The sequence below is a fragment of the Hemitrygon akajei genome, chromosome 4, assembly GCF_048418815.1.
Source record: "Hemitrygon akajei chromosome 4, sHemAka1.3, whole genome shotgun sequence".
NCBI classification, from domain to species: domain Eukaryota; kingdom Metazoa; phylum Chordata; class Chondrichthyes; order Myliobatiformes; family Dasyatidae; genus Hemitrygon; species Hemitrygon akajei.
In genome coordinates this window covers 199,797,857-200,031,441 of record NC_133127.1, presented here as the reverse complement: position 1 = coordinate 200,031,441, position 233,585 = coordinate 199,797,857, and the positions used below count along the sequence as shown (strand labels likewise).

Sequence of the window (233,585 nt, the reverse complement as noted above, 5' to 3'; positions counted from 1 at the left end):
TGGAATGATAAAAGACTAAGAATTGGTAAGTGTCCCTTACAAAAATTGAAAAAGGACAGAGGTCTTGCTTTGCCTTATTTAAGAATGTATTACTGGGCTGTTAATGTGCGATATTTGTCCTTTTGGTTACACTGGGTTGATAAGAACCAGCGGCCAATTTGGGTAGATTTGGAATTGAAAGCTGGGAAACAGTTTTATTTAACCTCGTTACTGGGAGCTGCCCTACCTACACAATTAGCTAAAGTTGCTAATTTAAATTTATACCCTGTGATTAAGTATTCTTTACAAATTTGGCTCCAGTTCAGTAATTTTTTTAATCTTAAAAAATTTAAACTTTGTAGTTTAATTTATCGAAACTTTTTTATAAGCCTTCTTTGAGTGATCCAATTTTTTTATTTTGGAAAAATAAAGGTATTAATTCTTTTTTGGATCTATTTAAAGAAGATAGACTGATGACTTTTGAACAATTAGTTGATAAATACTCTCTTTCATATTCACACTTCTTACAATACCTTCAAGTTAGAGATTTCTTACAAAAATATTTAAGTAATTTTCCTTGCATATTGGAGGCCGACCTGTTAGATACTATTATGAGCATAAACCCTTTGATGAAGGGTTCCATTGGAAGAATTTATAATTTATTATTACAATGGGATAAGCGCCTTTTCTTTAAGATTAAACAAGATTGGGAAAAGGAACTTAATTTTACTTTTATAAAGGAGGACTGGATGTGGATCTTGAAGCTGGTTAACACTTCCTCAATTTGTGCTAGCCGTTCATTGATTCAATTTAAAATTGTACATCGTTACTTTTTGATGAAGCAGAAATTGTCTAAAATGTTTCCTGATGTTAATAGTTATTGTGATAGATGTAAAACTGAGACAGCTACACTGACACACATGTTTTGGTCTTGTTCTATACTGGAACAGTTTTGGAAGTCAGATTTTTTTCTACAATTTCTAAAGCACTCAAAATTAATTTACAACCTAACAAATTAACTGTGCTCTTTGGAATAATTCCTCAAAATATCCATGGTATTTCTTTGTCTGACCAACATGTTATTGCGTTTGTTACCTTGATAGCTAGGAGGGCCATTCTTTTGAAGTGGAAAGATACGTTGGCTCCCACTCTGTCACAATAGTTCTCTCAAGTGATATGTCTTAGTTTGGAGAAAATTAGAAGTCGAACCTTCGAACCTATGTTTGATTTTGAGAAAAGATGAGGTTCATTTGCTCATTACTACTATTTGAGTTAATTGATAGATTTCCTCCACAATCTAATTGTAAATTTTGTTTTTTTTTTTGCTGGCGGTTTGATGTTTATCTTTAGAAGCTTTTTGTATGACGCATGGCCCCAGGGTTGAACACCTAATGGGTTCTTCTTTCTCTCTCACTTTTTTCTTGCTTTAGTAGGGTTTTTTTTCTTTACTTCTCTTTTTTTTGTGTCACCATATTTTTCAATCCTTAATATTGTTTTTTCTTCTCTTTTGAGACATTGTAAGTGTTACTTACTTTGATGTACTCTTGTATTTTGGATGATAATAATAATAATAATAAAAAGATTTGAAAAGAAAGAAAAGACTTTCGCATTTACCACTTTTAAGAACTGTGTTCGCATTTATCGCTTTAAGAACTGTTCGAGTTGCTGTATAGCAGTTAACTTCTGGTTAAGTTAGTTATTTGAGCTAGATAGGAGCTAGATAGGTATCTTATGGATAGGGGAATCAAGGGATATGGGGACAAGGCAGGAACCGGGTATTGATAGTAGATGATCAGCCATGATCTCAGAATGGCGGTGCAGGCTTGAAGGGCCGAATGGTCTACTTCTGCACCTATTGTCTATTGTCTATTTGTTTATTTTTCATTTTTTATTGAGCAATGTTTAATAAATGCTTTATTTGTTTATGAAATACCTGTCTCAATTCTATATTCATTGTTGTCGTATCATAACAATTGGGGGCTCTCGGGATCTGTTCTGATTTTGAGTTTAAATGCTTGTTTAATTATCGATCTGATTTGGAAGGAAAATACCCGATTCTTTTGTTTGATTGGTTTGTGAGTGGTATTCAGCAACAATGAATATTGACGACTTTTTGGCATCGCCAGACCCAGAGTTATTAGCGAAGGTGAAAAAGAGTGATGTATCTGAGATTGCTAGCAGGTATTTTGAAGACTACAAAGCCTGTAATTCAGAGGAAAATCGCGTCATACTATGTAGAGTCGGGTGATTTTGATGAAGCCGTTTTAGATATGTTTCCAATAAGTAATCTAGAGATGCAGTTACAAATCAAACAAATGAAGTTAGAACAATGTAAAGTGGACTTGGAGCGATGTAGGTTAGAAGCTGAAAATAAAAAGAGGGAATTTGAACTTGTGATGGTGGAATTAAGGTCCGAGAATCAGTCCTCTGGTTCTAGGAAAACATTTGTTGTTAGTCAGGAAATTAAATTAGTTCCTCCATTTAGTGAAACAGAAGTACAGAAATACTTTCAGCATTTTGAAACTGTTGCTCTGATTTCAGAATGGCTGAAAGAGAAATGGCCAGTGTTGTTACAGAGTGTCATTAAAGGCAAAGCCCAAGTTTATACAGCTTTAACTGCTGAGCAAGCACTTGATTATGATATTGTGAAGCAGCATATACTGAAAGCATATGAACTGGTTTCGGAAGCGTATAGAGAAAGATTCAGAAATTTGAAGAAATCTATGGAAAAATCTTACGTGGAATTTGCCTATGATAAATCTGTATGTTTAGAGTGATAGGTTTCCTCTAAAAATGTGGATGGGAAGTATGATAACTTAAAAGAGTTGATTTTAATGGAGGAATTTAAAAGGTGCATCCCTGTTGACGTAAGAACATAGTTAAATGAGAGGGATGCTGCTACATTGCAGGAGTCTGCTAAATTAGCAGATGAGTATGATTTAATCCACAAGAATAAATTTCCTCAGGGTAGAACTTTTAAAAGGAAAAATAGCACAGAGAGTTTAGGTAAACCAGAAATTAAATCAGAAGTTAGTGAGAAAGGTAAGGATGAAAGAAAACCTGTGAAGGAAAGACAGTTTGGACCCATTTGTAATTATTATAAAAAACCTGGTCACGTAATAGCTGTTTCCGATTGAAGACGGAGAAGGAAGCAGTCCCAGATGCTTGTGTGCAACATACTGAAACACCTGTAATCCACAGGGTTTGATTAATACAAGTGAAGCTTTGTCAGAGTCTGACCAAGTTATAAGGGGATATGATCATTTTATAACTGAAGGATTTGTATCCTTGAAAGAGGGACCCTCTCCAGTGCCAATAAAAGTCCTTAGGGATACTGGAGCTTCTCAATCACTGATGTTTGACAGTGTGTTAAAGTTTAATGATGAGTCTGACACTGGTGAGGTAAACTATATGAGCTGTTGGGAGTGCCCTTATGCCTGTACATTTGCATGAAGTAAATTTAAGGTCAGAGTTAGTTACAGGACTTGTTAAAGTAGGACTACAACCTAGCTTACCCGTGAATGATGTCTCCTTATTGTTAGGAAGTGACTTGGCAGATGGACAAGTTTTTCCTGAAGTGCATTTGACAATAAAGTCAGAGGAACCACGGATGGATTCTGACAGATTCCTTCTGTGTTGTAACTCGAGCTATGGCTAAAAAGCTTGATGTGCAGGATGAGGTTGTTACTCATGACTGTTCAACTCAGGATTCGAATTTTGAGGATGTGTCAGAAACTTTTTTTACGCTCATTGTTTGATCAAGATTCTTGGAGTAAGTCTGACCCTGAAGATTTGTCTCTGTCTGGGAAGGAGATGATAGCAGAGCAGAGTAGAGACACTGAGATTATCAAATTAAAGGAACAAGCTCTTCCGGATAGTGAAATTGATAAGGTGCCAGTAGGATATTATTTTGAGAAAGGAGTTTTGATGAGGAAGTGGAGATCACCTGCAATTCCTGCAAATGATGAATGGAAGGTTGTTCACCAGGTAGTTGTTCCTAAAGTTTATCGGGATGAGATTTTAACTTTAGCTCATAATGTGCCCTTGGGTGGACTTCAAGGGGTAAGGAAAACTGTGAACAAGGTTTTTAAACATTTTTACTGGCCTGGTTTGAGAAAAGATGTGGCAACATTTTGCTGAACGTGTCATACTTGCCAAATTGTGGGTAAACCTAATCAAGTTACTCCAGTGGCTCCACTGCAACCTATTCCGGCATTCGGTGAACCATTTTCCAAAATTATTGTAAATTGTGTAGGTCCATTACCAAAAACAAGAACTGGTTATCAGTACTTGTTGACTATATAACCATATAACCATATAACAATCACAGCACGGAAACAGGCCATTCCGGCCCTCCTAGTCCGTGCCGAACTCTTAATCTCACCTAGTCCCACCTACCCGCACTCAGCCCATAACCCTCCACTCCTTTCCTGTCCATATACCTATCCAATTTTACCTTAAATGACACAACTGAACTGGCCTCTACTACTTCTACAGGAAGCTCATTCCACACAGCTATCACTCTCTGAGTAAAGAAATACCCCCTCGTGTTTCCCTTAAACTTTTGCCCCCTAACTCTCAAATCATGTCCTCTCGTTTGAATCTCCCCTACTCTCAATGGAAACAGCCTATTCACGTCAACTCTATCTATCCCTCTCAACATTTTAAATACCTTGATCAAATCCCCCCTCAACCTTCTACGCTCCAATGAATAGAGACCTAACTTGTTCAACCTTTCTCTGTAACTTAAGTGCTGAAACCCAGGTAACATCCTAGTAAATCGTCTCTGCACTCTCTCTAATTTATTGATATCTTTCCTATAATTCGGTGACCAGAACTGTACACAATATTCCAAATTTGGCCTTACCAATGCCTTGTACAATTTTAACATTACATCCCAACTTCTGTACTCAATGCTCTGATTTATAAAGGCCAGCATTCCAAAAGCCTTCTTCACCACCCTATCTACATGAGACTCCACCTTCAGGGAACTATGCACTGTTATTCCTAGATCTCTCTGTTCCACTGCATTCCTCAATGCCCTACCATTTACCCTGTATGTTCTATTTGGATTATTCCTGCCAAAATGTAGAACCTCACACTTCTCAGCATTAATAGAGATAGAGCATTAACTATCATGTGCACTGCGTCTAGATTTCCAGAGGCAGTACCACTTAGGAATATAACAACTAAAACTGTAACAAAGGCTCTTATAAAATTCTTTACGTATTTTGGGTTGCCTAAGGAAATACAATCTGATCAAGGTAGTAATTTTATGTCTGGATTGTTCCAACAGATAGTTTACAAATTGGGAGCGAAGCAGATTACCTTGTCTGCATACCATCCAGAATCGCAAGGAGCCTTGGAGAGGCTTCATTCTACCCTCAGGAACTATGATTAAGACGTATTGTGTAGAAAATGAAAATGATTGAGATGAGGGTATACACTTACTTCTATTTGCAGTAAGGGAGTCGGTACAGGATTCCTTTCAGTCCATTTGAACTTGTACTTGGGCATAGAGTTAGAGGACCTTTGGCTTTATTAAAAGAACAATGGATTAATAAAGAGGTACACACTAATTTGCTGGATTATGTTTTAAAATTTAAGGACAGATTACATAAAGCTTGTAGCTTAGCCAGGGAAAATTTAAAATCGGCTCAGGAGAAAATGAAAACCTGGTTTGATAAAGAAGCTAGGATGAGGACATTTAAGCCTGGAGATAAGGTGCTGGTTCTTTTCCCGGTGCAAACAAATCTTTTACAAGCTAGATTTCATGGACCTTATGAAATTATGTCTAAAGTCAATTATGTGGATTATGTAATAAAAACTCCAGATCAAAGAAGACCAACACAACTTTGCCATATAAATATGATAAAACCATATTATGAGAAACAGTCTGCTACTATGACTGTTGTGGTCAATAATAATGAGTCTGATCTCACTAGGAACATAATAGATGATTCATCTGAAACTCACTCTAATCCCAATATTGTTTCTGCCAGATTACCAAACTCAACCATTCTGGAAAATATTGATGAGAAATTAGCTCATTTACAGCCAGAGCAGAAGCAGCAGATGAAGCAATTAATTTTTAAATATAGGGATTTATTTCCAGACGTTCCTAGAAGAACCACAGTAGCTTCACATGATGTAGATGTTGGAGATGCCAAACCCGTAAAACAACATCCATACAGGATGAACATGGAAAAATGTAAACTTGCTGAGAAAGAAATTAACTATATGTTAGAAAATAATATTATTAGACCTTCTAATTCAAACTGGAGTTCACTTTGTGTCATGGTGCCTAAGTCAGATGGTAGTATTCGGTTTTGTACTGACTACAGGAAGGTGAATGCTGTAATGAAAACAGATGCATATCCAATTCCTAGAGTGGATGATTGTGTAGATAAAATTGGAAAAGTAAAGTTCCTTACAAAGATTGATTTATTGAAGGGGTATTTGTGTGTTCCATTGACGGATAGAGGTAGAGAGATTTCTGTATATGTAACCCCATCTGGGTTATATGAATATAATGTTCTTCCATTTGGGATGAAGAATGCCCCAGGTACTTTCCAGCAGATGATTAATTCTGTGATTCAGGGGTTAAAAGATACAGATGTTTATATTGACGATTTAGTTACAGAAAATGATACTTGGGAAGCACATGTTACTGCAATGGAGAAACTATTTGAAAGGCTTTCAAAAGCTAACTTAACTATTAACCTAGCTAAAAGTGAATTTGGGCAGGCCACTGTGACTTATCTTAGTTATGTTGTAGGTGGGCTTGGTTAAGAAAATAAATCAGACTCCAATTTAGCAACAAAGGTTTGATGTTACAGGAGTATAATATTTAGATACCTCATATTAAAGGCAAAGATCATGTGATTGCTGATTGTCTATCTAGATGTTGAGTGTACAATGTAATTTTTTTTAATGGAGTGATATTTTAACATTTGTAACACTCCTACTGTATAGTAATTTGTAAGGTGCTATATGATAATACTATGTATATTGTGTAGGTTGTAAATTTTATACCTTTGTATTTTTTTTGTAAATAGTTAATTGTTAAAATTTTGCTCATGACAGACCAATTTTTTTTTGGAGGGAGGTGTTACATACCCTGTGGGTATCTTGTGACTGTCTTATGACCATAATGTAATTGAGTATCTGGTGAGCATGATGTAATGGTCTTGTGATGGTGGGGTGACGTAGTTTCCCGCAAGTGTGAGGTCACATGATGTAATTTTCCCACCAGTGGGAGGCCATGTGATGGCCTGTTTCAACAGGTATAAAACGGGAAAGCCTTGCTGTGATGTAGGTCAGTTTGTTGTTTAATTTGTTAGTTACTCCGTTATGCAGCGTATTCGTCTCATGATGCAGTTTTGTTTTAAAATAGAGTTTACTTTCTATCTTAAGTCTCAAAGGTTATTGCCGGCAGTGTCACCAAACGCTACCAGTTTAGTCCAGTCGGAGAGTGAAGAATTTATGGAAGTACGGAGACCCGAAGGATCAAGTAAAGTTGGTGTTGTTGGCGGCAATACAGGATCGACTTTATTGAATCCTCATTCAAAGAGATAGTAACCTGCATCCGAGATAATCCCTGCTTTAAGAGCAGAAAGGGTTGGACACAGCGTTATTCGCCAAGAGAAAGGTCAGTTTATTTAAGCCGTTTTAATTTCCTTCGTCGTAAATCCTTCGGGTAAGGCATATTTCAGCTGGGATCAGCAGTAACGTCACATCGTCGAGGAATTCGTTACTTCAGGAAAGTCTTTCCTAATTGACTGTGTAAATCATTTGGACTTTTGCATTTACCACTTTTAAGAACTGTGTTCGCATTTATCGCTTTAAGAACTGTTCGAGTTGCCATATAGCAGTTAATTTCCGGTTAAGTTAGTTGTTTGTTTACTTTTCATTTTTTTTATTGAGCAGTGTTTAATAAATATTTTATTTGTTTGTAAAATACCTGTCTCAATTATATATTCATTGTTGCCAGATCAGAACACTACTGGGGAGAGTTTAAACTAGATTTGCAGGGGGGTGGGAACCAAAGTGAAGAGGCAGAGGATGGGGAGGTTGGAGCACAAGTAGAGACAGCTTGTAGGAAGTTTGTGAGGAAGGACAGGCAGATGATAGAACAAAGATGCACTCAGCCTGATGGCGTGAGATGTGTCTACTTTAACGTAAGGAGTAACATAAACAAGGCAGATGAACTTTGAGTGTGGATCCATACTTGAAACTATGATGTTGTAGCCATTTCAGAGGCTTGGATATCTCAGGGGCAGGAATGTCTGCTGAATGTGCTGGGCTTTAGATGTTTCAGAAAGAACAGAGAGGGAGGCCAAAGAGGTGGGGAGTGGCACTGCTGATTAGGGATAGTGTCACGGCTGCAGAAAAGGAAATGTCATGGAGGGATGGCCTACGGAGTCTGTGTGGGTGGAAGTCAGAAACAGGAAAGGGGCAATAACTCTACTGGGTGTTTTTATAGACCCCCCCCCCCCCAATAGTAACAGAGAACATCAAGGTGCAGACAGGGAGACAGATTCTGGAACAGTGCAATAATAATAGGGTTGTTGTGATGGGTGATTTTAACTTTAATATTGATTGGCATCTCCTTAGCGCCATGGGTTTAGATGGTGTGGAGTTTGTTAAGTGTGTTCAGGAAGGTTTCCTGACACAATATGTAGATAAGCCTACAAGAGGAGAGGCTGTACTTGATCTGGTATTGGGAACTGTACTTGGTCAGGTGTCAGATCTCTCAGTGGGAGAGCATTTTGAAGGTAGTGACCACAATTCTATCTCCTTTACCATAGCATTGGAGAGGGATAGGAAGAGACAATTTGGGAAAACATTTAATTGGGGTGGGGGAAATATGATGCTGTTAGGTAGAAACTTGGGAGCAGATGTTCTCAGCTGTTGGGAGCACATCAGAAATGTGGCAAATGTTCAGGGAAAGGATGGTAGGGTAAAAGGACCATGTTGTACAAACGATGTTGAAAATCCAGTTAAGAAGAAAAGAAAAGCTTACGAAAGGTTCAAGAAACTAGGTACTGTTAGAGCTCTAGAAAATGACGAGGTTGGTAGGAAGGAGCTTAAAAATGAAATTAGGAGAGCTAGAAGGGGTCATGAGAAGGCCTTGGCGAGCAGGATTAAGGAAAACCCCAAGGCATTCTTCAAGTATGTGAAGAGCAAGAGGATGAGCCTTGTGAGAATGGGACCAATCAGGTGTGATAGTGGAACTGTGCGCATGGAGTCAGAGGAGGTAGTGGAGGTACTTAATGAATACTTTGCTTCAGTATTCACCAGGGATAAAAAACTTAGCAATTGTGGGGATGACTTCCAGCAGACTGAAATGCTTGAGCATATAGACATAAAGAAAGAGGAGTTGCTGGAACTTTTGTAAAGCATTAAGTTAGATAAACATAGCAACATAGAAAACCTACAGCACAATACAGGCTGGCCCACAGTGCTGTGCTGAACATGTACTTACTTTAGAAATTACTGAGGATTACCCATCGCCCTATTTTTTTTTTATATAATCCATGTACATATCCAGGAGTCTCTTAAAAGACCCAATTGTATCCGCCTTCACCACCATCACCAGCAGCCCATTCCATGCACTCACCACTCTCTGCATAAAAAACTTATCCCGACATCTCCTCTGTACTTACTTCCAAGCACTTTAAAACTGTGCCCTCTTGTACAAGCCAATTCAGCCCTGGGAAAAAGCCTCTGACTATCCACACGATCAATGCCTCTCATCATCTTATTGAATTGAATTGACTTTCTTTCTTACATCCTTCACATACACGAGGAGTAAAGATCTTTACGTTACATCTCCATCTAAATGTGCGAAGTGCAATCATAGTAATTTATAAAAAATAGAACAGTCAATGTACACTCAAATCAGCATTTGTTCATCCGTCTGATGGCATGTGGAAGAAGCGGTCCCAGAACCTGTTGATCCTGCCTTTTATGCTACGGTACTGCTTCCTGGATGGTAACAGCTGGAACAGATTGTGGTTGGGATGGCTTGCGTTCCCAGTGATCCTACGGGCCCTTTTTATACACCTGTCCTTGTAAATGTCCTAAATCATGGAAAATTCACAACTACAGATGCGCTGGGCTGCCCGCACCACTCTCTACAGGGTCCTGTGATTGAGGGAGGTACAGTTCCCATACCAGGCAGTGATGCAGCCACTCAGGATGCTCTCAATTGTGCCCCTGTAGAAAATTCTATCAGGTCACCTCGCATTACAGTTCCGACACCTCTATCAGGTCACCTCTCATCCTCTGTTGCTCCAAGGAGAAAAGGCCAAGTTCACTCAACCTATTCTCATAAGGCATGCTCCTCAAACCAGGCAACATCCTTGTAAATCTCCTCTGCGCCCTTTCTGTAGTCTCCACATCCTTCCTGTAGAGAGGGGACCAGAACTGAGCACAGTACTCCAAGTGGGGTCTGACCAGGGTCCTATATAGCTGTAATATTACCCCTCAGTTCATAAACTCAAGCCCACGGTTGTTGAACGCCAATGCACCGTATGCCCTCTTAACCACAGAGTCAACCTGCGCAGCAGCTTTGAGTGTTCTATGGACTCGGACCCCAAGATCCCTCTGATGCTCCACACTGCCAAGAGTCTTACCATTAATACTATATTCTGCCATCATATTTGACCAACCAAAATGAACCACTTCACACTTATCTGGGTTGAACTCCATCTGCCACTTCTCAGCCCAGTTTTGCATCCTATCAATGTCCCACTGTAACCTCTGACAGCCCTCCACACTATCCACAACACCCCCAACCTTTGTGTCATCAACAAATTTACTAACCCATCCCTCCACTTCATCATCCAGGTCATTTATAAAAATCACAAAGGGTCCCAGAACAGATCCCTGAAGCACACCACTGGTGACCGACCTCCATGCAGAATATGACCCATCTAAAACCACTCTTTGCCTTCTGTGGGCAAGCCAGTTCTGGATCCACAAAGTAATGTCCCCTTGGATCCCATGCCTCCTTACTTTCTCAGTAAGCCTTGCATGGGGTACCTTGTCAAATGCCTTGCTGAAATCCATACACACTACATCTACTGCTCTTCTTTCATCAATGTGTTTAGTCACATCCTCAAAAAATTCAATCAGGCTCGTAAGGCACGACCTGCCTTTGACAAAGCCATGCTGACTATTCCTAATCATATTATGCCTCTCCAAATGTTCATAAATTCTGCATCTCTAGATCTTATCAATCACCTTGCTAAGCACTGAAGTAAGACTCACTGGTCTATAATTTCCTGGGCTATCTCTACTCCATTTCTTGAATAAGTGAACAACATCTGCAACCCTCCAATCCTCCAGAACCTCTCCCATTCCCACTGATGATGCAAAGATCATCGCCAGAGGCTCAGCAATCTCCTCCCTCACCTCCCACTGTAGCCTGGGGTACATCTCATCTAGTCCTGGAGACTTATCCAACTTGATGCTTTCTTAACGTCTATATGCTCAAGCTTTTCAATCCTTTGTAAGTCATCCCAACAATTGCCAAGATCATTTTCTATAGTGAACACTGAAGCAAAGTATTCATTAAATACCTCTGCTATCTCTTCCAGTTCCATACACACTTTTCCACTGTCACACTTGATTGGTCCTATTCTCTCATGACTTATCCTCTTGCTCTTCACATACTTGTAGAATGCCTTGGGGTTTTCCTTAATCCTGTCCACCAAGGCCTTCTCATGGCCCCTTCTGGCTCTCCTAATTTCATTCTTAAACTCCTTCCTGTTAGCCTTATAATCTTCTAAATCTCTATCATTACCTAGCTTTTTGAACATTTCATAAGCTTTTCTTTTCTTCTTGACTAGATTTTCAACAGCCTTTGTACACCACGGTTCCTGCACCCTACCATCCTTTCCCTGTCTCATTGGAATGTACCTATGCAGAACACCACACAAATATCCCCTGAACATTTGCCACATTTCTGCCATACATAGACAAAGTAGGAAGGCTTTGGCTCAACAGGGCTTCGGCGATAAAGGGTCTAGGCGAGGTAGGTTATCTGTTTAGAATGCAGACACATTATGTGTGTGGGGCTGGTTTTCAGTGCTCGGTGTCAGATGTGGGAGGTCCTGGAGACTCCTGGATGACCACATCTGTGCCAGTGTGTCTGCGCCTGAACTGGACGACCGCATCTGCGACAGTGTGTCTGCGCCTGAACTGGACGACCGCATCTGCGACAGTGTGTCTGTGCGTGAACTGGATGACCACATCTGCGCCAGTGTGTCTGTGTCTGAACTGGACGACCGCATCTGCGACAGTGTGTCTGCGCGTGAACTGGATGACCACATCTGCGCCAGTGTGTCTGCGCGTGAACTGGACGACCGCATCTGCGCCAGTGTGTCTGCACCTGAACTGGACGACCACATCTGTGACAGTGTGTCTGCACCTGAACTGGACGACCACATCTGCGACAGTGTGTCTGCGCCTGAACTGGATGACCACATCTGCGACAGTGTGTCTGCGTCTGAACTGGATGACCACATCTGCGACAGTGTGTCTGCGCCTGAACTGGATGACCACATCTGCGACAGTGTGTCTGCGCCTGAACTGGATGACCACATCTGCGACAGTGTGTCTGCGCCTGAACTGGATGACCACATCTGCGACAGTGTGTCTGCGCCTGAACTGGATGACCACATCTGCGACAGTGTGTCTGCGCCTGAACTGGACGACCGCATCTGCGACAGTGTGTCTGCGCCTGAACTGGATGACCACATCTGCGACAGTGTGTCTGCGCCTGAACTGGACGACCGCATCTGCGACAGTGTGTCTGCGCGTGAACTGGATGACCACATCTGCGCCAGTGTGTCTGCGCCTGAACTGGATGACCACATCTGCGACAGTGTGTCTGCGCCTGAACTGGATGACCACATCTGCGACAGTGTGTCTGCGCCTGAACTGGATGACCACATCTGCGACAGTGTGTCTGCGCCTGAACTGGATGACCACATCTGCGACAGTGTGTCTGCACCTGAACTGGATGACCACATCTGCGACAGTGTGTCTGCGCCTGAACTGGATGACCACATCTGCGACAGTGTGTCTGCGCCTGAACTGGACGACCGCATCTGCGACAGTGTGTCTGCGCCTGAACTGGAGCTTCAGCTTGATGACCTCCGTCTGGTCATGGAGAGCGAGGAGGTGATACAGAGGAGATATAGGCAGGTAGTCACTCCGGGACCACGGGGGACAGAGAAGTTGGTAACAGTCAGGAGAGGGAAGGAGAAGAGTCATTTCTAGAGAATACCCCTGTGGCTGAACCCCTTGACAATAAGTACTCCTGTTTGAGTACTGTTGGGGGGGACAGCCTATTTGGGGGAAGCGACAGTGGCCGTGCCTCTGGCACAGAGTCTGGCCCTGTGGGTCAGAAGGGTAGGGAAAGGAAGAGGAAGGCAGTAGTGATAGGGGACTCTATAGTCAGGGGGTCAGACAGACGACTCTGTGGACGCAGGAAAGAAACGCGGATGGTAGTTTGCCTCCCAGCTGCCAGGGTCCAGGATGTTTCTGATTGCGTCCACGATATCTTGAAATGGGAAGGTGAACAGCCAGAGGTCGTGGTACATATTGGTACCAACGACATAGGTAGGAAAAGGGAAGAGGTCCTGAAAACAGACTACAGGGAGTTAGGAAAGAAGTTGAGAAGCAGGACCACAAAGTTAATAAACTCAGGATTACTGCCTGTGCCACGCAACAGTGAATATAGGAATAGAACGAGGTGGAGGATAAATGCGTGGCTGAGGGATTGGAGCAGAGGGCAGGGATTCAGATTTCTGGATCATTGGGACCTCTTCTGGGGCAGGTGTGACCTGTACAAAAAGGACAGGTTGCACTTGAATCCGAGGGGGACCAATATCCTGGCGGAGAGGTTTGCAAAGGCTACTGGGGAGAGTTTAAACTAGAATTGCTGGGGGGTGGGAACTGAACTGAAGTGACGGAGGAAAGGGAGGTTGGCTCACAAATAGAGAAAGCTTGGAGACAGTGCAAAAGGGAGGATAGGTAGGTGTAGAGAAGGGACGCAGTCAGACCGATGGTTTGAGATGTGTCTAATGCGTGCAGTATCATGAATAAAGCGGATGAGCTTAGAGCGTGGATCAGTACTTGGAGCTATGATGTTGTGGCCGTTACAGAGACTTGGATGGCTCAGGGACAGGAATGATTACTTCAAGTGCTGGGCTTTAGATGTTCCAGAAAGGACAGGGAGGGAGGCAAAAGAGGTGGGGGCATGGCACTGTAGATCAGAGATGGTGTCAAGGCTGCAAAAAAGGAGGAAGTCATGGAGGGATTGTCTACGGAGTCTCTGTGGGTGGAGGTTAGGAACAGGAAGGGGTCAATAACTCTACTGAGTGTTTTTTATAGACCACCCATAGTACACTACACTACAGCAAAGTACAGGCCCTTCAGCCCTCCATGTTGTGCTGACCCATATAATCCCTAAAAAAAAGTACTAAACCCACACCCCCCATAACCCTCCATTTTTCTTTCATCCATGTGCCTGTCCAAGAGGCTCTTAAATACCCCTAATGTTTTAGCCTCCACCACCATCCCTGGCAAGTCATTCCAGGCACTCACAACCCTCTGTGTAAGAAACTTACCTCTGATGTCTCCCCTAAACTTCCCTCCCTTAATTTTGTACATATGCCCTGTGGTGTTTGCTACTAGTGCCCTGGGAAACAGGTACTGACCATCCACCCTATCTATGCCTCTCATAATCTTGTAGATCTCTATCAATTCCCCTCTCATTCTTCTACACTCCAAAGAGAAAAGTCCCAGCTCTGCTAACCTTGCTTCATATGACTTGTTCTCCAAACCAGGCAACATCCTGGTAAATCTCCTCTGCACCCTCTCCATAGCTTCCACATCCTTCCTATAATGAGGTGACCAGAATTGAACATAATACTCTAAGTGCGGTCTCACCAGAGATTTGTAGAGTTGCAACATGACCTCTCTACTCTTGAACTCAATCCCCCGTTAATGAAGCCTAGCATCCCATAGGCCTTCTTAACTACCCTATCAACCTGTCCAGCAACCTTGAGGGATGTATGGATTTGAACCCCAAGGTCCCTTTGTTCATCCACACTCTTAAATAACTGACTATTAATCCTGTACTCAGTCTTCTGGTTTGTCCTTCCAAAATGCATCACCTCACACTTGTCCAGATTGAACTCCACCTGCCATTTTTCTGCCCAACTCTGCAGCCTGTCTATATCCTCTTGTAACCTTTGACCACCTACAGCTCCATCCACAACTCCTCCAATCTTCGTGTCATCCGCAAACTTACTCACCCATCCTTCCGCCTCTACATCCAGGTCATTTATTAAAATCACAAATAGCAGGGGTCCCAGGACAGATCTCTGCGACACTCCACTAGTCACCAATCTCCAGGCAGAATACTTTCCTTCCACAACTACCCTCTGCTTTCTTCCTTTAAGCCAATTTTTTATCCAAACAGCCAAGGTTCCACTTATCCCATGCCTCATGACTTTCTGGATGAGTCTCTCATGAGGGACCTTGTCAAATGCTTTGCTAAAGTCCATGTAGACCACATCCACTGCCCTACCATCATCAATTTATTTTGTTACCTCTTCAAACAACTCAATCAGGTTCGTGAGGCACGACCTTCCCTTCACAAAGCCATGTTGACTATCCTTGAGTAGACTGTACTTCTCCAAATGCTCACAGATCCTATCCTTAAGAATCCTTTCCAGTAGTTTGCATACCACTGATGTAAGACTCACCGGTCTATAGTTCCCAGGTGTCTCCCTATTACCCTTTTTAAACAAGGGAACGACATTTGCCATTCTCCAGTCCTCTGGCACTTCCTCTGCAGCCAAAGAGGATTCAAAGATCATAGCTAATGCTCCTGCGATCTCTTCTCTCAATTCCCACAACAACCTGGGGTGTCTCATATCCGGCCCTGGGGATTTATCAATCTTAATATTTTTTTAGAAGATCCAGCACTACTTCTTCCTTAATCTCCACATTGTCCAGCACACAGGCCCGCTCTACTTCGACCTCATCCTGATCAAGATCCTTTTCACTTGTGAATACTGAAGCAAAGTATTCACTTAGGACCTCCCCAACCTCCTCCGCCTCCAGGCATATGTTGCCCTCTTTATCCTTTAGCGGACCCACCTTCGTTCTCGTCATCCTCCTATTCTTCACATACGGATAGAACGCCTTGGGGTTCTCCTTAATCCTACATGCCAAGGCCTTCTCATGCCCCCTTTGAGCTCTCCTAAGTCCTTTCTTTAGCTCCTTCCTGGCTACCCTATATTTCTCATAAGCCCCTCCTACTTCCTGCTTCTTATATCTAACATATGCTTCCTTTTTCCTCTTGACGAGTTGCCTCATGTTTCGTCAGCCGTGGTTCCCTTCTCCTACCATTTTTCCTTGCCTCAGTGGGACAAACCTATCCTGAACCCAGCTCAAGTGGTCCCTAAACTTCTCCCATATTACTTCTGTGCTTTCCCCTTTGAACATCTGTTTCCAATTTACTCTCGCTAGTTCCTGCCTCATCCCTTCAAAGTTAGCCCTTCCCCAGTTAAGCACTTTACCATTTCGTCTGATTTTATCCCTTTCCATAGCTATGCTGAAGCTAAGGGAGTTGTGGTCACTCTCACCAAAATGCTCCCTCACCAAGAGATCTGTCGCCTGACCAGGTTCATTACCCAGAACTAGATCCAGTATAGCCTCTCCTCTCGTCGGCCGGTCCACATAATCCTTCTTGAACACACCTGACAAATTCAACCCCATCTCTCCCCCTTGCACTCAGGAGGTGCCAATCAATATGAGGGAAGTTGAAATCACCCATAAATACAACCCTGTATTTCCTGCACCATTCTAAAATCTGCCTGCATATCTGCTCCTCGGTGTCCCGAGGGCTATTTGGGGGCCTATAGACTACTCCCAGCACAGTGATTGATCCGACTTCCACTCAGACTGACTCCATGGACACTCCTTCTGCAGCGTCCTCCCTTTCTATAGCCGTGATACTATCCCTGACCAGCAATGCCACTCCTCCCTCCCCCCTTTTCTACCTCCCATCCTATTCCTTTTAAAACACCTGAACCCGGGGACCTGCATCATCCAATCCTGCCCTTCCTCCAACCAAGTTTCAGTAACGTCCACAACATCATAGTTCCACGTACTAATCCATGCTCTAAGTTCATCCTCCTTGTTCCTAATACTCCTAGCACTGAAACAGACACATTTCAACCCCTTTAACTAGCGACAATTATATTCTGTCCCCTGCCTGTCCTTCCTCATCAACTCAGAACTCTTAGCATCATGCCCTTGTCCTTCTACCTTAATCTCTGCACTCACATTCTGATTCCCACCCCCCTGCCAAATCTAGTTTAAACTCTCCCCACAGCACTATCAAACCTGCCCGCCAGGATATTGGTCCCCCTGGGATTCAAGTGTAACCCGTCCTTTTTGTACAGGTCACACCTACCCCAAAAGAGGTCCCAATGATCCGGAAATCCGAATCCCTGCCCCCTGCTCCAATCCCTCAGCCACACATTTATCCTCCACCTCATCCTATCCCTAATCTCACTGTCGCGTGGCACAGGCAGTAATCCCGAGATTACTACCTTCGCGGTCCTGCTTTTCAACTTCCTTCCTAACTCGCTGTAGTCTTCTTTCAGGACCTCTTCCCTTTTCCTATCTATGTCATTGGTATCAATATGTACCACGACCTCTGGCTGTTCTCCCTCCCACTGCAGGATATCTTGGACGCGATCAGAAACATCTCGGACCCTGGCACCTGGGAGGCAAACTACCATCCGAGTTTCTTTCCTGCGTCCACAGAATCGCCTGTCTGAACCCCTGATTATAGAGTCCCCTATCGCTACTGCCTTCCTCTTCCTTTCCCTACCCTTCTGAGCCACAGGGCCAGACTCTGTGCCAGAGGCACGGCCACTGTCGCTTCCCCCAGGTAGGCTGTCCCCCCCAACAGCACTCAAACAGGAGTACTTATTGTCAAGGGGTACAGCCACAGGGGTACTCTCTAGAACTGACTCTTCCCCTTCCCTCTCCTGACTGTGACCCATTTCTCTGTCCCCCGTGGTCCCGGAGTGACCACCTGTCTGTAACTCCTCTCTATCACCTCCTCACTCTCCCTGACCAGACGAAGGTCATCGAGCTGCAGCTCCAGTTCCCTAACACGGTCCCTTAGGAGTTGCGTCTCGATGCACCGGGTGCAGATGTGGCCGTCCGGGACACCAGGAGACTCCAGGACCTCCCACATCTGACACTGACCACAGAAAACTGGCCTCACACACATACTACCTCCTTTTGCAATCAACAACTGCCTCACCTGGACCCGTTACCGCTGAAGCCCGTTGAGCAAAAGCCCTTTCACTCTGCTGCCTCTCACTCTGCTGCCCGCTCCCAACGCTGCCCACTGGATGTGGCTGCCTTCTTTTTAAACTGTTCGCGCTCAACTGGCTGACATCACGTGCCTGCGCGGTCTGGCCTCTCTCTTCCCCCAAGAACTCAAAATGTCTTCCCGCTGGAAATCCTTAGGTGCTCTCCCCCTGCCTTCTTGTTCCGAATTTAAAAAAATGGGGAAAAAAACAGGGACAGTAACAGGGACATCGAGGAGCAGATAGGGAGATAGAATGTGGAAAGGAGTAATAATAAGAGGGTTGTCATGGTGGGAGTGTTTAATTTCACAAATATTAGAAACATAGAAAACCTACACCACAATACAGGCCCTTCAGCCCACAAAGCTGTGCCGAACATGTCCTACCTTAGAAATTCAGATTTAGATTCAGATTCAGTTTATTGTCATTTAAAAACCACAAATTCAATGCGGTTAAAAAATGAGACAATGTTCCTCCAGAATGATATCAACAAAGCACATGACAAAATAGACTACACCAGAAAATCCACATAACGTTTGGCAATCCCCAATCTAGAGTCCGGAGAGGCTACTGCGTATTAATATCGTGCTACCATCTTAGCGCGTTCTCAGGAAAGGAGATCCAAACCCACCAGACAAAACAAGACCAAAAACTAAAGCTACAAGAACTGCACAAAACCACATAGTTACAACAGTGCAAACAATAGCATAATTGATTAAAAAAAACAGACCGTGGGCACAGTAAAAATAGTCCAAAGATGTTAAAAGACCATAAATTCAAAAGATAGATAGATAGATAGATACTTTATTCATCCCCATGGGGAAATTCAACTTTTTTTCCAATGTCCCATACACTTGTTGTAGCAAAACTAATTACATACAATACTTAACTCAGTAAAAAATATGATATGCATCTAAATCACTATCTCAAAAAGCATTAATAATAGCTTTTAAAAAGTTCTTAAGTCCTGGCGGTTGAATTGTAAAGCCTAATGGCATTGGGGTGTATTGACCTCTTCATCCTGTCTGAGGAGCATTGCATCGATAGTAACCTGTCGCTGAAACTGCTTCTCTGTCTCCACACAGTTTCCACAAGTCCTCAGGGTCCCGATTGACTCATCATCCCACGCAGGCGGCAGAAGGGAATGCCCCCGCTATGGACTTCCACGGCGCCACCCGACTCAGCCTCGCAGACGCAGCACACACTGAAAGCGACCTGATCGCAGCAGACTCTGAGTCAGTCGAACCTCCGAGCCTCCGACCATCCCCTCCGGCACAGCTTCTCCGAGCACCATCCTCTGCTGAGCGTATTAAGACGTTCCCACCAACGGCCATCGGCAACACGACCCTGAGGATTGCGGGCCTGTTCTTCCCAGCAGAGTCCCAGACTTCACAGCAGCAGCAGCAATTAAGAAGTTCTTCCTGGACATTTCCCAATGTTCCTCCGTGCTCCCACATCCGTTTTTCATCCAATTATGATTGCGCATGGCACCTCACTTCACAAATAACAGATAATCAGCTCCGGAGTGGCCACTGCAAGCTGTGTCGCGCCGCCAGCTTGGAATCTTGGAATTATAAAAATTACTAGACTTACCCATAGCCCTCTATTTTTCTAAGCTCCATGTACCGATCCAGGAGTCTCTTAAAAGACCCTATCGTATCCCTCTCCACCACCGTCACTGGCAGTCCATTCCACGCACTCACCACTCTGAGCAAAAAAACTTACCCCTGACATCTCCTCTTTACCTACTCCCCAGCACCTTAAACCTGTGTCCTCCTGTGGCAACCATTTCAGCCTTGGGAAAAAGCCTCTGACTATCCACACAATCAATGCCTCTCATCACCTTATACACCTCTATCAGGTCTCCTCTCATCCTCTATCACTCCAAGGAGAAAAGGCCAAGTTCACTCAACCTATTCTCATAAGGCATGTTCCCCAATCCAGGCAACATCCTTGTAAATCTCCTCTGCACCCTTTCTATGGATTCCACATCCTTCCTGTAGTGAGGCGACCAGAACTGAGCACAGTACTCCAAGTGGGGTCTGACCAGTGTCCTATATAGCTGCAACATTACCTCTCGGCTCCTACACTCAATTCCATGATTGATGAAAGCCAATACTCCGTAGGCCTTCTTAACCACAGAGTTAACCTGCGCAGCTGCTTTGAGCGTCCTATGGACTCGGATCCCAAGATCCCTCTGATCCCCCACACTACCAAGAGTCTTACCATTAATACTATATTCTGCCATCATATTTGACCTACCAAAATGAACCACTTCACACTTATCTGGGTTGAACTCCATCTGCCACTTCTCAGCCCAGTTTTGCATCCTATCAATGTCCCACTGTAACCTCTGACAGCCCTCCACACTATCCACAACACCTCCAACCTTTGTGTCATCAGTAAACTTACTAACCCATCCCTCCACTTCATCATCCAAGTCATTTATAAAAATCACAAAGGGTCCCAAAACAGATCCCTGAGGCACACCACTGTTGACTGGCCTCCATGCAGAATATGACCCGTCTAAAACCACTCTTTGCCTTCTGTGGGCAAGCCAGTTCTGGATCCACAAAGCAATGTCCCCTTGGATCCCATGCCTTCTTACCTTCTCAATAAGCCTTGCATGGGGTACCTTATCAAATGCCTTGCTGAAATCCATATACACTACATCTACTGCTCTACCTTCATCAATGTGTTTAGTCACATCCTCAAAAAGTTCAATCAGACTTCAATCAGGGGTTTAGATGGGGTAGAGTTTGTTAGGTGTGTTCTGGAAGGTTTTCTGACACAATATGCAGATAAGCCTACAAGAGGAGAGGCTGTACTTGATCTGGTATTGGGAAATGAACCTGGTTGGGTGTCAGGACTCTCAGTGGGAGAGCATTTTGGAGATAGTGATCACAATTCTATCTCCTTTACCAGAGCATTGGAGAGGGATAGGAACAGACAAGTTAGGGAAATGTTTAATTGAAGTAAGGGGAAATAAGAGGCTATCAGACAGGAACATGGAAACATAAATTGGAAACAGATATTCTCAGGGAAATGTGTGGAAGAAATGTGGCAAATGTTCAGGGGATATTTGTGTGGGGTTCTGAGTAGGTATGTTCCAATGAGACATGGAAAGGATGGTAGGGTACAAGATCCGTTGTGTACAAAGGCTGTTGTAAATCTAGTCAAGAAGAAAAGCTTATGAAAGTTTCAAAAAACAAGGTAATAATAGGAATCTAGAAGATTATAAGGCTAGCAGGAAGGAGCTTAAGAATGAAATTAGGAGAGCCAGAAGGGGCCATGAGAAGGCCTTGGCAAACAGGATTAAGGAAAACCCCAAGGCATTCTACAAGTGTGTGAAGAGCAAGAGGATAAGAGGTGAGAGAATAGGACCTATCAAGTGTGACAGTGGAAAAGTGTGTATGGAACCGGAGGAAGTCACTGAGGTACTTAATGAATACTTTGCTTATGTATCCACCTACGGAAAAGAATCTTGGTGACTGTAGTGATGACTTGCAGTGGACTGAAAAGCTTGAACATGTAGATATTAAGGAAGAGGATGTGCTGGAGGTTTTGGAAAGTATCAAGTTGGATAAGTCACCTGGACCGGACAGGATGTACCCCAGGCTACTGTGGGAAGCGAGGGAGGAGATTGCTGAGACTCTGGCGATGATCTTTGCATCATCAATGAGGACGGGAGAGGTTCCTGGGGTTTGGAGGGTTGCGGATGTTGTTCCCTTATTCAAGAAAGGGAGTAGAGATAGCCCAGGAAACTATAGACCAGTGAGTTTTACTTCAGTGGTTGGTAAGTTGATGGAAAAGATCCTGAGAGGCAGGATTTAGGAACATTTGGAGAGGTATAATATGATTAGGAATAGTCGGCATGGCTTTGTCGAGGGCAGGTCATGCCTTACGAGCCTGATTGAATTTTTTGAGGATGTGACTAAACACACTGATGATGGTAGAGCAGTAGATGTAGTGTATATGGATTTCAGCAAGGCATTTAACAAGGTTCCCCATGCAAGACTTATTGAGAAAGGCACGGGATCCAAGGGGACATTGCTTTGTGGATCCAGAACTGGCTTGCCCACAGAAGGCAAAGAGTGGTTGTAGATGGGTTATATTCTGCATGGAGGCCAGTGACCAGTGGTGTGCCTCAGGGATCTACCTATCCTTGATGTCCCTGTTACTATTGGGTAGTCTATAAAAAACACCCAGTAGAGTTATTGACCTCTTTCCATTCCTAACTGCCACCCACAGAGACTCCATACACAATCCCTCCATGACGTCCACCTTTTCTGCAGCCGTGACACAATCTCTGATCAACATTGCCATGCCCCCACCTCTTTTGCCTCCCTCCCTGTCCTTTCTGAAACATCTAAAACCCGGCACTTGAAGTAACCATTCCTGTCTCTGAGCCATCCAGGTCTCACAACATCATAGCTTCAAAAAGCTGCCTTTTTTATCACTAATTTTTATTGCAACACCAACAAATTACATTCAATACAACAGTTGCCAATTACATTTTGACTGTTTAATCCAGCCACCCCCCAACCTTCATCCCCACCCCTTCTCTTCCCCCCTCCCCTCTCCCCTCCACCAACCAACACTTGAAAAAGCTGTCTTCTTTTAACGGCCACAACATCATAGCTCCAAGTACTGATCCACACTCTAAGCTCATCCGCTTTACTCAGAATACTCCTCGCACTAAAATAGACACATCTCAAACTATCGGTCGGATCATATCCTTTCTCTATCACCTGCCTACCCTCCCTCTCGTACTGTCTCCAAGCTTTCTGTATTTGTGAACCAACAACTCCTTCCTCCATCTCTTCAGTTTGGTTCCCACCCCCAGCAATTCTAAGAATTGAAATGATGTTTAAACTCTCTCCAACAGCCTTAGCAAACCTCCCTGCCAAGATATTGGTCCCCCTCGGATTCAAGTGCAACCCGTCCTTTTTGTCAGGTCACACCTGCTCCAGAAGAGGTCCCCATTGATCCTGATATCCGAATCCCTGCCCCCTGCTCCAATCCTTCAGCCACGCATTTATCGTCCATTTCATTCTATTCCTATTCTCACTGTCACGTGGCACAGGCAGTAATCCTGAAATTACTACCTTTGAGGCCCTGCTTCTCAACTTCCTTCCTAACTCCCTGTAGTCTGTTTTCAGGACCTCTTCCCTTTTCCTACTATGTCGTTGGTACCAATATGTAACACGATCACTGGCTGTTCACCTTCCCACTGCAGGATATCATGGGCATGATCAGAAACATCCTGGACCCTGGCACCTGGGAGGCAAACTACCATCCGTGTTTCTTTCCTGCGTCCACAGAATCGCCTGTCCGACCCCCTAACTATAGAGTCCCCTATCACTACTGCCATCCACTTCCCTACCCTTCTGAGCTATAGGACTGGGCTCTGTGCCGGAAGCACGGCCACTGCCGCTTCCCCCAGGTAGGCTGTCCCCCCCAACAGTACTCAAACAGGAGTACTTATTATTAAAGGCGATAGCCACAGGGGTTCTCTCTAGTATCTGACTCTTGCCCTTCCCTCTCCTGACTGTTACCCACTTATCTGTCTCCCGAGGCCCCGGAGTGACCACTTGCCTATAGCTCCTCTCTATCACCTCCTCACTCTCCCTGCCCAGATGAAGGCCATCGAGCTGCATCTCCAGTTCCCTAACTTGGTCACTAAGGAGCTGCAGCTCGATGCACCTGGCGCAGACGTGGCCATCAGGGAGGCTGGGAGTCTCCCTGACATCCCACATCTGACATTCAGTACAGAACACCGGCCTCACAGACATACTTCCTGTTTCTATTCTTCACAAGAAACAAGTCACCTCGACCCATTATCGCCAAAGCCCTGTTGAGCCAAAGCCCTCCTAATCTGACTCCCTCTTCTCTGATCTATAGAGCCTACTCTATAAAGCTGTTTTCTTTTAAACTCTTCGTGCTGGTCCAACTCGCTAAGGTCCACGCAGTTGTGCAGTCATCTCTCGATAAGTCTCCGGGACTGGATGAGAGGTACCCCAGGCTACTGTGGGAAACAAGGGAGGAGATTGCTGACCCCTGGCAATGATCTTTGCATCATCAGTGGGGATAGAAGTGCTGGAGGATTGGAGGGTTGCAAGTGTTATTCCCTTATTCAAGAAAGGGAGTAGAGATAACCCAGGAAATTATAGACCAGCGAGTCTGACTTCGATGGTGGGAAGTTGTTGGAAAAGATCCTGAGAGGCAGGATTTATGAGCATTTGGAGAGAGATAATCTGATTACGGATAGTCAGCATGGCTTTGTCAAGGGCAGGTCATACATTATGAACCTGATTGAATTCTTTGAGGATGTAACAAATAACATTGATGAAGGTAGAGCAGTGGATGTAGTGTATATGGATTTCAGCAAGGCATTTGATAAGGTTCCCCATGCAAGGCGTATTGAGAAAGTAAGGAGGTATGGAATCCAAGGAGACCTTGTTTTGTGGGTTTCGAATTGGCTTGCCCATAGAAGGCAAAATGTGATGGTAGATGGTTCGTATTCTGCATGTAGGTCGGTGACCAGTGATGTTCCGCAGGGATCTGTTCTGGGATCCCTCCTCTTTGTGATTTTTATAAATGACCTGGATGAAAAAGGAGAAGGGTGGGTTAGTACGTTTGCTGAGGATACAAAGGTTGGGGGTGTTGTGGATAGTCTGGAGGGTTGTCAGAGGTTACAGTGGGACATCAATGGGGTGCAGAACTGGGCTGAGAAGTGGCATTTGGAGTTCAACCCAGATAAGTGTGAAGTGGTTCATTTTGGTAAGTCAAATCTGAAGACAGAATATAGTATTAATGGTAAGACTCTTGGCAGTGTGGAGGATCTGAGAGATCTTGGGGTCCTTGTCCATAGGATGCTCAAAGCTGCTCTGCAGGTTAACAGTGTTGTTAAGGCGTATGGTGTGTTGGCATTCATCAACCATGGGATTGAGTTCAAGAGCCGAGAGGTAATGTTGCAGCTATATAGGACCCTGGTCAGACCCCACTTGGAGTACTGTGCTCAGTTCTGGTCACCTCACTACAGGAAGGATGTTGAGAGATATAGAGAGAGTGCAGAGGAGATTTATAAGGATGCTGCATAAATTGGAGGGTGTACCTAATGAGAATATGTGGAGTGAATTCGGCCTTTTCTCCTTGGAGTGACAGAGGATGAGAGGTGACCTAATAGAGGTGTATAAGATGATGAGGGGCATTGATCGTGTGGATAGTCAGAGGCTTTTTCCCAGGGCTGAAATGGCTAACACGAAGGGGCACAGTTTTAAGGTGCTTGGAAATAGGTACAAGGGGGATGTCAGGGGTAAGTTCTTCACTCAGAGAGTGGTGAGTGTGTGGAATGGGCTGCCGGTGACGGTGGTGGAGGTGGATACGATAGGGTCTTTTAAGAGTCTCTTAGATAGGTACATGGAGCTTAGAAAAACAGAGGGCTATGCAGTAGAGAAATTCTAGGCAGTTTCTACAATAGGTTACATGATCAGCCAACAAAAGTGACTCCCAAAGATCAAGAGAGCTAGCTGGAAGAACAGGCTGGAGGAAGCTAACATTAACTCCTTAGCCATAATTGTAACTTCACACCAATTGTGATGGGTCGGCCACATCATCCGTATGCCTGACTGCTGCCTCCCTAAACAACTGCTGTTCAGCCAACCCAAGGATGCAAAGCGCATTCCTGTGGGTAGAAAAAGCAGTTCAAGGACAATATTCTAGACCTACCTGAGGAAGTACCACATCAACCTGAATGGATGGGAGAAATTATTACTGGTGAGGAAATCTGGAGGAGGAGGGGACCGCACAGCTCTAAGAATATCTCCACCTTGTTGCTGAGACTAAACAGCTTCAACGCACAGAGAGACGGGGGGAAAGGCCCAACCAGCTACTTCCACCACCAACTCAGTGACTGCAGCTTCAACACTGCAATAGGACTTGTTGATCATGAATCAGCCTCTTCAGACACCTCAAGACCCACAGGGAACCAGATCAACACCAGGAAAGGAATCGTACTCAACTACTGGTGATCGCAGATGGTGTGTGTGTGTGTGTGTGTGTGTGTGTGTGTGTGTGTGTGTGTGTGTGTGTGTGTGTGTGTGTGTGTGTGTGTGTGTGTGTGTGTGTGTGTGTGTGTGTGTGTGTGTGTGTGTGTGTGTGTGTGTGTGGACTTGGGAGGGTTAAGGTGTGTACATTAGTCCTATGTCACTCTACACACCCATTAAAAGGTTGTTTAGAGCGATTAGCAGCCTAAATCCAAGTAGCTGGGCTGAATTCGCTGGCTGCTTCACGTACTGCACTTCCCCCCATGGGCATCGGGTGGCAGCACTGAGCCACTGTGAGAGGAGGGCAGTGCTGGGGAGATCCCTCCCCTCAGCTCCCATGGGGCGAGCGTGGGTCTGCAGGGCCGAGCCTCTGCTCCTCCAGCTCCGAGGCGGAGGCCTGAGTCTCCCTCCTTCCTCTTTCAGCCTAGGTTTAGGGGCAGAGAGGGAGTGAGTGTAGTCATAAGAACACAGGCGTCCGTGATCGGCTCTGGTCTGTAATTCCACTTGGCACAGACATGATGGGCAGAAGGGCCTCATTCTGGCTGCCTTGGCCCTACAGTGAGGACAGCCTTGCATTTACCCACATTATACCCTACCAGTTCACTTGCTTACCCCCAGTGAACACCACCCTCCCCCCAACATGTTGGTTAGACCACACTTGGAATATTGTGTTCATTTCTGGTCACCTCATTATAGGAAGGGTGTAGAAGCTTTAGAGAGGGAGCTGAGGAGATTTATCTGGATTAGAGAGCATGTCTTATGAGGAGAGATTGAGTGAGTTAGGGCTTTTCTCTTTGGAGTGAAGGAGGATGAGAGGTGACTTGATTGAGGTGTACAAGATGATAAGAGGCATATTCAGAGTGGACAGCCAGAGACTTTTTCCCAGGGTGGAAATTGCTAATACAAGGGGGCATACTTCTAGGGTGATTTGAGGAAAGTGTAGGGGGGATGTCAGAGGTAGGTTTTTTACACAGAGGGTGGTGGGTGTGTGGAACACACTGCCAAGGGTGGTGGTTGAGGCAGATACATCAGGGGCATTTAAGAGACTCTTAGATAGAAAAATGAAGGCAATGCGGGAGGGTACTTAAGGAACCAATTAATCTTAGAGTGACAGGCTGGGACAGATCCCCCTGGAGCGAAGGAGACTGAGGGACGGCCTAGTTCGACTTTGTAGGCCCTCCCGATGACCGTGTGGGTTTCCTCTGGGTGCTCCAGTTCCCTCTCACATCCCGAACACATATGGGTCAGGGTCAGTGAGTTGTCGCCATGCTCTGTCGGTGCTGCAGCTGCCCTCAGTCGGTTGGACGTTGCCGCAGTCTAAGTGCCTTGTTCTGCCCTCCCCCATTCCACACCTTGCCCAACTCCCTCTCCCCCTCCTCTCCTTTCTCCCCCTCCCCTCCCCAACATCCTCTCCACTTCTACACCCTCACATCTTCTCCCCTCCCTCCTCCTCCATACCCCCACATCTCACTCCTCCTGCCCCCTTTGCCTTTGTTCCTCATTCTCACCCTTGCCTCTCCTCCTCCTCACCTTCACCTGCCCTGCCTCTCCTTTGCTCTTCCTCCTTCCCCTCCTCCTTCCTCCACCACATCCCCTCCCTTTGCCCCTCCTTCTCCCACTCAATTCTTCTCTCCCTTGACCTTCCCCTCCACAACCCACTCACCGCTCCTCTTCCCCCTCACTCTCCTCTGCCCCTTAACCCTCCTGTCCTTCACCCTCCCTTCCCCTCTTCTCTCCTCCCCATCAACACTCCTCCTCCCTGTCAACCCTCTACCCCATTGCCCCTCCTCCACCTCACCCCTTCTCCTACCCCCCATCTCTCCTCTCCATCTACTCCTACTCTGCTCTTCTCCCCCTCCCCCCCCCAGCTGGCCCTTGTGACCAGTTCCTGCCTCTATTTTAAAATCCCTTCCCGTAAGTAGCAGAGGCCGCGTCTGCGCCTGCGGTTGTGCAACGGGCTGCAGAGGAGGAAGCGATGGTGCAGCTCGCTGCCTGTGGTGAGGCTGCGGAAGTCCCCCCCTCCCCGCACGGCGAGGCCGAGTCAGCAGGAACGCAGCGTCCTCCCCTCAACCCACACCCTGCACTCGTCTCCCCGCTCCATCCCTGAGTGTGCGTGCGTGTGAGTGTGAGTGTGTGTGTATCCATGAATGTAAGTGTGTGTTTGAGTGTGTCTGTATGATTGTGCCTGTGTGTGTGTGTGTGTGTGTGTGTCTGTGAGTGTGAGTGTGTGTGTGTGTGTGTGTGTGTATCCATGAATGTAAGTGTGTGTTTGAGTGTGTCTGTATGATTGTGCCTGTGTGTGTGTGTGTGTGTGTGTCTGTGAGTGTGTGTGTGTGTATCCATGAATGTAAGTGTGTGTTTGAGTGTGTCTGTATGATTGTGCCTGTGTGTGTGTGTGTGTGTGTGTCTGTGAGTGTGTGTGTCTGTGAGTGTGTGTGTGTGTTTGTCTGTGTCTGTGTGGTTTCTCTCAATAAGCTTCTGAACCCCGCGGGGGTGAAGGGTTGGTTTGCGCTGGGCGAGGCTGAAGGGTGATTGGTGTATAGGAGAGGCTTTGATATCACAAGCAGATTCAGTTTTACTATAGAACCAGGTTTAATATCACTGGTATGTGTTACTTTGTGGCTGCTGTACATGATGATAAAACAGTAAATGACAGATATATAATATATAAAAATAAATTCAATAAGTAGTAGAAAATGAGAGCAAAAAAAGAAATAAAACAGTGAGGTGGTGTACATGGGTTCATTGTCCATTCAGAAATCGGATGGCGGGTTGGGAGGGGAAGCTGTTCCTCAAACACAGTCTGATTCTGCAAAAACTTCACCAGCTCTGTACCTATTAATTCCTGGAGGATTTCCTCTGACTCCGCTGCCCCAGCTGTGAGGTGTTAGCATCGGGGTGGCGATCAGATGGAGTTGTGTAACACTGTGGTGAGGCTATACTCGCAGCGTCCTGTGCAGTTCTGCTCACCTACCTGCAGGAGGGATAGCAGTAAGACTGAAAGAGCACAGAGAAAACTTACAAGGGTGTTACTGGGATTTGAGGACCTGAGATATGGGGAAAAGTTGGATAGGGTAGGACTTCATTCCCTGGAGTGTAGGAGAATGAGTGGAGATTTGAGAGAAGTACAGAAAATTATGAGGGGTATAGAAGGGGTAAATGCAAGCAGGCTTTTTCCACTGAGGTTGGGTGGGACTACAACTAGAGGTCATGGGTTAAGGGTGAAAGGTGAAATGTTTAAGGGGAACATGAGGGTGAAAAACCTCTCTCAGAGGGTGTTGAGAGCGTGGAACCCCCCCCCCCTCAGGCAGGGAGAGGCCCTGTCTCCACCACCCCCCGGGCAGTGGGCTCCAGATCCCAGGGGAAGAATGGCCTCCACCCAGCTGTGTCAGACAGCTGGCTCTGATGCAAACGGATTCTCAGTTCCCTCTGGAGCTGGTGTATGCTTCAAACCTTGTGATTTCCGCATCCCAGACAAGGACTGACTGACTGCGGACGGAGAGGATCTCTGCCCCAGTGTCAACAGGAACCTCCCTCGGTGGTGTCTGTGACTCCCTCCACTGCACACTGAGGGAGCTTCACTAATCCCTGCTCTCTCTTCCGCCACTGGGTGGAGGACTGCAAATTGTCTGTCCTTTATATTCACTTCCTCTCCTATCAGATTCCTTCCTCTCCAACCCTTGACCTTTCCCGCCCCTCTGGCTTCACTTGTTTCCTTCTAGTGATCCTCCTTCCCCTTCCACCACACCTTTATATTCCGGCATCCTGCCCCTTTCTTTTCAGTCCTGATGAAGGGTCTCAGCCCAAAACGTCGACTATGTATCATTTCCATAGAGGCTGTCCGACCTGCTGAGTTCCTCCAGCATTTTGTGTGTATTGCTCTGGATTTCTCATGTTTATTATTTATTTTAGCTATAATAGACCACAAAACATTGCAGTCAGTACAGGCCATTCAGCCCACAATGTTGTGTCAACCCCTTAATCTACTCTAAGATCAATCTAACCCTTCCCTTGACATCGCCCTCCATTCTTCTATCATCTATGTGCTGATACCCGTCACCACCACCAACCCCGGCAGCAAGTTCAGTGCACCCACCACTCTGTGAGGACAACCTACCTCTCACACCCAGGGGCAGGCAGTGTTGAGGAAGAAGGACTCGGACAGATTAAGAGAGTGGGCAAAGTGGCAGATGGAATCCAGTGTCAGGACGTGTACGGCCGTGCACTTCGACAGAAAGAGTATAAGTGTAGACTAGTTATTGAAAGGAGACTGATCAGAGGTGCAAAGGGACTCGGGCAGGATTCCCTAAAGGTGAACTTGCAGGTTGAGTCGGTGGTGAGGAAGGCAAATGCAATGTTAGCATTCATTTTAAGAAGACTAGAATATAAAAACAAGGATTTACTGATGAGGCTTGACAGGGCATTGGCCAGACCTCACTTGGAGTATTGAGAGCAGTTTTGGGCCCCTTATCTAAGAAAGGATGTGCTGACATTTGAGGGGGTCCAGAAATAGAATGAAAGGGTTAATGTATGAGGAGCGTTTGATGGCTCTGGGTCTGTATTCACTGGAGTTTAGAAGAATGAGGGAAATCTCATTGAAACCTATCAAGTTTTGAAAGGCCTGGATAGAATGTATGTGGAGAGGATGTTTCCTATATTGAGGAAATCTGAGACAAGAGGGAAAAGCCTCAGAATAGAGGGACTCCATTGAGAACAGAGATGAGGAGCAATTTTTTGTCTACAGGGTGGTGAATCTGTGGAATTCATTGCAGCCCAGTTCATTGGGTTTATTTAAACCACAGGTTGATCGGTTCCTGATTAATCAGGGCATCAAAGTTTACAGGGAGAAAACAGGAGAATGAGGTTGAGAGGGATAATAAATCAGCCATGATGGAATGGCAGAGAGGATCTGATGGGCTGAATGGCCTAATTCTGCTCCTACTTTATATCTCATGCTCTTATGGTCTATACTTTCCTCTAATCACCTTAAAATTATGCCCTTGTGTATGAGCCATTTCTGCCCTCCGACTGTCTACTCTATCAATGCCTCTTAACATCTTCTACATCTCTATCAAGTCACCTCTCATCCTCCGTCGCTCCAAGGAAAAAAGGCCGAGTTCACTCAACCTATTGTCATAAGACATGCTCTCCAATCCAGGCAACATCCTTGTTAATCTCCTCTGCACCCTTTCTATGGTTTCCACATCTCTCCTGTAGTGAGGCGAACAGAACTGAGCACAGTACTCCAAGTGGGGTCTGACCAGGGTCCCATATAGCTGCAACATTACCTCTCGGCTCCTAAACTCAATCCCACGATTGGTGAAGGCCAGTACACCATATGCCTTCTTAACCACAGACTCATCCTGCGCAGCAGCTTTGAGTGTCCTATGGACTCAGACACCAAGATCCCTCTGATCCTCCACACTGCCAAGAGTCTTACCGTTAATACTATATTCTGCCATCATATTTGACCTACCAAAATGAACCACTTCACACTTATCTGGATTGAACTCCATCTGCCACTTTCAGCCCAGTTTTGCATCTATCAAGGTCCCGCTATAACCTCTGACAACCCTCCACACTATCCACAACACCTCCAACATTTGTGTCATCAACAAACTTACTAACTCATCCCTCCACTTCATCATCCAGGTCATTTATAAAAATCACGAAAAGCAGGGGTCCCAGAACAGATCCCTGAGGCACTCCACTGATGACCGACCTCCATGCAGAATATGACTCGTCTAAAACCACTCTTTGCCTTCTGTGAGCAAGCCAGTTCTGGATCTACGAAGCAATGTCCCCTTGGATCCCATGCCTCCTTACCTTCTCAATAAGCCTTGCATGGGGTACCTTGTCAAATGCCTTGCTGAAATCCCTATACACTACATCTACTGCTCTACCTTCATCAATGTGTTTAATGACATCCTCAAAACATTCAATCAGGCTCATAAGGCACCGACCTGCCCTTGACAAAGCCATGCTGACTATTCCTAATCATATTATACCTCTCCAAATGTTCATAAATCCTGCCTCTCAGGATCTTCTCCATCAACTTACCAACCACTGAGGTAAGACTCACTGGTCTATAATTTCCTGGGCTATCTCTACTCCCTTTCTTGAATAAGGGAACAACACCTGCAACCCTCTAATCCTCTGGAACCTCTCCCGTCCTCACTGATGATGCAAAGATCATTGCCAGAGGCTCAGCAATACAGTAGCTTGGGATACATCTCATCTGGTCCCAGTGAGTTATCCAACTTGATCGTTTCCAAAAGCTCCAGCACATCCTCTTTCTTAATATCTACATGCTCAAGCTTTTCAGTCATCCCTACAATCGCCAAGATCCTTTTCCGTAATGAAGCAAAGTACTCATTAAGTACCTCTGCTATCTCCTCCGGTTCCATACACACTTTTCCACTGTCACACTTGATTGGTCCTATTCTCTCACCTCTTATCCTCTTGCTCTTCACATACTTGTAGTTTTCCTTAATCCTGTCCACCAAGGCCTTCTCATGGCCCCTTTCTTGATCTCCTTCCTGCTAGCCTTATAATCTTCTAGCTATCATTACCTAGTTTTTTGAACCTTTCATAAGCTCTTCTTTTCTTCTTGACTAGATTTACAACACACTTTGTACACCACGGTTCCTGTACCCTATCATCTTTCCTTGTCTCATTGGAACGTACTTGAGCAGAACTCCATGCAAATATCCCCTGAACATTTACCAGATTTCTTCCGTACATTTCCCTGAGAACATTTGTTTCCAGTTTATGCTTCCAAGCTCTTGCCTGATAGCTTCATATTTCCCCTTACTCCAATTAAACGTTTCTCTAACCTGTCTGTTCCTATCCCTCTCCAATGAGATAGAATTGTGATCACTATCTCCAAAATGCTCTCCCACTGAGAGACCTGACCAGGTTCATTTCCCAATACCAGATCAAATACAGCCTCTCCTCTTGTAGGCTTATCTACATATTGTGCCAAGAAACCTTCTTGAACACACTTAAAAAACTCCACCCCATCTAAACCCCTCACTCTAGGGAGATGCCAATCTATATTTGGAAAATTAAAATCTCCCACCACGACAACCCTGTTATTATTATACCTTTCCAGAATCTGTCTCCCTATCTGCTCCTCGATGTCCCTGTTACTATTGGGTGGTCTATGAAAAAACACCCAGTAGTTACTGATCCCTTCCTCTTCCTAACTTCCACCCACAGAGACTCCATAAACAACCCTTCCATGTCTTCCTCCTTTTCGACCCTTGGAACCTCTTCCTGGAATGCAGACCCTTGGAGCTTGATTCTGGGATGAAGACCCTTGGAGCCTGTTCCTGGGAATTGGACCATTGGAGCCTGTTCCCAGGAATCAGACCTTTGGAGCCTGTTCCTGGGAATCGGACCATTGGAGCCTGTTCCCAGGAATCAGACCTTTGGAGCCTGTTCCTGGGAATCGGACCATTGGAGCCTGTTCCTGGGAATCGGACCATTGGAGCCTGTTCCCGGGAATCGGACCTTTGGAGCCTGCTCCTGGGAATCGGACCATTGGAGCCTGTTCCTGGGAATCGGACCATTGGAGCCTGTTCCCGGGAATCGGACCTTTGGAGCCTGCTCCTGGGAATCGGACCATTGGAGCCTGTTCCTGGGAATCGGACCATTGGAGCCTGTTCCTGGGAATCGGACCTTTGGAGCCTGCTCCTGGGAATCGGACCATTGAAGCCTGTTCCCGGGAATCGGACCTTTGGAGCCTGCTCCTGGGAATCGGACCATTGGAGCCTGTTCCTGGGAATCGGACCATTGGAGCCTGTTCCTGGGAATCGGACCATTGGAGCCTGTTCTCGGGACCATAGAACATTACAGCACAGAAACAGGCCTTTTGGCCCTTCTTGGCTGTGCTAAACCATTTTTCTGCCTAGTCCCACTGATCTGCACCTGGACCATATCCCTCCATACCCCTCTCATCCATGTACTTGTCCAAGTTTTTCTTAAATGTCAAAAGTGAGCCTGCATTCACCACTTCATCTGGCAGCTCATTCCACACTCCCTCCACTCTCTACGTGAAGAAGCCCCCCCCCCCATGTTCCCTTTAAACTTTTCCCCCTTCACCCTTAACCCATGACCTCTGGTTTTTTTCTCCCCTGGCCTCAGTGGAAAAACTCTGCTTGCATTCACTCTATCTATACCCATCATAATTTTATACACCTCTATCAAATCACCCCTCATTCTCCTACGCTCCAGGGAATAAAGTCCTAACCTATTCAATCTTTCTCTGTAACAGTTTCTCAAGTCCCGGCAACATCCTCGTAAACCTTCTCTGAACTCTTTCAACCTTATTAATATCCTTCCTGTAATTTGGTGACCAAAACTACACACAATACTCCAAATTCGGCCTCACCAATGCCTTATACAACCTTACCATAACATTCCAACTCTTATACTCAATACTTTGATTTATAAAGGCCAATGTACCAAAAACTCTCTTTACTACCCTATCTACCTGTAATGCCACTTTTAGGGAATTATGTATCTATATTCCCAGATCCCTCTGTTCTACCACACTCCTCAGTGCCCTACCATTTACCTTGTATGTTCTACCTTAGTTTTGTCCTTCCAAAGTGCAATACCTCACACTTGTCTGTATTAAACTCCATCTGCCATTTTTCAGCCCATTCCTCCAACTGGTCCAAATCCCTCTGCAAGCTTTGAAAACATTCCTCACTGTCCATTACACCTTGAATCTTTCTATCATCAGCAAACTTGCTGATCCAATTTACCACATTATCATCCAGATCATTGATATGACAGGATGAAGAGGTCAATACTCCCCAATGTCATTAGGCTTTACAATTCTACCGCCAGGACTTAAGAACTTTTTAAAAGCTATTATTAATGCTTTTTGAGATAGTGATTTAGATGCATATCATATTTTTTACTGAGTTAAGTATTGTATGTAATTAGTTTTGCTACAACAAGTGTATGGGACATTGGAAAAAAAGTTGAATTTCCCCATGGGGATGAATAAAGTATCTATCTATCTATCTATCTATCTATATAGATGACAAATAACAATGGACCCAGCACTGATCCCTGTGGCACACCATTAGACACAGGCCTCCATTCAGAGAAGCAATCCTCCACTACCAGTCTCTGGCTTCTCCCATTGAGCTAATGTCTAATCCAATTTACTACCTCACCATGTACACCTAGTGACTGAATCTTCCTAACTAACCTCCCATGTGGGACCTTGTCAAAGGCCTTACTGAAGTCCATGTAGACAACATCCACTGCCTTCCCTTCATCCACTTTCCTTGTAACCTCCCGGAAAAACTCGGATAGATTTGTTAAACATGACCTACCATGCACAAAGCCATGTTGACTCTCCCTAATAAGTCCCTGTCTATCTAAATACTTGTAGATCCTATCTCTTAGTACTTCTTCCAATAATTTACCTACTACTGACATCAAACTTACCGGCCTATAATTTCCCAGATTACTTTTAGAGCCTTTTTTAAACAACAGAACAACATGAGCTATCCTCCAATCCTCCAGGCACCTCACCCGTGGATATCGACATTTTAAATATTTCTGCCAGGACCCCTGCAATTTCAACACTAGTCTCCTTCAAAGTCCCAGGGAATACCCTGTCAGGTCCTGGGGATTTATCTACTCTGATTTGCCTCAAGACAGCAAGCACCTCCTCCTCCTGGGTTCCATGATCTCACTACTTGTTTGCCTCATTTCCATAGACTCCATGCCAGTTTCCTTAGTAAATACAGACACAAAAAAACCCATTTAAGATCTCCCCCATTTCTTTTGGTTCCATATATAGCCGACCACTCTGATCTTCAAGAGGACCAATTTTATCCCTTACTGTCCTTTTGCTATTAATATACCTGTAGAAGCTCTTTGGATTATCCTTCACCTTGACTGCCAAAGCAACCTCATGTCTTCTTTTAGTCCTCCTGATTTCTTTAAGTATTTTTTTGCACTTTTTATACTCAAGTACCTTATTTGCTCCCTGTTTCCTATACATGTCATAGATCTCTCTTTTCTTCTTTATCAGAGTTCCAATATCCCTTGAGAACCAAGGTTCCTTATTCTTATTCACTTTGCCTTTAATCCTGACAGGAACATACAAACTCTGCACTCTCAAAATTTCTCCTTTGAAGGCCTCCCACTTACCAATCACATCCTTGCCAGAGAACAACCTGTCCCAATCCACGCTTTTTAGTTCTTTTCTCATTTCTTCAAATTTGGCCTTTTTCCAGTTTAGAACCTCAACCCGAGGGCCAGATCTATCTTTATTCATGATCAAGTTGAAACTAATAGTTTTATTATCGCTGGAACTAAAGTGTTCCCCTACACACACTTCCGTCACCTGTCCTAACTCGTTTCCTAATAGGAGATCTAATATTGCATCCTCTCTAGTCGGTACCTCTATGTATTGATTTAGAAAACTTCCCTGGACACATTTTACAAACTCTAACCCATCTAGACCTTTAACAGCATGGGAGTCCCAATCAATATGTGGAAAATTAAAATCCCCTACTATCACAACTTTACGTTTCCTGCAGTTGTCTGCTCTCTCTCTGCAGATTTACTCCTCCAATTCTCGCTGACTATTGGGTGGTCTATAATACAACCCCATTAATGTGGTCATACCTTTCCTGTTTCTCAGCTCCACCCATATGGCCTCAGTAGACAAGCCCTCTAATCTGTCCTGCCTGAGCACTGCTGTAACATTTTCCCTGACTAGCAATGCCACCCCCAACCCTTCATCCCTCTGCCTCTATCAAGTCTGAAACATCAGAACCCTGGAACATTAAGCTGCCAGTCCTGCCCCTCCTGTAGCCAAGTTTCACTAATGGCTACAATGTCATAATTCCACGTGTCGATCCACACCCCTCAGCTCATCAGCCTTCCCCACAATACTCCTCACATTGAAATAGACACACCTCAGAAGATTATTACCACCACACACAACTCTTCTATTTGTGACTTTGTATGAAACGTTAACATCATTTATTTAACCCCCACTCCTCTATCTACTCTGGTTCTCATCCCCTTGCACATCTAGTTTAACCCCCCCCCCACCCCAAATGCACTAACAAACATCCCTGCAAGGATATTGGTCCCCCTGTAGTTCAGTGTAACCTGTCTCTCTTGTACAGGTCCCACCTGCCCCAGAAGAGGTCCCAATGATCCTGAAATCTGAAACCCTGCCCCCTACACCAGTTCCTCAGCCACGTGTTCATCCTCCAGAGCATCCTATTCTTACCCTCACTGGCACGTGGCACAGGTAGCAATCCTGAGATTACCACCCTTGAGGTCCTGCTTTTTAACTTCCTACCAAGCTCTCTATACTCACTCTTTCTTCCTACATCATTGGTACCGATGTGTACCATGACATCTGGCTGCTCACCCTCCCATTTCAGAATGCTGTGCACGTGATCAGAGATATCCCTGACCCTGGCACCCGGGAGTCTCTGTCACGACCACAGAAACTCCTGTCTGTACCCCTGACTATGAAGTCCCCTATCACTACCGCTCTCCTCTTCTTCCCCCCTTCCTTCTGTACTGCAAAACCAGACTCAGTGTCAGAGATCTGGCTGCCACAGCTTGTCCCAGGTAAGTCATCCCCCCCAACAGTATCCAAATCAGTAAACTTGTTGTTGAGGGGAATGGCCACAGGGGAGCCCTGCTCTGCCTGCCCTTTCCCCTTCCCTCGCCTGACGGTAACCCGGTAACCCAATTACCTGTGCGCAGCTCCTTTGGCGTAACTACCTCCCTGAAACTACTATCTATAAATTTCTCATTCTCCGGAATGATCCGGAGGTCATCCAGCTCCTGCTCCAGTTCCCTAACGTGGTCTGTTAGGAGCTGCAGCTGGATGTACTTCTTGCAGGTGTCGCTGTCAGGGAGACCGGAGGTCTCACACATCCTGCAAGAGGAGCATTCCAACATCCTGCCTGGCATTCTCTCTACTCTAAACAAACAAAACAAAACTTACCGGAACCTACCCTCGCCTCTGCCTGTTCACGCTGAAGCCTGTTGAGCCAAAGCCGTCCCACTCTGACTCAGTCCACTCCGACGATGGCCGGTATGACGATGGCCGCTGTATATGGCGGTCTTTTAAAAAAATCTTTGGCACACTATGTCACGCGCAAGCGCAGTCTAGCCTCTTTTCCCTGATCAGTTTTTTTAAAATGGCTTCTCTCCGAGATGCCTTTACTTCTTCCCTCTCCGCCTCTTGCTTCAATTTAAAACAGGCTGCAAGGGACGTGGAACCTGTTTCTGAGGGCGAAGACCCTCGGAGCCTGTTCCCGGGGGCGGACACTCAGAGCCTGTTCCCGGGGGCGGACCCTCGGAGCCTGTTCCCGGGACGTGGACCCTCGGAGCCTGTTCCCGGGATGTGGACCCTCGGAGCCTGTTCCCGGGGGCGGACCCTCGGTGCCTGTTCCCGGGGGCGGACCCTCGGAGCCTGTTCCCGGGGGCGGACCCTCGGTGCCTGTTCCCGGGGGCGGACCCTCGGAGCCTGTTCCCGGGATGTGGACACTCGGTGCCTGTTCCCGGGGGCGGACCCTCGGAGCCTGTTCCCGGGACGTGGACCCTCGGAGCCTGTTCCCGGGACGTGGACCCTCGGAGCCTGTTCCGGGGACGCGGACCCTCGGTGCCTGTTCCCGGGGGCGGACCCTCGGAGCCTGTTCCCGGGACGTGGACCCTCGGTGCCTGTTCCCAGGACGTGGACCCTCGGAGCCTGTTCCGGGGACGTGGACCCTCGGAGCCTGTTCCCGGGGGCGGACCCTCGGAGCCTGTTCCCGGGACGAGGACCCTCGGAGCCTGTTCCCGGGGGCGGACCCTCGGTGCCTGTTCCCGGGGGCGGACCCTCGGAGCCTGTTCCCGGGACGTGGACCCTCGGTGCCTGTTCCGGGGACGCGGACCCTCGGAGCCTGTTCCTGGGACGTGGATCCTCGGTGCCTGTTCCCGGGGGCGGACCCTCGGAGCCTGTTCCCGGGACGTGGACCCTCGGAGCCTGTTCCCGGGACGTGGACCCTCGGAGCCTGTTCCCGGGGGCGGACCCTCGGTGCCTGTTCCCGGGGGCGGACCCTCGGAGCCTGTTCCCGGGACGTGGACCCTCGGAGCCTGTTCCCGGGACGTGGACCCTCGGTGCCTGTTCCCGGGACGTGGACCCTCGGAGCCTGTTCCGGGGGCGGACCCTCGGTGCCTGTTCCCGGGGGTGGACCCTCGGAGCCTGTTCCCGGGGGCGGACCCTCGGAGCCTGTTCCCGGGGGCGGACCCTCGGTGCCTGTTCCCGGGGGCGGACCCTCGGTGCCTGTTCCCGGGACGCGGACCCTCGGAGCCTGTTCCCGGGACGTGGACCCTCGGTGCCTGTTCCCGGGACGTGGACCCTCGGAGCCTGTTCCGGGGACGTGGACCCTCGGAGCCTGTTCCCGGGGGCGGACCCTCGGTGCCTGTTCCCGGGGGCGGACCCTCGGAGCCTGTTCCCGGGGGCGGACCCTCGGAGCCTGTTCCCGGGGGCGGACCCTCGGAGCCTGTTCCCGGGGGCGGACCCTCGGAGCCTGTTCCCGGGACGTGGACCCTCGGAGCCTGTTCCCGGGGGCGGACCCTCGGAGCCTGTTCCCGGGGGCGGACCCTCGGAGCCTGTTCCCGGGACGTGGACCCTCGGAGCCTGTTCCGGGGACGTGGACCCTCGGAGCCTATTCCCGGGGGTGGACCCTCGGTTCCTGTTCCCGGGGGTGGACCCTCGGAGCCTGTTCCCGGGGGCGGACCCTCGGAGCCTGTTCCCGGGGGCGGACCCTCGGAGCCTGTTCCCGGGGGCGGACCCTCGGAGCCTGTTCCCGGGGGCGGACCCTCGGAGCCTGTTCCCGGGGGCGGACCCTCGGAGCCTGTTCCCGGGACGTGGACCCTCGGAGCCTGTTCCCGGGGGCGGACCCTCGGAGCCTGTTCCCGGGGGCGGACCCTCGGAGCCTGTTCCCGGGGGCGGACCCTCGGAGCCTGTTCCCGGGGGCGGACCCTCGGAGCCTGTTCCCGGGGGCGGACCCTCGGTGCCTGTTCCCGGGGGCGGACCCTCGGTGCCTGTTCCCGGGGGCGGACCCTCGGAGCCTGTTCCCGGGGGCGGACCCTCGGTGCCTGTTCCCGGGGGCGGACCCTCGGAGCCTGTTCCCGGGACGTGGACCCTCGGAGCCTGTTCCTGGGACGTGGACCCTCGGAGCTTGTTCCCGGGGGCGGACCCTCGGAGCCTGTTCCCGGGACGTGGACCCTCGGAGCCTGTTCCCGGGACGTGGACCCTCGGAGCCTGTTCCCAGGGGCGGACCCTCGGAGCCTGTTCCCGGGACGTGGACCCTCGGAGCCTGTTCCCGGGACGTGGACCCTCGGAGCCTGTTCCCGGGGGCGGACCCTCGGTGCCTGTTCCCGGGACGTGGACCCTCGGAGCCTGTTCCCGGGACGTGGACCCTCGGAGCCTGTTCCCGGGGGCGGACCCTCAGAGCCTGTTCCCGGGGGCGGACCCTCGGACCCTGTTCCCGGAGGCTCTAGGACAATCTGGAACACCTTGTTGCCATGGCCTGAGGATATGAAGGAGTCAGGTGAACCCAGAGAGGAGACTCAGAGGTCAGTCAAACCAGCTCTGCCACTTAAAAAGCCCCAGGAGTCGTCCTTGAAGGAGGGGTCAGAAGAGCTTGCAGCTCCCAAACTGGTCGAAGTTCCTTCCGTATACAAGGACTCAGAAGAGGTCTTCAGTAAGCGAAAGGCCTCAGCTCTTCCAGCACACCGACCCTACGACTGTGCTATAGATCTTCTGCCTGGTACAGTGTCAATTATACTCGCTCTTCGTCCAGAGAGAAGTGGAATGGAAGAACATATAGAGGAAGCTCTTGCTATGGGGGTCATTCGGCCGTCCTCCTCACCAGCCGGCGCAGGCTTCTTGCACCAAAGAAGAATGGGAGCCTGTGGCCACATATTGATCATATAACAGTCAGGAATTGTTACTCCCTTGCCCTCATGAATATGCCTTTGAGATTCTCCAAGGGGCAAGAGTATTCACTGAGCTCAACATACAGAGTGTGTACAGTCTGGTCCGTATAAGGGAAGGCGATGAGTGGAAGACTGCTTTCAATACACTGATGGGACATGATGAGTACCTGGTTATGCCCTTCCTTGTGAATGCTCCAGCAGTCTTTAGGCCTTTATAAAGAACATGCTCTGGGATATTCTCCATAAGTATGCCTTTGTCTTCTTCTGTGGAAAGCGAGTGGGCCAGTGAAGGAGTGGAGATTTGTGGCTTTGACTCGAGAGGCTTCGACGAGAAGATGCGGAGGACGAGCTTGTTCCCAGTTAGTCTTTACAATGACTCCTGAGATGGTGATGTGCCTCTCCTGTGAGATGTGGCAGTCTTGGGGGAACTCCCCTCTCCCGCAGAGTCACATCTGCCAGAAGTGCTTGCAGCTGGGAGATTTGGAAGACGGTGTGAGGAACCTGGAGCAGCAGCTGGATGACCTTCGACTCATAAGGGAGAATGAGGCAGTCATAGATGAAAGCTACAGGGAGGTAGTCACACCTAGGCTGCCGGAAGCAGGTCGTTGGGTGACAGTCCGAAGGGCGAAAGCGAAGGAGAGTAGACGGGTAGTGCAGAGCACCCCTGTGGCCATTCCCCTGAATAATAAGTTTACCGTCCTGGATACTGTTGGTGGGGACGACCGACCAGGTGTGGGCTACAGTGGCAGGGCCTCTGGCACTGAGTCTGACCCTGTGGTGCAGAAGGATGGGACGGAGAAGTGGAGAGTTGTCGTCATTGGAGACTCTATAGTCAGGGGAGCAGACAGGAGATTTTGTGGACGTGAGAAGGAAACCCGCATGGTTTGTTGCCTCCCGGGTGCCAGGGTCCGGGATGTCTCTGACCGGGTGCATGACAGCCTGGTACGAGAGGGAAAGCAACCAGAAGTCATGATACATGTTGGGACCAACAACGTAGGAAGGAAGAGGGATGAGGTCCTGAAGTGTGAGTTTCAGGAACTAGGCAGAAGGCTGAAGAACAGGACCTCAAGGGTGGCATTCTCAGGATTGCTGCCAGTGCTACGTGATAGTGATGGTAAGAATTGGAGGAGATGGCAGTTGAATGCGTGGCTGAGGAGTTGGTGCAGGGGGCAGGGTTTTAGATTTTTGGATCTTTGGGATCTCTTCTGGGGAAGGTGGGACCTGTACAGATTGGATGGGTTGCACCTGAACTCGAGGGGGAGCAATATCCTTGCTGGTAGGTTTGCTAGCATGGTTCAGGAGGGTTTAAACTAATTTGCAAGGGGGATGGGACCTGGAGCGATAGAGCAGTGGAAGAAGTGCATGGAGTAAAGCCAGATCTAACAAATAGAGAAGCTTTGAGGAAAGAGAAGCAGAATAAATGGTGTAAAGGTAGTAAGGTAAAAGGGCTAAAGTGTGTGTACTTCAATGCAAGAAGCATCAGGAACAAAGGTGATGAACTGAGAGCTTGGATACATACATGGAATTATGATGTAGTGGCCATTACGGAGACCTGGCTGGCACCAGGGCAGGAATGGATTCTCAATATTCCTGGATTTCAGTGTTTTAAAAGGGATGGGGGGAGGGGAAGGGGAGGAGGGGTGGCATTACTGGTCAGGGAAACTATTACAGCTGCAGAAAGGGTGGGTAATGTAGCAGGATCCTCTTTTGAGTCAGTATGGGTGGAAGTCAGGAACAGGAAGGGAACAGTTACTCTACTGGGGGTATTCTATAGGCCCCCTGGTAGCAGCAGAGATACCAAGGAGCAGATTGAGAGGTGCAAAAATAACAGGGTTGTTATCATGGGTGACTTTAACTTCCCTAATATTGATTGGCACTTGATTAGTTCCAAGGGTTTAGACGGGGCAGAGTGTGTTAAGTGTGTCCAGGATGGATTCCTGTCACAGTATGTTGACAGGCCGACTAGGGGGAATGCCATACTAGATCTAGTATTAGGTAACGAACCGGGTCAGGTCACAGATCCCTCAGTGGGTGAGCATCTGGGGGACAGTGACCACCACTCCCTGGCCTTTAGCATTATCATGGAAAAGGATAGAATCACAGAGGACAGGAAAATATTTAATTGGGGAAGGGCAAATTATGAGGCTATAAGGCTAGAACTTGCGGGTGTAAATTGGGATGGTGTTTTTGCAGGGAAATGTACTATGGATATGTGGTCGATGTTTAGGGATATCTTGCAGGATGTTAGGGATAAATTTGTCCCAGTGAGGAAGATAAAGAATGGTAGGGTGAGGGAACCATGGGTGACAAGTGAAGTGGAAAATCTAGTCAGGTGGAAGAAGGCAGCATACATGAGATTTAGAAAGCAAGGATCAGATGGGTCTATTAAGGAATATAGGGTAGCAAGAAAGGAGCTTAAGAAGGGGCTGAGAAGAGCAAGAAGGGGGCATGAGAAGGCCTTGGTGAGTAGGGTAAAGGAAAACCCCAAGGCATTCTTCAATTATGTGAAGAACAAAAGGATGACAGGAGTGAAGGTAGAACCGATTAGAGATAAAAGTGGGAAGATGTGCCTGGAGGCTGTGGAAGTGAGCGAGGTCCTCAATGAACACTTCTCTTCAGTATTCACCACTGAGAGGGAACTTGATGACGGTGAGGACAATATGAGTGAGGTTGATGTTCTGGAGCATGTTGATATTAAGGGAGAGGAGGTGTTGGAGTTGTTAAAATACATTAGGATGGATAAGTCCCCGGGGCCTGACGGAATATTCCCCAGGCTGCTCCACGAGGCGAGGGAAGAGATTGCAGAGACTCTGGCTAGGATCTTTATGTCCTCATTGTCCACGGGAATGGTACCGGAGGATTGGAGGGAGGCGAATGTTGTCCCCTTGTTCAAAAAAGGTAGTGGGATAGTCTGGGTAATTATAGACCAGTGAGCCTTACATCTGTGGTGGGAAAGCTGTTGGAAAAGATTCTTAGAGATAGGATCTATGGGCATTTAAAGAATCATGGTCTGATCAGGGACAGTCAGCATGGCTTTGTGAAGGGCAGATCGTGCCTAACAAGCCTGATAGGGTTCTTTGAGGAGGTGACCAGGCATATAGATGAGGGTAGTGCAGTGGATGTGATCTACATGGATTTTAGTAAGGCATTTGACAAGGTTCCACACAGTAGGCTTATTCAGAAAGTCAGAAGGCATGGGATCCAGGGAAGTTTGGCCAGGTGGATTCAGAATTGGATGCCTGCAGAGGGCAGAGGGTCGTGGTGGAGGGAGTACATTCAGATTGGAGGGTTGTGACTAGTGATGTCCCACAAGAATCTGTTCTGGGACCTCTACTTTTTGTGATTTTTATTAACGACCTGGATGTGGGGGTAGAAGGGTGGGTTGGCAAGTTTGCAGACGACACAAAGGTTGGTGGTGTTGTAGATAGTGTAAAGGATTGTCGAAGATTGCAGAGAGACATTGATAGGATGCAGAAGTGGGCTGAGAAGTGGCAGATGGAGTTCAACCCGGAGAAGTGTGAGGTGGTACACTTTGGAAGGACAAACTCCAAGGCAGATTACAAAGTAAATGGCAGGATACTTGGTAGTGTGGAGGAGCAGAGGGATCTGGGGGTACATGTCCACAGATTCCTGAAAGTTGCCTCACAGGTAGATAGGGTAGTTAAGAAAGCTTATGGGGTGTTAGCTTTCATAAGTCGAGGGATAGAGTTTAAGAGTCGCGATGTAATGATGCAGCTCTATAAAACTCTAGTTAGGCCACACTTAGAGTACTGTGTCCAGTTCTGGTCGCCTCAGTATAGGAAGGATGTGGAAGCATTGGAAAGGGTACAGAGGAGATTTACCAGGATGCTGCCTGGTTTAGAGAGTATGGATTATGATCAGAGATTAAGGGAGCTAGGGCTTTACTCTTTGGAGAGAAGGAGGATGAGAGGAGACATGATAGAGGTGTACAAGATATTAAGAGGAATAGACAGAGTGGACAGCCAGCGCCTCTTCCCCAGGGCACCACTGCTCAGTACAAGAGGACATGGCTTTAAGGTAAGGGGAGAGAAGTTCAAGGGGGATATTAGAGGAAGGTTTTTCACTCAGAGAGTAGTTGGTGCGTGGAATGCACTGCCTGAGTCAGTGGTGGAGGCAGATACACTAGTGAAGTTTAAGAGACTACTAGACAGGTATATGGAGGAATTTAAGGTGGGGGGTTATATGGGAGGCAGGGTTTGAGGGTCGGCACAACATTGTGGGCTGAAGGGCCTGTAATGTGCTGTACTATTCTTGGATGATATCCTAATGTTCTCAAAGTCCACGGAGGAGTATGTCACTCACGTCAGGGATACTTTAAAGAGGCTTCTAGACCATGGAGTTTTTGTCAAGTTGGAGATGTACGAATTTAACATGACGACTGTCTCATTTTTGTGTTTCTTCATCTCCCACAGCAATCTCCCGATGGGCCTTACCACCTCCAAGGGCAATCTCCCGATGGGCCTTATCATCTCCAAGGGTAATCTCCCGATGGACCTTATCATCTCCAAGGGCAATCTCCCGATGGACCTTATCATCTCCCACAGCAATCTCCCGATGGGCCTTATCATCTCCAAGGGTAATCTCCCGATGGGCCTTATCATCTCCAAGGGCAATCTCACGATGGGCCTTATGAAGACGCAGGCAGTCAGAGAGTGGCCACAACCAACCAGTGTCAAACAAGTCCAACAATCACTGTGGTTTGCTAATCAAAGAAGATACTAAAAGTTTTTTTAAGTATATAAAGGGTAAAAGAGAGTCACGGGTAGAAAGAGGACCAATAGAAAATGACCCTGGAGGTATTGTAATGAGAGATGCAGAGATGGCAGAGGAACTGAATGTGTATTTTGCATCAGTCTTCACAGTGGAAGACATCTGCAGTATACCGGACATTCAAGAGTGTCAGGGAAGTGAAGTATGTGCAGTGAAAATTATGACTGAGAGGGTGTTCAGGAAGCTTAATGATCTGAGGGTGGATAAATCTCCTGGACCTGATGGAATGCACCCTCGGCTTCTGAAGGAAGTAGATGGAGAGATTGCAGAGGCATTAACAATGAACTTTCAACAATTGATAGATTCTGGCATTGTACTGGATGACTGGAAAATTGCAAATGTTACTCAGCTATTTAAGAAGGGTGGGAGGCATCAGAAAGGAAACTATAGACCTGTTAGCCTGACATCAGTGGTTGGGAAGTTGTTGGAATCGATTGTTAGGGTTGAGATTACAGAGTATCTGGAGGCACATGACAAGACAGGCCAAAGCCTGCATGGTTTCCTGAAAGGTAAATCCTGTCTGACAAACCTACTGCAATTTTTTGAGGAATTACAAGCAGGGTTGACAAAGAAGATGCAGTAGACGTGCTGTACTTGGATTTTCAGATGGCCTTGACAAGGTGCCACACATGAGGCTGCTTAGCAAGATAAGAGCCCATGGAATTACAGGGAAGTTACTAACTTGGGTGGAACATTGGCTGGTTAGCAAAAAACAGAGAGTGGGAATAAAGGGATCCTATTCTGGCTGGCTGCTGGTTACCAGTGGAGTTCCACAGGGGTCAGTATTGGGACCGCTACTTTTTATGATGTATGTCAATGACTTGGATTGGGATTAATGGATTTGTGGCTAAATTTTCCAATGATAATTTTCCAAAGATAGGTGGAGGAGCAGGTAGTGTTGAGGAAACAGAGAGCCTGCAGAGAGACTTAGATGGCTTAAGGGAATGGGCAAAGAAGTGTCAAATGAAATACAATGTATGCTCATGTACTTTGGTGGAAGAAATAAACAATTAGTTAGATGGCGAGAGAATTCAAAATGCAGAGATGCAAAGGGACTTGGGAGTACTTGAGTAAGATACCCTAAAGGTTAACCTCCAGGTTGAGTCAGTGGTGAAGAAGGTGAATGCAATGTTGGCATTCATTTCTAGAAGAGCAGGGATGTGATGTTGAGGCTCTATAAGGCACTCGTGAGACCACACTGTGCAGTTTTGGGCTGCTTATTTTAGAAAGGATATACTGCAAGTGTGATTTAAGTATAATGTATTTGGTACTATTCTTTTTTTTTATTCATAATATATATCCCCACGTATGCTGTATTCTTCTATGTGAAAATTAATAAAAATATCAAAAAAGAAAGGATATACTGACATTGGAGAGGGTTCAGAGAAAATTCATGAGAATGATTCCAGGAATGAAAGGGTTACCATATGAGGAACGTCTGGCAGCTCTTGGGCTGTATTCCCTGGAGTTCAGGAGAATGAGGGGGGGATTTCATAGAAACATTCTGAATGTTAAAAGGCCTGAACAGATTAGATATGGCAAAGTTATTTTCCATGGTAAAGGAGTCTAGGACAAGAGGGCACAACTTCAGGATTGAAGGACATCCATTTAGAACTGAGATGCGGAGAAATTACTTCAGTCAGAGGGTGGTAAATCTGTGGAATTTGTTGTCACAAGCAGCTGTGGAGGCCAAGTCATGGGGTGCATTTAAGGCAGAGATAGATAGTTTTTGATCAGCCAGGGCATCAAAGGGTGTGGGGAGAAGGCAGGGGAGTGGGGATGACTGGAAGAGTTGGATCAGCCCATGATTGAATGGCAGAGCAGACTTGATGGGCCGAATGGCCTACTTCTGCTCCTATTTCTCACGGTCTTATGGTCTGAACTTTTACCAGAAGCTCAGTGACAGCTCTGCTGACTGCTCTAATCGAGAGACTCACAGTCCCCTTTGTCCGGACTACTGAAGCAGTACTAAACCTAGCCTGGACCTACCCTTCATTGTGGAGATGGATGCCTCGGACCCTCTCACCAGGGCTCTACACCAAGCTGGCTGGTTAGCTAACTCTGCGACCAGCCATGTTACTCAATGGTGAGAAAACCACGTTTCATAAACAATGCTCATATAGGGCTGGGATGACTTGGGGTTCAACTGAACAGGAACACCGGGATCTTCCGATTAAAGGAACCTCAATTTGAGTGAATGCTGTGTAAATACTAGCCCAGAAATGACAGATCACACAACAGCATAAAATTATGAAGAAAGATTTACCAAATTTTCAACTTTAACAAATGGTTACAGAAAAAGAAAAGAAAAAATAAAAGGGCCCATTATGTTAAACCAGTCCAATGTGCAGATAAATGTCAGATCGTGTTCTGGAGTAGTGGGGGTGTATTGCTTTACTCACACACCCGACCCACGGTCTGCGTGAAAGCACCCGCCACATTCCAAACTTCCCTCAAAGACCATCTCAAATGAACTGGCTCTCAGGAGTATGGCCCTTCATCCTTTGAGCCATTCATCTGCTCAAATCACTTCCTGCAAAGGGAAATCTCCTTCCAACAGCAATCGGTCGCATCTTCCCTTCCCCGAACCAGACTACTATCCTTCAGAAGACTCTTCCCCACAACCCCAACTGACTGGCACACATTCCTGAGTTGGACAACATGACTCCTTATCTTTAGCCGAAGCCAAAACACTGTTTCCAGCAGGTCACACTGCTTTTACAGAAAACTGTTAAAATAAACTACTTCCGAGCAAAGCAGTAGAAATCTTAACCAAGGCATTACACAGTGTTGTCTCAAAGGTCACCTCTGGACAGTAAACTGCACATGTGTGCATTCTTCTCCAGGCAGAGAGAAACTATGACATCGGGATTCGGGAGCTATTAGCGGTTAAGTTGGCCTTGGTGAAACGGTGTCATTGGCTGGAGGGGGCCAAGAACTCTTTTATTGTCTGAACAGACCACAAAACCGTGGCTTGTGTTCAAAAGGCCGAGAGACTGAAGTCCAGCAGGCCAGGTGGTCGCCTTTCTTCATCTATTTTCACTTTGTCCTGACCTTTCAACCGGAGTCAAAGAATGGAAAATCAGATGTCTTGTCTCATCAATTTGATGAATCAGGAAAGGAACGACTTACCACCATTGTGCCCCAAATGATGGTGACAGTGCCAATCCGTTGGAAAATTGAGCTTGTTCCCAAGACCCAGGTACAGGGAGGAGACTCCTAAGGATGGTCCTCTGGCTCGACTACCCCAACCAACCTCTGTCAGGTCATAGAAACTCCAGCGGGGACATTCATGGAGAATGACGGCTCACCCTGGGGTTGCCAGAGTCCTCAGGTTCATCAAGAGAAGGCTTTGGTGGTCCAGAATGGCAAAAGAGGTTTTACAATACATGCAGGCATGCGAGGCGTGCACTCAGAACAAGGAGTCCCATACCCAGCCTCAAGGACTCCTCCATCCTCTACCAGTGCCAGACAGACCATGGCTCACATCTCCCTGGACTTTCTCACGGGTCTTCCACCTTCCAGGGGAAAGACCTCAGTACAGGCCCTTCAACTGATTTTCAAAAGCCTGCAAATTCATTGTCTTGGACAAATTACTATCTGTGGAGGAGACAGCTGAAATTGTCCTGGACCAGGTCTTCAGAATCCATGGGTCCTGGTGGGCATAGTCATGGATTGTGGCCCACAATTCGTGTTTCTGGAGGGCATTTTGCAAGCTGATTGGGGAAACAGCGAGTCTTTCTTCAGGGTTTCACCTGCAGTCCAATGGCCAGGTGAAGTGGGTGAACCAGGATATGGAAGGTACCCTGAGCTGTCTGGCTTCTGAAAGACCATTTGATGTGGGCAGAGGTCACCCACAGAACTATATGGCATTCAGCACACGGGATGACCCATTTCAAATGCCAGTTTGTGTATAGTCTGCCACTCCCCCCTAAGCAGGAAGCCGAGGCTGGGGTTCCTGTGGCCGAAGATCTCGTCTGATGCTGCAAAGAAAAAAGGTCTAGGACAAGGGAGATTTTGTTAGCCTCTACCAAAAGAGCCAAATTAAAAGCTAACTGTAAGAGAAGACAGGGAGCAGCTTTGCAGCCTGGGCAATGGGTCTAGCTGTTGACGCAGGATTTGCCTCTCTGGGTGGAGTCGAGGAAATTGGTGCCCAAGTTAATTGGACTCTTCAAGGTTCTCAGAAGGGTAGACCCAACAGCTTACACCTTGCAGCTCCCCAAGACCCTCAAGGTCAGTTCCACTTTCCACATTTCCAAATTAAAACCTATGAGTACTAGTCCTCTGTTCCGCCTTCTACAGCCCCACAGATTTGTTGATGGGGAATAGGTTTACACTGTGAAACGAATTCTAGATTCACAAACTGTTTGGGTGTTTGGCAGTTCCTCGTGGACTGGGAGGGATTCGGACCCGAGGAACTGTGCTGTGTTCCTGAGAGGAACATCCGGGATCTGGGTCTCATACCTGACTACCATCATGGTGTCTGTGAGCAGCCAGGGCCATCAGGAACCGGTTGTAGGGGAGGCGGTCCTGTTACAACACACACCCAACCGTGCCAGCTTCCGGTGTTTAGACACTCTGACTCTCCAGAATATGGACAGCTGGTGCAGTCCCTTTAAGGGCTTGTCCCACTAATTGGCAATCATGTTTTGGGTGCCAAGAATTGAGTATTTAAAGAGCTCCTGAACAGAATCATGGTGCGGTGCTCAATCGTAAGCCAAACTAAAGTTATCATCTCATTTTACATTTAGTTTTTGATCAGTTCTCGTTCCTGCTTCATACTGTGTCTCAATTGTAGCCTCAGATGCTCTTGTCACACACACAGTAACAGACTCTGTACTAATCCCTGCAGCACTCCACTGGTCACAAGCCCCCAGTCAGGAAGGCAACCCTCTACTATCATTCTCTGGTTTCTCACACAAAGCCAATGCCTAATCCAATTTACTACCTCATCTTGAATATCAAGCGACTGAACCTTCTTGACCAACCTCCCATGTGATACCTGGTCAAGTGCCTTACTAAAGTCCATCTAGACAACATGCAACACCTTACTTTCATCCACTTTCCTGGATTCTTCCTCAAAAAAACTCTTCAAGATGGGTTAGACATGACCTACCACACACAAAGCCATGGTGACTCTTCATAAACAGTCCCTGTTTATCCAAATACTTACGTATCCAGTCCCTTAGAATACCCTGCAATAACTTTCCCACAACTGATGTCAGACTCACCAGCCCATAATTTCCTGGTTTGTGTTTAGAGCCTTTTTTAAACAGTGGATCAACATTGGCTATCTCCCAATCCTCTGATACCTCGCCTGTCGCTAGGAATGATTTAAATATCTCTGCTAGGGCCCTGGCAATTTCTACACTCGCCTCCCAAAAGAACTGGCTTTGGGGATTTATCCACCCTGATTTGCCTCAGGACAGCAAACACCTCCTCTTCCTCTGTAAGATCATGAAGTTGATGCCATTTTGCCTCAGTTCTGTAGACTCTGTGTTCATCTCCTGAGTAAATACCGATGCTAAAACTTAAATTATTTAAGTTCTTCCCTGTCTCTTTTGAATCCTCACATGGATTACTACTCTGATCTTCTGAGGACTAATTTGTCCCTTGCAATCCTTTTGCTGTTAATATACCTGTAGAACCCCTAGTATTCATAGAAACATAGAAAATGGGTGCAGGAGTAGGTCATTCGGCCTTTCGAGCCTGCACCGCCATTCAGTATGATCATGGCTGATCATCCAACTCAGAACCCTGTACCTGCTTTCTCTCCATACCCCCGATCCCTTTCCTTATCTCAGTCCTAAAAGGCTTCCTCTTTATCCTTAAACTGTGACCCCCTCGTTCTGGACTTCCCCAACATCGGAAACAATCTTCCTGCATCTAGCCTGTCCAATCCCTTTAGAATTTTATACATTTCAATAAGATCCCCCCTCAATCTTCTAAATTCCAATGAATATAAGCCTAGTCGATTCAGTCTTTCTTCATATGAAAGTCCTGCCATCCCAGGAATCAATCTGGTGAACCTTCTTTGTACTCCCTCTATGGCAAGAATGTCTTTCCTCAGATTAGGGGACCAAAACTGCATACAATACTCTAGATGCGGTCTCACCAAGGCCTTGTACAACTGCAGTAAAACCTCCCTGCTCCTGTACTCAAATCCTTTTGCTATGAATGCCAACATACCATTTGCCTTTTTCACCGCCTGCTATACCTGCATGCCCACCTTCAATGACTGGTGTACAATGACACCCAGGTCTCATTGCACCTCCCCTTTTCCTAATCGGCCACCATTCAGATAATAATCTGTTTTCCTGTTCTTGCAACCAAAGTGGATAACCTCACATTTATCCACATTAAATTGCATCTGCCATGAATTTGCCCACTCACCTAACCTATCCAAGTCACCCTGCATCCTCTTAGCATCCTCCTATTTTAATACCACTAAGGCCACCTATTTTAATACCACTTCCCATTCTCATTCCCATATGTCAATCCATGGCCTCCTCTATTGAATGAGGCCACAGTCAGGTTGGAGGAACAACGCCTTATATTCCATCTGCGTAGCCTCCAACCCGACAGCATGAACATCGATTTCTCTAACTCCCCTCTCCAACCCTCTCCTTCACCATTCCCCCTCCCCTTATCGCCCTGCCTGCCCATCGTCTCCCTCTGGTGCTCCTTTCCCCTGTTTTTAGCACCATGGCCTTCTGTCCTCTCCTGTCAGACTTCCCCGCCGGCCCTGTATCTCTTTCACCAATCAACTTACCAGCTCTTTACTTCATCCATCCCCCTCCCCGTTTCACCTATCACCTTGTGTTTCTCTCTCCCCTCCCCCCATCTTTTTTCTCCAGTCCTGCCAAAGGGACTCAGCCTGAAACGTCAACTGTACTTTTTTCCATAGACGCTGCCTGGCCTGCTGAGTTCCTCCAGCATTTTGTGTGTGTTGCTATCACAACCTTGTGTTTCTTGCAACAGTCTGCATTTCTCTACAAATCTGTTCCTCTAAATCCACAGGACCATTGGGTGGTCTGTAATACAGCCCCACCAACACGGCCATAGCCTTATCTCTCACAGCACCTCACTGGTCGAGTTCTGACTGAGCACCGCCATGACATTTTCCCTGACGAGTAATGCCTTTCATCCCTCCTTTATTTTGTCCTGTATTCCTTTACTTTGCCAGTAAATACCCACAAAAAGTGAACCTCGGGGCAGTATATGGTAACATACTCCACTGTATTTCTTTATTTTTCCAGTCAGTGCCTACAAGAAAACAAATCTCAGGGTTGTGTACGGTGACATATTGTTACTTGGATAATAAATTGATTTTGACTTTGATCTGCCCACGAAGAGGAAGCTTGCCAACCTGCAGACTGAAGTCCATGGATTAACCTCCACTGCCATATGTTGTATATGTTGTTGGGATTTGTGAAATGAATGAACCCTGATCTCTGTCTCTTCTCACCCCTCCTATTCATTTCCCTGCCCCTCCCCTCCCTATCTGCCTCCCCTCAGGAGCAGATGTCATACCAGTGGAAAATCAGGCTCTTTGTCTTCAACCTGGTCTCGTTCCTCCTGGCGGTCGGCTGTTACCTGCGACACAATGCTTACTGTGAGAGCGGAGGTGACTGTGACATTGGACTGCCCATTCCTGACGACCTTCCCAACCTGTTTAGAAAACAGTCTATACTTTTATTCCTTCTACCAAAGTGCATAACCGTACTCTTTCTGGCACTGTGTCACCTCTTGGCCCATTCTCCTAATCTGTCTAATCCTTCTGTACCCTCTCTACCTCCTCAAAACTACTGTCCCTCCACCTATCTTCATATCATCCGCAAAGTCATCAATTCCGTCATCCAAATCATTGACATAGAATGTAAAAAGAATCGGTCCCAACACAGACCCCTGTGGAACACCACTAACCACCAGCAGCCAACCAGAAAAGGCTCCCTTTATTCCCACTCTTTGCCTCCTGCCAATCAGACACTGCTTTATCCATGCTAGACTCTTTCCTGTAATACCATGGGCTCGTAGCTTCTTAGGTAGCCTTGTGTGTGACATCTTGTCAAAGGCTTTCTGGAAATCCACTAATTCTCCTTTGTCTATCCTGCTTGTTGTTTCTTTAAAGAATTCCAACAGATTTGTCAGACAAGATTTTCCCTTGAGGAAACTATGCTGACTACAGCCTATTTTATCATATGCCGCTAAGTAATCTGAAACCACGTTCTTAACAATCAACTCCAACATCTTCCCAACCACTGAAGTCAGACTAACTGCCTGTAATTTCCTTTCTTCTGCCTCCCTCCCTTCTTGAAGAGTAGAGTGATATTTGTAATTTTCCAGTCCTCCAGAACCATGCCAGAATCCATTGATTCCTAAAATATTATTACTAATGCCTCTACAGCCTCTTCAGACACCTCTGTCATGCCCTCTTAACACCCTATCAACTTGCATGACAACTTTGAGGGATCTACAGACATGGATATCTGAAACTGGGGCACTTTTCCTTACTTCCTGAGCTCTATGCGAACAGCTGAGGGGTAATGTCACCAGAACAGTGCTTGGAGATGGGGGGTGTTAAACCATAAGCTCCAGAGGGGAGATCAGCTGTGTCTTCTCTTGGGTGTAGAAAGTATTTATAGGCAGAGTCAAATTATATTAATGGTGTGGTGAAGAGCTGGTGGTAGGACACTCCCTAATGACTGATGTGATGGATATAAGGTGAGTTAAACGTGAATCAGGGTGGCTGTATAGCATAGTGGTTAGCACAATACTTTACCCACCGCTGCCCGTAATGGCATAGGTTTCCTCCGGGTCCTCCCACATCCCAAAGACATATCGGTTGGTAGGTTAATTGGCCATTGTAAATTGTCCTGTGGTAAATTTAACCCTGACTAGGGTTAAATCAGATGTTTCAGGCATTGTGGCTCGGAGGGCTGGAAGGGCCTATTCTGTGCTGTACAGGAATCAATAAGTTTCATAACACTGGCATTTGTTGTGAATTGTGTAGTTTTGCAACAGCAATACAGTGCAATATGTAATCATAAAATCTACAAATTACAATAAGATCTCTATACAGTAGTACAAAACTATAAAAAAGTACAAAAAAGCTGGATGAACTCAGCAGGTCAGGCAGCATCCATTGAAAGAAGCAGTCAACGTTTCAGGTCAAGACCCTTCGTCAGAGAGATTGAAGGATAAGGTTGCAGGGTGACAAAACGTGGCAGGAGCACTTGGAACTGAAAATTAATCCTTACTGGGAGAAAACAACACCTGATCTTTTCACACTGTTCTCCAGCAGTTTATGGACTAAGTCCAGCCGGAACATAACTCACAGGTGCTCTTGAAAGTCAGGTATTAACCCTACCTGCCAACAACCAAGCATTGCCATCCTGGTCCCCTTCATGACAGCTTATGAAGAAGCATGTGACATCCCTCCCAGAGGTGATCGGTGTTGGTGCACTCGACTCTTTTGAAGGCTTGGACCCCATCGTCGCAGATGTTTCAACCACTGCATCTGGAAGGCTGTTCCAAATTCTGATAGCACAGTGAAGGAAGCTTCTATCCAGTGTGTAGGTTCTCGCATCAGGCATAGAAACAGCATGAGCAGGCATAGATAATCTCGATCGTGTGGAACGCCGTCTCTCATAAGATGAAGGCAGCATGGCACGAAGGTCTGCGGGGCTGTGGCTGGTGTGCATTTTGTATAGCACAGTAGCTGCAGCAACCTGTCGTTTGTGGTGTAAGCTACTGACGGCTAGCTTCTCACAAGCTGTGGCTTCATCTACACCTGTAGTCCTGAGAGCTTTTCTGTGAAGGGAATCAAGCAGGCTGAGGACACTCTGTGAGGCATTCATCCATGATAAACAGGCATTCTCCATGATAAACAAGCATTCTCCATGATAAACAGGAATTCTCCATGATAAACAGGCATTCTCCATGATAAACAGGCATTCTCCATGATACCTCGTACCTGGGCTTTGTAAACCGTGGCTCTGCCCTCTTTGTCTAGTTCCATGGGCCATTCAGAAACCTCATGTTGTGGGGGGAGGCGGGAGAAGTTGTTCCTGAAATGTTGAGTGTGAGTCTTCAGGCTCCTGTATCTCCCCCCTGACGGTAGCAGTGAGAAGAGGGGTCTCAGGCTCCTGTATCTCCCCCCTGACGGTAGCAATGAGAAAAGGGATCTCAGGCTCCTGTATCTCCCCCCTGACGGTAGCAATGAGAAAAGGGATCTCAGGCTCCTGTATCTCCCCCCTGACGGTAGTAATGAGAAGAGGGGTCTCAGGCTCCTGTATCTCCCCCCTGACGGTAGCAATGAGAAAAGGGATCTCAGGCTCCTCTACCTCCCCCCTGATGGTAGCAATGAGAAGAGGGGTCTCAGGCTCCTGTATCTTCCCCCTGATGGTAGCAATGAGAAGAGAGGTCTCAGGCTCCTGTATCTCCCCCCTGATGGTAGCAATGAGAAGGGGGATCTCAGGCTCCTGTATCTCCCCCCAGACGGTAGCAATGAGAAGAGGGGTCTCAGGCTCCTGTACCTCCCCCCTGATGGTAGCAATGAGAAGAGGGATCTCAGGCTCCTGTACCTCCCCCCTGACGGTAGTAATGAGAAGAGGGGTCTCAGGCTCCTGTACCTCCCCCCTGATGGTAGCAATGAGAAGAGGGATCTCAGGCTCCTGTATCTCCCCCCTGACAGTAGCAATGAGAAGAGGGGTCTCAGGCTCCTGTACCCCCTCCCTGACGGTAGCAATGAGAAGAGGGATCTCAGGCTCCTGTACCCCCTCCCTGATGGTAGCAATGAGAAGAGGGGTCTCAGGCTCCTGTACCCCCTCCCTGATGGTAGCAATGAGAAGAGGGATCTCAGGCTCCTGTATCTCCCCCCAGATGGTAGCAATGATAAGAGGGATCTCAGGCTCCTGTACCTCCCCCCTGACGGTAGCAATGAGAAGAGGGATCTCAGGCTCCTGTATCTCCCCCCAGATGGTAGCAATGAGAAGAGGGATCTCAGGCTCCTGTACCTCCCCCCTGATGGTAGCAATGAGAAGAGGGGTCTCAGGCTCCTGTACCTCCCCCCAGACGGTAGTAATGAGAAGAGGGATCTCAGGCTCCTGTACCCCCTCCCTGACGGTAGCAATGAGAAGAGGGATCTCAGGCTCCTGTACCTCCCCCCTGATGGTAGCAATGAGAAGAGGGATCTCAGGCTCCTGTACCTCCCCCCTGATGGTAGCAATGAGAAGAGGGGTCTCAGGCTCCTGTACCTCCCCCCAGACGGTAGTAATGAGAAGAGGGATCTCAGGCTCCTGTACCCCCTCCCTGACGGTAGCAATGAGAAGAGGGATCTCAGGCTCCTGTACCTCCCCCCTGACGGTAGTAATGAGAAGAGGGGTCTCAGGCTCCTGTACCCCCTCCCTGACGGTAGCAATGAGAAGAGGGATCTCAGGCTCCTGTACCCCCCCCTGACGGTAGCAATGATAAGAGGGATCTCAGGCTCCTGTACCTCCCCCCTGACGGTAGCAATGAGAAGAGGGATCTCAGGCTCCTGTACCTCCTCCCTGATGGTAGCAGTGAGAAGAGGGATCTCAGGCTCCTGTACCTCCCCACAGATGGTAGCAATGAGAAGAGGGATCTCAGGCTCCTGTATCTCCCCCCAGACGGTAGCAATGAGAAGAGGGATCTCAAGCTCCTGTATCTCCCCCCAGACGGTAGCAATGAGAAGAGGGATCTCAAGCTCCTGTATCTCCCCCCAGACGGTAGCAATGAGAAGAGGGATCTCAAGCTCCTGTATCTCCCCCCTGACGGTAGCAATGAGAAGAGGGGTCTCAGGCTCCTGTACCTCCTCCCTGATGGTAGCAATGAGAAGAGGGGTCTCAGGCTCCTGTACCTCCTCCCTGATGGTAGCAGTGAGAAGAGGGCACGTCCTGGGTGCTGGGGGCCCTTAGTGATGGAGCAGCCTTTTGAAGGTGTCCTGGAGACCAGTGCTCAAAATGCAGGGGACTGAGCTTACAACTGTTTCTGATCCTGTGCAGTGCCCCTCCATGCCAGATGGTGATGCAACCAGTTAGAATGCTCTCCTGCAGATCTCCGTGGAAATTTGTGAGTCTTTGATAACATACCAAACCTCCTCAAACTCCTAATGAAATCTGGTGACAGTGACGGACAAGCTGTGTTGGATAGTCTTAGAAACATAGAAAATAGGTGCAGGAGTAGGCCATTTGGCCCTTCGAGCCTACACCGCCATTCAGTATGATCATGGCTGATCATCCAACTCAGAACCCTGTACCTGCTTTCTCTCCATACCCCCGATCCCTTTAGCCACAAGGGCCATATCTAACTTCCTCTTAAATATAGCCAATGAACCGGCCTCAACTGTTTCCTGTGGCAGAGAATTCCACAGATTCACCACTCTCTGTGTGAAAAGTTTTTCCTCATCTCGGTCCTAAAAGGCTTCCCCTTTATCCTTAAACTGTGACCCCCTCGTTCTGGACTTCCCCAACATCGGAAACAATTTTTCTGCATCTAGCTTGTCCAATCCCTTTAGAATTTTATACGTTTCAATAAGATCCCCCCTCAATCTTCTAAATTCCAGTGAGTATAAGCCTAGTCGATCCAGTCTTTCTTCATATGAAAGTCCTGCCATCCCAGGAATCAATCTGGTGAACCTTCTCTGTACTCCCTCTATGGCAAGAATGTCTTTCCTCAGATTAGGGGTTCAAAACTGCACACAATATTCTAGGTGCGGTCTCACCAAGACCTTGTACAACTACAGTAGAACCTCCCTGCTCCTGTACTCAGATCCTTTTGCTATGAATGCCAACATACCATTTGCCTTTTTCACCGCCTGCTGTACCTGCATGCCCACCTTCAATGACTGGTGTACAATGACACCCAGGTCTCGTTGCATCTCCCCTTTTCCTAATCGGCCACCGTTCAGATAATAATCTGTTTTCCTGTTCTTGTACCTGGGTGTTGGGAGTGGGGGGCATTCTCTCAGGGTGACGACTGAATTACTGACAATGGAAACAGATTCAGCTCCCCTCACACCCTCAGCAGGTGCAAGAGGTGGGCGTGTGGAGGGTGGGGACAGGAGGCGGTGCCCACCGTTAATAGGTCTACATCCCCACAGTTCAAAGTAAATTTATTATCAAAGTGCGCAAATGTCACCATACACAACCCTGACATTCATTTTCTTGTGGGCATTCACAGCAGCTACAAGCAACACCACAGAACCAACGAAAAACCGCACCCAACATGACGGACAGCCAACCGATGCCGGAAAGACAACAAACTGCAAATTCAAGGCACAGAAGAATGAATAAATGAACAATAAATATCTAGAAGATGAGATGAAGAGCCCTTGCAGCAGTGGGTTTGACGCTGAGCTGAGATGGGAAGGGGTCCTGTGGCGGCGCAGACAGGCAGGCGGACACACCCAGAAACAGCGCAGGAACGTTAGCAGATTCCGCAGTTTGTTTACACCAAACGGAAGGATGTTTAACAGCCCAGAACGAACAGGAACCGCTCTTGTAGACAAATGCAGTCCCACTACACTTCCTCTCCCTCCTCCTAGCCCCTACCTCACGCCCACAGCGCCCTCTTCTCCCTCTCGCTCTCTTTCTCTATCTCCCCCCCCACCCCCCACTGTCCCTCTATCTGTGAGTCTCTCTCAGCCGTGCGGCCTCGGGGTGGGGGATTTGGTGTCTCACAGGATGGGCGTTGGTAAAAGTGAACTGACTGATCTATTGCATTCGGGATGTGAAGAAGCCGGGTCGTTGTAAACAAACGAGCAGAAGATGGAGCTCTCTGTCCGCACGATCCCAACTCCCCTCCCTGTCTCTGTACCCCCCTCAGACCCCAACACCCCTCCCTGTAACACCCCTCAGACCCCAACACCCCTCCCTGTAACCCCCCTCAGACCCCAACGCCCCTCCCTGTCTCTGTACCCCCCTCAGAACCCAACACCCCTCCCTGTCTCTGTAACCCCCCTCAGACCCCAACACCCCTCCCTGTAACCCCCCTCAGACCCCAACGCCCCTCCCTGTCTCTGTATCCCCCTCAGACCCCAACACCCCTCCCTGTCTCTGTAACCCCCCTCAGACCCCAACACCCCTCCCTGTCTCTGTATCCCCCTCAGACCCCAACACCCCTCCCTGTCTCTGTATCCCTCTCAGACCCCAACACCCCTCCCTATCTCTGTAACCCCCCTCAGACCCCAACACCCCTCCCTGTCTCTGTAACCCCCTCAGACCCCAACACCCCTCCCTGTGACCCCCCTCAGACCCCAACACCCCTCCCTGTAATGCCCCACAGACCCCAACACCCCATCCTGTAACCCCCCTCAGACCCCAACACACCTCCCTGTAACGCCCCTCAGACCCCAACAACCCACCCTGTCTCTGTACACCCCTCAGACCCCAACACCCCTCATTGTAACCCCCCTCAGACCCCAACACCCCTCCCTGTAAACCCCTCAGTCCCAAACACCCCATCCTGTAACGCCCCTCAGTCTCCAACCCCCAAAACCCCTCCCTGTAAGCCCTCAGACCCCAACACCCCTCACTGTCTCTGTATCCCCCTCAGACCCCAACACCCCTCCCTGTCTCTGTATCCCCCTCAGACCCCAACACCCCTCACTGTCTCTGTATCCCCCTCAGACCCCAACACCCCTCCCTGTCTCTGTATCCCCCTCAGACCCCAACAACCCTCCCTGTAACCGCCCTCAGACCCCAACACCCCTCCCTGTCTCTGTATCCCCCTCAGACCCCAACACCCCTCCCTGTGTCTGTATCCCCCTCAGACCCCAACACCCCTCCCTGTAACCGCCCTCAGACCCCAACACCCCTCCCTGTCTGTGTATCCCCCTCAGACCCCAACACCCCTCCCTGTCTCTGTATCCCCCCCAGACCCCAACACCCCTCCCTGACTCTGTAACCCCCCCTCAGACCCCAACACCCCTCCCTGTCTCTGTACCCCCCTCAGACCCAAACACCCCTCCCTGTCTCTGTATCCCCCTCAGACCCCAACACCCCTCCCTGTCTCTGTATCCCCCTCAAACCCAAACACCCCTCCCTGTCTCTGTATCCCCCTCAGACCCCAACACCCCTCCCTGTCTCTGTATCCCCCTCAGACCCCAACACCCCTCCCTGTCTCTGTAACCCCCTCAGACCCCAACACCCCTCCCTGTCTCTGTATCCCCCTCAGACCCCAACACCCCTCCATGTCTCTGTATCCCCCTCAGACCCCAACGCCCCTCCCTATCTCTGTAACCCCCCTCAGACCCCAACACCCCTCCCTGTCTCTGTAACCCCCACAGACCTCAACACCCCTCCCTGTAACCCCCCCCACAGACCCCAACACCCCATCCTGTAACCCCCCTCAGACCCCAACACCCCTCCCTGCAACCCCCCTCAGACCCAAACAACCCTCCCTGTAACCCCCTCAGACGCCAACAACCCACCCTGTCTCTGTACCCCCCTCAGACCCCAACACCCCTCATTGTAACCCCACTCAGACCCCAACACCCCTCCCTGTCTCTGTATCCCCCTCAGACCCCAACACCCCTCCCTGTCTCTGTATCCCCCTCAAACCCAAACACCCCTCCCTGTAACCCCCCTCAGACCCCAACACCCCTCCCTGTCTCTGTATCCCCCTGTCTCCAACATCCCTCCCTGTAACCCCCCCCCCACAGACCCCAACACCCCTCCCTGTTTCTGTATCCCCCTCAGACCCCAACACCCCTCATTGTAACCCCCCTCAGACCCCAACACCCCTCCCTGTCTCTGTATCCCCCTCAGACCCCAACACCCCTCCCTGTCTCTGTAACCCCCCTCAGACCCCAACAACCCACCCTGTCTCTGTACCCCCCTCAGACCCCAACACCCCTCCCTGTCTCTGTAACTCCCTGTAAACCCCCTCAGACCCCAACGCCCCTCCCTGTCTCTGTATCCCCCTCAGACCCCAACACCCCTCCCTGTCTCTGTAACCCCCTGTCTCCAACATCCCTCCCTGTAACCCCCCTCAGACCCCAACACCCCTCCCTGTAACCCCCCTCAGTCTCCAACATCCCTCCCTGTAACCCCCCTCAGACCCCAACACCCCTCCCTGTAACCCCCCTCAGTCTCCAACATCCCTCCCTGTAACCCCCCTCAGACCCCAACACCCCATCCTGTAACACCCCTCAGACCCCAACACACCTCCCTGTCTCTGTAACACCCCTCAGACCCCAACGCCCCTCCCTGTCTCTGTAACCCCCCTCAGACCCCAACAACCCACCCTGTCTCTGTACCCCCCTCAGACCCCAACACCCCTCCCTGTCTCTGTAACTCCCTGTAAACCCCCTCAGACCCCAACGCCCCTCCCTGTCTCTGTATCCCCCTCAGACCCCAACACCCCTCCCTGTCTCTGTAACCCCCTGTCTCCAACATCCCTCCCTGTAACCCCCCTCAGACCCCAACACCCCTCCCTGTAACCCCCCTCAGTCTCCAACATCCCTCCCTGTAACCCCCCTCAGACCCCAACACCCCTCCCTGTAACCCCCCTCAGTCTCCAACATCCCTCCCTGTAACCCCCCTCAGACCCCAACGCCCCCCCCTGTCCCTGTAACCCCCTCAGACCCCAACACACCTCCCTGTCTCTGTAACACCCCTCAGACCCCAACGCCCCTCCCTGTCTCTGTAACCCCCCTCAGACCCCAACACCCCATCCTGTAACACCCCTCAGACCCCAACACCCCTCCCTGTCTCTGTATCCCCCTCAGACCCCAACACCCCTCCCTGTAACTCCCCTCAGACCCCAACACACTTCCCTGTCTCTGTATCCCCCTCAGTCCCCAACACACCTCCCTGTCTCTGTAACCCCCCTCAGACCCCAACACCCCTCCCTGTCTCTGTATCCCCCTCAGACCCCAACACCCCTCCCTATCTCTGTAACCCCCCTCAGACCCCAACACCCCTCCCTATCTCTGTAACCCCCCCACAGACCCCAACACCCCATCCTGTAACCCCCCTCAGACCCCAACACCCCTCCCTGCAACCCCCCTCAGACCCAAACACCCCTCCCTGTAACCCCCTCAGACGCCAACAACCCACCCTGTCTCTGTACCCCCCTCAGACCCCAACACCCCTCCCTGTAACCCCCCTCAGACCCCAACACCCCTCCCTGTCTCTGTATCCCCCTCAGACCCCAACACCCCTCCCTGTAACTCCCCTCAGACCCCAACACACCTCCCTGTCTCTGTAACCCCCCTCAGACCCCAACACCCCTCCCTGTAACCCCCCGCAGTCCCCAAAACCCCTCCCTGTCTCTGTATCCCCCCTCAGTCTCCAACATTCCTCCCTGTAACCCCGCTCAGACCCCCAACAACCCACCCTGTCTCTGTAACCCCCTCAGACCCCAACACCCCTCCCTGTCTCTGTAACCCCCCTCAGACCCCAACACCCCTCCCTGTAACCCCCCTCAGTCGCCAACACCCCTCCCTGTAACCCCCTCAGTCCCCAACACCCCTCCCTGTAACCCCGCTCAGACCCCCAACACCCCTCCCTGTCTCTGTAACCCCCTCAGACCCCAACACCCCTCCCTGTCTCTGTAACCCCCTCAGACCCCAACACCCCTCCCTGTAACCCCCCTCAGTCCCCAACACCCCTCCCTGTCACAGTAACCCCCCTCAGTCCACAACACCCCTCCCTGTCTCTGTATCCCCCTCAGACCCCAACAACCCTCCCTGTAACCCCCCTCAGACCCCAACAACCCTCCCTGTAACCCCCCTCAGTCCCCAACACCCCTCCCTGTCACAGTAACCCCCCTCAGTCCACAACACCCCTCCCTGTCTCTGTATCCCCCTCAGACCCCAACAACCCTCCCTGTAACCCCCCTCAGTCCCCAACACCCCTCCCTGTCACAGTAACCCCCCTGTCCACAACACCCCTCCCTGTCTCTGTATCCCCCTCAGACCCCAACACCCCTCCCTGTAACCCCCCTCAGACCCCAACACACCTCCCTGTCTCTGTATCCCCCTCAGACCCCAACACCCCTCCCTGTAACTGCCCTCAGACCCCAACACCCCTCCCTGTAACCCCCCTCAGACCCCAACACCCCTCCCTGTAACCGCCCTCAGACCCCAACACCCCTCCCTGTAACCCCCTCAGGCCCCAACACCCCTCCCTGTAACCGCCCTCAGACCCCAACACCCCTCCCTGTAACCCCCTCAGACCCCAACACCCCTCCCTGTAACCCCCCTCAGACCCCAACACCCCTCCCTGTAACCCCCTCAGTCCACAACACCCCTCCCTGTCTCTGTATCCCCCTCAGACCCCAACACCCCTCCCTGTCTCTGTATCCCCCTCAGACCCCAACACCCCTCCCTGTAACCGCCCTCAGACCCCAACACCCCTCCCTGTAACCCCCCTCAGTCCCCATCACCCCTCCCTGTCTCAGTAACCCCCCTCAGACCCCAACACCCCTCCCTGTCACTGTAACCCCCCGCAGACCCCAACACCCTTCCCTGTCTCTGTATCCCCCTCAGACCCCAACACCCCTCCCTGTAAACCCCCTTAGACCCCAACACCCCTCCCTGTCTCTGTATCCCCCTCAGTCTCCAACATTCCTCCCTGTAACCCCCCTCAGACCCCAACACCCCTCCCTGTCTCTGTAACCCCCTCAGACCCCAACACCCCTCCCTGTCTCTGTATCCCCCTCAGTCTCCAACATTCCTCCCTGTAACCCCCCTCAGTCCCCAACACCCCTCCCTGTCACAGTAACCCCCCTCAGTCCACAACACCCCTCCCTGTCTCTGTATCCCCCTCAGACCCCAACAACCCTCCCTGTAACCCCCCTCAGACCCCAACAACCCTCCCTGTAACCCCCCTCAGTCCCCAACACCCCTCCCTGTCACAGTAACCCCCCTCAGTCCACAACACCCCTCCCTGTCTCTGTATCCCCCTCAGACCCCAACAACCCTCCCTGTAACCCCCCTCAGTCCCCAACACCCCTCCCTGTCACAGTAACCCCCCTGTCCACAACACCCCTCCCTGTCTCTGTATCCCCCTCAGACCCCAACACCCCTCCCTGTAACCCCCCTCAGACCCCAACACACCTCCCTGTCTCTGTATCCCCCTCAGACCCCAACACCCCTCCCTGTAACTGCCCTCAGACCCCAACACCCCTCCCTGTAACCCCCCTCAGACCCCAACACCCCTCCCTGTAACCGCCCTCAGACCCCAACACCCCTCCCTGTAACCCCCTCAGGCCCCAACACCCCTCCCTGTAACCGCCCTCAGACCCCAACACCCCTCCCTGTAACCCCCTCAGACCCCAACACCCCTCCCTGTAACCCCCCTCAGACCCCAACACCCCTCCCTGTAACCCCCTCAGTCCACAACACCCCTCCCTGTCTCTGTATCCCCCTCAGACCCCAACACCCCTCCCTGTCTCTGTATCCCCCTCAGACCCCAACACCCCTCCCTGTAACCGCCCTCAGACCCCAACACCCCTCCCTGTAACCCCCCTCAGTCCCCATCACCCCTCCCTGTCTCAGTAACCCCCCTCAGACCCCAACACCCCTCCCTGTCACTGTAACCCCCCGCAGACCCCAACACCCTTCCCTGTCTCTGTATCCCCCTCAGACCCCAACACCCCTCCCTGTAAACCCCCTTAGACCCCAACACCCCTCCCTGTCTCTGTATCCCCCTCAGTCTCCAACATTCCTCCCTGTAACCCCCCTCAGACCCCAACACCCCTCCCTGTCTCTGTAACCCCCTCAGACCCCAACACCCCTCCCTGTCTCTGTATCCCCCTCAGTCTCCAACATTCCTCCCTGTAACCCCCCTCAGACCCCAACACCCCTCCCTGTCTCTGTAACCCCCTCAGACCCCAACACCCCTCCCTGTCTCTGTATCCCCCTCAGTCTCCAACATTCCTCCCTGTAACCCCCCTCACACCCCAACACCCCAACACCCCTCCCTGTCTCTGTATCCCCCTCAGTCTCCAACATTCCTCCCTGTAACCCCCCTCAGACCCCAACACCCCTCCCTGTCTCTGTAACCCCCTCAGACCCCAACACCCCTCCCTGTCTCTGTATCCCCCTCAGTCTCCAACATTCCTCCCTGTAACCCCCCTCAGACCCCAACACCCCTCCCTGTCTCTGTATCCCCCTCAGTCTCCAACATTCCTCCCTGTAACCCCCCTCAGACCCCAACACCCCTCCCTGTCTCTGTAACCCCCTCAGACCCCAACACCCCTCCCTGTCTCTGTATCCCCCTCAGACCCCAACACACCTCCCAGTCTCTGTATCCCCCTCAGACCCCAACACCCCTCCCTGTAACCGCCCTCAGACCCCAACACCCCTCCCTGTCTGTATCCCCCTCAGACCCCAACACCCCTCCCTGTCTGTATCCCCCTCAGACCCCAACACCCCTCCCTGTCTCTGTATCCCCCTCAGACCCCAACACCCCTCCCTGTAACCGCCCTCAGACCCCAACACCCCTCCCTGTAACCGCCCTCAGACCCCAACACCCCTCCCTGTAACCCCCCTCAGTCCCCAACACCCCTCCCTGTAACCCCCCTCAGATCCCAACACCCCTCCCTGTCTCTGTATCCCCCTCAGACCCCAACACCCCTCCCTGTCTCTGTATCCCCCCTCAGACCCCAACACCCCTCCCTGTAACACCCCTCAGACCCCAACACCCCTCCCTGTAACCCCCCTCAGACCCCAACGCCCCTCCCTGTCTCTGTATCCCCCTCAGACCCCAACACCCCTCCCTGTCTCTGTAACCCCCCTCAGATCCCAACACCCCTCCCTGTCTCTGTAACCCCCCTCAGATCCCAACACCCCTCCCTGTCTCTGTATCCCCCTCAGACCCCAACACCCCTCCCTGTCTCTGTATCCCCCCTCAGACCCCAACACCCCTCCCTGTAACACCCCTCAGACCCCAACACCCCTCCCTGTCTCTGTATCCCCCTCAGACCCCAACAACTCTCCCTGTCTCTGTATCCCCCTCAGACCCCAACACCCCTCCCTGTAACCGCCCTCAGACCCCAACACCCCTCCCTGTAACCCCCCTCAGTCCCCATCACCCCTCCCTGTCTCAGTAACCCCCCTCAGTCCACAACACCCCTCCCTGTCTCTGTATCCCCCTCAGACCCCAACAAACCTCCCTGTAACCCCCCTCAGAGCCCAACACCCCTCCCTGTCTCTGTATCCCCCTCAGACCCCAACACCCCTCCATGTCTCTGTAACCCCCCGCAGACCCCAACACCCCTCCCTGTCTCTGTACCCCCCTCAGACCCCAACACCCCTCCCTGTCTCTGTATCCCCCTCAGTCTCCAACACCCCTCCCTGTCTCTGTATCCCCCTCTCCCCAACACCCCTCCCTGTCTCTGTATCCCTCTCAGTCTCCAACATCACTCCCTGTAAACCCCCTTAGACCCCAACACCCCTCCCTGTCTCTGTATCCCCCTCAGACCCCAACACCCCTCCCTGTCTCTGTATCCCCCTCAGACCCCAATACCCCTCCCTGTCTGTATCCCCCTCAGAACCCAACACCCCTCCCTGTCTCTGTATCCCCCTCAGACCCCAACACCCCTCCCTGTAACCCCCCTCAGTCCCCAACACCCCTCCCTGTAACCCCCCTCAGATCCCAACACCCCTCCCTGCAACCCCCCTCAGATCCCAACACCCCTCCCTGTCTCTGTATCCCCCTCAGACCCCAACACCCCTCCCTGTCTCTGTAACCCCCTCAGACCCCAACACCCCTCCCTGTAACCCCCCTCAGATCCCAACACCCCTCCCTGTCTCTGTATCCCCCTCAGACCCCAACAACCCTCCCTGTCTCTGTATCCCCCTCAGACCCCAACACCCCTCCCTGTAACCGCCCTCAGTCCCCATCACCCCTCCCTGTCTCAGTAACCCCCCTCAGTCCACAACACCCCTCCCTGTCTCTGTATCCCCCTCAGACCCCAACAAACCTCCCTGTAACCCCCCTCAGAGCCCAACACCCCTCCCTGTCTCTGTATCCCCCTCAGACCCCAACACCCCTCCATGTCTCTGTAACCCCCCGCAGACCCCAACACCCTTCCCTGTCTCTGTATCCCCCCTCAGTCTCCAACATCCCTCCCTGTAAACCCCCTTAGACCCCAACACCCCTCCCTGTCTCTGTATCCCCCTCAGTCTCCAACATCCCTCCCTGTCTCTGTATCCCCCTCAGTCTCCAACATTCCTCCCTGTAACCCCCCTCAGACCCCAACACCCCTCCCTGTAACCCACTTCAGACCCCAACACCCCTCCCTGTCTCTGTAACCCCCTCAGACCCCAACACCCCTCCCTGTCTCTGTAACCCCCTCAGACCCCAACACACCTCCCTGTCTCTGACCCCCCTCAGACCCCAACACCCCTCCCTGTCTCTGTATCCCCCTCAGACCCCAATACCCCTCCCTGTCTGTATCCCCCTCAGACCCCAACACTCCTCCCTTTCTCTGTATCCCCCTCAGTCCCCAACACCCCTCCCTGTCTCTGTATCCCCCTCAGACCCCAACACCCCTCCCTGTAACCCCCCTCAGACCCCAACACCCCTCCCTGTCTGTATCCCCCTCAGACCCCAACACCCCTCCCTGTCTGTATCCCCCTCAGACCCCAATACCCCTCCCTGTCTGTATCCCCCTCAGACCCCAACACCCCTCCCTGTCTCTGTATCCCCCTCAGACCCCAATACCCCTCCCTGTCTGTATCCCCCTCAGACCCCAACACCCCTCCCTGTCTCTGTATCCCCCTCAGACCCCAACACCCCTCCCTGTCTCTGTATCCCCCTCAGTCCCCAGCACACCTCTCTGTAACCCCCCCTCAGACCCCAACACCCCTCCCTGTCTCTGTATCCCCCTCAGACCCCAACACCCCTCCCTGTAACCCCCCTCAGACCCCAACACCCCTCCCTGTAACCCCCCTCAGACCCCAACACACCTCCCTGTCTCTGGCCCCCCTCAGACCCCAACGCCCCTCTCTGTCTCTGTAACCCCCCTCAGACCCCAACACCCCTCCCTGTCACTGTATCCCCCTCTCCCCAACACCCCTCCCTGTAACCCTCCCTCAGACCCCAACACCCCTCTCTGTCTCTGTAACCCCCCTCAGACTCCAACACCCCTCTCTGTCTCTGTAACCCCCCACAGACCCCAACACCCCTCCCTGTAACCCTCCCTCAGACCCCAACACCCCTCCCTGTATCCTCCCTCAGACCCCAACACCCCTCCCTGTAACCCACTTCAGACCCCAACACCCCTCCCTTTCTCTGTATCCCCCCTCAGTCCCCAACACCCCTCCCTGTCTCTGTATCCCCCTCAGACCCCAACACCCCTCCCTGTCTCTGTATCCCCCTCAGACCCCAATACCCCTCCCTGTCTGTATCCCCCTCAGACCCCAACACCCCTCCCTGTCTCTGTATCCCCCTCAGTCCCCAGCACACCTCTCTGTAACCCCCCTCAGACCCCAACACCCCTCCCTGTCTCTGTATCCCCCTCAGACCCCAACACCCCTCCCTGTCTCTGTATCCTCCTCAGACCCCAACACCCCTCCCTGTCTCTGACCCCCCTCAGACCCCAACGCCCCTCTCTGTCTCTGTAACCCCCCTCAGACCCCAACACCCCTCCCTGTCACTGTATCCCCCTCTCCCCAACACCCCTCCCTGTAACCCTCCCTCAGACCCCAACACCCCTCTCTGTCTCTGTAACCCCCCTCAGACCCCAACACCCCTCTCTGTCTCTGTAACCCCCCACAGACCCCAACACCCCTCCCTGTAACCCTCCCTCAGACCCCAACACCCCTCCCTGTATCCTCCCTCAGACCCCAACACCCCTCCCTGTCTCTGACCCCCCTCAGACCCCAACGCCCCTCTCTGTCTCTGTAACCCCCCTCAGACCCCAACACCCCTCCCTGTCACTGTATCCCCCTCTCCCCAACACCCCTCCCTGTAACCCTCCCTCAGACCCCAACACCCCTCTCTGTCTCTGTAACCCCCCTCAGACCCCAACACCCCTCTCTGTCTCTGTAACCCCCCACAGACCCCAACACCCCTCCCTGTAACCCTCCCTCAGACCCCAACACCCCTCCCTGTATCCTCCCTCAGACCCCAACACCCCTCCCTGTCTCTGTGACCCCCTACCCTTTGCTGTAACCCCCTCTGGCCCCTGCACTCCTCCCTTTCTCTGTAACTCCGTCTGGCCCCAGCACCCCTCCCCGTCTCTGTGTCCCCCTCTGGGGGTTACATCGAAGGGCTTGGTGGGAAAGCGGCCATTGACTGAGTGGGCCAGTGAAGGAGTGGAGATTTGAGGCTTCGACGAGCAGAGGCTGAGGACGAGCTTCACTCCAAGTGAGGTAAGGCCGGGTAAGTTCCTTTCAAAGGAGAAAGTTTCAAAAGTTGAGGCAAGTATTGGGTAGGTCATGGCAGCTGAGATCGGCCCCGTGGTTTGTTCGTCCTGCAGCATGTGGGAAATCAGGGATACTTCCAGTGTCCCTGACGACTATGTGTGCAGGAAGTGTGTCCAACTGCAGCTTCTGGCAGACCGCATTGAGCATCTGGAGCTGCGATTGGATTCATACTGGAGCATCCGCGATGCTGAGAAAGTCGTGAATAGCACGTTCAGTGAGTTGGCCACACTGCAGGTAAAGGCTACACAGGCAGAAAGGGAAGGGGTGGCCACTAGACAGCGTAGCAGTAGGCAGGTAGTGCAGGAGTCCCCTGAGGTCATCTCCCTCCTAAACAGATATACTGTTTTGGATACTGTTGGGGGAGATGTCTCATCAGGGGAAGGCAGCAGCAGCCGAGTTCATGGCACCATGGGTGGCTCTGCGTGACAGGAGGGGAGGAAAAGGAGTGGGAGAGCTATAGTGATAGGGGATTCGATTGTAAGGGGAATAGGTAGGCGTTTCTGTGGCCGCAAACGAGACTCCAGGATGGTATGTTGCCTACCTGGTGCAAGGGTCAAGGATGTCTCTGAGCGGCTGCAGGACATTCTGGAATGGGAGGGTGAACAGCCAGTGGTCGTGGTGCACATAGGTACCAACGATATAGGTAAAAAATGGGATGAGGTCCTACAAGGTGAATTTAGGGAGTTAGGAGATAAACTAAAAAGTAGGACCACAAAGGTAATAATCTCTGGGTTACTATCAGTGCCACGTGCTAGACAGAGTAGAAATAGGAGGATATTTCAGATGAATACGTGGCTTGAAAAATGGTGCAAGGGGGAGGGATTCAAATTTCTGGGGCATTGGAACCAGTTCTGGGGGAGGTGGGACCGGTATAAACAGGATGGTCTGCACCTGGGCTGGACTGGAACCAATGTCCAAGGGGGAGCGTTTGCTACTGCTGTTCAGCAGGCTTTAAACTAATGTGGCAGGGGGATGGAAACAAGTGCAGAGAAACAGAGGGGTGTAAAATGAGGGTAGAAGCAAAAAGTAGTAAGGTGAAAAGTAAAAGGGGCAGGCAGGCAAATCCAGGGCAAAAAGCAAAAAGAGCCACTTTTCAACATAATTGTATAAGGGCTAAGAGTGTTGTAAAAACAAGCCTGAAGGCTTTGTGTGTCAATGCGAGGAGCATTCATAACAAGGTGGATGAATTGAATGTGCAGATAGTTATTAATGAATATGATATAGCTGGGATCACAGAGACATGGCTCCAGGGTGACCAAGGATGGGAGCTCAACATCCAGGGATATTCAATATTCAGGAGGGATAGACAGGAAAGAAAAGGAGGTGGGGTAGCATTGCTGGTTAGAGAGGATATTAATGCAATAGAAAGGAAGGACATTAGCCCGGAGGATATGGAATCGATATGGGTAGAGCTGCATAACACTAAGGGGCAGAAAACGCTGGTGGGAGTTGTGTACAGGCCACCTAACAGTAGTAGTGAGGTTGGGGATGGCATTAAACAGGAAATTAGAAATGCGTGCAAAAAAGGAACAGTAGTTATAATGGGTGGCTTCAATCTACATCTAGATTGGGTGAACCAAACTGGTAAGGGTGCTGAGGAAGAGGATTTCTTGGAATGTATGTGGGATGGTTTTCTGAACCAACATGTCAAGGAACCAACTAGAGAGCAGGCCATTCTAGATTGGGTATTGAGCAATGAGGAAAGGTTAGTTAGCAATCTTGTCGTGCGAGGTCCCTTGGGTAAGAGTGACCATAATATGGTGGAATTCTTCATTAAGATGGAGAGTGACATAGTTCAGAAACAAAGGTTCTGAACTTAAAGAAGGGTAACTTTGAAGGTATGAGACGTGAATTAGCTAAGATAGACCAGCAAATGATACTTAAAGGGTTGACGGTGGATATGCAATGGCAAGCATTTAAAGATCGCAAAGATGAACTACAACAATTGTTCATCCCAGTTTGGCAAAAGAATAAACCAGGGAAGGTAGTGCACCCGTGGCTGACAAGGGAAATTAGGGATAGTATCAAGTCCAAAGAAGAAACATATAAATTAGCAAAAAAAAGTGGCACACCTGAGGACTGGGAGAAATTCAGAGTCCAGCAGAGGAGGACAAAGGGCTTAATTAGGCAAGGGAAAAAAGATTATGAGAGAAAGCTGGCAGGGAACATAAAAACTGACTAAAAGCTTTTATACATATGTGAAAAGAAAAAGATTGGTCAAGACAAATGTAGGTCCTTTACAGTCAGAAACAGGTGAATTGATCATAGGGAACAAAGACATGGCAGACCAATTGAATAACTACTTTGGTTCTGTCTTCACTAAGGAGGACATAAATAATCTTCCAGAAATAGTAAGGGACCAAGGGTCTAGTGAGATGGAGGAACTGAGGGAAATACGTGTTAGTAGGGAAGTGGTGTTAGGTAAATTGAAGGGATTAAAGGCAGATAGATCCCCAGGGCCAGATTGTCTGCATCCCAGAGTGCTTAAGGAAGTAGCCCAAGAAATAGTGGATGCATTAGTGATAATTTTTCAAAACTCCTTAGATTCTGGATTAGTTCCTGAGGATTGGAGGGTGGCTAATGTAACCCCACTTTTTAAAAAAGGAGGGAGAGAGAAACCGGGGAATTATAGACCGGTTAGTCTGACATCGGTGGTGGGGAAAATGCTAGAGTTGGTTATCAAAGATGTGATAACAGCACATTTGGAAAGAGGTGAAATCATCGGACAAGGTCAGCATGGATTTGTGAAAGGAAAATCATGTTTGATGAATCTTATAGAATTTTTTGAAGATGTAACTAGTAGAGTGGATAGGGGAGAGCCAGTGGATGTGGTATATTTAGATTTTCAAAAGGCTTTTGACAAGGTCCCACACAGGAGATTAGTGTGCAAACTTAAAGCACACGGTATTGGGGGTATGGTATTGATGTGGATAGAGAATTGGTTGGCAGACAGGAAGCAAAGAGTGGGAGTAAACGGGACCTTTTCAGAATGGCAGGCAGTGACTAATGGGGTACCACAAGGCTCAGTGCTGGGACCCCAGTTGTTTACAATATATATTAATGATTTAGACGAGGGAATTAAATGCAGCATCTCCAAGTTTGCGGATGACACGAAGCTGGGCGGCAGTGTTTGCTGTGAGGAGGATGCTAAGAGGATGCAGGGTGACTTGGATAGGTTAGGTGAGTGGGCAAATTCATGGCAGATGCAATTTAATGTGGATAAATGTGAGGTTATCCACTTTGGTTGCAAGAACAGGGAAACAGATTATTATCTGAACGGTGGCCGATTAGGAAAAGGGGAGATGCAATGAGACCTGGGTGTCATTGTACACCAGTCATTGAAGGTGGGCATGCAGGTACAGCAGGCGGTGAAAAAGGCAAATGGTAATTTGGCATTCATAGCAAAAGGATTTGAGTACAGGAGCAGGGAGGTTCTACTGCAGTTGTACAAGGCCTTGGTGAGACCGCACCTAGAGTATTGTGTGCAGCTTAGGTCCCCTAATCTGAGGAAAGACATTCTTGCCATAGAGGGAGTACAGAGAAGGTTCACCAGGTTGATTCCTGGGATGGCAGGACTTTCATATGAAGAAAGACTGGATCATCTAGGCTTATACTCACTGGAATTTAGAAGATTGAGGGAGGGATCTTATTGAAACGTATAAAATTCTAAAGGGATTGGACAGGCTAGATGCAGGAAGATTGTTTCCGATGTTGGGGAAGTCCAGAAAGAGGGGTCACAGTTTAAGGATAAAGGGGAAGCCTTTTAGGACCGATATGAGGAAAAACTTCTTCACACAGAGAGTGGTGAATCTGTGGAATTCACTGCCACAGGAAACAGTTGAGGCTGGTTCATTGGCTATATTTAAGAGGAAGTTAGATATGGCCCTTGTGGTTAAAGGGATCAGGGGGTATGGAGAGAAAGCAGGTACAGGGTTCTGAGTTGGATGATCAGCCATGATCATACTGAATGGTGGTACAGGCTCGAAGGGCCAAATGGCCTACTCCCGCACCTATTTTCTATGTTTCTATGATATCCTGCTGCTGGAGAGGGTGGGTGAGGAAACCCCTCAACTATTGCACTGGAGTACTACCCCAGAGGGGCTGAGTGGTTGTGGACTGGTATGAACAGAACAACCTACATCTCAACGTGGACAAGACTATAGATGTGAAAGTGCAACCTGACCTGACCACTCCCTCCCTCTCCTCCAGGGAGAGGTCAGGAGTACCAAGGTTTTGGGAGTGCATATAAAAGAGGATCTTATCCGGTCCCTCAACATCACCTCTTCAGTGAAGAAAGCACAGCACTTCCTGGGGATGTTGAGGTGAGTGAGGATCCTCCCCTGCTCCCACTCTAACCACTTTCTATCAGGAGTTTTCGGACTCGCTGGTGTGAGAAGTGTAAGGCACGTGACTGCAAGACCCTGCAACAGATTGTGAGGACGACTGAAATAATCGCTGGGATCTCACTGCTCCCACCCCCACTCCAAATCCAGAAATGCAGAGTCCCTCCCATCCATCCCACAATCTCCTAACATCAGGCAGAAGGTTCCACAGTATCAGAACGACGACTCTCAGGCTGGGTAGCAGCTTCTTCCCCAGGCTGTGAAACTTCTGAGCACATACTGTTTATGACAGGGCCGGTACAAAAATACTACATAGAACCCGGGAACAATGTTGTGCCAAACCAGCTTAAAAGCAAATCACAAACACTCAAACACCAATCCCTCCATCTTCCTTGGTCCATGTGCTTATCCAAACATGGCGTGAAAAGCCTCTACCACCACACCAAGCAGTGCAGTCTGGGCACCCCTGACTTTCTCAGTAAAAAACTTGCTCCCCACCTCCAATGCATGTCCTCTAGTATTAGACATTTCAACCCTGGGAAGAACTCTCTCTATGCCTCTCAGAATCCTGCAATCCACTCTCAGATCTCCCCTCAGCCTCTGCTGCTGCAGAGAAAACAACCGAAGTTTACCCAGCCTCTTGTGCTAGCACATGCCCTCTGAACCAGGCAGCATTGTGGTAAACATCCTCTGCACCCTCTCCAAAGCCTCAACATCCCTCCTATAATGGGGTGATTGGAACTGTATGCAACACGCCAGGTGTGGCCTAACAGGAGTTCTGTAAAGTTGCAACATATACTGTTGAATATTTAACTGTCTGTCGTATATGCTATGCACTTTATGAAAACTTGTACATCTATAGAATTGTTTTATCTGTTAGTATTATGGTGGTAATATTATTTGATGTGCTGTGTGTGATATACATACTACATTTTGCACCTTGGTCCCCAAAGAGCATTGTTTCATCTAACATTTTACCGCTGAATGACAATAGTGGATGTAGAGGACAATGAGGAAGACTATCAAAGCTTTCCAGCTGGAGAAAAGGTTGATGGAATTTCATGCAGACAAGTGTGGGATGTTACACTTTGGGAGGACCAGCCAGGGTAGGTCTTACACAGTGAACGGGAGGGCACAGAGGAGTGTGGTAGAACAGGAGGATCAGGGAACGTGGGTCCATAATTCATTAAAGGTGGTATCATGGGCAGGAAGGGTTGTAAAGAAAGCTTTTGGGACATTGGCCTTCATAAATCAAACTATTGAGTACAGGAGATGGGATGCTATGTTGAAGTTGTAGAAGATGTTTCTGAGGCCTAATTATATAGTTTTGGTCACCTACCTTTGGCAAAGATGTCAATGAGATTGAAAGAGTGCAGAGAACATTTACAAGGATGTTGCTGGGACTTGAGGACCTGAGCTATAGAGAAAGATTGAACAGGTTAGAACTTTATTCTCTGGAATGAGGGGTATAATTAGGGTAAATGCAAGCAGGATTTTTCCACTGAGGTTGAATGGGACTATAGCTAGAGGTCATGGGTTAAGGGTGAAAGGTGAAATGTTCAAGGGGAAACATGAGGGAAAAATTCTTCGCTCAGGGGTTGATGAGAGTGTGAAACAAACTGCTGGCACAAGAGGTGGATGTGGGTTAAACTTCAATATTTAAGAGACATTTGGATAGGTATGTGGATGGGAGGGATATGGAGGGCTATGGTTTGGATGCAGGCTGATGGGATGAGGCAGATCAATAGTTTGGCACAGACTAGCTGGGCCAAAGGGCCTGTTTCTGTGCTGTCATGTATTATGACTCTAAACTTGAACCTGAACAGCACTTTTGATTCTGTGTAATTGAACCTCTACGTAATGTTTTTTCTATGAATTTAAGAATGAAAAGCCATTGCAGTTTATTATTGTAAATATATTCTAACAAAATTTAATCTAGTAAAAAACATCTACAAACCTCCCCTCCCCCCACACCCACTATGTGCTACTGTGAGTAGGTGAGGTGACCCTCACTCACTGACCACTCTCTGGACTGCTGTCAAAGATGCAGAAGGAAATACTCACTACCCATCCCACAATTTCTTTGACCCATTACCAGGGGCATCAGGACTGGCACTGCCAGACTGGGTAACAGCTTCTTCCCTCAGGCTGTGAGACTAATGAATACAAAAAAGCTGGATGAACTCAGCAGGTCGGGCAGCATCCGTTGAAAGGAGCAGTCAACGTTTCGGGCCGAGACCCTTCATAAGGACTGAAACAATTTCAGACCTTCGTCAGGTCTCGGCCCGAAACGTTGACTGCTCATTTCAACGGATGCTGCCCGACCTGCTGAGTTCATCCAGCTTGTTTGTACGTCTTGATTTGACCCCAGCATCTGCAGTGTACTTAGTGAGACAAATGAATACCCTGCCACCACCAAGGTCTCATCACCAGGACAGCCAGCGGTTTACTGTTTACCTGTCCTGTGCACTGCATGCACCATGAATTGTACTTTATTAATCTATTCATGGTAATGTTTTGTATTAAGTGCTGTGTGTGGTATGTTTTGTGGGTGCACCGTGGTCCAGAGGAATGTTGTTTCGTTGAGTTGTACAGTCAGATGATGATGATGGGAGCATGAATAGACTATTTGGCTTCTTGGTCTTGTCCCCGAATTGAATGTGACCATGGCTGATCCAAAAACACGACATTCTGCAGACGCTGGAAATCCAGAGTAACATACACAAGTGCTGCAGGAACCCAGCAGGAAAGGAGGCAGCTATGGACGGGGACTGCATAGCCCCCCATTTATCCAACATCCATGTGTCTTTCTGGTTCCAGCTTATGAATTCTCCGTCCAGCATACTGCACAAGCTGGGAGTCCTCTTTCCCACTTCCTGCCCCCCCCCCACTCCGCTGATGAATCAGTGGTCCTACTTACGACACTTTGCAGGTAACCATTAACGTGTGAAGTGCTTCACTTTGGAAGGTGGGATTTGAAGGCAGAGTACAGGGTAAATGGCAGGATTCTTAGTGGTGTGGAGGAACAGGGGTATCTTAGGCTCCACACTCATAGATGTCTCAAAGTTGCCACACAAGTTGATAGGGTTGTTGTGAAGCAGTTTAGAGTGTTGACTTTTATTGAGTTCAAGAGCCGGGAGGTAATGTTGCAGCTCCATAAAACTCTGGTCAGACCACATTTGGAATATTGTGTTCGGTTCTGGTCGCCTCATTATAGGGAGGATGTGGAAGCTTTAGAGGGGGTGCTGGGGAGATTTACCGGAATGCTGCCTGGATTAGAGAGGGTGCAGAGGAGATTTACCAGGATGCTGCCTGGATTAGAGAGGGTGCAGAGGAGATTCACCAGGATGCTGCCTGGATTAGAGAGGGTGCAGAGGAGATTCACCAGGATGCTGCCTGGATTAGAGAGGGTGCAGAGAAGATTTACCAGGATGCTGCCTGGATTAGAGAGGGTGCAGAGGAGATTTACCAGGATGCTGCCTGGATTAGAGAGGGTGCAGAGGAGATTCACCAGGATGCTGCCTGGATTAGAGAGGGTGCAGAGGAGATTCACCAGGATGCTGCCTGGATTAGAGAGGGTGCAGAGGAGATTCACCAGGATGCTGCCTGGATTAGAGAGGGTGCAGAGGAGATTCACCAGGATGCTGCCTGGATTAGAGAGGGTGCAGAGGAGATTCACCAGGATGCTGCCTGGATTAGAGAGGGTGCAGAGAAGATTTACCAGGATGCTGCCTGGATTAGAGAGGGTGCAGAGGAGATTTACCAGGATGCTGCCTGGATTAGAGAGGGTGCAGAGGAGATTTACCAGGATGCTGCCTGGATTAGAGAGGGTGCAGAGGAGATTTACCAGGATGCTGCCTGGATTAGAGAGGGTGCAGAGGAGATTTACCAGGATGCTGCCTGGATTAGAGAGGGTGCAGAGAAGATTTACCAGTATGCTGCCTGGATTAGAGAGGGTGCAGAGGAGATTTACCAGGATGCTGCCTGGATTAGAGAGGGTGCAGAGGAGATTTACCAGGATGCTGCCTGGATTAGAGAGGGTGCAGAGGAGATTTACCAGGATGCTGCCTGGATTAGAGAGGGTGCAGAGGAGATTTACCAGGATGCTGCCTGGATTAGAGAGGGTGCAGAGGAGATTTACCGGGATGCTGCCTGGATTAGAGAGGGTGCAGAGGAGATTTACCGGGATGCTGCCTGGATTAGAGAGGGTGCAGAGGAGATTTACCGGGATGCTGCCTGGATTAGAGAGGGTGCAGAGGAGATTCACCGGGATGCTGCCTGGATTAGAGAGTGTGCAGAGGAGATTTACCGGGATGCTGCCTGGATTAGAGAGGGTGCAGAGGAGATTTACCGGGATGCTGCCTGGATTAGAGAGTGTGCAGAGGAGATTTACCAGGATGCTGCCTGGATTAGAGAGGGTGCAGAGGAGATTCACCAGGATGCTGCCTGGATTAGAGAGGGTGCGGAGGAGATTCACCAGGATGCTGCCTGGATTAGAGAGGGTGCGGAGGAGATTTACCAGGATGCTGCCTGGATTAGAGAGGGTGCAGAGGAGATTTACCAGGATGCTGCCTGGATTAGAGAGTGTGCAGAGGAGATTTACCGGGATGCTGCCTGGATTAGAGAGTGTGCAGAGGAGATTTACCAGGATGCTGCCTGGATTAGAGAGGGTGCAGAGGAGATTTACCAGGATGCTGCCTGGATTAGAGAGTGTGCAGAGGAGATTTACCAGGATGCTGCCTGGATTAGAGAGGGTGCAGAGGAGATTTACCGGGATTCTGCCTGGATTAGAGAGGGTGCAGAGGAGATTTACCAGGATGCTGCCTGGATTAGAGAGTGTGTCTTATGAGGAGAGGTTGAGTAAACTGGTGCTTTTCTCTTTGGAGTGGAGGAAGACGAGAGGTGACTTGACTGAGGTGTACAAGATGATAAGAGGCATAGATAGAGTGGACAGCCAGAGACTTTTCCCAGGGTGGAAATGGCTAATATGAGGGGGCAGCATTTTAAGGTGATTGAAGGGGTGTAGGGGGATTTTGTTTTTTTTATACAGAGCGACCTTCCATAGGTACCACCCCTCTCACAGTGGGACTAAGTAATACACCCTAGAGTGAGAATATCACCCCTCCCACAATCCTGTGAAGAATAATGTCAGAATCTAGGGAAAAGCCCTTTGAAATGGTGCAGTGCCATTTTCCGGAGATATTCCCAGCTGGAGTGCAGAGATGAAGGGCTGAGGGCTGCTGACGAGCCCCGGCCTCGGCTGCCAAAAGCCAGCGTGTTTAATGGAGGGCGGCTCCACAGATTCAGATAATGAGGTGTTTGTTCCAGTTGCCTGGGTAGTGTTTTGTTCATCAGTAATTATCCCCAGCATGTACTCTCCAGTAACAGAGACTTGGAAATACCCTGCATAGCAAGTCTGGGCAGGTCACAACAGTTTGGCATGGCCGTAACCTGCCCGCACTTGCTCAAAACCAACCCAGCAGCCTGGGGAAAGGACACCCACCAGGCACCGGGGAGGGGTCTCCCTTCACTGACTGAGTGGCTCCTTCACAGTGACCCTCTCAGTACCACCCCCACAGTGTGACCCTCCCTCAGTACCACCCCCACAGTGTGACTCTGCCTCAGTACCACCACTCCCACAGTGTGACCCTCCCTCAGTACCACCCCTCCCACAGTGTGACCCTCCCTCACTACCACCCCTCCCACAGTGTGACCCTCACTCAGTACTACCCCCACAGTGTGACCCTCCCTCAGTACCACCCCCACAGTGTGACTCTGCCTCAGTACCACCACTCCCACAGTGTGACCCTCCCTCAGTACCACCCCTCCCACAGTGTGACCCTCCCTCACTACCACCCCTCCCACAGTGTGACCCTCACTCAGTACCACTCCCACAGTGTGACCCTCCCTCAGTACCACCCCTCCCACAGTGTGAACCTCCATCGGTACCACCCCCCCTCCCATGGTGTGATCCTCCCTCAGAACCACCCCCTCCCAGTGTGACCCTCCCTCAGCACCACCCCCCCTCCCAGTGTGACCCTCCCTCAGCACCACCCCCCCTCCCACAGTGTGACCCTCCCTCAGCACCACCCCCCCTCCCACGGTGTGACCCTCCCTCAGTACCACCCCCCCTCCCACGGTGTGACCCTCCCTCAGTACCACCCCTCCCACAGTGTGACCCTCCATCGGTACCACCCCCCCTCCCACGGTGTGATCCTCCATCGGTACCACCCCCACAGTGTGACCCTCCCTCAGCACCACCCCCCCTCCCACAGTGTGACCCTCCCTCAGTACCACCCCCCCTCCCACGGTGTGACCCTCCCTCAGTACCACCCCTCCCACAGTGTGACCCCCCTCAGTACCACCCCCCCTCCCACAGTGTGACCCTCCCTCAGTACCCCCCCCTCCCACAGTGTGACCCTCCCTCAGTACCACCCCTCCCACAGTGTGACCCTCCATCGGTACCACCCCCACAGTGTGACCCTCCCTCAGTACCACCCCCACAGTGTGACCCTCCATCGGTACCACCCCTCCCAGTGTGACCCTCCCTCGGTACCACCCTTCTCTGAGCCATCCCTCCCACAGTGTGACCCTCCATTGGTACCACCCCTCTCTGAGCCATCCCTCCCACAGTGTGACCCTCCCTCAGTACCACCCCTCCCACAGTGTGACCCTCCCTCGGTACCACCCCTCCCACAGTGTGACCCTCCTTCAGTACCGCCCCTCCCAGTGTTAACCTCCCTCAGTACCACCCCCCTCCCACAGTGTGACCCTCACTCAGTGCCACCCCCCCTCCCACAGTGTGACCCTCACTCACTACCCCCCCCTTCTAGCAGACTCAGGACTGATCTCACAGTAACTAACTGTTAACACAGCCCACGTAAAGGGTTCTGCCTTGAGTGCATTCGTGCTCGGGTATCCCCAAGAAAGAACACAGTGTTATAGAACCTGGCCCTTTGGCCCATCCAGTCCATGCCTAACCACTAACCTGCCTTGTCCCATCAAGCTGCACCCGCACCACAGCCCTCCTTACCTCTCTGCTATCGAAATGCCTCTTAAACGTTGTGATCGAGCCCACATGCACCACTTCCACTGGCAGCTTGTTCCACGCTCTCACTACCCTCTGAGTGAAGAGGCTCCCCTTCATGTTGCCCTTAAACATTTCACCCTTAACCCTTGACCTCATCCAACATCAGTGGAAAAAGCCTGCTTGTATTTACCCTATCTATACCCCTCTTAATTTTGAATTTCTTTATCAAATTTCCCCTCAATCTCCTATGCTCTAGGGAATGAAGTCCTTTCCCTATAACTCAGGCCTTAAATTCCAGCAAGATGCTTGTAAATTTTCTCTGCACTCTTTCATATAACAATTACAGCACGGAAACAGACCATCTTGGCCCTTCTAGTCCGTGCCGAATGCTTACTCTCACCTAGTCCCACCGACCTGCACTCAGCCCATAACCCTCCATTCCTTTCCTGTCCATATACCTATCTAATTTTACTTTAAATGACAATCTTATTTACATCGTTCCTGTAGGCAGGTGACCAGACAATACTCTAAATTAGGCCTCACCAACAACTTATACAACTTCAACATAACATCCCACCTGCTGAACCCTACAGACAGCAGGACAGTGTTCCAGGACTTGGCCACCGCAGGGGATGGTGGATCAGGCTGGGAATATCTAAATGAAGGAGGTTAGTTATTGGTGTTGTTGTTATGGTTTTAACATACATGTTCCCAGTCCCATGCCAGAGCCCAGGACAGCCAGCCTCACTGACCCCAAATTGTCTCCGCAGATGCTGCTCGACCCCACCTGCTCTCCCAGCACTGGTCAGCCCTGTAATGCAGGCTTAGTGCTGCTGCCTCCCACATCAACCTGCAGTGCTGACTGTGTGGAGTTTGCACGTTCTCCCTGTGCCTGCACGGGTTTGCTCCTGGTGCTCTGGTTGCCTCCCACAGGGTTAACTGGCCACTGTGAATTGCCCCATGTGTGGGTTAAGAACAGAACCACACCGTCCAATAACCCAACGATTTAACCCTAGCCTAATTACACTGACCAATTAACCTACAAAACAATACATCTTTGGAATGAGGGAGGGAACCGTAGTACCCGGTGATGGGGAGATTGTACAGACGCCATACAGCGGACTCTGGAATTGAACTCCGAAGCCTGACACTCTGAGCTGTAATTATTACACTACTATGGCACCCGGTGTCTGAGGGGAGAGGGGTGGAGAGAATAAAGTGGGATCGGTGTAAATGGGTGGCTGATGGTGATCACAGTGTTCATGGGTCAAGGGACGACTGGCATTTAGGCCCCAGCGAGCTGGAGGCGACAGTGTGAGGAGAAGCAGGTGGGTGTGAGGCAGCTCACATAGGCCCCATTTGGTGGTAGCAATGGAGTTGGGCAAGGGGTAGGGGAGCTTCCTCAGTCATCCATCACCTTACCCCCCCCCCCCCACTCATCCAGCTCTCTGCCCTTCCTTCCCTCACTACCTCAGCCCTCGGTACCCTCCATCCCTTGGCCATCTGTAATACACCAGCCCCTCAGCCTGCCTCCCTCAGTGTTGTGTCCCATCCATCCCCCTCAGCTGCCAGCCCAGGGTCCCATTCCAGACCCTCAGCCTATTTCCCTCAACACTGTGTACTTCCCATGTCCTTGTCCTAACTTCCTGCGTCCCTCCAACCTCGGACTGCCACAACCCTTAACCCCATGTCTCTCCCCCTCCCTCGGCCTAGGCTGGTTACCATGACGTCTGCAGGCCGCAGGACACCAGAATCAAAACCTCACGCCATGAAACACAAATTTTATTAGCTGACCATGGTTAGACAAGTTGCTGCAGCAAGAGGCACCCTCACAGGGGGTTACACGGACACAGATCACCTCTGTGACACCCCAGGGTGAGGCAATACACTTCATTCTTTAGTAAAAAAAAGCTCACTGTTCAGCAGTGGGTGGGGGGGTGAATCTCAGGATTCACCCCAGGGACCCGAACTCAGCTTCAAGCGGTGGGCCGAGACCTGAGGAGATGGTGGAGGGGTCACCCCGGGAAAGGGAACCCATAACAAAGCCCCTCCCTTCCTGTGGCTCCACAGAGGCAAGTAACACGGTAGATCAAGGCTGCTGTGACGTAGAAGGGGGAGGTGGCGGGGGGGGGGGGTGGGGATCCCCACCCTGCAGATTGAAGGGGAGGGTCACAATGTACCTGGGAGGGCCAGATGCTCCCCCACCATATCACTATGGGGATGAGTCCTTCAGTCCATGCTGGAGAAAGTTGTCCCGGGGTGGGAGGGAAGGGAGCGATGGTGAGGACGTAGGGCCGAGGCAGACAAGTCCCAGACACCACCAGAGAGCTCCCAGATCGGTGGGGGGGGGGGCTGCATGCAGGAGCAGTTTTGAGAGCCACTGCCCTGGGTGTGGGCAGAGATGCAGGGGACGGTGAGCCAAGGGAGAGGAACCTAGGGCAGGGCATTACCCTGGGGTTGGGGGACCGAGGAGAGGGAATTACCCTGGGTGGGGCAGTCCAAGGGATGGTGCATCCCCATCTGGGTTACACACACACTCTCCCGACCCACAGTCCCGCTTCCACCTTCCGCAACTCTTTGCCGGGAATGGTACAATTCTCCAAGGGAGCTGTGAGCAGGCCCTGGGGCATCCCTACCCTCTGACCCCTCTCGGACTGGCAGGGGCCTGCCAGAGGGTGCCCAGGGTCAGGGGAGGGTGCTGGCCTCTCCGACCAATGGGACTGGACATCACAGAGCAGGCATACGGTGTTCCTCGACTCTCCGTCGCAGTGTGGGACACCTGGACACACCCTCCACCCATGGGTACACCAGCCTAAAGCCCCCGTCTTTGACACACTGACAGACAGGAACTCGGGACAGAGACAGAGGAAGAGCAGTGGAGAAAGAACTTGCTATCCTCTCTCCAAAACCAAGCCCTCACAGGTGCAAGGTCCCTCTGAGGAGGGTCCTGTGAGAGGGAGAGGGGGGAAGGGGAGGGAGGGTGGATGTGAGAGCAGAGGGGTAAAGGAGAGAGAATGGAAAGGAAAGGGAGAGAGGAGTTGAGGGGAGAGGGTATTGAGGGAAGAGAGGTGTGTGGAGAGGGACTGAGGGTACAGAGGCCGAGGGGAGTGCAGTCCTTCCTCACAAGAGCACGCAAGACTTCTTGGCCTTGATAGGGGTAGGGTTGATGACAGCGCGCACAGCCTCGGCGAAGACATCCTTGATGCCGTCCTGGTTCAGAGCGGAACACTCCAAGTACTTGACGGCCTGGATCTGCTTAGCCAAGCCGCTCCCCTGGTGTTGTGATATGGGCGCCAGGCTCTGCTCTTTCAGCTTCCTGATGGTCTCGGGGTCACTACGTAGATCCTTCTTGGTGCCCACCAACAGCATGGGCACGTCAGGGCAGTGGTGGGTCACCTCGGGGTACCACTTGTGGCGCACATTCTCATAGGATGGGGGACTGGCAATGGAGAAGCAGATGATGAAGACGTTGGTCTGGGGGTAGGATAATGTCCGCAGCCGGTCGTACTCCTCCTGGCCGGCTGTGTCCCACAGATTGAGGCTGACAGTCCGAGAGTCCACCGTGATCTGTGCGCTGTAGTTGTCAAACACGGTGGGGATGTACTCCTTGGGAAAGGCGTTGGTCGTGTAACAGATGAGCAGACAGGTCTTGCCTACTGCCCCGTCACCCACCACCACACACTTGATGCTCTGCATTTCCAAGTCTCCTTCAGCACGTCAACAACCTGCAGAGACACCCCCCCAGGAACACCCAACAGATCAGTGATGGGACAAAGTATCAAACCGCCCCCCCCAACTCATCCCAACCACTGACCCAGGACTGCGGTCAAACCTCAAACACCACCCACAGGATGCCGGTCAGGCAGCATCCATGGAGAGAAATAGAGAGTCAACATTTCGGGCTCGAGCCCAGCACCGGAACTGGAAAGGACGTCAGAAGGTGGCTGTGAGAGGAGGAGGACAAGCTGGCAGGCGATGTGAGACCAGGCCAGGGGGAAGGGTGAAAGAGATAAAGGACTGGAGAAGGAATCTGATCTGGGAGAAGGGAAGGAGGAGGGGAACCAGAGGGAAATGCTGGGCAGATGAGGAGGATAAGGAGTGGGAGGGGAGCCAGAATGGGGAGAAATTACCGGAAATTAGAGAACTTGACGTTCATGCCGTCAGGTTGGAGGGTACCCATTCAGAACATGAGGTGTTGCTAGGTCAGTGATGGGTGGAGAATTCGCCCCGGGCCCCGGGGCAGTGAGTAAAACCACAAACACCAGACACCCCCAAGAAACACCTCATCCTCTGAAACCCACAGAGTTGCCAAGTGTAGCTGTAACACACTACTCCCTCAACACAATCATCGCTTTCGTTAATGAGCAGAGTGAACCCTGTTTGATGAGTGTGGGAGGGGCAATCTATGTTTGCCTGGGGTGGCTGATTATGGAGCAGGGAGAAATAGGACTGACAGGTCTACACCATCAGACATAGGAGCAGAATGAGGCCATTCAGCCCATCGAGTCTGCCATTCCTTCATGGCTGATTTATTATCCCTCTGGGCCCCATTTTCCTGCTTTCTCCCCGTAACCTTTGACTTACTTACCAAGAATCTATCAACCTCCACCTTAAATATACCCAATGAGTTGGCCTGCACAGCCATCTGAGACAATGGATTCCAGATTCACCAGCCTCTGTCTAAAGAAATTCCTCCTCATCTCCGTTCTAAATGGACATCCCTCTGGTCCTAGACTCGCCCACCACAGAAAACATCCTCTCCACATCCACTCTATCTGTGTCCTCTGGTCCGAGACTCCCCCACTATAGGAAACATCCTCTGCGCATCCACTCTGTCTGTGTCCTCTGGTCCTAGACTCCCCCACCATAGGAAACATCCTCTCCATAAACACTCTATCTGTGTCCTCTGGTCCTAGACTCGCCCACCACAGGAAACATCCTCTCCACATCCACTCTATCTGTGTCCTCTGGTCCGAGACTCCCCCACCATAGGAAACATCCTCTCCACATCCACTCTATCTGTGTCCTCTGGTCTGAGACTCCCCCACTATAGGAAACATCCTCTGCGCATCCACTCTGTCTGTGTCCTCTGGTCCTAGACTCCCCCACCATAGGAAACATCCTCTCCATAAACACTCTATCTGTGTCCTCTGGTCCTAGACTCCCCCACTATAGGAAACATCCTCTCCATAAACACTCTATCTGTGTCCTCTGGTCCTAGACTCGCCCACCACAGGAAACATCCTCTCCACATCCACTCTATCTGTGTCCTCTGGTCCGAGACTCCCCCACCATAGGAAACATCCTCTCCACATCCACTCTATCTGTGTCTTCTGGTCCGAGACTCCCCCACCATAGGAAATATCCTCTGCGCATCCACTCTATCTGTGTCCTCTGGTCCTAGACTCTCCCACTATAGGAAACATCCTCTCCACATCCACTCTATCTGTGTCCTCTGGTCCTAGACTCCCCCACCATAGGAAACATCCTCTCCACATCCACTCTATCTGTGTCCTCTGGTCCTAGACTCCCCCACCATAGGAAACATCCTCTCCGCATCCACTCTATCTGTGTCCTCTGGTCCTAGACTCCCCCACTATAGGAAACATCCTCTGCGCATCCACTCTATCTGTGTCCTCTGGTCCTAGACTCCCCCACTATAGGAAACATCCTCTCCACATCCACTCTATCTGTGTCCTCTGGTCCTAGACTCCCCCACTATAGGAAACATCCTCTCCACATCCACTCTATCTGTGTCCTCTGGTCCTAGACCCCCCACTATAGGAAACATCCTCTGCGCATCCACTCTATCTGTGTCCTCTGGTCCTAGACTCCCCCACTATAGGAAACATCCTCTGCGCATCCACTCTATCTGTGTCCTCTGGTCCTAGACTCTCCCACTACAGGAAACATCCTCTGCACATCCACTCTATCTGTGTCCTCTGGTCCTAGACTCCCCCACTATAGGAAACATCCACTGCGCATCCACTCTATCTGTGTCCTCTGGTCCTAGACTCCCCCACTATAGGAAACATCCTCTGCGCATCCACTCTATCTGTGTCCTCTGGTCCTAGACTCTCCCACTACAGGAAACATCCTCTGCACATCCACTCTATCTGTGTCCTCTGGTCCTAGACTCGCCCACCACAGGAAACATCCTCTCCACATCCACTCTGTCTGTGTCCTCTGGTCCGAGACTCCCCCACTATAGGAAACATCCTCTCCACATCCACTCTATCTGTGTCCTCTGGTCCTAGACTCCCCCACTATAGGAAACATCCTCTCCACATCCACTCTATCTGTGTCCTCTGGTCCGAGACTCCCCCACTACAGGAAACATCCTCTCCACATCCACTCTGTCTGTGTCCTCTGGTCCGAGACTCCCCCACTATAGGAAACATCCTCTCCACATCCACTCTATCTGTGTCCTCTGGTCCTAGACTCCCCCACTATAGGAAACATCCTCTCCACATCCACTCTATCTGTGTCCTCTGGTCCGAGACTCCCCCACTACAGGAAACATCCTCTCCACATCCACTCTGTCTGTGTCCTCTGGTCCGAGACTCCCCCACTATAGGAAACATCCTCTCCACATCCACTCTATCTGTGTCCTCTGGTCCTAGACTCGCCCACCACAGGAAACATCCTCTCCACATCCACTCTGTCTGTGTCCTCTGGTCCGAGACTCCCCCACTATAGGAAACATCCTCTCCACATCCACTCTATCTGTGTCCTCTGGTCCTAGACTCCCCCACTATAGGAAACATCCTCTGCGCATCCACTCTATCCGTGTCCTCTGGTCCTAGACTCCCCCACTATAGGAAACATCCTCTCCACATCCACTCTATCTGTGTCCTCTGGTCCTAGACTCCCCCACTATAGGAAACATCCTCTCCACATCCACTCTATCTGTGTCCTCTGGTCCTAGACTCCCCCCCCCCCCCCCCACTATAGGAAACATCCTCTCCATAAACACTCTATCTGTGTCCTCTGGTCCTAGACTCCCCCCACTATAGGAAACATCCTCTCTACAAACACTCTATCCGTGTCCTCTGGTCCTAGACTCCCCCACTATAGGAAACATCCTCTCCACATCCACTCTATCTGTGTCCTCTGGTCCTAAACTCCCCCACTATAGGAAACATCCTCTCCACATCCACTCTATCTGTTTCCTCTGGTCCTAGACTCGCCCACCATAGGAAACATCCTCTGCGCATCCACTCTATCTGTGTCCTCTGGTCCTAGACTCTCCCACTATAGGAAACATCCTCTCCACCTCCACTCTATCTGTGTCCTCTGGTCCTAGACTCGCCCACCACAGGAAACATCCTCTCCACATCCACTCTATCTGTGTCCTCTGGTCCGAGACTCCCCCACCATAGGAAACATCCTCTGCGCATCCACTCTGTCTGTGTCCCTCTGGTCCGAGACTCCCCCACTATAGGAAACATCCTCTCCACATCCACTCTATCTGTGTCCTCTAGTCCTAGACTCCCCCCACCACAGGAAACATCCTCTCCACATCCACTCTATCTGTGTCCCTCTGGTCCTAGACTCCCCCACCAAAGGAAACATCCTCTGCGCATCCACTCTATCTGTGTCTTCTGGTCCTAGACTCCCCCTCTATAGGAAACATCCTCTCTACAAACACTCTATCTGTGTCCTCTGGTCCTAGACTCCCCCCACTATAGGAAACATCCTCTCTACAAACACTCTATCCGTGTCCTCTGGTCCTAGACTCCCCCACTATAGGAAACATCCTCTCCACATCCACTCTATCTGTGTCCTCTGGTCCTAGACTCCCCCACCATAGGAAACATCCTCTGCGCATCCACTCTATCTGTGTCCTCTGGTCCTAGACTCCCCCCACCATAGGAAACATCCTCTGCGCATCCACTCTATCTGTGTCCTCTGGTCCTAGACTCCCCCATTATAGGAAACATCCTCTGCGCATCCACTCTATCTGTGTCCTCTGGTCCTAGACTCTCCCACTATAGGAAACATCCTCTCCATATCCACTCTATCTGTGTCCTCTGGTCCTAGACTCCCCCACCATAGGAAACATCCTCTCCACATCCACTCTATCTGTGTCCTCTGGTCCTAGACTCCCCCACCATAGGAAACATCCTCTGCGCATCCACTCTATCTGTGTCCTCTGGTCCTAGACTCTCCCACTATAGGAAACATCCTCTCCATATCCACTCTATCTGTGTCCTCTGGTCCTAGACTCCCCCACCATAGGAAACATCCTCTGCGCATCCACTCTATCTGTGTCCTCTGGTCCTAGACTCCCCCACCATAGGAAACATCCTCTGCGCATCCACTCTATCTGTGTCCTCTGGTCCTAGACTCCCCCACCATAGGAAACATCCTCTCCACATCCACTCTATCTGTGTCCTCTGGTCCTAGACTCCCCCACTATAGGAATCATCCTCTCCACATCCACTCTATCTGTGTCCTCTGGTCCTAGACTCCCCCCACTATAGGAAACATCCTCTCCACATCCACTCTATCTGTGTCCTCTGGTCCTGGACTCCCCCACTATAGGAAACATCCTCTCCACATCCATTCTATCTGTGTCCTCTGGTCCTGGACTCCCCCACTATAGGAAACATCCTCTGCGCATCCACTCTATCTGTGTCCTCTGGTCCTAGACCCCCCACTATAGGAAACATCCTCTGCGCATCCACTCTATCTAGGCCTTTCAATATTTGGTGGGTTTCAATGAGATCCCCCTATTCTTCTGAACTCCTAGTACAAGCCCTGGTGCTCCTCAACATTTTACTCCCCACAGCCTTATGTCCCTCACCTTCACGGCCTCCGACTGACAGCGGCATTCTCTGCACCTCCCCATCATTGCACCATCAGCTCGGGAAATCTGTGCCAAACCCCACCCACCCTCCTGATTTGAATTTTGTGCCATTAGTGACTGCGGGTTCCTCATTTTCATTGAATGTTCTGCGTCATTTTCGACTCCCCCGAAGGAGGCCAGTTCTACTTCCTCAGCAGTTTCCCAACAGAGAACAAACGAAAGCTGCAGACTCTGAAAACCTGCAACTACAAAGTGCTGACTACACTGTATGACACTTAAGCCGCATGTAAGAATAGATCACAGTGTGACCAGCTCCCCAGACCCAGTTGTGGTTGCAGCCCAGTTCAGAGAACACAGAACTACAGCACAGTGCAGGCCTTTTGGCCCACAATGTGATGCTGAAATTCCATCCTACTCTAAATCCTGTCTCTAAGAATCCTCTCCAATAGTTTGCCCACCATGAAGTAGGACTCACTGGTCTATAATTCCCAGGATTATCCCTACTCTGTTTGTTGGCCACCCTCCAGTCATCTGGTACTGTTCCTGTGGCCAGTGAGGATGCACAGCTCATCGCCAGAGGTGCAGCAATCTCTTTCCTTGCTTCCTGCAGTAACCTGGCATATATCCCATCTGGCCCTGGGGACACAGCTCTTTCTTTAACGTTGACATGTCTTACCAAATCATCGCTGTCCTCAGTCGTCAAGGTCCCTCTCACTGGTGAACACTGAAGCAAGGTATTCATTAATGACCTCCCCTACCTCCTCCAACACCAGGCACCTGTTTCCCCTTCTAGCCCGGTTGCTCCCACCCTCCCTCCAGTAATCCTCCTGTACGTTTGTACATGCCAAGGCCTTCTCATGCCCCCTCTGTCCATTCTTAACCTGTACCGAGTGCCCTGCATGCTCTAGAGCCCTGTCTGATCTTTGCTTCCTAAACAGTAAGTAAACTTCTTTCTTCCTCAGGAAGTTTTATTTTCTCTGACCCCACCCTCTGCACTGTTCTCCATCTCGATTTTAATCTTTGCCTGTAAACCAGTAACTTCCATGTCCTTGCACCCATTTCAGCTGAATCTGATCAGAGAAGCCGGAATCAGAGGGTCTGACAGGACTCATGACATCGGATATGTAGAACAGAGAACTCTACAGGCCCTTCAGTCTACGATGTGGTGCCAACCCTTTAACCTGTTCTTAGCCCTCCATTTTTCTATCATCCATGTGCCTGAGTCTCTGAAATATCCCGAATGTATCTGCCTCTACTACCATCCCAAGTACTTCTCATACACCCACCCCCCCCAGCTCTCCTACTGTAAGATCACACACCCACCACTGTGTAAAAAAGCTCCCTCTGGCATTCCCCTATACCTTCCTCCAATCATCTTCAATTTATGCTCCCTTGTGTCAGCCATTTAGAGTCTGGGAAAATGTCTCTGGCTGTCCACTCTGTCTATGATTCTCATCTGGTTCACCTCCATCAAGTCACCTCTCATCCTCCTCTCGGAAGAGAAAAAGCCCAGCTCATTCTACCTCTCCTCACAAGACACGCTCTCTAAACCAGGCAGCATCCCAGTAAATCCCCTCTACGCCCTCTCTAAAGCTTCCACGTCCTTCCTATAATGATGTGACTAGAACTGAACACAATATTCCAAGTGTGGTCTGACCAAAGTTTTATGCAGCTGCAACATTATCTCCGGGGTCTTGAACTCAGTCCTCTGACTAATGACAACCAACACACCATACACCTTTTTAACCACCATATCAACTTGTGCAGCAACTTTGAGGGATCTATGGACATGGCCCCCAAGATCCCTCTGTTCCTCCACACTGCTAAGAGTCCTGTCATTAACCCTGTATTCTAAGGTCCTGTCATTAATCCTTCAAATCCCACCCTCCAAAACGAATCCGTTCACACTTTTCTGGGTTAAACTCCACCTGGCACTTCTTAGCCCATGTTATGACACAACTCTTCTCCAGCTGGTTCAGTCGTGTACTGTAGAGAACATCTGGTACAGCTGCAAACATCAGCATCCCCACCCTTCGCACCCCCTGTATCCCTCACCAGCAAATAGTTCCCCAGGCTACACATGCAAAATGCTGAATAGTGTACCCTGGGGTATGGACAGAGAGCCACACAACAGGAAAAAGGCTCTTCGGCATTGGATCAGACTGAGCTAGATGCCCATCTGAGACAGTCCCATTTGGCCCTCCTCTATACCAGAGGTCCCCAACCTTTTCTATGCATGGACCCCAGGTTGAGAACCCCTTCAACCTTTCTGTGCAAGGCCCTTAACACAGGAGATTTTGCAGATGCTGGAAATCCAGAGTAACACACACAAAATGCTGGAGGAACTCAGATTAAGGTCTCAGCCCAAAACGTCGACTGTTTATTCCTCTCTGCAGACGCTGCCTGACCTGCTAAGTTGATCCAGAATTGTGAATGTGTGTGTTACACTCAAAAAAGTTGTTATTGTACCTGTCTCAACCACCTCCTCTGGCAGCTCGTTCCATAAACCCACCACCCTCTGGGTGAAGAAGTTGCCCCTTGATTTCCTATTAAATCCCTCCCCTACTACCTTAAACATGTGCCCCCTAGTTCTAAATTGTCTAACCCCACATGATTTTATACCCTCCATAAGGATATCCTACGATCTGCGCTCCAGCAAGCGGCCCTACCCTATCCAACCGCTCCCTGTACACACAGGTCCTCCAATCCCCATGAGGCATCAGAGAAGAGTTCGGCCCATCAGGCCTGCTCAGCCATTCCATCATGACTGATTTACTATCCCTCCCAACCCCATTCTCCTGCCTTCTCCCCATAACCTTTGACGTCCTGACTGATCGTGAGCCTATCAATCTCTGCTTTAAATATACCCAATAACTTGGCCTCCACAGCTGACTGGCAATGAATTCACTGATTCACCACCCTCTGGCTGATGAAATTCCTCATCTCTGATCTAAAGGGATGTCCCTCTATTCTGAGGTTCTGCCCTCTGGTCCTAGACACCCCCACTATAGGAAACAGCCTTCCAGGCCTTTCAATATTGAATGGGTTTCAATGAGATCCCTCTTCATTCTAACTAACTCCAGCATATACAGGCCATACATTAACCCTTTCATTCCCAGGATAATTCTCGTGAACCTGCTCTGGACCCTCTCCAATGCCAGGACATCTTTTCTTAGACAAGGGGCCCAAAACTGCTCACAATACTCCGAGTGTGGTCTGACAAATGCTTGATAAAGCCTCAGCATTGCATCCTTGATTTTATATTCTAGTCCTCTCGAAATGAATGCGAGCACTGGATCCCCACCCATTCCCCAAGATGGGGTGAGTGAGACTGGGCAGAGTGGCAGTGCGTGACAGAGGTCAAGGAGTTGGGGCAAGTTTCAGTCTGACGGTGACGTGGTGGAGACAGGTGCAAAGCTATGGTACGGAAGTGAGGACAATGTGAGAGCTGGACAACATCATCCCAAGGGAACCCTGAGATCTATTGTCAGTTCAGCACATCGATGCAGTCACAAAGAAGGCACAGTAGTGGCTCCACTTCATTAGGAGTTGGTATGTCACCAAATTCTCCAGCAGACTACTGTGGAGAGTAGTCTGACTGGTTTTATCACCATCTGGAATGGAGGGGCCACTGCACGGGATCAGAAAACCCTCCCCAGGGCCAAAGACATCTTCAAAAGACGATGCCTCGGAAAGGCGATGTCCATCATTAAGATTCCCCATCACCCAGGACATGCCCTCTTCTCATTGCTACCATCAGGGAGGAGGTTCAGTAGCCAGAAGACACACACTCAATGATTCAGAAACAGCTTCTTCCCCTCCCCCATCAGATTTCTGACAGGCAATGAGCCCGTGAACACGACCTCACTGTTTCACTCTTTCTACTCTGCTTACTTTTTGTTTATTTTTCATATAACGCCCTCCCTGAACTATTCACAGAGCCCCCTCCCTCCCCAAACTATTCACAGAACCCTGCCCCCCTCCCAAACTAATCCCAGTGCCCTCTCCCTCCCCAAACTAATCCCAGTGCCTCCTCGCTCCTCAAACTAATCCCACTGCCCCACTCCTTCCCACACCCTTCTGTTGTTCCCTAAAACTTATCCCGCTACCCTAATCTCCCCTTTTAGTTGGGCCTATGGATGACAGAAAGATGGAGGGCTATGTGGGAGGGAAGCATTGGATTGATTTCAGAGCAGGTGTAAAAGGTTGGCACAACATTGTGGGCCAAATGGCCTGTGTTCTATATGTCAATGATAATATACCAGATTCTGATACTTGATTTTGTACTTGTAAATCTCCTGGCACTCTCCCAGGCTGTGTGATTGAACTTCCTGCACAACCAAGGGTTAACATTTTCCACTTCACTACCTCTCCCACCCCCAGGGGAAAGATTCCCCCCCACCACCACTACATTCATTGCTTGCTTGAGAGTTTGCCTGCCGTTCCTGCTCTTGATTCCCAGCCTAGAGAGAGCAGCAGCCTCATAGTCCTGTTACCCCATCCTCAGCAGCCATGGTGTCAGCCAGGCCAAAAACTCTCTGTTCAATCAGACCTCAGTGCCAATGACCCCAAGCTGAGGGAAGGCAGCCAATCGGCTGAGGGTTCACTGACCCCTCCTCTGCTGGAATAGGAGTGGAGAGGGAAGTGTCTATGTCCATGATTTCTACATCTCACTGCGCTCAGCTCGTACGCAAACCATCGGCCCACAGCGTTGAGCCAAAGTCATGAAGAGAGAAAAAATAGCTTTCGTTTGTCACATGTACATTAAAACATCAAAACATAGAGTGAAATGCAAGAGTGTCTGCAGGAAATCCAGAGCAACACACGCAAAATGCTGGCGGAACTAGCAGGCCAGGCAGCCTCTATGGAAATGGATAAACAGTCAACATTTTGAGCTGAGACCCTTCATCAGGACTGGAAATGAAGGGGAAGACGCCAGAATAAAAAGGTGGGACGGCAGGGATGGGAGGGAAAGGACAATAGCTAGAAGGTGAGCAAGACTGAGAGAGCGAAATGCATTGTTTTGTGTCCGAGGATGTGCAGGGGGCAGCTCACGGTTGTCACCACATAGCATGTTCAGAACTCACTAACCCCAACCTGTACATCTTTGGAATGTGGGAGGAAATGCACACAGTCACAGCAGAGAACACAGAAACTCCGTACTGACAGCGATGACTGACCCCCAAATGGTGTGATCGGTGCTGTCAAACTAATCACTACTGTGTCACACAATCAAAAGCCCAGCTCAACTTAACCCTTAATAACAAGATATTAAGAGGAATAGACAGAGTGGACAGCCAGCGCCTCTTCCCCAGGGCACCACTGCTCATTACAAGAGGACATGGCTTTAAGGTAACGGGAGGGAAGTTCAAGGGGGATATTAGAGGAAGGTTTTTCACTCAGAGAGCGGTTGGTGCGTGGAATGCACTGCCTGAGTCAGTGGTGGAGGCAGATACACTAGTAAAGTTTAAGAGACTACTAGACAGGTATATGGAGGAATTTAAAGTGGGGGGTTATATGGGAGGCAGGGTTTGAAGGTTGGCACAACATTGTGGGCCGAAGGGCCTGTAATGTGCTGCGCTGTACTATTCTATGTTCTACGTTCAGAATGTCCATTTTCTGCTCAGTCACGTGTCTTTCTAACAGCCTGGTAGATTTCCCTATTGTACCGGCCATTGCAGTAAGTATTCGACTGCCAGCACCCGAGTTCAGTTCCCATCACTGTTGCTATGTTCTCAACGTGACCACGTAGGTTTTGTCCGTGTGCTCCGGTTTCCTCCCACCGTGCTCAGGGTTAGTAAGTTGTAGGCATGCTATATTGGCTTTGTGGTAGCATGGCAACACGGGGACTGACCCCAGCACATCCTCAAACTGTCTTGGACACATTGTAATGGATGTTTTCTTGTATATGTGATAAATAAAGCTCATCTTTCATATCTGCCTCTACTCCCACCCCAGGCTCCCTCCACTCTCTGTGTAAAAAAACTTGGCCCTCCCATCTCCTTTGCAATTACACTGTCATCTTAAATGCGTGCCCTCTGGCGTTAGACATTTCAACCCTGGGAAACAGATACCGACTGTCTACTCCGCCAATGCACCTTACAAAACCTCCGTCTGATCTCCCCTCAGCCTCTGCTGCTCCAGAGAAAATCAGCCCAAGTTCGTCCGACTTCCTGTCAACCAGGCAGCATCCTAGTGAACCTCTTCTGCCCCTCTCCAAAGCTTCAACATCCTTCCTATGGTGCGGCAACTAGAATTGTACGCAGTTCTCCAGAAATGACCTAACTAGAGTTTTAGAAAGCTAATTTATGCAGGAAAGTGACACTGACTGTAGGTACCCCTGAGATGTGGACATGGACACTCATACAGACGTGAATCCATTCAATTCATCCTCTGGCCTGCTCCCCATCCATTTTCCCCAGGTCCCAGATTTCCTTGTGCCAAAATTCCCAGCCCCCAGACCGAGCTGCCAACCATCGCAGGCAGGGCAGAGAGGAAAGGTTCTCGGACAGAGTGTGCCCTTCCCCCTGGGACGGGTTCTGGGGAGCAGGCAACCCCAGAACATGGAACGCGGAAGTTGGGAAAGCCCATTCCTGGCACAAACTGAGGACGAGCTCCACAATTGCATCAGGCGGAGAGATCGGAACCAGGTGTCGAAAGTGTTAGCCAACTTGTCACTCCTGTCAGTGACAGTGACAGCTTCCTGTTCACACTGGGTGAGGTGGGGGTAGTGAATGAGGGTCAGGGTGGGGAGGGAGTGAGGGAGGGGAGTGGAAGAGGGTAAAGGGGTGAGGGGGAGAGAGAGGAGGGGAAGAGAGGGGAGGGTGTGAGAGAGGGGGAGGGGTGTGTTGGGGGAGTGTGGTGAGGGGGGTGAGTGGGGTGAGTATGGTGAGAGGGGTAAAAGGAGAAGGGGTGAGAGGAGGGGAGAAGGATGGGGGAGGGGAAGAGGTGGAGGTAGAGGGAGTGGTGGAGAAGGAAGGAGAGAGATGGTAGGCGAGAGGAAGAGGAAAGAGTCCGCCTGAACATCCCAAAATTACCAATCGGCTGGAATCGTTAATCCTTCTTCCTCCATCTCCCACCCCCACCCCCACCCCGACCCTCCTCACCCCTCCCGCTCCGCTCTCACGATTTCACCAAAACTTTTTACGAAGATCTGAAAGTTTTATAAAGTTTGCGCGGGTCCGGACTCCCCCGGGTCCTCGCGCCCGTCGCCGCCCCCTGCTGCCCGCGCTCCCTCCGCAACACTTCCCCTCAGCTCATGTCTCCCCTCCAGCCCCATCCCTGACCCCGACCCCGACCACCACCCCATATACCGCTCCCTCACCTCGCATCGCCTCCGCTCTCCGCCGGCCCGTTGATCGAGGAAGTGTACGCCCGCGGAGGAAGTCGCCCCAGTGACAGCCCCCAGGAAATGGCGAGGCCGGGAAACCATTAAAAGGGCAACGCGGCTGCTCCTCGTGGGGCCCACCGGGGCAGGGACGGTGAGAGGGAGGGGAGGGGAAGGGAAACGGAAAGAGCAGTGGGGAGGAGCAAAGGGAGGAGGAGGGGAGGGAAAAAGTGAAGGGCATGGTGAGGAGGTGGGGTGTACAAAAACCTTAAATATTAATCAATCCTGATCATCTTGTCAACTTTCCCACATTATGAGAAGGCTATCTGAGTATCAAAGACTACCTCTGACATCCCTCCAATGCTTTCCAAATTATGGCCATTCATAAAAGCCATTTCTGTCCTGGGGAAAAGGTCTCTGACTGTCCACTTGATCTATGCCTCCTGTCATCGCACACCTCCATCAAGTCACTGAACAGAATAGTCAAGGTATGGTGAGACCAGGACCCAGTTCCACACACGGGGATTTGCCCTCCAGACCCTTCCCGTCCATGTACTTAGGCAAACTTCCCTTGTATTCTGAAATCAAACCCAGAGCCACCACTTCACTCTGGCACACCCTCACCTCCCTCTGAGTGAAGAAGTTCCCTGTAAACATTTCACCTTTCACCCTTAACCCAATGACCTCCAGTCTAGTCTCACACAACCTGGAAAAGCCTGCTTGCCTATACCTCTCATAATTTTCTATACCTCTGTCAAATTTCCCCTCATTCTCATACACTCCAGCGAATAAAGTCCAAACCTATTTGCCCTTTCCCCATAACTCAGGTCCTCAAGACCCAGCAACAATACATCCTTGTAATTCGAGGGTCCTCTTCACAGTCAGGAGCACACAATGTCTGTGGGTACAACTGGGGCTTTTCCTGGAATGGTAAGGACCACAGGGGTGTGAGTGTGTTGTGGACTGAAGTGACTGTATAATTGTAAATAATGTGTGTTGTCAGGTCTTCCATCGGTCCGGGTCCTAGCTGCCAGGGCAGTACGATATGGAGAGCAAGCACGTAGCAAACTCCCCCTCCATGCATCTGATGAACCCAGCCACCAGTTAGCAGTGTACTCGTGTAGGACTGCCACGGGGACTCCAGATCCAGATTTTTACTGCCAAAGCCTTCCCCATGTGTGGGTGTTGAGATCAGAGTTTTCCTTCAAAATGAGCTGCCAACCACGGCTGATGAGCCCCATCAACCTGCCTTTGCCCCTTTTCCTGTCGGTAGAAACAGTTCCACAGAGCTTAGTAGCTAATCCACATGTAAAGACCAGGGTTTAATAGGTTGGTTGTTGTTATTCAGTCGTTAAGTCGAGACAGGCAAGTAGGTTACCAGGCCTTTCTTCTCCGCGGTTACTGCTGCTGCCCAGGCTGGGACCCGGCTGGATTTGAACTCAGGACCATCTGCCTTGAGGTCCAGAGCCAATGCCACTACACCACCACCATTGAATAGGCAGTGGGAGCTTATCCCCACCACCCCTGCCCCGACTATGACAACTTTAAGGAGCCTGGTATTGCAGAGTACTGAAGTGTTGAACTGTAATCACTGAATAAACTTCCTTTCAAAAAGATAAAAAGTATTATCACTGTTAGTGAAGGACGCACATCAAAATCAGAGTTCACTGAGAATTAACCTTACGGATTGTCAGCAGCAGAATCAGGCTTGTTAGTAGTGATATATCTTGTGAAGTTTGCTGTTCTGCAGCAGCAGTACAATGCAAGGCATATTAAAAATTACTGTAAGTTACAGAAGTGTGCAAAAGTGAAATAACACAAAGGTGTTCATGGACTGTTCAGAAATCTGATGGCAGAGGGGAAGGAGCCATTTCTAAAACCCTAAGTGTGGGTCTTTTGGCTCCTGTACCTCTCCCCTAATGGTACCAATGAGAAGAGGGCACGGACTAGATAGTGATGGATACTCAGTGGTGGGAGGCTAGTGCCAGTGATGGAACTGAGTGAGTTTACTGGAGTCTCCAAACCAGGCGGTGATGCTCTCCACGGTACAAACTTGTCAGTTGTTAAGTCGAGACAGGGTTTTCATGGCAATATATGGAAGTAGACATACCAAATCTCCCGAACTCCTGATGAAATATAGCCTCTGCCATGCTTTTGTCATGATCGCACCAATGTGCCGGGTCTGGGAATGACCCTCAGAGATGTGGACACCTAGGAACTTGAAACTGCTAACCTTTCCATGGGTGATGACTAGCGTGTGTTCCCTCAACTTCCCTTCCTGACGTCCACGATCAATTCCTTCAGCTGACTGGTGTTGAGTGCCTGCTTGTTGCTGTGACGCCACACAGCCAGTTGATCTATTTCACTCTGTAATGCCCTTGTTTGTGTGATGTATGGCCCCAAGGCAGGTGCACGGTTTGGGCTGTTTTTGTGTGGGAGAACTTCTGGAAAAGAGGAAAAGAGTCAGAGTTATGGTGAAGTACAGCACAGAAACAGGCCCTTCAGCCCATCTAGTCCATGCCAAAACCATTTAAACTGCCTATTCCTAATGACCTGCACCAGGACCATAGCGCTCCATATCCCTACTATCCATGTACCTATCCAAACATCAGTTAACCTTTGAAATTGAGCTCACATGGACCACTTGTGCTGGCAGCTCGTTCCACACTCTCACAACCCTCTGAGTGAATCATGTTCCCCTTAAATTTCTCACCTTTAACTTTTAACCCATGACCTCTGGTTGTCCCGCCCAGCCTCAGAGGGAAATAAATGACTGCTTGCATTTACCCTATCTATACCATTCGTAACTGTGTGTACCTCTTTCAAATCTCCTCTCAATCTTATATATTCAAAGGAATACAGTCCTAACCTATTCAGTCTTTCCTCATAACTCCGGTCCTCCAGACCTGGCATCATCCTTGTAAATTTTCCCTGTACTCTTCCAACCTGGTTTACATCTTTCCTGTAGGGAGGTGACCAAAACTGCACACAATACTCCAAATTAGACCTCACCAATGTCTTCAACATAATATCACAACTAATGTACTCAGTAAATCCATTTACTAAAGCCAATGTGTCAAAATCTTTCTTTACAACCCTATCTACCCGTGAACATACAGTCAGGTGGACAGTGATGGGTGAGAGTGCGGTCTGATGTCCAGTCAACATACAAAGAGTTAGGCAGAGGAGACTGACAGACAGTGGACATACAGGGAGTCGGACAGTGACATGTGAGAGTGGGGACTGACACACTGTGGACATACAGGGAGTCGGACAGTGACATGTGAGAGTGGGGACTGACAGACAGTGGACATACAGGGAGTCGGACAGTGACATGTGAGAGTGGGGACTGACACACTGTGGACATACAGGGAGTCGGACAGTGACATGTGAGAGTGGGGACTGACAGACAGTGGACATACAGGGAGTCGGACAGTGACATGTGAGAGTGGGGACTGACAGACTGTGGACATACAGGGAGTCGGACAGTGACATGTGAGAGTGGGGACTGACAGACAGTGGACATACAGGGAGTCGGACAGTGACATGTGAGAGTGGAGACTGACAGACAGTGGACATACAGGGAGTCGGACAGTGACATGTGAGAGTGGGGACTGACAGACAGTGGACATACAGGGAGTCGGACAGTGACATGTGAGAGTGGGGACTGACAGACAGTGGACATACAGGGAGTCGGACAGTGACATGTGAGAGTGGGGACTGACACACTGTGGACATACAGGGAGTCGGACAGTGACATGTGAGAGTGGGGACTGACACACTGTGGACATACAGGGAGTCGGACAGTGACATGTGAGAGTGGGGACTGACAGACAGTGGACATACAGGGAGTCGGACAGTGACATGTGAGAGTGGGGACTGACAGACGGTGGACATACAGGGAGTCGGACAGTGACATGTGAGAGTGGGGACTGACAGACGGTGGACATACAGGGAGTCGGACAGTGACATGTGAGAGTGGGGACTGACAGACGGTGGACATACAGGGAGTCGGACAGTGACATGTGAGAGTGGGGACTGACAGACAGTGGACATACAGGGAGTCGGACAGTGACATGTGAGAGTGGGGACTGACACACTGTGGACATACAGGGAGTCGGACAGTGACATGTGAGAGTGGGGACTGACAGACAGTGGACATACAGGGAGTCGGACAGTGACATGTGAGAGTGGGGACTGACAGACGGTGGACATACAGGGAGTCGGACAGTGACATGTGAGAGTGGGGACTGACAGACGGTGGACATACAGGGAGTCGGACAGTGACATGTGAGAGTGGGGACTGACAGACGGTGGACATACAGGGAGTCGGACAGTGACATGTGAGAGTGGGGACTGACAGACAGTGGACATACAGGGAGTCGGACAGTGACATGTGAGAGTGGGGACTGACACACTGTGGACATACAGGGAGTCGGACAGTGACATGTGAGAGTGGGGACTGACAGACAGTGGACATACAGGGAGTCGGACAGTGACATGTGAGAGTGGGGACTGACAGACAGTGGACATACAGGGAGTCGGACAGTGACATGTGAGAGTGGGTACTGACAGACAGTGGACATACAGGGAGTCGGACAGTGACATGTGAGAGTGGGGACTGACAGACAGTGGACATACAGGGATTGATATATCGATTGGCATCTCCCTAGAGTGAGGGGTTGAGATGGGGTGGAGTTTATTAGGTGTGTTCAGGAAGGTTTCTTGACACAATATGTAGATAAGCCTACAAGAGGAGAGGCTGTACTTGATCTGGTATGGGGAAATGAACCTGGTCAGGTGTCAGATCTCTCAGTGGGAGAGCATTTTGGAGATAGTGATCATAATTCTATCTCCTTTACAATAACATTGGAGAGAGATAGGAATAGACAAGTTAGAAAAGCGTTTAATTGGAGTAAGGGAAATTATGAGGCTATCAGGCAGAAAATTAGAAGCTTAAATTGGAAACCGATGTTCTCAGGGAAAAGTACAGAAGAAATGTGGCAAATGTTCAGGGGATATTTCTGGGGAGTTCTGCATAGGTACATTCCAATGAGACGGGGAAGTTATGGTAGGGTACAGGAACCGTGGTGTACAAAGGCTGTAATAAATCTAGTCAAGAAGAAAAGAAAAGCTCACAAAAGGTTCAGCGAGTTGGGTAATGTTAGGAATCTAGAAGATTATAAGGCTAACAGGAAGGAGCTTAAAAAGGAAAGGAGAGCCAGAAAGGGCTTTGGTGGGCAGGATTAAGGAAAACCCCAAGGCATTCTACAAGTATGTGAAGAGCAGGAGGATAAGACGTGAAAGAATAGGACCAGTCAAGTGTGACAGTAGGAAAGTGTGTATGGAACTGGAGGAAATAGCAGAGGTGCTTAATGTATACTTTACTTCAATATTCACTATGGAAAAGGATCTTAGTGATTGTAGTGATTACTTGTAGCAGACTGAAAAGCTTGAGCATGTAGATATTAAGAAAGAGGATGTGCTGGAGCTTTTGGAAAGCATCAGGTTGGATAAGTCTCCAGGACCGGATGAGATGTACCTCAGGCTACTGTGGGAGGCGAGGGAGGAGATTGCTGAGCCTCTGGCGATGATCTTTGCATCATCAATGGGGATGGGAGAGGTTCCGGAGGATTGGAGGGTTGTGGATGTTGTTCCCTTATTCAAGAAAGGGAGTAGAGATAGCCCAGGAAATTATAGACCAGTGAATCTTACCTCAGTGGTTGGTAAGTTGATGGAGAAGATCCTGAGAGGCAGGATTTAGGAACATTTGGAGAGGTATAATATGATTAGGAATAGTCAGCATGGCTTTGTCAAGGGCAGGTCGTGCCTTACGAGCCTGATTGAATTTTTTGAGGATGTGACTAAACACATTGATGAAGGAAGAGCAGTAGATGTAGTGTATATGGAGTTCAGCAAGGCATTTGATAAGGTACCCCATCCAAGTCTTATTGAGAAAGTAGGGAGGCATGGTATCCAGAGGGACTTTGCTTTGTGGATCCAGAACTGGCTTGCCCACAGAAGGCAAAGAGTGGCTGTAGACGGGTCATATTCTGCATGGAGGTCGGTGACCAGTGGTGTGCCTCAGGGATCTGTTCTGGGACCCTTACTCTTCGTGATTTTTATAAATGACCTGGATGAGGAAGTGGTCGGATGGGTTAGTAAGTTTGCTGATGACACAAATGTTGGAGGTGTTGTGGATAGTGTGGAGGGCTGTCAGAGGTTACAGCAGGACATTGATAGGATGCAAAACTGGGCTGAGAAGTGGCAGATGGAGTTCAACCCAGATAAGTGTGAGGTGGTTCATTTTGATAGGTCGAAATTGATGGCAGAATATAGTATTAATGGTAAGACTCTTGGCAGTATGGAGGATCAGAGGGATCTTGGGGTCCGAGTCCATAGGACACTCAAAGCTGCTGCGCTGGTTGACTCTGTGGTTAAGAAGGTATATGGTGTGTTGGCCTTCATCAGTCGTGGGAATGAGTTTAGGAGCCGAGAGGTAATGTTGCAGCTATATAGGACCCTGGTCAAACCCCACTTGGAGTACTGTGCTCAGTTCTGGTCGCCTCACTACAGGAAGGATGTGGAAGCCATAGAAAGGGTGCAGAGGAGATGTTGCCTGGTTTGGGGAGCATGCCTTATGAGAATAGGTTGAATGAACTCAGCCTTTTCTCCTTGGGGCGAAGGAGGATGAGAGGTGACCTGATAGAGGTGTACAAGATGATGAGAGGCATTGATCGTGTGAATAGTCAGAGGCTTTTTCCCAGGCTGAAATGGTTGTCACAAGAGGACACAGGTTTAAGGTGCTGGGGAGTAGGTACAGAGGAGATGTCGGGGGGAGTTTTTTTACTCAGAGAGTGGTGAGTGCGTGGAACGGGCTGCCGGCAATGGTGGTGGAGCTGGATATGATAGGGTCTTTTAAGAGGCTTTTGTATAGGTGCATGGAGCTGAATAAGATAGAGAGCTATGGGGAAGTCTGGTAATTTCTAAGGTAGGGACATGTCTGGCAAAACTTTGTGGGCTGAAGGGCCTGTATTGTGCTGTAGGTTTTCTGTGTTTCTATGAGTTAGACAGTGACATGTGAGAGTGGGGACTGACACATTGTGGACATACAGTGAGTTCGACAGTGAGGAGCGAAAGTTTGAAATGACAGACAGTGGATATTCAGGGAGGGACATAGGAGAAGAGTTTGAGTGAGGGTTTTTCTCTTTGGAGTGAAAGAGGATGAGAGGTGACTTGATAGGGGTGTACCAGATGATAAGAGACATAGATGAAGTGGACAATCATAAACACAAGAAATTCTGCAAATCCAGAGACTTTTTCCCATGGTGAAAATAGTTAACGTGAGGTGGTATAATTTTAGTGTGACTGGAGGGAAGTATAAGGGGTATGTCAGGGGTAATTCTTTTTTTTTTTACAGAGAGTGGTGGGTTAGTGGAATGTGTTGCTGGGGTGGTGGTGCGGGACATTTGAGAGACTCTTCGATAGACACATGGATGATGAAGAAATGGAGGGCTATGTGGGAGGAAGGGATAGATTGGTCTTTGGGTAGGTTAAAAATTGGTGCAACATCATGGGCTGAAGGACCTGTACTGTGCTGTACTGTTCTGTGTCTGGTTGGAGCCTCCTGTTTGTGAGGATGTTGGGGGGCTGATGAGTGGGGAGACGGGGATGGGAGTGGGGCACAAAGCTCACCAATGCCTCTACTTCCTCAGGAGGCTGGAGGAATTTCCAGGTGATTTTTGACCCACACCGTTTGTTGTCAATCCACCATAGAACGTATCCCAAGTGGGTGCATCACAGCTGACTATGGCAGCTCTTCCATCTGTGACTGCAAGTAACTGCACGTAATTGTGGACACAGCTCAGCATCTCATGGAAACCAGCCTCCCCTCCGTGGACTCTGTCTATACACCTCACTCCGAGTGAAGCAGCCAATTAAATCAAAGACCCCTCCCACCCCAGACTTACCCTTGTCTCCCCTCTCTCATCGGGCAGAAGATACGAAAGTCTGAAGGCACGTACTCCCAGGCTCAAGGACAGCCTCCCATTGTTATCAGTCATGAAAAGACTTCTCAGACACTAAAGGTGAACTAGACCATAAAATATGGGGGCCTTCGAATGTGCTCCATCACTCCATCATGGCTTGTTACCCCTCTCAATCCCATTCTCCTGCCTTCTCCCTGTAACGTTTGACCCACTGACTAATCAAAACGTATCAACCTCCGCTTTAAATGTACCCCCAATCACTTGTCTTCCACAGCCGGCTGTGGTAAAGAATTCCACAGATTCAACACTCTCTGGCTAAAGAAATTCCTCCTCATCTCTTTTCTAAATGGACCTCCCTCTATTCTGAGGCTGTGCCCTCGGGTCCCAGACTCCCCCACTATAGGGAATATCTTCTCCACATCCATTCAAACCAGACCTTTCAAGACTCAATAGGTTGCAATGGGCTCCCACCCCTCGCCATTTTTCGAAGCTCCAGCGAGTATGCACCTGGAACCATCAAACACTACTCATACGTTAACTCTTTCATTCCTGGAAACTTTCTCCTCTGAACCCTCTTCAATGTCAACGCATCTCTTCTCTTCACTACCACATAGTGCTCTATTTTTTTAAGCCCATGTACCTATCTAACAGTCTTTTAAAAGACCCTATTGTATCCGCCCCCACCCTCATTGCTGGCCATGCATTCCATGCACCCACCACTCCCTGTGTGAAAAACTTACCTCTGACAGCCCCTCGTACCTACTTCAAAACACCTTAAAACTATGCCCCCTCATGTTAGCCATTTCAGCCCTGGGAAAAAGCCTCTGGCTATCCACTATCAATGCCTCTCAATGCCTCCCTATCAGGTCACCTCTCATCCTCCGTCACTCCAAGGAGAAAAAGCCAAGTTCACTCAACCTATTCCCATAAGGCATGCTCCCCAATCCAGGCAACATCCTTGTAAATCTCCTCTGCACCCTTTCTATGGTTTCCACATCCTTCCTGTAGTGAGGTGACCAGAACTGAACACAGTACTCCAAGTGGGGTCTGACCAGGGTCTTATATAACTGTAACATTACCTCATGGCTCTTGAACTCAATCCCATGGTTGATGAATGCCAACATCCCGTACACCTTCTTAACAACACTGTCAACCTGTGCAGAAGCTTTGAGCGTCCTGTGGACTCGGACCCCAAGATCTTGCTGATCCTCCACACTGCCAAGAGTCTTACAATTAATATTATATTCTGTCTTCAAATTTCACCTACCAAAATGAGCCACCTCACACTTAGCTGGGTTGAATTCCAACTGCCACTTCTCAGCCCAGTTCTGCACCCTACCGATGTCCCGCTGTAACCTCTGACAACCCTCCAGACTATCCACAACATCCCCAACTTTTGTGTCATCAGCAAACTTGCTAACCCATCTTTCTACTTCCTCATCTGTGTCATTTATAAAAATCACGAAGAATAAGGGTCCTAGAGCTGATCCCTGAGGCACCCCACTGGTCACCGACCTCCATGCAGAATATGACCCGTCTACAACCACTCTTTGCCTTCTGTGGGTAAGCCAATTCTGGATCCACCAAACAAAGATCCCATGCCTCATTACTTTCTGAAGGAGCCTTGCATGGGCAACCTTATCAAATGCCTACTGAAATTCATATACACTACATCCACTGCTCTACCTTCATCAACGTGTTTGGTCACATCCTCAAAGAACTCACTCAGGTTCATAAGGCATGACCTGTCCTTGACAAAACCATGCTGACTATTGCTAATCAGATGATGTCTCTCTAAATCCTCATAAATCCTGCCTCTCAGGATCTTCTCCAACAGCTTGCCCACCACTGAAATAAGACTCCCTTGTCTATAATTTCCTGGGTTATCTCTACTCCCTTTCTTGAACAAGGGAACAATGTTTGCAACCCTCCAATCCTCTGGTACTTATCCCATCCCTATTGATGATGAAAAGATAATCACCAGAGGCTCAGCAATCTCCTCCCATGCCTCCCACAGTAATCTGGGGTATATCTCATCCAGTCCCAGTGACATATCTAACAATACCTTTCAAAAGCTCCAGAACATCCTCTTTCTTAATGTCTACATGCCCAAACATTTCAATCCTGAAGCCAAGTGTTCATTAAGTACCTCCACTGCTTCTTCCGACTCCATGCCCATTTCCTCTCTCACTCCTGATTCGTCCCATTCTCACACGGTTCAACCTCTTGCTCTTCACATACTTGAAGAATGCCTTGGGGGTTTCCTTAATCCTGCTCACCAAGGCCTTCTCATGGCCCCTTCAAGCTCTCCTAATTCCATTCTTGAGCTTCTTCCTGGCACCCTTGTAGTTTCCTAGAACTCTAACAGTACCTAGTTTCTTGAACCTTCTGTAAGCTTTTCTGTTCTTCTTAACTAGATTTTCTACTTCCTTTGTACACCATGGTTCTTTAACCCTACCATCCTTTCCCTGCCTCAATGGAACATACCTCTGCAGAACGCCATACAAATGTTCCATCAACATTTGCCACATTTCTGCTGTGCATTTCCCTGAGAACATCTGCTCCCAATTTATGCTCCCAAGTCCCTGCCTAATAGCTTCGTATTACCCCCTGCCCCAAATGTTTTCCCAAAGTGTCTGCTCCTGTCCCTTTCCAGTGCAATGGTAAAGGAGACAGATCACTACCTCCAAAATGCTCTCCAACTGAGAGATCTGACACCTGACCAGGTTCATTTTCCAATACCAGATCAAGTACAGTCTCTCCTCTAGTTGGCTTATCTACATACTGTGTCAGGAGACCTTCCTGAACACATCTGATAAACTCCACCCCATCTAAACCCCTTGCTCTGGGGAGATGCCAGTCCATATTAGGAAAGTTAAAACCACTCACCACAACAACCCTATTATTATTGCACCATTCCAGAATCTGCCTCCCTATCTGCTCCTGGATGTCTCTGTTACTATTAGGGGGGCCTATAAAAACACTCAGTAGAATTATTGTCCCCTTCCTGTTTCTAACTTCCACCCACAGAGACTCAGTAGACAATCCCTCCATGACTTCCTCCTTTTCTGCAGCTGTGACACCATCCCTGATTAACAGTGCGTTAATCAAAGAGGCCTCCACCCCTTTGGCCTCCCTCCCTGTCCTTTCTGAAACATCTAAAGCCCAGCACATTCAGCAGCCATTCCTGCCCCTGGGACGTCCAAGTCTCTGTAATGGCCACGACTTCATAGTTCCACGTATTGATCCATGCTCTGTTCATCCGCCTTGTTTATGATACTCCTCACATTAAAATAGACACATCTCAAACCATCAGGCTGAGTGACTCATCATCTGCCTATCCTTCCTCACAAGCTGTCACTACTTGTACACCAACTGTCCCATTCTCTGCCTCTTCACTTTGGTTCCCACCCCCTGTAAATCTAGGTTAAACCCTCCCCAACAGCATTAGCAAACCTCCCTCCCAGGATATTGGTTCCCCTCCAGTTCAGGTGCAACCTGTCCCACTTGTACAGGTCACCCCCTCCCCAGAGAAGTTTCCAATGATCCAAGAACGTGAAACCCTGCCCCCTGCACCATCGCCTCAGCCACTCAGTCACCTGCACTGTCTTCCCGTTCTGACCTTTCCCTGCTCTTGGCACCGGGAGTAATCCGGAGATTGCCCTCTTGGAGGTCCTGCTCTTCAGCCTCCTTCCTAACTCCCTGAACCTCAAGCGCAGCACATCTACCCCTCTCCTGCCTATGTCATGTACCACGACCTCCGGCTGCTCACCCTCCCCTTCAACAACGTTCTGCAACCACTCAGAGACATCCTGGACCCTGGCACCCGGGAGGCTTAACACTACCCTGGCGTCTCTTTTGCTGCCACAGAAACTCCTATCTGTCTTCCTAACTATCGAGTCCCCATGACTATTGCTCCGCCTGACTTCACCCTACCCTTCTGAGGCTCAGAGCCCACCACAGTGCTACGGGTCTGGCTGCTGCTGCCTTGTCCAGATAGGTCACCCCCTCAGCAGTGTCCAAAGGAGATACCTGTTGCTGAGGGGAATGGCCACGGGGGGACGCTGCACTGACTTCTTTCTCCCTTTACCTCTCTCAGTGGTCACCCATCTACTCCCCGAATTCTGCAGTCTGGGTGGAACCGCCTGCTCAAAAGTCACATCTATCAATTGCTCTGCCTCCCAGATAATCCTCAGCTCATCCAACTCCATCTCCAGCTCCTTAATGCCGTCTTTCAGAAACTGGGGTTGGCTGCACTTCCTGCAGGTGTAGTTATCACGGAGACCATCAGGATGCATGAATTCCACATCCTACAGGAGGAGCTTTCCACTGGCATATCTGCCATCCTGCCCGCACTGTACAATGGGCAGCCATACCAAATCTTCTGGCCTGTTTCTTCTGGCCTCCTGTTGAAGCCTCTTGGATCAAAGCCTGATAATCCTACTCCCACAGCTGGCCTACCCCCAACAATGACCCCCCTTACAGTGGCCACCCCCGATTGTTCCTTCTGTATTTTCATTTAATTCGCAGTGTTCTGCTCCCAAAGCTGATTGGACCTCTGGAATTCCTCAAAGTATTCCAACAGATCTGTCAGATAATATTTCCCCTTAAAGGAACTATGCTGACTTTGGCCAACTTTATCATGTGCCTCCAAGTACCTCAAAACCTCATCCTTAATAATGGACTCTTAACATTGAAGTCAGGCTAGCCAGCCTATAGTTTCCTTTGTTCTGCCTGTCTCCCTTCTTGAAGAGTGAAGTGTCATTTGCAATTTTCCAGTTCTCAGGAATCATTCCAGAATCTAGTTATTCTTGAAAGATTGTTACTAATGCCTCCACAATCTCTTCAGCCACCTCTTTCAGAACCCCGGGGTGTACACAATCTGGTCCAGGAGACTTATCTACCTTCAGACATCTCAGTTTCCCAAGAACCCTCTCTCTAGTAATAGCAACTTCACTTCTGCCCCTGAAACTCTCACATTCCTGGCATACCGCTAGTGTCTCTCACACTGAAAACTGATGCAAAATAAAGTTCATACATCATTTTGTTGTCCCCTGTTACATTACGACCTCTCCAGCATCATATTCCAGCAGTCTGATATCCACTCTCAACTCTTTTACTTTTTAGAATCATGTCATAGAAAATACAGCCCAGAAACAGGCCCTTTGGCCCATCTAGTCTGTCAAACCATTTAAACTGCCTAGTCCCATCAATCTGCACCCAGTTCTTGGCCCTCCATACCCATGCCATCCATGTACTGATCCAAATTTCTCTTAAATATTGAAATCAAAATCACATCCACCACTTCTGCTGGCAGCTTGTTCCACACTCTCACCACCCTCTGAGTGAAGAAGTTCCCCCTCGTGTTCCTCTTAAACATTTCACCTTTCACCCTTAACCCATGTCCTCTAGTTGGAGTCCTGCCCAACCTCAGTGGGAAAGGCCTGAACACTGCAGTGACTGACTAGTAACACCTCTCCTCCTCCTTTAATCCCTTTCGCTCTGACGTGTCTAGAACAAAGGAACTCTGGAATATTAAATTGCCAGACCAGCCCCTCCTGCAACCAAGTCTCACTTGCTACAATACCATAATTCCAGGCCCTGGGCTCCTCTGCCTTTCCAACAATACTTCTTGTTTTGAAATACACACAACTCAGCATATTAGTTCACTTCATGCTGGAACTTTTGATTCCTAACTTTGTCTGAAGTCCTAACAACATCTGTCTCCACAACCTCTGCACCATCTGTTCTGGCACTCTGGTTCCCATCCCCCTGCAACTCGGGTTTAAACCCCTACCCCCCAATGCAGCACTAGCAAACCTTCCTGTTCGGATAGTAGCCCCCTCTAGTTCAGGTTCTGCCTTCCCTGGAAGAGAGCACAATGATTCAAAAATCTTGTGCCCCCCCCCCCCCCCCCCTACACCAATTCCTTTGCCACGTGTTAAACTGAATAAACTTTCTAGTCTGGCCTCGCCAGCATGTGGCATGGGTAACAGTCCTGAAAGTCCTACCACCTGAAAGGCCATATAATAGAGCAAAAATTAGTGGGAAGTTAGAGGATGGGGAAGCTTTTAAAAACCAACAGAAGGCAATTAAAAAGGTCATTAAGAAGGTAAAGGTGGAATAGGAAAGTAAGGCAGCCAATTATAATAAAGAGGATGCCAAAAGCTTCTTCAGATACATAGGGTATAAAAGAGAGTCAAGAGTGGATATCAGACCACTGGAAAATGTTGCTGGAGAGGAAGTAATGAAGGACAAGGAAATGGCAGACAAATTGGGCAAGTATTTTGTATCAATCTTCACTGTGGAAGGTTCAGGTGTCAGGGGCCATGAAGTGTGTGAAGCTACCATAACTGGAGAGAGGGTTCTTGGGAAACTGAAAGGTCTGAAGATAGATAAGTCACCTGGACCAGATGGTGTACACCCCAATGTTCTGAAAGAAGTGGCTGAAGAGATTGTGGAGGCATTAGTAATGATCTTTCAAGAATCGTTAGATTCAGGGATGGTTTCAGGAGACTGGAAACTTGCAAATTTCACTCCAATCTTTAAGAAGGAAGAGAGGCAGAAGAAAGGAAACTATAAGACCAGTTATTCTGACCTCAGTGGTCAGAAAGATAAAAACAAAGAACCATAGAACATTACAGCACAGAAACAGGCCTTTCAGCCCTTCTTGGCTGTGCCAAACCATTTCTCTGCCTAGTCCCACTGACCTGCACCTAGACCACATCTCTCATACCCCTCTCATCCATGTACTTGTCCAAGTTTTTCTTAAATGTTAAAAGTGAGCCCGCATTCACCACTTCATCTGGCAGCTCATTCCACATTCCCACAACTCTCTGCGTGAAGAAGCCCCCCCCCCCATGTTTCCTTTAAACTTTTCCCCCTTCACCCTTAACCCATGACCTCTGGGTTTTTTCTCCCCTAGCCTCAGTGGAAAAAGCCTGCTTGCATTCACTCTATCTATACCCATCATAATTTTATATACCTCTATCAAATCTCCCCTCATTCTTTTACGCTCCAGGGAATAAAGTCCTAACCGATTCAACCTTTCTTGGTAACTGAGTTTCTCAAGTCCCAGCATGTTGAAGTCTAGAATAAGGATGAAGTCTCAGGTACTTGGAGGCACATAATAACATAGAACATAGACAGCATTGTTTCTTCAAGGAAAAATCTTGCCTGATGAATCTGCTGTAATTCTTTGAAAAAATAACAAGCAAAGTATCAAAGGAGAATCGGTGGATATTGTGTACTTGGATTTTCAGAAGGTCTATGACAATGTGCCACACGTGAAAAGGTTCACTATTCAATCATTCAATCATGAATGATTGGAGAGAATGGAGAGTGAATGAAAAATGGAGAGAAACTACAAAAAACTGGGGTCCGAAGGGACCTGGAGGTCCTTGTGTAGGATTCCCTAAAGATTACACAAAGTACACTGCAGATGCTGGGGTCAAATCAGCACATACAAACGAGCTGGAGGAACTCAGCAGGTCGGGCAGCATCCGTGGAAATGAGCAGTCAACGTTTCGGGCTGAGAGCTGAAGGTTAATTTGCAGGTTGGGTCTGTGATGAGAAAGACAATGTTAGCGTTCATTTCAAGAGGAGTAGAATATAAAAGCAAGGATGTAATATTAAAACTTTATAAAGCACTGGTGGGGCCTCACTCGGAGTATTGGGAGCAGTTTAGGCCCCTTATCTTGGAAAGGATGTGCTGAAACTGGAGAGGGTTCAGAGGAGGTTCATGAAAATGATTCCATGATTGAATGGCTTGTCATATGATGGCTCTGGGCCTGTATTTGCTGAAATTCAGAAGAATGAGGGCTGACCTCACTGAAACCTATCAAATGGTGAAAGGCCTTGATAGAGTGGAGGTGGAGACGATGTTTCCTCTGGTGGGAGAGTCTAAGATCAGAGGACATGGTATCAGAATAGAGGGACAGCCTCTTAGAAGAGGAGGAATTTCTTTAGCCAGAGAGTGGTGAATCTGTGGAATTCGTTGCCCAAGGCAGATGAGGAAGTCAAGTCTTTGTGGATATCTAAGGCAGAGGTTGATAGATTCTTGATTGGTCAGGGCATGAAGGGATACAGGGAGAAGGCAGGAGATTGGGGCTGAGAGGAAAATTGGATAATCAGCCATCATGAAATGGCAGAGCAGATTCGATGGGCCAAATGGGCTAATTCTGCTCCTATATCTTATGGTCTTAACTTAGCTCCCAACTCTCTGAACTTTCTATGCAGAACCTTATCTCCTGTCCTACCCATGTCATTGATAGCTATGTGGACCACAACTTTTGGCTGTTCACCCTCCCACTTAAGAATGCTGAGGACTCAATCCGAGATGTTCCAGACCCTGGTACCCGGGAGGCAACGTACCATCTAGGAATCTCGTTCTTGCCGCATTCCCGTAAATAACAAATCCTCTTATCACCACAGTGTGCCTCTTCTCCTCACCTCCCTTCTGAGTCACAGAACCTGACTCAGTGCCGGAGACCCGACCACTGGGACTCCTCCTCCACCCCCCCCCCCCCCCGACAGTATCCAAAATGATTATACCTGTTGTTGAGGGGGATAGCCACAGGGGACTCTCCACTGGCTACTTAACCCTTTCCCCCTTCTGTCTGTCACCCTGTTTCCTGTGTCCTGCACCTTGGGTGTAACTACCCCTCAACTTCCCGAATGATCCAGATTCATCCAGCTCCAGCTCCAGCTCCTTAACGTCAATTATTAGAAGCTGCATCTGGATGCACTTCCAGCAGTTATGGTTGTCAGGGACACGGGAGGTCTCCCTACCTTCCCACATCCTGCAAGAGGAGCATTCAACAATCTGAACTGAAATCCTTACTGTTGTAATTGTGCAATAAGAAAGAAAAAACAAATGTAAAAATCTGCCTACTGCCTTCACCTCTCCTTGCAGAAGCCTGCATGAACCAAAACCCCATCTCCCCACTCGAACATTGGCCTGTTCCCACAATGGCCACTTAACTTCTTTTCATTCACCTTGCCAATTACGCACAATCCGACGTCTCTTCGGGAACTGTGCCATGCAAAATATCCCGACAGTCCCTGCTTGCTTCTTTTGAAATCTTTCTCTCACTATGAAATCCTATGTCTCCTCGGGAACTGTGGTGCACAGAACCTACCTTCTTATCTGGCCTCTGATCTTCCCCTTCTGGTCCTGATGAAGGTTCTCAGCCTGAAAAGTTGACTGTTCATTCATTTCCATTGATACGGCCTGGCCTGATGAGGTACTCCAGCATTTTGTGTGTGTTGCTCAAGATTTCCAGCATCTCGTGATGTGCTAAAAATGGATTTGGCCTCATATTCCACCTCGTTATGACCTTGTACCTTTTGTCTACCTGCACGACACACCGAACTGTAACACTTTATTCTGCCTTAGAACCATAGAACACTACAGCACAGAAAACAGGCCATTCAGCCCTTCTAGTCTGTGCCAAAACTTTATTCTGCTAGTCCCATTGACCTGCACCCAGTCCATAACCCTCCAGACCTCTCTCATCCATGTATCTATCCAATTTATTCTTAAGACTTAAGAGTGAACCTTCTGACTCTTTTTGTCACCACCTTAATGTCAGATGGACTTCAACCCAGTATGAAGTATGAAGTGGTTCATTTTGGTAGGTCCATTTCAAAGACAGAATACTGTATAATATTAATGGTAAGACTCTTGGCAGTGTGGAGGATCAGAGAGATCTTGGGGTCCGAGTCCATAGGACACTCAAAGCTGCTGCACAGGTTGACAGTGTTGTTAAGAAGGTGTATAAGGTGTTGGCCTTCATCAACCATGGGATTGAGTTTAAGAGCCGAGAGGTAATGTTACAGCTATATAGGACCCTGGTCAGACCCCACTTGGAGTACTGTGCTCAGTTCTGGTCACCTCACTACAGGAAGGATGTGGAAGCCATAGAAAGGATGCAGAGGAGATTTACAAGGATGTTGCCTGGATTGGGGAGCATGTCTTATGAGAATAGGTTGAGTGAACTTGGCCTTTTCTCCTTGGAGCGACGGAGGATGAGAGGTGACCTGATAGAGGTGTACAAGATGATGGGAGGCATTGATTGTGTGGATAGTCAGAGGCTCTTTCCCTGGGCTGAAATGGCTAGCACAAGGGGGCATAGCTTTAAGATGTTTGAAAGGGATATCAGGAGAGGGGATGTCAGGGGTAAGTTTTTCCACACAGAGAGTGGTGGGTGGGTGGGTGGAATGGGCTGCCACTGCTGGCGCTGGTGGAAGAGGATACAATAGGGTCGTTTTAGAGTCTCTTAGATAGGTACATGGAGCTTCGAAAAATAGAGGGCTATGTGGTAGGGAAATTCTCGGCAGTTTCTAGAGTACAACATTGTGGGCTGAAGAGCCTGTAGATTTCTGTGTGCTATGTTCCATGCACCTGTGTATGGAATGAGCAGTCTGCGATCTGTTGAGATTGTGCAGGGTGTCAGTGAGGGCTATTTTGGAGTATTGTGTCAAGGTTTGGTCACCTATCTACAGGAAAGGTGTAAATAAGATTGGAAAAAGTTCAGAGAAAGTTTACAAGGATGTTTCCAGGACTTGAGGACCTGAGTTATGGGAAAGGTTGGATAGGTTAGGACTTCATTCCCTAGAGTGTCGGAGAATGTGGAGATTTGATAGAGGTTTACAAAATTGAGAGGTATGGATAGGGTAAATGCAAGCCGGCTTCTCAGGGCCATCTGAAGAGCACGCCTTTGATGATAACAATGTGCACATTTTGGACAGGGGGCACAGGTGCTTTGAAAGAGGGGTTAAAGAAGCCTTCTTTGTCAAACTAAAAAACCCATCCCTGAACAGAGGGGGTGGGATACAACACCATCTATCAGCTACTTACAAAGCAGTCCTGACATCTCTACCCCGGTATCTCCACATCTCCATTCATGCAAAAATACAACTAATGGCCCTCTCATTACCCCTACGACTCTTAACGAACCTCACTTGATTGCAATACCTTTAAACAACTCAGAGTTTATAAGCCAGAAAACTACCTGCCTTGGATCAGAACTGAAGAAGCCTGTGGGATGAGTGGTGAAATGTCTTCCAGACTACACAGCAAGTCCAGCCGCCCTGATTTACTGCTGCTTGAGATGTTAAGGATGTTTAAGGGGAACTTCTTTGCTCAGAGGGCGGCGAGAGTGTGGAATGAGAAAATGGTGGATCAGGGTTCGATTTCAGAATACAAGGGAAGTTTGTCTAAGTACATGGACGGGAAGGGTCTGGAGGACAAATCCCTCCCTGTGGGACTGGGTGCTGGTCTCACCATACTTTGAATATTCTGTTCAGGAAGGCATTAGAGAGGGTGCAGAGGAGACTTACTGGGATGCTGCCTGGATTAGAGAGTGTGTCTTATGAGGAGAAGTTGAGTGAGCTGGGGCTTTTCTCTGTGGAGTGAAGGAGGATGAGAGGTGACTTGATAGAGGTATACGATGATAAGGGGCATAGATCGAGTAGACAGCCAGAAACATTTTCCCAAGTCTGAAATTGCTAATGCGTTGCCATTGCAGAGAGTCAAGAGGATGATTCTGGGAATGAAGGGGTTAACATATGAGGACCATTTGGTAGCTTTGGGTCTGTACTCACTGAAATTTAGAACGATGCAGGGGGATCTCATTGAAACCTACTGAATATTGAAAGGACTGGATAGGGTGGATGTAGTGAGAATGTTTCCTATGGTGGTGTATCCAGAACTAGGGACACAGCTTCAAATTTGAGGGGTGACCTTTTGGAACAGAGGTAAGGAGGTTTTTTTTAGCCAGAGAGTGGTGAATCTGTGGAATGCTCTGCCACAGACTGCAGCGGAGGCCAAGTCCGAGCGTGTATTTTAGGTGGAAGTTGATCGTTCCTGATTGGTCAGGACGTCAAAGGATCTGGTGAGAAGGCAGGTGAATGGGGTCTGGGATCAGCCATGATGGAATGGCAGAGCAGACTTGATGGGCTGAATGGCCTAGTTCTGCTCTGTCTCATGATCTTAAGGGGGCACAATTTTCAGGTGATTGATGGGAAGTATGGGGGATGTCAGAGATAGGTTTTTTACACAGAGTGGTGGGTGAGTGGAACACACCATGGTGGAGGCAAAAACATTAGGGACTCTTAGACAGGCATATGAGTGTGAGGGAAATAGAAGGCTGTGTGAGGGAAGGGTTAGGTTGATTTTAGAGTAGGTTAAAAGGTCAGCACAACATTCTGGGCCGAAGGGCCTGTACTGCAATGTTCTATGTGCCAGGATTGGGTTTGCCTGGCTCCTTGTTATGGACTGAAGATGAATTTATCCCTCCTGGGTGTTCTATCTGGGTCTTTCAATGTTCAACAGGTTTCATTGAGATCCCACCCGCCACTCATTCTTCTAAAGTGATCAAATGCTCCTCATAGGTTAACCCCTCCATTCCCGGAATTATTCTCGTGAATCTCCTCTGGTCTCTCCCCAATGTCAGCACATCCTTTCTTATATAAGGGGCCCAGAACTGCTCACAATATTCCAAGTGAGGTCTGGCTAATGCCTTATCAAGCGTCAGCATTATATCCTTGCTTTCATGTTCTAGTCCTTTTGAAATAAAAGCTAACACTGCATTTGCCTTCCCTTACCATAGACCTTTCGGGAAACCTGCACGAGAACTCTCAAGTCCCTTTGCAGCTTTGATTTCTGAATTCACTCTGTCTAGAAAATAGTAGTATAGAGACAGATACCTGGAACATTCCAGAATCTCTTAGGTAGGCCCACGGATGAGAAAAATGGGGGACTATGGGAGGGAAGTGTTACATTGATATAAGAGCAGATTAAAAGTCAGTACACATTGTTGGCCAAGAGGCTTGTAACTGTGGTACAGTGCTCTCACACACCAAGTGCCTTCTTAACCATTTGATCAACTTTCCCTTCCTTACCATCGCGTGCTGGTCCGTTCTGCCATTGGACGGAACGCTGCGCCCCACTGGAGATCTCCCCACATAGGAACCTCTTCCTTTGCATCTGGGACCTGTGATTGAGGGGGTTACGCAGAGTGGGGACGTGTCAGAGGTTTTGTTTTAAGTTGATTGACTCCCAGTCACTCTACAGCATGGAGGTGTCCGTGTTTCCTGTACCCACTGAGTGTAGCCCTGCTCGAGCATCTGAGGGGACTGTTCCTCAAGTCTGGTTGTACTTCAGCCCCACGCTCCTGATCGTCAGTCACCCGATGTGGGGTGCGGTCCCCTCTAAGGAGCATTCTGGTCCGTCTGCCCCTGGCCCACCCAGGGATGCCACTCACTCAGAGTAGTGTAGTGGTTATCGCCAGCCAGCAATCACTGAACAGGGTTCAATTCTTACTGCTGCCTGTATATCCACCCCATAGCCACGTACGATGCCTCTAGGTGCTCCAGTTTCCTTTCACAGTCCGAGACGTACAGGTTAGTGTTAGTAAGCTGTGGGTATGCTATGTTGGCACTGGAAGCAAGGCAACACTTACGGGCTGCCCCCAGCACAGTTGCCACTGATCTGATGCAAACGATGCATTTCACTGTAGGTTTTAATATACATGTGACTAATAAAACTCTAATCTGCCCGCCACCCAGGGATACCCTGGAGACCACCTGCAAGGGCTGGAGTTTGTTCCGTGCAGCAAGAAAACATTTTAATTTTTTTCATTCTTGTGGTTTATTGCTTTTAATACAATTATTTTTGGAAAATAAGAATAATCAGATACTGAGTGAAGCTTCCTCCACAATGTCTCCCTGGCAGCTCCTGGGTTGGGGGCACAGATTCCTTGTCCCTGCTTAGACACAGATCTCTGGCTGGCTTGGATGAGCTGTAACTCAACCCAAAAATTCCCAAATCTGACTCTAAACTTTCCACGGGGACCAGCACCGCCTCCCCCTGGACACTCTTGGAATGTCAACTCCCAGAGATCAAAGGCTTCCTTCCATCCATTGGCCCCTCGAGTCACCAGACCGCCACCCAGCGTGTGTTCACTCTGCTTGGTCTATTTTCCATGCAGGAAACCTCTCCCTCAACTCCTCCTACCCTCTGCACTTCTTCCCCTCCTCCTCCTCCAGCCCTATCTCTCTACCTCTCCCTGCACCACTTTGTGTTCTTCTCCACCTCCTTTTCTGTCACTCTCCCTCTCTTTGATCCTCTCCGCCTCTCCTCGTTCTCTCTGGGGAGGAAATGGAGGGGAAGTTTCCCCTCAGGTTTTAGCAGTGACAACCTCAAGGAATAGCAGGACTCAGTGTCTGTGGGAGCATCAGGTCTGAGTGGCAAGGGGGGAGATGAGAGATGCCCAGGAACTATCCTATCCCTGCCGGATCCTTCCCAGATCTCCTGACTGCCTCTGAGCTAAATCACCCCCCTTCGAATCCTCTCCAACTCCCACCCAGCACAGGGAAGCTTCCTGGAGCTCCTAGTGTTTCCCACTGGATGCCTGGCCTCATCCTTCCCAACAGGAGGGCTGTGGTCTCCCGAGAACTCATCCCTGTAGGTCGTCACGGTTTGGAACTCGCACTCCATGTGTAGCGGTCAGCACAGCTCCCGACGTTCCAGAGCTCAGAGTCCAGCTCCAGCGCGTCTGTAAGGAGCTTGTACGCTCTTCTCCATGGGATCGTGGGTTTCCTCTGTGCGCTCCGGTTTCCTCCCACGGTTCGAAGATGTACCGGTTAGTAAATTGCTCCATGATTAGGAACCTCCTCCCACCTCTCGGCTAAATCACCACCCTTTCCCAATGCCTACCAGGCGCCAGGAATCCCCTGTTCTGGATGGCATTCCCTCTGAATGCCCAGCCTCATCCTTTCTGACGTGCTACACCCGCTGTCCCTGCTCTCTGAACGTAGCTGGATCACGTTCCTCCTCCACACGACCCAGGGAGTCGGGCCGAAAATGACGTGGAACCTTCGGGGGAAAAGTGGCATCGTGATTAGCAGGCTAGTGGTCCACGTGATCGTAACGTTACGATCTCTGCGTTGGACTGCTGCCACAAAACACTCCTCTCGGGCCCTATAAGATGGTGATAACCTGCAGAATGTCGAAAGGCTCAGACTGAGTGGACATGCAGAGCCTGTTTCCTATGGCGGGCGAGTCTAGAGCCAGAGGGCACAAAGGCAGGCATTTAGAACGGAGGTGAGGAGGAATCTCCTTATCCAGAGGGTGGTGAATCTGTGGAATTCATTGCCCCTGAAGGATCTGGAGGCCAAGTCATTGGGTATATTTAAAGCGGAGGTTGATAGGTTCTTGATTAATCAGGATGACAAAGGTTACAGGGAGAAGACAAGAGAATGAGCTTGAGAGGGATAGTAAATCAGCCATGTCGGAATGGTGGAGCAGACTCGATGGGCTCAATGGCCTAATTCTGCTCCTATGTATTATGGTGCTATGATAATGAATCTGATTCTACCAGTTACTGCCCTACGGTTTATTGAGGTTAACGCGCTGACTCTTGTTGCTAGTGTAGGAGGGGTGGGAGGTCCCACAGGGCTCCCGATGCAAGTTATTCAGCCCTGGGCTGAAGGGATGGGGAAAGAGTTCATGGTCCCGGGATCAGTTCTGCCTCGGTGGGGAGATGGGCGCCCGTCGGCTCAGTCCTTCTCTTCCGCCTGTTCAGCGTCTCCGTGCTTCTGTCCGGCGGAGGGATCCTCTTTGCCCTCCCCGCTGGGGTACGGGGGGCAGCCCTCATCGTCCTCCTCATCGCCCTCCTCTGCCACCGGCTGACACGCACCAGGGGGCTCGGCCCCATCATCTGAGTTCTGGTGCACGGTCACCTTGAAGGAGGCTTTGCGAGAGCCGGGCTCCGAGCCGTCCTCGGCCTCCTGGAAGCGGTTGCGAGCACCCAGGATGTACTTGCTGATGACGGTGGAGGCATCACCAGACTTGGTACCACTCCCTGCTGCCCCCATGCCGTAGCGCAGTCGCTTAATCTCTGACTGCAGCCGGCCCACAAACTTGCTCAGCTCCGTAATCCGGTTCCCGAGGTCTGGAAGGCGGGGAAAAGAGGGAGAGCAGATAAGAGAAAGTCTACAGACGCTGAAATCCGAGCTGGAGGAACTCAGCAGTCCAGGCAGCATCTACGGAAGAGATGAAGCAGTCGACGTTTCAGGTGAAGACATTTCCTGGTGAACGGTCTCGGCACGAAATGTCGACTGTACTCTTCTCCATAGATGCTCCAGCAATTTGTGTGTGCTGCTCAGAGAATCATCCCTGATTGTCAGGTAGCACAGTGCTCCCTCAGAATCCCCCACCCTCCACTGTGTGGCGTTCCCTCAGTAACCCTCCCCCCACTCTACAGCGTCCCCTCAGTACCCCTCCTACAACATGGCGTTCCCTCGATACCTCCCTCAGGTAACTATAGGCCAGTTACTTTAACACCTGTAGTTGGGAAAATGCTTGAAGCTATCAGTAAAGAAGAAATAGTGAGGCATCTGGAAAGAAATGGATCCGTCAGGCAGATGCAGCATGGATTCAGCAAAGGCAGCTCCTGTTTGACAGACTTACTGGCGTTATTTGAGGATATAACGAGCGCAGTGGATAGAAGGGAAGAGACGGACGTTATTTACTGGGATTTCCAGAAGGTGTTCGATAAGGCGCCACATAAAAGATTTATCCATAAGATAAGGATGGATAGAGTTGGGGTGATGTATTAGCATGGATAGGGGATTGGTTAACTAACGGAAAGCAGAGAGTTGGGATACATGGGTGTTACTCTGGTTGGCAATCAGTGGTGAGCGGTGTATCGCAGGGGTCGGTGCTGGGCCCGCAACTGTTCACCATATACATTAACGGTCTGGAAGAGGGGACCGAGTGCAGTGTCTCGAAGTTTGCTGATGATACTAAATTGAGTGGAAAAGGAAATTGTGCAGAAGATGTGGAGAATCTGCAGAGAGACATAGATCGGTTAAGTGTGTGGGAAGGTGTCTGACAGATGGAGTACAATGTTGGTAAATGCAAGGTCATCCACTTTGAAAGGAAAAATGGAAGAGCAGATTATTATTTAAATAGAATATAGAAATCTACAGCACATTACAGGCCCTTCAGCCTACATGGTGCAACCGTGTAACCTAGAAACTACGGTACCTAGAATGTCCCTACGGTATTTTTCTAAGCTCCATGTACCTACCTAAGAGACTCTTAAAAGACCCTATTGTATCCACCTCCACCACTGTCGATGACAATGCATTCCACACCCCCACTACTCTCTGTGTGAAAAACTTACCCCTGACATCCCCTTTGCACCTACTTCTAAGCACCTTAAAACCGTGTTAGCACAAGGTAAAAGGTTGCAGCCTGCTGCTGTGCATTGGGACTTGGGAGTGCTTGTGTATGAATCACAGAAGGTTGGTTTGCAGGTGCAGCAGGCTATCAAGATGGCAAATGGGATGTTGGCCTTCATTGCTACAGGGATTGAATTTAAGAGCAGGGAGGTTATGCTGCAACTATACAGGTTACTGGTGAGGCTACATCTGGAGTACTGAGTGTAGTTCTGGCCTCCACACGTGAGGAAGGATATACTGGCTTTGGAGGCGGTGCAGAGGAGGTTCACCAGGTTGAGTCCAGAGATGAGGGAGTTAGACTATGGGGAGTGATTGAGTCGCCTGGGACTGTACTTGCTGGAATTCAGAAGAATGAGAGGAGATCTTATAGAAACATTAAAAATTATGAAAGGGATAGATAAGATAGAGGCAGGAAAGTTGTTTCCACTGGTAGGTGAGACTAGAACTAGGGGACATTGCCTCGATTCAGGGGAGTAGATTTAGGACGGAGATGAGGAGGAACTGCTTTTCCCAGAGAGTGGTGAATCTGTGGAATTCTCTGCCCAGTGAAGCAGTGGAGGCTACATCAGTAGATATATTTAAGAGAAGTTTGGATAGATTTTTACATAGTAGGGGAATTAAGGGTTATGGGGGAAAGGCAGGTAGATGGAGATGAGTCCATGGTCAGATCAGCCATGATCTTATTGAACAGTGGAGCAGGCTCGATGGGCCAGTTGGCCGACTCCTGATCCTATGTCTTATGTAACCCCTCCCACTGCACAGTGCTCCCTCAGTAACCCCTCCCACTGCACAGTGCTCCCTCAGTAACCCCTCCCACACCATAATGCTCCCACAGTACCCCCTCCAACAGCACGGAGCACCCTCAGTACCCCCTCCCACTGCACGGAGCTCCCTCAGTACCCCCTCCCACAGCACAGTGCTCCCTCAGTACCCCCTCCCACTGCATGGAGCTCACTCAGTACCCCCTCCCACTGCACGGAGCTCCCACAGTACCCCCTCCCACTGCACGGAGCTCCCTCAGTAACCCCTCCCACTGCACGGAGCTCCCACAGTACCCCCTCCCACACCATAATGCTCCCACAGTACCCCCTCCAACAGCACGGAGCTCCCTCAGTATCCCCTCCCACTGCACGGAGCTCCCACAGTACCCCCTCCCACACCATAATGCTCCCACAGTACCCCCTCCCACTGTACAGTGCTCCCTCAGTAACCCCTCCCACTGCACAGTGCTCCCTCAGTAACCCCTCCCACTGCACGGAGCTCCCTCAGTACCCCCTCCCACTGTACAGTGCTCCCTCAGTACCCCCTCCCACTGTACAGTGCTCCCTCAGTAACCCCTCCCACTGCACAGTGCTCCCTCAGTAACCCCTCCCACTGCACGGAGCTCCCTCAGTACCCCCTCCCACTGCACGGAGCTCCCTCAGTACCCCCTCCCACTGTACAGTGCTCCCTCAGTACCCCCTCCCACTGCACAGTGCTCCCTCAGTACCCCCTCCCACTGCACAGTGCTCCCTCAGTACCCCCTCCCACTGCACGGAGCTCCCTCAGTACCCCCTCCCACTGTACAGTGCTCCCTCAGTAACCCCTCCCACTGCACAGTGCTCCCTCAGTAACCCCTCCCACTGCACGGAGCTCCCACAGTACCCCCTCCCACTGTACAGTGCTCCCTCAGTACCCCCTCCCACTGCACAGTGCTCCCTCAGTACCCCCTCCCACTGCACGGATCTCCCTCAGTACCCCCTCCCACTGCACGGAGCTCCCACAGTACCCCCTCCCACTGTACAGTGCTCCCTCAGTACCCCCTCCCACTGCACAGTGCTCCCTCAGTACCCCCTCCCACTGCACGGAGCTCCCACAGTACCCCCTCCCACTGTACAGTGCTCCCTCAGTAACCCCTCCCACTGCACAGTGCTCCCTCAGTACCCCCTCCCACTGCACGGAGCTCCCTCAGTACCCCCTCCCACTGTACAGTGCTCCCTCAGTAACCCCTCCCACTGCACAGTGCTCCCTCAGTAACCCCTCCCACTGCACAGTGCTCCCTCAGTACCCCCTCCCACTGCACGGAGCTCCCACAGTACCCCCTCCCACAGCACGGAGCTCCCACAGTACCCCCTCCCACAGCACGGAGCTCCCTCAGTACCCCCTCCCACAGCACGGTGCTCCCACAGTACCCCCTCCCACTGCACAGAGCTCCCACAGTACCCCCTCCCACTGCACGGAGCTCCCACAGTACCCCCTCCCACAGCACAGTGCTCCCTCAGTACCCCCTCCCACTGCACGGAGCTCCCACAGTACCCCCTCCCACTGCACAGTGCTCCCTCAGTACCCCCTCCCACTGCACAGTGCTCCCTCAGTACCCCCTCCCACTGCACGGAGCTCCCACAGTACCCCCTCCCACTGCACAGTGCTCCCTCAGTACCCCCTCCCACTGCACGGAGTTCACTCAGTACCCCCTCCCACTGCACGGAGCTCCCTCAGTACCCCCTCCCACTGCACAGTGCTCCCACAGTACCCCCTCCCACTGCACGGAGCTCCCACAGTACCCCCTCCCACACCATAATGCTCCCACAGTACCCCCTCCCACTGCACAATGCTCCCACAGTACCCCCTCCCACTGCACGGAGCTCCCACAGTACCCCCTCCCACAGCACAGTGCTCCCACAGTACCCCCTCCCACAGCACAGTGCTCCCACAGTACCCCCTCCCACTGCACGGAGCTCCCTCAGTACCCCCTCCCACAGCACAGTGCTCCCTCAGTACCCCCTCCCACAGCACGGAGCTCCCACAGTACCCCCTCCCACACCATAATGCTCCCTCAGTACCCCCTCCCACAGCACAGTGCTCCCACAGTACCCCCTCCCACACCATAATGCTCCCTCAGTACCCCCTCCCACTGCACAGTGCTCCCTCAGTACCCCCTCCCACAGCACAGTGCTCCCTCAGTACCCCCTCCCACAGCACGGAGCTCCCTCAGTACCCCCTCCCACAGCACAGAGCTCCCTCAGTACCCCCTCCCACTGCACAGAGCTCCCTCAGTACCCCCTCCCACAGCACAGTGCTCCCACAGTACCCCCTCCCACAGCACTGTGCTCCCACAGTAACCCCTCCCACTGCACGGATCTCCCTCAGTACCCCCTCCCACAGCACGGATCTCCCTCAGTACCCCCTCCCACAGCACAGTGCTCCCACAGTACCCCCTCCCACTGCACGGATCTCCCTCAGTACCCCCTCCCACTGCACGGAGCTCCCTCAGTACCCCCTCCCACAGCACAGTGCTCCCACAGTACCCCCTCCCACTGCACAGTGCTCCCTCAGCACCCCCTCCCACAGCACGGAGCTCCCTCAGTACCCCCTCCCACTGCATAGTGCTCCCACAGTACCCCCTCCCACAGCACGGAGCTCCCTCAGTACCCCCTCCCACAGCACAGTGCTTCCACAGTACCCCCTCCAACAGCACGGAGCTCCCTCAGTAACCCCTCCCACAGCACGGATCCCCCTCAGTACCCCCTCCCACACCATAATGCTCCCACAGTACTCCCTCCCACAGCACAGTTCTTCCACAGTACCCCCTCCCACTGCACAGAGCTCCCACAGTACCCCCTCCCACAGCACAGAGCTCCCTCAGTACCCCCTCCCACAGCACAGAGCTCCCTCAGTACCCCCTCCCACAGCACAGTGCTCCCACAGTACCCCCTCCAACAGCACGGAGCTCCCTCAGTACCCCCTCCAACAGCACAGTGCTCCCACAGTACCCCCTCCCACTGCACAGAGCTCCCTCAGTACCCCCTCCCACAGCACAGTGCTCCCTCAGTACCCCCTCCAACAGCACAGAGCTCCCACAGTACCCCCTCCCACTGCACGGAGCTCCCTCAGTGAACAGAGGTAAGCGAGTTTGGGTGAGGAAGGCGGACAGGCCAAGTGGCCAAGGTGTCCAGAGTCGGGGGCCGGTTTTGGGTGGGCAGCACGGGGTCGAGTCCTCACCTTTCCTCTGCTTCTCCGCAAACTCTTGCCGGGACGTCTCGATGTACCTCTGCACCAGGGTTTTGATCACCTGTAAACGATAGGCCTCGCGACCCTCTGCCTGGGTCCCACCCGCACCCGAGTTCACCTGAAACGGGAACGGGAGCGTTAGCCTGTACCCCGGTCTGCCTGCATCCTCAATTGCACCGAGCCCAACTCAAACCCACCCAGCATCACTCCCACACACCCACACCCTCCTCTCACTCCCCCCCCGTTCCCTCAATTCCACCCCTCACCCATCACATTCCCCAAGCTTCGCAGGGGTTTGGGTGCACCAGGAGAGACGGGACCTGTCAACATCCAGGGGAGGGAGGGACAGTACAACTGAGGCCGTTCAGCCCACCACGCCATGCTGACCGTTCCATTTGCCCACAGGACCATGTCGCTCTGTGCCCTGCCTACGTAGGTGTCACTCCAGAAGTGCAGCGGCCAGCAGAACACTTCTCAGCACCAGTGATCCAGGTTCAATTCCCGCCACTGTCTCTAAGGAATTTGTACGTTTTCCCCGTGACCGTGTGTGTTGTGGGTCGGTGGGTCAGGGTCGTGGGTCGGTGGGTCAGGGTCGGTGGGTCTGGGTCGGTGGGTCAGGGTCGGTGGGTCAGGGTCGTGGGTTGGTGGGTCAGGGTTGTGGGTCAGGGTTGGTGGGTCTGGGTCGGTGGGTCAGGGCTGTGGGTCAGGGTCGGTGGGTCAGGGTCGGTGGGTCAGGGCTGTGGGTCAGGGCTGTGGGTAAGGGCTGTGGGTCAGGGTCGGTGGGTCAGGGTCGGTGGGTCAGGGTCGGTGGGTCTGGGTCGGTGGGTCGTGGGTCGGTGGGTCAGGGTCGGTGGGTCTGGGTCGGTGGGTCTGGGTCGGTGGATCAGGGTCGGTGGATCAGGGCTGAGGGTCAGGGTTGGTGGGTCGTGGGTTGGTGGGTCGTGGGTCGGTGGGTCAGGGCTGTGGGTCAGGGCTGTGGGTCAGGGTCGGTGGGTCAGGGTCGGTGGGTCAGGGCTGTGGGTCAGGGTCGGTGGGTCAGGGTCGGTGGGTCGGTGGGTCAGGGTCGGTGGGTCAGGGTCGGTGGGTCAGGGTCGGTGGATCAGGGTCGGTGGATCAGGGCTGAGGGTCAGGGTTGGTGGGTCGTGGGTTGGTGGGTCGTGGGTCGGTGGGTCAGGGCTGTGGGTCAGGGTCGGTGGGTCAGGGCTGTGGGTCAGGGTCGGTGGGTCAGGGTCGGTGGGTCAGGGTCGGTGGGTCGTGGGTCGGTGGGTCAGGGTCGGTGGGTCTGGGTCGGTGGGTCTGGGTCGGTGGGTCAGGGCTGAGGGTCAGGGTCGGTGGGTCAGGGTTGTGGGTCAGGGCTGTGGGTCAGGGCTGTGGGTCAGGGTTGTGGGTCAGGGTTGGTGGGTCAGGGTTGTGGGTTGGTGGGTCAGGGCTGTGGGTCAGGGTTGGTGGATCGTGGGTCAGTGGATCGTGGGTCGGTGGGTCAGGATTGTGGGTCAGGGTCGGTGGGTCTGGGTCGGTGGGTCAGGGTCGGTGGGTCAGGGTCGGTGGGTCAGGGTCGGTGGGTCAGGGCTGTGGGTCAGGGTCGGTGGGTCAGGGTCGGTGGGTCAGGGTTGTGGGTTGGTGGGTCAGGGTTGTGGGTCAGGGTCGGTGGGTCGGTGGGTCAGATTCGGTGGGTCAGGGCTGTGGGTCAGGGTTGGTGGGTCAGGGTCGGTGGGTCGGTGGGTCAGATTCGGTGGGTCAGGGCTGTGGGTCAGGGTTGGTGGGTCAGGGTCGGTGGGTCGGTGGGTCAGATTTGGTGGGTCAGGATTGTGGGTCAGGGTTGGTGGGTCAGGGTCGATGGGTCAGGGTTGTGGGTTGGTGGGTCAGGGTTGTGGATCAGGGTCGTGGGTCAGGGTCGGTGGGTCGGTGGGTCAGATTCGGTGGGTCAGGGCTGTGGGTCAGGGCTGTGGGTCAGGGTCGGTGGGTCTGGGTCGGTGGGTCAGGGTCGGTGGGTCGTGGGTCGGTGGGTCAGGGCTGTGGGTCAGGGTCGGTGGGTCAGGGTCGGTGGGTCGTGGTCGGTGGGTCGGTGGGTCAGGGTCGGTGGGTCAGGGTCGGTGGGTCAGGGCTGTGGGTCAGGGCTGTGGGTCATGGGTCGGTGGGTCGTGGGTCGGTGGGTCAGGGTCGGTGGGTCGTGGGTCGGTGGGTCGTGGGTCGGTGGGTCAGGGCTGTGGGTCAGGGCTGTGGGTCAGGGTCGGTGGGTCAGGGTCGGTGGGTCGTGGGTCGGTGGGTCGTGGGTCGGTGGGTCGTGGGTCGGTGGGTCAGGGTCGGTGGGTCTGGGTCGTTGGGTCAGGGCTGTGGGTCAGGGTCGGTGGGTCAGGGCTGTGGGTCAGGGTCGGTGGGTCAGGGCTGAGGGTCAGGGTCGGTGGGTCAGGGCTGAGGGTCAGGGTCGGTGGGTCAGGGTTGTGGGTTGGTGGGTCAGGGCTGAGGGTCAGGGTCGGTGGGTCAGGGTTGTGGGTTGGTGGGTCAGGGTTGTGGGTCAGGGCTGAGGGTCAGGGTTGGTGGGTCAGGGTTGGTGGGTCAGGGTTGTGGGTTGGTGGGTCAGGGCTGAGGGTCAGGGTCGGTGGGTCAGGGCTGTGGGTTGGTGGGTCAGGGCTGTGGGTCAGGGTCGGTGGATCGTGGGTCGGTGGGTCAGGATTGTGGGTCAGGGACGGTGGGTCAGGGTCGGTGGGTCAGGGTTGTGGGTCGGTGGGTCAGGGTTGTGGGTCAGGGTCGGTGGGTTGGTGGGTCAGGGTTGTGGGTCAGGGTTGTGGGTCAGGGTCGGTGGGTCGGTGGGTCAGATTCGGTGGGTCAGGGCTGTGGGTCAGGGTCGGTGGGTCGGTGGGTCAGATTCGGTGGGTCAGGGCTGTGGGTCAGGGTTGGTGGGTCAGGGTCGGTGGGTCGGTGGGTCAGATTCGGTGGGTCAGGATTGTGGGTCAGGGTTGGTGGATCAGGGTCGGTGGGTCAGGGTTGTGGGTTGGTGGGTCAGGATTGTGGGTCAGGGTTGTGGGTCAGGGTCGGTGGGTTGGTGGGTCGGTGGGTCAGATTCGGTGGGTCAGGGCTGTGGGTCAGGGTTGGTGGGTCTGGGCTGAGGGTCAGGGTTGGTGTGTCAGGGTTGGTGTGTCAGGGTTGGTGGGTCAGGGTTGTGGGTCAGGGTTGGTGGGTCAGGGCTGTGGGTCAGGGTCGGTGGGTCTGGGTCGGTGGGTCAGGGTCGGTGGGTCGTGGGTCGGTGGGTCAGGGCTGTGGGTCAGGGCTGTGGGTCAGGGTCGTGGGTCAGGGTCGGTGGGTCAGGGTCGGTGGGTCAGGGTCGGTGGGTCAGGGCTGTGGGTCGTGGGTCGGTGGGTCGTGGGTCGGTGGGTCAGGGTCGGTGGGTCGTGGGTCGGTGGGTCGTGGGTCGGTGGGTCGTGGGTCGGTGGGTCAGGGCTGTGGGTCAGGGCTGTGGGTCAGGGCTGTGGGTCAGGGTCGGTGGGTCAGGGTCGGTGGGTCGTGGGTCGGTGGGTCGTGGGTCGGTGGGTCAGGGTCGGTGGGTCTGGGTCGTTGGGTCAGGGCTGTGGGTCAGGGTCGGTGGGTCAGGGCTGTGGGTCAGGGTCGGTGGGTCAGGGCTGAGGGTCAGGGTCGGTGGGTCAGGGTTGTGGGTTGGTGGGTCAGGGCTGAGGGTCAGGGTCGGTGGGTCAGGGTTGTGGGTTGGTGGGTCAGGGCTGTGGGTCAGGGTCGGTGGATCGTGGGTCGGTGGGTCAGGATTGTGGGTCAGGGACGGTGGGTCAGGGTCGGTGGGTTGGTGGGTCAGGGCTGAGGGTCAGGGTCGGTGGGTCAGGGTTGTGGGTTGGTGGGTCAGGGCTGAGGGTCAGGGTCGGTGGGTCAGGGCTGTGGGTTGGTGGGTCAGGGCTGTGGGTCAGGGTCGGTGGATCGTGGGTCGGTGGGTCAGGATTGTGGGTCAGGGACGTTGGGTCAGGGTCGGTGGGTCAGGGTTGTGGGTCGGTGGGTCAGGGTTGTGGGTCAGGGTCGGTGGGTTGGTGGGTCAGGGTTGTGGGTCAGGGTTGTGGGTCAGGGTCGGTGGGTCGGTGGGTCAGATTCGGTGGGTCAGGGCTGTGGGTCAGGGTCGGTGGGTCGGTGGGTCAGATTCGGTGGGTCAGGGCTGTGGGTCAGGGTTGGTGGGTCAGGGTCGGTGGGTCGGTGGGTCAGATTCGGTGGGTCAGGATTGTGGGTCAGGGTTGGTGGATCAGGGTCGGTGGGTCAGGGTTGTGGGTTGGTGGGTCAGGATTGTGGGTCAGGGTCGGTGGGTCAGGGCTGAGGGTCAGGGTCGGTGGGTCAGGGTTGTGGGTTGGTGGGTCAGGGCTGAGGGTCAGGGTCGGTGGGTCAGGGTTGTGGGTTGGTGGGTCAGGGCTGTGGGTCAGGGTCGGTGGATCGTGGGTCGGTGGGTCAGGATTGTGGGTCAGGGCTGAGGGTCAGGGTCGGTGGGTCAGGGTTGTGGGTTGGTGGGTCAGGGCTGTGGGTCAGGGTCGGTGGGTCTGGGTCGGTGGGTCAGGGTCGGTGGGTCATGGGTCGGTGGGTCAGGGCTGTGGGTCAGGGCTGTGGGTCAGGGTCGGTGGGTCAGGGTCGGTGGGTCGTGGTCGGTGGGTCGGTGGGTCAGGGTCGGTGGGTCAGGGTCGGTGGGTCAGGGCTGTGGGTCATGGGTCGGTGGGTCGTGGGTCGGTGGGTCAGGGTCGGTGGGTCGTGGGTCGGTGGGTCGTGGGTCGGTGGGTCGTGGGTCGGTGGGTCAGGGCTGTGGGTCAGGGCTGTGGGTCAGGGTCGGTGGGTCAGGGTCGGTGGGTCGTGGGTCGGTGGGTCGTGGGTCGGTGGGTCGTGGGTTGGTGGGTCAGGGTCGGTGGGTCTGGGTCGTTGGGTCAGGGCTGTGGGTCAGGGTCGGTGGGTCAGGGCTGTGGGTCAGGGTCGGTGGGTCAGGGCTGAGGGTCAGGGTCGGTGGGTCAGGGTTGTGGGTTGGTGGGTCAGGGCTGAGGGTCAGGGTCGGTGGGTCAGGGTTGTGGGTTGGTGGGTCAGGGCTGTGGGTCAGGGTCGGTGGATCGTGGGTCGGTGGGTCAGGATTGTGGGTCAGGGACGGTGGGTCAGGGTCGGTGGGTTGGTGGGTCAGGGCTGAGGGTCAGGGTCGGTGGGTCAGGGTTGTGGGTTGGTGGGTCAGGGCTGAGGGTCAGGGTCGGTGGGTCAGGGCTGTGGGTTGGTGGGTCAGGGCTGTGGGTCAGGGTCGGTGGATCGTGGGTCGGTGGGTCAGGATTGTGGGTCAGGGACGTTGGGTCAGGGTCGGTGGGTCAGGGTTGTGGGTCGGTGGGTCAGGGTTGTGGGTCAGGGTCGGTGGGTTGGTGGGTCAGGGTTGTGGGTCAGGGTTGTGGGTCAGGGTCGGTGGGTCGGTGGGTCAGATTCGGTGGGTCAGGGCTGTGGGTCAGGGTCGGTGGGTCGGTGGGTCAGATTCGGTGGGTCAGGGCTGTGGGTCAGGGTTGGTGGGTCAGGGTCGGTGGGTCGGTGGGTCAGATTCGGTGGGTCAGGATTGTGGGTCAGGGTTGGTGGATCAGGGTCGGTGGGTCAGGGTTGTGGGTTGGTGGGTCAGGATTGTGGGTCAGGGTCGGTGGGTCAGGGCTGAGGGTCAGGGTCGGTGGGTCAGGGTTGTGGGTTGGTGGGTCAGGGCTGAGGGTCAGGGTCGGTGGGTCAGGGTTGTGGGTTGGTGGGTCAGGGCTGTGGGTCAGGGTCGGTGGATCGTGGGTCGGTGGGTCAGGATTGTGGGTCAGGGCTGAGGGTCAGGGTCGGTGGGTCAGGGTTGTGGGTTGGTGGGTCAGGGTCGGTGGGTCTGGGTCGGTGGGTCAGGGTCGGTGGGTCATGGGTCGGTGGGTCAGGGCTGTGGGTCAGGGCTGTGGGTCAGGGTCGGTGGGTCAGGGTCGGTGGGTCGTGGTCGGTGGGTCGGTGGGTCAGGGTCGGTGGGTCGGTGGGTCAGGGTCGGTGGGTCAGGGTCGGTGGGTCAGGGCTGTGGGTCGTGGGTCGGTGGGTCGTGGGTCGGTGGGTCAGGGTCGGTGGGTCGTGGGTCGGTGGGTCGTGGGTCGGTGGGTCGTGGGTCGGTGGGTCAGGGCTGTGGGTCAGGGCTGTGGGTCAGGGTCGGTGGGTCAGGGTCGGTGGGTCGTGGGTCGGTGGGTCGTGGGTCGGTGGGTCGTGGGTTGGTGGGTCAGGGTCGGTGGGTCTGGGTCGTTGGGTCAGGGCTGTGGGTCAGGGTCGGTGGGTCAGGGCTGTGGGTCAGGGTCGGTGGGTCAGGGCTGAGGGTCAGGGTCGGTGGGTCAGGGTTGTGGGTTGGTGGGTCAGGGCTGAGGGTCAGGGTCGGTGGGTCAGGGTTGTGGGTTGGTGGGTCAGGGCTGAGGGTCAGGGTCGGTGGGTCAGGGTTGTGGGTTGGTGGGTCAGGGCTGTGGGTCAGGGTCGGTGGATCGTGGGTCGGTGGGTCAGGATTGTGGGTCAGGGACGGTGGGTCAGGGTCGGTGGGTTGGTGGGTCAGGGCTGAGGGTCAGGGTCGGTGGGTCAGGGTTGTGGGTTGGTGGGTCAGGGCTGAGGGTCAGGGTCGGTGGGTCAGGGCTGTGGGTTGGTGGGTCAGGGCTGTGGGTCAGGGTCGGTGGATCGTGGGTCGGTGGGTCAGGATTGTGGGTCAGGGACGGTGGGTCAGGGTCGGTGGGTCAGGGTTGTGGGTCGGTGGGTCAGGGTTGTGGGTCAGGGTCGGTGGGTTGGTGGGTCAGGGTTGTGGGTCAGGGTTGTGGGTCAGGGTCGGTGGGTCGGTGGGTCAGATTCGGTGGGTCAGGGCTGTGGGTCAGGGTCGGTGGGTCGGTGGGTCAGATTCGGTGGGTCAGGGTTGGTGGGTCAGGGTCGGTGGGTCGGTGGGTCAGATTCGGTGGGTCAGGATTGTGGGTCAGGGTTGGTGGATCAGGGTCGGTGGGTCAGGGTTGTGGGTTGGTGGGTCAGGATTGTGGGTCAGGGTTGTGGGTCAGGGTCGGTGGGTTGGTGGGTCGGTGGGTCAGATTCGGTGGGTCAGGGCTGTGGGTCAGGGTTGGTGGGTCTGGGCTGAGGGTCAGGGTTGGTGTGTCAGGGTTGGTGGGTCAGGGTTGTGGGTCAGGGTTGGTGGGTCAGGGCTGTGGGTCAGGGTCGGTGGGTCTGGGTCGGTGGGTCAGGGTCGGTGGGTCGTGGGTCGGTGGGTCAGGGCTGTGGGTCAGGGCTGTGGGTCAGGGTCGGTGGGTCAGGGTCGGTGGGTCGTGGTCGGTGGGTCGGTGGGTCAGGGTCGGTGGGTCAGGGCTGTGGGTCATGGGTCGGTGGGTCGTGGGTCGGTGGGTCAGGGTCGGTGGGTCGTGAGTCGGTGGGTCGTGGGTCGGTGGGTCGTGGGTCGGTGGGTCAGGGCTGTGGGTCAGGGCTGTGGGTCAGGGTCGGTGGGTCAGGGTCGGTGGGTCGTGGGTCGGTGGGTCGTGGGTCGGTGGGTCGTGGGTTGGTGGGTCAGGGTCGGTGGGTCTGGGTCGTTGGGTCAGGGCTGTGGGTCAGGGTCGGTGGGTCAGGGCTGTGGGTCAGGGTCGGTGGGTCAGGGCTGAGGGTCAGGGTCGGTGGGTCAGGGTTGTGGGTTGGTGGGTCAGGGCTGAGGGTCAGGGTCGGTGGGTCAGGGTTGTGGGTTGGTGGGTCAGGGTTGTGGGTCAGGGCTGAGGGTCAGGGTTGGTGGGTCAGGGTTGTGGGTTGGTGGGTCAGGGCTGTGGGTTGGTGGGTCAGGGCTGTGGGTCAGGGTCGGTGGATCGTGGGTCGGTGGGTCAGGATTGTGGGTCAGGGACGGTGGGTCAGGGTCGGTGGGTCAGGGTTGTGGGTCGGTGGGTCAGGGTTTTGGTTCAGGGTCGGTGGGTTGGTGGGTCAGGGTTGTGGGTCAGGGTTGTGGGTCAGGGTCGGTGGGTCGGTGGGTCAGATTCGGTGGGTCAGGGCTGTGGGTCAGGGTCGGTGGGTCGGTGGGTCAGATTCGGTGGGTCAGGGCTGTGGGTCAGGGTTGGTGGGTCAGGGTCGGTGGGTCGGTGGGTCAGATTCGGTGGGTCAGGATTGTGGGTCAGGGTTGGTGGATCAGGGTCGGTGGGTCAGGGTTGTGGGTTGGTGGGTCAGGATTGTGGGTCAGGGTTGTGGGTCAGGGTCGGTGGGTTGGTGGGTCGGTGGGTCAGATTCGGTGGGTCAGGGCTGTGGGTCAGGGTTGGTGGGTCTGGGCTGAGGGTCAGGGTTGGTGTGTCAGGGTTGGTGTGTCAGGGTTGGTGGGTCAGGGTTGGTGGGTCAGGGTTGGTGGGTCAGGGTCGGTGGGTCGGTGTGTCGGTGGGTCCGGGTCGGTGGGTCAGGATGGTGGGTCAGGGTCGGTGGGTCAGGGTCGGTGGGTCAGGGTCGGTGGGTCTGGGTCGGTGGGTCAGATTCGGTGGGTCAGGGTCGGTGGGTCAGGGTCGGTGGGTCAGGGCTGTGGGTCAGGGTCGGTGGGTCGTGGGTCGGTTGGTCGTGGGTCAGGGTCGGTGGGTCAGGGTCGGTGGGTCAGGGCTGTGGGTCAGGGTTGGTGGGTCTGGGTCGGTGGTTCTGGGTCGGTGGGTCAGGGCTGTGGGTCAGGGTCGGTGGGTCGGTGGGTCGTGGGTCGGTGGGTCGTGGGTCGGTGGGTCGGGGTCGGTGGGTCGGGGTCGGTGGGTCGGGGTCGGTGGGTCTGGGTCGGTGGGTCAGGGTCGGTGGGTCAGGGTCGGTGGGTCTGGGTCGGTGGGTCTGGGTCGGTGGGTCAGATTCGGTGGGTCAGGGTCGGTGGGTCAGGGTCGGTGGGTCAGGGCTGTGGGTCAGGGTCGGTGGGTCGTGGGTCGGTTGGTCGTGGGTCAGGGTCGGTGGGTCAGGGTCGGTGGGTCAGGGCTGTGGGTCAGGGTTGGTGGGTCTGGGTCGGTGGGTCTGGGTCGGTGGGTCAGGGCTGTGGGTCAGGGTCGGTGGGTCGGTGGGTCGTGGGTCGGTGGGTCGTGGGTCGGTGGGTCGGGGTCGGTGGGTCGGGGTCGGTGGGTCGGGGTCGGTGGGTCTGGGTCGGTGGGTCAGGGTCGGTGGGTCAGGGTCGGTGGGTCTGGGTCGGTGGGTCAGGGTCGGTGGGTCAGGGTCGGTGGATCAGGGTCGGTGGGTCAGGGTCGGTGGGTTGGTGGGTCAGGATTGTGGGTCAGGGTCGGTGGGTCAGGGTCGGTGGGTTGGTGGGTTGGTGGGTCAGATTCGGTGGGTCAGGGCTGTGGGTCAGGGTTGGTGGGTCTGGGCTGAGGGTCAGGGTTGGTGTGTCAGGGTTGGTGTGTCAGGGTTGGTGGGTCAGGGTTGTGGGTCAGGGTTGTGGGTCAGGGCTGGTGGGTCAGGGCTGGTGGGTCAGGGCTGGTGGGTCAGGATGGTGGGTCAGGGTCGGTGGGTCAGGGTCGGTGGGTCTGGGTCGGTGGGTCGGTGTGTCGGTGGGTCAGGGTCGGTGGGTCAGGGCTGAGGGTCAGGGTTGGTGTGTCAGGGTTGGTGGGTCAGGGTTGTGGGTCAGGGCTGGTGGGTCAGGGCTGGTGGGTCAGGATGGTGGGTCAGGATGGTGGGTCAGGGTCGGTGGGTCAGGGTCGGTGGGTCAGGGTCGGTGGGTCAGGGTCGGTGGGTCAGATTCGGTGGGTCAGATTCGGTGGGTCAGGGTCGGTGGGTCAGGGTCGGTGGGTCAGGGTCGGTGGGTCAGGGTCGGTGGGTCAGGGCTGTGGGTCAGGGTCGGTGGGTCGTGGGTCGGTTGGTCGTGGGTCGGTGGGTCAGGGTCGGTGGGTCAGGGCTGTGGGTCAGGGCTGTGGGTCAGGGTCGGTGGGTCTGGGTCGGTGGGTCTGGGTCGGTGGGTCAGGGCTGTGGGTCAGGGTCGGTGGGTCAGGGTCGGTGGGTCGTGGGTCGGTGGGTCGTGGGTCGGTGGGTTGGTGGGTCAGGGTCGGTGGGTCTGGGTCGGTGGGTCTGGGTCGGTGGGTCAGGGTCGGTGGGTCAGGGTCGGTGGGTCTGGGTCGGTGGGTCGGTGGGTCTGGGTCGGTGGGTCAGGGTCGGTGGGTCGGTGGGTCAGGGTCGGTGGGTCGGTGGGTCTGGGTCGGTGGGTCAGGGTTGTGGGTCGGTGGGTCAGGGTCGGTGGGTCAGGGTCGGTGGGTCAGGGTTGGTGGGTTGGTGGGTCAGGGTCGGTGGGTCAGTGGGTCAGGGTCGGTGGGTCATGGTCGGTGGGTCAGGGTCGGAGTGTCTGGGTCGGTGGGTCTGGGTCGGTGGGTCTGGGTCGGTGGGTCAGGGCTGTGGGTCAGGGTCGGTGGGTCAGGGCTGAGGGTCAGGGTTGGTGGGTCAGGGTTGGTGTGTCAGGGTTGTGGGTCAGGGTTGTGGGTCAGTGCTGTGGGTCAGGGCTGTGGGTCAGGGTTGTGGGTCAGGGCTGAGGGTCAGGGTTGGTGGGTCAGGGTTGGTGGGTCAGGATTGTGGGTTGGTGGGTCAGGGCTGTGGGTCAGGGTTGGTGGATCGTGGGTCGGTGGGTCAGGGTCGGTGGGTCAGGGTTGTGGGTTGGTGGGTCAGGGTTGGTGGGTCAGGGTCGGTGGGTCTGGGTCGGTGGGTCAGGGTCGGTGGGTCAGGGTCGGTGGGTCAGGGTCGGTGGGTCAGGGTCGGTGGATCGTGGGTCGGTGGGTCAGGATTGTGGGTCAGGGTTGTGGGTCAGGGTTGGTGGGTCAGGGTTGTGGGTTGGTGGGTCAGGGCTGTGGGTCAGGGTTGGTGGATCGTGGGTCGGTGGATCGTGGGTCGGTGGATCGTGGGTCGGTGGGTCAGGGTTGGTGGGTCAGGGTCGGTGGATCAGGGTCGGTGGGTTGGTGGGTCAGGGTCGGTGGGTCAGGGTCAGTGGGTCTGGGTCGGAGGGTCAGGGTCGGTGGGTCAGATTCGGTGGGTCAGATTCGGTGGGTCAGGGCTGTGGGTCAGGGTCGGTGGGTCAGGGTCGGTGGGTCTGGGTCGGTGGGTCAGGGTCGGTGGGTCAGGGTCTGGGTCGGTGGGTCTGGGTCGGTGGGTCAGGGTCGGTGGGTCAGGGTCGGTGGGTCAGGGTCGGTGGGTTGGTGGGTCTGGGTTGGTGGGTCAGGGTTGTGCGTCTGGGTCGGTGGGTCAGGGTCGGTGGGTCAGGGTCGGTGGGTCTGGGTCGGTGGGTCTGGGTCGGTGGGTCAGATTCGGTGGGTCAGATTCGGTGGGTCAGATTCGGTGGGTCAGATTCGGTGGGTCAGGGCTGTGGGTCAGGGTTGGTGGATCGTGGGTTGGTGGGTCAGGGTTGATGGGTCAGGGTTGGTGGGTCAGGGTTGGTGGGTCAGGGTTGATGGGTCAGGGTTGATGGGTCAGGGTTGATGGGTCAGGGTTGGTGGGTCAGGGTTGGTGGGTCAGAGTTGGTGGGTCAGAGTTGATGGGTCAGGGTTGATGGGTCGTTGATGAATTCCACACACCTGCCACTCTGTGTAGCAACATCTACCACTGACATCCCCCTATACTTTCCTCTAATCACATTAAAATTATTCCCTCTTGTATTAACTATTTCTGTCCAGGGAAAAAGTCTCTGATTGTCCACTTGATCTATACCTCTTAACATCTCAGACACCCCTGTCAAGGCACCTCTCATCCTCCTTCACTCCAAAGAGAAAAGCTCGATTAATCTCTCCTCATAAGACATGCTCTCCCATCCTGGTAAATTCCCTCTGTGTCCTCCTGAACATTTCCTATGATGACGTGACCAGAACGGAGCACAATATTCCAAGCGTGCTCTCACCAGCGTCAGGGGTGGCCGCAAATTGCCATTCTGACACAAGCCTCAGGTTGGAGGGGTAACACCTCAGATCTGTGTCGGGCTGGACCACTCTGTTGGAGGGCGAGGCGAGGGAATGGTGGAGGGAAGGCTGAGGGTCTGTGTCTGCTTCACTGACCGGGTATCACACAATTAGCCGCAGTGAAACGTGGCCCAATTCTATCAGGGTGAGGTGGAGGTATATCTGTGTCTCTGGGTGAGGGGGTGGGGAGTGTGTCTCTGGGTGAGGAGGTGGGGAGTGTATCTCTGGGTGAGGGGGTGGGGGGTGCGTCTCTGGGTGAGGAGGTGGGGGTATCTGTGTCTCTGGGTGAGAGGGTGGGGAGTGTATCTCTGGGTGAGGGGGTGGGGGGTGCGTCTCTGGGTGAGGAGGTGGGGGTATCTGTGTCTCTGGGTGAGAGGGTGGGGGAGTGTGTCTCTGGGTGAGGAGGTGGGGGTGTGTGTCTCTGGGTGAGGGGTGGGGTATCTGTGTCTCTAGGTGAGGAGGTGGGGGTATCTGTGTCTCTGGGTGAGGAGGTGGGGAGTGTATCTGTGTCTCTGGGTGAGGGGGTGGGGGTATCTGTGTCTCTGGGTGAGGAGGTGGGGGTATCTGTGTCTCTGGGTGAGGAGGTGGGGAGTGTATCTGTGTCTCTGGGTGAGGGGGTGGGGGTATCTGTGTCTCTGGGTGAGGAGGTGGGGGTATCTGTGTCTCTGGGTGAGGAGGTGGGGAGTGTATCTGTGTCTCTGGGTGAGGAGGTGGGGGTATCTGTGTCTCTGGGTGAGGAGGTGGGGAGTGTATCTGTGTCTCTGGGTGAGGAGGTGGGGGTATCTGTGTCTCTGGGTGAGGAGGTGGGGAGTGTATCTGTGTCTCTGGGTGAGGAGGTGGGGTATCTGTATCTCTGGGTGAGGGGAGGGGGAGGGTATATCTGTGTCTCGGTTGAGGGGGAGGGGAGGGGGAGGGTGTATCTGTGTCTCTGGGTGAGGGGGTGGGGGTGTCTGTGTCTCTGGGTGAAGAGGTGGGGATTGTATCTGTGACTCTGGGGGAGGGGGGGTGGGAGTGTATATCTGTGTCTCGGTTGAGGGTGAGGGGGTGGGGGTGTCTGTGTCTCAGTTGAGGGGGAGGGTGTATCTGTGTCTCTGGTGAGGGGGTGGGGAGTGTATCTGTGTCTCTGGGTGAGAGGGTGGGGAGTGTATCTCTGGGTGAGGAGGTGGGGGTATCTGTGTCTCTGGGTGATAGGAGGGGGAGGGTGTATCTGTGTCTCTGGTGAGGGGGTGGGGAGTGTATCTGTGTCTCTGGGTGAGAGGGTGGGGAGTGTATCTCTGGGTGAGGAGGTGGGGGTATCTGTGTCTCTGGGTGAGAGGGTGGGGGAGTGTGTCTCTGGGTGAGGAGGTGGGGGTGTGTGTCTCTGGGTGAGGAGGTGGGGGAGTGTGTCTCTGGGTGAGGAGGTGGGGGTGTGTGTCTCTGGGTGAGGGGGTGGGGTATCTGTGTCTCTGGGTGAGGAGGTGGGGAGTGTATCTGTGTCTCTGGGTGAGGAGGTGGGGGTATCTGTGTCTCTGGGTGAGGAGGTGGGGGTGTGTGTCTCTGGGTGAGGGGGTGGGGTATCTGTGTCTCTGGGTGAGGAGGTGGGGGTATCTGTGTCTCTGGGTGAGGAGGTGGGGAGTGTATCTGTGTCTCTGGGTGAGGGGAGGGGGAGGGTGTATCTGTGTCTCAGTTGTGGGGGAGGGGGAGGGGGAGGGTGTATCTGTGACTCGGTTGAGGGGGTGGGGTATCTGTGTCTCTGGGTGAGGAGGTGGGGGTGTGTGTCTCTGGGTGAGGGGGTGGGGTATCTGTGTCTCTGGGTGAGGAGGTGGGGAGTGTATCTGTGTCTCTGGGTGAGGAGGTGGGGGTGTGTGTCTCTGGGTGAGGGGGTGGGGTATCTGTGTCTCTAGGTGAGGAGGTGGGGGTATCTGTGTCTCTGGGTGAGGAGGTGGGGGTATCTGTGTCTCTGGGTGAGGAGGTGGGGAGTGTATCTGTGTCTCTGGGTGAGGGGAGGGGGAGGGTGTATCTGTGTCTCTGGGTGAGGGGAGGGGGAGGGTGTATCTGTGTCTCTGGGTGAGGAGGTGGGGGTATCTGTGTCTCTGGGTGAGGAGGTGGGGAGTGTATCTGTGTCTCTGGGTGAGGAGGTGGGGTATCTGTGTCTCTGGGTGAGGAGGTGGGGAGTGTATCTGTGTCTCTGGGTGAGGAGGTGGGGGTATCTGTGTCTCTGGGTGAGGAGGTGGGGAGTGTATCTGTGTCTCTGGGTGAGGAGGTGGGGGTATCTGTGTCTCTGGGTGAGGAGGTGGGGAGTGTGTCTCTGGGTGAGGAGGTGGGGGTGTGTGTCTCTGGGTGAGGGGGTGGGGTATCTGTGTCTCTGGGTGAGGAGGTGGGGGTGTGTGTCTCTGGGTGAGGGGGTGGGGGTATCTGTGTCTCTGGGTGAGGAGGTGGGGAGTGTATCTGTGTCTCTGGGTGAGGGGGTGGGGGTATCTGTGTCTCTGGGTGAGGAGGTGGGGAGTGTATCTGTGTCTCTGGGTGAGGAGGTGGGGGTATCTGTGTCTCTGGGTGAGGAGGTGGGGAGTGTATCTGTGTCTCTGGGTGAGGGGAGGGGGAGGGTGTATCTGTGTCTCAGTTGTGGGGGAGGGGGAGGGGGAGGGTGTATCTGTGTCTCTGGGTGAGGAGGTGGGGGTATCTGTGTCTCTGGGTGAGGAGGTGGGGAGTGTATCTGTGTCTCTGGGTGAGGAGGTGGGGGTATCTGTGTCTCTGGGTGAGGAGGTGGGGAGTGTATCTGTGTCTCTGGGTGAGGGGGTGGGGTATCTGTGTCTCTGGGTGAAGAGGTGGGGGTATCTGTGTCTCTGGGTGAGGAGGTGGGGGTATCTGTGTCTCTGGGTGAGGAGGTGGGGAGTGTATCTGTGTCTCTGGGTGAGGAGGTGGGGAGTGTATCTGTGTCTCTGGGTGAGGAGGTGGGGGTATCTGTGTCTCTGGGTGAGGAGGTGGGGAGTGTATCTGTGTCTCTGGGTGAGGGGGTGGGGTATCTGTGTCTCTGGGTGAGGGGGTGGGGTATCTGTGTCTCTGGGTGAGGAGGTGGGGAGTGTATCTGTGTCTCTGGGTGAGGGGAGGGGGAGGGTGTATCTGTGTCTCAGTTGTGGGGGAGGGGGAGGGGGAGGGTGTATCTGTGTCTCTGGGTGAGGAGGTGGGGGTGTGTGTCTCTGGGTGAGGAGGTGGGGGTGTGTGTCTCTGGGTGAGGGGGTGGGGTATCTGTGTCTCTGGGTGAGGAGGTGGGGGTATCTGTGTCTCTGGGTGAGGAGGTGGGGAGTGTATCTGTGTCTCTGGGTGAGGAGGTGGGGTATCTGTGTCTCTGGGTGAGGAGGTGGGGAGTGTATCTGTGTCTCCGGTGAGGGGGAGGGGGGTGGGGGTGTCTGTGTCTCTGGGTGAGGAGGTGGGGGTGTCTGTGTCTCTGGGTGAGGAGGTGGGGAGTGTATCTGTGTCTCTGGGTGAGGAGGTGGGGGTATCTGTGTCTCTGGGTGAGGGGGTGGGGTATCTGTGTCTCTGGGTGAGGAGGTGGGGTATCTGTGTCTCTGGGTGAGGAGGTGGGGAGTGTATCTGTGTCTCTGGGTGAGGGGAGGGGGAGGGTATATCTGTGTCTCGGTTGAGGGGGAGGGGGAGGGGGATGGTGTATCTGTGACTCGGTTGAGGGGGAGGGGTGTATCTGTGTCTCTGGGTGAGGAGGTGGGGAGTGTATCTGTGTCTCTGGGTGAGGAGGTGGGGGTATCTGTGTCTCTGGGTGAGGAGGTGGGGTATCTGTGTCTCTGGGTGAGGGGGTGGGGTATCTGTGTCTCTGGGTGAGGAGGTGAGGAGTGTATCTGTGTCTCGGTTGAGGGTGAGGGGGAGGGTGTATCTGTGTCTCCGGTGAGGGGGAGGAGGTGGGGGTGTCTGTGTCTCTGGGTGAGGGGGAGGGGGAGGGTGTATCTGTGTCTCTGGGTGAGGGGGAGGGGGGAGGGTGTATCTGTGTCTCGGTTGAGGGGGAGGGGGAGGGGTGTATCTGTGTCTCCGGTGAGGGGGGAGGGGGAGGGTGTATCTGTGTCTCGGTTGAGGGGGAGGGGAGGGGGTGTCTGTGTCTCCGGTGAGAGGGGGAGGGTGTATCTGTGTCTCGGTTGAGGGTGAGGGGGAGTGTATGTCTGTGTCTCCGGTGAGGGGGTGGGGGGTGTCTGTGTCTCGGTTGAGGGGGAGGGGAGGGTTGTATCTGTGTCTCCGGTGAGAGGGTGGGGGTGTCTGTGCCACTTACGAATGTGCTCGGCAGTGGGGGGTAGTCGTTCTTCTTGCTGCTGATGCAGCACATCTTGCGAAAGATCCACCTGGGGAGGAGAGACCATAAGACCATGAGACAGGAGCAGAATTAGGCCATTCAGCCCAATGGATCTGCTCCGCCATTCCATCATGGCTGATCCCGGATCCCACTCAACGCCACACCAGAACCCCAACCTTCTCACCATATCCTTTGATGCCCTGACCATTCAGGAAACGATCAACTTCAGCCCATGGACTCGACCAAGACCCCAGTCTGTGGCAGAGCATTCCACAGATTCACAACTCTCTGTCCAAAAAAAAAATCCCTCCTTACCTCTGTTCTAAAGGGTCGCCCCTCAATTTTGAGGCTGTGCCCTCTAGTTCTGGATGCCCCCACCATAGGAAACATCCTCTCCACATCCACCCTATCTAGTCCTTCCAACATTCGGTAAGTTTCGATGAGATCACCGTGCATTCTTCTAAATTCCAGTGAGTACAGGCCCAAAGCTACTAAATGCTCCTCATATGTTAACCCCTTCATTCCTGGAATCATCCTCATGAACCTCCTCTGGACTCTCTCCAATGACAACACATCCTTTCTGAGATATGGGGCCCAAAACTGTTGACAATACTCCAAGTGCAGCCTGACTAGTGTCTTATAAAGCCTCAGCATTATCTCCTTGCTTTTATATTCTATTCCCCTTGAAATAAATGCCAACATTGCATTTGCCTTCTTCACCACAGGCTCAACCTATAAATTAACCTTCTGTCTTTTAAGTCCCTTTGCACCCCTGATGTTTGAACCTTCTCCCCATTTAGATAATAGTCTGCACTATTCCTCCTTTTACCAAAATGCATTATCATACTTATCTCAACACTGTATTCCATTTACCACTTTTTTCCCCATTCTTCCAATTTGTTGAAGTCCCGCTACAATCACATTGTTTCCTCAGCACTACCTACCCCTCCACCTATCTTCGTATCATCCACAGACTTTCACAAAGCCATCAAATCCATTATCCAAATCATTGACAAACAATGTGAAAAGTAGTGGTCCCAATACTGACCCCTGAGGAACATCACTAGTCACTGGCAGCCAAACAGAAAAGGCCCCTTTTATTGCCACTCACTGCCTCCTGCCTGTCAGCCATTCCACTATCCATGCCAGTATCTTTCCTGTAACACCATAGGATTTTATCTTGTTAATTAGCCTCATGTGTGGCACCTTATCAAATGCCTTCTGAAAATCCAAGTAAATGACATCCACTGTCTCTCCTTTGTCCACCCTGCTTGTTACTTCCTCCAAGGACTCTAACAGAAACCATGCTGACTTTGACTTATTTTATCATTAGTCTCCAAGTACCCCAAACATCCTTAATGACAGACTCCCATACTTTCCCAACCATTGAGGTTAGACTAACTGGCCTATAATTTCCTTTCTTTTGCCTTCCTTCATAAAGATTGGAGCAACATTTGTGGGACCATGCCAGAATCAAGTGATTCTTGAAAGATCACAATCAATGCATCTGTTATCTCTCAGTAACCTCTCTCAGGACTCTGGGATGTAGTCCACCTGGTCCAGGTGACTTATCCACCTCAAGACCTTTCAGTTTGCCTAGCACTTTTCCTTTGTAATAACAATGGCACTCACTCCTGCTCCCTGATACTCACAGACCTCTGGCACACTGCTAGTGTCTTCCACAGTGAAGACAGATGCAAAGTACATCTGCCATTTCTTTGTCCCCCATTACTACCTCTCCAGCATCATTTTCCAGTGGTCCAATATCTCCTAAGGTAAGAGACAAGGGCTGAGACTGTCCACAGCAAGATCCCACAGTCCCATTACCTCACCACATGTGTAGTGACCTGAGAGCAGCTGCAGGCCGAGCCCAGGAGACGGTTCACCCCCATGTCAGGGCTGACCGACACACCGGGGAAAGATGGTCGCAGGTCAACACATTCGCCTGGCGTTCTATCCAATTCCAGGTTATTCCCCACCCCCATTCCATTTCTCATCCCCACCCGCAGTCCCTGCGCCAGCCCCAGCCCTTGCAAATTATCACCCACTCCATTCACCTCCCCAGTCATGTGACCACTCCATTCGAGGTTATTCCCTTAATGGAGAATGTCTGTGTGCGATGTTGTTTACCGTGGGGAGGCTGATGTTCAGACAGCCAACACCGTCCTTGACAGATCAGGGCCAGGGCCCAGTGGCATGGAGTGCTAGATGGCTGGGGACCCTTCACTGCTGCGGCCTTTCTCACCAGGCCTTGCTTCATCGTTCTGTCTGGAACTTCCCCCTCAAATTACCACAATGGGTGGAGCTAATCTCAAGACAGCATCACCTTCAGGGTCTAAGGACAACAGAAGCCTCTCCACCCCGATGGGGTGACAATGCTCAAAGAAAGAGCCTCTCACTATACTCCTCATGAACACTCAACCCCTCCTCCTACACTCCTCCCTGTCTCTGTAACCCCCTTCAACCCCCCTACACCCTCCCTCTGTAATCCTTTCAACCCCCCAACACTCCTCCGTCTCTGTAACCCCCTTCAACCACCCCACACCCCTCCCTCTCTCTGTAACCTCCTTACTCCCCCATACCCCTCCCTGTCTCTGTAAACCCCTTCAACCCCCTACACCTCTCCCTCTCTCTGTAATCTTACTCTCCCTACACCCCTCCCTGTCTCTAACTCCTTCAACCCCCCCAACACCCCCCCCCCCCGTCTCTGTAATCCCCTCCCTCCCCTATAACCCTTTGTAACACCCTCTGGCCCCTTTATCTCTCTCTGTCTCTGTGACCCTCCTCAAATGACACAGCCCCTCATTTCTGTAACACCCTCCCTTTTCAAAACCCCCTCTGAGGAGTCCCATACCAGGCCCTCCGATGCCTCTTCCTTGGTGAGAGGATTGACCGGGACACCTCAGGAACAGCCCACAAGGAGCTGATAGTGCTGGACCCACTGAGGTTCTGGGGTGGGGGTGCGCGACATTAGTGTTAAACTGCCGGACACTCACCTGAGCAAGTAGATAAACGATTTGGGCGTGGGAATGATGTTGAAGGGGACAGGGAGAGTCAGACCTTCACGAAAATAGCAAAGGTACAACTTTGACCGAGCAAATTTCCACTCAACATCTGCGTCATCCTGGCAAACAGAGACAGAGATGAAATGGATTACACAGACCCCACAGCAGTGGCTGACAGCATCCAAACAGGAATAGCACAGGGGTCAGACACAGAGTGAATCTCCCTCCACACCGTCCCATCACACACTCCCGGGGTCAGACACAGAGTGAATTTCCCTCCACACCGTCCCATCACACACTCCCAGGGTCAGACAGAGTGAATCTCCCTCCACACCGTCCCATTACACACTCCCAGGGTCGGACACAGAGTGAAGCTCCCTCCACACCGTCCCATCACACACGCCCAGGGTCAGACACAGAGTGAAGCTCCCTCCACACCGTCCCATCACACACTCCCGGGGTCAGATACAGAGTGAATTTCCCTCCACACCGTCCCATCACACACTCCCAGAGTCAGACAGAGTGAATCTCCCTCCACACCGTCCCATCACACACTCCCGGGTCAGACACAGAGTGAATCTCCCTCCACACCGTCCCATCACACACTCCCGGGGTCAGATACAGAGTGAATCTCCCTCCACACCGTCCCATCACACACTCCCGGGGTCAGACAGAGTGAATTTCCCTCCACACCGTCCCATCACACACTCCCAGGGTCAGACAGAGTGAATCTCCCTCCACACCGTCCCATCACACACTCCCGGGGTCAGACACAGAGTGAATCTCCCTCCACACCGTCCCATCACACACTCCCGGGGTCAGATACAGAGTGAATCTCCCTCCACACCGTCCCATCACACACTCCCGGGGTCAGACAGAGTGAATTTCCCTCCACACCGTCCCATCACACACTCCCAGGGTCAGACAGAGTGAATCTCCCTCCACACCGTCCCATCACACACTCCCGGGGTCAGACACAGAGTGAATCTCCCTCCACACCGTCCCATTACACACTCCCGGGGTCAGATACAGAGTGAAGCTCCCTCCACACCGTCCCATCACACACTCCCGGGGGTCAGATACAGAGTGAAGCTCCCTCCACACCGTCCCATCACACACTCCCGGGGTCAGATACAGAGTGAAGCTCCCTCCACACCGTCCCATCACACACTCCCGGGGGTCAGATACAGAGTGAAGCTCCCTCCACACCGTCCCATCACACACGCCCAGGGTCAGACACAGAGTGAAGCTGATATCTCTGACACGGCCCTGACCCACCTCGATCTTCTGGAAGGAGTTAGTGATCATAGCGACTAACATATTTAGTAGCACTATAACCATGATGATGGTGAAAATGCCGTAGAGGACGCGACCCACGAACTCCGCTACCACGTACTCGGAGACATCCACGGAGGTGGGCTCCTCCATGCCGAACATGGTCCAGAAGAGGAACTGTAAGGTGCCATTGAAGCTGCAGGGGGAATGGGAGTCTCCGTTAAGCTGGCCCTGAGCGTGGGGGCACGTCAGCAAGGACCCTCCCGCGAGACCATGCCACAGCAGGAGGAATCTCTGACGATTACTGACTGTGTGTGTGATCGTGTGGGTATGTCTGTGTCAGAGTGAGTAAGAGAGGGCAAGGCAGAGTATGGTGTGTGTGAGAATGTGGAACTCACCAATCACTCTGCAGTTCCCCATTCACCTTCTACCTCCACTCCACCGAAGGAAACTCCTTCTCCCCACCCCTGTGGAAAACACCTTCTCCCCCTCCATTGGAACCCCTGTCTGCCCCAGATAGAACTCTCTCACCACCCCAACATTAGGGTGGCAACTTATAAAAATGCCATCCTCTTCCCTCAATTCCTCCGCCTCCACCACATCTGCTCTCAGGATGAGGTTTTCATTCCAGAGTGACCATCTCAGGAGTGTGGCAGAACAAAGGGAACTGTGAATACAGATCCATGATTCATTAAAAATGGGTCATCAGGGAAGATTTTGGCACATTGGCCTTCCTACATCAATGTATTAAGTACAGGAGATGGGATGTCATGTTGAAGTTGTATGTGAGGCCTAATTTGGAGTATTGTGTGCAGTTTTGGTCACCGACCCACAGGAAAGATGTGAACCAGGTTGGAAGAGCGGAGAAAATTTGTTGCCGGGACTTGAGGACTTGAGTTATCGGGAAAGGATGAATAGGTTAAGGCTTTATTCCCGAGAATGTAGAAGACAAAGGAAAATTGATAAAGGTATACAAAATTATGAGGGGTATAGAGGGGGTGAATGCAAGCAGGCTTTTTCCACTGAGGTCAGGTGAGACTAGAACTAGTCCTGGGTGAAGGTTAAAAGGTGAAAGGTCGGTGGGAAACACGGGGAGGGGAGCATCTTCACTCAGACGGTGGTGAGTGAGGAACAGGCTGTCAGCACAAGTGGTGGGTGCAGGTTTGTTTTCAATGTTTGAGAGCAATTTGGACAGGTGTACGGATGAGGGGGAGGTATAGAAGATTAGGATTCTGTGCTCCATGACTCTGTGTACTGACAGAAACTGCCCTACAGTGAACTTAAGAACTTATGAAACCGGAGCAGGAGTGGGCCATTCAGCCCATTGAGCCTACCCCACCATGTCCGGTCTGCGTGAGAGACGGTTTCAGTGGGGTGGGGAGTGTCCGGTCTGTGTGTGAGATGGTTTCGGTGGGGTGGGGAGTGTCCGGTCTGTGTGAGAGACGGTTTCGGTGGGGTGGGGAGTGTCCGGTCTGTGTGTGAGACGGTTTCGGTGGGGTGGGGAGTGTCCGGTCTGTGAGAGACGGTTTCGGTGGGGTGGGGAGTGTCCGGTCTGTGTGTGAGACGGTTTCGGTGGGGTGGGGAGTGTCCGGTCTGCGTGAGAGACGGTTTCGGTGGGGTGGGGAGTGTCCGGTCTGTGTGTGAGACGGTTTCGGTGGGGTGGGGAGTGTCCGGTCTGTGTGAGAGACGGTTTCGGTGGGGTGGGGAGTGTCCGGTCTGTGAGAGACGGTTTCGGTGGGGTGGGGAGTGTCCGGTCTGTGAGAGACGGTTTCGGTGGGGTGGGGAGTGTCCGGTCTGTGTGAGAGACGGTTTCGGTGGGGTGGGGAGTGTCCGGTCTGTGTGTGAGACGGTTTCGGTGGGGTGGGGAGTGTCCGGTCTGTGTGAGAGACAGTTTCGGTGGGGTGGGGAGTGTCCGGTCTGTGAGAGACGGTTTCGGTGGGGTGGGGAGTGTCCGGTCTGTGTGAGAGACGGTTTCGGTGGGGTGGGGAGTGTCCGGTCTGTGTGTGAGACGGTTTCGGTGGGGTGGGGAGTGTCCGGTCTGTGTGTGAGACGGTTTCGGTGGGGTGGGGAGTGTCCGGTCTGTGAGAGACGGTTTCGGTGGGGTGGGGAGTGTCCGGTCTGTGTGTGAGACGGTTTCGGTGGGGTGGGGAGTGTCCGGTCTGTGTGTGAGACGGTTTCGGTGGGGTGGGGAGTGTCCGGTCTGTGAGAGTCGGTTTCGGTGGGGTGGGGAGTGTCCGGTCTGTGTGTGAGACGATTTCGGTGGGGGTGGGGAGTGTCCTGTCTGTGTGAGAGACGGTTTCGGTGGGGTGGGGAGTGTCCGGTCTGTGTGAGAGACGGTTTCGGTGGGGTGGGGAGTGTCCGGTCTGTGTGAGAGACGGTTTCGGTGGGGTGGGGAGTGTCCGGTCTGCGTGAGAGACGGTTTCGGTGGGGTGGGGAGTGTCCGGTCTGTGTGTGAGACGGTTTCGGTGGGGTGGGGAGTGTCCGGTCTGTGTGAGAGACGGTTTCGGTGGGGTGGGGAGTGTCCGGTCTGTGAGAGACGGTTTCGGTGGGGTGGGGAGTGTCCGGTCTGTGAGAGACGGTTTCGGTGGGGTGGGGAGTGTCCGGTCTGTGTGAGAGACGGTTTCGGTGGGGTGGGGAGTGTCCGGTCTGTGTGTGAGACGGTTTCGGTGGGGTGGGGAGTGTCCGGTCTGTGAGAGACGGTTTCGGTGGGGTGGGGAGTGTCCGGTCTGTGTGAGAGACGGTTTCGGTGGGGTGGGGAGTGTCCGGTCTGTGTGAGAGACGGTTTCGGTGGGGTGGGGAGTGTCCGGTCTGTGTGTGAGACGGTTTCGGTGGGGTGGGGAGTGTCCGGTCTGTGTGTGAGACGGTTTCGGTGGGGTGGGGAGTGTCCGGTCTGTGAGAGACGGTTTCGGTGGGGTGGGGAGTGTCCGGTCTGTGAGAGAGACGGTTTCTGTGGGGTGGGGAGTGTCCGGTCTGTGTGTGAGACGGTTTCGGTGGGGTGGGGAGTGTCCGGTCTGTGAGAGTCGGTTTCGGTGGGGTGGGGAGTGTCCGGTCTGTGTGTGAGACGATTTCGGTGGGGTGGGGAGTGTCCTGTCTGTGTGAGAGACGGTTTCGGTGGGGTGGGGAGTGTCCGGTCTGTGTGTGAGACGGTTTCGGTGGGGTGGGGAGTGTCCGGTCTGTGAGAGTCGGTTTCGGTGGGGTGGGGAGTGTCCGGTCTGTGTGTGAGACGATTTCGGTGGGGTGGGGAGTGTCCTGTCTGTGTGAGAGACGGTTTCGGTGGGGTGGGGAGTGTCCGGTCTGTGTGAGAGACGGTTTCGGTGGGGTGGGGAGTGTCCGGTCTGTGTGAGAGACGGTTTCGGTGGGGTGGGGAGTGTCCGGTCTGTGTGAGAGACGGTTTCGGTGGGGTGGGGAGTGTCCGGTCTGTGAGAGACGGTTTCGGTGGGATGGGGAGTGTCCGGTCTGTGTGAGAGACGGTTTCTGTGGGGTGGGGAGTGTCCGGTCTGTGTGTGAGACGGTTTCGGTGGGGTGGGGAGTGTCCGGTCTGTGTGAGAGACGGTTTCGGTGGGGTGGGGAGTGTCCGGTCTGTGTGAGTCGGTTTCGGTGGGGTGGGGAGTGTCCGGTCTGTGAGAGAGACGGTTTCAGTGGGGTGGGGAGTGTCCGGTCTGTGAGAGTCGGTTTCGGTGGGGTGGGGAGTGTCCGGTCTGTGTGTGAGACGGTTTCGGTGGGGTGGGGAGTGTCCTGTCTGTGTGAGAGACGGTTTCGGTGGGGTGGGGAGTGTCCGGTCTGTGTGTGAGACGGTTTCGGTGGGGTGGGGAGTGTCCGGTCTGTGAGAGTCGGTTTCGGTGGGGTGGGGAGTGTCCGGTCTGTGTGAGTCGGTTTCGGTGGGGTGGGGAGTGTCCGGTCTGTGTGAGAGACGGTTTCGGTGGGGTGGGGAGTGTCCGGTCTGTGTGAGAGACGGTTTCGGTGGGGTGGGGAGTGTCCGGTCTGTGAGAGTCGGTTTCGGTGGGGTGGGGAGTGTCCGGTCTGTGTGTGAGACAATTTCGGTGGGGTGGGGAGTGTCCGGTCTGTGTGTGAGACGGTTTCGGTGGGGTGGGGAGTGTCCTGTCTGTGTGAGAGACGGTTTCGGTGGGGTGGGGAGTGTCCGGTCTGTGTGTGAGACGGTTTCGGTGGGGTGGGGAGTGTCCGGTCTGTGTGAGACGGTTTCGGTGGGGTGGGGAGGGTCCGGTCTGTGTGAGTCGGTTTCGGTGGGGTGGGGAGTGTCCGGTCTGTGTGAGAGACGGTTTCGGTGGGGTGGGGAGTGTCCGGTCTGTGTGTGAGACGGTTTCGGTGGAGCTGCCAGTGAGGGAGGGTGCTGGCCGAAGGTCCCTTACTTGCCCAGGCGATCGAGGTCGACGTAGTGGACGTAGATGTTGTTGATCCCGCACAGGAACGCGGTGAGGATGATCATCAACAGGAACATGAACCTGGAAACACACAAAGATGTGAGAGTTCCACACGCCACCGTCACAGACTCGCTCACTGACATCGCAGATCACATACCTACTGGGTTGGGGACTGTGGGTAGTGGGGGAGGGCGATGAGGTAAGGTTGGGGGAGAAGGGCTGTGGATGGGTCGGCTGAGAGAGGAGGAGGAGGTCGGTAGGGAGCGAGCAAGGTCAGGGTGGGGGGAAGGGTACGTCACCAAAGACACTCACATTTCTACATTGTACTGTGGAGATCATGCAAACTGGTTGTATCAGAGTCTGGTGTGAAGAAAACAGCTGCAGAAAGTTGTAAACTCAGCCAGCTTCATCACAGGCACCACTCTACCCCTAATCGAGGGCATCTCCAAAAATAGATTTCTTGTCATATACGTCCACAATAGGAGCAGAATCGGGCCATTTGGCCCATCGAGTCTGCTCTGCCATTTCATCAGAGAACACCGAAATCTACAGCACACTACAGGCCCTTCGGCCCACAATGTTGTACTGGCCATGTAACGTACTCTGGAAACTGCCTGGAATACAGCTGATCCATATCCCTCTCAAACCCATTTTCCTGCCCTCTCCTCGTAACCTTTGACACCCTGATTAATCATGAACCTATCAATCCCCACTTTAAATACACACAATGACTCGGCCTCCACAGCCGTCTGCGGCAATGAATTCCACAGATTCACCACCGTCTACCTGAAGAAATTTTCCCTTATCTGAGTTCTAAGTGGACATCTCTCTATTTTGAGGTTGTGCCCTCTGGTCCTAGACTCCCTCACTGTAGGAAACATCCTCTCCACATCCACTCTATGTGTCCCTCTGGTCCTAGACTCCCCCACTATAGGAAACACCCTCTCCACATCCACTCTATCTGTGTCCTCTGGTCCTAGACTCCCCCACCATAGGAAACATCCTCTCCACATCCACTCTATCTGTGTCCTCTGGTCCGAGACTCCCCCACTATAGGAAACATCCTCTCCACATCCACTCTATCTGTGTCCTCTGGTCCTAGACTCCCCCACTATGGGAAACATCCTCTCCACATCCACTCTATCTGTGTCCTCTGGTCCTAGACTCCCCCACTATAGGAAACATCCTCTCCACATCCACTCTATCTGTGCCCTCTGGTCCTAGACTCCCCACTATAGGAAACATCCTCTCCACATCCACTCTATCTGTGTCCTCTGGTCCGAGACTCCCCCACTATAGGAAACATCCTCTCCACATCCACTCTATCTGTGTCCTCTGGTCCTAGACTCCCCCACTATAGGAAACATCCTCTCCACATCCACTCTATCTGTGTCCTCTGGTCTGAGACTCCCCCACTATAGGAAACATCCTCTCCACATCCACTCTATCTGTGTCCTCTGGTCCGAGACTCCCCCACTATAGGAAACATCCTCTCCACATCCACTCTATCTGTGTCCTCTGGTCCGAGACTCCCCCACTATAGGAAACATCCTCTCAACATCTACTCTATCTGTGTCCCTCTGGTCCTAGACTCCCTCACTGTAGGAAACACCCTCTCCACATCCACTCTATCTGTGTCCTCTGGTGCTAGACTCCCTCACTGTAGGAAATACCCTCTCCACATCCACTCTATCTGTGCCCTCTGGTCCTAGACTCTCCCCAGCATGGAAACATCCTCTCCACATACACTCTATCAAAGGCTTCAACCAGATCCCCTCATTCTTCTAAACTCCATTAAATACACTCAAACACCCCTCAGACATTAACCCTTTCATTCCAATGCCAGCACATTTTTCTTAGATAAGGGGCTGAAAGCTGCTCTCAGTGGTCAAACTACGGTCTGACCAATGCCTTATCAAGTCTCAGCATCACATCTTTGCTCTTGACATGAATGCTAATCTTGTGGTTACCACCGACTCAACTTGCATGTTAACCTTTAGTGTCTGTCCAGCACTCATGATATCGGCTGTCAAAAGCTGAGAGAGAGGTGATGGGGGGACGGTGGGTTTGGGGGGGGGATTTAGTGTCTGTCCATCACTCACGATATCAGCTGTCTGAAGCTGAGCGAGAGGTGATGGGGGGACGGTGGGTTTGGGGGGATTTAGTGTCTGTCCATCACTCACGATATCAGCTGTCTGAAGCTGAGCGAGAGGTGATGGGGGGACGGTGGGTTTGGGGGGGGATTTAGTGTCTGTCCATCACTCACGATATCGGCTGTCTGAAGCTGAGCGAGAGGTGATGGGGGACGGTGGGTTTGGGGGGGGGATTTAGTGTCTGTCCATCACTCACGATATCGGCTGTCGAAAGCTGAGAGAGAGGTGATGGGGGGACGGTGGGTTTGGGGGGGGGGATTTAGTGTCTGTCCATCACTCACGATATCGGCTGTCGAAAGCTGAGAGAGAGGTGATGGGGGGACGGTGGGTTTGGGGGGATTTAGTGTCTGTCCAGCACTCACGATATCGGCTGTCTGAAGCTGAGCGAGAGGTGATGGGGGACGGTGGGTTTGGGGGGGGGATTTAGTGTCTGTCCATCACTCACGATATCGGCTGTCGAAAGCTGAGAGAGAGGTGATGGGGGGACGGTGGGTTTGGGGGGGGGATTTAGTGTCTGTCCATCACTCACGATATCGGCTGTCGAAAGCTGAGAGAGAGGTGATGGGGGGACGGTGGGTTTGGGGGGATTTAGTGTCTGTCCAGCACTCACGATATCGGCTGTCTGAAGCTGAGAGAGAGGTGATGGGGGACGGTGGGTTTGGGGGGGGGATTTAGTGTCTGTCCATCACTCACGATATCGGCTGTCGAAAGCTGAGAGAGAGGTGATGGGGGGACGGTGGGTTTGGGGGGGGGGATTTAGTGTCTGTCCATCACTCACGATATCGGCTGTCGAAAGCTGAGAGAGAGGTGATGGGGGGACGGTGTGTTGGGGGAAATTAACCGTCTCTCCATCATAGGCAGACGGGTGGGGAATTCAGGAGGGCAAACCTCATCATGTCATCGATCATCCTTCCGATGGATATCTGCAGGGTTCCGAGGGTCTCGTGAGCGGGCAGGATGGAGGTAAGACGAGCCAGGCTCAGCATACTGGTGATGGCGAACAGAACCTCGGCCACCATTTGTGGGTCTTCCTGCATCCATTGGTGTCTTTCTGTGGGGGGGGGGGGGGGGGAGAACAGATCTGGGCCATTATATACACTCAGAACTACCACCCAGCGCATTCCCACCGCCTCCCCCCATGTAAACAGGTCCCACCACGAACCCCCCATGCATACAGATCCCACCGCCACCCCCCCCCATGCAAACAGGTCCCACCGCCACCCCCCCATGCAAACAGGTCCCACCGCCACCCCCCATGTATACAGGTCCCACCGCCAACCCCCCCCCATGCAAACAGGTCCCACCGCCACCCCCCCCATGCATACAGGTCCCACCGCCACCCAGTGTTCAGTCGTGTCCCAACATGTCCCCCCCCATCCACAACTGCATCTGCACCACTTCCTACTGCGCCTCAACACATCCCATCCTGTCCCCACTGTGTCCCAACTCATCCCTCCCCATCCCAACCACATTCCCACTGTGTCCCAACTCATCCCACCCCCATCCCAACCACATTCCCACTGTGTCCCAACTCATCCCACCCCATCCCAACTACATTCCCATTGTGTCCCAACTCATCCCTCCCCATTCCAACTACATTCCCATTGTGTCCCAACTCATCCCTCCCCATCCCAACCACATTCCCACTGTGTCCCAACTCATCCCTCCCCATCCCAACTACATTCCCACTGTGTCCCAACTCATCCCTCCCCATCCCAACTACATTCCCATTGTGTCCCAACTCATCCCTCCCCATCCCAACCACATTCCCATTGTGTCCCAACTCATCCCTCCCCATCCCAACCACATTCCCACTGTGTCCCAACTCATCCCTCCCCATCCCAACTACATTCCCATTGTGTCCCAACTCATCCCTCCCCATCCCAACCACATTCCCACTGTCCCAACTCATCCCTCCCCATCCCAACCACATTCCCATTGTGTCCCAACTCATCCCTCCCCATCCCAACTACATTCCCACTGTGTCCCAACTCATCCCTCCCAACTCATCCCTCCCCATCCCAACCACATTCCTATTGTGTCCCAACTCATCCCTCCCCATCCCAACCACATTCCCACTGTGTCCCAGCTCATCCCTCCCCATCCCAACTACATTCCCATTGTGTCCCAACTCATCCCTCCCCATCCCAACCACATTCCCATTGTGTCCCAACTCATCCCTCCCCATCCCAACTACATTCCCACTGTGTCTCAACTCATCCCTCCCAACTCATCCCTCCCCAGCCCAACTACATTCCCACTGTGTCTCAACTCATCCCTCCCCATCCCAACCACATTCCCACTGTGTCCCAGCTCATCCCTCCCCATCCCAACTACATTCCCATTGTGTCCCAACTCATCCCTCCCCATCCCAACCACATTCCCACTGTGTCCCAACTCATCCCTCCCCATCCCAACTACATTCCCACTGTGTCCCAACTCATCCCTCCCCATCCCAACCACATTCCCATTGTGTCCCAACTCATCCCTCCCCATCCCAATTACATTCCCACTGTGTCCCAACTCATCCCTCCCCATCCCAAACACATTCCCACTGTCCCAACTCATCCCTCCCCATCCCAACCACATTCCCATTGTGTCCCAACTCATCCCTCGCCATCACAAACACATTCCCACTGTGTCCCAACTCATCTCTTCCAACTCATCACTCCCCATCCCAAACACATTCCCACTGTGTCCCAACTCATCCCTCCCCATCCCAACTACATTCCCACTGTGTCCCAACTCATCCCTCCCCATCCCAACCACATTCCCATTGGGTCCCAACTCATCCCTCCCCATCCCAACCACATTCCCACTGTGTCCCAACTCATCCCTCCCCATCCCAACTACATTCCCACTGTGTCCCAACTCATCCCTCCCCATCCCAACCACATTCCCATTGTGTCCCAACTCATCCCTCCCCATCCCAAATACATTCCCACTGTGTCCCAACTCATCCCTCCCCATCCCAAACACATTCCCACTGTCCCAACTCATCCCTCCCCATCCCAACCACATTCCCATTGTGTCCCAACTCATCCCTCCCCATCACAAACACATTCCCACTGTGTCCCAACTCATCTCTTCCAACTCATCCCTCCCCATCCCAACTACATTCCCATTGTGTCCCAACTCATCCCTCCCCATCACAACTACATTCCCACTGTGTCCCAACTCATCCCTCCCCATCCCAACTACATTCCCATTGTGTCCCAACTCATCCCTCCCCATCCCAACCACATTCCCATTGTGTCCCAACTCATCCCTCCCCATCCCAACCACATTCCCACTGTGTCCCAACTCATCCCTCCCCATCCCAACTACATTCCCATTGTGTCCCAACTCATCCCTCCCCATCCCAACTACATTCCCATTGTGTCCCAACTCATCCCTCCCCATCCCAACCACATTCCCATTGTGTCCCAACTCATCCCTCACCATCCCAACTACATTCCCACTGTGTCCCAACTCATCCCTCCCCATCCCAACTACATTCCCACTGTGTCCCAACTCATCCCTCCCCATCCCAACCACATTCCCATTGTGTCCCAACTCATCCCTCCCCATCCCAACTACATTCCCACTGTGTCCCAACTCATCCCTCCCCATCCCAACCACATTCCTATTGTCTCCCAACTCATCCCTCCCCATCCCAACCACATTCCCACTGTGTCCCAGCTCATCCCTCCCCATCCCAACTACATTCCCATTGTGTCCCAACTCATCCCTCCCCATCCCAACCACATTCCCATTGTGTCCCAACTCATCCCTCCCCATCCCAACTACATTCCCACTGTGTCTCAACTCATCCCTCCCAACTCATCCCTCCCCATCCCAACTACATTCCCACTGTGTCTCAACTCATCCCTCCCCATCCCAACCACATTCCCACTGTCCCAGCTCATCCCTCCCCATCCCAACTACATTCCCATTGTGTCCCAACTCATCCCTCCCCATCCCAACCACATTCCCACTGTGTCCCAACTCATCCCTCCCCATCCCAACTACATTCCCACTGTGTCCCAACTCATCCCTCCCCATCCCAACCACATTCCCATTGTGTCCCAACTCATCCCTCCCCATCCCAATTACATTCCCACTGTCCCAACTCATCCCTCCCCATCCCAAACACATTCCCACTGTCCCAACTCATCCCTCCCCATCCCAACCACATTCCCATTGTGTCCCAACTCATCCCTCGCCATCACAAACACATTCCCACTGTGTCCCAACTCATCTCTTCCAACTCATCACTCCCCATCCCAAACACATTCCCACTGTGTCCCAACTCATCCCTCCCCATCCCAACCACATTCCTATTGTGTCCCAACTCATCCCTCCCCATCCCAACCACATTCCCATTGTGTCCCAACTCATCCCTCCCCATCCCAACCACATTCCCATTGTGTCCCAACTCATCCCTCCCCATCACAACTACATTCCCACTGTGTCCCAACTCATCCCTCCCCATCCCAACTACATTCCCATTGTGTCCCAACTCATCCCTCCCCATCCCAACCACATTCCCATTGTGTCCCAACTCATCCCTCCCCATCCCAACCACATTCCCACTGTGTCCCAACTCATCCCTCCCCATCCCAACCACATTCCCACTGTGTCCCAACTCATCCCTCCCCATCCCAACCACATTCCCATTGTGTCCCAACTCATCCCTCCCCATCCCAACCACATTCCCATTGTGTCCCAACTCATCCCTCCCCATCCCAACCACATTCCCACTGTGTCCCAACTCATCCCTCCCCATCCCAACTACATTCCCATTGTGTCCCAACTCATCCCTCCCCATCCCAACCACATTCCCACTGTCCCAACTCATCCCTCCCCATCCCAACCACATTCCCATTGTGTCCCAACTCATCCCTCCCCATCCCAACTACATTCCCACTGTGTCCCAACTCATCCCTCCCAACTCATCCCTCCCCATCCCAACCACATTCCTATTGTGTCCCAACTCATCCCTCCCCATCCCAACCACATTCCCACTGTGTCCCAGCTCATCCCTCCCCATCCCAACTACATTCCCATTGTGTCCCAACTCATCCCTCCCCATCCCAACCACATTCCCATTGTGTCCCAACTCATCCCTCCCCATCCCAACTACATTCCCACTGTGTCTCAACTCATCCCTCCCAACTCATCCCTCCCCATCCCAACTACATTCCCACTGTGTCTCAACTCATCCCTCCCCATCCCAACCACATTCCCACTGTGTCCCAGCTCATCCCTCCCCATCCCAACTACATTCCCATTGTGTCCCAACTCATCCCTCCCCATCCCAACCACATTCCCACTGTGTCCCAACTCATCCCTCCCCATCCCAACTACATTCCCACTGTGTCCCAACTCATCCCTCCCCATCCCAACCACATTCCCATTGTGTCCCAACTCATCCCTCCCCATCCCAATTACATTCCCACTGTGTCCCAACTCATCCCTCCCCATCCCAAACACATTCCCACTGTCCCAACTCATCCCTCCCCATCCCAACCACATTCCCATTGTGTCCCAACTCATCCCTCGCCATCACAAACACATTCCCACTGTGTCCCAACTCATCTCTTCCAACTCATCACTCCCCATCCCAAACACATTCCCACTGTGTCCCAACTCATCCCTCCCCATCCCAACCACATTCCTATTGTGTCCCAACTCATCCCTCCCCATCCCAACCACATTCCCACTGTGTCCCAGCTCATCCCTCCCCATCCCAACTACATTCCCACTGTGTCTCAACTCATCCCTCCCAACTCATCCCTCCCCATCCCAACTACATTCCCACTGTGTCTCAACTCATCCCTCCCAACTCATCCCTCCCCATCCCAACCACATTCCCACTGTGTCCCAGCTCATCCCTCCCCATCCCAACTACATTCCCACTGTGTCCCAACTCATCCCTCCCCATCCCAACCACATTCCCATTGTGTCCCAACTCATCCCTCCCCATCCCAACCACATTCCCACTGTGTCCCAACTCATCCCTCCCCATCCCAACTACATTCCCACTGTGTCCCAACTCATCCCTCCCCATCCCAACCACATTCCCATTGTGTCCCAACTCATCCCTCCCCATCCCAATTACATTCCCACTGTGTCCCAACTCATCCCTCCCCATCCCAAACACATTCCCACTGTCCCAACTCATCCCTCCCCATCCCAACCACATTCCCATTGTGTCCCAACTCATCCCTCCCCATCACAAACACATTCCCACTGTGTCCCAACTCATCTCTTCCAACTCATCCCTCCCCATCCCAAACACATTCCCACTGTGTCCCAACTCATCCCTCCCCATCCCAACCACATTCCCATTGTGTCCAGACTCATCCCTCCCCATCCCAACCACATTCCCATTGTGTCCCAACTCATCCCTCCCCATCCCAACCACATTCCCATTGTGTCCCAACTCATCCCTCCCCATCCCAACTACATTCCCACTGTGTCTCAACTCATCCCTCCCAACTCATCCCTCCCCATCCCAACCACATTCCCACTGTGTCCCAGCTCATCCCTCCCCATCCCAACTACATTCCCACTGTGTCCCAACTCATCCCTCCCCATCCCAACCACATTCCCATTGTGTCCCAACTCATCCCTCCCCATCCCAACCACATTCCCACTGTGTCCCAACTCATCCCTCCCCATCCCAACTACATTCCCATTGTGTCCCAACTCATCCCTCCCCATCCCAACTACATTCCCACTGTGTCCCAACTCATCCCTCCCCATCCCAACCACATTCCCATTGTGTCCCAACTCATCCCTCCCCATCCCAACTACATTCCCACTGTGTCCCAACTCATCCCTCCCCATCCCAACCACATTCCCACTGTGTCCCAACTCATCCCTCCCCATCCCAACCACATTCCTATTGTGTCCCAACTCATCCCTCCCCATCCCAACCACATTCCCACTGTGTCCCAGCTCATCCCTCCCCATCCCAACTACATTCCCATTGTGTCCCAACTCATCCCTCCCCATCCCAACCACATTCCCATTGTGTCCCAACTCATCCCTCCCCATCCCAACTACATTCCCACTGTGTCTCAACTCATCCCTCCCAACTCATCCCTCCCCATCCCAACTACATTCCCACTGTGTCTCAACTCATCCCTCCCCATCCCAACCACATTCCCACTGTGTCCCAGCTCATCCCTCCCCATCCCAACTACATTCCCATTGTGTCCCAACTCATCCCTCCCCATCCCAACCACATTCCCACTGTGTCCCAACTCATCCCTCCCCATCCCAACTACATTCCCACTGTGTCCCAACTCATCCCTCCCCATCCCAACCACATTCCCATTGTGTCCCAACTCATCCCTCCCCATCCCAATTACATTCCCACTGTCCCAACTCATCCCTCCCCATCCCAAACACATTCCCACTGTCCCAACTCATCCCTCCCCATCCCAACCACATTCCCATTGTGTCCCAACTCATCCCTCGCCATCACAAACACATTCCCACTGTGTCCCAACTCATCTCTTCCAACTCATCACTCCCCATCCCAAACACATTCCCACTGTGTCCCAACTCATCCCTCCCCATCCCAACCACATTCCTATTGTGTCCCAACTCATCCCTCCCCATCCCAACCACATTCCCATTGTGTCCCAACTCATCCCTCCCCATCCCAACCACATTCCCATTGTGTCCCAACTCATCCCTCCCCATCACAACTACATTCCCACTGTGTCCCAACTCATCCCTCCCCATCCCAACTACATTCCCATTGTGTCCCAACTCATCCCTCCCCATCCCAACCACATTCCCATTGTGTCCCAACTCATCCCTCCCCATCCCAACCACATTCCCACTGTGTCCCAACTCATCCCTCCCCATCCCAACCACATTCCCACTGTGTCCCAACTCATCCCTCCCCATCCCAACCACATTCCCATTGTGTCCCAACTCATCCCTCCCCATCCCAACCACATTCCCATTGTGTCCCAACTCATCCCTCCCCATCCCAACCACATTCCCACTGTGTCCCAACTCATCCCTCCCCATCCCAACTACATTCCCATTGTGTCCCAACTCATCCCTCCCCATCCCAACCACATTCCCACTGTCCCAACTCATCCCTCCCCATCCCAACCACATTCCCATTGTGTCCCAACTCATCCCTCCCCATCCCAACTACATTCCCACTGTGTCCCAACTCATCCCTCCCAACTCATCCCTCCCCATCCCAACCACATTCCTATTGTGTCCCAACTCATCCCTCCCCATCCCAACCACATTCCCACTGTGTCCCAGCTCATCCCTCCCCATCCCAACTACATTCCCATTGTGTCCCAACTCATCCCTCCCCATCCCAACCACATTCCCATTGTGTCCCAACTCATCCCTCCCCATCCCAACTACATTCCCACTGTGTCTCAACTCATCCCTCCCAACTCATCCCTCCCCATCCCAACTACATTCCCACTGTGTCTCAACTCATCCCTCCCCATCCCAACCACATTCCCACTGTGTCCCAGCTCATCCCTCCCCATCCCAACTACATTCCCATTGTGTCCCAACTCATCCCTCCCCATCCCAACCACATTCCCACTGTGTCCCAACTCATCCCTCCCCATCCCAACTACATTCCCACTGTGTCCCAACTCATCCCTCCCCATCCCAACCACATTCCCATTGTGTCCCAACTCATCCCTCCCCATCCCAATTACATTCCCACTGTGTCCCAACTCATCCCTCCCCATCCCAAACACATTCCCACTGTCCCAACTCATCCCTCCCCATCCCAACCACATTCCCATTGTGTCCCAACTCATCCCTCGCCATCACAAACACATTCCCACTGTGTCCCAACTCATCTCTTCCAACTCATCACTCCCCATCCCAAACACATTCCCACTGTGTCCCAACTCATCCCTCCCCATCCCAACCACATTCCTATTGTGTCCCAACTCATCCCTCCCCATCCCAACCACATTCCCATTGTGTCCCAACTCATCCCTCGCCATCACAAACACATTCCCACTGTGTCCCAACTCATCTCTTCCAACTCATCACTCCCCATCCCAAACACATTCCCACTGTGTCCCAACTCATCCCTCCCCATCCCAACCACATTCCTATTGTGTCCCAACTCATCCCTCCCCATCCCAACCACATTCCCACTGTGTCCCAGCTCATCCCTCCCCATCCCAACTACATTCCCACTGTGTCCCAACTCATCCCTCCCCATCCCAACCACATTCCCATTGTGTCCCAACTCATCCCTCCCCATCCCAACCACATTCCCACTGTGTCCCAACTCATCCCTCCCCATCCCAACTACATTCCCACTGTGTCCCAACTCATCCCTCCCCATCCCAACCACATTCCCATTGTGTCCCAACTCATCCCTCCCCATCCCAATTACATTCCCACTGTGTCCCAACTCATCCCTCCCCATCCCAAACACATTCCCACTGTCCCAACTCATCCCTCCCCATCCCAACCACATTCCCATTGTGTCCCAACTCATCCCTCCCCATCACAAACACATTCCCACTGTGTCCCAACTCATCTCTTCCAACTCATCCCTCCCCATCCCAAACACATTCCCACTGTGTCCCAACTCATCCCTCCCCATCCCAACCACATTCCCATTGTGTCCAGACTCATCCCTCCCCATCCCAACCACATTCCCATTGTGTCCCAACTCATCCCTCCCCATCCCAACCACATTCCCATTGTGTCCCAACTCATCCCTCCCCATCCCAACTACATTCCCACTGTGTCTCAACTCATCCCTCCCAACTCATCCCTCCCCATCCCAACCACATTCCCACTGTGTCCCAGCTCATCCCTCCCCATCCCAACTACATTCCCACTGTGTCCCAACTCATCCCTCCCCATCCCAACCACATTCCCATTGTGTCCCAACTCATCCCTCCCCATCCCAACCACATTCCCACTGTGTCCCAACTCATCCCTCCCCATCCCAACTACATTCCCATTGTGTCCCAACTCATCCCTCCCCATCACAACTACATTCCCACTGTGTCCCAACTCATCCCTCCCCATCCCAACTACATTCCCACTGTGTCCCAACTCATCCCTCCCCATCCCAACCACATTCCCACTGTGTCCCAACTCATCCCTCCCCATCCCAACTACATTCCCACTGTGTCCCAACATCCCTCCCCATCCCAACTACATTCCCACTGTGTCCCAACTCATCCCTCCCCATCCCAACCACATTCCCATTGTGTCCCAACTCATCCCTCCCCATCCCAACTACATTCCCACTGTGTCCCAACTCATCCCTCCCCATCCCAACCACATTCCCACTGTGTCCCAACTCATCCCTCCCCATCCCAACCACATTCCTATTGTGTCCCAACTCATCCCTCCCCATCCCAACCACATTCCCACTGTGTCCCAGCTCATCCCTCCCCATCCCAACTACATTCCCACTGTGTCTCAACTCATCCCTCCCAACTCATCCCTCCCCATCCCAACCACATTCCCACTGTGTCCCAACTCATCCCTCCCCATCCCAACCACATTCCTATTGTGTCCCAACTCATCCCTCCCCATCCCAACCACATTCCCACTGTGTCCCAGCTCATCCCTCCCCATCCCAACTACATTCCCACTGTGTCTCAACTCATCCCTCCCAACTCATCCCTCCCCATCCCAACCACATTCCCACTGTCCCAACTCATCCCTCCCCATCCCAACCACATTCCCATTGTGTCCCAACTCATCCCTCCCCATCCCAACTACATTCCCACTGTGTCCCAACTCATCCCTCCCAACTCATCCCTCCCCATCCCAACTACATTCCCATTGTGTCCCAACTCATCCCTCCCCATCACAACTACATTCCCACTGTGTCCCAACTCATCCCTCCCCATCCCAACTACATTCCCACTGTGTCCCAACTCATCCCTCCCCATCCCAACCACATTCCCACTGTGTCCCAACTCATCCCTCCCCATCCCAACTACATTCCCACTGTGTCCCAATTCATCCCTCCCCATCCCAACTACATTCCCATTGTGTCCCAACTCATCCCTCCCCATCCCAACCACATTCCCACTGTCCCAACACATCCCTCCCCATCCCAACCACATTCCCATTGTGTCCCAACTCATCCCTCCCCATCCCAACTACATTCCCATTGTGTCCCAACTCATCCCTCCCCATCCCAACCACATTCCCATTGTGTCCCAACTCATCCCTCACCATCCCAACTACATTCCCACTGTGTCCCAACTCATCCCTCCCCATCCCAACTACATTCCCACTGTGTCCCAACTCATCCCTCCCCATCCCAACCACATTCCCATTGTGTCCCAACTCATCCCTCCCCATCCCAACTACATTCCCACTGTGTCCCAACTCATCCCTCCCCATCCCAACCACATTCCCACTGTGTCCCAACTCATCCCTCCCCATCCCAACCACATTCCTATTGTGTCCCAACTCATCCCTCCCCATCCCAACCACATTCCCACTGTGTCCCAGCTCATCCCTCCCCATCCCAACTACATTCCCATTGTGTCCCAACTCATCCCTCCCCATCCCAACCACATTCCCATTGTGTCCCAACTCATCCCTCCCCATCCCAACTACATTCCCACTGTGTCTCAACTCATCCCTCCCAACTCATCCCTCCCCATCCCAACTGCATTCCCACTGTGTCTCAACTCATCCCTCCCCATCCCAACCACATTCCCACTGTGTCCCAGCTCATCCCTCCCCATCCCAACTACATTCCCATTGTGTCCCAACTCATCCCTCCCCATCCCAACCACATTCCCACTGTGTCCCAACTCATCCCTCCCCATCCCAACTACATTCCCACTGTGTCCCAACTCATCCCTCCCCATCCCAACCACATTCCCACTGTGTCCCAACTCATCCCTCCCCATCCCAATTACATTCCCACTGTGTCCCAACTCATCCCTCCCCATCCCAAACACATTCCCACTGTCCCAACTCATCCCTCCCCATCCCAACCACATTCCCATTGTGTCCCAACTCATCCCTCGCCATCACAAACACATTCCCACTGTGTCCCAACTCATCTCTTCCAACTCATCACTCCCCATCCCAAACACATTCCCACTGTGTCCCAACTCATCCCTCCCCATCCCAACCACATTCCTATTGTGTCCCAACTCATCCCTCCCCATCCCAACCACATTCCCACTGTGTCCCAGCTCATCCCTCCCCATCCCAACTACATTCCCATTGTGTCCCAACTCATCCCTCCCCATCCCAACCACATTCCCATTGTGTCCCAACTCATCCCTCCCCATCCCAACTACATTCCCACTGTGTCTCAACTCATCCCTCCCAACTCATCCCTCCCCATCCCAACCACATTCCCACTGTGTCCCAGCTCATCCCTCCCCATCCCAACTACATTCCCACTGTGTCCCAACTCATCCCTCCCCATCCCAACCACATTCCCATTGTGTCCCAACTCATCCCTCCCCATCCCAACCACATTCCCACTGTGTCCCAACTCATCCCTCCCCATCCCAACTACATTCCCACTGTGTCCCAACTCATCCCTCCCCATCCCAACCACATTCCCATTGTGTCCCAACTCATCCCTCCCCATCCCAATTACATTCCCACTGTGTCCCAACTCATCCCTCCCCATCCCAAACACATTCCCACTGTCCCAACTCATCCCTCCCCATCCCAACCACATTCCCATTGTGTCCCAACTCATCCCTCCCCATCACAAACACATTCCCACTGTGTCCCAACTCATCTCTTCCAACTCATCCCTCCCCATCCCAAACACATTCCCACTGTGTCCCAACTCATCCCTCCCCATCCCAACCACATTCCCATTGTGTCCAAACTCATCCCTCCCCATCCCAACCACATTCCCATTGTGTCCCAACTCATCCCTCCCCATCCCAACCACAATCCCATTGTGTCCCAACTCATCCCTCCCCATCCCAACTACATTCCCATTGTGTCTCAACTCATCCCTCCCAACTCATCCCTCCCCATCCCAACCACATTCCCACTGTGTCCCAGCTCATCCCTCCCCATCCCAACTACATTCCCACTGTGTCCCAACTCATCCCTCCCCATCCCAACCACATTCCCATTGTGTCCCAACTCATCCCTCCCCATCCCAACCACATTCCCACTGTCTCCCAACTCATCCCTCCCCATCCCAACTACATTCCCACTGTGTCCCAACTCATCCCTCCCCATCCCAACCACATTCCCATTGTGTCCCAACTCATCCCTCCCCATCCCAATTACATTCCCACTGTGTCCCAACTCATCCCTCCCCATCCCAAACACATTCCCACTGTCCCAACTCATCCCTCCCCATCCCAACCACATTCCCATTGTGTCCCAACTCATCCCTCCCCATCCCAAACACATTCCCACTGTGTCCCAACTCATCTCTTCCAACTCATCCCTCCCCATCCCAAACACATTCCCACTGTGTCCCAACTCATCTCTTCCAACTCATCCCTCCCCATCCCAAACACATTCCCATTGTGTCCCAACTCATCCCTCCCCATCCCAACCACATTCCCATTGTGTCCAAACTCATCCCTCCCCATCCCAACCACATTCCCATTGTGTCCCAACTCATCCCTCCCCATCCCAACTACATTCCCATTGTGCCCCAACTCATCCCTCCCCATCCCAACTACATTCCCACTGTGTCCCAACTCATCCCTCCCCATCCCAACCACATTCCCATTGTGTCCCAACTCATCCCCTTGCCCTACTGTGACCCGGCATGTCCCACCCTGTCCCCACTGCGTTTTCCCACCCCCGACTCTGCATCCTTCAATGTCCCTGAACCAGTTCCGAGGGTGGGGTATCTTCACTGAGGAGTGACACTGGGCGTACAGACAGCTCACTCCCCCCCACACAGAGCAGAGTTATGGTCAGCCCAGACAGTGCCACATTGTTGGAGGGGCAGTACTGTGGGGGGGTGGTACCGAGGGGGGCACACGGGGAAGTGGAGTGGTTCCAGCTGCACCACCACCTGGTGTGCTCATTGGACGCAGGCCTCGGGATACCACATGGGAGAGGGTCCCACACAAGGTGAGCCGTCTCGCGGGGAGGCCCACCTTTGTCTGCCAACCGGACACACCTTGACGGTCCGTGTTACCATCTGGCGGTGGAGGAAGACCCCACTGGAAATCTCTTTTTGCAGGGGTGCTTCCCTGTACACTGGGTGCTTCCCCTGTACACTGGGTGCTTCCCCGGTACACTGGATGCTTTCCCGTACACTGGGTGCTTCCCCTGTACACTGGGTGCTTCCCCGTACACTGGGTGCTTCCCCTGTACGCTGGGTGCTTCCCCGGTACGCTGGGTGCTTTCCCGTACACTGGGTGCTTCCCCGTACACTGGGTGCTTTCCCTGTACACTGGGTGCTTCCTCTGTACACTGGGTGCTTCCCCGTACACTGGGTGCTTCCCCCGTACACTGGGTGCTTTCCCTGTACACTGGGTGCTTCTCCTGTACACTGGGTGGAAGGTGTTACATCGAGCAGTACTATGTGTGAACTCTCAGGAAAAGTTGATTTAATTCAAAATTAAAGCCTGAAGAATGGTGATGATGACAGAAGAAGGTGTAGGATAGAGGTGATGAAGAATGGTGATGGTGACAGAGGAAGGTGTAGGATAGAGGTGATGAAGAATGGTGATGATGACAGAGGAAGGTGTAGGATAGAGGTGATGAAGAATGGTGATGATGACAGAGGAAGGTGTAGGATAGAGGTGATGAAGAATGGTGATGATGACAGAGGAAGGTGTAGGATAGAGGTGATGAAGAATGGTGATGATGACAGAGGAAGGTGTAGGATAGAGGTGATGAAGAATGGTGATGATGACAGAGGAAGGTGTAGGATAGAGGTGATGAAGAATGGTGATGATGACAGAGGAAGGTGTAGGATAGAGGTGATGAAGAATGGTGATGATGACAGAGGAAGGTGTAGGATAGAGGTGATGAAGAATGGTGATGATGACAGAGGAAGGTGTAGGATAGAGGTGATGAAGAATGGTGATGATGACAGAGGAAGGTGTAGGATAGAGGTGATGAAGAATGGTGATGATGACAGAGGAAGGTGTAGGATAGAGGTGATGAAGAATGGTGATGGTGACAGAGGAAGGTGTAGGATAGAGGTGATGAAGAATGGTGATGATGACAGAGGAAGGTGTAGGATAGAGGTGATGAAGAATGGTGATGATGACAGAGGAAGGTGTAGGATAGAGGTGATGAAGAATGGTGATGATGACAGAGGAAGGTGTAGGATAGAGGTGATGAAGAATGGTGATGATGACAGAGGAAGGTGTAGGATAGAGGTGATGAAGAATGGTGATGATGACAGAGGAAGGTGTAGGATAGAGGTGATGAAGAATGGTGATGATGACAGAGGAAGGTGTAGGATAGAGGTGATGAAGAATGGTGATGATGACAGAGGAAGGTGTAGGATAGAGGTGATGAAGAATGGTGATGATGACAGAGGAAGGTGTAGGATAGAGGTGATGAAGAATGGTGATGGTGACAGAGGAAGGTGTAGGATAGAGGTGATGAAGAATGGTGATGATGACAGAGGAAGGTGTAGGATAGAGGTGATGAAGAATGGTGATGATGACAGAGGAAGGTGTAGGATAGAGGTGATGAAGTGCAGTAGTTTTCTTTTTGGAGGAAGGCTGTTTTGCCGAGTTGTGTTGAGTCTGTGCTCAAGTAGCAGCAGTGGCTGGTGGCTTGCCAAGGTTTGTGCCTGCAACTTTTACTGGGAGCTGGGACGGATTTCTATCGCTGTTAACATCAGTAAGCCCTCATCCACCTGGTACTTGGCCCGGGATGACTGGGTGAAGTTTTGTGGCGAATCCTTGGACTATAACTCGGACAGTGGAACATGGACAGGGAGGTGTCAGTGCTGGAGTTCACCGCACAGACTTCCCTGGCTGTCCGGAGGAGACTACCGTGCTTTCCCTCTTCATGGAAATACTTTTCGAAAGACGGATAAATCTTATGACTGAATTAATTCAGCAGCATTTTGATTTCTGATTGTGTGGGGCTCTAACATGGCTGGACCTAGTTTGTACAGAGGAGCCATAGTTTCAGGTGAAAGAACTACTGAAGAGCCACCACCTTTCAGACTGATATCTCTAAAAAACATGGTGTAATACGATCTCCCTTTATCCTTGATTCATGAGGGGACGTAAGCTCTCTTGGTTGTGTATGTGGGTGGGCAAGAGGGCAGTATTTGGATCGGTAAGATGCACCGGAAGTCCCTTTTCTACCTACGGTCCCTTAGAGACGTGTCCCTGGCCCTGAGTATGGGGATAAATGTGGAAGATGTCTTTGTACCGGTAGAGCCTGCGACTGGCCCCATACAGAGGGCGACCCTCGATAACATGCACCTGCACCTCCTGGAAGTAGACTTCCTCCCTCCCCTGCATTCTGAGGTGAGGTTGCCAGTCACCCGTGTACTGTTCATGGCAGATGGAGGTCGTTTTGGGCCTCTATCATGAGGTATTCATAGAATTGGAACGGCCGGGGCTGCTGAGCAGTGCTCTCACTGAAGGGAGCATTACCGGATCCGCTGGGCTATGCCCCAGCCACGATGCATGACTACAAGGAGTACTGGCATATTCGTAAGAATTGTCCTAAACGCCAGGATGCTGACTCCACCATGGTGGCACAGCAGGGCCTCCCAAATTGCATCTGCCTCCGTTGCTCTTCCCTCTATTGTTGCTCCTTACCCTGAGGCAGAGGGTGGCAGGGACAAATGCAGCACAGTTGGCAAGGAGGCTTGGGTTGAGGTAAAGGGCAGGAAGGTAAGAGGAAGGAGAACAATCTCCAGGCCTGTCTGCTGTGGGAGGAGGAGCCAGGACCCTCCCCTGGAGGGCACAGATTTCTCTGTGGCTCAGCAAGGGCCTGGAGAAGCCATGAGGGAGCAGTCAGTGCACCGTGCTTTCTGGTCAAGATTTTTCCTGAGAACAATGATTCCTCAAGTGACATTTTTCAGATCGCCAACCTCTCCCATTATTTCACTTTTTCTATGCCTTCTACTTGTTCTTTTTGGCTCAAGTGTGTTTCAGAAACTGTCGGAGCCTGCGACGGAGTTTGACAGAATGATCTATTGCTCTGCTGCCTCACGGAGAGGACCAGAGACGAGGCGTGGGGCCAGGATCGACTCCATTTTGATGTGTCGAGGAAGACTGAAGCATCGAGGCGAATGCAGAGGAGGTCAGCAGCTGCTCTTCATGACAGTTTGATTCCAACAGGAGGGTGTTTTTGAAATGCTCAGATTTCTGTGATTATCGGTGTAGACTGTAGTTTGTATTGATCTCCTTGTTTCTTGTTGCTGACTGGCAGGTTCTAGTTCTGGGTGAGCGATATGTTCGTTTTTGAGATGGAGGGGTTAGGGATTTGGGGTCTGACGTTGTTGGCTGCTCTGTGTGGGCGATCTGTTAGATTTTGTGTGGTGGCGGAGGAAAATCGCCCAGAGGAAGTCCTGGTAGGCTTGCTCTTGGGTCTGGCCCTGCAGCCCCGTGCCCCTGGTTTATGGGCACCCAGCAGGGGCAGGGTGTCGGGGGTGCGGGGGAAATCGCCCAGAGGAAGTCCTGGTAGGCTTGCTCTTGGGTCTGGCCCTGCAGCCCCGTGCCCCTGGTTTATGGGCACCCAGCAGGGGCAGGGTGTCGGGGGTGCGGGGGAAATCGCCCAGAGGAAGTCCTGGTAGGCTTGCTCTTGGGCCTGGCCCTGTTGGATTTGTCTAGGACTCTGTCCAATCCGACTGCCTGCCCTCTTCCGGGGATACATCGTGCCAGGGTCTCAGAGAGGGAGCATGCGACCATTATGGGTTCAGGGGAATTTCTGGGAATGGGGTCATTATAAATGCAAAGAACGATTTTACTTTGTTTTCAGTAACTGTATTATACCCCTGAGCTTTGTATGTCTTTTGTATTTGAATAAAGTTTTGTACGTTTGTGAGGGGGTTCAGCCAGACACACCCACTCACACACTCACCAGTGATGGTGAAGTAATGGCAGTAGAAGGAAGAGGGGTCGTCCTGGCAGTACAGCTCGCCGCTCAGGTAGATGACGATGCGCAGAGCGAAAGACGCCAGGTACATACTCAGGATGACAATGTCCAGGAAATTCCACCAGTCCAGCAAATAACTACGCAGCCCCTCAATCCACACCTCCTTACACTCGTACCAGAAGTATCCTGTGTAGAGACAGCATCAGCTGATTATTCACCTCCTGACCTTTGAACATACTGACCCCCATGCTGACCTCTGCCTGGAACGTCCTCTGTGACTGGATCCCCATCCCATGCTGTGGGAGGAGGTCCCAGTACCCTCCGGGTGAAGAAACCTGTCATTGTCCCTGTCCCGGATGGCTGTGCCCTCCCACACAATTGCCCTGTGGTGTGTTCCTGGAAACCCAGATCCCCTGCCCCTGCCTCCAGAGCACATTCCAATGATCCTGTGATTACCCCTCTGCAGCCTTGCGCCAGGGCCTCTGAGGACTGGAAGGTTTAATGTACTCAATCCCAACTTAAAGGTTTCAGATTTCCGCTCACGGAGGTTCATGTAATGTCAGCAGTCCAGCTCCAATTCCCGTCAGGAGTTAGCGCGATACAAGAGTAAACAGTCGGCATTTTACTCTTTCCCATAGATGCTGCCTGGCCTGCTGAGTTCCTCCTTCATTTTGTGTGTGTTGCTCTGTCCATAGACACTGCCTGGCCTGCTGAGTTCCTCCTGCATTTTGTGTGTGTTACTCTGACCATAGACGCTGCCTGGCCTGCTGAGTTCCTCCTGCATTTTGTGTGTGTTACTCTGACCATAGACGCTGCCTGGCCTGCTGAGTTCCTCCTGCATTTTGTGTGTGTTACTCTGACCATAGACGCTGCCTGGCCTGCTGAGTTCCTCCTGCATTTTGTGTGTGTTACTCTGACCATAGACACTGCCTGGCCTGCTGAGTTCCTCCTGCATTTTGTGTGTGTTACTCTGACCATAGACACTGCCTGGCCTGCTGAGTTCCTCCTGCATTTTGTGTGTGTTACTCTGACCATAGACACTGCCTGGCCTGCTGAGATCCTCCTGCATTTTGTGTGTGTTACTCTGACCATAGACGCTGCCTGGCCTGCTGAGTTCCTCCTGCATTTTGTGTGTGTTACTCTGACCATAGACGCTGCCTGGCCTGCTGAGTTCCTCCTGCATTTTGTGTGTGTTACTCTGACCATAGACGCTGCCTGGCCTGCTGAGTTCCTCCTGCATTTTGTGTGTGTTACTCTGACCATAGACGCTGCCTGGCCTGCTGAGTTCCTCCTGCATTTTGTGTGTGTTACTCTGACCATAGACGCTGCCTGGCCTGCTGAGTTCCTCCTGCATTTTGTGTGTGTTACTCTGACCATAGACACTGCCTGGCCTGCTGAGTTCCTCCTGCATTTTGTGTGTGTTACTCTGACCATAGACGCTGCCTGGCCTGCTGAGTTCCTCCTGCATTTTGTGTGTGTTACTCTGACCATAGACGCTGCCTGGCCTGCTGAGTTCCTCCTGCATTTTGTGTGTGTTACTCTGACCATAGACACTGCCTGGCCTGCTGAGTTCCTCCTGCATTTTGTGTGTGTTACTCTGACCATAGACGCTGCCTGGCCTGCTGAGTTCCTCCTGCATTTTGTGTGTGTTACTCTGACCATAGACGCTGCCTGGCCTGCTGAGTTCCTCCTGCATTTTGTGTGTGTTACTCTGACCATAGACGCTGCCTGGCCTGCTGAGTTCCTCCTGCATTTTGTGTGTGTTGCTCTGACCATAGACGCTGCCTGGCCTGCTGAGTTCCTCCTGCATTTTGTGTGTGTTACTCTGACCATAGACGCTGCCTGGCCTGCTGAGTTCCTCCTGCATTTTGTGTGTGTTACTCTGACCATAGACACTGCCTGGCCTGCTGAGTTCCTCCTGCATTTTGTGTGTGTTACTCTGACCATAGACGCTGCCTGGCCTGCTGAGTTCCTCCTGCATTTTGTGTGTGTTACTCTGACCATAGACGCTGCCTGGCCTGCTGAGTTCCTCCTGCATTTTGTGTGTGTTACTCTGACCATAGACGCTGCCTGGCCTGCTGAGTTCCTCCTGCATTTTGTGTGTGTTGCTCTGACCATAGACGCTGCCTGGCCTGCTGAGTTCCTCCTGCATTTTGTGTGTGTTGCTTCCATCTCCACAGCTCATTGACTGTTTTTGTTAATGGACAAGTTTTCATAAATTCTTTTGTATTTCTTTATTTTCCTGTAAATGCCTACAAAATTCTGCCAAGCTTGGCTGTGAAAGGAGGACGATTGTACCTGGAGCTAGCAACCCCATTCCCTAAAAACCCAGAGCTACAGAGGCTCCAAAGACCCCGTACCTGGGAGGGGAAGGATCTCAAAGATGGGCTACACCTGGGAACGACTTGAAAATCTGGACCAGGATAGAGAGGTGGTGAGCTGCCGTTGGCAGCCTGGGCCCCAGGTGGGCTGATGTGCTTAAGGAAAAGAAGAACTACTGCAGGGAAAGGAATATCAAGGTAACCCGTGGTGACATACACCTACTTTACTCTGAACTTCGGCCTATGCTCTCCATAGTGGCGACAACTCCCCCCACACAGAGGCCAATGAATCCACTGACCCACACATCATTGGAATGTCGCACAGTGATGGGAAAAGCAGGCAAATACCACATCAGACACAACCAATCCCACCCAATGTTCCCTCTGAGGAATTTAAACTCTGCACAAAAGCCTGTCACTCTCTACCTCGGATATTTCATGATCGCACACAAACACATTTCCTTTTCCAGTTTCTGATGCAGACAGTGTTGACAATGTGGAGCTTGTGATAATTTGCCTGCAGATTTTAGAACTGGCTTATACTGTTTTTATTGAAGAAATTATTCAGTGCGCAAATGTTGTCGTCACTGAGCAAAAAATTGCACAGCACAGGATTTTTACACACACTGGTCATTACAAATGAGAGGGAACATTGCACTAGCTACGAGAAATATTCCCTCTTTGGCCGTGATTCCACTGTCAAAATCAGTTCCTCCCCCTCATTTACTGTGTTAGAGAGTGGAGGTGCTGCCTCACAGCCCAGAGATCTGGGTTTGATCCTCACCTCCAGTGCTGTCTGTGTGGAGTTTGCAAGTTCTCCCTGTGACGGCGTGTTGGCCCCTGGGTGCTCCAGACTCCGCCCTCATCCCAGAAACGTGCAGGGTCGCTGGGTAAATTGTCTAATGTGTTGGAACCAATTACAGGGTTACAAGAAGACAAAGGAGAATGGGATGGGGACCGGTAGGAGCTGTGGGCTGAATAACCTTGTTTCTTGCTGCTCTAGTTCAGCTTTCCTTATCCATAAGACATAGGAGCAGAATTAGGCCATTCAGCCCATCGAGTCTGTTCCACCATTCCATCACAGTTGATTTATTATCCCTCTCAACCCCATTCTCCAGCCTTCTCCCCATAAACTTTGACACCCTGACTAATGAAGAACCTACCAAAGTCCATTTTAAATATACCCAGTGACTTGGCCTCCACAGCCTTCTGTGGCAATGAATTCCACAGATTCACCACCCTCTGGCTAAATAAATTCCTCTTCATCTCTGTTCTTAATGGACATTCCTCTATTCTGAGGCTGTGCCCTCTGGTCCCAGACTCATCCACTATAGGAAACATCCTCTCTGCATTCACTCTATCTAGGCCTTTCAATATTCAATAGGTTTCAGTGAGATCCCCCACATTCTTCCAAATTCCAGTGAGTACAGGCCCAGAGCCATCAAACACTCCTCATACATTAACCCTTTCATTCCTGGAATCATTTTTGTAAACCCCTCTGGACCCTCTCCAATGACAGCAGATCCTTTCTTAAAGGGGACAGAACTGCTAGCAATATTCCAAGTGCGACCAAATCAGTGCCTTATAAAGCCTCAGCTTGGCCTAATTTGATGTTTCCCCAATGTGAATGCATTCCCATCACTCTGACTAGTCTGGGTGCAGGTAGGTCAGACTAAGTTCAAATTCGAAATACATTAATTATCAAAGTACATATATGTCACGATAGACAACCCTGAGATTCATTTTCTTGCAGGCATTCACAAAGACATACAATAGAATCAATGAAAGATTGTACATAAGCAACTGGTGTGCCAAAGAAGACGAACTGCAAACAGAAAAGCTGGCAGATGGCAGATAGACGGGCAGAGTCTGCAGGTTGTGGAATTCAGGTAGAAGGCTGGGCCAGCTTGTACTAGGGGAGCTGAAGGCCCTGTTTCTATGCTCTGCTGGACTGTGCTATGACCCCCGCCAGAACCGAGCAACATCTGCAGGCACTTACCCACCACCCAGATCATGTGGAAGGAGTTGATGTAGATGGGCTCTTTCCTGGACGAGGACAGTTCCCGGGACTGCTGGGCAAGGATGGACTCCACAAGCAAAAGGACCAAGAACCAGATGTACGACGAGGAGTGCAGGAGGAATTTGATGACCGGTGTGCGGACAACCTGCCCCAGCTGGGAAAAGATGGAGACGTCACTCAGGTCAGCTGGTCTAGGGCACGGGAGCCCCACCTCCCAATCCAGTTCTCCTGAAGAGACAATGCCTCAAGAAAGTGGCATCCATAACTAAGCACCCCCTCGACCCAGGACATGTCCTCTTCTCATTGCTACCATCAAAGCGGTGCAGGACCCTGAAGACATACTCTCAAGGTTTTAAAAATGCCTTCTTCCCCTCCGCCATTAGATTTATGAACAGTCCGTGAACCCCCGAATAACTCCTCTCTATTCCTCTTTTGCACTAGTTATTTAGTAATTATACTAAGACCCTCTGACATAGGAGCAAAATTAGACCATTTGGCCCATCAAGTCTGCTCCACCATTCCATCATGGCTGATCCAGTTTTCCTCTCAGCCCCAATCTCCGGCCTTCTCCTCATATCCCTTCATGCCCTGACCAGTCAACCTCTGCCTTAAATATACATAAAGACTTGGTTTCCACAACTGCCTGTGGTAAAGAATTCCACAGATTCACCACTCTCTGGCTAAAGAAATTCCTCCTCATCTCCGCTCTAAAAGGATGCCCCTCTATTCTGAAACTGTGTTCTCTGGTCCTAGACACTCCCACCATAAGAAACATCCTCTCTACATCCACTCTATCAAGGCTTTTCACCATTCGTTAAGTTTCAATGAGTTCACCCCTTATTCTGAATTCTAGTGAATACAGGCCCAGAACCATCAGACACTCTTCATATGACAAGCCATTCAATCCTGGAATCATTTTCATGAACCTCCTTTGAACCCTCTCCAGTTTCAGCACATCCTTTCTAAGATAAGGGACCCAAATCTGCTCATATACTCAGTGAGGTCTCACCAGTGCTTTATAAAGTTTCAACATTATACCTGCTTTTATATTCTAGTCCTCTTGAAATGAATGCTAACATTGCATTTGCTTTCCTTATCACAGACTTGACCTGCAAATTAACCTTCAGGGAATCTTGCATAAGGACTCCCAAATCCCTTGTGCCTCAGATTTTTTGAATTTTCTCTGCATTTATAAAATAGTCTACACTTTCATTTTTTCTACCAAAGTGCATGTCCATACACTTCCTGACACTGTATTCCATCTGCCACTTCTTTGCCCATTCTCCTAACCTGTCTAGGTCCTTCTGTAGCCTCTTTACTTCCTCACAACTACCTGTCCCTCCACCTATCTTCATTATCGTCAACAAACTTTGCAACAAAGCCATCAATTTCATCATCCAAGTCGTTGACATATGACTTAAAAAGAAACATAATATTTTTAAGTATTGCACCGTACTGCTGCCACAAAGCAGCACATTTCATGATGTCCTCAGTGATAATCATTCTGATTCAGTGACATTGTCCAGCTCGTCCTCCTTCCCCCACCCCCACCATCTAATTCTGGCTCTTCCCCTCCGCAACTTCCTTTCCAGTCCTGATGAAGGGTCTCAGACTGAAACATCAACTGTTTATTCCCCTCCATAGGTGCTGCCTGACCTGTTGAGTTCCTCAAACATTTTGTGTGTGTTGCTTTGGAATTCCAGCGTCTGCAGAAACTCTTGTGTATGTGACATGGTCTACATAGACTTCAGCAAGGCCTTTGACAAGATGCTACATGGTCTAGGTTACATTGCATGAGATTCCGGCAGAGAGGATGTATCAATCAATGTCTTGTTGATATGAAGCAGAGAGTGTGAGTGGAAGGTTGTTTTTCAGTCTGAAGGCCCGTGACTAGTGGTGTTCCCCAGGGGTCAGTGCTGGGCCCATTGTTGTTTGCCATTTATAGAAACAATTCTGTAATAGCTCTGGTCAGCTCATTATAGGAAGGATGTGGAAGCTTTAGAGAGGGTGAAAAGGAGATTTAGCAGGATGCTGCCTGGATTAGAGAGGGTGCAGAGGAGATTCACCAGGATGCTGCCTGGATTAGAGAGGGTGCAGAGGAGATTCACCAGGATGCTGCCTGGATTAGAGAGGGTGCAGAGGAGATTCACCAGGATGCTGCCTGGATTAGAGAGGGTGCAGAGGAGATTTACCAGGATGCTGCCTGGATTAGAGAGGGTGCAGAGGAGATTCACCAAGAGGCTGCCTGGATTAGAGAGGGTGCAGAGGAGATTCACCAGAATGCTGCCTGGATTAGAGAGGGTGCAGAGGAGATTCACCAGGATGCTGCCTGGATTAGAGAGGGTGCAGAGGAGATTCACCAGGATGCTGCCTGGATTAGAGAGGGTGCAGAGGAGATTCACCAAGAGGCTGCCTGGATTAGAGAGGGTGCAGAGGAGATTCACCAGGATGCTGCCTGGATTAGAGAGGGTGCAGAGGAGATTCACCAAGAGGCTGCCTGGATTAGAGAGGGTGCAGAGGAGATTCACCAGGATGCTGCCTGGATTAGAGAGGGTGCAGAGGAGATTCACCAGGATGCTGCCTGGATTAGAGAGGGTGCAGAGGAGATTCACCAGGATGCTGCCTGGATTAGAGAGGGTGCAGAGGAGATTCACCAGGATGCTGCCTGGATTAGAGAGGGTGCAGAGGAGATTCACCAGGATGCTGCCTGGATTAGAGAGGGTGCAGAGGAGATTCACCAGGATGCTGCCTGGATTAGAGAGGGTGCAGTGGAGATTTACCAGAATGCTGCCTGGATTAGAGAGGGTGCAGAGGAGATTCACCGGGATGCTGCCTGGATTAGAGAGTGTGCAGAGGAGATTTACCAGGATGCTGCCTGGATTAGAGAGGGTGCAGAGGAGATTTACCAGGATGCTGCCTGGATTAGAGAGGGTGCAGAGGAGATTCACCGGGATGCTGCCTGGATTAGAGAGTGTGCAGAGGAGATTTACCAGGATGCTGCCTGGATTAGAGAGGGTGCAGAGGAGATTCACCAGGATGCTGCCTGGATTAGAGAGGGTGCAGGGGAGATTTACCAGGATGCTGCCTGGATTAGAGAGGGTGCAGTGGAGATTTACCAGAATGCTGCCTGGATTAGAGAGGGTGCAGAGGAGATTCACCAGGATACTGCCTGGATTAGAGTGGGTGCTGAGGAGATTTACCAGGATGCTGCCTGGATTAGAGAGGGTGCAGAGGAGATTCACCGGGATGCTGCCTGGATTAGAGAGTGTGTCTAACGAGGAGATTCACCAGGATGCTGCCTGGATTAGAGAGGGTGCAGAGGAGATTCACCAGCATGCTGCCTGATTAGAGAGGGTGCAGAGGAGATTTACCAGGATGCTGCCTGGATTAGAGAGGGTGCAGAGGAGATTCACCAGGATGCTGCCTGGATTAGAGAGGGTGCAGAGGAGATTCACCAGGATGCTGCCTGGATTAGAGAGGGTGAAGAGGAGATTCACCAGGATGCTGCCTGGATTAGAGAGGGTGCAGAGGAGATTCACCAGGATGCTGCCTGGATTAGAGAGGGTGCAGAGGAGATTCACCAGGATGCTGTCTGGATTAGAGAGGGTGCAGAGGAGATTCACCAGGATGCTGCCTGGATTAGAGAGCGTGTCTAACGAGGAGATTCACCAGGATACTGCCTGGATTAGAGAGGGTGCAGAGGAGATTCACCAGGATGCTGCCTGGATTAGAGAGGGTGCAGAGGAGATTGACCAGGCTGCTGCCTGGATTAGAGAGGGTGCAGAGGAGATTCACCAGGATGCTGCCTGGATTAGAGAGGGTGTCTAATGGGGAGAGGTTGAGTGAGCTGGTGCTTTCCTTTTTGGAGCAATGGAAGAGGGGAGGCAATTTAATTGAGATGTAAAGATTAGTTAAAGGCTGGATTAGATCGAAGGCAGCCAGAAACTTTTCTTCTAGAGTGGAAATCCTACCACGAAGGGTCAAAATTTTAAGGTGACTGGAGGAGGAAAGTATGGGGGGGGGGGGGGGGGGGGGAGATGTCCGAAATAGGTTTTTTTTTTTAAACACAAAGTCGGAACTTGATGCCAAGGGTAGCTACCAGGCAAATACATTAGGAACATTTAAGAGACGTGGATGATAGAGAAATGGTGGGCTATGTGGAAGGAAAGGGTCAGCACAACATTGTGGGCTGAAGGGCCTTTACTCTGCTTTAGTGTTCAATGTTCTGTGTTTGAAGTCAGAGGTGTTGCATTTTGGGATGTCAAACTAAAGCAGGATATGTTCGAACCCTGAGGAGTGTTGTGGAGCACTAGTGTACAGTTCTCTGAACGTGGCATCATAGCCAGTCAGGACAGTGAGTGCAGTGGTTGGGATATTATCTACCTTTGTACAAGGTGTTGGTGAGGCTGCAGTTAGAGTATCAACTTCAGTTTCCATCATCTTGTTGTAGGAAACTGGAGAGAGTGCAGAGCTGATTTACAAAAACATTGCCTGGAATCGAGGGCCTGATTTATAGGGAGAGGTTGAGCAGGTTAGGGTTTTATTCATTGGAGTGTAGGAAAATGAAGGATGATCATACAGAGCTCAGCAAATGAAATAAAAGTGCAGAAGGGCCGTTGTTGGGAGTAGGACTGTCAGGCTTTGGATCTGGGTAAAATGCTGTTGAGGTTCCCTTTTTTTGACTACCTAGCATAGCAAATGACCTTTGTGTGTTCTTCGTGCTGGATGTTGGAGAACTGGGAGACCCAGAGTCTCCTGGATTGCTACGTCTGTGTGAAGTGCATCCGGCTGCAGATCCTTGAAGACCGTGTTAGGGATCTAGAGCAGCAACTGGACGACCTTCGGCTTGTACGGGAGAGTGAGGAGATCATCGATCGGAGTTACAGGGAAGTAGTCACCTCTATGTCAACTGGACGACTCTCGCCCTGTACGGGAGAGTGAGGAGATCATCGATCGGAGTTACAGGGAAGTAGTCACCTCTATGTCAACTGGACAACTTTCGGCCTGTACGGGAGAGTGAGGAGATCATCGATCAGAGTTACAGGGAAGTAGTCATCCCTATGTCAACTGGACGACTCTCGGCCTGTACGGGAGAGTGAGGAGATCATCGATCGGAGTTACAGGGAAGTAGTCACCTCTATGTCAACTGGACGACTCTCGGCCTGTACGGGAGAGTGAGGAGATCATCGATCAGAGTTACAGGGAAGTAGTCACCCCTATGTCAACTGGACGACCTTCAGCGTGTACGGGAGAGTGAGGAGATCATCGATCGGAGTTACAGGGAAGTAGTCACCTCTATGTCAACTGGACGACTCTCGGCCTGTACGGGAGAGTGAGGAGATCATCGATCAGAGTTACAGGGAAGTAGTCACCTCTATGTCAACTGGACGACTCTCGGCCTGTACGGGAGAGTGAGGAGATCATCGATCGGAGTTACAGGGAAGTAGTCACCTCTATGTCAACTGGACGACTCTCGGCCTGTACGGGAGAGTGAGGAGATCATCGATCGGAGTTACAGGGAAGTAGTCACCTCTATGTCAACTGGACGACTCTCGGCCTGTACGGGAGAGTGAGGAGATCATCGATCAGAGTTACAGGGAAGTAGTCACCTCTATGTCAACTGGACGACTCTCGGCCTGTACGGGAGAGTGAGGAGATCATCGATCGGAGTTACAGGGAAGTAGTCACCCTGAAGTTGCAGGAGGCGGGCAGCTGGGTGACCGTCAGGAGAAATGGAAATATAAATAGGCAGTTAGAGCAGAGCACACCTGTGGCCTTTCTCCTCAATAATAAGTATACTGTTTTGGTTACTGTTGTGGAGGTTGACCTCCCAGGAGAATGCCACAGTGACCGGGTTACTGACACTGAGCACAGGTCCATGGTGCAGAAGGGAAAGAGGGAGAAGAGGGGAGCGGTAGTGATAGGGGACTCGATAGTGAGGGGAACAGACAGGAGATTTTGTGGATGTGAACGGGACAGCCAGATGGTATGTTACCTCCCAGCTGCCAGGGTCAGGGATGTCTCGGATTGCATCCACAACATTTTGGAGAGGGAGGGGGAGCAGCCTGATGTCTTGGTACATATTGGCAGCAATGACGTAGGAAGGAAAAGCAAAGAGGTCCTGAAAAGAGAATTTAGAGAGCTAGGCAGAAAGCTGAGAAGCAGGACCTCAAGGGTAGTAATTCCTAGGTTGCTGCCTGTGCCACGTGACAGTGAGGGTAGAAACAGGATAATTTGGCAGATAAATGTGTGGCTGAGAAGCTGGTTCAGGGGGCAGGGCTTCAGATTCTTGGATCATTGGGATCTCTTGAGGGAGGTTTGATCTGTTCAAAAGTGACGGGTTGCACCTGAACCTGAGGGGGGCCAATATTCTTGCAGGCAGGTTTGTTAGAGCTGCTGGGGAGGGTTTAAACTAACTTGGTAGGGGAGTGGGAACCGGAGTGAAGGGACTCAGCATAGGACAGATGGTAAAAAAGCAAAGAGGAATAGACAGAGTGGACAGCCAGTGCCTCTTCCCCAGGGCACCACTGCTCAGTACAAGAGGACATAGCTTTAAGGTAAGGGGAGGGAAGTTCAAGGGGGATATTAGAGGAAGGTTTTTCACTCAGAGAGTGGTTGGTGCGTGGAATGCACTGCCTGAGTCAGTGGTGGAGGCAGATACACTAGTGAAATTTAAGAGACTACTAGACAGGTATATGGAGGAACTTAAGGTGGGGAGGATATATGGGAGGCAGGGTTTAAAGGTCAGCACAGCATTGTGGGCCGAAGGGCCTGTACTGTGCTGTATTGTTCTATGTTCAAAGATAGTGTGCAGTCAATCTGTCAGGAAGGGCAGTTAGGTGATGGGACAAAATTGCAGCCAGCAAGGTGAGTATCAGTACATTAGGGATGCAGATTGAAAAAAGGTAGCAAATACTGTACTCAAAGTGTTATATCTCAGTGCACATATTATAAGAAATAAGATGGATGATCTTGTTGCACTATTACAGATAGTCAGGTACAATGTTCTGGTCATCACTGAATCGTGGCTGAAGGATGGTTGTAGTTGGAATCTGAGTATCTAAGGTTACACATTGTATTGGAGGGATAGGAAGGTAGGCAGAGGGGCTGGTGTGGCTCTACTGGTAAAGAATGGCATCAAATCAGTAGGGAGCTGTAACATAGGATCGGAAGATGGTGAATCCAACAAAGAGCATAAAGAAGCAGCAAGTTTTTTGACAGCAGTTATTGATTGAAGTACTGTGCAGATGCAACAGGAGCTTTCTCACGCAGGACTTTCGACGGGAAACCCAGTCTCTATAAAAGAGAGGTTCCGCCTAGCGGAGTGGTCTGAGGCAAAGTAGGAAGGCCTTGGCTCAATAGGGCTTCAGCAAGAACAGGCAGAGGCAAAGTAAGTAGGTGAGTTCATTCCTTATTTCTTATGTAAATCTTGAGAGAATAGGGGTTATGTCAACAGACCCAGTGATCTGTTCCAAATGTCAGATGTGGGATTTCCCGAGACTCCCCGATGGCCACATCTGCACCAGGGGCATGGAGACCTGCAGGAAGGTAGTCACCCCGAGTACAGGAGACAGATAAATGGGTGATTGTCAGGAGAGGGAAGGAAGAGTGTCAGATAGTGGAGAGCACCCCTGTGGCCAACCCCATCAACAGTTAGTACTCCATTTTGAGTGCTGTTGGGGGGGGACGATCTACCTGGGGGAAGCAACGGTGACTGTGCCTCGGTCTGGCCCTGTGGCTCAGAAGGGTAGGGAAAGGAAGAGGATGGCAGCAGTAACAGGGGACTCTATAGTCAGGGGGATGGATAGGTGATTCTGTGGACGCAGAAAGGAAACACAATGGTAGTTTGCCTGTCAGGTGCCAGGATTCATGATGTTTCTGAACGCATCCACAATAACCTGAAAAGGGAGGGTGAGCAGCCAGAAGTCGTGGTATCAATGACATAGGAAGAAAATCATAGAACACAGAAATCCATTACCGGCCCTTTGGCCCACAATGTTGTGCCGACCATGTAAGCTACTCTAGAAGCTGCCGAGAATTTCCCTCCCACATAGCCCTCTGTTTTCCTAAGCTCCATGTATTTATCTAAAAGGCTCTTAAAATATCCTAATGTATCCTACCCTAAAATACCCTAATGTAAATGTGTGCAGGATAGTTTTTTTGCAGCAATACATAGCGGTACCGACTAGAGAAGGGGCAGTGTTGGATCTCCTGCAAGGGAATGAAATAGGTCAGGTGACGGAGGTATGTGTTAGGGAGCACTTCGGGTCCAGTGATCACAATGCACATTAGTTTCAATATAATTATGGAGAAGGATAGGACTGGACCCAGGGTTGAGATTTTTGATTGGAGAAAGGCTAACTTTGAGGAGATGCGAAAGGATTTAGAAGGAGTGGATTGGGACAATTTGTTTTATGGGAAGGATGTAATAGAGAAATGGAGGTCATTTAAAGGTGAAATTTTGAGGGTACGGAAGCTTTATGTTCCTGTTAGGTTGAAAGGAAAGGTTAAAAGTTTGAGAGAGCCATGGCTTTCAAGGGATATTGGAAACTTGGTTAGGAAAAAGAGAGATATCTACAATAAATATAGGCAGCATGGAGTAAATTAGGTGGTTGAGGAATATAAAGAACTTAACAAGGATCTTAAGAAAGAAATTAAAAAAGCTAAGGTACGAGGTTGCTTTGGCAAGTAAGGTGAAAATAAATCCAAAGGGTTTCTACAGTTATATTAATAGCAAAAGGATAGTGAGGAATAAAATTGGTCCCTTAGAGAATCAGGGTGGACAGTTACGTGTGGAGCCAAAAGAGATGGGGGAGATTTTGAACAATTTCTTTTCTTCGGTATTCACTAAGGAGAAGGATATTGAATTGTGTAAGGTAAGGGAAACAAGTAGGGAAGTTATGGAAACTATGACGATTAAAGAGGAGGAAGTACTGGTGCTTTTAAGGAATATAAAAGTGGATAAATCTCCGGATCCTGACAGGATATTCCCTAGGACCTTGAGGGAAGTTAGTGTGGAAATAGCAGGGGCTTTGACAGAAATATTTCAAATGTCATTAGAAACGGGGATGGTGCCGGAGGATTGGCGTATTGCTCATGTGGGTCCATTGTTTAAAAAGGGTTCTAAGAGTAAGCCTAGCAATTATAGGCCTGTCAGTTTGACGTCAGTGGTGGGTAAATTAATGGAAAGTATTCTTAGAGATAGTATATATAATTAAATGGATAGACAGGGTCTGATTAGGAACAGTTAACATGGATTTGTGCGTGGAAGGTCATGTTTGACAAATCTTATTGAATTTTTTGAAGAGGTTACGAGGAAAGTTGACAAGGGTAAAGCAGTGGATGTCATCTATATGGACTTCAGTAAAGCCTTTGACAAGGTTCTGCACGGAAGGTTAGTTAGGAAGGTCCAATCGTTAGGTATTAATATTGAAGTAGTAAAATGGATTCAGTTGTGGCTGGATGGGAGATGCCAGAGAGTAGTGGTGGATAACTGTTTGTCAGGTTGGAGGCCGGTGACTAGTGGTGTGCCTCAGGGATCTGTACTGGGTCCAATGTTGTTTGTCATATACATTAATGATCTGGATGATGGGGTGGTAAATTGGATTAGTAAGTATGCAGATGATACTAAGGATAATGAAGTAGGTTTTCAAAGCTTGCAGAGAGATTTAGGCCAGTTAGAAGAGTGGGCTGAACGATGGCAGATGGAGTTTAATGCTGATAAGTGTGAGGTGCTACACTTTTGTAGGAATAATCAAAATAGGACATACATGGTAAATGGTAGGGCATTGAAGAATGCAGTAGAACAGAGTGATCTAGGAATAATAGTGCATAGTTCCCTGAAGGTGGAATCTCATGTGGATAGGGTGGTGAAGAAAACTTTTGGTATGCTGGCCTTTATAAATCAGAGCATTGAGTATAGGAGTTGGGATGTAATGTTAAAATTGTACAAGGCATTGGTAAGGCTGAATTTGGAGTATTGTGTACAGTTCTGGTCACCGAATTATAGGAAAGATGTCAACAAAATAGAGAGAGTACAGAGGAGATTTACTAGAATGTTATCTGGGTTTCAGCACCTAAGTTATAGGGGAAGATTGAACAAGTTAGGTCTTTATTCTTTGGAGCGTAGAAGGTTGAGGGGGGACTTGATTGAGGTATTTAAAATTAAGAGGGGGATAGATAGAGTTGACGTGGATAGGCTTTTTCCATTGAGAGTAGGGGAAATTCAAAGAAGAGGACATGAGTTGAGACTTAGGGGGCAAAAGTTTAAGGGTAACACGGGGGGGAATTTCTTTACTCAGAGAGTGGTAGCTGTGTGGAATGAGCTTCCAGTAGAAGTGGTAGAGGTAGGTTCGGTATTGTCATTTAAAGTAAAATTGGATAGGTATATGGACAGGAAAGGAATGGAGGGTTATGGACTGAGTGCAGGTCGGTGGGACTAGGTGAGAGTAAGCGTCGGCACGGACTAGAAGGGCCAAGATGGTCTGTTTCCATGCTGTAATTGTTATCTGGTTATATTGTTATCTGCCTCCACCACCATCGCCGGCAGCCCATTCCACGCACTCACCACTCCGTGTGGAAATACTTACCCCTAACATCCCCTCAGTACCTTTTCCAAGCACCTTTAAACTATGCCCCCTCATGTTAGCCATTTCAGCCCTGGGATAAAGGGAGGAGGTCGTGAAAACAGAATACAGGGAGTTAAGAAAGAAGCTGAGAAGCAGGACCTCAAGGGGTGAATTCTCAGGATTACTGCCTGTGCCACGCGACAGTGAGGATAGGAATAGAATGAGGTGGCAGATAAATGTTTGGCTGAAGAATTGGAGCAAGGGGCAGGGATTCAGATTTCTGGACAATTAGGACCTCTTCTGGGGCAGATGCCAGTTGTACAACAGGGATAGTGTCACATCTATGGATTTGGCAGCACAGTAGTTACGGCAATTTCACTTGTGAATATGCACGTGTCAGCTAATTATTATTTCATTGTGATAGTATTTAACTCCATTCATTCCGTTGTAGTATTTGTCGAGACTTGGACACAGCAACGCTTCGCTGCCCGTTTGCATTCGGCCTTGCCGGAGAAATTGGACTGTCGAGTCAGCTGACTCTGGAGACTAGCGGAATTCGTTTTATTCTTTCTTGTTCTTTTCAGCCGCAGTGTAGGCTTCGTTTTTCCATTTGAGAGTTTTAGTCAACGGCCCTGTTTGGCCTGGCGTTTATTGTTCTTTCCCCTTTAACACTGTTCGCATTGAAGTCTGTGAACTGTCGACCTGCTTCAGTGTCTCTCACTCCGCACTTGGGCCGTATCCAAACCTGGTGACAGCAAGTCTCGAACACACAAAGATGGACCCAGCAGAGAGACAGCAGCTGACCTTGGCCGTGAGATTCATTGGTCAGGTAGGAGACAAGCGACAGGCAATGGAATCTGTTCTCAGTGAAGTTATGGAGGCAATGAGGCAGATAATCTCGTGCCAACAAGCCCAGTTCACGGCCGCCGTCCACGAACATACTGTGAACAGCCAGCATCAGCTGACATCCATTAACGTTCTCACCAACACATTTCAGCAGCCTCAGTCCCACTCCCAGCATCTCACACGTCTTCCTTTTCCGCTGCCCCAACATTCTCTGCTACTAATGCTCCCGCTCCTGTGCCCAGACCAGAGCCGACTCCTGCATTCGAACCCCCACAGACACCCGCGTCCATTCAGGAACCAAGTACTCCACCTCCAGGCAGATATTCTGGTGATCCCGATGGTTGCAGGAATTTTATTACCCAATGTGAGCTGACTTTCCAAGCCCAGCCTGGTCGTTTTAATGATGATGCATGAAAACTGGGGAACGTGGTCAATCTTCTGACGGACCTCCACTCAGCCTGTTCAGTGCTTTACAGGAGCAAGGATACCCCGCAGCCCAGTCATTCCAACATTTCGTGGCAGAGTTAAGAAGGGTTTTTGATCTTTGAGTACGGGGTCAGGAGGCTGCCCACCAGCTCTTGGACCAGCACCACGGCAGAGGAACGGTGAGAGCCTAAGCATTTAAAATCTGTACCCTTGCAGTAGAGACGGGTCGGTTCTCTCTTCGGTCAGTCAGCTTCCCCAATTCTGTAATGCTCGCAGCTTCTTTGTCGCGGAGGTCTCAGAACCACGAGCTTAAGGTGTTTATCGACTCTGCTGCAGCCAGAAACCTTATGGACATCTCTCTCGCTCAAAGATGGGGAGTTCCAACTCAGGAATTGAGAGAAAAGATCAACGTAGTGGGCTGGACGGTTGACCTCTGGAAACCGGCCAGATCCACCTTTCCACCCAACCCCTCCAACTGGTGCTCGAAGGCAACTATCATGAAGAAATATCTTTCTATCTGGTTAGTTCACCTGAACTGCCACTGGTACTTGGTCTCCCCTGGTTAATCCAACATAACCCACGGATCGATTGGTCTCTGAAGGTACTCCAAGAGTGGGGACCGGCCGGCATGCCTGTCTCCCTGTCTGGGCCCAGCTCAAGCTCCATTCCATGAACCCCCTCCTGTGTCAGCTGAGGGTGTGGACCTGTCTGGGCCCAGCTCAAGCTCCATTCCATGAACCCTCTCCTGTGTCAGCTGAGGGTGTGGACCTGTCTGGGCCCAGCTCAAGCTCCATTCCATGAACCCCCTCCTGTGTCAGCTGAGGGTGTGGACCTGTCTGGGCCCAGCTCAAGCTCCATTCCATGAACCCCCTCCTGTGTCAGCTGAGGGTGTGGACCTGTCTGGGATTCTGCTCAAGCTCCATTCCATGAACCCCCTCCTGTGTCAGCTGAGGGTGTGGACCTGTCTGGGATTCTGCTCAAGCTCCATTCCATGAACCCCCTCCTGTGTCAGCTGGGGATGTGGACCTGTCTGGGATTCTGCTGGAATATGCCGATCTCCTTGAGATTTTCGGCAAAAGAAAGGCCACCATCCTGCCCCCCCCCCCCCCCCGCCCCACACCGGCCATACGACTGTGCCATAGACCTCCAACCTGGCACTAGTCCTCTCTGGGGCCGGCTCCTTTCCCTCTCTTGTTCTGAAACGGTGGCCATGGAGGAGTACATCAAGGAGACATTGAGCACAGGGTTTATCAACCTCGCCGGCAGGAGCGGGCTTCTGTTCTGTGAGCAAGGAAGATGGCCAGCTTCATCCCTGCATCGATTCTCGGCCCCTGGACGACATCACTGTGAAGAACCACTACCCTCTTCCCTTGCTGGCATCTGCATTTGAAACCTCCATGGAGCAACCATATTTTCCAAAACTGATCTGCGCAATGCTTACAGTCTGATTCGCGTAAGAGAAGGGATGAGTGGAAAACAGCTTTCAACACCTCTAATGGCCGCTATGAATACCTGGTGATGCCTCTTGGTCTGGCCAATGCCCCCGCTGTATTCCAGGCCTTGGTTAACGATGTGCTCAGGGACATGGTGAACCAGTTTGTGTTTGTGTATTTGGATGACATCCTTATCTATTCCAGTTCTTATCAGGAGCACGTCCGGAGAGTACTCAGACGCCTTCTCGAAAACGACCTGCACGCCAGGCCTGAAAAATGTGAATTGCATAAAGACCAGGTGTTGTTTTTGGGGTATATACTTACCCCATCCAGTGTTCAGATGGACCCTAGTAAAGTTCAGGCAGAGGCCCGAACCGTCTACAGTCCAACAGGTACGGTGCTTCATGGGGCTTGTGAACTTTTATCATCTGGAATTTCAGCTCCAATTAATGCACTGACCACTGGACAGACGCTGCCAACCGAGCATTTTCCCAGCTAAAGCGACGCTTCACCACCGCCCCACTGCTGCAACACCAGACCCATCTCAGCCGTTCACTGTCGAGGTGGACGCATCCGATGTCTGCATTGGAGCTGTCCGCTCTCAGCGCTGGTCTGCGGATCGCTAGCTGCACCCTTGTGCCTTTCTTTCCCGATGCTTGACTCCGGCCGAGAGGAATTACAACGTTGGGAACCGGGAGCTTCTGGCTGTCAGGGAGGCCCTGGAGGAATGGTGACACTGGCTGGAGGGAGCAGAGCGTCCATTCTTGGTCTGGACAGATCACAAGAACCTCTCTTATATTCAGGATGCTCAGAGACTCAACTCTCGTCAAGTCCTGTGGGCTCTCTTCACACGGTTCAATTTCATCCTCACTTATCGTCCCGGCAGCAAGAACACAAAGGCTGACTCTCTCCCGGCAGTTCGACGGATCTGAGGACGATGCCGATCCGGAGCCCATTCTTCCTCGTTCGTGTATCGCAGTGATCTGGGGAATAGAGCCAGGGGTGAGGGCCGCCCAGCAACCAGATCCAGGCCCGGATGGGGAACCTACCAACCGGCTGTTTGTCCCTGCTCGATGCGTTCCAAAGTGTTGGAATGGGGTCACTCCTCCCATCTGGCTGAACATCCGGGAATTTGACAGACTCCGGAGTTTATAAAGAGACAATTTTGGTGGCCGTCTATGTCCCAGGATGTCCACGACTTTGTATCTGCCTGTCCCACCTGTGTTCAGAACAAGACATCACGCCAGTGCCCTGCGGGTCTGTTATGTCCACTGCCTGTGCCCCACCGCCCCCGGTCCCTCTTCTCAGTAGATTTCATCACTGGTCTGCCCCCATCCAATGGAAACACCACCATTTTGGTCATTGTGGATTGATTTTCCAAGGCTGTCCATTTCACTGCCCTCCCCAAGCTCCCATTGGCTCGTGAGACTGCCACACTCATGGTTCAATATGTGTTCAGGTTCCATGGCTTCCCTCAAGACAGTGTCTGATCGTGGACCACAGTTCACTTCCCACTTTTCGAAGGCTTTCTGCTGTCTTGTAAGAGCCATGGCCTCTCATCTGTGTTCCACCCCCAATCCAATGGTCAAGCTGAGAGTGAACCAGGAGTTGGAGACAATCCTGCACTGTCTTGCCTCTTCCAACCCCGTCCTGGAGCTCCCAATTGGTTTGGGCAGAGATTGCCCACAATAAGCTCCAGTTGTCCTCCATCGGTATGTCTCCCTTTAAATGCCAGAAGGGATTCCAGCTCCCGATCTTCCCTGAGCAGGAGATTGACGTAGGAGTTCCTGCTGCTGCCCAGAATGGACTTGGATCCTGGCGAAGGACATCTTGGACAAGTCGCTGATCCGGGACTTCCAGCGGATGCAGGTCTGTGGTGCCTCAGGGGCTGTGCCTAGAGAGGGGGCCCCTGTCACAACCACGGATTCGGCAATTGTGCTCGTGTATATGCTCATGTCAGCTAATTATTATTTTGTTGTGATTGTATTTAACTCCATACTTATCATCATTGTGCTTGTCGAGACTTGGACACAGCACAGCAACGCTTTGCTGCCCGTTTGCATTCGGCCTTGCCTGAGAAATTGGACTGTCGAGTCAGCTGACTCTGAAGACTAGCGATGTTCGGTTTATATTTAGTTATTCCTTTCAGCCGCAGTGTAGGCGTCGTTTTTCCATTTGAGAGTTTTAGTTATGGCTCTGTTTGGCCTAGCATTTATTGTTTTATTTCCCCTTTAACACTGTTCGCATTAAAGTCTGTAACACTTCAGTGCCTCTCACTCCACACTTGGGCCATATCGGAACTAAGTGACAGACAGGTTGCACTTGAATCTGAAGGGGACCAATATTCTTGTGAGCAAATTTACTAGAGCTGTTGGGAGTGGTTTATAAAACATAAGAAATAGGAGCAGGAGTCAGCTATCCGATCCATTGAGTCTGCCCCGCCATTCAATAAGATCATGGCTGATCTGTCGGTAAACTCAGCTCCATCTACCTGCCTTTTCCCCATAACCCTTAATTCCCTTACTCTGTACAAACCTATCTAACTGTTTCTTAAATATATTTAGTGAAGAAGCCTCAACTGCTTCCCTGGGCAGAGAATTCCACAGATTCACCACTCTCTGGGAGAAACAGTTTCTCCTCATCTCCGTCCTAAATCTTCTCCCCTGAATCTTGAGGCAATGTCCCCAAGTTCTAGTCTCACCTACCAATGGAAACAACTTTCCTACTTCTAGCTTATCTATCCCTTTCAAAATTGTGTATGTTTCTATAAGATCCCCTCTCATTCTTCTGAACTTCAGAGAGTATAGTCCCAGGCGACTCAATCACTCCTCCTAGGTTAACCCCTTCATCTCTGGAATTAACCTGGTTAACCTCCTCTGCACTGTCTCCAAAGCCAGTATACACTTCCTCAAGTATGGAGACCAGAACTGCACACAGTACTCCAGGTGCGGCCTCACCAGTACCCTGTACACTAAACAAGTATAGCAGGGCAATGGGAACCAATATGACAGAGCTGAGGATCAGCCAGTAGGATTACAAGTAGATGATGGGTGTAACATGAATATAAGGAAGGACAAGCTGATGATTAGGTACAAATTCAGACAGCAAAGAGTTAAATTGTACCATGGAGGCAAACTTCGAAAGGGTGAAGAATGCAGGACTGAAGGTGCTGTATGTAAATCTGCATAGCATTCAGAATAGGGTGGATGAACTCATGGCACATTAGAGATTGGTCAGTATGACGTGGACATCACTGAGTGTGGCTGAAAGAAGGTCACAGTTGGGAGTTTAACATCAAAGGATATACTTTGTATTGAAAGGACAGGCAGGAGGCATAGACGGTGGTGGAGTGGCTCTGTTGGTAAGAGATGGAATTACATATTTAGAAAGAGGTGACATGGGGTCAGACATGGGATCTTTCTGGGTGGAGTTAAGAAACTGCAATGGTTAAAAAAAAACTATGGGAATCATATATAGGCCTCCAAATAGTAGCCAAGATGTGGGGTTGAGATTGCAAAGGGAGCTGGAAAAGGCATGTAATAAGGGTGATGACATAATTGTCATGGGGGTCTTCAATATGCAAGGGGATTGGGGAAATCAGGTGATGTTGGATCGTAAAAGAAGGTATTTGTTGAATGCCTATGAATGGCTTTTAGAGCAGCTAGTGCTTGGACAATGACTCCCATCCACTCCATAATGTACTGGTTAGGCACAGGAGTACATTCAGCCAGAGACTCATTCCACCGAGATGTAACACTGAGCGTCATAGGAAGTCATTCCTGCCTGTGGCCATTAAACTTTACAACTCCTCCCTCGGAGTGTCAGACACCCTGAGCCAATAGGCTGGTCCTGGACTAATTTCCACTTGGCATGATTAACTTACTATTATTTAATTATTTATGGTTTATATTGCTATATTTCTACCTATTCTTGGTTGGTGCGACTGTAACGAAACCCAATTTCCCTCGGGATCAATAAAGTACGTCTGTCTGTCTGTCTGACCCTATTTAGGGAAAGGCTATCTTAGATTGGGTGTTGTGTAATAACCCAGCTCAAAGGTCTTCAGGTGGATAAGTCACCTGGGCCAGATGGACTACGTCCCAGAGTCCTGAGAGAGGTTGCTGAGAGATAACAGATGAATTAGTCATGATCATTCAAGAATCACTTGATTCTGGTGTGATCCTGGAGGACTGGAAGATTGCAAATGTCACTCCACTCTTTAAGAAGGGAGGAAGGCAAAAGGAAGGAAATTATAGGCCAGTTAGCCTAACCTCAGTGGTTGGGAAAGTGTTGGAGTCTATTATTAAGGATGAGGTTTCAGGGTTGTTGGAGACTAATGATGAAATAACTCAAAGTCAGCATGGTTTCTGTTAAGGGAAATCTTGCCTGACGAATCTGTTAGAATTCTTCAAGGGAGTAACAAGCAGGGTGGACAAAGGAGAGGTAGTGGATGTAATTTACTTGGATTTTCAGAGGGCATTTGATAAGGTGCCATACATGAGGCTAATTAACAAAATAAAATCCTATAGCATTACAGGAAAGATACTGGTATGGATAGAGGAATGGCTGACAGGCAGGAGGCAGTGAGTGGGAATAAAAGGGCCTTTTCTGGTTGTCTGCCAGTGACTAGTGGTGTTCCTCAGGGATCAGTATTGGGACCACTGCTTTTCACATTGTTTGTCAGTGATTTGGATAATGGATTTGATGGCTTTGTGGCAAAGTTTGGGATGATACGAAGATAGGTGGAGGGGTAGGTAGTGCTGAGGAAGCAGTGCGATTGTAGCGGGACTTAGATTGGAAGATTGGGCAAAAAAGTGGCAGATGGAATACACTGTTGGGAAATGTTTGATAACGCAATTTGGTAAAAAGAAAATTCAAATATCAGGGGTACAGAGGAACTTAAAAGTCCTCGTACAAGGCTTTGCAGAAGGTTAATTTACAGGTTGAGTCTGTGATAAAGAAGGCAAATGCAATGTTGGCATTTATTTCAAGGGGAATAGAATATAAAAGCAAGGAGATAATGCTGAGGCTTTATATGACACTAGTCAGGCCGCACTTTGAGAATTGTGAACAGTTTTGGGCCCCATATCTCAGAAAGGAGGTTTTGTCATTGGAGAGAGTCCAGAGGAGGTTCACGGGGATGATTCTGGGAACATATGAGGGGCATTTGGCAGCTTTGGGCCTGTACTCACTGGAATTTAGAAGTATGCATGGGGACCTCATTGAAACCTGCCAAATGTTGCAGGACTAGATAAGGTGGATGTGAAGAGGATGTTTCCTATGGTGGGGTTATCCAGAACTAGAGGGCAGAGCCTCAAAATTCAGGGGCGACCCTTTAGAACAGAGGTAAGAATGATTTTTTTTTGCCAGGGAGTAGTAAGTCTGTGGAATGATCTGTCACAGACTGTGGTGAAGGCCAAGGCTGTGCATATACTTCAGGCAGAAGTTGATCGTTTCCTGATTGGTCAGGGCATCAAAGGATATGGGGCTGAGTCAGATCTGGGATCAGCCATGATGGAATGGTGGAGCAAACTCGATGGGCTGAATGGTCTAATTCTGCTCCTATGTCTTATGGTCTAATCCTTGTAGGTTGAGTTAAGAAACCGCAACTGATTGGGGAAATCAGGTTGGTAATAGATCTCAAGAGAGCGAGTTTGTTGAATGCCTACGAGATGGCTTTTTAGAGCAGTTTGTTGTTGAGTCTACCAGGGGATCAGCTATACTGGATTGGACGTTCTGTAATGAACCAGAGGCAATTAGGGAGCTGAAGGTAAAAGAACCCTTATGAACCAGTGATCACAATATGATTGAGTTCAACTTGAAATTTGAAAGGGAGAAGTGAAGTCTGATGTAGCAGTATTTCAGTGGAGTAAGGGAAATCACAGTGGTATGAGAGAGGAGTTGGCCAAAGTAAATTGGAAGGAGCTGCTGGCAGGGATGTCAACAGAGCAGCAATGGTGTGAGATTCCGGGAAAAATGAGGAAGGTGCAGGACATGTGTATTCCAGAAATGAAGAAATACTCAAATGGTAAAATATAGTACAACTGTGACTGACAAGGGAAGTCAAAGCTAATGTAAAATCAAAAGAGAGGGCATACAACAAAGCAAAATTTAGTGGGAAGACAGAGGATTGGGAAGCTTTTAAAAACCTACAGAGAGCAACTAAAATAATGATTAGGAAAGATGAAATGTGAAAGCAACCTCACAAACAATATCAAAGTGGATAGTAAAAGCTTGTTCAATTATGTAAAAAAATAAAAGATGAGAGTGGTTATAGGACCACTAGAAAATGAGGCTGGAGAAATACCTACAAGGGACAAGGAGATGAACTTGTGTGCCAGATGTTGTAGGCTGTGAGAGAAGAGATGTGAGTACAGTTTCTATTACAAGGGAGAAGGTGCTCAAAAAGCTGAAAGATCTAAGGGTACATAAGTCACCCGGACCAGATGAACTGAACCCCTGGGTTCTGGAAGAGGCAACAGTACAGATTGTGGAGGCATTAGAAATGATCTTTCAAAAATCATTGGACTGTGGCAAGGTGCCAGAGGACTGGAAAACTGCAAATGTCACTCCACTCTTTAAGAAAGGAGGAAGGCAGCAGAAAGGAAACTATAGACCAGTTAGCCTGACCTCAGTGGTTGGGAAGATGAAGTCAGTCTGGTTTCCTTAAGGCATATATGTCAAACTCAAGGCCCGCGGGCCAAATCCGGCCCGCGGTGGAATTATCTTTGGCCCACGAGATAATATCTAATTACTATTAAAGCTGGCCCCAGTAATCGAAGCGCCTATGGCGTATGATATGGCTAATGCTGAGTTTATTCAGGTACCAGGTTTTCAGGGTTTTTAGTGTTTATTCGGCAGTCTTCTTCATAAGAAACGGAATTTGTAAAGTGAAACGCTTTGTAGTTATAGCAGAGACTGAGACACATGAGAGCAGGCTGAAAAAACGGAGACAACGAAAGCTGCGTTCGCACGCATCCGACTGATCCGGCCCGCATGAAGCTGCATTTTGCTCAATCCGGCCCGTGACCTAAAATGAGTTTGACACCCCTGCCTTAAGGGAAAATCTTGCCTGATTAACCTGCTTGAATTCTTTGAGGAGAGTACAAGTAGGTTAGATAAAGGGGATGCAGTGGATGTTGTAGATAAGGACTTTCAGAAAACCTTGGACAAGGTGACGCACACGAAGCTGCTCACCAAGTTAAGATTCCATCGAATTACAGTTAAGTTACTGGCATGGTTAAAACATTGGTTTATTGGTAGGAGGCAGTGAATGGGAATAAAAGGATCCTTTTCTGGTTGGCTGCCAGTGACTAGTGGTGTTCCGCAGGGGTCGGTGTTGCGACCGCTTCTTTTTAAGCTGTATATCAATGATTTAGATGATGGAATAGATGGCTTTGTTGCCAAGTTTGCAGATGATACGAAGATTGGTGGAGGGCAGGTTGTGTTGAGGAAACAGGTAGGATGCAAAAGGACTTAGGCAGATTAGGAGAATGGGCAAGAAACTGGCAAATGAACCCCACGCACCCCTCATACAATCTCTTCTCCCTCCTGCCGTCTGGGAAAAGGCTCCGAAGCATTCGGGCTCTCACGGCCAGACTATGTAACAGTTTCTTCCCCCAAGCTATCAGACTCCTCAATACCCAGAGCCTGGACTGACACCTTGCCCTACTGTCCTGTTTATTATTTATTGTAATGCCTGCACTGTTTTGTGCACTTTATGCAGTCCTGTGTAGGTCTGTAGTCTAGTGTAGCTTTCTCTGTGTTGTTTTTTTTTACGTAGTTCAGTCTAGTTTTTTGTACTGTGTCATGTAACACCATGGTCCTGAAAAAAGTCTCATTTTAACTGTGTACTGTACCCGCAGATATGGTCGAAATGACAATAAAAGTGACTTGACTTGACAATATTGGAAAATACATGGTCATGCATTTTGGTAGTAGAAATAAATGTGCAGACTATTTTCTAAACGGGGAGAAAATCCAGGAATCTGATATGCAGAGGGACTTGGGAGTCCTTGTGCAGAACACTCTGAAGGTTAGCTTGCAGGTTGGGTCAGTGGTGAGGAAGGCAAATGCCCTGTTAGCATTCATTTCTAGAGGTCTAGAATACAAGAGCAGGGATGTGATGCTGAGGCTTTATGAGGCACTGGTGAGGTCTCACCTTGAGTATTGTGAACAGTTTTGGGCCTCTCATCTTAGAAAAGATGTGCTGGCTTTGGAGAGGGTCCAGAGGAGGTTCACAAGGATGATTCCAGGAATGAAAGGGTTATCATACAAAGAACATTTGATGGCTTTGGGTCTGTACTCACTGGAATTCAGAAGGATGATGGGGGTGGGGTGGGGATCTCATTGAAACCTTTCGAATGTTGAAAGGCCTAGACAGAGTGGATGTGGAAAGGATGTTTCCCATGATGGGGAAGTCTAGGACAAGAGGGCACAGCCTCAGGATAGAGGGGCATCCATTAAAAACAGAGATGTGGAGAAATGTCTTCAGTCAGAGGATGGTGCATTTGTGGAATTTATTACCACAGGCAGCTGTGGAAGCCAGGTCATTGGTGTATTTAAGGCAGAGCTTGCTAGGGTCTTGATTGGACATGGCATCCAGGGAGAAGGCCGGGGCGTGGGGCAGAGGAGGGAGAAAAGGATCAGCCATGATTGAATAGCAGAGCGGACTTGATGGGCCAAATGGCCTAATTCTGCTCCTATTTCTTATGATCTTACAGAAGCATAGAAAACTACAACGGGCATAGATCAGGTGAATGCACACGGTCTCTTTCACAGGGCTGGGGAATGAAGGACCAGAGGGCACAGGTTTAAGGTCGAGCGGCAGACACTTAATAGAAACCCGAGTGGCAACTTCTTCACAGAGCAGGCAATATGTAGAGCGAGCTGGAAGACGGATATGTGGATAAAAGGGAGATTCAGTACAGAGAGTGGCCGGGATGTAGAGCGAGCTGGAAGAGAACGGATATGTGGATAAAAGGGAGATTCAGTACAGAGAGTGGCCGGGATGTAGAGCGAGCTGGAAGAGAACGGATATGTGGATAAAAGGGGGATTCAGTACAGAGAGTGGCCGGGATGTAGAGCGAGCTGGAAGGCGGATATGTGGATAACAGGGAGATTCAGTACAGAGAGTGGCCGGGATGTAGAGCGAGCTGGAAGAGAACGGATATGTGGATAAAAGGGGGATTCAGTACAGAGAGTGGCCGGGATGTAGAGCGAGCTGGAAGAGAACGGATATGTGGATAAAAGGGAGATTCAGTACAGAGAGTGGCCGGGATGTAGAGCGAGCTGGAAGAGAACGGATATGTGGATAACAGGGAGATTCAGTACAGAGAGTGGCCGGGATGTAGAGCGAGCTGGAAGAGAACGGATATGTGGATAAAAGGGAGATTCAGTACAGAGAGTGGCCGGGATGTAGAGCGAGCTGGAAGAGAACGGATATGTGGATAAAAGGGGGATTCAGTACAGAGAGTGGCCGGGATGTAGAGCGAGCTGGAAGAGAACGGACATGTGGATAACAGGGAGATTCAGTACAGAGAGTGGCCGGGATGTAGAGCGAGCTGGAAGAGAACGGATATGTGGATAAAAGGGGGATTCAGTACAGAGAGTGGCCGGGATGTAGAGCGAGCTGGAAGAGAACGGATATGTGGATAAAAGGGGGATTCAGTACAGAGAGTGGCCGGGATGTAGAGCGAGCTGGAAGAGAACGGACATGTGGATAAAAGGGGGATTCAGTACAGAGAGTGGCCGGGATGTAGAGCGAGCTGGAAGACGGATATGTGGATAACAGGGAGGCTCAGTACAGAGAGTGGCCGGGATGTAGAGCGAGCTGGAAGAGAACGGATATGTGGATAAAAGGGAGATTCAGTACAGAGAGTGGCCGGGATGTAGAGCGAGCTGGAAGAGAATGGATATGTGGATAACAGGGAGATTCAGTACAGAGAGTGGCCGGGATGTAGAGCGAGCTGGAAGACGGATATGTGGATAACAGGGAGATTCAGTACAGAGAGTGGCCGGGATGTAGAGCGAGCTGGAAGAGAACTGATATGTAGAATGGGGACAGATGGCCCAAATGCAGGCAAATAAGACGAGCTTTGATGGGAATTGTGGCTAGCACAGATGAGATGGGCTGAAAAGCTTGTTTCCAGACTGTTTGCTCCATGTCTGAGGGGCGATTGGGCAAGATCTTGACCAGAGGGGGTGGAAGGCAACTGAGGAAGGTCGGGAGGGCTGTTTCCTTTGGCAGAGGGTCAGTGATGGAGAGAGTGTCTCCACCCCTCATACTCTGTCCTCAAAAACCACAACTCTCCTGAAGAGCCTGAAGCCTCCCTAACACAAGTACCCCTCCCCAGAACCATCCCCTCCCACACAAACTGAATTCCCCACCCCCATCAGGACTGTCGCCTCTGGGGACAACTTAACCCCTCACTGGGAACCCACTCTTCCTCAGGAACTAGCTTGCTCCTTCATGAAAACCATCCCCCACTCTCCACCCCCTCATGGGGCATTCCCATCACTGGGATGACCCTTTCCCACCTACCTTGTTCCATGAAGCATCCCGTCAGCCACAACCCCTCCCCTCACCAAAGCATTCCTCCCCCCCCCCACCCCCGGGACCACAATCCCTCCCTGGGAATCCTTTACGAGATGATCTCTCCCCTCCCTCCTTGGGATGCTCTTCCCCCTCCCATCTTGGACCAGGTCCCTTTCCCGGAACCCCCCCCCCCCACACAGGACTCTCTTCTCCTCCTGATTCAGGACATGGATGCCCCCACCCTCCCCAGGATGCTCCCAGCCTCCGTGGGGCATTCCCCCTGGGAACACACAGCCAACAGCCCCACCCACCTTGGTCCTGGGTGCGATCAGGTAGATGAGGCAGAGCACGGGCATGCTGAGGAAGAGGCTGCTGGAGATGAAGATGAGCCAGATGGTGCGGCTGCCCCTCCACCAGGTCAGTTTGCCGCACCAGATGGACGTCAGGACCTGCTGGCAGATCGGGTGGGCCACAAACTGTGGGAGGGGCAAGGGCACAGCGTCAGTGGCAAGTGGTTGTGGGGAGGGGGAGAAAAAAAAGAGAGAGAGAGAGAGAGAGAGAGATGGAGATAAAGGGGGTGGAAGGTTCAGAGACGGAGGGGTGGAGGGTTCAGAGACAGAGGGGTGGAGGGTTCAGAGACGGAGGGGTGGAGGGTTCAGAGATAGAGGGTGGAGGGTTCAGAGACGGAGGGGTGGAGGGTTCAGAGATAGAGAGGGGTGGAGGGTTCAGAGACGGAGGGGTGGAGGGTTCAGAGACGGAGGGGTGGAGGGTTCAGAGACGGTGGGGTGGAGGGTTCCGAGACGGTGGGGTGGAGGGTTCCGAGACGGAGGGGTGGAGGGTTCAGAGATAGAGAGGGGTGGAAGGTTCAGAGACGGAGGGGTGGAAGGTTCAGAGATAGAGAGGGGTGGAAGGTTCAGAGACGGAGGGGTGGAGGGTTCAGAGACGGAGGGGTGGAGGGTTCAGAGATAGAGAGGGGTGGGGGGTTCAGAGATAGAGAGGGGTGGGGGGTTCAGAGATAGAGAGGGGTGGAGGGTTCAGAGACGGTGGGGTGGAGGGTTCAGAGACGGTGGGGTGGAGGGTTCAGAGATGGAGGGGTGGAGGGTTCAGAGACGGAGGGGTGGAGGGTTCAGAGACGGTGGGGTGGAGGGTTCAGAGATAGAGAGGGGTGGAGGGTTCAGAGATAGAGAGGGGTGGAGGGTTCAGAGACGGAGGGGTGGAAGGTTCAGAGACGGAGGGGTGGAAGGTTCAGAGACGGAGGGGTGGAGGGTTCAATGACGGAGGGGTGGAGGGTTCAGAGACGGAGGGGTGGAAGGTTCAGAGACGGAGGGGTGGAAGGTTCAGAGATGGAGGGGTGGAAGGTTCAGAGACGGAGGGGTGGAGGGTTCAGAGATAGAGAGGGGTGGAGGGTTCAGAGACGGAGGGGTGGAGGGTTCAGAGACGGAGGGGTGGAAGGTTCAGAGATGGAGGGGTGGAAGGTTCAGAGACGGAGGGGTGGAGGGTTCAGAGATGGAGGGGTGGAAGGTTCAGAGACGGAGGGGTGGAGGGTTCAGAGACGGAGGGGTGGAAGGTTCAGAGACGGAGGGGTGGAGGGTTCAGAGACGGAGGGGTGGAGGGTTCAGAGACGGAGGGGTGGAGGGTTCAGAGATAGAGAGGGGTGGAGGGTTCAGAGATAGAGAGGGGTGGAGGGTTCAGAGATGGAGGATGCTTTCTACCCACCAGACCCCCCACCTCCAGCTCACCCTCTTCTGGTTGTAGTTGACAGCCAGCCGGAGCCGGCCCAGGTTGGGGATTCCCTCCTCGAAGGCCTGGTTGTCCATGTCATCCTCGACCTGGTCCTCTCCGCAGTCATTGAGGATGGCGTTGACCTCACTCTGGTTCCGGCACATGCCGAGAAGCTCGACGGCCAGATCCTGGCACAGTTCCTCCAGGTTCAGGTACTCCGGCTGCAGGGACAAGGCAGGCTCAGGACCAGGATCCCACCTCACAGACGCCACCCAAAGGCCACAGCCCATGGGAGTCTCCCGACCCAATGAAGGTGGCCAACGAGAGTGTCCCCCACTGAGGGTGGCGGTCAGCGGGAATGACCGAACCGGACGAGATCAACCAATGGGAGTGTCCCAGCTCTGAGGGCATAGCCAATCAGTGTCCTAAACTGAGTGCAATGGCCAATTGGACTGCCCCAGCCCGAGGCATGGCCAACCTGAGTGTCCCAATCCAACAGGAACAGCCAACCGGAGAATCCAACCCCAGAGATGAGCCAATGGGAAATTTAGCTCCCAAAGCAATCCTCCCTGGGGAGCAGCCAGTTGGAGTGTTCCAACCCAGGGGACCAACCGATGCAAGGATGCCACCCCAAAGGGGATCCATAAACCGCAGATCCGGGCACGACGTTCCATCTTGCCTCACTGACGCTGCGCCTGTGACACCAGGCACTTTGGCCCATCCTGCTGTGCAAGCCCATTGTGAAATGGAGGTGACTGCATTTGCAACAAATGAGCACAAGTCTCAGCAGGTCGGTCAGCGTCCATGGAGAGGATTCAGGTTGCTGTTTCAATCAGTGCGGCCCCTCCCACAGTGTGGTGTGGGAGTACTGTGGGGGGGGGGGTGACTGGGGTTATATTTCTGACCTGGTACCCAGTGTAGCCCTGGGTGCTCCCCCTCCCAGCCAGCCATCCCCTTCGCTCACCTTGAACTCGGGCTCCTTCTTGGACAGCTGTTTGAGCTCTCTGCTGAGTTTAAAGGCACTCAGCATGGCGTCCTCATTGGCGATGGCCAGGTAGGGCCGGCTGGCCAGACCCTTGTAGGTGTTCATGCGAGACAGCGAGAACTTGAGCATGTCGTACTGCCGCGCGTTGAGGCACTCGGGGCAGGCGCACGAGATCTTGTGGGGAGTGGGGATGACGTGACCCTTCTTCATCAGGAGGTCCACGATCTCGAAGAGGTTCTTCTGGCAGGCGAGGGTGAGAGGGGTGACCCCCGGTGCGAAGCGGGAGCTGTCGATGGAGTGGTCGAAGAGGGCCAGCGAGAAGGACATGATGTCCACCTTGTTGTGGCTCACCCCCTTCTGCTGGTCCAGGCGCTCCAGCAGCAACTTCACCACGTTAATCAGGTTCATGTCCACCGCCACCAGCAGGGCCTCGTGGATCTGACGGAAGTCGAACTTGACGCAGCGGAGCAGGGCCACGATGATCTCCTCGTTGCTCATGCGGATGGCCAGGTTGAGGGCCTCCCTCCAGGACCGGTCCTCGGCGTCGTCCAGCTGCCTGAGGATCCCATCGCTCGTCTGCAGCAGCTTGTAGATCTTGGCCAGGTTCCCATCGTAGATGGCTCCGATCAGGCTGGGCGGGAACTTCATTTTCTTGCCCGCTATCTCCCGCCAGTTGTCCTCCTGTCAAAACAGAAGTACGAGGTTGTGGTGAACTACATATACCTGTCTGGACACGCCCCCTCCCCCCGAGGCACCACTCTATCCGCTCCCTGTTATGTCCGTCCACCAATGCCACCCTGTGGTGAACTACATATACCTGTCTGGACACCCCCCCCTCCCGAGGCACCACTCTATCCGCTCCCTGTTATGTCCGTCCACCAATGCCACCCTGTGGTGAACTACATATACCTGTCTGGACACCCCCCCCTCCCGAGGCACCACTCTATCCGCTCCCTGTTATGTCCGTCCACCAATGCCACCCTGTGGTGAACTACATATACCTGTCTGGACACCCCCCCCCCCCACCCCCCTCCCGAGGCACTCCACTCCATCCGCTCCCTGTTATGTCCGTCCACCAATGCCACCCTGTGGTGAACTACATATACCTGTCTGGACACCCCCCCCTCCCGAGGCACCACTCCATCCGCTCCCTGTTATGTCCGTCCACCAATGCCACCCTGTGGTGAACTACATATACCTGTCTGGACACCCCCCCCTCCCGAGGCACCACTCTATCCGCTCCCTGTTATGTCCGTCCACCAATGCCACCCCTCACGAGCGCCTATTCTCTTTTCCCAGGAAGTCTGCACCTGGACCACCCTACCGGCGTGGCTGACGTCCCCAGGGCCAGTGCTGCTCCGGAAACATGTGAGGAGCAATAAATACTCCCCACTGGTCGAGAGGGTTCACCTTCTACATGCGAACCCCCAGTATGCCTACGTGGTCTTGCCTGATGGGCGGGAGGACACGGTCTCCGTCCGCGACCTGGCGCCCGCAGGAGCAGCAGACCCCTACCCCGAACACTCCCCGGTAACTACGAACCCACTACCCGAGGTGACACCGCGCACACCGAGCCGATATCTCGCCTCACGTCTCAGAGAGTTATTGATGGTGCATCAGAGGTGATGCATTTTAACGAATCATAGTCACATCACACACACTCTCATCCATCAGAAGCGGTCGGGGAGATAAATCAGTGCATTTTTGTTCAGTATACTGAGACACAGTGAGAAACTTTGCCTGCATCACGCGGACTGATTTATTACACAGTGCACTGAGATAGAACAAGGGAAAACGACAACAAAGGGTCGGTAGACCAGATCGTAACAACGTAGACTCTAAAGTCAAGTGTTATCATAACAGGGAACTACTGATAACAGCAGGACTGAAGCTGTCCTTGAGCCTGGGGGTACGTGATTTCAGGCTTTTGTATCTTCTGTCCGATGGGAGGGGGGAGACGAGAGAATGTCCGGGGTGGGTGGGGGCTTTGATAATGCTGCACCTTTACTGAGACAGTGATGAGTGCAGACAGAGTCCAGGGAGGGGAGGCTGGTTTCTGTGATGAGCTGAGCTGTGTCCACACCTCTGCAGTTTCCTGCGGTGACGGGCGGACATGTTGTTGAACCGAGCAATGTTCAAGAACAGCTTTTACCCCTTAATCATCGGGGGACAGTGTCACTACCCGCAACGTTGAACTCTTCCCTCAATCTATCAGCTCACTTTCAAGGGCTCCTCATCTCATGGTCTCGATACTTATTGCTTATTTATTTATTATTATTATTTTGGGGGTTTTCTCTTCTTGTACTGAGCCAGTTTGTTGTCTTTTGGTCTTTGGTTGTGTCTCGTTGGATGTGGTCTTTCATTGATTCTATTGTGCTTTTTGTATTTGCTGTGAATGCCCACAAGAAAATGAATCTCAGGGTTGTAAATGGTGACACTTATGTCCTTTGATAATAAATTTACTTTGAACTTTGACGCATCTCCACCAGAGACTTGGTGTATTTACCATGACCGTTAATAGACTTCAGATTTTAAGGATATTCACAGTAGAGGGTTTAGTCAGGAAGGTGGGACTAATGTAGAACAATGGAGCAGGAACGAGGGACTGAATGGCCTCTTCTAGCTCCCAATTCTTATGTTTGGAAAGAAGGAAATGGCATCAGTTTGTGAAGCAGAGTGAAGTTTAGTAAACAGTTGATGTTTCAGGCTAAGACCTTACTGCATCCTGAGTGTGTCGACTGCCCACTCTTTTCCATTGATCTGCTGAGATCCTCCATTTACCCTTTCAGAAAGCAATTGATCAGGTGGTTATGAAGGCATATAGCATGCTTGCCTTTATTAGTCGAGGCAGTGAGTTCGAATGTCTAGAGGTTATGTTGCACTTTATAAAACTCTAGTTAGGCTGCATCTGGAGTATTGTATTGCGTACAGTTCCAGTCACCCATTATAGGAAGGATGCGAAGGCTTTGGAGAGGATGCAGAAGAGATTTACCAGAGGAGGCTGAGGAGAGATCTGATAGAAGTTTATGAGGGGCATAGATGGAGTAGACAGACATTAGCATTCTCCTGGGTTGAGATGTCAAATACCAGAGGGCATACATTTAAGGTGAGAGGTGTGCTCACCCAGATACAATATAGTGCAGTTGTACAAGACCCTGGTGCACACAGACACACCCAGATACAATATACTGCAGTTGTACAAGACCCTGGTGCACACAGATACACCCAGATACATTGTACTGCAGTTGTACAAGACCCTGGTCCACACAGACACACCCAGATACATTATAGTGCAGTTGTACAAGACCCTGGTGCACACAGACACACCCAGATACATTGTACTGCAGTTGTACAAGACCCTGGTGCACACAGACACACCCAGATATAATATAGTGCAGTTGTACAAGACCCTGGTGCACACAGACACACCCAGATACAATATACTGCAGTTGTACAAGACCCTGGTCCACACAGACACACCCAGATACATTATAGTGCAGTTGTACAAGACACTGGTGCACACAGACACACCCAGATACATTGTATTGCAGTTGTACAAGACCCTGGTGCACACAGACACACCCAGATACAATATAGTGCAGTTGTACAAGACACTGGTGCACACAGACACACCCAGATATAATATAGTGCAGTTGTACAAGACACTGGTGCACACAGACACACCCAGATACATTGTACTGCAGTTGTACAAGACCCTGGTGCACACAGACACACCCAGATACATTATACTGCAGTTGTACAAGACCCTGGTGAACAAAGACACACCCAGATATAATATAGTGCAGTTGTACAAGACACTGGTGCACACAGACACACCCAGATACATTGTACTGCAGTTGTACAAGACCCTGGTGCACACAGACACACCCAGATACATTATACTGCAGTTGTACAAGACACTGGTGCACACAGACACACCCAGATACAATATAGTGCAGTTGTACAAGACCCTGGTGCACACAGACACACCCAGATATAATATAGTGCAGTTGTACAAGACACTGGTGCACACAGACACACCCAGATACATTGTACTGCAGTTGTACAAGACCCTGGTGCACACAGACACACCCAGATACATTATACTGCAGTTGTACAAGACACTGGTGCACACAGACACACCCAGATACAATATAGTGCAGTTGTACAAGACACTGGTGCACACAGACACACCCAGATACATTGTACTGCAGTTGTACAAGACCCTGGTGCACACAGACACACCCAGATACATTATACTGCAGTTGTACAAGACCCTGGTGAACACAGACACACCCAGATACATTGTACTGCAGTTGTACAAGACCCTGGTGCACACAGACACACACAGATACAATATACTGCAGTTGTACAAGACCCTGGTCCACACAGACACACCCAGATACATTATAGTGCAGTTGTACAAGACCCTGGTGCACACAGACACACCCAGATATAATATAGTGCAGTTGTACAAGACCCTGGTGAACACAGACACACCCAGATATAATATAGTGCAGTTGTACAAGACACTGGTGCACACAGACACACCCAGATACATTGTACTGCAGTTGTACAAGACCCTGGTGCACACAGACACACCCAGATACATTATACTGCAGTTGTACAAGACACTGGTGCACACAGACACACACAGATACAATATAGTGCAGTTGTACAAGACCCTGGTGCACACAGACACACCCAGATACATTGTACTGCAGTTGTACAAGACCCTGGTGCACACAGACACACACAGATACAACATACTGCAGTTGTACAAGACCCTGGTCCACACAGACACACCCAGATACATTATAGTGCAGTTGTACAAGACCCTGGTGCACACAGACACACCCAGATACAATATAGTGCAGTTGTACAAGACCCTGGTGCACACAGACACACCCAGATATAATATAGTGCAGTTGTACAAGACCCTGGTGCACACAGACACACCCAGATACATTGTACTGCAGTTGTACAAGACCCTGGTGCACACAGACACACCCAGATACATTGTACTGCAGTTGTACAAGACCCTGGTGCACACAGACACACCCAGATACATTGTACTGCAGTTGTACAAGACCCTGGTGCACACAGACACACCCAGATACATTATACTGCAGTTGTACAAGACCCTGGTGAACACAGACACACCCAGATATAATATAGTGCAGTTGTACAAGACACTGGTGCACACAGACACACCCAGATACATTGTACTGCAGTTGTACAAGACACTGGTGCACACAGACACACCCAGATACAATATAGTGCAGTTGTACAAGACCCTGGTGCACACAGACACACCCAGATATAATATAGTGCAGTTGTACAAGACACTGGTGCACACAGACACACCCAGATACAATATAGTGCAGTTGTACAAGACCCTGGTGCACACAGACACACCCAGATATAATATAGTGCAGTTGTACAAGACACTGGTGCACACAGACACACCCAGATACATTGTACTGCAGTTGTACAAGACCCTGGTGCACACAGACACACCCAGATACATTATACTGCAGTTGTACAAGACACTGGTGCACACAGACACACCCAGATACAATATAGTGCAGTTGTACAAGACACTGGTGCACACAGACACACCCAGATACATTGTACTGCAGTTGTACAAGACCCTGGTGCACACAGACACACCCAGATACATTATACTGCAGTTGTACAAGACCCTGGTGAACACAGACACACCCAGATACATTGTACTGCAGTTGTACAAGACCCTGGTGCACACAGACACACACAGATACAATATACTGCAGTTGTACAAGACCCTGGTCCACACAGACACACCCAGATACATTATAGTGCAGTTGTACAAGACCCTGGTGCACACAGACACACCCAGATACAATATAGTGCAGTTGTACAAGACCCTGGTGCACACAGACACACCCAGATATAATATAGTGCAGTTGTACAAGACCCTGGTGCACACAGACACACCCAGATACATTATACTGCAGTTGTACAAGACCCTGGTGCACACAGACACACCCAGATACATTGTACTGCAGTTGTACAAGACCCTGGTGCACACAGACACACACGGATACATTGTACTGCAGTTGTACACGACCCTGGTGCACACAGACACACCCAGATACATTATACTGCAGTTGTACAAGACCCTGGTGCACACAGACACACCCAGATATAATATAGTGCAGTTGTACAAGACCCTGGTGCACACAGACACACCCAGATACATTATACTGCAGTTGTACAAGACCCTGGTGCACACAGACACACACAGATACATTGTACTGCAGTTGTACACGACCCTGGTGCACACAGACACACCCAGATACATTATACTGCAGTTGTACAAGACCCTGGTGCACACAGACACACCCAGATATAATATAGTGCAGTTGTACAAGACCCTGGTACACACAGACACACCCAGATACATTATAGTGCAGTTGTACAAGACCCTGGTGCACACAGACACATACAGATACATTGTACTGCAGTTGTACAAGACCCTGGTGCACACAGAGAGACACACAAGTGCACATGGATGCATTCAAATGGCCACACTCATATCTTAAGACATTAGTGAGGCCACGTTGGAATACCAGCTTTGATTGTCCTGCTATGGGACAAATATCATTAAACTGGAAATAGTGCAGAGGAGATTTACACGCTTGTGACGTTACCGGGACATAGAGACTGAGTAGTAGAGAGAGATTGAGCAGTTTGTGATATTATTCCAGAGTGTAGGAGACTGAGGGTGACCTAAAAGAGGTGGATAAAATCAGAAGTGTTTGAGGTATTTACACACACACACACACGCACGCACACACGCACGCACGCACGCACGCACGCACGCACGCACGCACGCAACCAGAAATGTGGCTGAAGTGTTAGCAGGGGAGAACTTTGGGACCAGGGACCATAATTCCATTAGTCTTTGAAAAGTTGTATGGAATGATGGAAGTGATTCATGAAGTACAAACCCGAACTGGGGCAAGGCTTCAGAGAGGAACTTGCAGAGGTTGCTTTGGGAGAAACTGTTTGGAGATAAAGGTAGATAGGTCTGCCAGTGGGAGGCTGGGTCAGATGGGGAGAGATCAGGGCCAGCATGTTCCCATTCGAGTAAAGGTCAGCTTTCTCAAGCTCCTTGTCAGACCTGTGCAGGAACACTCCTGTTGCATTTACACAGCAGGTTCTTGGGGTTCTGATGTTTCTGTCATTCATGCTTTGGGCTTTTTTCTGTTCCGTGGATGTCCGTGAAGAGTAAGAATTTCAGGTTGTACACTGTATACATTCTCTGATAGTGAATGGACCCATTGAACCGTTGATGACACAAGATGGAAAGGTGTTTGGCATGTTTGCCTTCTTTAGTCCTGAATGTCTTATGGTCTAGTGAGGACACCAGGTACAAGAGTCACAAGGTCGTGTTACAGCTGTACAAGACGTTGGTAAAACTGGACGAGGAGCATTGTGTGTAGTCTAGTCATCTACAAACGTTCGTACACTACTCTGCAAAAACCCTCCGGACATATATAAAGCTAGAGTACTGTAGTGCTGCCACAAATAACAGATTTCATGACATATGTGAGTGATGATAAACCTGATTCTGATGTGGTCGCTAGAATGGGAAGGGGGCAGGGTTAGGGAAATCATGGTTGAGAAAAGGGCAAGGGAGTGGGAAGCAGCAGAGAGCCATTCTGTAATGATCGATAAAGCAATTGTTTGGAATCAAACGGCCTTTCCTGGTGTCTCAGGACTGGGTGTGTCTGCACCCGTGCCACCCCCCACCCCTGGTACTCCTCCTCTGACACCTGTCCCTCACCCCTCCCACGGCACTCCGCTCTTGTCATTCACAACATCTTTTGCTCCCACCAGATTTACAAACTTGCTCTCTGCTCCACGTTGACAAATACAGTTCTGTGCAAAAGTCCTAGGCATCCTAGCGATATATATGTGTGCTGAAGACTTTGTGCAGTTCTTCAGTTCCTAGACAGGAGTCGTTAAGAGGATAGAGCACTTTGACCCACGATGTTTTCTCTGGAGCAGGGGAGGCTGAGGGGAGATCTGATAGAGTTTAGAAAATTATGAGAAGCACAGATAGAGTAGACAGACAGTATCTTTTCCCCAGGGTTGAAATTCTAATGCATTTAAAGAGAGAGGGGGTAATTTCAAAGAAGATGTGAGGGGCAAGTTTTTTTAAAACTGAGTGATGAGTGCCTGGAACGAGTTGCCTGGGGTGACTAGAAGACCATAGGATATACGAGCAGAAGTAGGCCATTCGGCCCATTGAGTCTGCCCCACCTTTCAATCATGGGCTAATCCAATTCTTCCAGTCATCCCCACTCCCCTGCCTTCTCCCCATACCCTTTGATACCCTGGCTAATCAAGAACCTATCTATCTCTGCCTTAAATGCACCCAATGACTTGGCCCCAACAGCTGATTGTGACAACAAATTCCACAGATTTACCATCCTCTGACTGAAGTAATTTCTCTGCATGTCAGTTCTAAAAGGACGTCCTTCAATCCTGAAGTCGTGCCCTCTTGTCCTAGACTCCTCTACCATGTGTGGTGGCAGAGGCAGATACATTATGGACTTTAAGGAGATGTTTAGATCAGCACATTAATGTGAGGAAAATGGAAGGATATGGACATTTTGTAGGCAGAAAGAATTAGTTTAGTTGACCATCTGATTACTAATTACAGTCCTGATGAAGGGTCTCAGCACAAAATGTTGATTGTTGGAATTCAGAAGGATGAGGGGGGATGTCATTGAAATTTTTCAAATGTTGAAAAGCCTAGACAGAGTAGATGTGGAAGAGAGGTTTCCCATGGTGGGGGAGTCTAGGACAAAAGGGCACAGTCTCAGGATAGAGGGGCGCCCTTTCAAAACAGAGATGCGGAGAAATTTCTTTAGCCATAGGATGGTGTATTTGTGGAATGTGTTACCACATGCAGCTGTGGAGGCCGGGTCATTGGGTGTATTTAAAGTAGAGCTTGATAGGTTCTTGATTAGACACGGGATCAAAGGTTATGGGGAGTGGGGCTGAGGAGAGGAAAAAAAGGATCAGCCATGATTGAATGGTGAAGCAGACTCGATGGGCCAAATGGCATAATTCTGCTCCTATGTCTTCTGGTCTAAATATACCCGATGACATAACCTCCACAGCCGCCTGGGGCAATGAATTCCACATAGTCACCATTCTCTGGCTAAAGAAACTCCTCCTTATTGCCATTCTAAATGGATGTCCCTCTGTTCTGAAGCTACATCCTCTGCCTGACCTGCTGAGTTCCTCCAGCTTTTTGCTTGTGTGCTCTGGATTTCCAGCATCTGGAGAATCTAGAATCATACCACACTGAAACAGGCCCTTCAGCCCACAATGTTGTGCCAACCCTAAAACCCTGCCTCCCACATAACCCCCCACCTTAAATTCCTCCATATACCTGTCTAGTAATCTCCTAAACTTCACTAGTGTATCTGCCTCCACCACTGACTCAGGCAGTGCATTCCACGCACCAACCACTCTCTGAGTGAAAAGCCTTCCTCTAATATCCCCCTTGAACTTCCCTCCCCTTACCTTAAAGCTCTTGTACTGAGCAGTGGTGCCCTGGGGAAGAGGCGCTGGCTGTCCACTCTGTCTATTCCTCTTAATATCTTGTACACCTCTATCATGTCTCCTCTCATCCTCCTTCTCTCCAAAGAGTAAAGCCCTAGCTCCCTTAATCTCTGATCATAATGCATACTTTCTAAACCAGGCAGCATCCTGGTAAATCTCCTCTGTACCCTTTCCAATGCTTCCACATCCTTCCTATAGTGAGGCGACCAGAACTGGACACAGTACTCCAAGTGTGGCCTATCTAGAGTTTTATAGAGCTGCATCATTACATCGCAACTCTTAAACTCTATCCCTCGACTTATGAAAGCTAACACCCCATAAGCTTTCTTAACTACCCTAACTACCTGTGAGGCAATTTTCAGGGATCTGTGGACATGTACCCCCAGATCCCTCTGCTCCTCCACACTACCAAGTATCCTGCCATTTACTTTGTACTCTGCCTTGGAGTTTGTCCTTCCAAAGTGTACCACCTCACACTTCTCCGGGTTGAACTCCATCTGCCACTTCTCAGCCCACTTCTACATCCTATCAATGTCTCTCTGCAATCTTCGACAATCCTCTACACTATCTACAACACCACCAACCTTTGTGTTGTCTGCAAACTTGCCAACCCACCCTTCTACCCCCACATCCAGGTCGTTAATAAAAATCACAAGTAGAGGTCCCAGAACAGATCCTTGTGGGACACCACTAGTCACAACCATCCAATCTGAATGTACTTCCTCCACCACGACCCTCTGCCTTCTGCAGGCAAGCCAATTCTAAATCCACCTGGCCAAACTTCCCTGGATCCCATGCCTTCTGACTTTCTGAATAAGCGTACTGTGTGGAACCTTGTCAAATGCCTTACTAAAATCCATGTAGATCACATCCACTGCATTACCCTCATCTATATGCCTGGTCACCTCCTCAAAGAACCCTATCAGGCTTGTTAGACATGATCTGCCCTTCACAAAGCCATGCTGACTATCCCTGATCAGACCATGATTCTCTAAATGCCCATAGATCCTATCTCTAAGAATCTTTTCCAACAGCTTTCCCACCACAGACGTAAGGCTTACTGGTCTATAATTACCTGGACTATCCCTACTACTTTTTTTGAACAAGGGGACAACATTCTCCTCCCTCCAATCCTCCGGTACCATTCCCGTGGACAATGAGGACATAAAGATCCTAGCCAGAGGCTCAGCAATTTCTTCCCTCACCTCGTGGAGCAGCCTGGGGAATATTCCGTCAGGCCTCAGGGACTTATCCGTCCTAATGTATTTTAACAACTCCAACACCTCCTCTCCCTTAATATCAACATGCACCAGAACATCAACCTCACTCATATTGTCCTCACTGTCATCAAGTTCCCTCTCAGTGGTGAATACCGAAGGGAAGTATTCATTGAGGACCTCGCTCACTTCCACAGCCTCCAGGCACATCTTCCCACTTTTATCTCTAATCGGTCCTACCTTCACTCCTGTCATCCTTTTGTTCTTCACATAATTGAAGAATGCCTTGGGGTTTTCCTTTACCCTACTCACCAAGGCCTTCTCATGCCCCCTTCTTGCTCTTCTCAGCCCCTTCTTAAGCCCCTTTCTTGCTACCCTATATTCCTCAATAGACCCATCTGATCCTTGCTTTCTAAATCTCATGTATGCTGCCTTCTTCCACCTGACTAGATTTTCCACTTCACTTGTCACCCAAGGCTCCTTCACCTCACCATTCCTTATCTTTCTCACCGGGACAAATTTATCCCTAACATCCTGCAAGATATCCCTAAACATCGACCACATGTCCATAGTACATTTCCCTGCAAAAACATCATCCCAATTCACACCCGCAAGTTCTAGCCTTATAGCCTCATAATTTGCCCTTCCACAATTAAAAATTTTCCTATCCTCTCTGATTCTATCCTTTTCCATGATAATGCTAAAGGTCAGGGAGCGGTGATCACTGTCCCCCAGATGCTCACCCACTGACAGATCTGTGACCTGACCCGGTTCGTTACCTAATACTAGATCTAGTATGGCATTCCCCCTAGTTGGCCTGTCAACATACTGTGACAGGGATCCATCCTGGACACACTTAACAAACTCTGCCCCATCTAAACCCTTGGAACTAAACAAGTGTCAATCAATATTAGGGAAGTTAAAGTCACCCATGATAACAATCCTGTTATTTTTGCACCTTTCCAAAATCTGCCTCCCAATCTGCTACCAGGGGGCCTATAGAATACCCCCAGTAGAGTAACTGTTCCCTTCCTGTTCCTGACTTCTACCCATACTGACTCAAAAGAGGATCCTGCTACATTACCCACCCTTTCTGTAGCTGTAATAGTATCCCTGACCAGTAATGCCACCCCTCCTCCCCCTTTCCCCCCCTCTCTATCCCTTTTAAAACACTGAAATCCAGGAATATTGAGAATCCATTCCTGCCCTGGTGCCAGCCAAGTCTCTGTAATGGCCACTACATCATAATTCCATGTAAGTACCCAAGCTCTCAGTTCATCACCTTTGTTCCTGATGCTTCTTGCATTGAAGTACACACACTTTAGCCCTTCTACCTTACTCCCTTTACACCCTTTACTCTGCTTCTCTTTCCTCAAAGCCTCTCTATATGTTAGATCTCCATGCACTTCTTTCACTGCTCTATCGCTCCGGGTCCCATCCTGGAGAACTATTAATCTGCCTAGTCCCATCAACTGCACGCAGACCGTAACACTGCATGCCTTTCTGGTCCATCTACCTATCCAAAATTTCTCTTGTGTTGATATTGAACCACATCCACTGGCAGCTCACTCCACACTCTTACCACCCTCTGAATGAACTTTCCCCTCATATTCCCCTTAAACAATTTATCTTTCACCCTTAACCCATGCCCTCTGGTTCTAGTCTCACCCAACCTCAGTGGAAAAAGCCTATTTGCATTTACCCTGTCTATACCCCTCATAATGTTCTATATCTCTATCAAATCTCCCCTCATTCTTCTACACTCTAAAGAATCAAGTCCTAACCTATTCAACTTTTCCCCATAATTAAGATCCTCAGATCCAAGCAACATCCTTGTAAATTTTCTCTGCACTCTTTCAAACTTATTTACATCTTTCCTGAATGTAGGTGACCAGAACTGCACACAATACTCGAAGTTAGGCCTCATCAACCAAGCTCTTGTGTTTGGAAAGGCAGGGACTGAGTCAGTGTGGCTTTGTGTGAGGGAAGAATGTCTCAAATCTGAATGAGTTTTTTAGAAAGGTGAACAAGAGGATTGGTGAGGACAGGGCAGTAGACATGATAGGTTAGATCCTGTGGGATTCGGGATGAGATAACCAACCAGATTTTAATGCATCGCACACAAAATACTGGAGGAACTCAGCAGCTCGGGCAGGGTCCATAGAGAGGAATGAACAGCCGATGTTTCAAGCCAAGACCCTTCATTAGGACTGGGAAGGAAGAGGATAGAAACCAGAATAAAAACATGGGGGGGGGAGAATAAGGTGACAGGTGATAGGTAAGATCAGATGAGGGGAAGGTGGGTGGGGAAGGGGAGGGATGAAGCAAGAAGCTGGGAGGTGATAGGTGGGAGAGATAAAGGGCTGAAGAAGAAGGAATCTGATAGGACAGGAGAGTGGACCATGGAAGAAAGAGAAGGAGGAGGGATAGGCAGGTGTGGAGAAGAGAAAGGGTAAGAAGGGAGCCAAAACGGGGAATGGAAAAAGAGAGAAAGGAAGAGAGGAGAAATTACCAGAAGTTGGAGAAATCAATGTTCATGCAGTCAGGTTGGAGGCTACCCACATGGGATATGAGGTGTTGCTCCTCCAGTCTGAGAGAGGCTTCATTGTGGCAAAAGAGCCCATGGACAACATGTCAGAATGAGAATAGGAAGCTGAAATGGGTGGCCACTGTGAGCTCCTGCCAACTGAGGCAGATGGAGCAAAGGACCCCGAGTCCCTCCAATGCAGAGAAGCCACACAGGAACACCCCAACGGTCTGCCTCCCGTAGGACTCTTTGGGGCCCTGAATGGTGGTGAGGGAGGAGGAGTAGCACTTGTTTTGCTTGCAGAGATAAGTGCCAGGAGTGATTCTAAGTTGGTTTGGTGGAAGGAGTAAAAGAAACATAGAAAGCCTACAGCACAATACAGGCCCTTCGGCCCACAAAGCCGTGCTGAGCATGTCCCGACCTTAGAAATTACCCATAGCCCTCTATTTTTCTAAGCTCCTATCCAGGAGTCTCTTAAAAGACCCCATTGTATCCCCCTCCACCACAGTCGCCTGCAGCCCATTCCACGCACTCACCACTCTCTGCGTAAAAAATTAACCCTTGACATCTCCTCTGTACCTACTTCCAAGCACCTTAAAACTGTGCCCTCTCACGCTTGCTATTTCAGCCCTGGGAAAAAACCATCTGACTATCCACACAATCAATGCCTCTCATCATCTTGTACACCTCTATCAGGTCACCTCCATCACTCCAAGGAGAAAAGGCCAAGTTCACTCAACCTACTCTCATAAGGCATGTTCCCCAATCCAGGCAACATCTTTGTAAATCTCCTCTGCACCCTTTCTATGGCTTCCACATCCTTCCTGTAATGAGGTGACCAGAACTGAGCACAGTACTCCAAGTGGGGTCTGACAACATAGCTACAACATTACCTCTCGGCTCTTAAATTCAATTCTATAATTGATGAAGGTCAATACACCGTACAACTTCTTAACCACAGAGTCAACCTGCACAGCAGCTTTGAGTGTCCTATGGACTCGGACCCCAAGATCCCTCTGATCCTCCACACTGTCAAGAGTCTTACCATTAATACTGTGTCATCATATTTGACCTTCCAAAATGAACCATTTCACACTTATCTGGGTGGAACTCCATCTGCCACTTCTCAGCCCAGTTTTGCATCATATCAATGTCCCGCTGTAACCTCTGACAGCCCTCCACACTATCCACAACATCCCCAACCTTTGTGTCAGCAGCAAATTTACTAACCCATCCGACCACTTCCTCATCCAGGTCATTTATAAAAATCACAAAGAGTCTGGGGGTCCCAGAATAGATCCCTGAGGTACACCACTGGTCACCGAACTCCATGCAGAATATGACCCGTCTACAACCACCCTTTGTCTTCTGTGGGCAAGCCAGTTCTGGGTCCACAAAGCAATGTCCCCTTGGATCCCATGCCTCCTTACTTTCTTAATAAGCCTTGTATGGGGTACCTTATCAAATGCCTTGCTGAAATCCATATACACTACATCTACTGCTCTACCTTCATCAATGTGTTTCATCACATCCTCAAAAAATTCAATCAGGCTCGTAAGGCAGGACCTGCCCTCGACAAAGCCATGCTGACTATTCCTAATCATATTATACCTCTCCAAATGTTCATAAATCCTGCCTCTCAGGATCTTCTCCATCAACTTACCAACCAGAGGTAAGACTCACTGGTCTATAATTTCCTGGGCTATCTCTACTCCCTTTCTCGAATAAGGGAAAAACATCCACAACCCTCCAATCCTCAGGATCCTCTCCCGTCCCCATTGATGATGCAAAGATCATCGCCAAAGGCTCAACAATCTCCTGCCTCGCCTCCCACAGTAGCCTGGGGTACATCTCATCCGGTCCTGGAGACTTATCCAACCTGATGCTTTCCAAAAGCTCCAGCACATCCTCTTCCTTAATATCTACATGCTCAAGATTTTCAGTCTGCTGCAAGTCATCACTACAGTCACCAAGATTCTTTTCCATAGTGAATACTGAAGCAAAGTATTCATTAAGTACCTCTGCCGTCCCCTCCGGTTCCATACACATTTTCCCACTGTCACACTTGATTGGTCCTATTCTGTCACGTCTTATCCTCTTGCTTTTCACGTACTTGTAGAATGCCTTGGGGTTTTCCTTAATCCTGTCCGCCAAGGCCTTCTCATGGCCCCTTCTGGCTCTCCTAATTTCATTCTTAAGCTCCTTCCTGCTAGCCTTATAATTTTCTGGATCTCTATCATTACCTAGTTTTTTGAACTTTTGTGAGCTCTTCTTTTCTTCTTGACTAGATTTACGACAGCCTTTGTACACCACGGTTCCTGTACCCGACCATCCTTTCCGTCTCATTGGAACATACCTGTGCTGAACTCTCCAGCATGTAATTCTCCACAACATCTGCCATCTTCAATGGGATCCCACCACCAAGCACATCCTTCCCCCACCCCCCAACTTTCTGCAGGGATCACTCCCTATGAGACTCCCTTGTCCATTCATCCCTCCTGACACTTACCCTTGCAAGCAGAACAAGGGCTACACCTGCCCCTACACCTCATCCCTCACTACCATTCAGGGCCCAAAATGGTTCTTCCAGGTGAGGTGACACTTCACCTGTGAGTCTGTTGGGGTTCTGTGCTCCCGGTGTGGCCTCCGGGATATCAGTGAGTCGTGACGTAGACTGGGAGACCCCTTCACCGAACACCTACGCTCTGTCTGCCAGAAGGAGCAGGATCTCCCAATGGCCACCCATTTTAATTTCACTTCCCATTCCGATATGTCTATCCATGGCCTCCTCTACAGTCGGGATGAAGCCACACTCAGGTACGAGAAACAACACCTTTTATTCCGTCTGGGTAGCTTCCAACCTGATGGCATGAACGTAAATTTCTCAAATTTCCGGTAATGCCCCCACCCCCTTCACCATTTCCCATCCCCCTTTCCCTCTCTCACCTTATCTCCTTGCCCACCCATCACCTCCCTCTGGAGCTCCTCCCCCTTCCCTTTCTTCCATGACCTCCGTCCTCTCCTATCAGATTCCCCCTTCTCCAGCCCTGTATCTCTTTCACTAATCAACTTCCCTGCTCTTTACTTCACCCCTCCCTCCCAGTTTCACCTCTCACCTGGTGTTTTTGCCTTGAATCCCCCCACCTTTAAAATCTGCTCAGCTTTTTCTCTCCGGTCCTGCCAAAGGGTCTCAGCCCAAAACGTCAACTGTTCTCTTTTCCATAAATGCTGCCTGGCCTGCTGAGTTCCTCCAGCGTTTTGTGTGTGTCGCTGACAATTATTTTATTCTCCTTTACACTTGTGGACCGGAAATTACATTAAACAACCTTGAAATGGCAACAGAGACCAGTGTTTCGTTAGCACTGGGGAAGGGCCTGGGCATGGGGAGAGGGGCAAGAGGGGTGTGGTACTGGGGTGAGGGCAGGGACAGTCCGGGGAAGGTGTAACACAATATTGGATGAGTGATAGAGAGTAGGGGTGGGTGGGGTAAATAGGAGGAGATGGGTGAATGATTGAGGATAGGGGTGGGTGGGGTAAATAGGAGGAGATGGGTGATAGAGGGTAGGGGTGGGGTGGGGTAAATAGGCGGTGATGGATGAGTGATAGAGGGTAGGGGTGGGGTGGGGTAAACAGGAGGAGATGGGTGAGTGATAGAGGGTAGGGGTGGGGTGGGGTAAACAGGAGGAGATAGGTGAGTGATAGAGGGTAGGGATGGGGTGGGGTAAACAGGAGGAGATGGGTGAGTGATAGTAGGGGTGGGGTGGGGTGGGGTAAACGGGGAGATGGGTGAGTGATAGAGGGTAGGGGTGGGTGGGGTAAACAGGAGGAGATGGGTGAGTGATAGTAGGGGTGGGGTGGGTGGGGTAAACAGGAGGAGATGGGTGAGTGATAGAGGGTAGGGGTGGGTGGGGTAAATTGGAGATGGGTGAGTGATAGAGGGTAGGGATGGGGTGGGGTAAACAGGAGGAGATGGGTGAGTGATAGAGGGTAGGGGTGGGGTGGGGTAAACAGGAGGAGATGGGTGAGTGAGAGAGGGTAGGGGTGGGTGGGGTAAACAGGAGGAGATGGGTGAGTGATAGAGGGTAGGGGTGGGTGGGGTAAATAGGAGATGGGTGAGTGATAGAGGGTAGGAGTGGGTGGGGTAAATAGGAGATGGGTGAGTGATAGAGGGTAGGGGTGGGGTGGGGTAAACAGGAGGAGATGGGTGAGTGATAGAGGGTAGGGATGGGTGGGGTAAACAGGAGGAGATGGGTGAGTGATAGAGGGTAGGGGTGGGGTGGGGTAAATAGGCGGTGATGGATGAGTGATAGAGAGTAGGGGTGGGGTGGGGTAAACAGAAGGAGATGGGTGAGTGAGAGAGGGTAGGGGTGGGTGGGGTAAACAGGAGGAGATGGGTGAGTGATAGAGGGTAGGGGTGGGTGGGGTAAATAGGAGATGGGTGAGTGATAGAGGGTAGGAGTGGGTGGGGTAAATAGGAGATGGGTGAGTGATAGAGGGTAGGAGTGGGTGGGGTAAATAGGAGATGGGTGAGTGATAGAGGGTAGGGGTGGGGTGGGGTAAACAGGAGGAGATGGGCGAGTGATAGTAGGAGTGGGGTAGGGTGGGGTAAATAGGCGGTGATGGATGAGACCAACAGCTAGGACGGGAAAGGCTGGTGAATCCACAGTGTGGAACTCGGCCTGTCTGTATCTGGACTTCTCTCGGAAGATCCTCCCCTGACCCACGTTGCCTGTCCCATCCCAAGGTGGTGACTGGATCCTTTACCACCCCACCCATTTCCTCAGACTCCAGTGTGGTTCAGGAAGGGTGTGGGGGGGGGGGGGGTTCCTGTGCCTTTATTTACCCTTATTCCCACGGCTCTGTGCTAGCCGCACCCATGGAGCTGTCTCTGGGGGTGAATGGGAGCAATTAACAGCCTCCAGCTTGAGCCGCAGCTACGGGCTCCCCGACCCGAGATGGGCCGATCTCCACCGACACCACCAGAAGGGAGAGAGGGCGGGGAGAACAGAGTAATGGAGGCATGGAGGAGAGGGGAGAGGAGGGGTGGATGGAGGCAGGTGGGACTTTGAGGAGGGATGAAGGAATGGGGGTGAAAGGAGAGGGATCAAGGGGAGAGTTGATGACGAAGGGAGGGGGAGGAGATGAGGGTGGGGGAATGGGAGGTTGGGAAGCTTTTTTTTAGGACAGGGCCAGGCTGTGGGAGGGTGTGATCTCCCCCCTACCCCGAATCACGAGGTCAGGAATGTAGGGTGGGCAGCTGGATTGGGGGGGGGCGTAAATTCGACGCCATTTACAGCGGGAGAGCAAAGCTGTCGCTGACAAGGTGGGTCAGTTTGAGTTCCCCTCCCTCCTCCTCCTCCTCCACTGATGGGTTTACTGGAGTTACCCTCCACCCCACTGAAGCCGTTAGAGGGGCGTGTGAGGGCGCAGAGCTGGTGAGGGTGACCGCAAACTCTCTCTGGGTAACAGAACCTCTCCCGGACAGGGAAGGGAGAGCGGTGGGGGTCATCGGCAGAATTCTGCCCCTGTCCCAGCCATTGTTACCCCCCCCCATTCTACTTGATGACACCCCTCCTGCTCTCTCCCCACCCACCGTCTCTCCCAGTCTCCTTCTCCCACCCACCCTTCCCTCCCTGATTCTTGGAAACCCTTCCCAGATCTTGGCTGGGGGGGTTTCCAGCAGCCAAGTGGCGTGGGGCGGTGAAGACCCTCCTCCCCCTCGCCCCTCTCTCACCGTCAGATGCTCCATGGTTAACACTCGTCCTTGGCACCCCTCGGGTGTCCTGGTCTCCGACCTGTGTCAAACCCGTCACGGGAACGCGTTGTGAAAGTGGCGCCGCCCCAGAGTGGTCGATCACAGCCTCTGCAGGTCACCCATGGTGGCCGCTCCGAGCCCGAACTCCCCTCAACCTCCACGGAAGAAGCGGACCAGGTGCTAGTGACGGCGGGTGGTGAACTGTGCCGAGCCGGCGGCGGCTGGGACCACGGGGGAAATGACACGTTACCTGTCCAGGGACTCTCTGTCAAATGATGCTCGGGGCTGTAATTATCAACTTCCCCCAGGGAGCAACAATCTGGTTACACGGCGTTCCAGGGTGGATTCACTAATTAGAAACAGGCCGCTCATTAAAATCCGTCAGAAAGTTACACTAACAAACAGAGGTGTTTGTCTGTGGCTGTTCCCAGAATCAGACCGATTCTCCCTGACATTGGACATGAAATTAGTGTTCTAAACACGTTACTCAGTCACCAAATACTTCCCAGGCCCCCCATCTCATTCTCTCTCCTTCTTTTTCCTTCCCTCTCCCCATCCCTCTTTCCCTCCCTCCATTCCTTCCTTCCTTCTCTTTCCTATGGAGCCCCTGAGAAGGAGCAGGTATCATGAAAGTGGCACTCTGTCAAGTTCATTGTCAATCTGGCCAATGCCTTTCAGTGCCAGCATCCCCACCACCCCCGCCACACACTCTCTCTCTCTCTCTCTCTCTCTCTCTCTCTCTCACACACTCACACACTCTCTCACATACACACACACTCTCTCTCTCTCTCTCTCTCTCTCTCTCACACACTCACACAACACACTCTCACACACTCTCTCACATACACACACTCACACACTCTCTCACATACACACACTCTCACTCTCACACTCACACTCACACACTCACTCTCACACTCTCTCACATACACACACACTCAACTCTCACATACATATTCTCACATATACATACACACTCACACACACTCACTCACTCGCACACACTCTCATGCTCACACACACACACTCACTTACACACACTCTCATGCTCACACACACTCACTCACACACACACTCACTCGCACACACTCTCACGCTCACACACACACTCACTCACACTCTTACATACACACTCACGCTGTCACACATACATACATACACACACACACACGTGTCATTGGGGTCTAGAAGTGGGCTTATATTGACTATTGATTATATTTATCAATGGGCTACATCACAGCCTGGTATGGAAACACAAATGCATTGAACAGAAACTCCTACAAAAAGTAGTGGACGTTATCTAGTCCACGCGTAAATCCTCTGCACCATCAAGGACATCTACATGCAGTGTTGTCACAGGAGAGCAGTATCCATCACCAGGGGCCCCACCACCCAGCACATGCTCTCGTCTCCCTGCTGCCATCAGGAAGAATGGGCCTCAGGTCCCACACCACCAGGTTCAGGAACAGTTATTACCCCTCAACCATCAGGTCCCACACCACCAGGTTCAGGAACAGTTATTACCCCTCAACCATCAGGTCCAACACCACCAGGTTCAGGAACAGTTATTACCCCTCAACCATCAGGTCCCACACCACCAGGCTCAGGAACAGTTATTACCCTCAACCATCAGATTCCACACCACCAGGTTCAGGAACAGTTATTACCCCTCAACCATCAGATCCCACACCACCAGGTTCAGGAACAGTTATCACCCCTCAACCATCAGGCTCTTAGCCAGTGGGGATAACTTCACTCAACTTTATTCAAACCAACACTGAAATGTTCCCACATGTTCTCTGTATTTATTGATGCTTTATTTATTATTATTATTATTTCTTTCTTTTTTATGTCCATAGTTTGCTGTCTTGAATGCCCAAGTTTTCCATTGATTCTGTTCTAGTTATTATTCTATAGATTTATTGAGTATGCCCACAAGAGAATGAACCCCAGGGTTGTATATGGTTACATATATACACACACACACACACACACACACACACACACACACACACACACACACACACACACACACACACACACACACATATATATATACTTTGACAATAAATTTACTTGGAACTTTTGAACGGGTGATTTTTTCCTTCCTTTTCTTGGCTACAACATGCAGGTGGCAGAGCTGGGGGAAGGAGGTATAAAGGGAGTTGGAGAGGCTGTGAAAGGGCTCTCATTGTTGAGCAGAAAGCAGGGATCTGAGCGGGCAGGGCTGGGGAAGTCATTACTTTTTCTTACAAATAAGCAACTGCTGGAACTCAGCAGGTCAGGCAGCATCTGCTGAGGAAACCGGAGTCAAGTGTACGCGATCCAGTGAAAAGCTTGTCGTGTACATATCCATATAGATCCGATGACTATTCTGCATTCGTTTATTGCTTTACCTTGTCCTTCGTCAGTGAGCAGTGTTACAGTTCCAGAGAAGCTGCAATGCAGGCAAATCACAAACTGCAAGATAGATTGTGAGGTCAAGAGTCCATCTTATCATACTAAGGGACCATTCAACATCGGGGTAGAATCTGTCCTTGTGCTTGCTAGGACATACAGTTCTTTCAGGCTTGCCGGATGGGAGAGGGGAGACGAGAGAACGTCCGGGTGGGTGGGGGCTTTGATTTTGCTGACGGTTCTACTCAGGCAGTGATGAATGCAGACAGAGTCCATGGAGGGGACGCTGGTTTCCGTGATGAACTGAGCTGTGTCCACAAAATGGACAGTTGATGTTTAGGGGACTGTTCTGTCTTACTATCGCCTCATCTCTCTTCTGTCCTTCTCCGCACAATCTCCCCCCCCACAGTGGGGTGGTTCCTGTCACACCTCGGCGAGCCAGGCTGGATGGCTGAGCTCTCTTTGCTACAACTGGGTGACGTGTCAACTGCGCTGAGATCTGCCAGATCCTTGCGTACTCCAGGGAGAGTGCCTTCCCTATGAGATCAAAACATACAAACATGTTTTTTTTCAGTCGTATTATTTTCAGTTGCTGTATTGTGGCAGGCAAGGTATTGAATAACAAGGCATGACGTTCTGCCAACCCGTGAAGACACAAACTGGCCCTGTCGGTCTCTCTCACCATTGTCGTCGCGCGACCCTCTGAGGATTTACAGTTTAGATGGTGTATTGCCAAAGTCAAAGTCGAGTTTACTGTCATCTGCACAAGTGCATGTGTGCACAGCTGCAATGAAAAACTCCCTCGCAGCTGCACCACCGTCACAGAGTATTAGACAAAGAGCAGTCACAGGAAAGAACACATAAACACAAACAACACACACAAAATGCTGAAGAAACTCAGCAGGTCAGGCAGCATCTGTGGAGAAGAATAAACAGTCAACATTTCAGGCAGACACACTTCATCAGGACTGGAAAGGAAGGGGGAGGAAGCCAATAAGAAGGTTGGAGAGGGGAAAGAGGACAAACCAGAAGGTGATGGGTGAAGCCAGGTGGGTGGGTGGTGGAGGGGGGGGGGGCGGAATGAAGTAAGAAGCTGGGAGGTGATTGGTGGAAAAGATAAAGGGTTGGAGAAGAAGAAATCTGATAGGACAGCAGAGTGGAGAAATCGATGTTCATGTAGTCAGGTTAGAGGCTACCCAGATGAAATATGAGGTTTTGCTCGTCCAGCCTGAGGTTGGCCTCGTCAAGGTGGTAGAGGAGGCCATGTACAGACATGTCGGGCTGGAAATGGAAAAGTTGAATTGAAATGGATAGCCACTGAAAAATTCTGCTTTTTGTGTCAGAGCCAAGGAGCTCAACTAAGTGGTTTCCCAATCGACGCTGGGTCTCTCTGATCTAGAGGAGGCGACGTAGAGCACCAGATACAGTAGATGACCCCAACAGACTTGCTGGTAAAGTGTTGCCGAATCTGGAAGAACTGTTAAATGTAATTTGTCCACAATTTTTACAAGAAAGAACACAATTCTTCCTTGTAAAGATTGTGTATAATTGGTAATTAACAGCCTTTCCAGGTGAGGAACAAAGACCATTATCGTCTAACATGGACAGAACTGAAATTAGTGATTAAGGTTGTGTCAGTTGCTTCAAGAACGGAACGGCTGAACGGCTGGACCTGGTGGTATGGGACTTATCTACCTGCTGCCCAGTGGTAACAGCCTGGCCCAGGTGGGGATCTTTGATTTCCAGAGGCAGCAACTTCTGTAGATGATGGGGAGGGACGTGTCCGTGATGTATCGGGTCAAGTCCTGTGGATATTCCCGATGGGGAGGGATGTGTCCGGATGGACTGAATCCTGTGGATATTCCCGATGGGGAGGGATGTGTCCGTGATGTATTGGACTGAATCCTGTGGATATTCCCGATGGGGAGGGATGTGTCCGTGATGTATCGGACTGAATCCTGTGGATATTCCCGATGGGGAGGGATGTGTCCATGATGTATTGGACTGAGTCCTATGGATATTCCCGATGGGGAGGGATGTGTCCGTGATGTATCGGACTGAATCCTGTGGATATTCCCGATGGGGAGGGATGTGTCCGGATGGACTGAATCCTGTGGATATTCCCGATGGGGAGGGATGTGTCCGTGATGTATTGGACTGAATCCTGTGGATATTCCCGATGGGGAGGGATGTGTCCGTGATGTATCGGACTGAATCCTGTGGATATTCCCGATGGGGAGGGATGTGTCCATGATGTATTGGACTGAGTCCTATGGATATTCCCGATGGGGAGGGATGTGTCCGTGATGTATCGGACTGAATCCTGTGGATATTCCCGATGGGGAGGGATGTGTCCGTGATGTATCGGACTGAATCCTGTGGATATTCCCGATGGGGAGGGATGTGTCCATGATGTATTGGACTGAGTCCTATGGATATTCCCGATGGGGAGGGATGTGTCCGTGATGTATCGGACTGAATCCTGTGGATATTCCTGATGGGGAGGGATGCGTCCGTGATGTATCGGACTGACTCCTGTGGATATTCCCGATGGGGAGGGATGCGTCCGTGATGTATCGGACTGACTCCTGTGGATATTCCCGATGGGGAGGGATGCGTCCGTGATGTATCGGACTGACTCCTGTGGATATTCCCGATGGGGAGGGATGCGTCCGTGATGTATCGGACTGACTCCTGTGGATATTCCTGATGGGGAGGGATGCGTCCGTGATGTATCGGACTGAATCCTGTGGATATTCCCGATGGGGAGGGATGCGTCCGTGATGTATCGGACTGAATCCTGTGGATATTCCCGATGGGGAGGGATGCGTCCGTGATGTATTGGACTGAATCCTGTGGATATTCCCGATGGGGAGGGATGTGTCCGTGACATATCGGACTGACTCCTGTGGATATTCCCGATGGGGAGGGATGCGTCCGTGATGTATCGGACTGAATCCTGTGGATATTTCTGATGGGGAGGGATGTGTCCGTGATGTATTGGACTGAATCCTGTGGATATTCCCGATGGGTAGGGATGTGTCCGTGATGTATTGGGTCAAGTCCTGTGGATATTCCCGCCAGGGAGGGATGTGTCCGTGATGTATTGGACTGAATCCTGTGGATATTCCCGATGGGGAGGGATGTGTCCGTGATGTATCGGACTGAATCCTGTGGATATTCCCGATGGGGAGGGATGTGTCCGTGATGTATCGGACTGAGTCCTTTACTCTCTGCAGCTTCTTACGTCCTTTACATTCGAAATGCCATACCAGACTGTGAAGCAACCAGTCAGGGTACTTTCAACTGTACATCTGTAGAGGTTTGTCAACCATGATGTAGCTGACCGTATAACACTCTGCGGGGTAGCCGGCGTGGGGGCATCCTTATCACGTGCCCCAGCCACTGCAGCTGACGCTGGGTGATCACGGCCTCAATACCTCTGCATTTGGTCTTTACAAGTATTTCAGTGTGAGGCACCCACTCACGCCAGGTAATTCCCAGGATGCACTGAGGGCAGCTTCTGTGGAAACGCTCCAAGGACTTGATGTGTCGGCTGTAGGTTACCCAAGCTCCACAGCCATAAAGGAGGGTGGTGACACAGACCGCTTAGTATACAGTGACCTTTGTGGAGGGACGAAGGCTCCTGTTCTGAAAGACTCTACGCCGAAGTCTCCCAAAGGCAGCTGATGCCTGTTTAATGCAGCTCCTGCTGTGGCAGTGAGAGCGTACAGCAGGATGGGGCTGACCGTCAATACCACCAAGACAGAAGTGGTTTGCCAGTGGAGTACCAGTGTCCCACCCACCCTACCTGCCTTCACTGTTGGTGATGAAAAGCTGTCAGTACTGACATCTTTCAAATATCTGGGGAGCATTCTCTCTGAGGATAGCGGCATTGACAACGACATCCAGAGCCACATTAAACAGGAGTCTCACCCAATCTCAGTGGGAAAAACCTGCTTGCATTTACTCTATCTGTACCCCTCATGATTTTATATAACTCTTAAATATGTCCTCTTGTGGCTTCCCTGGAGCTAGGAGCAAGTGTTTACAATAAAGGATCATACACTGAAATTATTCCTCTCAGAATTCTGTATTTATTTACATGTTTTTATAAGACAAAAAAGAGGCCATTCAGCCCATTGTCTGTTCCATTCCCACTCCCATTCAGTCTTGATCCAGGTGTTCAATCGAAAATGTGGATCATGCCTCTGCCTCCACAGCCACTGCTCAACCTGCTGACTTCCTCTAGCAACTGGATTCTCTCCCCACGTTCCAACACATGCCATCGCATTCGCAAACTGACCTACCTGTAATCTGTTCTCTCCCACATTCCCAATCTTTGAAACACTCTTCCTCTAGCAACTGGATTCTCTCCCCACGTTCCAACACATGCCATCGCATTCGCAAACTGACCTACCTGTAATCTGTTCTCTCCCACATTCCCAATCTTTGAAACACTCTTCCTCAAAGGCAAGTGATTCAAGGGACTGTGGAACTTTTGAGTCGGGGAGGGGGGAGATTTCTGGTAAATGAGGACAGGGACATTACTGGAATCGGCAAGAATGTAGTAATGGTTAGTATCAGTTGTTATAAGGCACAGTAGCCTTCTCCGGTTCTTATGGGATTGGAATTGGAATTGGTATTCGGACTGGAATTGGGATTATGTTTGGAATTGAGGTTGGAAATGGAATTGGAATTGGGGTTGGAAATTGGAACTAGAATTAGGATTGGTATTGGGATTGAAATTGGAACAGACATTGGGACTGGATTTGGGAGTGGAATTGGGTTTGGAAATGGATTTGGAATTAGAATTGGAAATGGGTTTGAATGTGGGATTGGGTTTGGAATTGGGATTGGATTTGGGTTTGGAACTTGGTATTGGGATTAGGATGGAAATTGGAACCAGAACTGGGATTTGTATTGGAATTGGAACTGGAATTGGGATTAGGATTAGAATTGGAATTGGGATTGGAGTTGGAATTGGAATTGGAGTTGACTAGCTGGGGAAATGGGCTGAAAATGGCAGGTGGGATTTAAAGAAGACAGAATGCTTTAACAAGGCCTTTGACAAAGTCCTGCAAGGGAGGTTGGTCAAGAAGGTTCCATCATTTGGTATTCCTCGCCACCCAGGTCTGATCACATGTGAAACGGCAATAGTATTGCATGTGTTTACTTTTTGACTTTATTATTTCTTGATTTATTTGCGATATTACCTTTGTGTTATATGTACTGTGTTGTGCACCTTGGTCTGAAGGAACATTGTTTCGTTTGGCAGTATATATGCACTGGATACAGTTAAATGATAGTAAACTTGAACTTCAAGATGAGGTAGTATGCTGGATCCAACACAGGCTTCATGGGAGGAGCTAGAGAGTGGTAGTAGATGGTTGTTTCGCTGAATGGAAGCCTGTGACTAGTTTGGTGCTGCAAAGATCAGTGCTGGGTCTATTGCTTGTCATCTGTATCAATGACCTGGATGTGGTTAACTGGATCAGAAAATGTACGTATGACACCAAGATTGGATAGTGGACAGCGAGGAAGACTGGGATCTGGAGTAGCTGAAAAAATGGGTTGGAGAAAATGGCAGTTGGAATTTAATGAAGACAAGTGTGAGGTGTTGCACTTTGGGAGGACAGAGTAGGTCTTACACGGTGAACGGTAGGGCACTGAGGAATGTGATAGAACAGAGGGATGGAGGAATGTGATAGAACAGAGGGATGGAGGAATGTGATAGAACAGAGGGATGGAGGAATGTGATAGAACAGAGGGATGGAGGAATGTGATAGAACAGAGGGATGGAGGAATGTGATAGAACAGAGGGATCGAGGAATGTGATAGAACAGAGGGATGGAGGAATGTGATAGAACAGAGGGATGGAGGAATGTGATAGAACAGAGGGATTGAGGAATGTGATAGAACAAAGGGATCGAGGAACGTGATAGAACAGAGGGATGGAGGAATGTGATAGAACAAAGGGATCGAGGAATGTGATAGAACAGAGGGATGGAGGAATGTGATAGAACAAAGAGATCGAGGAATGTGATAGAACAGAGGGATGGAGGAATGTGATAGAACAAAGGGATGGAGGAATGTGATAGAACAGAGGGATGGAGGAATGTGATAGAACAAAGGGATGGAGGAATGTGATAGAACAGAGGGATCGAGGAATGTGATAGAACAGAGGGATCGAGGAATACAGGTCTGTAATTCATTGAAAGTGGCATCAGAGATAGATAGGGTCATAAACAGTCAGACATACTTTATTGATCCTGAGGGAAATTGGGTTTCGTTACAGTCGCACCAACCAAGAATAATGTAGAAATACAGCAATAGAAAACCATAAATAATAATAAGTTAATCATGCCAAGTGGAAATAAGTCCAGGACCCGCCTATTGGCTCAGGGTGTCTGACACTCCGAGGGAGGAGTTGTAAAGTTTAATGGCCACAGGCAGGAATGACTTCCTATGACGCTCAGTGTTGCATCTCGGTGGAATGAGTCTCTGGCTGAATGTACTCCTGTGCCTAACCAGTACATTATGGAGTGGATGGGAGTCATTGTCCAAGATGGCATGCAACTTGGACAGCATCCTCTTTTCAGACACCACCGTCAGAGAGTCCAGTTCCACCCCCACAACATCACTGGCCTTACGAATGAGTTTGTTGATTCTGTTGGTGTCTGCTACCCTCAGCCTGCTGCCCCAGCACACAACAACAAACATGATAGCACTGGCCACCACAGACTCGTAGAACATCCTCAGCACCATCCGGCAGATGTTAAAGGACCTCAGCCTCCTCAGGAAATAGAGACGGCTCTGACCTTTCTTGTAGACGGCCTCAGTGTTCTTTGACCAGTCCAGTTTATTGTCAATTCATATCCCCAGGTATTTGTAATCCTCCATCATGTCCACACTGACCCCTTGGATGGAAACAGGGGTCACCGGTGCCTTAGCCCTCCTCAGGTCCACCACCAGCTCCTTAGTCTTTTTCACATTAAGCTGCAGATGATTGTGCTCACACCATGTGACAAAGTTTCCCGCCATAGCCCTGTTCTCAGCCTCATCTCCCTTGCTGATGCATCCAACTATGGCAGAGTCATCAGAAAACTTCTGAAGATGCAAGACTCTGTGTTGTAGTTGAAGTCCGAGGTGTAGATAGTGAAGAGAAAGGGAGACAGGACAGTCCCCTGTGGAGCCCCAGTGCTGCTGACCACTCTGTCTGACACACAGTGTTGCAAGTGCACGTACTGTGGTCTGCCAGTCAGGTAATCAATAATCCATGACACCAGGGAAGCATCCACCTGCATCACTGTCAGCTTCTCACCCAGCAGAGCAGGGTGGATGGTGTTGAACGCACTGGAGAAGTCAAAAAACATGACCCTCACAGTGCTCGCTGGCTTGTCCAGGTGGGCGTAGACACGGTTCAGCAGGTAGACGATGGCATCCTCAACTCCTAGTCGGGGCTGGTAGATGAACTGGAGGGGGTCTAAGTGTGGCCTAACCATAGGCCGGAGCTGCTCTAGAACAAGTCTCTCCAAGGTCTTCATGATGTGGGAGGTCAATGCCACCGGTCTGTAGTCATTGGAGCCACTGGGGCGCGGCGTCTTCGATACAGGGACGAGGCAGGACATCTTCCACAGCACAGGAACCCTCTGGAGACTCAGGCACAGGTTGAAGACATGGTGAAGTGCTCCACATAGCTGGGGGTACAGGCTTTGAGCACCCTGGGGCTGACACCATCCAGGCCTGCAGCCTTGCTTGGGTGGAGACGTTTCAGCTGTCTTCTCACCTGTTCAGCTGTGAAGCCCACCATGGTGGTTTCAGGTGTGGGAGGGGTGTAGTCATGAGAGCAGGGTGGGGGGCTGTGAGGAGGGGTAGGAGGGGAGAGTGGAGTATGTGTTGGTTGGGGGCCGACAACAGATGAATCATGTGGGGGATGGGCAAAGGCCACGGTGTCAAATCTGTTGAAGAACAGGTTAAGTTTTTGGCAGACTGGCCTACATAAATCAATGTATTGTTGTACAATGTATTGAATCATTGATCTTTTCAAGGATTTCAAGTTCCCTGGTCCTGATTATCTTATTTTCACTGTGGATGTCCAGTCCCTATACACCTCCATCCCCCACCAGGAAGGCCTCAAATCTCTCAGTTTCTTTCTGGACACCAGACCCAACCAGCTCTCCTCCACCTAGCGGAACTTATCCTCACTCTAAATAATTTCTCCTTTTGCTCCTCCCACTTCCTTCAAATAAACGGTATAGCCATGGGCACTCGCATGGGTCCCAGCTATGCTTGCCTCTTTGTCGGCTATGTGAAACAGTCTACGTTCCAAGCCCGCACTGATGACCGTCCTGCGTTTTTCCTACGCTACGTCGATGGCTGCATTGGTGCTGCTTCTTGCACCTGTGCCGAGCTCGTCGACTTCTTCAACTTTACTTCCAACTTCCACCCTGCCCTCAAATTTACCTGGTCCATTTCCAACACCTCCATCCTCTTTCTCAATCTATCTCTGTCTCTGGAGACAGCTTATCTACTGATGTCTATTATAAACAGAGCTACCTGGGCTATACCTCTTCCCAATTGGTTACTTGTAAAAACGCCATCCCTTCTCGCAATTCCTTGGTCTCAGAAAGAGGCTTTTCATTCCAGAACTAAGGAGATGTCATCCTTCTTCAAAGAAAGGGGCTTCCCTTCCTCCACCGTCAAAGCTGCCCTTAATCGCATCTCTTCCATTTCACACACATCTGCTTTCACCCCATCCTCCCGCTACCCTACCAGGGATGGGGTTCCTCTTGTCCTCACCTACCACCCCACCAGCCTACACGTCTAGCACATAATTCTCCACAACTTC

The 233,585-nt window shown here is 51.1% G+C and overlaps 2 protein-coding genes across 2 annotated transcripts; both read right to left on the bottom strand.

Annotated features, from left to right (window-relative positions):
- Positions 1-83,776: 83,776 nt before the first annotated feature.
- LOC140727128 (rho-related GTP-binding protein RhoG) lies at positions 83,777-98,299 on the bottom strand. Its single transcript, XM_073044424.1, has 2 exons — positions 98,147-98,299; positions 83,777-85,735 (listed from the first exon to the last, which is right to left on the bottom strand). Exon 2 carries the CDS (start codon positions 85,704-85,706, stop codon positions 85,131-85,133), a length of 576 nt encoding a protein of 191 aa, XP_072900525.1. The 5' UTR covers positions 85,707-85,735; positions 98,147-98,299; the 3' UTR covers positions 83,777-85,130.
- Positions 98,300-119,802: 21,503 nt separating this feature from the next.
- On the bottom strand, positions 119,803-222,435 carry trpc2b (transient receptor potential cation channel subfamily C member 2b). Its single transcript, XM_073044422.1, has 13 exons — positions 222,317-222,435; positions 203,191-203,892; positions 202,244-202,447; positions 200,816-200,980; positions 176,674-176,848; positions 172,339-172,539; positions 155,221-155,383; positions 152,168-152,260; positions 147,804-147,996; positions 146,517-146,644; positions 143,500-143,569; positions 127,372-127,498; positions 119,803-122,096 (listed from the first exon to the last, which is right to left on the bottom strand). The coding sequence occupies exons 1-13, from the start codon at positions 222,329-222,331 to the stop codon at positions 121,702-121,704; spliced, it is 2,631 nt and encodes an 876-aa protein (XP_072900523.1). The 5' UTR covers positions 222,332-222,435; the 3' UTR covers positions 119,803-121,701.
- Between the last annotated feature and the right edge of the window lie 11,150 nt (positions 222,436-233,585).

What these genes read in the sequence shown, in the direction of transcription:
- LOC140727128 (XM_073044424.1), bottom strand. Translation starts at nt 85,706, where the DNA reads ATGCAGAGCATCAAGTGTGTGGTGGTGGGTGACGGGGCAGTAGGCAAG.
- trpc2b (XM_073044422.1), bottom strand. An exon ending in CCATTACTTCACCATCACTG is followed by an intron (nt 155,384 to 172,338) that starts GTGAGTGTGTGA and finishes CCCCCCCCACAG; the next exon opens with AAAGACACCAATGGATGCAG. An exon ending in TGCGGAGAAGCAGAGGAAAG is followed by an intron (nt 122,097 to 127,371) that starts GTGAGGACTCGA and finishes CCCGCCTTCCAG; the next exon opens with ACCTCGGGAACCGGATTACG.